This window comes from Apus apus, chromosome 1, assembly GCF_020740795.1.
Source record: "Apus apus isolate bApuApu2 chromosome 1, bApuApu2.pri.cur, whole genome shotgun sequence".
Lineage (NCBI taxonomy): Eukaryota > Metazoa > Chordata > Aves > Apodiformes > Apodidae > Apus > Apus apus.
Genome location: NC_067282.1, coordinates 3,736,612 through 3,980,404, shown reverse-complemented (window position 1 = coordinate 3,980,404; position 243,793 = coordinate 3,736,612). Strand labels below are relative to the sequence as shown.

The following is a 243,793-nucleotide window of genomic DNA, read 5'->3' as shown; positions in this document are numbered from 1 at the left end:
GAACAACACATGTGCAATGAGCTCAGGCACTAGACAGGCTGGAGAACTGATTCCCAGGGAGTCAAATCTGTATGTTGTTCTCATTGTAGTTCACTGGAAAACTGATGTTTAGGTCTAAGGAAGCAGGTTCAGCATTTTCAGCACCAAGCCTTCTCTTCCCTAGTTGGGATGGTGGGCAAGGAATCCAGGTCCTCCAGATGCTTGTGACCTAAACCCATAGGCTGAGAATTATTGTGAGCCAGGGGATACACTGGATGTGGGCTGCTAGAGGGAGTTTGCTTAGAAACAAGTAATAGTACAGGATTATGCTGAGGGATATTCCTCACAGCACCATGAAGGATATCACAAAACAGTGACTTATCCAGTACTTGTTTGTGATTCTAATAATCTTAAATTATTAGAAAGGAGAAAGCAAAATCTGGAATAAGATCCTGTTACTAGCAAGTCTGCATTTTGAGAGCAAGAATGCAGCTTTCTGGAAGAAAATATTGTCTCATTTTTCCCCTGTGCAGTTTCAAAAGAAAGATATTTAATCCTTCTATAAATAAGTATGAAGGTATTTGCTTCTAGAGCCTACAAAATATGTCCGCAACAAAGCAATGTGGAGACATTTGGGAATGAAGTAGCTAATTTGATACAAGAAACTATAACCAATGACTAGGACTGTATCTCAGAGGACTGAGCTGACCTTTCAGCAGCTGATGATAGTTCTAAAACGGCTTCTCATCACTGAAAGTCCAGTCTAACATCAGTTAAAATAAATTTAAAACTATCACTGGTTTCTGTGGATATTGGATTAGACCATATAAAACTCACTTGAATGCTGGGAACCCAAGGAAATTATCCTGGCAAATCTAAATTCTAGTGAAGCCTTACAGGCTTTAAAACACCTCTGCAGCCCCATTAAGAACGAGCTTCTACTTAGTTCATGAATAATTCACCTTTCTTTTTCTTCTGAGAGACAACTAATATCACCACACTGAAGCCTAAGCCCAGCACAAAGCCCAGCGTTCCAGTCACCTTCTTGCTCACAGCAGATCAAGAGCATGTTTCTGCTGGAAGAACAGTCCAAAGAGAAAAGGCCCAGGGTAGACACTGATTTCCCAAAAACTGTCTTTCTTATTTTTCTGCTGGCCACCTAGAGCTAGAAGTGACCCTTTCCTCACAACTTTCTGCTCTCCCCATTTCCAGCCACTTACCCCAGGTCATGGTGATCAGCACTGCCAGGCTGACATGCTCCATCTGGCAAGAACAGACATACCCCTGTTTAGGAGTGACTTCCAAAGTGACCAGGATCTGGAAAGACTAACTTCTATTTATGAGAATGGCCTTGTATATAACTTTGTCCATCTCCTCCTGCCCATTTTTGTACCAATTGATCTTCATTTCAGAAAGATAAAACCTTGTTGCAGAACAAACCAGCTAGCTGGGAGAAATTTTCACTCTGTGTTTTACTGAAAGAGAGAAACAGAAAGATGGAGAGCATTGGACAATCATTCTCAGGAATCATTCCCAACAACAGGACCTATTGGACATCATATCATAGAATCATAGAACGGTTAAGGTTGAAAGGATCCTTAAAGATCATCAAGTTCCAACCTCTCTGCTATGAAGTTGGAACCTGATGATCTTTAAGGTCCCATCCATATGTATTTCTCCTCCAAACCTACTTGTCAAAGCAACCTTTGGTCCAGACCCACTGTCTTTACCACAATCTCATATTATACCTCTCCAGCCCCATTAATCTTTAATCCTCTTTCTTTCTTCCCTCAGTAAAAAACCACCATGGAAGATGAACTGTTCTCCTTCTATCAGAAACATGTAATAGGAGCATTTCATGTCTTCTCCTATCTCTGAGGTAAGTTCAGGAGCTGGCAGGATGGGAAGTGCATTTGTCAGGCTTGGGAGTCCTGTTCCATGCTTTTCTGCAGGAATCCTGCAAGTCAATTCCCTCAATCTTAGACTCGTATCAAAGATGCTAACTGCTCTGGTCCATGGCATTCCCTCTTCCCATGCTCCACTGAACTCAGACCTAGCTCCCACCATGGGAGCACTCCCAACATCCAGTGACTGCCAAACAGGGAGGTGGCAGAGGGGGTTAAATATGGTCCCAGGTTGAGGAAGCCACATTTTACCATGCTACTCTTCTCTTCCCCTCCAAAGACCCCTGTCCATCACACTCTGAGTCCTCCTCGAGTTATAGCTACAGTATTTCTCCCTGGAAGCCAAGAGGGGGATAAACCACTTCAGCCTGTTCCAATGCAGGTTTTGCATCTGCTTTGGTTTTGTTTTCAGCCAAGGGTTCAGAAAAAAACCCTGGAAGTTGAGACAGAAAGAATGAAATATCCAAACTAGTTGCTTGTTTTGGGAAAAAAACAACTTTACTCATTGGAAGGAATGTGTTAAATATTATATCTCATTTTATTGGAAAGTTACTGCTGTGAAACAAAGAAATACAATTTCTTTACTTTGGAATAAAGAAAAATGTGCTTCATTTCAGGTTACCAAGATATCACTGAAAAAAATAAGGCCAGCACTTCCTAATCACAGTGTTCCCACTCCTACATCTAAGGCACAGCAGGATGTTGAGTACCTTGTGCATTTAGGTTTTGTACTAGGACCTCTAAGGACAGCAAAGGGCATCCACTGATACAGCAAGAAGACTTGATAACTGTGAGGAGTATGTCAGATTGAAGAGCAGCATTTAACAAGGATTCATCTGCCTTACTCTTCTTCCACTGGGGAGGAAATGCTTATGCCCTGCCTGCATAGTCCTTTATCTGCCCCAAAGGCACAATGTTGAGTTTCCAGTAGAAGGTACAAGTTCATCTCCTGGCAACGTAGTCAAAAGGATGCTGGTCTTTATGGGGATGCTCAAGACCCTAAATCAGAGGTTCAAGAACAGTGGACACTGCTGTGGATAAAAAAATTCATGGAAAGAGCCCTCAAAACCAGAAAGAGATGCCACTGCTGGGAAATAACATCTCCAGGGGTCTCAGAACAAGAGAAGGAAAATATTTCCTCACTCCCAAACCTGAAGGGAGAGTTTTCTGTAATGGTATCTCCAGTTCTAAATCGTGTGGACAAACCAGGTTGGTGTCATTAGACACCAGACAGATGAGAATCATCTTGGCTGAGGCAAGATTTGATTTCTTGCTTTGTACCACTCCCACCCTGCTCCTTGCCTTTCTCAGGAGGCCCACTCTCTGGCCAGATATGGAAGATCTGAGGCTAAAAGCCTCAGAATCAGAAAGGAACAAGGACAGATTCATTTCAAAAGCAGAATTGCATGGAGCTCTTGCTCCTCCAGCTGTTAGAAAGGATGAAGTGAAGGAACAGAAAGATTAAGAGGGCATGGGTGAGGATGCTCCGTGTGGAGACAGTCTGGACCTAAGGCACCAGGCTGAAACACCCACAGAGGAAGCATTTCAGACCACTTCTCCTGCAAGGTGAGGGCTGGGCAATGCTATATGGATGGTGCCAAGGAGGTGATGCCCTACAAGCATAAAGCCAGTTCTCTGCTCCCACCTGAAAACTGACACTACCTGTTTGGAAGCCCTTTCCCACCACTTGCTCCATGCTGCTCTGCAGCCCCCACACCCAGATGGGAGCAGAGACAAATTAAGATTTCTCAACATCCTTTAAACCTCCTTCCCTGCAGACACCCTGACAACAGGCTTCCTGCCTCCCAGCCCAGACTTACATTACTAATTTGATCCACAAACAGGACCAATGCCCTCTGGAGAGCTTTTAGAAGAACTCTGCTCTGGAGGGAGAGAAACAAAACACACGTTCTGACACTGCTATGTCTTTGCAGATACTCAAAATAGCTCCAAAACACCCAGCTCACATAGCAGAGAAGAAACACAGCTATGAGGTAACTCCAGCACTGCATGGACCCATGTGGACCCATTGAAATAACGATCTTGAAGGTCTTTTCCAACCTTGATGATTCTGTGATTGTGTGAGATCTGGAGTCATCACTGGGACTATGGTTCATGGTAGTGATGTTGTCAAACTGCTGGCCACTGAGTACAGCACCCAGCAGTGAACAGAGGATGGTCAGCTCTGCTGGGAACAAACTGATGTTTGTGGAGAGCTCTGGGAACACAGTAGCCCCTGTCTGTCCCCCTACCATCTTGAAAAAAATGCTAGAGACTATCTGCCAGCACATGGACACCATCTGCAGTCCAGAAGCCTGGAAGAGCCCACAGCAACATCAGTAAGTCCCAGGAGCATCAGCCCCAGGAGAGGAACTCAGTAAAAGCGAGTATGGAGCAGATCAGGGTGTATGGAGCAGCAGCTGATGTGGACCTGAGTTCCAAGGGCAGAAAAGCTATTAGCTACTAGTACTTCATCATCATTTTCTTTTCTGGATTTGATGGACCAAATTCCCACCTTCTCCAGTTATACCACTTAGTCTTTAGATGGATGGGAAAAGTTCAAGTCCAGTTCTAGAAATCTGAGGCCAGGCTTTCCTGTGTTATCCTGTTTCCTTCAGAGATTCTCTGCTGGCTCTGGAGTAGACAGGTCTGAGGGGAATGACCCTACCCCCTTCCTGGTGACTGGTGACATTGACATTGGTCCCTAACTATTCCCGAAATTAATGGCTTATCTGCCTGGAGAGGGTTGTGTGAGTCAAGTAACCCTGGATAAAAAATATTCTGGTAAGTATGGGCTGAACAAGAGAGGAAAAACCTACAGCTGAGAGCAGGAATAAATGCACCATCTGTGACCGGGCAGAGAGAACACGTAGTGTTTGCTGAACGGTCATTACACACTTGTTTAATTCTCACATTAAGCCAGGAGTTTCCTGAATGATAGAGCCCTAATTTCCTACCAATTTACATCTGCCTGACACTGCAGCAATACCAGCTCCTTCCTGCACCGTGATTCTGTGCAGAACAGTGTCACAACATGGTGCCAACACATGGCAAAGCTCAATGCTGGTCATTACAGGAGGGGATGGTGATTGGCATCAACACACAGCTAGTTTTGCTCATTCAGGAGCACCAAGACATGCATGTCCCTGTGTTTCCATCCAGCACTGAGGCAGTAACCTGTATGAGTTGAGATGACCTGCACAATTCCTTGCAGCAACACTGCAAGGGGGGGATGGACACTGGACAAGTTGTCTTTGTTGGCTGAGGATGCACTTCTAGCCCAGTTCTCACCCACCCCTCCCTGTGGTCTGCTGTCTTATCTCTGAATGTCTTTCTCATCCACTTGGTTATGACTGTGCCCCTGCTCTGCAGCTCTAATTCCTTAGGATGGCCTCTCAAGGCAGCTGGGACCTCAGGACTAGGCTGAGAGCCACAGGCAGGGACATCAGCTTATCAAGAGCAAAGGCAGAGGTGAAGGAAGGCCCTGACAAGCAGCATGGGAACTTTGAGGAAAAGAAGCTTTTCATGCACAGATAAAAAAGCACCATGGGGGAAAGTCAAAAACAGGCATCTACAAAGCTTTCCTCTTCTCCTTCCCCTGAGCCCAGGTTGTTTCTTTTAAATGAGCTCTCTGGTCAGCAATATATTTCTTACCTGAGACTTTGCAGTGACGCAGGGATTTGTCTCTCTCCAAGCAATGACACTGCCAAAGCTGCTTCCCAGCACCTCCTGGCCCTGGCACATCACACTGCTGCTGTCTCTTGTTTCACCCACCATACTCCAAAGATTGATGCACAGGAATGAGACAACCTCTGACCACAAGCACAGCAGACATGTTAAGCTGCTGCTTTCCTGTAGTGTGACTGCAGAGAAGATGGATGTGCATGGACCAGGCAAAGGGCTGAACAGAGAAGCAGATTCCAGGTTGCATAGGAAAGTGGCACTGACTTTATCCCTTTCCCGTAGAATCACTGAACAGTTTAGGTTGGAAGGGACCTTTAAAGATCACCTAGTCCAACCCCCCCTGCAATGAGCAGGGACATCTTTTACTGATCTAGGTTGCTTAGAGCCCTGTTCCAACTTGTCCGTGAACATTTCCAGGGATGGGGCTCCCAAAACTTCTCTAGGAAACTTGTTCCAGTGTCTCACCACCCTCATCTTAAAAAAATGTCTTCACATGTCCAATCTAAATCTACCCTCTTTCAGTTTAAAGCCAATGTCCCTTAACCCTGTCACTATAGGCCTTGCTAAAACACCTCTCTGTCTTTCTTAGAAGCCTCCTTTAAGTACAGAAAGGCCACAATGAAGTCTCCCAGCCTTCTCTTCTCCAGGCTGAACAACCCCAACTCTCTCAGCCTGTCCTCACAGCAGAGGTGCTCCATTGCTCTGATCGTTTTTGTGGCCTCCTCTGGACTCCAACAGGTCCATGTATTTCCTGTGCTGATGGCCCCAGAACTGGGCCCAGCAATGCAGAGGGATCTCATGAGCACAGAGTAGAGGGGCAGAATCCCCTCCCTCGACCTGCTGGTCACGCTTCTTCTGAGGCAGCCCAGGGTTTGTTTTCTGGGCTACGGAGTGCACATTGTCAGCTCATGTCCAATTATTCATCCTCAAGTCCCTGCAGGGCTGGAGACACTGGTCTTCTTGACAGCTGCTTCTCACCTGCCACTCAAGAGAAGCTGGAAAAGACAGAGGATCTTGAGGCTGAAAAAGGGACAGGAGAAGGCTCTTGTTCCCCAGCGAGGCTTGCAGAGCAGAACCAAGTCCTGCGTCCCTGATTAGGAAAAGCACGGGCTGCCATGGAGCTCAGGAGGTCAGGAGAGCAGCAGATGGTCCCTGAAATCCACGGCATGCTGTCCCCAGCTTGGTCTGGCTGAGATCCCACCTGGCATTGGCTTCTTCCACAGAGGCTTCATCCTGGCCTGACTGGAGCGTTGTACTGGTGAGATTTACACCTGGAGCAGAATGTTGCAGCTGATATCTGAAATGACGCCAGGGAAAGTCGGTGTTTCTGTGTTCTTTAGGTGAACTTAGCTCACTATAATACGAAAACCACGTATCTATAGCTTAATATTGTGAGAAACGTCTGTCGCGCCAATGAGCAGGCCCACACGGATCCTTCAGCCAAGCACAGTTTATTTACATTCTTGCAAGAATGGGTGACCTAAACAAGCAGGCACACCCATAGTAAGGTGAATAAGGGTTTATATTCCCTATTCCCGACGCAAAGTTCCCTCCCCTGTTTCCCCACTGGCTGGGTACTCCAGGGTTTACAGCCCATCCGACGCTTCAAATTATCCTGTAAGTTTCCCACCCCTGTTCACACATTCCATTCTAGCAGTTTACTTTTTACCTTTTAAGGTAAAATTTTGACCTTTCTTGCCCCCTTGGCTGTCTTCCCAATCCCCAGAAGGATCTCTACCTGCTGGTGCCACCCTGCCCCGAGGAGCAAGACAGAAGTGGCTTTGTTGGGTCTGATCTTGGGCCACAAATCCTCCTCTGTGTTAAATCCCCCAGATGGAGCCCAATTCAGTTTCTTGGGCCGTAAACCACTCCTGGTGTCATTGGAACGTGCAGGTAACTCACTTATCTCAAGCAAACTATATATTCCTAACACTAGGGTATATATATATATATATATATATATATGTGAACCAAACCTGACACTATGATTCTAACACTAGAATGCAAAACCAACACTAGGTTTCATTTCTAACACTAGGAAAGCCACACCTCTGCCGCCTGAGTTAACCCCTCGCCCTCAGCGTGCGCACTGCAGGTCATTTTACACGAAAGCAGGAGGTAAAGCCAACCACGGCACACAGAATCACGGCGTCGTCAGGGTTGGAAAGGACCTCTGGGGTCACCGAGTCCAACCAGCAACGCCAAGAACCCCCCAAACACACACAACCCGAACAGCTGAGAGCGGAGGCGCGAGTTTAAGATTCGAAATCAAGACAAAACGCGGTGTGCGTTTGTTCGCCGGGCACTTTAGATGCCTAGCCCGCTGTTCCGTGCAGAACTGTAACAAATATTGATGCTAACATCTCGACGACCCAGCGCCGGGACAAGATGGAGACCAGCCCACCCGCCATCAACTACATTTCCCAGAAGCCCTTGCGCCGAGGCGGCGGGCATGGCAACCCCGCGCGTCACCGCGTCTCTCCGTTTCGATTGGCTCGCTGGTGGAAATCCCTGGCGGTGATTGGATGGCGCGGTCACGTGAGGGGGGTGGGAGGTGTGCGGGAGCGGGCCGGGCCGCGCCAGAGCGGGGCGGGCGGGCGTGGCGGGTGGAGGCCGCGCGGCCGCGGGGAGCGGAGCCGGTAGGCCTCGGCCATGCTGGCGGCCCGGGGCGGGTGGCAGGCCCTCCGGCGCTGTGCCTCCCTGCCTCGGGCGCAGCGAGTGGTGCGGCTGCGGGTCCGCGAGGCGCTGAGGGCCCGGGAGCCGGCCGGCGAGGTTAAAGTGCAGGTGTGTGGCCGGGAGGTCGGGATGTGCCTGTTAACGACCCGGCCCGGCGCCGTAACGGAAGGGAGAGGAGCTGGAGTGGCGTGAGGCACGCCGGTTTCCCTGCCAGTGCTTCAGGGTGAAAGGCTGGAACCTCTGCAGCACTTCTTACTAAACCTACGGGTCTCTTTCACGGTCTCTGGAACCAGCTCCCGCTGTATTTGCCCACTTGGCAGTTGTTAGATGGGATGTGAAGCTTTGGGGTTATTCGGGGCATGTGCAGGGAAAAGCTGTTCCTGGGATGGGTTATCCTGGAACATGCTTGGGCCAGTCTTCGTGTTGACACCAGTGGTTTGGGAGAGTGAACCGTTGCCTCTGTTCTGAAGTTTTTAAAGGTTTACTTCAGGTCTTGTTGCACAGGGTTCATAGCCGTGTTGGGTAGAGCAGATGATAGCAGTTTCATTGATGTTCTGCTTCTGTGGAGAACCCAGGTGGGCTGAGGGAAATGGACTTTTTAGCAGTGCACCTCTCTTCCTAGCACAGGGTTGTGTATGTCCCTCTTTCCTGGTGTTCCCGACTGTCAGAGCAGAGGCTGCAGACACATCATCACTGTTTTACTGCAAGACTCTTGGCATTTCTGGATGAATCTGTAAATGACTGGGGTACTTGGTGACAGGTTTAAACTAAATTGAAAGAGGATAGATCTACAGTTATAAGGAAAAAAATATTTTTAAAAGGATCATGAGACACCAACCCAGGTTGCCCAGGGAAGCTGTGGCTGCTCCATCGCTGGAAGTGCTGAAGGGCAGGTTGGATGGGGCTTGGAGCAACCTGGTCTGGTGGGAGGTGTCCCTACCCATACAGAGGGGTTGGAACTAGATGTTCTTTAAGGTCCCTTCCAACCCAAACCATCCTGTGGTTCTACTCACCAAAAAAAGCAGTGTGTAGCACACTGGTGTTCTTGCACACCCATAGATGAAGAAGCTCATCCAGTCAGTATAGGTCTTTTTTAGCTCTAGTTTTATGAATAAAACAAGCTGAAATAGGCCGTGTTGTAAATGTTAACCTAAGGGGTTTTTTTGCCCCAGGTGCTGCTTAGTTACTCATCCCTGTGCTGGGAAAAAAAAAACGTTTTTTGTATTAAACTGGGTTGGGGAACTGGTGTGGCTTAAAACCAGCCTTGCTGTGGCTGGTTATTGGAATGTGCAGTCTGGTCTGAGTCAGGATTGTCAGTACACGTGGCTTCTGGTAATCTTTAAACACCTGTTGGTTTAGGTTTAAGAACATGAGGATGCCCAAATGATCAGACTTCAGTTTTAAAGTCCTGTTTCTTGCATTAATTCTTGCCTTGGGTGGAACACCCTGCAGAGGACTTGTAGGTAAACACTTGTCTGAAATTGGGAGGCTGAAGAAAAAGCTGAAATTTTGTTAATTACTAGATTCATAGCTTTAAAATCCTGCATGGTTCTTGTATGCAGTTGTCCTACCCCCATTATACAAACCTGATTAATGCCTGGTCTTGTTATAATTAGTCTTGTAATTTGAAGAGTGCTTTGCTTTTGGTACTGTTTAATTCTTGAAGTTTGTCAGTCTAGACAGCAGAAGTAGGTGGATTCACATCTATAAAATCCCTAAAGCACTTGTGCCATTTGAAGTCATTGGAACTATGTGGACACTTAGAGTTAAGAAAAAAAAACTTGGTAGTAAAAGAGTCAGTTTGGCTGTTTAATCAGCACTAATTTTGGTTGTTCTCTACAGTACTATAAGATGAGCTGGAAGCTCCCCTGTGGATAGTTTTGCTTTTATGGACAGCTTTTTCTCAACTGTTGTGGGCTGGGGAGCAACTAAGGGAGTTATGTTTTGGATGTTACTACTTTTGCTCAGTGACTTAGTACTGACTTGTGTTTTTAATTTCTTTTTAAGGGAAATGTTGTTTCCCATTGAAAAACTCAAATTAAGACAGTAACCTGACACATACACAGTCAGTTCTACTACTTTGCTGTTACAAAGAACTTCTGTGTTACTGTTTTAATTCTTTTAGTTAAACTGGAGAAGACAAACTTTAGACAAGCTGGACTTCTGGATTTTTTTTCCTTAATATTCACAATATACATATTAATATTTTTCTGTAGGGACAGTGTAGCAGTAGGAGAAATATCTGAAATTTTCAGGACTGTAATTTTGGGGTTTATTTTGTGTGAATATGTAATTTTGCACTTGAATCTGTTGGCCACGGTATCATTGTTTGGCAATCCAACGGTTTGAGGGATGTAAATAACTAGTGAACAAATTTCAGTTGCCACTGAAACTGAAACTTTCATTTCCTACAGGTGACAATACAGCAACAATAAATGCAACAAGTCCTACAGCAACAATAAATAATACTAAAAATCATCAAAACGGTGTGTTAAAATAAAGAACTGTGCATTACTGGTGTCTCCTGATGCAGTAAGAACTGTTTAGAAGGGGCATCACTAATAATATGTGCTTTGCTAAAATGCTTTTCATCTTCAGAGTGCTTTGCTGTTTTCTGCATTCCAGAGATTTTAGTTGTCCCTCTGTTCTCAAGAGGATAGTTGATGTCTCTGCCTAAGGATTTCTTCCTCTTTGCTTTGAAGTAAATAGAAAAATGGACTGATTTTTTTTTTTTAGCTATTTTTATTCTTGTTGTCTGTAATGAGTTTTCTTTGACTTCAAGAATAAGCTGAAATAGACCTGAAGTAGCATGTTCAGCTCAGCTATGGAGGAAGAACATAACTATGCAGAGTCCATGCCAAGAAATAATAACTGTATTTTTCATTTCCCTCTAGGGCTGGGTCCGTTCTGTCCGATCCCAGAAGGAAGTTTTGTTCCTCCATATAAACGATGGGAGTTCTCTGGAAAGCCTCCAAGTGATTGCTGATCCCAGCCTGGAAAATAGGTTGGTCAGTTTGAGATACCTGGAGAAATACCTGTGTTCATCAGTGCTTGGAGGAGTCTGCTCAGGCCTCCTTTCCTGTCCCAGTGGCTGCCCTGACTGCTGGAGGAGACTCCCGTGGCTGGCACCTGGCCACAGGAAAGCTTCTGCTGCAGTCTGGAGTCTCTGGAGGTGTTTTTTAGGATGGAGGGTACCTGACTACTGTCTCCACTTAGCTGAGGCCTTGTGGTTCAGTTACTTGTCAAGTGAGATGAATGTGAACCTGATTTTCTTAAGAGCTGTAGCAGTCTTGGCGTTCTGGACTACAGCTGGACTGGCTTGGAAAGCAGAGAATTGTTTGGGTTGGAAAAAACCTTTCAGATATCTAGTCCAACCGTTAACCCAGCACTGCCAAGTCCACCATGAAACCAGGTCCCTCAGCACCACATCTACATGTCTTAAATACCTCCATGCATGGTGACTTTGCCACTTCTCTGGGCAGCCTATTCCAATGCTTGACAACCCTTTTGGTGAAGAAATGTTTCCTAATATCCCATCTGAACCTCCCCAGGCAGAACTTGAGACCCTTTCCTCTTGTTCTATCACTTGTTACTTGGGAGAAGAGACCAACTCCCCCCTCACTCCAGCCTCCCTTCAGGCAGTTGTAGAGAGTAAGAAGATTTCGCCTCCACCTTCTTTTCTCCAGGCTGAACACCCCCAGTTCCCACTTCCCTCAGATGCTCCTCATCAGATTTGTGCTCCAGACCCTTCACCAGCTTCATTGCCCTTCTCTGGACACTCTCCAGCCCCTCAATGACCTTCCTGTAGTGGGGGACCCAAAACTGGTCACAGTATTGGAGATGCACACAACATAGCCAGGGATGACTTGCCCTAGGTTTTTTTGGGAGTGCTGTTGCTATTCCTGTAACCACTTGCTTGTTATTCATACCCCCTAGATAGTCATGCATTTTGTATTTTAAGGTAATAAAACAATGCACTTGGTTTACAGCTGTTTTTGATACTCTCAGTTGTTCTTTGGGCTAGAGTTGGGAGTTTGGGGATGATGCAGGAACCTTCTGCATGTAACTTGTTGGGTTTTTAAATTTTTGTTGTAATTTTTTTTTTTCTGTAAGCCTGGTTTGTCCCCACCAGTAACCACTTCCAGTAAAAACCTGTCTCTTTTCTCCTCATTTGTCTGACACTCCTGCTTTGTCCTAACTTATTCTATAGCTTTGTAAATCCATTCGCATTCCCAGCTACCCATTTAATAATTGTTCATTTCATCACTGAAGGCCTATGGCTGGTACCTTGTGACCTCAAGTGGTCCACCTACATTCACAGGAATCTCTCTTCTGAATGTAGTTGAATTGCTATAAGCACTGAGTTAGTTCTTTTTTCTTGGTTTCTTAGAGACCTGACTTTTGGAAGCGCGGTGGAAGTGCAAGGGAAACTGGTCAAAAGTCCTCACAAGATGCAAAACATGGAGCTGAAAGCTGAAACCATCCATGTGGTGGGACCCTGTGATGCTTGGGTATGTCGCTGCAGCAGAAGTCCAACTGGTGGGGACTGCTTTGGTGTTCAGCAAAGCAAGCTTCAAACTGTAGGTTCTTGAAGTCATAGAATCATAGAATGGTCAAGGTTGGAAGGGACCTTAAAGATGATCTAGTTCCAACCCCCTTGCAAGGGTAGGGACACCTTCCACTAGGCCAGGTTGCACAAAGCCCTGTTCAACCTGGCCTTGAACACCTCCAAGGAGGGGGCAAAAAGTCTGAGTGCTCCTTAAGGCTTTGGTTTGTCAGCAGTGGATACAGGGTACGACAAAGGAGAAACATGGAATCAGCATGAAAGCTCTCTTTGGGGGCAGAACTGTTTCTGTGTGGAAACTGGTACATGTGCTGGCAGCTAAGTCTGTTTGACCCACCCTGCAGCAGGGACTTGTACTAGGTGGTTTATCTGGGAAGTCTGGCTGGGATATGAGTTGAAGAAGCAGTGGGACTGGCTAAACACTCCACGTTGTGTAGGTGGGAGAACCTCCTCTGCCACAGGCACATTTGGAATTGGCTCATGTTGCAGCAGTGAGATGAACAGCTGGCTTCAAAGTGGGCTCAACATCTAGAAGGTGGAGTAGTGCTACTGCCTTCTCCCATGCTCATGGCTCTTGCTCTGCTGCAAGCAGTATAAAATCCACACAAAAGAAGTAGAAAAAACAGGCAAAAGCATCTAGTTCTTCTCTGCTCTGTAATGATTTAGTTTTAGTGGGCAGGGATGGTATTTCCATGGATAGCAATAAAACTATATTGACTCCATCTTCTCATCCTCTTGGTTTCCTATCCTTGTTTTCAGTCGTTTCCCCTGAAGATGAAGGAGAGGCACCCACTGGAATATGTCCGACAGTTCCCTCACCTGCGGTGCAGAAGCAACACCCTGGGCTCCCTCTTGAGAATCCGCAGCGAGGCCACTGCTGCCATCCACTCTTTCTTCCAGGTAGTCCCTTCTGTAGCAAGCCTGTGTCAAACATTCCCCCAATTTAGCTTCACCAGAGCCCCTTAGGAGGGAGGGAGTGTGATGTGTTGACTGCAGGGTATGGATTTTGGACACAGTGGTTTGATTTCCAGGCCTGGGCCTGGCTGAGGCCTTGGCCTAACTGTTGCTTATGATCAAGTTAGCCTGTCTGTGGTTTTCTTAGCATCTTTCCACCCATTTCCTGTTGGTTATTTTATCCCTTTCACTAAGTTGCAATATAGTTGCCTGTGAGTGTGTGTGGTCTGTGGAACACGACATAATATGGAGTTGTTTAACCCACCCTCAGCTGTGACCTTATGGTCCTTGGACAGAAGCCTCCTCCCACATGGAAAAGTCTGTGATGCAGGAAGGCTTCTGACAAAATGACTCCAAGCTTCATACTGTTCTTCTCAGTTCTTATCTATTACGGCATTACAAGTCTGTGGATGCTGATAGCTGAGATTAGGAGTCTCCTGTTTTGTTGCATTTCAAGCTGGTAGGTGGGAGGAACCTGCATGTTATGAGTGTGTCACTGAGCTCTGGGCCTGGTACAGACTTTGTGCTGGTGTTGGGGTCAGTGAGTTAATTCTGATTCCAGATTGCCTAGAGAGCCCATGCAATTCTTTGCATGGGTGGATAAAGGAAGGTAGTAAGTCCTCTAGTGCTCCTGAGCCCTTTTAAAGCTGTTCATTGAAATAAAAGTGTTTTAGTGTAGATAAACTGCCTTTAGTTTGCATAGAACTCATATTCAGAGCATTCTGATGACAAAATGAGTATGCAGTGATTACTGTGGCCCAGAGAACAGGTCAGAATTGTTGAGATTGATTTTTCTGGTCCTGATTATACTGGTATGTATTGCTTGCGGTGGCAAAGCCAACTTGCTCGTGGAAACTGTTACCTGTATGGAATTGCATGGTATTTAGAAGATTATTTTTTTAGAAGCCTAATAGGAATACTTAGTCGGCATTGTGCCAGTTCCCGAGACAGCTCAGCTCTGCTGGGGATTGTTCTGCTGGTGTTGTGCCACTAGATGGCATCGCCTGCAACCATTTGTGATTTCAGACTTGCACAAGGAAGCCAGCTGAGATACAAAAAAAGCATCTTTCTCTGACAAAGGCTTTACCTCTCCAAATGAATTGCAGTTTAAGAGTCTGATGTATCTTCCTGTTTAAAATGCTCAAGAGCTGAGTAGCATTAAGAAAATGTAAAGGATCATTCATTTAGCAGCAGTGGGTGCACTTTTTTTTCTTAAAAGGAATAAGGAAGATGAGGTCCCAGGCCTGATATTTGCAAATACTTGTGTCACAATCTCCTAGCACCAGGAACATCTGTGATTTGTTCCATTTCTGATGGAAGGACAGTATTTTTAAATTGCCATCCAGATCATCCCAAGAATGTTGCAATTTCCAGCTTGACAAAGCTAGAACATACGATAATTAGAAAGTAGGATCAGAATGTTTTCATTGTGCAAAGCTGTGAAGAGCTTATCGGTGAAAGAAAACAAGTGGGGATTTCTGAATACACACTTGAAATTATCTGGATTCACAGTAACTAAAGATTAAATTTTTTTAGCCTATTGATTTCCAGCAGAGAATGATTAATGCCAAATGCCTTTGATTTGGATGTTGGAGGCTGAAAATGTCATCTTTAAATCTTCTGAGTGTTGTGGTCCATGTGGGATAGCAGCATTGTTCCAAGGCACAGTGAAAGGGTTGTTATGTGAATGGCAACCTCGACTTTCCACATTAACTAACTTCCAAGTTTGTCAAAGCCAGTAATGTGGCTTGAAGTATTTTAGGAGCTTTAATAAGGGGAGATATGTAAGAGATTTTTGTGGGATCCTCATCTAGTTTTCAGAGACCTGTGCAGTTCACATTCCTTTCCATAGGACAAAAGGGATCTTTTGTATGAAACATTCTTCTTTCTTTATATATTGATAATGGTTACTGTAATTTGGGAAATACTCCAAAGTGTCATGTAGGGTTTGGAGACCAGCAGGTCTATGAAGTATGGATGAGATTAGGACAGCAACCTGTATTTTACTTTGTTAGACTAAAACTGCCTTCCCTGGGCAATGCAAGTGGTTTTTGCTCCAAAACATCTGTGCAGTAACTGGACCTCAGTGAGGAGTTGGGCACCTGGTAAGCCATGGTCTTTGCACCTGTTACCAAGGTAGCCTAGAGCTGGCTGTTGGGACTTTGCTCCCTCTTGGTCATGTTAGAGAACTTCCACAAAATGCATTAATGTCCAAATAGCTCTTTGATCCAAATTAATTTTAGTTTCACTCTTAGTATGGTCTGTAAATACTGCTCCTGTCTTCTTAGCCTTTTTTCTAGCTGCTAAGGACTCAGACCTGTAATATGAAAGGTTGATTTTTATTTTTCTGGTAAAATCTGTGAAATTAAGCTTTTAGAAACATCTACTTTTTATCTTTCTTTATTAGTGTTTTGTGTAAATAACAGGTGGTGCTGTGTCATTGCCTGTGTCATAGTAATGTTGGCACACCCCGATTTGAAGGAGTTCTGTTACATGAATGGGTAGTTCTCCAGAAAGACAGAACATGATTCTTCACTGTGAGGGTGGTGAGGGACTGGAATGGGTTGCCCAGGGAGGTTGTTGATGCCCCATCCCTGGAGGTTTTTAAGGCCAGATTGGACAAGGTTTTGTGCAACCTGGTCTAGTGGTGGGGTTCCCTGCTCATGGCAGGAGGGTTGGAACTTGATGGTCTTTAAGGTGCCTTCCAACCTTAATGATTCTATGATTCTAGTGACCTGTGCTGGACTCTCTCCAGTAGTTCCTTTTCCTTCTTGAACTGGGGAGCCCAGAACTGCACACAGTGCTTCAGGTGAGGCCTCACCAGGGCAGAGAAGAGGGGAAGGAGAGCCTCTCTTGACCTGTTGGACACACTCTTCTTAATGCCCCCCAGGGTGGCATTGGCCCTCTTGGCTGTGAGGGCATGTTGTTGGCTCATGATGAGCCTGTTGTCCACCGTGACTCCCAGGTCTTTTTCCCCAGAGCTGCTTTCCAGCAGGTCACCCCCTAACTTGTACTGGTACATGGGGTTGTTCTTTCCCAAATGGAGAACTTTACACTTGGCCTTGTTGATTTTTTAATGAAACATGGAGGAAAAAGCACAAGTAGTAACCTTATTTGTAAAGCATGTTGGTGTTTAGTTAGTCCTCTGTAAGGTAGAAGTTGCCTAGAAGAGTACATACACTGTCCTCGTTTCGGGCTTAGTTATGATGTGTGCTGGTTTATGTCATCCTTGAAGTTAATGTTTGATATCTTTAGTTAACTTCAGTGTTCTGTCTGTTCCAGGATAATGGCTACGTGCATATTCATACCCCCATAATTACATCAAATGACTGTGAAGGTGCTGGGGAGCTCTTTCAAATTGAGGTAAGTTGGGTTGGTAAAGTTTGTTTTGATTTTTGCTTGCAGAGCAATTCTGGAGTCGTTGGAGGTTGAAGGAGGTGTTTGTCTTTACAAAACCTTTCTGTACTTCTGTGATTATTTTTTTAATATAGCAGTCCTTTGCTTCAACTAATTATTTAGACAGAATTAAACAGATGCATAACTTTTTTTTCCCATTGCTGTTTTGTGCGTTAATCAGCACTTTTTGTGCTGATGAGTTTTTTCTGTCCCTGACGCTGCAGCTAAGTTCACAAAGAACAACAGAGGGAGGTGGAACATCTTGGTAAACAGACTGTTTAAATAAAGATGTAATCATAAGAGCCCAGGAGAAGGGATGGGACATTCAGGACAGCCTACTACAGGCAAATGTTTCTTAGCTTTGAAATAAATAATATAGTTCAGTGTGAGATAACTGGTTAAAAGAAAGTCAGCAATACCTAAAACTCCATTTCACCTGTGTATATGTTCTTCCATACATGCTACTCCTGTGGCATGTTGGAATTCTCCCCCAGTCTTAGCAACTCTCCCCATCCATCCACCAGATTACTGCCACAATCTATCATTATGTAAAATACTTCATACCTTGGGTCAAAACCTTCTCTGAAACTTAAATACAGCTATATCCACTAAAGACCTTCCCCACAGATTTCTCATTATTCCTAACCCCCACATCCATGAATCGTAAGAAATTCCATCTGTCTTTTATACTTCTATATTTGAAATTCATTCTTCTGTCTCAAACAATTACACCCATTGCCACTTATGTTTGTTGACTCCAGCCTTGCAGGTGAATCATCTGTAAGTAAAAGAAAAATTGTTGAGGTAGCAGTTACTTGCTGCAGGATCACGTCTTCTACTCTCTGCACAGCCTCATGAACAAAAAGCCTCTGTGTACTGGTTCTTCAGGATCTCAAGGTCTAACCTGTGCTACTGGAGATTCCCCTCCAAACCAGTACGTGTAGCTCAGCTTTTTGCTTGATGGGACAATAGAGTTGATTAGCTAAACTAAATTGTTCCTGTTTGATTGAGATTCCTTAATGCTACCAAAGGTTCATTCCAGGCTGTTGCATGCAAATTAAGATATGAAAACAAGTGACACTTAATGATGAGAATATTATATAGTTTGCAGCTGTACAGTTTATTACGTCTTTGGTACAAATTGTATCCACTTGAAAGCTGTAGAGGATGCAGGGCTACAGCGTAGGTGGCTGGTAACAGAAGCACTGATGCAAATGTTGATTGAGGTGCTGAAGTGTGAGTCTGAAACTTTGTATCAAGTGGATCTTGGTGCACAGTTCGAGGCAAATCTCTTGCTCTCTCTCTAGTGGGATTGCTTAGGTGTAAATACCTGTTGGAGAACTGCAGTGACAGCTGTGCTGGAAAGGTGTGAAGTAAGTGCTGAGTCAGATCACATTCAACGTGTGCCACAAAGAAGGGGCTTAAGAAACCCACTTGCTTCTAGGAAGTGGAAGGTTCTCTCTGATTTCTTGTTTCCTTTTTAAGCACTGCTCTGTTGTCTGCCCTAATTTAGAACTTGGTTTTGTTTCTGCAAACCTCTGTTTGGAACTGATCTTGGCAAACAGAGATCCCAGACCACTTATATCACCCCGTGACCGCTTCACTCCACTGGAGCAGTGAAACTGTTGCTTTACTGTAGAAATCTAGGGAAGAATAAGCCTTCCTTGAGCCTTGCATGTGAGAAGGCATAAAAATAAGGGTGACATAAGGGTGTCAGACATAGAAAATAAGGATGTGGTATTTGCAGCAAACCCAGAATCTCTATATGCTTTTAATCAAACACATTCCAAGCATCAACACATTCCACATCTGCTGAATTCAGTCACTTTTAAAATAGCCCTTAATTCACTGCATACGACAAGGGAGAAAATAAATTCCTGTTCCTCTGCTATCTGAGCAGTAGCCAAGAATTATGGTGATGGGCATCTGTGAAAGCAGCCTGCAGATTAGATTATTCAATTTAAAAAAAATGTTTAAGTCCTCTACTTAAAGTTTTAAGACATATCTACAGTTGTGACCAGAACATAATTTGGTGTCCTGTTGCTCCTGAATTTGGAATAGTTACAACACACCTGCTGCCTACAGGTTGCTTTTTCTGCTTGCCTTTTTTTTTTTTGTTTTAGCTCCCTTGGGTGGTGTGTAAAACTGATACTGGTTTCACTTTCCTGCTGCAGGTGGAGTAAGTTGAAAACTTTGGTTGTGTAGCTTTTAGGACCCAAGTAGAGGCTGCTTTTCCACCCATTGTGAACCATTGCCTTTTAATAGCTGTCTTCTGACTGGCACAGTTTTAATTCCCTGACTAATGTCTGATGGCTGCTCAGACCTGTGTGCTCTCTGGAAATGGTGGAAAATAGAGAGTGGGAATCTGTTTTACATGAGACTTGAAGAGATGGGGGGAAAAAATGTCATGCGTTAGGAGGAATATGCTTTTTGAAGGCATATGATATTTGATTCCTAGACCTCTTAATCCTGTAGGATTTCTGTTTGTTTGTATGTTCAGCTTCCTCATTATCTTTGTTTGGTTTTGGGCGTACTGATTAGTCTGTACATGGCTTTGCTTGGGATGTTCTCATACCAGGACTTGGGACCCTTCCCTTTCTGCAAAGGAAATTTTTAAAAATAATTAAATCACATGATGGTAAGAACTCCAGAGAAATATTTTGCACTTGGGACTTTCTGCACCTTTGACAGTGCCTGCCTTTGGTGGAACCCTGGAGGGAGGAAGCCTCTTGCTTGTGTTGCCTTCTTTAAAGTAAACTTCCTGAAAATGCTCAAAGAGGTTTGAATTTTGAAAGTTGGGTTTTAGGAGAATGCAAAGTAGAACAAGGTAAGTATTGAAATAAAGAAAACTCAGATCAGCAGGGTGGGACAGTGCTTTTTAGTTTAATCTGAGAATAATTCCTCTGTACTGGTGCTTTCAGCACCTCAGGGCAGTTCCTTTTTTCTTTAATTCTGAAGTCTAAAATTCTTAGCAGCTCTGTTGCAATAAACTTTACCCATTCCCCTTCTGGGGCTGTTTCCTATGAAATCTTCCTATCTTTTGTGACCTGGGCTACACGTCTTTTCCGTGCTATTCTCAGTAGCCTCCCACTCTGTCTGCAGTGGTGAAGACTCCCTGCTTTCTGGGTCTCTTGCTCTGTCTTTTCCACTTTGCTCTGTGGAAAGTTTCCTCGTTTGACTGTCCTGAGCTGCTGCAGGGTGGGGGTGCAGGCTCCTCTGCACTCTGGAAGTCTTTCTTGCCAAGGGCACTCCAGCCAGAACTAGGAGGCCCTGGACAGCCACTTTCCTGCTGCTCAGCTGCAGCCTTTGAAGAGAACTCGGCATGCAGTGAGTTGCAAAGCACAACAGCTGTGTTGGCATTCACAGCTCTTTAAAGTAGATCTTGCATGTGTTTTGTATTGCCTGTGGCCTTATTCCTTCCTGGGGACCATGCTCCAAGAGTAAGGAGTGCTGTATTCTACCTGTTGTCTCCAGCAGAGGTAACGTGTGCTGTATGTGCTTGCCTCTTCCCACACACATAGCTCACTGCATCTGCATGTTGTTTGACTGAACCCAGGGTCTGGATGAGGCCATTTCATTATTTGAAAGGATACTTTCTTAACTGTAAACCCTAAGAACCATCCAGATGTTGTCCTTATCTGAGATATATTCAGAGGTGCTATGGTGTTTGGTTTTTTGCCAGCTGCTCACAGGAGTGATGTGAAAGTTCCTAGATTCCTGAAAGTGCAAGTGCATGGCTGTGCCTACTGTGGCAGAAGAAATAAATGCCTGCTGCTGAAGATAAAGAAACCTCCTCCTACCATTCCTTTGATAATGCTGAAAAATAGTTTTGTCAGCAGCAAGGAAGGCTGGGATCTGCTGGGAGAGTCACAGTTAAATGCAGCAGTGTTAGAGACTGTCAGGTGTTTTCACCTCTAGAGATGTGTCACAGTCTGGGAGGCAGCCAGGTCCTGGGAGACTGGGACTTCAGAAAGGTGATCAGCAGGGATCAGGGTTAGCTGGAACCAACCTGAGGGAGGGCTTGCTCTTGCATTTTCTATCTCTCCAGTTTCTGCTCATTTATATATGGTTCATCTCTGCCTGTAATTCCAGTCCATATTTATGAGGTGTTTGTCTCGGCAGAACCAGCTGCTATTGCCCAACGCAAGTCCAGCTGATGAGAATTAGGACTGGAATTGCAAGGAGGACTTCTTGGAAGTTATTAATTTTGTAGTAGTTGTCTAAGAAGGAAAACCCAGTCATGTTCATAATGGGATGTCACAGAGAGCAGGTCCAGATTAAAGATGTGGTGCTGTGAAGCTTCAGCAGCATGGTGTTGTGGGCCTGGGCTGGAACTACAGCAGTGATTTCTAGGAGCTTTTCAAATGTCTCTGATCCCTTCATGCATTTAGCTTGCATAGAGTGAAAGACAGAATCAAACAGTTTACACTCTCCTGAAGCTAATTGCCTCAAGTAAAAGTTAATACAAGACTGACATCAAAGGGAATAATTTTAAATTAAATTATTAGACATTTGAGGAGATGGAGAACAAAACAGGCACTAAATCCAGTTGTTCTCGTATTTAGAATGGGAATAAAAAGTCTTTGATGTTGACATTGAATCCTAGTATGTTCATACCACATTTACTCTGAGGCACCAAGATGTTTCATACAGATTCCCCTTCCCTCTTTCCCTATTGTAATTTGGGCTGTTTTTAACTAAGGAACGGAAAGAACTTGAAAGCAAACACATTATTCCCCCAAAGTCTTTTATCAAGTAGGTACTTAGGAGTTGGGAAGTAGGAGGAAAGTCCATCTAATTGACATAAAAGCATCACAGTGTTGTTGCTTCATTTTGCTAGTCACAGACATGAAAAACAGTCTCACTTGGTCAGCAGTGAAGGGATAGCATCACCTCCTAGTTATTATTTGTCTTCTATAATAAACTGGTTGTTTATTATGAAGAAGCAAGCTTGGTCTAAAAGCCTGAGCATAAATCTGGGGCACAGGCACTTTAAAACAATGACCTGATCCTGTGGTTGAATGTGTAAAGAGGAAGAACCACCTGTGGTGGGTTAGTCTGTATTTGTACATGTGAAATGTGAAATTATGGGATGCCTCGTAGATGAAGGGGTCCCTTCTGAAGGAAAAGGGAGGCGTTTCATTTTCCCTGTGTGACAGGTGGATTGACTTCTGCAGCTCACAGCACCTGTTGATCAAGCTTTGTGTCTCACAATGAGGGAGAGGAAGTGGGCAACTATGAAGAGGCAAGGGTTGGAGGAGTAAAATTTTATTTAAATATTGCTATGTTTACTTTTCACCTTCTGTTGGAAACTGTCCATGAGCTGCTCACAATGCAGACAGACACCTCAGGATCCCTTAGCAGCCTCTCAGATTGGCTGCAGGTTTCTGTAAGTCCAGTGAAGCTGCAGACTTTCTCAACACTCTTCCTTCAGTCACTGTTGTGTCTATTTTCTCTTTGACTGCCTGAGATTACATCTGATTTGGAGAATGAAAAATGACAGTCATTATAAATAAACCAAGCACCAGCTCCTGGAGACAGCTGTATCCTGTTTGTGGATTTGGGGGGAAGTGCTGAGATTTCATGGCTGATTTCTTCTGTTCTTTTCCTGCTTCCAGTCTGTCTATTTCTTGTTGTTTAGAAGTTGCATCCTACAGGATTAGGTGGGATTTTTCACTGGTGGAACAAGGACTGTAGCTGAACTAGGACTGCAGTAAGAGAAACTGGAGTGGTATATGGCCCTTCTCTTTAGTGCTCTGGCCATGGCTCTGGGGCTGTGGCATGTGGATGTTTGTATGTTTATTAATAACTTTATTGGTTTTGAGCAAATACTCTGGGTTTATTTGAAGAAAACAATAGGGGCCTGCTTCTACATCCTTGGTTGTTGTTTGTTTTTTTTAGAACTGCAAAAGCTATGAAACAAAGGAGGCAGTCCTGGGGTTAGAGCCACAAATTGTCATATTCCTATTGATCTCTGTGGAGCAAGGCAGGCTTGCCCTTTTCTTTGGTGTGATGCTGTGAAGAGATAAAACTGGCTTGTGATCCGAGGTCTTTCGCAGTCTCTGTTTCATCGTTGTGATGAGCAGCAGAGTTTTTTGAGAACAAAAGCAACACCTTCTGACTCATTGAGAAAAATGGCAGGTTGTAGAATATCAAAGGCTGGCAAACAAGCCTGAGCCTAACAACCTCTGTGTGACAGAGCAGGGTGACTGGAGTCAGTGGCATGCTGAGCTAGCAGAACTCTTAGGAACTACACTTTGAAAAGTCGGTATTTCTGACTTAGCTGAGAAGAAAGTATTTGTTTGGAAATGAATGTAGATCAGCTGAGCCTCAGATTAGCTTCGAAGTTCCTTCTGTCTTTCTCCTGAACCTCTGACTTCTCTAAAGCTTAGGGGTGACATTGAAATATAGAAATGCTGAAACAAAAATCTCATTTATCTTAATGTTTTTTTTCAAAGTCACAGATTTGTGACCTCTAGAGATTGTCTAATCCATCTCACTGTGCTCAGTCAGCTAGAGCAAGTTGCCTGGGTCTCCATACAGATGAATTTTCAGTATCTCCCCAGATGGAGATTTCACTGCCTCTCTAGGTAACTTTTTCTGGTGTTTGACCACACTCATTGCTTTAAGAACCCAGGAGGCTGGTGACTGTTTTGGCCGTGAGGGCTCCTTGCTGTCTTATGGTCAACTTGGTTTCTGCCAGAGAAATGGTGAAGCACAGTCCTTGTGCTCAAATGACTTTTAAAGTGCTCATCATAGAGGTGTTCTAGTTTTTCTTCTGTGCTTGTAAATTACAAAACAAAAATATACTATCACTTTAATGGGACTTTTTTTTAGTCCTTTTTATAATGAAACACTTCACTTGCTAAATTTTCTGTTACTCATAGTTCTTTGTGCTTAACATTTTTGGTGATCTGGAAAAATATGCAAAAGCTGAAATGAAATGTAGTTCATTTTTCAGTGTCTATAGAATGTGTAAGCTGTGATGTTTTTATGTTATTTCAGTTGTGCTTTTTTTTTTTTTTTTTGCAGACTAAGTACCAGGCTTTAAGAGGATTTGCATTCCTTTTTTTTTTTATTTCTGATTACTGTTGGTCTTTTTGCAATTGAAACAAATTCATTTGCCCATGAAAAGGAAATAACACTGCTTTTAGTCTTTGCTAAAAGTCACTGCACCTGACATGGAAAGTACTCTTCCATTTTCTCAGCAGACTTGAACTTTAATTTTGAAGACAATGCTATGTGAAGCTTTAAACTTTAAAACTGTAAAGATTCTTCCCTTCCCCCTCACTGTTCATCTTGGTAGGAAAGTGTGAAAAATCAATACTTGTATTTGAATACTGGGTTGATAGGCTGGCATCTTTCTTTTGTATGTGCTGGGCAAAATGTTCTTCAACAGATGTTCCAGAGGGATTTTCATTTTTTATCTCTGCATTCCCTAGAAACATGAGATCTGGTTTCTCCACCTGCTCCCAAACTCCTCCGAGGTAGACCAAGCCATTAGCTTATATATGTGTTCCTTTACCAGGAAACCAAAAATCAGAGGCTACTCTAGAAAAATCTTAATTTCTACCGCTCTTCTTCTCGGACTTGATTGTAAAATGGTGAATATGTCCTTCCTGTCATTTTATTTTACATTCTGTTACTTCCTTTCTACAGTGTCATTGCTAAATCCCCTCACAGATGTCTAAACACATAAGTTAAGCAATTATTTGAGTAAAATGGAGAGCTCCTCACATGCCCGCAGACAAAGGCAGGAGCTGAGAACTGAAGAGCCTCATAATCTTTTAGCTTGGTACGAACTCTGAAGTTACACCAGGGGAGGTTTAGACTGGATATTATCAAGAATTTCTTTACTGAAGGAGTGGTCAGGCACTGGAAAAGGCTGCCCAGGGCAATGGTGGAGTCACCATCCCTGGAGGTATTCAAGAAACATGTAGATGAGGAACTTCAGGGCATGCCCCAGTGGGCATGGTGGGTTTTTTGGTGTTGTTTTCCCCTGGGTGGATGGTTGGACTTGATGATCTTACAGGTCTTTTTCAACTGTGACAATTCCATGATTCTGTGCTGCCCGCAGAATTTTGGGCAAACAGTCAAACTCTGAAGCCTTAAAAAGTTTCTTCCCACTCAGCTGGACTGATACAGCTGATTGCTGAATCCCTGTTAGTTTGAGAAATGCCTGAAAGATCCTTCTCTGTGATGACATGTCCCAAGCTTTGCTGGTGACACTGGAGGTATGTGCCACAGTTCGCAAACTCCTCCTGCAAGTTGTTGTGAGACCACACAAGTCCTCATAAGTAACTGAAAGTGGAGATGGGAGCTGTGGTGTTTCCCACTTCGAAGTATGGCTTTTCACCACACTGATACCTTCTTTGCATCAGTCCCTAGAAAGAGAAGTGCCCAAGAATGGTGTATCTTGTGGGGTTTTTTCTTAATGTGTTGTACTTTAATGGTTTTAGAGCCCTTTCACAGTCTGAGCAAAGATAGGTAGTGTTATATTATAACTTAACACACTGTTGGATTCCATCTCAGCAGTGTTTGGGTTGAATCTCATGGAATTTATTAAAAGAAAAATGGGAAAAAAAGCTAGGAGCTGTGCTTTTAATTCAAACACCAGTGGTTTGACTTCTTGCTCATTTTTTTGTTTACAGTCATCAAATGAGGCAAGGAAATCTGCAGAAAAGACCCACTTCTTCAATGTTCCTGCCTTCCTGACAGTTTCTGGCCAGCTCCATTTGGAAGTGATGGCAGGGTGAGCAAAACAAGAAGTTTTTGGCTTGATCTGTGGGATCCTCTCAGTTGGTAATTTTGCCCCACTTTCATCTGTTAGAAATCTGCCACGTTGTGTGCTAGACATGAACTGAGCAGCAGTGACTGGATGATGGTGTGAGAAGCCACTCTAGGCAGAGGAAAATTTGACTCCTTTTTACTTGTGATCTGTGAACTAGTTTTAAATAGTAGGAGTCTCCTGCTTGCCATGATTTGGGAATAATGGATGGAAACAATATTTAGGAGAGTGACTGTAGGATTGCTGCTAGTAACTGTAATACCTCAAGTGTCGTTAGTTGTTGTTCACATCTGGCATGTCTCAGAAATAAAATCTTTTTCATTTTAGCTATCCCATTCCTTTCCTCCTCCTCTTTTTTTTTCCCCAAGCTTCCTTTATCTATCTCCTTCAGTCTACCTGTTGTATGGAGTCAAATCAGCACAATATCTTATTTGAAGGCAGAGTTTTCTGAGTGCTTGCAGTGTGGGTTCTCCTCAGATATGGTACTTCAGCCAAATCACTGCCTGCCAACTGAATGGCTGATAAAGCCTGTCAAGTGACCAGATCTCAGGCAGGTAGCACTGCAGTTGTTTGCCACTTGCCAAGGGGGTTTGCTCTGCACTTAAAGTGACTTTAAAATCAGTTTTTAAAATTACTAGCTACTGTCTAGTGCAGATCTCCTGAAGATGAGAGGGATAAAACCCTAGCTTTAGAAAATTTGAACTTGGAAGATCTGCCTTATGTCCAATGTTGCAAAACAAATAATAAATGTTTAGCTGTTTTTTATTTAACCACTGTTTCACGGGTTAATTTGCTACTGGTAAGTGACTGCAGTGGAATTGTTCAGAAGGCAACTTGTGTGTTTAAAGCAAAAGCCATATAGCTGTTTTCTGCCTGGTCTGTCCTCTCTGAGAGAGAGTGTCTCAGACCCCTAGATGGCTGTCATGGTCAGCTGAAGTACTCAAGCTAAAGGTTCTCAATGGACAGGATGTTTCTCATGTGGTGCCCTGGCTGCTGTGACAGAAGCACAGGTCACTTGGCAGACAAAGGCTGATGCGTCATCTCAGACATTAGCTGGGGAAAGTTAATGAGGAAGAGGTTTGTTTAGCTGTAGGGCTGGGGGAGTTTTTGCATCCCTGACAGAAGATGGGATGACATTCATTTGTACGTGTTAGACTTAATTGACTGTGATGTGATGTGACCTTTATTGAAAGACGTAATTCCACAAATCAAATAAGTGCAAAGAAAAAGTATGGATTGTAATGATTAACTTGAAATACAATCTCACTCTCTTACATCAGTCTGTTCCCTTTAAATAGTACACAGCCTGCTCTGGGATTGAGCAGAAGCCTAAACTGAGTAGATGCAAAACGTGTCTGCTAGGTGTTTTTTCCACTGATACTACTCAGGTGCAATAAAAATCAATGTTCTTCAACATGCAGTGCATTACATTGTGCATTGCAGCTTCATCTTCCTGTTCTACAGCAGCAGGTTGTTCTTATGGGCATTTTAAATTGATCCAGTGCCATCTAAATTTAGATAAGCTCTGATTATTCATAATGGGGCATAGCTGTTCTGTGAACCTGCTTCCTTTTATTTAAGCACACTGGGTGTTTGAGACCTACAGCTTAGATGGTGTTGAGTCCCTTCAAAAATAGATCAAGTTCTTCTAGATGCAGAAGCACTATAGTGATGCCTCATGGTATTAATTCTCTGCATACTGTGAAACCCTTCTGTTACTGTGAAGGTTTTGCTTGTGCTTATCAAGTTGTGTCCTACTCTGTGAATGAGACTCATACATGATCAAAGAGCCTAAGTGCATATTAGTAGCCAGAACTGCTTGGCAAACAAGTGTGAGCTGATAATGCTTTCAGGCTACTAAAAACTGGGAGTCCTCATTCCCCAAAACCAGAAATGTTCTAATCTTCCCAATAAAAAAAAAGCAGCCAGGCCAGTGAAGATTTATGTGTTTTGAATTTGATCCTATGAAATTTACCTTTTTGCTGCCTTCTGTTTTAGCCAGACTGAATTTTTCATGCCCAGAAAAGGAACTATTCTTCAAAAAATCCCTTTAGCTTAAATAAAATATTGACTTGCTGGGGTCTTAAAGCTTTCAGAAACAACTGGTCCCTGAGAATTTGTGGGAGGAGGTAGAAATGCCTGGGAGAACCTTCACTGTCCAGTCTTGGTCCTTATCCTCTGATGACTTGCTGTGGGACATGGGAGTGCAGAGGCAGACCCTGCACAAGTTGAGTAGAGACCAAGGTTGGAGCAGGTTAGGTATGAGAGCCAGGGAGGAATTTGTCCATGGGGTTTATGTAGTAGGGAACAGAAAGTCAGCTAGGCAGTCGTATCTTTTTGGAGTTAGCTTTTAGCTTTACAGAGCTCATGAGCAGCCTCCAAGCCGTGGTTGGAAAAGTCTGGGCAGGGAAGGTATGGAGAAGCCTTAACAGATGTAGCTGGCACCAGGTCATCTACTGTCCTTGCTGAGAGTGTGTCTTCAGCCCACAAGGTATCATCTTGAGTATCCTTGCCTGTGTGTTGTCCAGGGTTCAGGGCTCCATTTTACAACAGGGCTGCTTGCTTCTATTCCTGATAACAAGAGAGAACAGTGAATTGTTTATATTTTGTGAGTTTTTAACCTTTTCCCTTGAGGAAGAGTGGGAAGAGAGGCATTCCTGTGTTTATTGACTGTCTGCTGTGCTGTGTATGCTTGTTATTGAAGACAAAGGCGGAGAATTCATCTTGTCTCTCAGTATGACCTGAACAGCCTAGTTGGCACAACTTCTCATTTCGTTGTGCTTCATCTTCACAGTGACAGCATCTAGGTTGACTGCTCAGAGTGTCTGAATCATTGTCAGCTGCTGTAAATCTGTAGTTCTTTGAGGTCTCCAGAAAAGTATTTCTTGAGTAGTACAACTTTCTCTTTTAGCTTTCTGAGTCTCGGATGAATCAATAACCGATGTATGTGGTAGAAATGTATGACTCTCTGTGCCCTCAGAACTGGTTTTAATGTCATTGCTTTGCTGTGAAGTCCTTGTGTTTCCTAGCCCTGTGATTCTCTGGTGAAGATAAAGGCTCCTTTGGGGACCTGATCTAGGCTGGAGGGTCTATGACAGCTGAAGATGATTCAGAGGCATTCTGGAGACAGCCAAAAACAACTCTTGCCAAGAAGTACAGCTCACTGGCTGTATTTACTTTTTTTTTTTTCTTCTCCTTTCACCCATCTGCAGTTCCCACAAGCTCTATCTGCTCCTCTCCCTTCAGCCCCTCTTGCTAATAGTTACATCACTGCTTGGCATTATTTTTCCTTGTGCCACCTCTCATCCCAGACACTGTCTGTTCTGCCTTTTGCATCATGAGCTTAGCTAAAACTGCCCTTCCAAAAGTTCTGAGGGCTGTCCTCCCCCTAAGTTGCAGAATAAGGTCTTTCCTTGTTCCTTGCTCTCTCTAGCTTTGTTTCTTTCTTTTTGGTCTCATATTCTCTTGAAGTTCTTTGCAAACGGGTACAAGGGTCCAGGGCAACCTAATAGCAGCCTGCTAGGACCTGCAAGGAGGTTATGAAAAAGGCAAGGCTGCTCTTTGCAGTGGGGACTGGAGGACAAGAGATAATGGAGATAAGTTGAAACAAGGTAAGTTCTAAGTGGATATAGGGGAGGGCGAGGATTAATAAACAAATCACTAAGAGATCAATCAATTAGAAAAGATTGCTGAGAGAGGATGTGCACTCTTCATCCTTGAAACCTTAGAGGTTTTCAAGACCCATTTAGAGAAAGCCTTGAGCAACCTGGTTTGGCCTTCTCACTGACCTGCTTTGAACAGAAAACTGGACTAGCCACCTCCTGAGGTCCCTTCCAGTCTACGTTATTCTGTCCTTCTAAGTTTATTCTTGACTTCCTTCTCATTTTCCTCCCCATCAGTCTCAACCCCAAGACTATCTTGATGATTTGTCTCTCCAGTTCACATTCAGTTCAACATCTCTCCCTAGAACCTACGTTTTTCTACACAACTTAAAATCTCAGCCTTTCCTATTTAAGACTGTCTGTTAATGTCCAGCTTTCAAACTTGGTTTAGTTGAAATGTAATTAATCCCACTCTGCTCCCCTCAAGTACATCCCCTTGATTTCTAAACTATCATGGATTTTGCTACTGTTCTGCCTGTTCCAAATTTTCTTTGCAATCCTGCCATTTGTTTTTCTGGTATCAAAGAGGATCTGAAAAATCTCAGTCATGTAGGCCATTTTAGCTGTGTCTGCCTGAGTTTGTAGAGTGCCAAACACTCTACATTTCCTGTAGAGAAAAATGCTCAAAAATTTCCTGTAGATTTTGGAAGATACTGAAATCACACTGATTTCACTCTTAAAATGCCAGGACTTCACTGCTTTTAAAAGCATGGAAAAATAGGTGTCATTTTGGGTTGATGTTCAAGAAAACTTGATGGAGCTGAAAAGAGGTGTGTTTGAGGCCACCTTCTATAAAAGAGGCAGCCTGGCAAATCCAGCCTTAAAATTTGATTCCAAAATTACTTGCTAATGATATAACAGATTGCATTGTCTTCAAGCAAATATTTGCTCTACATTATACAATTTTAAATACTTCTGAATGCAGCTGCAGGAATGATGTCCAGTTGAATAACATTCCTGTTGCTAAGAATTAACACAAATAAGTGTAATTATTTATCTTGGATGCCTGAAAAAAAATCTCTGACATTTCTTGCACAACATTTGTTTGAGTCTGACTCACAACGCAGACTCTTATAATTAGCTCACTAACTCCATTAATTAGGATGACACTTAATTGGAGCTATAAAAAGCTACTGTGACATGTCTGTTTTTAATCAATTACCACATGCTTCAGTCTGCTTCATGACTGCTGCAGTGATTGTTAATGACTTTTTATTACTGGGAGGCTCAGTGCATGAACTTAGTAGGTACAACAGTGAGTCTAGAGTCCATATGGATATGTTGTTGGTACTTTCTCCTTCTCCACTTCCTTGGGAGGGGAAGCAGGTAATTCCCTGGCAAGAAGTGTGGTGGGTGTTCTGAGAGTAGCTGCAGTTCAAATGTGTCCCTCGAATCTGTGCATTAAGGGCTGAGTGCAGTCCCAGCAGTGTCTTGGACAACATGCTCTTTATTTTATCTCCTGACTGTAAAAATAGAGTACAGGTAGCAACAAAAGAACAGGTTTTACACTCATCTGGTGTAGGGTGTCATCAGGTGAAATTCTTGGTCCTCCTTTTACAAGTAAGCTAAGATAATCCATTCTGTTTGTCTTGAATCCAGTGTACAATCCCTTTTCCTTCTCTGACTGTCTTCTTATCCCTATTCAAAGCAGCACCAGGTGCTGTAGGATCCATGTCAGAAGATCTCAGTATCCAGGCTGCAGCTCAGCTTTGTGCATGTGCCCAGACAAAACCATCAGAGCTGCAGGGGGTTAAACTGGGGCTTGTGAGTTACAATAGGGCTGTTGTAACCCTATGCCCTCGTGTTCCCCCTCTATCATAGTAGCCACATTCATGGGGGCTCTGAGTTCTTTTTTTACTTTGAGTGAAGCAAGCAGAAAGCCTGTGGGCAGTCTATTACTGCAGCCCAGCTGACCATCAGTGGCTTACAACACCATGGCTAACTTGAAAGGAAAAGGGACCTGGGAGTCCTGGTGGGCAGCAAGCTCAACGTGAGTGAACAGTGCGCTGCAGCAGCAAAGAAAACTGGCAGGATGCTGGGCTGCATCGATAAGGGGATCACCAGCAGAGATAAAGAAGTCATCATCCCCCTCTACTTAATGCTTGTCAGGCCACATCTGGAATGCTGTCTTCATTTCTGGTCCCCACTATACAAAAAAAAGATGTGGGCAGGCTTCATAGTTTCCAGAAAAGGGTCACAAAGATGATCAAGGGTCTAGGAACCCTTGCTGTACAAGGAAAGGATGGGAGAATTGAATTTGTTCAGTCTGGAGAAAAGAAGGAGGAGACCTCACCCCCGTGTTCCAGGATTTAACAGATGGCTACCAAGTAGATGGAGACTTTCTTTTTTCAAGGAGCCACATAGAAAAGACAAGGGGTAATAGGTACAAGTTATTCCTGGGGAGATTGCGATTGGACACTCAAAGAAAATTTTTCACTATGGAAACAGTTGAACGTTGGAATAATTTTCCTGGGGAAGTGGTGGATTCCCCAACACTGGACAATTTTAAGGCTCAGCTTGACAAGGTACTGAGCCATCTCATCTAAACAGTCTTTCTACCTAGAAAGGTGGGACCAGATGATCCTTGAGATCCCTCCTAACCTGTCATTCTGTGATTCTGTGATTATATGATTGATTTCTTACCAGACCATGAACGTGCCTTGTGTTCAGGCTGCAACTCCTGCTTCTTGGGGAGCCTCTGTACCCCAATAATTTGCTTCAATATGAGATGTTAAGGCAGACAGCTTCATCCCTGTTTTCTCCCATAGATTTCCTGAAAATAGATGCACAAATCCAATTGTGTGTGCCCTTAATTTCCTCAGGGGTTGGAAGTTTTAAATATCTCCACCCAAAGTTTGAAATATGGCCTGAATCACGACTCTCTCTGTGCAATAATGCACCTACTGATGTGTTTCTGGATGTGATTTATATTTGCAGAGTTGGTAGAACTGATGTCCGTCTGAAAAATTATTTTAAAAAATTAAAATCCTCTTTAAACCTTTTGTAATGCAGTTTGTGGAGAACGTGGGTTTTTTCCATGCTGAAAGGAAAAAGATGTAACACAATTGCTCCCCCCGCCCCATGTTGATAATGTGTTTTTATGGCTTAGAAGTAGGAGTCACTGGGATGATTAAACTTTGAAAAAGATCTTTACTCATTTTGTTGTTTGGGTTTTTTTTTTTTAAATCTTTAAAACATTTTATATCACTCTTTTGTAGAAGATGTCTGTTTGCTAGAGCATGGGAAATGATTATTTGAATAAATGCTTAACTACTCTAGTGACTTTCATCAGCACAGCTTGAGTTATCATTGCTAATCCGTTGTTTTATTGACTTTAATTAGAAATAATAATATCAAAACTAGGACAAAACAAGACTCCACTGAGAATAAAGTACAACAGAGTCACATAAAAGGGCGGAGGACCCAGTCTGCTGGGATCTCTGAGCTGGGAGCAGAAGACATTGTGTAACTCTGAGTAACTTGTTTCCTTTTTGTCTCAATTTTCCCTTCTTCTGCCATCTGTAAATAACAATACAATGTCTAGGTGTGCTGTGAGGATTAATAAAATGCAGGGTGCTTTGCCAGATAATTAGAGGATATGGATCACACTGCTGTTAATTACTCAAGTTTGCCTGGATCCTTTTCAAGCAGAGATGGAGGACCTGGTGAGGATCCTTGTTCTATCATCATCTTTTCTTGCTGCTGAAGCCAGAGCAGAGAACGTGGCAGGGGGAGAGTCAGTCCCAGAGTGTGGCAGGAGGGTGCATCATAGGGCACTGTCCTTTCGAGGGAAACTGCTGTGTTGCTTCAGTCTCACTGGCTGAGGGGGGAAGTTTGGCACTTCCCAGGCCCTGTCTGGGAACTTAGCTTTTTTTTTTAAAAAAAAAAAAAAAAAAAATCTTTATTTTTGGCTGTGTACAAAAGGAAGTACAGTCCCATCTCGTTGCAGCATGAATTGAAACCTTACCACTAAGCACACCAGCTCTGCTGCCCAGGCATAAGCCTCACATACTGCTATAAAAGCCCCTGTCAAGATGCAGATTTTTCTTACCTGTGCTTCTTCAGAGAGCAGGAAGAAGTCGCACGTTCTATGAGGAATCTTTTAAAACTTCTATTTGCCTTTTTTTCTGGATAAGTTTAGTCCCCCTCACCACCCTTTCAACAGAAACATGTACATTTTCATTGTGTAAAATACTAACCACCAAACAATAGTCATGGTAGTATTTTTACATTGAGGTTTTAACATGGGTATTTCTGTCTAAGTTTGAGGTTTCATTTTAAGTCTATCCAGCTTAAGGATTTAAAATATTTTCCCACTTCTCTAAACTGCTGGGGACCTGTACGTCACTAGCATCGTTAGGAGCCCTGAGTCTCCCAGCTCCTCTAAAAACTAGACCCTCGAGGCATTGGATCAGTATGTTTGAATCATTGAGTGTGGTTTCTTGCTAGAACATCTTACAACATAGAATTTTCAGCATCCCTGAACAATCCCCATCGTGCTTGGGTCAAACATTGCAGCCAGCTGGTGTCTCCTAGCAGCTCAGCAAAGTCATCTGCTTATTTCATTGGAGCAGGCAGGTCCTCCATACTCAAAATGAATATGGTCATGCTGGAACAGAGTGGAATTAAATTGGATGGCTCGCTTTATTAAAGGACAGTGTGGCTGACAAAGCGAAGCTCCTGGGCTTTAGGGTCACCTTGTTCTTCTTTCTTCCTCTGCTGACATAATGTATTGTTTTGTCCTTGGGTTAGAAGCTATTATTTCCAGAAATTCTTGTAGTCTAGATTTTAGGGGAGTTGGGGGGGGGGATGTTGGTGGGTGATAGCATGGGGAGGCATACTGTGGTGAAGGATCATGCATTCTGTTCATGGCCCAGGATAGGATTTGGCATAAATCACAGCAGACCTTGTCAGAGTAGTTGCTGTATTTGTGTTTGTGCAGACACCTGTAGTATTTTGGGGTGAGAATGAAGGCACCCCACAAAAGAATAGCTGTGTGTGCTGCTATGGTTTAGGGCTTAGCCCTGAGTAACAATAACCAGCTTCTGCCTCCAGCTGTGTCACTTCCTTGTGGTATGACCTTGGCAGGGCCTGTGAGCTGACTGTGCAGGGATTGCATCTTCTTGATTAATAGCCTTGCTCAGAGTTATATCCCCTTGGTTCAATAGCACAAATAAGTCTTTATTACCCTGGTAGCAACGTGGAGTCCTGGCTCAGAAAAGGAGCACAATCCATTCCTGGCTTGGGAACCATTGGCACAATTAATTATATTTGGATTGCAGTGTAAAAATTGCCAGTAAGGCAGAGATGCCCAGGCCTACAAACATTATGTGAGTTTAATTAAAAGGATGATTTTAAGCAGCTTTGGGCACAGATAATTTATACTTTTCTATTGGTTTCTATCACTGCCTCAATAATGAATTGTCAAGGAGGTGAAATGAAATGAGCTTTCATTCTGTGTGGTATAAAGCTCTCAAAGAGAGAGAGGGGGAACTGCTTCTGAAGAGAGTGTTAGTAGCGTGCAAAATAAGGGTGAAAAGGGGAAAGTTTCTTCCTGGATGTTAATAGGGTGGAGATCACAAACACAGCCTGTGCAAGGATGAACCTCCTCCAAGCTGTAGTCCATGTGGGAGGACAGCTGTGCTCCAGCAATGCATCCAGACACTGCTGTTTGCTTCCAAAGGGACTCTTGTGAGCCTGGACCTCGGAGGTGGCAGAGCTGTTTGCTGAGCTAGGGCAGGAGAGCTCAGCATTTTGCAGTGTTCCAGTGTGTTGGAGAGAGCACTGTGACTATTCTCTTGGCCTCCATATTGAGCTCTCAAATTTTCCCAGAGAACTGGACAGAGCAAAATACAATCCCAGAAAAGGAGCAGTTAATTAAGCAATTCTGTGCCTTCTTCTGGTGTTGACCCTGACGGACCCTGTGAACTGCATAAATGCTCTTGGGATTGCTGTCCAGAGCTCTGATCTGCGTGAAGCTAACTGCAAAGGGACTCATTTCAAAGCCTCTCTTGTGTTCTTTGGTAGCACGTACAAGGAGAGTCTTGCAGACATTACTGCTCTGCCTGTAATGGCTAAGGAAAAGGACTTGACAGATTATTGGGCTTGCCTTTGCTTTTCTCCCCCCTCCTTTGTCTGTGCTTTTGTCAGAAATGCAGAATTAGCACTACTAATTTTACTTTTTTTTTAAGACTCTTGGGTGCCCACAACCCCAACTGACCTAGGCAGTTTTGGGGACTTACAGCTTTCAAGTTATTTTTAAATGCTGGAAGTCTTGCAGAGGTCTGAGAATGTTAAATGATTGATTATTTGCATTGTAGAGCATAGGAGTCACAGCCCTGGACTGAGGCTCCATTGTGCTAGGTGCTGAATGCACACAGAACAAAATGACTGGTTTTGCTCTTGGTGCCATGAAATGGGAGCAGAGTCAGCTTCAGCTCCCATCCCTTTTTTTTTTTAATATATTTATACATGCTCAATGTGAAACATTAGTGTATCAAATCCCAGATATATATTTTTAAATAGCAGATGAAGCACAATAAAGGTCAGATTTGTACAGTGTGCTTTTGCTTAATGTCTTAAATGGCAGAGCACAGTAAACAGTGTATGAATGCCTAGATGAAAAATAATTGTTCACGCTTGGAGTTGATAACAGTGGCTATGTGTATTTTTAGCTGTGTTTCTCTGGTCTGTCCAGGCCTCTGATCAGGCTGCATTGCTGTTACCGGATGACTTGCATTCACTGTGCTCCTTTGATCACTTTGCCAGCACGACATCTGGCTAGTTTCCCTTTGCCAGGGTCCTGAGATTGTGGTGAAGTTCTCACAGTTATTTGAATCTATCTTTTCCTTTTACAATTAGCCTGAGAAATTAATGATTCTCCCTGCTCTGCAGATGTGGGTTTATCCTGGGTTTGAGTTTTGGGTTGCTTTTTTTGTTTTTTAATTCTAAGGGGCAGGCAGGCAAATTTACCCCTACACCAGTGATGTTACATTCTCTATGGGCTGTCACCAAGCCCTTATCCCTTTTGTTGTTGCGCAGCTTGGGACAGTACCTGAAGCTTATAGCAACCTTCCAATACCTGAAAGGGGCCTGAAAAAGGCTGGGGAAGACCTGTTCACAGGATCTTGTAAGGATAGGACAAGTGGTAATGGTTTTAAGCTAGAAAAGGGTAGGTTGAGGTTGGACATTAGGAAAAAGTTCTTTAATATGAGGGTGGTGGATCACTGGAACAGCTCACCTAGAGAGGCAGTGGAGGCATCATCCCTGGAGATACTCAAGTTCAGGCTTGATGGGGCTCTGGGCAATCTGTTCTAGAACAAACTCAGAGATGTTCCTGCTTGGGGAGTTGGACTAGATGACCTTCAGAGGTCCCTTCCAACCTGAGACATTCTATGATTCTTTGATTCTACAATTTTAAGTTGCAGTGCTGATGTTTCATTGTGAAAACATAGGTGGTATTTGGTGTACAAGTTTTAGAAGATTGGTCCCAGCAGGATGCCTCGAGCTGAGAAAAGACTGAAATTGGTTCTTGTGGGAGTTGTTCTGCACTTGTCCTCCCCAAAAGCTCTAACTGAGGCACAAATAGGCTTCATTCTTGTAGCACAAAATCAATTTGTGACTATGAAGTATTTGACCATGGTTGACATCTTCTTACATTTTTAAAATTATTTTTAGGTATCTTGCAGCCAGTGAGCCCCTTGGAAGATAAGTTTCTAGTCATTGTACTTGTGCTGTTATTGAGTAGGAAATATGTACAGTTCCAGTTGCTCATAGTGGCCTGGATTTGCTGGAGACTGTCATCTGCCACAATAATCTACGCTAAGTGAAGTCTCAGGCTGCTGCTCTGAGGGACAGGATCTCCTGCTAGCCAGCTGGTGTCAGACTTAAGTGTTACTTCTTGAAGACATTCATGCCAGAGAGAAATTAGAGAGACCTGCACATCAAGCCCATCAGTCCTGTGAGGGTACTTCAGCAATTGCAAACTTTTCAAACTGTTTTTGTCTTGAGGCTCGTCCTGGCCCAGTCACAATCTGAACTTGTGACTGAACTGATTTCTTTAGGGAAAATTCTTTCTTAAGGAGCCCCAGATTGAAATATTTTAGCAAAAGCCTGAAACACAGACACAGGTAGCACAAGAACCTACATCTCCTGTTTCCCCCTGCAGGCCAGGCTCTATGGCCTGGCAAGTAAAAGTTTTTGACCTTAAACATTGAGCAATTTTGGCCAAGTGACTCATTGTTTCAGATTTGTTGTTTGTATCGCTATAGCAGTTGAGGCTCTTAAGCTTTGGATCCAAGACCTTGTTGTGCCAGGTGGTGTAGGAGCATGGGAGAAAAATAAAAACCAAAAAGGCCTGTGAAGAAGAACATGTGTCTCTCTATAACCAAGACAACAGATGGCTACAGATGGGGGAGCACAAGGAAGTGATGAGATAATACTGACCTGTGCAGTGAGTAATAGTCTTGGTACATCACTTATCTAAACATTGCTGAGGTTTTATAGATGCTGTAGCAAAGGGCAGTTTGAAGGAGTATGCTCAGCTGATGGCAGAAGTTTACAGTAACGTTGCATCAAGCAAGAAAGGCAGCATAGGAAAAGAAGCATCCTGAAAATCATGTTGGAGGAGAGGTGTTTGCTGTAAAATCTGCAGTGGTCAGTATGAGAGATTGCAGGTATGGGAGCAAAGCAGAGGCAGAAAGTGTATTTATTGGAGCAGAGAACACAGAGCCAGTGGGGAGAAGAGCCTACAAGCAGGCTACATATTCAGAGTCTTGACCTGGAACTTTCTTCTGGTGTATTTACTACTAGGAACTCAAGGAACAAGAACATGCTGTTTCTTTGGATCGTAACCTTTAACCATCATGTGGCATGAGGGAACAGATGAGTGAAACAGAATGTGTGTGTTCCTTTATTCACAGCGCAGATGCCTCCATTAGAGGCAAAGGAAGAACGCTGCTTTATGAGTGTTGTTTATTTAAACTTCAGTTTAACAAAATTAGCCTGTGCAGAAACTTCAGTGAACATCCTCTTTAAGTTGAAAGCTTGCAGAGCAAGATGCAAGTCAAATGCCAACCCCAGCAATTAGCACGCATCCTTTCATGAGTGTTAAACTGTGTCTCATCTCTACTGGTCAGGTTCTTTCCCCTACATTCTGTCTACAGCTAAAAATAATGTCAAGTTAAAAATGTACCATTGACAGCAGCTGCCCAGTCCATGGTTTTCCTGAACCAGCTCACTCCCTCCCCAGTCATGGTTTGCTTCCCATGCTGCATGGGAGGAAACAGCCATCATGGCAACTGCTCCGGAATCTCTCACTGGCTTTGAGGATGTCCAGGAGCCCAACTGTTCATAGCCCAGAGTGTAAAAGATACTGCTTTTGAAAGCATGTTGCTGTTTGATGGGAAGGTTTCTGATGAAGGAAGTGGAGAATCAAGCTTTTGTATCCTCTGTAGCATGGCATGATGTGCCTGCAGAACAGGAGAGGATGTATTCAGACTGCCCAGAAGGTTAATGGAAAAATAGCTTCATAGGAAATGCATTAGTTGCTTCAATATAAAATGATATCCCAGATGTGATCTCTGCAGTAGGGAGCTCTTTTAACATTTTCAACTGTGTGGAAGGAGCCCGGTTCATTCAGAGGCTCTTTCAGCGATAAACTTTGGTCTTGCCACTAGAGGGGGACTGCAAGCTGTGCTCAGTACATCCATCCCTCTGGGCTTCACCAGTCCCTTTTTAGTGTCATCACCAGCCCAGCAACTCCTGCAGCAGGACACTCTCTGCTCTGCTGGGCTCTGGGGTGTCACAGCACCCATAAAGGTCAGACCTTAGAGCCAAACAAATGTGAAGGGATATGAACAAGGGGAACCTGACGGGTACGTACACCATCTGGGTGCTTCTCCAGTAATGTTTTGCAGAATGTCATTTAAATTCCTACACAGCTACAAAAAGTGTCCTGAGCATGAATGGTGTTCACTGAAAGCTGAATAGGGTTTGTACAACCTCACTGAGTCTTGGTGAGGTGTGAATAACCCTTCTTTATGCCCTGCTGAAGCTGTGTAGATAGCAGCATATCCAACAGAGCCATTAAACTGGTTAAAGAGGGAATGGAAACATGGGTACTCCCCGATCCTGGGAGAAAGTGAGTTTGTGGGTGGGGCTTCCAATATAACACACTCACTTGCATGCTGATCCTGACCTCCCTGTTTCTTGTTGCCTTGCAGGGCTTTTACCCACGTGTTCACCTTTGGCCCAACGTTTCGAGCTGAGAACTCTCAGAGTCGCCGGCACCTGGCGGAGTTTTATATGGTGGAGGCTGAGCTGTCCTTCACTGAAAGCCTCCAAGACATCATGCAGGTGGGCACTCCAGATGTCTGTGCAGAACTGGTTCCAGAGCTTTCTCCCTGAGCTGTGCTCCCTGGCCGCAACTGAGGTAGCAGCTCCTCTCACCTTGCGTGGGCTGGGCAGAGATTGCACAGAGACTTCCGAAGGATCAGGGTTTGCTCAGCAGACATAAGGCCATAGAGGATTTATAAGGGAAGACAGAGGGGAGAACACAGCCCCCATCTGAATGGGAGGCTGCACAGTTGCTGTATTGTCAGGAAATGTGTAAATGTGCTTGACTGGTGTTATTAAAAGTGGCACTCACCCCTTCAAAACCTGCAGCATCTCTCCAGGGAATCTGAGCAGTATTTATGCAGCGTGTCTCTTGGTGTGCTTTGTAAAGAGGTCCTTGAAACCTGATTTAAAATCTTGACTAGAAACAATAGTTCCTGGCATACACTGTTCACTGTGGCTTTGTCAGAAAATGGAAATCCTTAGTCAGCTGGCTTGTGATTTTTAAGCATTGACCTCTTGTTGCAGTTTAACCACATCTCTGGATGCTAATGCATCTAACTAACCTCAGCATACTCCTGCTTATGTCCAGTAGGTCTGGAGTAAATATCCACATGCACTGTCATGTATCAGATAAGCTCTTTGGAAAGCTATTGGATAAACAGCCTTAAAAAGATTGAGGCACTGGCTACAGTTGTATAAAGTAACATCCAGGTGGTGGTTTCTTCAGCCTGGATCATAGATAGACAGTCTGCTGAGTCAGTATAGCCTGACAGCAGAACAGACATGCTCTCTCTTGTGTGTGCTGCTTCTGCATCTTGGATGTCTGGATGGCACTGGGCTGTGTGGACTGACCTGTTGGGAATCTCTGTGCTCCATCGTCAACAGTATCCCACACTTTCTTTTCTCTATCCTTTTCTCCAAAACATTTTTTCGTATTCTTAGAGCATAGCACATAGATACATTTAGGCCTCAGTTAATGAGCCCCTGTCTCTCAAGGTAGTCAGAAGCTGACTGAAGCCTTCACTGCTTTTATCTAGCATAACAAGCAGGATCTTCTGTTAAGTGGTGTTTGAGCCCTTGAACACAACATGAACTTATCTGTACTCTTGTGCTAAGAACCCTCATTTCTTGGCTTTTGAAGTACAGACAGTCAGTTCAGACAATTCAGAAAATTAGATTTGAGAATGTTCTGGCATGTGTAGGACTTCTCTTTGTAGGAAAAGGAGGAACTTCCCCCCTTGGCTTAGCTTCTGTTGTTTATAAACATCTTGCGAAGTCTCAGCTTGTGCTCTCCTCTTTCACTTCTTCCCTGAAGTCTTTAACAAGCATCTTTCCCTGTAACAGAAACTCTCCTCTCAGCCATCATTTTGCATTCCTCATAGTGAGTCTACATTGCAACATACTTACTTTTGTGATGCTCTCATTTGCCAAAGTGGAGTTCCCATTTTGTTTTTTTTTAAATCCTTGGGCAATCTCTCTCTATAAAAAAAAAACCCAAAACCAAAACCTGACAGCTGCTCTAAATAATAAGTTAAGTTTCTTTTTCCCCACATAACTGACCCAAATTAAGTGTTCTGTCATGTATCTGCCTGATGGGCAGTTTCTGTTTGTCATCATCTGCAAGTTCTTTGTTTGGTACAGAATGCCCAGTTGAAAGCCCTGGGGGCTCTTGGCCAGGGTTAGCATCTGAACTTTGTCCTCACATAAAGAACTGGATTGTTTTACATTTATTTTTAAAATTGTTATTCAACATTTGGACTGAATACCTCTAACTTCAACATGTTAGTGTGCTGGGAATGCTCAGCTTCTTCAGGGACATCAAGTATTTGCTTATACACCATTAAGGAGAGCCTTGCTACAAAGATGTGCATTTGCCGTTCACTGATGAGGGTTGAGATCTTTCTCTCAGCCAAAGCTCCAAAAGAAGCATAGCTTTCCTTACAAAATAAAAGGAAAAAGAATATTGAATAAAAAAGTTACATGTAGTTGGGAGCAAAGGGCCTGAATTCTTAGAGCAACAGCTCTTTTTTCCCACCTGTAATCGCACAGAGTAACGCTCAGTTATTCATGAGTTAGTACCACAGTTCTTGTGAAGTCTTGTGTTTTGATCATGTAATGTGAATTCTTTTTCTGTGCCAAAACGTATTTTAGTGCCACAAAGAACCTTGAAGTCTCTCAATACTGGTTTCACAATACTTTCTGTGGAAAGTCCCATGTGCTTAGTGCAGTGCTGGCTGGGTGCTTGTATCACCACTTCAGTGCTCAGGGTGTACAGAAGTGTATCTAACAAGAGGCCTCTGAGGCCTCTTTCCAGAAGAGTCTAGTCAGAGGTTACGTTGCCCCAAGGCACTCTTCCTCCAAACTAGATGAGAAAAAGGAGGAGTTAGGTCTTGTAAGATAGTAGAAGAGGTCTAATATGTATGGAAGTTTCTTGGACTCACTAGAGCCATTGCCCCTTCAGTCCCTAAATTGGAGGTCAGAGGTGTGCAGTCTCATCTGCCCTCTGAGATGCTTGCTGCCACCCTGCCCCTTCACTGCTGTCATGTAGCCATATTTGTAGGTCATTATCATCTACTTTCTGTTCCACTGTCTTGATAGTGCAGTGGATTTAAATGATCCCACTTCACTCATGATACTGATGGGCTCTCAAAAAGGCCATATGGTGTGGTCATTATTGAATTTCATTAAATGCACATTAAAAAAGGCTATAAAGTTAGGAAATGCCAGAAGGACATTTTCCTGAGGGCATTTTGAGGAGTTTATGCATAGTGTTAGTCTTCCTTAACAAGATTGCATCCTGGCACCTCTGTTTCTTTAAGAGATGGAGAATACAATTTATCACACAGTATTTGAGCTCTGTGCTGAGGGCAGAAGTATTGTCTTCTGCTGTTTATGTACTTCAGCAAAATTAATTTGCTGTCATTACAGCCCAGTGCCTTGGAGCATTATTACCTCTGTTTTGCAGAAGGGAATTCAGGCATGAAATGAAATGAAATCAACAGTAGCACTGATTTTGGGTGCCAGTTTAGGGACCTTACATCTGAAATGTGGGTGTGGTTTGATTTCCAGGATAGTTTTCACTCAGTGAAAGTGAAAGACTTACTGTCTTCAGTGCCAAGGATAAGACAGTTGGGCAAATCTGACTGCGGTTGCAAGGGAATGAACACTGGTAATCAAATGGGAACAGTTTGTTCCAAGTGTCATGCAGTGTGGGGACACTGGAGTAATCTTCAGGGCTATAGGTTCTGTCTCTGAATTGGCATCCAGCTGCCACAGCTGAGGCTCTTTCTGTTTCCTGACTTCATCAGCATTTATTGTTCAGCTTTGATGGTCAGTGAAGCAGCAATGTAACAGACAAGAGAATCATAGAGTGTATTTGGTTGGAAGGGACCTCTAAAGGTCATCTAGTCCAACCCCCTACAATAAGTAGGGACATCTCCAACTAGATCAGGTTGCTCAGAGCCCCATTCAAGCCTGACCTTGAATGTCTCCAGGGATGGGGCCTCCACCACCTCTCTAGGCAACCTGTTCCAGTCATTCAGCACCCTCAAAGTAAAGAACTTTTTCCTAATGTCCAACCTCAATTTACCCTTTTGTAGCTTGAAACCATCACCCCTTGGTGATGGCACATGATTATGTGCCCTTGTGAACAGTTCTTCCCCAGCCTTCTTTCACAACAGCATGTCTCCAGAGTTGGGCCTGAGCTGTTGGTTATATTGCTGAGGGAGGAGACTTTATGACCAAGATCAGATGTGAATCTCCCCTCTGTGTGTGAGCAAGCATGAAGGCAAGAAATAATGGTCCACTTGGTGAATGTTTCATGCACAAATACCCTGTGATCTACGCTGCATCCATATGCATAAGCCAGGTAAATGCAAAAGCACAATTCCTACTGGCAGTTCTTGTGACTTTTCTGGAAGTGTCTCATGTAATAAAGATGCTGATTTGAACCTTCCTTGTAGAGCACAGCACCTTCAGTTGCTGCTGCTGACATTTAGCACTGCTTTATTGGTGATTTCCTCTTTCAGCTCTGGTGATAATTTTGTTTGGGAAGAAGATACGTTGTGGTATCAAACGATCTGAGTTGAAATTAAACAGTACAGTTGGGAGCTGCTGCTTATCAAAATGGGAGAGTTAACCATTCAGTTCCACAGCAACACTGGGGAAGGATAGAACTGATAGTGCTGAACTTTTGACTCTGTCCTCCTTGCCTACCTTCCTACCAGCAAAATTTTTACATTTCCATTATGAAACAACCAAATTAATGGGCTTTTGGACACTAAGCCCCATCACTGAGATGAGCTACTTGCAGTGATTCCCATGGCTTTTTCCCTGTTTAAGTCTCCTATCAAACATGTTTCTTACAGAATTCATTCACACCAATCACTTGACCTGTATCTCCAGCTCATACCTTCCCTCAAATCAGCAAGCCAGTGGTTATGCTTCTCCACTAATTTTTTTATATAGCCTACTTTCTAGTCCTTCTATATATTATTTGCTTGAAGCCACAACTTCTGAGTTGAAGAACTTTCTTTTTCTTCCCTTCTCTTTATTCCCTCCACCGTTTGTGCCTGGTAGATATTTAACATAAACAAGAACAGTGAGGAGACCAATGCATGACCCACGTGTCTGTCTTTTTTGCCAGGATAAAACCTCAGTCTGAAACCTGGAAATACTTCTCAGTTTGTTTTTCCCATACCACCCACATCTTTTTTCCACAAGAGGAAGCTGCTTATGTTGAGTGCTGTGGGAACCTAATTGTTACTTTATCGCACAGTGAGGGAAAAAAGTGCTAATTAAACAACATGCTTTTCTGAATCCAGATGATACTTTCATTTTCTGGAAAGAGGAAGCTTAATGTAAAATCCCTTCGTCTCTGCCTGGTGAAACCAGATGAATTGCCAAGAAGTTTTCTAATTTCATTTGCATAAGCCTTTCTCTGTCTACTTTGAAGAAAGTTCAAAGCTCCTCTTTGGTTATTTGCCACTCTGCAGCAGGAATACTAGCTTTTCATTTTCTCTGTTTGAGTACCAGGAGGAGTAAAACTGTTCATCTACATATGACAATGCTGCTCTTTTATTTGGATCTTCCCTTTTTAAACAGGGCTTAAATTGATACAGGAGTCTGAAGGTTGAGTTTGGCTCCAGAGGAGTTCAAACAGCCTGATTTACCAGCTTCTCCATGCTGGTGGGATGCAGATGTTGTTCATAGGCACAGAGCAGTGTTGCAGCAGTTTGGAACAGGTGGTGAAGAATGTTCTTCTAAAGATCAGAGTTGAAACAACATGCATGAAATCTCATCTTGTCCATTTCAGCAGCCCAGCTTCTTCTTTTCTGTGCCTTTAGTTCCTCTTGCCCTGCAAGGTCTGGCAGCAAGCTCCTTCTTTCTCAGATTTGCTGACTGAACCTCAGGTTCATCTTTTCACAGTTGGTCTCCCCTGGTCTTTGTGGTGTCAAGGGACTGCTACTTGCCATGGTGGTGTTGGTGGATACTTCTCTCAACACTGCAGTTAATGAAGCAGTTGTTATGCTTGTAGAGGAAGAAAAAAAAAAAAGGCAGGAATGTGCCAAGACTTCAAGAGGTGTTTTTTGTTGGGAAAACCGGTCCCATCCCAGGCTGAGATGATGTTCAGCCCCAGCTGCATTGCCCTGTTGCGTGCAAAGGAGGTGAGGATGAGGAGGGTGATTCTGAGGAAGAGTTGAGGCTGTCAGTACTCCACAGGTATTGACTACCTGCTTTGTGCAGGCATGGGACTACGAGGAGTCATGGGAACTCTTAATCTGCATGACAGCAAATGTCTTGGATGGTCTGCTTAGCAAAAAGAAAATTACTTTTAAAACTGGTTCATCAAAATGCAGTGGCATCCCATGTGGGTGGTGTTTGCTGGGTTTGGTTTTTTTTAGAACCAAAATAGCATTTTAATTTCTTCTTGGGTGAAGCCCATTTTACTGGATAAGTACATCCAAATTGGATGTTAATGTCATTTAGCTAATCCACATTAGTTTAGGGAAATGAAACCACATCTGTTTTTGGTTTCTCAAACATCCCTGCATTGACGTGTCCTCCACTTCAGCTCTCTCCTTGTCTCTGTACATTTTCTCTTTGCTTTGCTCCTACTGTGCAGTCTCTCTAGCTGGGATCAGTTTGATGGGCTGGCTCTACTCAGAGGACTCTTACTCTCTTCTCCTTTAGTTTTGTCTCTTGTAGCAACAAAGCAGAAAACCTGAATTGCTCATTGCAGGAGAAGTATCTCACTAATAATTAATCTGAGACCAGTCACCATAAATGGTTGTAGTGTGTGTGTTTGTGGCTGACCAGGGCTGTGCTTGAATATGGTAGCTGTGTTTTTTTCACTGGAGATACCTAACTGAAGGTACTGAGGCCATCAGCAGGCAGTGAACCTCTCAACCCAAAAGAGAAATACAGATTCCGTTTCTCTTCAGCTACTGAGCACGCCTGCTAATTAGGAGCCTTAGCAAGCTGGTACCCTCTTAGGCAGTCTTACCATGCAGAAAGGCAGAAGCTCCTTTTGTATCCCTTGGCTGATATGTGCTGTGTTTTATTTATAGTCTGGGACATAATTTTTCACAGACTCCTGTTTTCTCTATTAGGTTATGGAAGATCTTTTCAAGACAGCGACAAATACTGTGCTCTCCAGATGTCCTCGTGATGTTGAGCTTTTTCATAAATACATAGCTCCTGCCCAGAAGGTAATACATTTGACAGGAAAGAATTACAATTCTTTTATGCATTTTGGGGGCTCTTGTGAATAGCGAAAAAGCAGCCTGAGCTTGAGTGATTGTTCAGGCCAACATAGAGGGGACACACAACTTTCTGTAGCAAGTGTGGTAGAACTGTAGCTGTCGTACCATCTAGCAGCCTCTGTATCCTCAGCTCCAAAGATCAGGTACCTTTTCAGGACTGAAAGACCAGGAGTGGATTTTATTCCCTATCTCTGCAGAGTGATCTGGACAAGCTGGATCAATGGGCCGAGGCCAATCATGTGAGGTTCAACAGGCCAAGTGCTGGGTCCTGCACTTGGGCCACAATAAAATGCTACAGGCTGGGGGAAGAGTGGCTGGAGAGTTGCCTAGAGGAAAAGGACCTGGGGTTGCTCATTGACAGCAGCTAAACATGAGCCAGCAGTGTGCCTAGGTGGCCAAGAAAGCCAATGGCATCCTGGCTTGTATCAGAAATAGTGTGAACAACAGGACCAGGGCAGATATTAATCCCCTGTGGTCAGCACTGGTGAGGCTGCACCTCAAATCCTGGGGTTAGTTTGGAGCCCCTCACAACAAGAAGAACATTGAGAAGCTGGAGTGTGTCCAGAGAAGAGCAACCAAGCTGGTGAAGGGCCTGGAGCACAAGTTTTCAGGCTGAAGGAACTGGGTTTGTTTGGCCTGGAGAAAAGGAGGTTGCGGTGAGACCTTCTCACTCCCTACAACTCCCTGAAAGGAGCTCTGAGCAAGGGAGAGGTCGGTCTCTTCTGCCAAGCAACGAGTGATAGGACAAGAGGAAATGACCTCAAGTTGTGCCAGTGGAGGTTTAGTTTGGATGTTAGGAAAAATTTCTTCACTGAAGGGGTTGTCAGGCACCAGAATTGGCTGCCCAAGGAAGTGGTGAAGTCCCCATCCCTGGAGGTGTTTAAAAAACATGTAGTGTTTAGGGACGTGGTTTAGTGGTGGAATTGGCAGTGTGCTGGGTTAACAGTTGGACTTGATGACCTTAAGGGTCTTTTCCAATCTAAATGGCTCTATGATTCTATCTAGAGCGCAATGCAGACCTTCAAATGAAAACTTGGAGGGAGGTAGCTTTTTCTGAGTTTCCTGTGGGCCCCTGAACCTTTAAGATTAGCTTTACATTCTTTTTTTTTTTTTTCTTGTTTTGACCAAGGACAGGTTGGAACAAATACTGAAGAACAAATTTGTGACGTAAGTACTTCTGTTTCAAAACTATCTGGAAGAAGGCTTTTGGGGAAAGAATTACAATTTTGTATATCTTGGTTTTGTTTCCAAACAAAATGTCTTCTGGGTTAGCATAGTGTCTCCAGATGAGCATAAATTGCTGTTCCCTTTGTTTACTAGTTACCTGTTCATGTCTGCATGAGACCAGCATCCAAATAGTAGAATCATAGAATTTGGTTTTGGGTTAGAAGGGACCTAGATCATCATCTAGTTCCAGCCCCCTCTGCAAAGGCAGGGACACCTTCCACTGGACCATGTTGCAAAAAACCCTGTCCAACTAGGCCTTGAACACCTTCAGAGAGGGGACATCCACAGGCTTTTGATTCCCTAGACAAGATGCTCTTTCTGTCAGGATATTAGCCTTCCAGCATGCACCTGTGCAGTGGTTAACTCACTGTCTTGCTTTATTTTGGCTTTGGTGCTCTGCCTTCCTTCACACTTCCACTCCAGTGGCTCCCTTTTTATGAAACAATTTATTTTATATTTCAAAATCCCAATTGAGTTTCTATTCCCAGTTACTTGTGTTTTTCCCCCTTCTCTGTGTGCTAAAGAACACAAAGGTTCTAAGAAGGTTTTGGTTCCTCTTGTTGGCCTCCAAGAATACCTCCTCTTCCTTCTCTTGCCTATGTTTTCAAGTAGGGGTGCTCTCCATTTATCCCAGAGAACACTCTAGGGCTGGTCATCCCAGCACTGGTTTTTCTGCTAAGCAGCTACAGTCACACTTGGGCAACAGGATCATGATAGATCCTCCCCATGCCTCTTGCCTGCATAAGCACCATAGGCAATGTCAGTGAAGTCATTCTGTCCCCATTTCAGTCCTCCTGTGTTTGAACCTAACTGATGGATGAAAATTGGAAGAGGGGGGATTTAGGCTAGACATTAGGAGGAAAATACTTCATGTGCGGGTGGTAAGACACTGGCCCAGGTTTGCCAGGGATGTTATGGAAGCCCCATCCCTGGAGGTGTTCAAGGCCAGGTTTGATGAGGCTTTGAGCAACCTGATCTACTGGGAGGTGTCCTTGCCTATGCAGAGGGGTTGGAACTAGGTGATCTTCAAGGTCCGTTCCAACCCAAACCATTCTATGATTCTATGATATTCCTGAGAGGACAGTTTCACTCAGCTTCTCCCATGATCCAAGGAGAAAGAGTGAGTCAGCCCATCTCTTTCTCTGTCTCTCCAGCTTCTGGCAGATCTGGGGCATTCCTGGTTTACACACACCAGTTACATGCATTGAACCTGTGCCAGTGCTATACCTCATTTGGACCATGGCCTCGCATTACCCAAACACATGGAGCAACATACTCCTTCCTGAGGTATTTCCTCCAGAAGCCTTCCCTGTGTTACTGAAACCTTGAGGAACCTCTAGGGAATTTGGTTTATAATTTGATTTAGCCACTGATATGGACAGATGAAATTACTGTGGTCAGGTGATTGTTTCTTCTCCCTGTCCACAGCATTTGCTTGGTACGTGGAAAACTTGTCAGCAAAAGTACCTTCCATTGGGTCTTGATTTCCGCTTCTCAAGCCTGCAGCAGTTTTCATTGCACTTTTTCTGTTTGCTCTGCCATGATCCTGTTCTTTTGTGCTGGCAGAAGTTACTGGTAGAAGTCAGTGGAAAAGGTGCTCTCAGATCTGTCAGAGGAGCAGAGAAACGTTGCTGCAAACTAATCACGCTTTTTACAAAGTAAAATGAAAACGTTGGACTTGCAAAGCCTTTGCACTCTAGGCTATTACTTATGCTTAACACCATGCTGACCAGTGGAGCCATGTTGCTGGAGCTGTGCCAGTGAGGGTACATTGTTTTCTTAAAAGAAACATGCCCAGATTTCTATGAAGCAACTGCCTGAAGTGCAACATTGCAGTAATGCCAAAGTGTCTTGAGAGCTTAGCACTTCCTGCCATGCACGTAGCTGAAGCACAGGAAAACATAGGATTCTTGCCATATAAAATGGTTTTGGTTTCTGTCCAAAGAAGCATTGCTGGGAAGTCTGACATCACAGCACAAATTGGCTTGGTGGTGGGGAAATGCCTCCTTAATTTTCTGCTGCAGTGCTTTGCCAGAAAACTTTCTTGTTATTCCTTTTGCAGTTATCTGAAAGACTTGGGTTTTTTTTTTGTCTCTTGCAGAATTTCCTACAACGAAGCAGTAGAAATTTTGAAGCAAGCTCCTCAAACTTTCACTTTCAAGCCAGAGGTAGGTAGTTGCCTGGTGGCTTGTACTCCATGCCTGTTCATGCACACAGCCAGCCTGAATTTTGGAGATCTCATTTCTCTCTTTCTGGTACCACCAGAGTTGTTACTTGGCACGGGTTATCTGCCTCCTAGGGTCTTTACTGACTTGTAACCCAGGTATAACTTTTGCCCTTTGAGGCTGAAATGGAAGCAATATGAAGACTGAGTTCTGTAGCAGAAGAAAGTGTAAGGGTTGCAGGGAAGGAAGTGTTGAGTTTGTTGTTGAAGGACCAAAGTTTAGCAAAAGTACTTCTCTTTCCTGTACGTGAGTAGTGCTGAGAGTGCTGTAGATTCAGCAGCACTCATCTAAGGAGGGTTGCTGCAATAGTCCTCAAATAGAGGAATACTACTAGGACAGCACCAAAAGTTGGACAAGGACTAGTAATCTAAAACCATGTTAAAATACCATGTAACTAGATGTAGGTAGAGGGAGTCGCTTGCCTTTCCAAAGAGTAGATGTTGACTGGGAGAAAGAATCACATACTTGTCTTTCTAACACTGTTGGATTATGGTTTCCTGAAAATAGTATTTTATCCAATTTCAAACACACATTTCAGTAGGGAGAGCATTTGTGGTGGTGTTCATCTGATGTGTATATTGATAATCTTTATCTTGTGGAGCTTTGAGGAAAATAAACCTCTGACTGGAGCTTCCTTCGTAGTGGTTGGGTAGCTATATTGTCTCTCTGTACAAGTGGGTGTAGAACCTCAAATCCTGTGTCTCCATTAATTTGATCTGAGACAGCAAACTCAGGATATTTTCAAAGTAGCAGATTCTGCAGGATATATGTTCCCCTCTTTCCCTTCCACTCCCTAGATATTCTTTGCACATCCTATAATGGACTGGAGGTATCTTGTCAAAAGCCACGCATTTATAACATCACTGGAAGAAAGGAGAAGTGAAGGACTTCTGAAATGTCCAAGATTTCTGATAACAAAGGATTGATTGAAAGATACTGGTTTTTTCTTAAATGAGAATTAATGTAGCATGTAACAGGACACAGCAGGGAAGAGAGCAGTCAGCCTAGTAAAGCTGCTTGCTATCTACTAAAGGTAATACTGAAGTAAAACTGGTTTGCTGGGTTGAGTAATCTGATATTGGTTAGGTGCCCGTTTTCCTTAGGCTATGTGGAATGTGATTATGGGATGTTTGTTTGTTTGTTCTGGGGTTTTTCTGATTTGATACCAGATGCTTGGGCTTGATAGAGGGATGATCTGGCCCTCTTCTGTGGAAGTTAAACCATGTTTTTTTAATTGCTTTGCTCTGCCTTAAAGCTCATGAAACTCTGCTTAGCACATTCTCCCAGGGGCCTGTGTGAGAAGTTGCTATGCTTGGTTTCAAGTTATTCAAAGCTGCACGTCTCTCCTGCACAGGGATTTTGCTGTGTCTCTTGCCACAGGCAAGATGCACCAAAGCAGGATCTCATGTCCTTTTTGCTGTCTTTACAGTGGGGCTGTGACCTCCAAACAGAACATGAAAAGTACCTGGTGAAGCACTGTGGTGAGGTTCCTGTGTTTGTCATTAACTACCCGTATGACCTCAAACCTTTCTATATGCGGGACAATGAAGATGGACCTCAACACACAGTGAGTCCATAGGTCATCCTTCACCTCTTTTTTTGGCTAGGTATGTGTCTTAGCCTGCTGATAGACAGATAAGGATAGTCTTCTGCTGGACCTCTGGTCAAGTAGTCCAAGATAAGATGTGACCATCAGGTGATTCTAAGCAGTTGTTTTCTGTTGTAGAAGAAATCCCCAAAGCAGGAACATCAGGAGGGAGGATTCAGGATTTGGGTAGCATTAAGTTTTTGCTGAAGTCCTTTAAGACAGATTTGCCATAGTTGATTTCTTTTCCTGATATACTTCTGTACTACTAGGTGAAGTGTCTAGAATTGCATGGCTCCAAGCAGCCTGTGATTCTCTTGTCATCCAAATCTACCATCCATTTAATCCTCAAATACCATATGGACACAAGATGCAAACTTTTCTTCTCCAAGACTCATGCTTAGAAGTTGTAATTTTCTAATTCAATTGAGACAACCTGAAACATTGTTTCTACTGATCTACTACATCACAGTGCCACTGTTGCTTGTGGCTTTAACTCTAGCAACAGTTCAGATAAAAGAAGTAGCTACAAAACTAACAGAGAAGAAAACCAGCCCAAACCTAACAGCATAGATTGTAACAGTGGGATCCTAACCCTTGCAGAGCACATCAGTGCCATTGATCAATGGCTATTGTTACCACTAGAACTGGCTCAAGGAACCCCCACTCCTTGGGGGATTTGGCCAGACAGGGTAAACACAAGTTACAGGTGTCAAAGCAGCTTCAACTCTTAACTGAATCAGGACTTCAGGAAACTTGCCCATGTGTTTTTGCCTTCTTGTGAGCTGCTGTTGGGTTCTTTATACCCTGCACAGGCTTGCCTAATGTGCACAGGTTGTCCCCAGTTTAACCTGACGGGATTCAGTTCACACCACCTGCTGCAGATGTGCTCAGTCTGGAACAGCACTGCACTTGTTCAGGTTTCCTGTAGGCTTACTGATGTTTATCATTGCAAAAGTTCCCTCCCAGCCTTCTCCTGTCAACAAGGGACTTTTACGTGAATCCTGGACTCAATAAAAGAATTAGAGTAGCTTTTTACAAGCATCCATCCACTCTCAACTGTACTTCTGCCACAGACTATGGCTACATGTCATGACTTCTCTTGGGTTTCTTTCTTTGAAGGTTGCAGCTGTTGATCTCCTTGTACCAGGAATAGGGGAGTTGTGTGGAGGCAGCTTGAGAGAGGAGCGACTGCCCTTCCTGGAATCCCGCTTACAGAGGTACGGAAAGCCCGCAGATGCCAGGAAACTAGCCTGAGCAACAGAGTGGTCCAGCAGCTCTTAAAGCCTAGCAAGAGAGAGGAGTGAAAGGGCAACTAATGCTATTTTTTAAAAAAGGCTTATTTTTGTCTTTGAGATACCTATTTATCTGAGTAGGTGATTGCAAACTAGCAAAGAAGTTCTTCTGCTACTGTTGTAGGTATGAAAACTGCCTCTCTGTTTTAGGTCCTCAGAGAAGAAGAGTTTGTTTTATGGTAGGAGGCCAGGGCAGGAGAATGCTCGGCTCTGCTGGGACTGTCTAGAACAAGGTCTTGTGTCAGGCACTTCATCCTGGAGCCTTTGCAGCTTTTGCAGCTGAGAGTGGGTTGCAAAGGTGGAAGTTGTCACGTAGACAGAGCTTAGATACATGTGTCATCACATTGTGTAACGGAGGAACTGCAGATTTGGTCGGAAGCTTTGCTGTGATGCAGCTGGCCTCAGTGGCATCATTTAAGAGATTACAGTTCTTTGCTAACAGTTTGGTGAGAATCTTAACTGGAAGAGCCTGGGACCTGTACTGAGTCATATGGCTCTTTCCCTGCGGCTTTGTTCTGGATCATGTGATTTGGAGTAATTCTAGGCTAAATTCATTGTCAGAATATCAAAGCTGCAGTTCCGTTAACAATAATTGACATTATAGATGAGGTAATTCTCTATAGACAATTACTCCTTGGATACTGTCTGATGTTCAAAAGAGCCTTTCGTAACTCAGATGAGTCCATTTGGGCCAGTCATACACTTGTGCAAAGCAATTTTGGGGGAGGATTAATCCCAGAGTAACACCATTTGTACATTGGGAATGAACTTGTTGCTTAAATCAGCCACATGCTCACAGAGATGTATCTAGTCAGTGGAGAAGAGCAAAATCCATTGCAGCATAATGAACCCAAAAGGCACAGGGTAATTAAACTCAACAGAACATTGGTTCTCAATTTGTAATGTAGGATGATAATATTCCCAGTGCTTCCTGTTACTCTCCCTGAGAAGCCTCCTGAAGCAGGCATGCTTCAGCTGAAGCAAAGTATAGTGTTGCCTGCTGCACTTCTCCACTTGAAATTTTTGTTAAGTGAGATCTGGAGTCCACAGCCCTTATGGTGTGGGGCTACCGGAGTGGTCCTTGTGAAGATTGAAGCTAGACTTTCTTGTTTATCAGGAAAGTCATAGGAAATATTTCAGGCTACAAATGGGGTGTGTCTTTAGTGACCTTAAAGTACAGCTCTGCATTGAAGATGACCTGGAAAAATAACACCTCTTTTCACATGTGTTGTTTTTTTTAAATTAAAGTACTGAGGGTCTGATCTGCTGAGCCCAAATACTTTGTTAAGGCTTTTAAATTATACTTCCTGCAGACCCAGCATAACTAAGAGAGATAAAGAAAGGGATTCTTGTCTCCTTATACAGACTTCATACAATAGCTCTCCAAGTCCTAGTCAGGGACAGCTGCAATGCACTGAAGACGAGAGAGAAGTGGTCTTTCTTTGCCTACAGTTTTCTGTTTGTGTTCTGAGAAATGAGGAAAAAAACCCAACAGTTTCACTCTGACTCTGCCAGGGCAGGAAAAGGGGAGAGGGTGCACTGGTGGCAATTAGAAAAAGATGTGTTTTATTGAGAAGCTTTGACACACATTAACAAAGCCATGGGAGTTCAGTGGTTTTATGCACTACGGAAGGGGAGGCACATAGCCACATGTGAATTTGTGATTTTGACTCACTCATAAATGAGGTTGGCTGAATGTGTTGGTAAATTTAATGGTTGAGCCTGTGCTCTCCAAACATTCACAAGCAGTTCACTGACACGCTGAAAGTTAAGAATTTGCACAAGTCCATGCATGAAGCTGGGATCAACCCTGTATGTTGACAAAACTAAGTTTACATTTTAAGAAGCATGTTGAGAATCTGTTCCAAGATTGTCTACTGATTACCAGAACTGACAACCACTGATCACATCTTCTCTTAATTTTCTGCTTTGCCTTTTTGCATTGAGTTTAGTCATCAGACCCTCCCTTTTCTTGAATGTGCTCTTCCAGGTAAGGGCTGCTTGTGTGGATCTCCTCTGTTCCTTTACTTACAAGGGGTTTTCTTTTTGTTCCACAGATTAGGACTCACAGATGCCTACCAATGGTAAGACACTCTCTTGGTCTGTAAGCTATATTTATTCTTTTAAGACTCTCTAAACAACTGTCTCATTTTTTTGATCCTGTTCTGGAGGGGTTGTTTCTTGGCTTGGTTTCCCTGCCATCATTGCCAGTCTAAATGGAACAGCCAGTTCATTTAAACAAAGTTTAATCTAATGCTTCTTAGTTTATCTTCCCAATTTGTCCACTCACAGCCCAAATAATTTCTTTCAGGATTGCATGAAGTGGATTAATTTACAACCCATCAGTGATTTTTGATATTAAATCATGAAGCTGTGTTCCATTTTTAATAGATTTTGACCACCATCACATGAGATAAACAGGTTACGGAACCACAAGCAATTTGTGACCTTTAACAGCTCTATGAATAACTCCCTTTGCAATTAACTGGGCAGTTGGGCTGAAAAATCTTCCTTAACAAAGTGGTTGAAGCAATTAAAACTGCCCTGCTAAGGAGACAGGGCAACCTTTGAATTAACAGTTTAGCCTATTAAAATGACAGAAGGATCTTAGTGTTCCTCTTGACAAGTGTTTCTGGGTATGTAGTTTGGCACAGCTACTGAGAGGTGATAGCACAGGGAATTTTAAGTTTAGAAGAATATATTCAAATACTCTGCAGTATTTGAAATCATCTTTAGGGAGGCTGCCTTGAAAAAAAGCAGTGTATGTGTAGGATTCTTCACTCTCCTCCTCCCACAATATGAAATCACTTAGGAACAACCCAGTGCATGGCAGACCTTTGCATCATCCATTTGCAAAGGGTGTGAATGAAATGTCTTCCTTCGTTGGTTGCATTTGTGGACCAGAATACACCATATCACCTCATCTGAAAGAAGGATTATCCTGACTAAGGATGATCAGTTGCGTGGTTAGATGCTGAGATATAGTCTGAGGAAGTCTGGCGTTCAGTGGCAAGCCTGCCAGCACTGCTAAAATAGCTCAGCCCTGCCTCATGCTTCCCTCAAGAGAGAAGGCTAAGACATTGCCTGTCAGCCACTTGCATTTTCATGTGATATGTAGCAGTAGCATTCTGGAAATTCTTTCCTCTTGTGATCTTGTTTTGGAGACTTTCCTCCTTTATTCTCTCCACTCCATCTCAGATTATGTTACTTCCCAGAGACTAAAACTGTTGTTACCCCCTGCCATAGCATGTTCTGATGACCTTTGAAGGTGCAGGAGTAATCCTGGATGCTTCTGGACTGCAGTCCAGAATCAGCCAGAAAAAAGTTAGGTGGCTTGCCAGCATCTTTTCATTGGAGGTGGCAGGAGAGCTGAACTTAAATCACCCATTTACTGATTGAATTTAGTCTCCAAACTCTTTGAAGAACAGTTGAGTCATTCCTTTTTAAATATAATACTTGCTGACATTAGAATGGGCAGCTGTATGATACCTGGTCCCTTTTGAAATCCCTTATATGTTGGCATAAATTTGTTTCTACCTGTTTTCTTCTCCAACTAAGCATGAGGGTATTGTGGGGACTGACTGCTTTTAGGACAGCTTCAGGACTGCCTTGTTTGTGGAAGAATCATTGGGCAAAGAGGCAACTGATGATCTGAAACACTGTTGTGCTTGTGCCCATTCCCACCTTTCAGAAAACTTTTTTTAATAAAGTAGATAAAGGACATAGTCAAACTCCTCTAAGTCTTCTTCACTACATCTTTCCTGTAGTGCAGGTTTCTTTCCATAAAGAATATGAGTTTCAAAAGTACTTGGCTTGATTTTGCAGAGTTATTTTATCTTATTTTCCCACTCCTTCCTTGCAAGCCTAGATAGAAAAAGCTCAGTGCTGTAGATGCTGATCTTGGCTAGACTTGGAGAGGTCTGTGGAAGTGATCTGGGAAAGTCAGGCCATCAGAGTTTACTCTGGGAAGTCACTTTCTTTGTGACCAGGGAGTATCAAGTACATTACCTTATAAACAAGGGACCTGATCCTGTTTGCAGCCTCCAGGTTCCAGCTTAGCATAAGCAACAATAAAGCAGGTACTTTGTAGTGAATGTTTCCCACTGCCATCAGCTTGAGCAGCATTTCATACAGTCTTTCTACAGCATGTAAGGCACCCATTTCTTCACTCTGGTTATCATCATTTTTGTCAACAGAGAGGATGGCCTCAAATGGAGAGGATGGCTTCATACTGAACCCTTTACAGTCCAGGTACCTTTCTGCTCTTCTGGTGTAATGCTGGTGAAAGCTCAGAGTGGCAGAGCAGGTGTTACCTGCTTAAAATGAGTATTACTATCTTCTCCTGGCTTTGCTCCTGCTCTAGATGGAGAAGATTGAGCTGTGTTGGGCTCTTTAATGACTCATTTTCTTTGGAGTTTGAATGCTGGAGTGTTCTGTTGGGTCCCTTTGTGGCAAGGTAGAAAGGAGGACTTGGATTTAAGGAACAGCAGCACTGGTTAGCTACTTGCAACCTGTGGCCAGTGATAGTATTCATATAATCCTTTACCTTCTTTCAGAGCCCAGCAAGACCAGGCAGCTCATCATTGTCCTTGGCAGTTGCCTGGTCCTATTACTCCTGCTTTGGGAGGAAACAGTGCTGTGCTGGGCCATACGGGGGCAGGCAGAAAGTTACAGAATCATAGAATGGTTTGGGTTGGAAGGGATCTTGAAGGTAATTTAGTTCCAAGCCCCCTGCATGGGCAGGGACACCTCCCACTAGACCAGGTTGCTCAAAGACCCATCCAGCCTGGCCTTGAACACCTCCAGGGAGGGGGCAGCCACAGCCTCCCAGGGCAGCCTGAGCCAGTGTCTCACCACCCTCACAGGAAAAAATTTCTTCCTAATGTCTAACCTAAATCTATCCTCTTCCAGCTTAAAACCATTTCTCATCATCCTACCACTACACACCCTGGTAAAAAGTCCCTCCCCAGCTTTCCTGTAGGCCCCCTTCAGCTACTGGAAGTCAGTTCTGAAGCCACTCAAAACGTGACCAAACCCCACTTGTGTCAATGGGAGTGTTTTCGATTGTCCTCCCTGAAGCCTTTTTTGTGGATTCCCAGAAAGTTTTAACAAAGCAGAAGCTGCCTGAAACCAAAGACAGCATTTTGCCCAGCATCAGAACCTAGCAATGCTTTGCATGTTTATTTCCTGAAGCATTCAACAATCTTTCAGATGTCATTTCACAAAGTGTTTTTTTTCATTCTGGTTTTTTTTCCAGTAGAATGTTCATCTTCATGGGCTGCAATATCTTTGTTCTTTCAGCCATACCTTTTTCAAACTGGCTGTGGAGGCTTCAGTATAACAAGGGGTTTATATAAAAGATGAAAATTATATTTGTTTTGAAAGGAGGCCAAAAAGAATACATTCAGCTTATGAATGGTTACTAAGGGTGCACTGATCTTCATAGTACCTTGCAGTGCAACACAGGAGCTTGTGGTGATGATAAAAGTGTATAGATTTGTAAAGAGGATGAAAGGAAATGCTTTTGTAACTTGGCACATAACAAGCTCCTGGAATTCATTGCCGGGGGATGTTGTTGCAGCACATACTTTAGTAAGATTCAAATCTCTGAAGAACTACCAGTCCTCCAGGTCCAGAACATGAACTCTGGAACTAGCTGGGGTCCTAGAAGGTTATTTGCCCCATGAAGTACTGTTGCACAGTCCCCCAGTTGCCAACGGAGGGCTCAGTTCGAAGTACGAGCTACTTGGAAAAATAGCTTGACTAGTTCATTACTGGTTTTAAGATAAGAAACATCCAGTGTTGGGAGACTTGTGAATGAAGAAAAACCTCAGGGAGCATTTTCCAGCCTAAAGGGAATTTTCTCTTAATCTACAGGCAGTTACTCTTTTTCTTTCATCTGGGAAGAACGGGAAATTTCTCAATTCCATTGCTTCTTCTAAGCGCAGTCATCTGAAAGGATCCACAGTCTTGATCCTCAGCACATTTAATTCAATGGGCTTTTTCCATTAACTTTAATGGGTTTCATTTCACTCCTTTTGCCAGAATGGCTTCTCAGAGTGCTTTGAGATCTACAGATGAAAGTCCTGAATAAACAGGGCTAGGATTTATTATTATTGTTCATCTGAAAGAAGCTGAGTTATTTCATCTCCTTACAATGACTTTATAAACTCTGCTGCCAGCAAAAGGGGAGAAATATATCTTAGTCTCAACTGTCTTTGCACAGCCTGGTTGCTTATGGATGTCACCAGAAATGTTTGTGCTGTTGTTTCAGTTACTAGTCCCAGCTAGAGTTGTCACCACCTGGTTTGCCAGTTCTGCTCAGAACTAGTGAGTACAGATCTGCCATGGCCAGCGCCTGGTATCCCTCACATTTACGAGGTCTTTCCTGTTTCACAAGTCACCACCCTCAGCATCAGATCTGTCCGTAATCTTCCTTTCAAACCCTTGAGAAGTTGCTAAGTGGAGCTCCCCGGGGGCTTTTATCAGCAGAAAGTCAAGTTATTCTTCATGCAGTCTGTATCAAGGGGGTAGAGATGAAGACCACCATGCTGTTCCACAGCCTACGTGCTCAAATCATAAACATAATTTTTGTCACAAGGTGTGGGGTGGATACAGCTGAGCTTTAGCAAGACAAGCTAACACCCTGCAGCACAAACAGAAAGGACGTGGCTCCCAGGGATCAGAAATCTTATGTCCCACTCTTGACTTACCTGTTTGTACCTGTTTGACTTTCAGGTCATAACTGGATTTCATGTGTCAGTGCTACTAGGATGAGGTCAGAAATTCTATGAGGGCAGTGGAGTGGAGGGGACAAAACACTGGGGAGAAAAAACTAAAGATTGGATTAAGTGTAATAAATGGCTTCCCAAATTTTAACTACTGTTAAGGAGCTGCAAGGTAATATAATATTTCATGGTATAAAAAATGTACTGTCAAACTGGGTCTGCCAGGGTGATCTCTTGCAGCTGTAGAATTGGTTAGAGAATATTTCTATTCTGCAAGTAGAGGTGGTCAGGGGCATTACTCACTCTGTTAAAACAGTCTTCAAGCCAACAAAATTCTGAAGCACGTGGAGCTCTATAAACACACTATAAAACACACTTTTTCCTTGCAGTTCATTAACATGAGTTACAATTAGGGAAGCTGTTTATTACAATCAATCCAATCTTAATTTCTTTCACAATGTTTTTTTTCCTCCACTCCACTGCCTTAATAGTAAAACATATATATTTATATTTTTTTTTATATATTTATATTGAAGTGTACTAGATGTTTTTTTAAACTGGTATGATAAAATATTCATACATGAAGGTTATAGGCATGTAATACATCTGGAGTCACTCAATTGCTTACTAGTTCATTCATATAAAGAAGAATAACTGTGTCCTCAGCTAGCTCAGAAGTGGCCCCATAAATCAGTAGGACCACTGAGATGTTTTTCAATCCTATTAAAGTAAAACTGCTGGGGTCAATTTATAGCTGCAAATATAGTTCTTGTGTATCACATCAGCTACAGTCCAGCTGGGAATGGGGAGCTCCAAAGAAGAGCCATCATAATTGTGTTGAGACCCATATATTTTAAATATCTGCTTCCAAACATTTTCTGAGTTTTCTGTGCAGAATGGGTGCTGTTCTCCAAAGTGAAATGTCTTGTTCCAGATCTCATTTTTGGAGAAGATATGTCCAAGATTTTTTTGCTGACTTACTGCAGAAATAAATGAATCAATCTTTTAAGAGTGATTCTGGGAAAAGTAACAAGAAATCATCATCATTACCTTACAAGAAAAAAAAATAAATCTGAAGCAGACAGAAAGACCTATTTAGCCTTCTGAAGAAATGACTGGAAAAGAAACTGCTTATGATATTGAAGACAGAAAATGAAAGAAAATATTTTAGGCCAGATTTCAGCACTGGCATGACAAGAGGTAAACAAACCCAGGCAGGCAGCTCCATCTCTGACAATGGAAATGTTTTGTGTTTCTGTAGGAACCTGGGTTCATGCCTCTCCTAGGAGTATTTTAGATACTAAAGCTTAGAAAGATGCTCCCAATATGAGCAGAGCTATGGTGTTAAAACTGTTCTTCATACCCAGATGAATTCTTGCTACAAAACAAAACAGGCTGTAGTGTATTGGCAGAGCACAGCTCTGCTGGTTTAAATGCACTTGCACTTGGGGTTTCTGCTAAAACAATTCAGGCTGTCAGGAGCCACACCTCTTCACACCCCTGACCAACTTGGCCGTGTTGGCAGAAATCCACAGTGGTTAGGGTCAAAGAGAAGTAATTAAGTTGGAAAGCAAAACCCTAGATAAAAATTCTGGCTCAAATTGCGTAGGCAGAGCCGTGCTGCACATGTAACTGTCTGTTTAAATTACAGGTATCTGGACCTCCGAAAATTCGGCTCAGTTCCTCATGGAGGCTTTGGAATGGGATTTGAACGCTACCTGCAGTACATCCTGGGAGTTGACAATATCAAAGATGTGATTCCTTTCCCCAGGTTTTCTCACTCCTGTCTCCTGTAGCTCAGCAGTTGACTCGTGGAGAGTACTGCTGGTGTGTCTGTATGTATATAACATATTAGGATATGACTAAATGTGTTTTAGCAGGAAATGGAGATCATTTTTATATCAGTGGAACTCTTAGTAAATTTAATATGGGCTTATTGAAAATAATGTATGTTGTGGCAAAATTATGGAAGCACACTCTCAGTTAATTTGATAGCAGTTCATATCTTCAGTGCACTTCAGGAGTATAAATAAATCCCACTTAACTTAAGGGTTAAGATCCTCATGAGACTAGTACAAGCCATGGAAGTACTGAATAAGCATTGCTGGGAGGTGTAGTGGGGTAATATGGAGGTGTGACCTAAACTGGACTAGGAGCCAGGGACTGCTGTGAGGCTTCAATGGGCTTTAATTAAATGCCTGAACAGTGCTTTGAAGGTTGAGCCTTATAAAACTGTGAAGTATTGTCATGGCTGTGATGCACTTGCTCTTTGAAATGGCTTCTGTAAAGCATGATTCTCCCCACCCTGAGTTAAAAGCAAGTAGTATTTACCTTGGAAAATCAGCCAAACCTAGCAAGGAAAATTTTATATTGGAACTGCTGAAGTGAATTAGATGAATGATGTTTGATTGTGTGAATCATCAATAAAGATGTACACTGGGTTGTTTTGTAACTCTGTATGGTTCCTTCTGTTATAAAACCGTAGCGCTCAGCATCATAGTGTTTCCTTCAGTGTCTTTGGAAGATGTTTCGTTTTCTGAATACCCAAATTAGTTGCACAACTTCTGCAGGAGGTATCTGTTTTCTGTCTCCAAGAGAGCACATGTTCCTAACAAAAAGAAATGTTCAGTTAGATGAGAGTTCATTCATCTCTCCAGGGCCAACTTGCAGTTTACTGGTGGCTTTTTGTTGTTGCTTTGCTTTTTTGTTCTTGTTATTGAGGAAATATCTGATGTGCTCATCAGACCAAGCAGCTCTGTCTTTATTTTGAAACAAAAAGCATATGCTCCCAAGAATTGCATATGTATTAAGTAATTGCTTATCACTCTAGGATCTGAACTCCTTGCAGTCTTTAATGGGTTTATGCTCTTGGCTTCCCTGCCAGGTAAAGAAATATTAATTTCTGTTTTAAAGACAGGATTATGGAAAGATTAAGTGACTTGCCTGAGGCAATGGGAAGCCCGTGGTTTTTGTGGCACTTGAACTGAGGGTTTTCAGCATCCTTCTTCCCTTCCAAATGGTCATTTGCATAGTGCTTACTGCTCTGGAACCCCAGCCGGCTGCGGTATAAACAAGATACATATATATATATGTGTGTGTGTGTGTATGTATATATAAAGAGAAAAAGCAAAGTTTCAGCCTTATTGCTAATGAACTCTAATGAACTCTGTGTAAATTGCCACATACAACGTGAAGTGGCTGCAGAACAGCCCTCAAGACTTCTTTTCCAAGTAGATGAAAGGGAAGAGTAGTAATCAAACAGCACTGCACTGGTGATAAGGCAGTCACTGCTCTGGCAGGGCTGATTCTGCACCTGCACTATCTAAAAATACATATTTATGTCATATGGCACCTGCCATGTTTCAGTTTGATCCACGACTGAGGTGTTTATGTGTTATGATCATGCAAACCACATCACCACAAGGTCATTGTTTTGGTGTGTTTGCTGCATGCACTGAGACACCTCCTGCGTATCAAGAGGGTTTTTTCATACCTCCCTGATGCGCTTGATCAGGCAGGTGTTAACTGAGCATTTGCTGGTTTGCATTTCCCAGTACAGCCTGAGTTGGTAAGTCTGGTTCCACGAAACAGTTCAAGCACCTGCCTGCTTTTTGAAACCTCTGAGAAGTTCTACATCAAACACCCTAGTATCTTCTTGCATTTGGACTGTCTCTCCTATTAATGCATTGTCTTAAATGTTATTGCTGCCCTTTTTGGAATTACTTCTCTCAAAAGAAGGATGTGGGAAGAGTACACCTGCCAAACAGCCACTTCCACACCATGTTCCTAAACAACTTGCAATGAGCAGGTGTCCTTATTGAGAACCTTAGTTACTGGTCCTGTCGTAACTGCTGTAAATGAGAGTGCTAGAAGTGGAAGCCCATCTGATGAAAACAGAGTGGGTGGATGGCAGAACCATCTCCTGTCCACTCTGTGCCCATCCCTGCAGCAGCTCTGGGCTGGTTGTGTTGCTTTTAGAACCACAGGTTGTTGTCAGCAGGAGGTTGTTGATCACCCTTTGAGATGCCAAATCTGATGGGCAGGGTGGGGCTGGACAGTGACAGGTGAAAAACAAGGTGTAGAGAATAAGATAATAGAAGGTGCTGAAAAGTCATGGGATGATGTGGCATGAGTCACAGGTTCCAGGGAAGGAGAGCAGGACTGTTCCAAACAGGCTTGCAGAGTGGTTGTCAGGGCCTTATATGAGTTGACACCTTGAAAGAACCAGGGACTGGTATGATCTGCCCTTCATTCTCTGCCTTGATAAGAGATTCTTACACAGAATCACAGAATTGTCATGGTTGGAAAAGACCTCTGAGATCACCAGGTCCAACTGTCAATCCCCCCTGCCTATCCCCCCCAAAAAAAAAATTTAAAAATTGCCCACTAGAGCATGTCATGAAGTGCCTTATCTACTTGGTTTTAAAATACCCCCAAGGTATTTTACTACCTGCTCCAGTGCCTGACCACTCTTTCAGGATGGACATTCTTCCTAATACTCAATCTGAACCTTCCCTTCCATAACTTCAGGCCATTTCCTCTAGTCCTGTTGTTATGTACTTGGGAAGAAGAGGCCAACACCCACCTCCCTACAGCCCCCTTTCAGGTAGTTGTAGAGGGTGATGAGGTCTCCCTCAGGCTCTTTTTCTCCAAACTAATCAATCCCAGTTCCCTCAGCTGCTCCTCATACGACTTGTTCTCCAGCCCCTTCACCAGTTTGGTTGCTCTCCTCTGGACACACTCCAGCCCCTCCATGTCTTTCTTGTAGTGAGGGGCCCAGAACTGACCGCAGGACTCAAGGTGTGACCTCACCAGTGCTGAGTACAGAGGCATGATCGCCTCCCTTCTGGCCACACTAATCCTGGTACAGGACAGATGGCAAAGGTTGAACCTTTCATTTGATAGGTAGGTATACAAACTGGATTTTAGGGGTGGGGTTTTTTTTCTTTGGGGTCATTCTGTTTTGGTTTGATGTTTGTTTGTTTGTTTGTTTGTTTTTCTGGTTGCAGCTATTGCAGAAAGGCAGATTTTTAAAGAAGATGTAGCAAGGATGCAGCATGAGTAATTGTTGTGTTTCCAACAACACATCCAAGAGGAATCGTTTCCCCAGTATTCTCCATGTATTCCTATTTCAGTCAAAGGTGCCCAGTGAGTTGAAGATGTGATGGGCAGGGTTGAGCTAAGGGGGCATTGTCCTTGGGTCTAAAAGTTTATCCAAAAAACTACCCTCCGTAATCTGGCAGAATAAGCAGGAGGGCAGGGTTGTTCCCAACAGAACTAACCAGATGAAAGTTCAGGATCACAAGGAAGAAGAAAGGGTTGTCCAGTCTTGGAAAAAGCCTTCAACGTGCTTTATTTTTCCTATCAGGAGGAGATAGGAGAAGGTAGAAGCTGAGGCCCGTGTGCGTGATGATACTAATTAGGGTTAATACTGAGATTGACGTTCTTATGAGAGGCTTGATTTATGGGTACCCAGCAAGGGTGAGAGCTGCTCTTTCCCTCCAGGCTGGCATTGTTCACCTCATGCTACGTATATATCACATCAGCTGGCATTGCCAAGGAATGCAACATGTTTTCCCTGGGATTTCCATGAGGAATGTCATGTATTTCCTTCAAATCTCCTCTCCCAGAATGAAGCGGAAGTTAATCTGAAGGACAGGGGAGGTCGTTCCTCTTGGGCAAGCACAGAGAATTTCTTAGATTTAAGCAGTTTACAGTGCTACATCTTTGCTTAGGGTTTGTGCCCTGGTTGCAGCTGAAGCCAGATAAAACCTCACGACAGGTCTTCAAATAAAAAGCTGCTACTCTTTGCACAGAGGAAATCATCTCTTCACCTGAACGTGCAGAGCAGCAGCTTCCATTGGGGTGTTTCAGTGCAGAAAGTGGTCTGCTCAAGCCCAGGTGACCAGCACACTCTCAGCTAGCATCCTTTTGGTAAGTATTTCTTGAAGTTTCAGTTCCTCAGCAGCTAGAAATGCCTCTTTTAGGTTTTTGTCCTCACTTTGAGCTTCAGAGGAAAGAATCAGTGTCATTGATCACTGTGTCTGGGGCTTCGCAACGTTAGGACAGAGTGATAGGAGAGCAAAGCTGCTGGGAATAAAAGAGCAACACCATAAACTTTGCATAACCAAATGCCAGCCTCTCAGAAGAGCGTTTAGAGGGAAACCTTTGTTTTCACTTCAAGAATATCATAATCCCTTTACTTAAGATTTTTATATGCAGGATCAAAGTATCCCGAAGTATCCTTGTTTTAATGAAAAAAATAATACCCACAGAACTAACAGTACATCTCAGTCTTCTTGGCTTTAAATCCACAGGAGAGCAACTGCGTGGTCTGAAGCTAGTAGGAGAGATTGTGGTTCTCCCCCTTAGGATTCATGTTGCAGTACCATGGCAGTGTCTAGGTCTTGGACTCTAGTCCTGGCTTCTGTACCAGTGTAAATTAAAAGATACATTGCTGAGCCAGATGTTGAAAAGGCAGCAGAGCAGTGCAGGGATTTTAGCTGAGTTACCTGCATTCAGACTCCCAGACCTGGGGGAAAAGCAGCAAGGTGTCCAGCTCAGCAGCCCTCTCTCCAGTTTATTTGGTAGTGGTTGTAATTTATAAAGTGTCACTTATTTGAGGCAATGCCAAGACTTTTATGGGAAGTGTAATGCACAGTTTTGCTTGCTCGACTAATATTGATTGTTTTGGAAATAGCTTATAGATATGGTTTTTTTCAGAGGGAGAAGGGGAATAATTTGCCAAGAAACACTTTGGTCATTGTTTCCATTAAATGTGTGTATAGAGATAAATGTGGCTTTGCTGCTATTGAAACCAGTAACAGTCATTGTTACTGTTGTTTTAGTCTCTGCCTTAAGCACAGAGACATTTGAAAGATGGGTCCAAAGGAGAAGTAAGAAAGACTTTGCATAAAGACTGTCAAAGTTCTAATTTCCTCAGATCTAACCAAAGCTGCTAAAGCCACAAAAATGGTGGTCTCAGGGGTGAATTTATTATTTCATCTTACTGTTTGTTGCAGAGCTGTGACCTTCGGAAGGATTGTAAAGTTTTATTTTATGATCCTGCTGGTAAAGAGACGTATGTGATTTACTATACGAGTTCTTCCAGACTTGGCTAACAACAAGTTTGACCCAGAGTTCAAAGAAATTATGGCTCCCGTTGTTTTATTGCTGCTGTGAAATGTATTATTATCTGTCCTACAGCTGTGTCGCGGTGTCTGCTGCACAAGTTGTTCAGCAAAGAAGCTGTAAAGGGAGAGCTCTCACATAAAGAGCAGGAGAGGGGCAAGACTGGGTGGTCATTCAAAAGACAATCACAGCTCCATCGGAAATTGTAGGCTCGACTATGGCTGAAATGTGGACGAAATTACTTCAGAATCCTTGTTGCTCTTATTGCTGACACTATTTTACTGTGGGAAATTGAGGCACAAGGCAATTAAGCTGCTTGCCCAAGGTTATAGAAGATGTGTGGTAGAACCAGGGAACCTACCCAAATCAAGAGAATCCTTGCTCAGTTTCTCCCCCCTTGAGACTTCCCTGTGTTTAACCTTTGGGTGTTTGCAGCTGATCTGGTTTCAAACGCATTTTTGGCATTTCTAAGATCCTAGACTGTGCTTCAGTGATTTTTATCTATCCCTGGATGTCCCAAGGCCTTTCAGAGATAGCAATCCTCCTGTTTATTTTTATTACTCTTACAATTGATTTTTTTCTGAATAATTTGAGGCAGCCAAGAGAGTACGTTTTTTATTTTCTTTGCAGAGCTGGATCTTGCTTTTTGCTCTTCACCAATAGTTGTACATCTTACTGTCAGGGTAATGTACTGATATATGTCTGTGCTGTAAAAATGGAGGTCTAAATTTCCAGAAGTCACCAATCATTTGGGTTGCTGGCAAAAGAATAAACAAATGGCTCAGAAAAAATCTTAGTGTGGTCTGGGAGGTGGCCTTGATAAATCATGCAAACACAGAAATTTCTGTATTGGGCTATTCTGAATGGTCTGCCATGACTTCCAAAAGTTGCTAGACTTCCAGCAACGGGGAAAAATAATTAAATTTCCTGGACATAACAACTTTGCAATAATATTTATATGGTGTCTTTACCTCCAGAGTGATATTTCAGCATTAATTCAGTGCTGGTTTTGTGGCCCTTTGAAGATCCTGGGCTCTAAATGCTCGGTGCTATGATTTAAGCCTTGTGCAGGCTAGTGATCCATATTTTTCTGAGGCACAGGTCTCCTGTTTTCTGTGTGTCCCTCAGCTTTGCTGCTCCTCTTTTGATGAATGCATGGCCACCTGCTGCCCATCCAAGCAGGAGACAGCTAGACACCCACCCTAGACAACTTCATGGCTTCCTGACCTCTCTGTGTCGGTGCTGCCAGGGCTGTTCACACAGCTGTGATGCTCCAGGTGAGTGCAGAAAAGCCAGGGAGAGATGAAGGGAATTCTCAGATGCTATGGAGGGAAGCAAAGCCAGAGTTAGAATCAGGGTTAGAATTTCAGGTTTCCCTGCCCACCCTGAGAACATGCATGAAGTTACAGAAAATCAGTTCTCAGCCAGCTGCCAGTTTGCAGCTCCAGGAGATCCGACTTCAACCACCCACCTACTGCAGAGATTCCGGGATTCTGGCTTCATTGTAACCAAGAGGGCCTCATTCTGACAGATCAGAGTCCCATGATGGCATCTCCATGAAGTACTTGAAGTAACTTCTGCAGTTGTTTAGTATAAATAAACCACCATGTGTGTTCAGGCTTGCCCAACAGCATGTACACAGCGTCATAGCTGCTGAGAAGGGGCTCTGCACAGCAGCTGAAGTTCTGGGAAGGGTGTGCTTGAGGTGCCTCTCTGCAAACATCCATGGGTGGTGCTTTCCATTTCACCCTCACATCTGAACTTTGCCACCCACAACACCCAACTACCCAAGCAAATCAAATTTGAGGGCCTGGTTTATATGATGGCTTCAAACAGTCTTTCAAATTTCATTATTATTAACAGCATTAATAAATTATGGGCACTTATGGTGACTTAGGAGCTATAGGGTTCAAGTATTTAACAAATTTCATGAGCCTATTTGGTAACAAACTTGATGGATGACCTGTCAGGCAGGATTACTTCTCTGTCTCCTTAGAGTACGTGCTCAAACAGGGTGTATCTAGCACCATGTTACTCCAGTCCCTGCTTGGGATTTGGTACCATCTGTAACTGTGCTGGTGTGGAAAAAGGAAGCAAGTTTGTGCTAAACCCTCTGAGATAGATCATTATGAAGTGTGCATTTCCTAGATCATTAGAAACTCAAAATAGCCATCTGGCCCAAACCAGAGATGCATGTACCTGCATCCATGGCCTAACAGCATTAGCTGTGAGGGGGCTGCTCTGTAGTATTTGGGACTGGGAGCTGGAGAACATTCTTTGCTTCTGATCTTAGGGAAGTCTCTTCACTCTCTGGTCTTTTTACAGTCGATCTGGCACTCAAAATTGAGCTGACTTTTAGGAGATGTCTGTCTGAAATGCAGTAGGCATTTTAAGCAGGAATGTAGTATGCTTCCTATGCCTCCAAATGGCCTAAAATGCTTTGAAACTACAAGAGCATATCACCTCCGTGTGCTGTGCCAGTGATTACTTTCTTATTGCTATATTATTTATTATTTATTATTATTAAATCTATTCACTGTTTAAAATGTGCTGTATTTCATTCTCTGTTTGCCTGGCCTCAGCATCTGTCAGGAGGATATCAATGTGTGTCTTAACTCTGAGCTTTTTGGGAGCATTAGAAAAGATCACAGGCTCTTGAATTTGCAAAATTTGACCTGTGATATGATGGGATCAGGTTTTCCCAGGCTGCTTCAGTGACTTAATCCTGGGGGGTCTGAAAACAAGGTCAGTATGCTGATGGCTTTGTTACATTGACCAGGTGCCTCTCTCTAAATTACCTGAAGTAGAGCTATAAGTCTGCCATAAACACAGCACTTTGTATATTCCTTATTCTTAGCTGGTGATGTACAGTTGAAAATGGGCCCTGAGGGACTCCTTCCCCATCAGCCAGTCACTCCTGCTCATGGTGTCAGCTTCCCTACTTGTAGCATAAGGATCATAAGATTTATGTGTCTCAAAGCTCATGTGCATCATAGGTCTGTGCTCCAGTAGCTTTAGCTCTAAGCTGTGCATGGTCCACAATTGTAAACAAACGTAACATAACAGCAATGACTTCCTTCTTCTAATAGCATTTTTTATTCATTATACTGACTGTACAGTGCAAGCTCATATCCTGAAGGGGTGTTATTGGAAGGAGTAGGGGGAAAGCATCTGGTTTTATTCTGGCTTCTGTTTTGACCAGCAAATATAATGGCACATGATCGTTGAGCCGACAGTAATCCAGTTATAAAAGTCCTCAGAGTTACTGCACCAACCAAATTAAACTTGATTACATCCAATTATGCTGAAAAGCCAGACAACAGCTCTTAGCTTGGGGTGAAGTAACTTCTTGCGATCGCCTGCAGGGAGGCCTTGTGGGGTGTCAGGAGGATAATTGCTCGTTTGCTCTACCACAGAGCACCATCTGCTCTTGAAGTAATGCCTAAGGATGTGAGAGTGTACCAGGGTCGGGTAAACAGGCCAAGATTTCTCCCTGCTTGTTTTATTATCATTTGTTTTATGGTTGCTTGCCCTGGGCTCAGCTGCGGTCAAAGCCCCATTGTGCCAAATAGTGTCCATAGAGGGAGTCCTTTCCATCCAGAGCTTCTGGTCTCATCCGGAAAAACAACAAGGATGAAGTGGCCTTTATGCTTAAATCAGAATAGTGTCCGTGTCTGGATCACTGCCTGGGTGCTCTTTCCACCAAGCAATGCTACAGTGGTTTTCTGTTTTGAGAAGGTGAGCAAAAAAATAGGAAAGCTCCCAGTTTCTTTCTCTTCCATAATGGAAAGAGCATAAGTGGAGGGGGGGAAAAAAAAGGGGGATAATCATAGCTGCCAAAAATGTATCTGGATCCAGGCAGGAGAGTTTCATGAGGATCTATCCTAGAAGGAACAACTAGGCATGAAGAAGCTCTATCTGGGCCCAAAGCTGAGAAATACTATAGTAGCTTTCTGTACCAGCTCCACCCCAGGCAATACTATTTCAAACTGTCCACTTTACTGAGGGAAGCAGGACTAGGCTTTAGCTTAGACTGTAGTTCCCAAATAGGAAAATCAGTTTAATTACCTTCAAGTGCAACTGGAAGTGTCCTCTGGCTGCATCCATTCTTGATGGGATGTGCTGGTTTTTGCCAGGATCTCCAACAGAGAGGGAACAAAGCAGGTTTAATTGTTAATTAATTGTTTTCCCATTGCCATCGCTACCGACTGGACCATCAAGTTCAAGGGTGCATGTGCACCTTCAACATTGCTGACCCACGAGTCACCTCTTCCTTTCTCTCTTTTTTGAGTTTCTTTTAAGGCATCAGAGCTCTGATGCCCCCGCCTTTGCCAGAGCACTGTAGTGAAGATGCTTCAAACTGTCTCATTATCTGATCAAAGCATCCTGTGCTGCTATTCCCCTTACTCATGGAAAACAGTCAGTGCTGCTGGAGCTGCTGTCTATCATGTGCAGGAAAAGAACCACCCTGTGGTTTGGCTTCGATTGCAGTTGTTCTGGGGGGCTTGCTGTGCTCTGAGACACAGTCTTGAAAGGACTCGAGTTCTTGAAAGAGATTATTTATTTATTTTTTTCACCTTGAAAATTCTTGATGAAATAAAACCCACTGCTTCCATCTAGCTCTGCTGCAGGAACTGTTTCATGAAGATAAAGTCAGGGCGTATTGTTGTGGAGCTGAATCTCATGAGATTGAGCATCCGCTCAGAATTGAAAAGCAGGCATGTAGCACCAAGCAGCACAGCAGATTTTTAAAGCCTTTTCCCCTCCACAGCATATTTCGGTTTATATTAACCTCAGTATAGGGCATTTCCAAGGGATTAATGCCTGGCTGAGCTAAGTGGCCCAAAGAATTTCAGCCAGCTGGTCCCTAATCCCTAGGAAATGCCCTGTATCTCCATCCATCCCTACTGCTTACACCAGCGACCGGGAGCGAGGAGGGGACTTGCTCTGCCTGTAGCTTTCCCATCTGCCAGTAGATGGCACAGCTCATTTAAATAAATTTGGAGCAGGCGGGAGAAGCAGTGGGCATTGTGGTTTGTTTCTTAGAAGCTGTGATTTTTCATAGATTTCAGTTTCAGCCAAGAACAGGGAAGCACACTGAAGGTTATGATTGAAAACCCCAGAGGTTTCTACAGGAGAAGATGTAACTTTTTCGTGCAGTCCAGCACATGAAACACACAACACATGGGATTTTTCTTGGAAAAGTGTTTTTCTTTCTGCCTTACCCTTGAGCAAAGAATATGATTTCTTCCATGGCATCTCTTAATTTCTCCCTTGCTATGCCTGCTAATTCTGCTGTTCCCTCTTCAGTTGCTTCTCCTGACAGAGACGGATTCTCGATGGCTTCGTCTAACTCCCTCATTGCATTTTTCCAACACGGGGATGTGGTTTTCACAGTTTTCCTCCAAGGCTGCTGGCTGTTAGCTCAGACTCCAGAGATGTCCTCAGTCAGCTGGGGCCAGCCTGAGTTCATCCTCTGCTGCCAGTTGGAAGAACAGCTTGAAGTTGGTAAAACTGTTACGAACGTGCAAGCGCTGCCAAGTCAGGGCTGCATTGTGACATACAACGTCTTGGACTCCTAGAGGCACTGGGGTTAATATTTGTCATCCTGGCCAAATGCTTAAAGTGAGGTCAGCATTGTGAAGCATTGTAACATTACATGCATTGGGTCATATGTAATCTGGCAGCTCGATGCCAGAATTAACTCGCTGTTCCCACTCTGAGCACAGCCATGGTGGAATGAGGGAGGCATGTTCACATGGAGCGTCTTTGTTTCAAGAGTTTTTCTCTGCAGAGCTTACATTTCACATTTGAAATGGCAACGTACTTAAGAATACAGAAAGTGCAATGCATTTCCCAGCCAAAAATCCAGCAATCTGAGATACACGTGTCAGGCTTTTGCAACAGGCATTGCCAAAGGTGTGAAAAAAATAATAATTTACTGTGGTCCTTCATGTTTTGAACACCATTCAGATATATCCTGTGATGTTACCACGTCAGTAAATGTGATCCAGAATAGGGGGTGAGTGGAGAGAAAGGACAGCAAAGCAAGGGAGCAGGGTAGTAAACCAAAGGCTGTCACAGAATATGTCGAATAATTCATTCCAATTCACACGATGATAATTATGGAGCATTTCTTTAAGCAACCGTCGCCCAAGTGAAGCGTTTCAAATGTGCGTGGTGAAAGTTGTTAACATAAAAATGTGGATGGGGTTCTCTGCAACTGGTTTTCAGACTGATACCACTTTGCATTGATGTCAGGATGAGCGAATTCCTAACCTGTGAATCATGAACATACTCTGTGGAGTGGCTTTCCATGATACTTGTGTATTAATCATGATTGACTGCTCTCAGTTAGGTCTTTATAAATTCCCAGTAAGCCACCAGCTTCCCTGAAATTGCTCTGGGTTTTGGGAAGATCACTCAAGCGCAGGTCACCAGGATGCAGTTTTCCCTGTGAATGTGTAAAGTGCCTCTAGCCTAGGAGAGGCTGCGGGGGAGACTCTGCTCCCATGCAGTGTAAATTGATACAGCTCCAGTGCAGAGTGAGGCAATGCTGGCTGGTGCCAGCACAGAACTGGCCTCTGTCCTCCCCTGCTCTGGGCTCCATCACACAACACCACACTGGCAGAGATGGGCGAGCTGATCTGACCATAGCCATCATCTGCTCAGAGACTGCCCAGTGCTTGAATAGGACCAAGCAAAGGCTTGGTCACTGCCTTTGGGCAGTGAAAAGGTAGAAAAAACATCTTTTTTAGCCTTTGTTTTTCACTGGCAGAAAAAGAAAAAAATGCTTATTTGACAAATGACATACTTGTTCTTTAAGGGGTTATTCCCCTCCTTTATGTATTCACAAAGATGATAAACAACATATGGCTTAACTGTGCTGTGCCCATCTTGAAAAGAGGTGTCATGCCTACCTCCCAGAGGCACTGTGAGTTGTAATTACTGCTCTAAGGTGATGCAAGCTCCCCGGGCGAGCAGCATTATATAAAAGATTGTTGTTGTTTGACATGCAGAGCATCCAGCCAGCGTGGAGTTGTTATTGCACCAGCTACAGCACAAGCACGTCAGCAGGCACCGTCCCTGCCCACGGAGGTTGGACAGGCAGGGAAGTTGAGGCAGGGATGCCTGAATCTGCCCGAGCAGGTTTGGGGCAGAGCTGCTGTACAGAGACAGGTCTTAGAAATCCATCCCCAGCAAACAACCACGAGTTGTATTTTCCTAATGAGTGGCAGCGTGAGAGTGTCGTGGGCTTGACTTTTATGGGTGCCATGCCCAGTTTTTTGCTTTTAAGGATGCGACAAAAGGAGGGTTAGAGCATAATCTTCCTCTCAGGGCTGTAAAGGGAAGTTTTATCCCTGCCTCAGCTGGGATCAGTCTTATAAATGTACAGTGTAGAAGATCTGGAAGATGATAGTTAATCTCAGCCAGGGATAATAATACCCTGCAACACGAAACCCAGCTTGTCTACATGAGACTCCAGTGGCAGTCAAATCCCTTTTCAGTGGGCGCAGCTCCATTATTTAAAAATCAATAATAAAATATGAAGCTTTTATCGATTCCAATCATTATTTCTTTTTTTTTTTTTTTTTTTTTTTCTTCCAGGAGGGCTTTTTGCTACCTCTGGTGTTTGGCTGTTCCTTGCTCAACCTCTTTGTTTTACTATGGCACCTTCATCCAGGCACAAGCCCCCGAGCACAGCCAGATGACAGCCAGCCTCCCCTTTCTGGGGTGAGGAGGACCTTTTCCATCAACAGAGAAGAAAGATCCTGGGGGGGCTGGTGGGGTTAAACCTTCCAATGGAGGGGTTTGGAAGTGAGGGGTACTTTTTGATCAAGGCAGCCCTGCAGGAGATCACCTGCTGCGGTATGTATAAAGTTTCTCTATAGGTGCGGGAGGGGAAAGAGTGAGAGATAACCCCTCCCGGCTGGCGGGGAAGCAGCCGGGGGCCGGGCAGCCCCTTTTCCCCGCGGGGTTTGTATCTTTAAAGCAGGCTGGCGGGGCGCCGGGCCGGGCGGGAGGCGTGGTGAGCCGGGGAAGGAGCCAGTTTCCTGCTTCCCCGCTCGCAGCCGAGCGGCAGCGGCGGGGGGAGGCGCTCATCGCCCCCCCCCCCCACCTCCCTAACCCCAACCCCTCTGCATCCATCCATCTATCTACACACCCACCCACCCACCCACTCATCCACCCACCGCCCTCCATGGGCCGGCGCTGCCGGCGCTGAGCGCCGGGAGGCAGCGCCCGGCTGCCGCGATGAGCGGCGGGGAGGTGGTTTGCTCGGGCTGGCTCCGAAAGTCACCGCCGGAGAAGAAGTTAAGGAGATACGTAAGTCTCGACCCACCTCCATCTCATCTCTATACCCTCGGCTCTGAGGGAACCGGGCTCACCTTCTTCCCTTTTCCCTCCGGCAGCCGCCGCCCGTCCCCGCTGCACCTGCCGCCGCCTCGCCCGGCGCCGCGGAGCCTGGGCAGGGCGGGGGGTGCCCTATGCCCGGGGTGCCCCGTGCCCGCCCGTGGGGGGGGTGGTCCTGGCTGCCCGCTGCTCGGGGAGGTGGGGTGGGAGGATCTCCGACCCACCCTTACAACCAAACCCCCCCCCCACCACCACCACCCCATCGACGCTCGTCCCCCTGCGGTAGCCGCGGGGTGATGGCCACGGCTCGACGGGGCACCCGGGTCCGGGGCAACGCTTGCCGGGCTCACCCGGGACCTGCCACTGTCACACCCCCTCCTTTGAAGTCGTGTTTCTTTAGGGGAGGTTGGGAGTACCTTTGTCCCAAAGAGTAAAGGTGATAATACCTCTTGGATCTGCCCCCCTTCCCCCCCCAGCCCCCCGCAACGGTTGCTTCCCCCCCTCCCCTCGCACGGTTCCTATTAATCATTTAACGTTCAAGCCCTTTGAAGATAGCACCAGCAGCGCTTCGATAGCCTTTTGTGTCACGGGCGGCGGCGATCAAACACTTCAAAGAAGTTGTAAAAAGAGGGTCCAAATACCAGCTCCGTCCCATTCCCCACTCCTTGAAAGAAATAACTGTTCTTTGCACCCTCCGCCTGACAGTCTCGCCTCCTGCCGTGAGCTTAGAGCTCAGAAACGCTGCTATGTTGAGCTGCCATCCTATGACTCGGCATATCGCTCCCAGGGATGAAGCTGGGGTCCTGTTCCATGACTCCAGTGACCAACCTCTGGCAGGTTTCAGCTGGCTGGGGTGCAGCCTCAGGGAGAGAGCCGGATGGTCTCCCTTCCAGGGGCAGGGTGTGGGGGGCACCAGCCAGGCTGTGCTTTGATCCCGTGATGTTTGCCTGCATGGATTTTGGGGAATGGCAGGCAGAACAAGTGCAGCTGGTGCCCCCCCAGTGCCTGTTATTGATGGAAGCATCACTGCCTACCTTGGAGGTGGATGCTTGTGGTCCCAGATCACAGGTTAGGGCAGGGCCAGAGGGGTATCTGATTTCTGGTCTGGTGTTATTAGCCTTGTCCAAAACAAGTGCAGCCCCACGTCTCTTCGTGTTGGTCTGCGTGCCCTGTCGCTCTGGTCAGTCCTTTCCTTGTGTGCCTGATCCCTTTCGAGGGAGCATCAGGTTGGCTGTGGGATGGAGCTGCAAAGGCATCTGCTTCTTTCACTCCCTGTCTCCCAAGTTGTGCTGAGACAAAGGTAGAACCGGGTGTTTACAAGAGAAATCTCAACCCCCCCTAATGTATTCAGGCAGGCATTGTGGGAGATGGACAGGATGACTTTGTGCATGCTGAACTGTGGAGGATGCTTTTAGCTTAATGGAGCAAAGCACCTTCCTCCCGCAGAAATCAACTAATTGCTGATCCTGAGTCACCACTGGTCTTAACTCATCAAACATCATTAGCTCCCCAGCATCTGCCCCATGAAAGGGCACTCACATCGCCTCCTGAATATCCAGCTTGTGCTCCGGCATTCCAGCCAGAGCTGAATAAATCTGCTAAATGCCCTGCGTGAGGGCGTGACAGGCCGGCGGTTGGTGCTAATTATCGATGTGCATAAGAGCGCTTTTCATCCAGGCACATCCCGAAGGGCTTTGCAAGCCACCTATGTTTTCCAAACATCCTCATTCCTCCGAGAGGAAACGCGGCCTGTGCGGGGATGTGCCCGGCCGTCCCACGCAGGCTGCGCGGGGCAGGAAGCGATGCTCGGCAGATGTCACTCCAGGGGAGCTCTGTGCCCGAGCGGTCCCAGAGCTGTGGTCAGTGGGACTTCCCTTCCAGTCACGCCGGTTGCACCAGCTTCCTGCATCTCTGGCTGGATTTGAAAACATCAGTCTTAGCCTGGACTGTGTTTCGCTCAGTGGTGCCCTATCCCCTTGCTTTTTAATGCGTTGTTGTTAATGCAATATTCAATGTTAATATTTATCATTAATTATTACCATTAATTGCCATCCAGTACCTAGAAGGTGGCCTACAAGAAAGCTGGGGAGGGACTTTTTACAAGGGCATGTAGCAATTGGACAAGGAATAATGGCTTTAAGCTGGAAGATGGGAGATTAAGGTTAGACATCAGGAGGAAATTCTTCATTGTGAAGGTGGTGAGACACTGGAACAAGTTGCCCAGTGAAGCTGTGGCCCCAGCCCTGGAAGTGTTGAAGGGCAGGTTGGATGGGGCTTGGAGCAACCTGGGCTGGTGGGAGGTGTCCCTGCCCATGCAGGGGGGTTGGAACTAGATGATCTTTAAGGTCCCTTCCAATCCAAACCAGTCTGTGATTCTGATTTATTTAATTGCACTGTGCATTCAGGGGTGTTGATGATCTCTTCACCAGTGGTTCAGAGCAGGGAGATGTTGCAGACGCAGAGGCTAATAGCTTTTGCCCATTAAAACCTGCCTTCATCTGCCACAAACCCACGTGGCTGGACTTGGGTTTTCATGCACAAAAGGGGAGTTTTCAGCCACCGTGGCGTTACGCCGGCTTTTGTGCAGACTCAAAGGGAAGGCGTTGAATCACTGGCTTTGCTGCTTTCCTTGTGCCTTCAGTTTATGTTCTGCTTTGAGACCTCAAAGGAGGAATCTTGGGCTGCAGGATGCTGCTAATCAGGTTTGAAGTTCCTGCTCTGGCTGCATTGACACAGGGAAGATGATAGATTTACTTTTTCTTTGACAAGTGCGTTTCAGATGTATGTCTGCACATGGGTGTGTTGCTGACGCTGACCTTGAAATGCTGTGCTTTTACAAGACTGGTTTTGTTTTAGTTTTACTTTTCAAGGAAATCTTTGGCAAGAGAGGAAGGTCCTAAATATTCTTTCTAACTTGCATCCTCAGGGGTTGGGGGAGGGGTTTCTTCTCCACACCTGATCCACACAGCATTTTTCTCCGTTTACAGCAATATTTTGCTTATGTGAGATTGTGGGATATTTTAAGGAAAATCTTTGTACAATGCTCTGGGAAATACTGAGGTCAGGAGTTTTTCTTCCATTGGGGGACATTCAGATAGTCAAACAATGACTCCTTCAAGGTTGAGACAAATTGTGCCTTTCTTCTGCCTCGTAACTGGGGACAAGAGTTCATGTAGACCCTCGGCAGTTTGGCCGTGATCTCAGCTGAGCCCTGTAGATGCTACTATGGTATTGATAATAAAATCTAACCAGACAATTGAAGGTCAAAAGTAACAGAGGAACCAAAATGCCACCTTCCACCTCTGTTCTGCTTCGAATCCCAAGCTCTGTTGTCTGCTTGCTTGATTATTTTTTTCCAGACAAACCTTCAGAGAATAACTTCACAGAATCACAGAATGGTTTGGGTTGGAAGGAACATTTAAAGCTCATCTACTCCAACCCCTCTGCAGTAAGCAGGGACATCTTCAACTAGATCAGGTCGCTCAGAGCCCTCTCCAACCTGGCCTTGAATATTTCTAGGGATGGGGCATCTCCCACCTCTCTGGACAGCTTGGGCCAGTGTCTCACCACCCTCCTAATAACAAATGTATTTCTTGTATCTAGTCTGAATCAATCCTCTTTTCGTTTAAAACCATTCCCCCTTGTCCTGTTGCTACAGGCCCTATTAAAAGGTCTGTCCAGACGTTCTCCCCTTCTGACTTTCTTGCATGGAGGGGTCTCCTTGTGCACAGCCACAAAGCGCAGAGCTGCCTTGTAATTCTCCTCCTGTCTTCTCCTTAAAATACCCATGTAAAATAAATAAGTAATAATGAAAAAAAGCAGCAACCCAATCCCTAAACAAAACCCTTGGCTTCAGTTTTGTGACCGATGAGCCGAGGCCGGCGCATGTTGTACTGACTCACTGTCTCCTGGTGCTCTCTCACTGGACGTGCCTGTCTGTTGTCTCCCGAGCTAGACGTGGGTTTCAAGTGGTGTTTTGTGCCTATCTGCTGCCAGGCACGATGAGCTTCAGGGGTGGGCCCTCTGGCAGAAGAGCAGTGTAAAAAATAACTGCTGTTGTTGTAGAGGAGCTCTTAGCTTCTGATCATTAAATCAGCGTGCTTTGCCCGTTCGTTTATGTACCGTGAAGTCAGAGTATTTTCTGTCTGGCTGAGATTTGTGTCTTCTGTTTCTCACTAAAACAAAAGCTTCTCATCTTGCACTGGTTTTACAATCCTTTACTGCTTTTTTTTTACACTCCCCCTCCCCATACTGGGTTTACTTGGGGGAAAGTTTGGCTTTGTGCATCGTCATTTTTACATCAAGCTGAAGCAGTTTAATCAAGGTCATTGGAAGACCTGATGGGATGAGCAGGACACACTTAGGGGGTGCAACAGGCTGCTTTACTGATCCCAGCCCTATTCGTGGGGATAATTCCTGGATGAAAAGCCTTTTTTGGGCCCTTGAAAGGTGCATAGCAAGGATGTCCTCATTAAATGAGGATGGGGATGTGGGGTGAAGTAGGACCACCAGAGCAGAGCAGTCTTAGGCTGGTCAAATGGTGGAGGTACCAGCTGAAGTTTGGCACAGTGCTAATCAGGATGAAACTTTAGAGCAGAGGGAGAAGAAAGGGCATCCCTTTAATTCTGCAGAAAAATATCTAAAAAAGGGTATTAAGCAAAATTGTTGTTTAGTCTAGGGATGAGAGAGCTTAGAGGGGAAATAACGGTCCTCGAGTACGTCAAAGGTAGCTGCAAAAGGGTAGGGAGCAAACTGTTCTCCATGGCCAGTGGTGGGAGGCCAAGAATTGCTGAGCTCAAGCTGCAGCGAGGGAAACAAGGGTTAGGAAAAAACTTCCCAAGCTCTGATTGCCAGAGGAGTGGAGCAGTGGAACAGAGAGTTTAGGGTGGGCTCCAAGTCTCCATCAGTGGAAGTTCTGAAGAGCAGGTTGGCCAAACAGTGCTTCAGGAGAGCTGATCCTGTGGAATAAATTTGACAAATTCTCCAAAAGTCCCTTCCAGTGCTGACTTAGGTGAATTTGTGGATTTTGAGCCTGAACTCAGGAGGGATAGCAAAGAGGCTTTAGGGCAGAAATTGTGTCACCCAGATCCACTGTTGGGACTCAGGGAAGTCCTCTGACCCAGTGCAGACAAGTTCTTTGTAGAAAGTTTTGACAGCACTGAACTCCATGACTTTGCATTTTATTCCAGCTGTCAAGCTGCCATGCTGCACCCTGCTCCTCCCATGTAAACTCCAGCCTTGATTCAAAAAGATTGAAAAAGAGGTTTTAGCTGTTGTCATCTGCTCCATGATTCAGAGGAGGGATGAACACTTGCTCCACCAGAGAAGGTTTTGCAGGTCAGGGGGTGCATTTCACTTGCAGGGGCAGTGCCCACCAGCTCTCCTGCAGCACCACCTCTCTTGTGCAATGCTGCACAAAGGTCACACTCCCTAACTTGTTTCTCTGCTGCATCATCACTGATGAGTCAAAATACATGACCTCTTCCCTGCAACCTTCTCTCAGGGTCCTTTTGTTTGGGTGTGGGGAGTGATTTCCTTTGCCCATAGTGTCATCTTCTGCGGACGGTCAGGAGGTGGTATATTGTCATCATGATACTCTTGAGCTAATAACTTGCAGCTACTTGAGGGATGGTTATGGGGAGGGGAGGATGGAGACAAGATCTTCTCGGTTGTAGCAGGTGACGAAATAAGGGGCAACAACCCCCTCAACAAACCAGCTGTGGAGGTTCAGGTTGGGTCCTGGGGAAGCTCCTCCAGTAGAAGGGTCGTGTTGTAGAGAAACAGATTCCCACAGAGCTGCAGGGTCTCAGTCTTTGGAGGTTTTCAGGACTCTGCTAGGGGAAATCCCAGCTGACCTGGACTAGTCCCACCTCAAATGCAAGGTTTGACTAGAGACCTCCGGAGGTGCCTCCAGCACAACATTTCTGATACCTCTTTGTTATAGTGCAATGTGGAGCCACCAATACAGGAAGCAAAATAGCTGCTTTTAGTCAAGTTCACTGTGCAAATGGATGATCCATATTGTATTTTCTACCAACAGAAGCATCCTTGGAGAACTGTGGTGCTAGGGCAGCTCTTCAGCTGCTGAAACTCAACCTGTTTTGGTTAGGGCTAACCAACATGTCATCCTGAGGCATTGCATTGGCCAAGGTGGACGTGACTTTGAGGTCAGGAGTCCACATGTTATGTGAGGAGTGAAACCCATGGATTTTCCTGGTGCTTTGGCTTTTCTAAGGCAGCTTGAGTGAATCTTCAGCTGTCTGTCCTGACTTCAGAGCTGGCTGATGGTCCTGGCAAAGTCCACAGTGGATTTAAAAGACTGATGGTTACAAAGCACAGGTTGAACTTAAGAAAGCCAAACAATACTTAAGGAAAGTGTAAGAGGAAGCTGGCTTCATTTCCCTTTGGATGACAGCAGTAGTGATACTGAAACCCTTCTTTTTCCCCCCTTTTTCTTTTAGCAAGAATCAGATGCAAAGGGGTGATGTCATGGTGTTTACCAGACAGAGGCACATCATTTATAGTAGTGACTCAAAGGCAGAGCAAATATTATTTATTTGGATTGCAGTAACAGCTGAGATGGCTGGGGTTGGGGCTCGATGTGCTGGGTGTTTGGTGAGACCACATCTGCCTGAAGGGTCTGGTCAAATGGGGAAACTGAGGCATGGACCAAGTCAGTGGTTTGGCTGCACTTGTGTTCAGGGTCATTCCCACAGCTGGGAACTCAACTTGGCTTCATTGCTTCTGCCTGAGCCAGGGGTTTCCAAGCTGCTCCCAGGCTGCTGGGGATGTGTGAAGCTACAGAAGGGGATTGCAACTGGTCCACAGAAGTGTACAGTTGTCCCAGCAGGGATTTAGATGGGGAAGGTGCCTGGCAGGTCTGGGGGCTCTCCAAGGTGAGTTGATCCCAAATATTTTGAAATTTTGAGGAATTGAAACTGTCCTTCCCTTCAGTAGCCTTTTCAAGTCTTTAAAGTCTCTCTTCCCTATTGCAATGCTTAGGTGGATCTTACAGCACCTAGCAGTGCTGACAAAGTGTGTTTATCCTTATCTCAGGAGGTGGGAGAAGTGAGGAAGAGAGACTTTGGTTTACTTGGGGGTGCACACAGAGCACCAGTAGAGCTGAAAGAGGTTTCTGAGCAGCTGCTGTTCTGCGTGGCCTCTCCCTTACCTCTCAGCTCTTCTCCGTGGGATAGACCCATCCTGCCAAGGATCTGGGCAAAAAGAGGTTAAGCCCCAGATCAACAATATGCAAATGCTTATTATCCCACACCGTCCTTTGGCTGGGTAAATTTATGGAATCTTAATTGGGGCACACCTAGATGTTCTTTGGCTGAGAGGTGACATGTAAATACAAGCTGTGTGATTTCCTCACCCGGAGCTGCGAGCGGGAAGCCTGACTCTGCCATCAGGGCTGTTGAGAGTCTGGCCCGTGCCAGCAGCTGGGGCACCTGGCTCTGGAGAGGCTCCCAAAGCTACTGAGCATCCAGAAGGTCTCCTGGAGCATCCTGAGCCTCTGCCACTGAGCAGCACCTACAGTAACTTGTGTTGGGCAGTGCAGTTGCATAGGCCAGGAGCAAACCTACCCTCCCAAGTTCCATTTGGTGTCTCCACAGCCTAGCAATGGCTCCTGTAATTCTGTTCAAATAATAAAAAGAGCTTGAGAAAGAAAAATCCCCATTCTTGTTTGCACATCAGATGATCTCTGTGCCTTATCTCTGGTCCTTCCTCAGCACACAGGACTACAGGCTCACTAGGAGCGGAGCAGGGAAAGGCTGAGTTGGGTTTTCATTTACCTTTTCTAGTCTCTCATCCCAGCTGAGAGGCAAATCATTTTGTTTAGAAATTACTTGTTTACACCTTTGCACACCACTGTGCTAATCTCCCACCCTGGCTGGATGCTTTTAGGGAAAAGCTTTCAGAATTACCAGTCAGGAAATGCTGATGCAAAGTGGTCCAGGTCTGTCTCTTGCAGAGGGATGGGTGTGTTTGCTTCTCCTTAGGCTTTTTCAGTCTAAATCTGCAGAAATTGGATCAACTCCTGAAAGCCTCACTGCCAAGTGAAACCAGCTTTGTGGTTATCACAGGTTAAAAGAGCAGCAAATTGGCAGCAAACACCAGAGGCTGTAGAGGTGCAGCCCTAGAAGAGCATCTCTTTTCTTTCTTATTCAAGATTAGCAACAGAAAAGGCAAATACTCAGCCTGTGGAATCGCAAAGAACAGACCTGAAACCTCAAGAAGCAATCCAAGCCATGTGCATGCCTGCAGGCAACCAGGCTTGCACCTAAGTTGTGCCTGCAAAGACCTGGTTTCACAAACTACAAAGAGGAATTCCTCAAGGTCAGCGTGCAAACCTGCACCGCGCAGCCCTGCGTGTCATCAGTCCTATCTAGTCATACAGCAATTTAAACATCTGCTGTGTTCAAATTCAAAAAAACCCACAAAAAAACCAACCAACCAAAAAAACACCTAAAAATAATAAATAAATATCAGCCTCAGTCCAAAAAAAAGAAAAAAATGCTCATAGTCATCTTTAGTTTGCAAGCTGTGCCTTTAGAGAATGGAAGGAAAATATGAGTGCTGGAAGCATGTTTCTTGCTGTGTAAGATGGCCAGCAGTGCCTGTTTCTCCAATGAATCTGGAATAATTTGATGCCAGCAACCTGGGGGCAAGGAGGGGGGAGGGGGTGATTTCATCTCTGGACTTGACTTTTCATATTTGGTTCCTTTTTGTTGTTGTTTTTCCTGAGCTCTTGCGCAGGTTTCCTGGAGAAAGTTAGGATCTGGGAAATCTTGCATCAATCTGGGTGTCTGCATTACACTAATACCTATAAATGAACTTTTCTGTCCAGATGTGACTATTCTCACCCCAGAAGGATGCCTGTTGAGGATGGGAGGTTCAGTCTTGGGCCAGAAATTGGACTTTTTATTTAAAGTCAAGCTTTGAGGCAGGACCAGTTGAGAACAGCTTGTAGACGTTTCTTCATTAAGCATTCAAATTTATTCTTCCTTTCAGTTGCTTGGAAAGCTTTTCCATCTCTGCCTACTCTGGACTCTTCTTCACGTGGCCTCTGCATTTTTAAATCCTGTATCTTCAGCCTTTCTTTTTCCTGCAATCTATTGACAGAAAGATCTTTTGATTGTTGTTTTGTTATTATTATAATTTATTTATTTTTTTCGCTTCCCAACACATTTTGGACACATCCAAAATATTTCCATTGTGTCTTCTGGATATAAGATTCTGTCCTAATAACATCACAGTAGTTGTTATGCATCTTATTCCATTTAAACCTGGTATTTTCCAAAGGCATTTGCTTTGGAAGGCATTTAGACATTTCTTTGGTGGAGTTCCAGCTGCCGCATCCATATGGTAAGATGGAAATAGCATTTTGAGTCAAAGATTTGTGGTCTTTTGAATTTTGTGGATTAAGTTTTGCTGGTGCTCACAGCTGCTGTCTTGCCCATTCAGGTTCCTCCTCACTGACCTTCTGAACATCCCCGTGGACTTGTGTGTGGCTGCCAAAGTTGACTTGCTAAACAAACTCTGTAGCCACTTCACGTAATACCCAAACGGGGATTATGTCTCATTTCCAAAACTGATTACTAAACCTTCCTTTCCCCTTTCTGGTGACTCTGAGGTGTTTTCTACATTTTCAGCCTGCAAAGAGCTCTGTCACATGTCCATGGTAGGTCTGGCACTGTGTGCTGCTCTTGAACTGGGAGACACTTGTGTGTGTCTGCTTTTTTTTTTTATCTCATTGTAATGTCAGTCATCGTGCTAAATGGGGTTCTTAGTCATTGCTACCAACTGCTCTGCAGATCTTCATCCATGTACTTGTTTAAGCATCCTATGGGTTTTTGTTGTTTATTTGTAAGGGGAAATATGTGGGGTTTGACTGCTCCCTGGGTGCTTTTGGCTTGAAACAGTGCCCGGTGGAAAAGGAAAGACTGGCTGTGTAATTCAGCTCAGGGTTTTGGTACTCCTTAGTTCCAAAGTCCCACTCAGCAACCCCATAGAGGCCACCATGGCACCTCCAGATCTCCTTCTGACTCACGCTGCTTTCACATGGGTGCTGTGCTTGAGAGTCCTCCAGCACAGAAAGGGGCGAGCACAATAAATGCCCCTTCTGGCTTGCTGACAGCAGAAAATAGCTTCTCTGCTTCCGTGCCATCAACCCCACACACAGTTCCTTTGATTCTGGATCTCTGTGTTGTTCCTAAACAACTCCCTCCAGATAGGAAGCTCCCAGAAAAACCTGGTTTGCTTTGACCTAAGAAGAAACCATGGCTTGAAGCTTGTGTTCTTCCCCCCTCTCTCCTTCCCTGCCTCCCTTGCCCTCTGCCCAGTGTCAGACTGGAGTTTCCTGTAGGACCATGGGGAACAGAAGGACTCATTCTTTTGGGGGTCAGGACACAGGGTGGCAGGGGAGAGGGGAGCAGAGCCCTCCTGCCACCTCCAACCCAGTCTTATATTATCCATAGTGGCAGCCATGCAGACAAGGAGCAGTCTGTGACTGGGGCAAGTTTAAAGCCTTTGAAGGAAGAGACTAAATAAAATAAAGCAAAACAAAAAAGAAGGCAGAAGAGATGGGATGTGGGGAATGGCAGGGAATGTATGGAGTCCTGGCTGTGCCAAGGGGAAGGAGATGCTGAGAAATTACCTAGGCTGGTCCACATAGGAGGCTGGAAATTGGGGGTTGAGGTTTGAAGCCAGCCTTGACCACATGGATCCCTCTCTGAGCCCTATGCGTGCGGGGAGTGAAGCAGGACAGGGAGCAGGGAGTTTTCCTGCCAGCGATCAGGACTTTATCCTGCAGCAATGTGTGTGTGGGTGGACCCCTGACACCAGTGTCTTTGGAGAAGGGTGACGAGAGTGATTAGGAGCCTGGGAAAGCTTTACACAACAGGCCTCCAAAACAGTGAGGCACAGCCAAAGACAGGGAATGAGAAAGTGCCCTGATAAAAACCTGCCGGGCTGCCATCCGTGCAGAGGAGGGCCAGCAGTTTAGCTTGGCTTGTGGGGCTTCTTATGGGAGTCCTTCTCCCAGGAGGTGGCCCAAAAGATTTGGCACATGACCAAAGAGAGGGTTCTCCCACCCCATCACCTGAACCCACTCTTGGAGAGCTGAGATTTGCATTCAGGAGAAGTGATCAGATGTTTCTGATGCCTCAGCATCAAACGTAGAAGGGGAGATGGTCACAGATGTTAAACCTTGTAAGATTTGGGGTTGTTTTGTCTGGAGAAAAGGAGGCTGAGGAGAGGCCTTATTGCTCTATACAACTCCCTGAAATGAGGTTGTAGCCAGGTGCATGTCAATCTCTTCTCCCAAGTAACAAGCAATAGGACAAAAGTAAAACAAGTTGTCCCAGGGGTGTTTTAGATTGGATATTAGAAAAATTTCTTTACTGGCAGAGTTGTCAGGCACTGGAACAGGCTGCCCAGGGCAGTGGTGGAGTCCCCATGCCTGGAGGGATTTCAAAGTAGATGTGGTGCTGAGGGACATGGGTTAGTGGTGGCCTTGGCAGGGCTGGGTTAATGGTTGGACTTGATGATCTTCAAGGTCTTTTCCAATCAAAATGGTTCAATGATTCTATCTTTTCAGTCTTGTGTCCTTCAGCAAGTTCTGCCTCCACTACGGATGTGCAACGGGGGAGAAACATGCATCCTCCTACCAAGTCTGAATCTGCACCTTTTCAAGGAGATGAGACAGGAGTAATGCATTTTCTGCAATGACAGAAGTTGATACCATGAAGAAAACACTGGAAAGGAGCAAAATTGGTGGTTTTAGGTTTAAACCAAACAATTAAGGACAGGTCTTTCCTAGTGCTGAGCTTGCCTTCATCTGCCTTGTCAGAGTTTTCCCACCTGCAGCTGGGTGTGGTTTGGTCCGAGACTGGCTAGATCCAGCACCATACCCATGGAGTTGCTCCCAGAGCTGTGTTTTGAGCTCCTGCCCTGCACTGCCTTCAAAGTCAACCCAAGGAAGGGCCTGAAAGGATCAGGTCGTTGTCTCCAACACTTGCAAAACATGTTGGCTGAGGCTTTGACTGAGAATCAATCGATACACTCTTTTTAGCATCAAATCAGTACAGCCAGCTGGTGTGCAGACAGGCTGATGTATCATGTGCTGTCTCAGGGAGGTGTACCAAGGAGTGAGGTTTGAAGACAGTCATATGTGGAGAAGAAGGTTTTCTGCAGGTTTTCTTTTGATGCTGACGGCGTCTCACGTGCAGCAGAAGCTGAGGTGTCTTACAAGTTGGTGTCTTAGATGGTGCTTCACAAAATGCTCTATGCTCAGTTGTGCATGTTAGATGTTCACATTGGGGTTAAAAATTACTATTTTTCGTGGGACAGATGGAAACTGGACCTCATGCACTGGCCTGGGTTGGAACTGAAGAAGAGGCGTAAAGCAAATTCTGTCCTGTGCTATGTGTAGGATGTTTATGAGGCCATTTGCATGAGTTTTTAGTTAACGAGGGTGTTTGATGAAAATATTCTCTTTGTGATGCTTCTCTGCCCATCCTGCTTCTTGGAAGAGCCTGTCATGACCCACTCAATGCTGCCACTAAGGCTAGGTGGGGTGAAGCATGGACCTGCTGCTCTGATGCACTCACAATTCCAGATAAGATCGAGTTGTTGAGTACCTCTTGGGGATGAGAAGCTTCAAGATTTGCATTTGTAATTAAGAAGAAGAGCTTTTAAAGCCTGTTCTTTGCATTTCTTTGAACCCACTAACCAACTGTAGCTCAGGTTGTGGAGGAAGGTGAGAAGCCAGAACGACATGGTCGGGGTTTCTGTGCTCCCCTCTGCTGTGTGCATTACTGCTGAATCAGCTGTGACTTAGGCAGGGTTTAACCTTCTTTTTTCAGTGTGGAAGGACCTGATCAGAACCTTGGATTTGGTTCCTTCAAAGCAGGGGAAAGTTTGGACTAATTATATCTATTTCTTTAAAAAAAAAATAAATCCTTTTGCTAGAAAGCCAGACACTAAAGCATGATGCAAAATGCAGCTGCTCTGCTCTCCAAGTTGTATCTCAGACATCCATTCCCAGTCAGCATATATTCCTGAATATTATCATATCTGCTTTTCCCACCTGTATCCTTTTGCACCCAAAACCTGATGGTGTGGGCTGGGCTTGGATTAATTTTCTTTCTCCCAAGCTTTTGGCCTAGCACATTCAACTCTCTCACTATTATGCATCTACCTACCCTGAACATTACAAGGTCTTGGCATGAGAGCACTGAGGTGGGCTGCAAACACAGATTATTTTAGCCTTGCACATCCCAACAGAGCAGCCTTCCAGCCTACCTGAAGGGGCTACAGGAAAGCTGGAGAGCAATTTTTTGCAAGGGCATGGAATGATAGGACAATGGGAATGGTTTTAAAGTGAAAGAGGAGAGATTTGGGATAGATCTTAGGAAGAAATTCTTTCCTGTGAGGGTGGTGAAACACTGGCACAGGTTGCCCAGGGAAGTTGTGGAGGCCTCCTGTCTGGAAGTGTTCAAGGGCAGGTTGGATGGGGCTTGGAGCAACCTGGTCCAGTGGCAGGTGTCCCTGCTCATGCAGGGTGGTTGGAACTAGATGCTTTTTAAGGTCCCTTCCAACACAATCCACTCTGATTCTAAAGATTTAGTGCAAGTGATTGGAAACTCGATGGGTTTCCAACCTTTCCGCCCTTGTGCTGCCAGGTTGCTTGCTGGACTCTTGGGTCTTCACTGTCCCTGCTTTATCACTTAGAAATTAAAGTGAACAGGGGTTAAGTGAATCTTTCAGGGCCTGCAACAAGTCCATCACAGAGCTGGGAACCAGACACCAACATCCTTTGGTCTCATCTTCATCTTACCCATTTCTAAGCTGCATCCCAGCGTGCTCTGTCTCTGCAGTCCCACGTTGAGAAAGTCCAGGTTTTCTGAGCCAAGTTCACCTCACATGTGCCTTGCCTTGAAGTCCGTTGGACGAGGTTACGAGTGAATTTAGCCTGTTTAAAAACTCGGTCCAGCTGCCAAACAGGAAAACCTGATGAGTGGAAAGTCAATCAGACATGGGAAAGGAGGGGGAAAAAGCAAATGGTTGTTGTCGGCGCTGTGGGCTTGGCAGTGGGTTTGTGCCACAATTGCAAAAAAAATCAGTGGATTTACACCATTTCAGGAGTAAACACGTGGCAGGGCACACGTGTGTGCTGGCAGGTGAACTCAGTTGGGTAATAAGAGTAAATCTTGCTCTGCTTTTGAGAGACTGGGACTAAAACGTGGTAGAACAGCGATGCATATCATTTTGTAGGGTGAGCTGGTGAATTTACTGAGCTGTTTTGGCCATCAGCACAACAGCTAGAGGCTGTTAAGATAATTTAGTGGAGGTTTGTGGTTATAAATACGTTTCCATCATGACTAAAGATTCTAATAGATATTAAATTCAGCCAAGGGGTTTATAGTAATTTATTTAATTTTTTTTATTGCATACTCCCCAGTGTTTCTGTTTTGACTTATTAATCTTGTGGAATAAGCTGAGGGATGGCTATTAAATGTTTTTTAATGTATAAAATAGGAGTTGTAAAAGGAAAAAAAAGCAACCCTGGATGATGCAATTAATTTAGTGTAATTTAGCTGTGCAGCAGTGGGGCTCTGGGGTGTCCAGCTCCCAGCTGCTGATACTACAGGTGTGTTGGGTGATGTGCAAAGCTATTATAATGCAATTATTTCTTTTTCCACTTGGAATATTTTGGGTAAAAGGGCGAACAGTCTTCTACATCTATCTTGCCCTCATGCAAGATGAGTTAGCATCATAGAATCAGAGAATGGTTGGGGTTGGAAGGGACCTTAAAGATCATTTAGGTCCAATGCCCTGCATTGGCAGAGACACCTCCCATTAGATCAGGTTGTCCAGAACCCCATCCAACCTGGCCTTGAAAAAGTTGTGCAAAATTAAGAACCATTTTTTGAAATTTAAACACAACTGCTTCCAAATGTCAAGATGCCCACATATCAGCTCAGGACCTCAATGACTCTCAGAACCTTAGCTGTGGATTTCCAGCCATGTCCTGCATCCATACAAAGACCTCCCTTCCACCACTGAGAAGCAGACAGTGTGAGAAGCGATGTGATCTGCTGTGGGAATGCCCCAGCTCTCCTGATTCACCATCTTAATCCAAGTAATAACAACAAAAAGTTTGAAGGCTTAGTTTGGAATTGAATAGCTCTCCAAAAATAGGCTCTCCCTGGAGATATCTCCTACTTCCTGCTGGGCTGGAAAAGCTGTGCTGACAGCCTTTGTGCTTGGATATTTAGGCATCTCCTGGAACCTAGAGCATGAAGGAATGCAAAATAATAGAGGAAATCAATTGAAGTTGTTAAATTTCATTTGGTCTGAGCTTCAGAAAGTATTCCCCTGTGACACTCTTCCTGCGTAGAAAGGCACCTGAGCCAAACCCCAGTATTTACAAATATTTCTGAGATCTTCCAGGTTTTAGAGCTCAAAACTTGTTGAGATATTCCAGACCATAGACCTTCCTTCTCTAAATAATAGATCTCGACTTGAATGTCTCTGAGCTCCTGGAAAGTGTGGACCCCAAACAGCTCCTGGCATCCAGAGCTGTGTTGGCTCCAGCTCTGTCTTTCTGTGCTCACAAGTGGGGGAAGGCATTGCATTAAAAATTTAAAAAAAGCAAATACAACAAATTTGTGTTATTTCACTTTGTTGGAAGGTGTCTGACAGTCTCAAGGAAAAGCTGATACCATCTGGTGTGTCTGAGAAGTTTGTCATTGGGAGCTTTGTCTCCACTTGCTTTGGGACGAGGGACTGAGTCTAGAGGCAGCGAGTTGGAGGTTTCCTCTCTGGAGCTCTCTGAGGGCTGCATGTTTTGGTCTCCTCATCTTTCCATTTTAGTCTTCCTTTCTCCTTTTCATCTATTTCCTAACATTTAGGGGGTTGTCAGCAGGAACTTACTTTTCCCAGCGTGTGACTTGTGTTTTGCTTGCTGAGGACCTGGTTTTAAGGCACTGCGTAGAGCCAGGTTTGCAAATCCATCTTCAGGTGAGTTGGAATGAGCTCAGGAAGGCTGACAGGGCTGTCCCCATGCTGTAGAGCATCCCAGAAACCCACCCTGAATCTCAACACACAGCCATGCTGCAAGGAGCAACTCCCCCTTCCAGTTCTGGGCCCCTCAGTTCAAGAAGGACAGGGAACTGCTTGAGAGAGTCCAGCACAGAACCACAAAGATGCTGAAGGGAGTGGAACATCTCCCTGATGAGGAAAGGCTGAGGGAGCTTGGAGGAGAGGAGACTGAGGGGCAACCTCATCACTGTTTACAACCACGTTCAGGACAGTGTCAGGAGGATGGAGCCAGGCTTTTTTCAGTGATGTCCAGTGACAGGACAAGGGGCAATGGGTGCAAACTGGAGCACAGGAGGTTCCATGGGAATATCAGGAAGAACTTCTTTCCTGTGAGAGTGACAGAGCCCTGGGCCAGGCTGCCCAGAGAGGCTGTGGAGTCTCCTTCTCTGGAGACATTCCAACCCTCCTGGACACGTTCCTGTGTGATGTGCTCTGGGTGACCCTGCTCTGGCAGGGGGGTTGGGCTGGATGATCTTTCCAGGTCCCTTCCAACCCCTGAGATTCTGTGATTCTAAGCAGGACTCCGCAAAACCAAGGCCAAGATACAAGAAAGCAATATTATTAACCTAACTCAACATGTGGTGAGCCTGGGCTCAGGAAGCTGGAAAAATCTACATTTCCCAAGTGCTTGATACAGGGTTTTAGCGTGAAACTCTTTCCTCCATCTTCCTGCTTTAAGGTTTCTACAGGAATTACTGGGACAATGCAGGTGGCTGGTGTTCCACCCTGCTGGCTCCCCAGCCACACCAGCACCAGCCCTAAAACTCATGTCAGGAACAGAAGCCCAGAAACACACTCTCAACCTTTCCCGGCTTGTTTTTCCCATCTGTTTTTAACAGTGTGTTCTTGCCACTTGGACCTCGCTGGGCTCGATCTTGTGATCCCTGATGTCGTATGACATTTCCAGTTTATTAGGAATGCTTTTGTTTATGTGCTGGGTGGGTGTTGTGTGTTTTTTTTCTTTCTTTCTTTCTGTTTTGGTTTTTTTTTGCCTTTTCCCTAGGTTGTGTGGAGGCTTTTCTGCCTCAGCTGCCAATACAAATGTCTCCTCCGTGCCGGGAGGTGCCACCCACACCCGTCCTCTCTGAAATCAGGGCAGTTATCTCAGCAGTTGCAAGTCCTTCAAGTGGTTTGGGGACTCTCATTTAGCAAAAAGGAAGGCTGATTATTTTTTTCTGTCCTCTTCTACCATTTCATAAGAAAAAGCCAGGTCCTAGAGCACTGAAGCAAACAAGTTTTTAAAAATCAGTCATCTTTTTTGAACTTTCTTAAGGAAGAGCAGGAAGAAGGGACTCAGGGTTTGAGTTTGCTGGTGGCATTTTCTGTTTACCCAGCCTGTAATCTGCTTTAGCAGATTGAGTTTACTGACTGTTGCATGTGAGTGTGGGTTTCCTTCTAAGCTGAAGGTGGCTGGACCAGCCTTCACATTGCTCCATCTTTTCATTGTCATAGAGATCACCATGCTTCCCTCCACTGCTGGGCAAATATCACCAGCAGCTGAGTATCAATGCCAGGGCAGTACTGGGATTGTGGATCATTTTCTGCCCATGGTCTGCTGGTCTCCATAACCACCATGTCCTTCTCTAAAACCTCCTTTGTTGTCCTTGAAATAAAGCAAGTGATACCTTTTGGAGACATGTTTTCAGTTCCTGGCTGATATAAATCCCACTGTTCAGACTTCAAAGATGCTTAGTTGCTCTTTAAAATACTTCCAGCTATACCACACCAGCCTGTGAAGCATGAGGTGGTGTGAGAAACTGCAGCCTGGGTGGTGTTTCATGGGGGCTTGCATCTAAGAGACACTTTTTAAATGGGTAGGAGAGTCCTGTGAGCATCCAACAGAACTGGTGGTGGCATGGGCTTTTATGCACCTTGCTGGAGCTGCCAACCCTTGCACTACCAGGAGCAGATGAGTCAAGTCATCTTCTCAGCCTGAGGGTAAGGGAGACATGGGTAGCAAATTGTGCATCTCCATCAGGCTTATATTTATTAAACTGAACGGAATCTCAACTGTATTTCTAAGCCAGGAAGGTAGATCCAAAAAATGCCACATGGCTGCAATGAGCCAGGAGTGGAGATGAGGCTGATTTGTTTTGGGTCAGTTCAGCCTGCACTGCAGTGAAGCGTCAGGACCAAATCGTTGGTTGCTCTGACCTGAGAAAGATGCTTTGATAAAATGAAGATGTTGCTGAACCCCCTCTCCTGCACCTGTGGTCCTGTAAAATTGCAACCCACAGTTGCAGTCATTTGCTCACCGTGTAGGATATCTTTGTTCTTTGCCATCAGGATCAGAATTTGGGGTTGTAACCATGAGGATTTGCAACCAAAAATTATTTCCATAGCCAAAAATGTCCCATAAAATCTCGGGAAGTCCTGGGTAGCTCAGAACTGCTGTGTTTGCTTTTTGATTCTTTAAGCATCAGCCTTCCCAGGAAAGCAGAGATCCCTCCAGAGACCCCACGATTCTGATTGCTTCCAGCCAAGCAGCAGGGGCACATTTCTGTCCAGTGAATCTGTTTTCTGCATCAGCTTTCCCAGAGATCTGTCTTCGCTTTGCTCCATCTTTCCATTTTGTGTAGAATCCTAGAATCATTAAGGTTGGAAGGGACCTTAAAGATCATTCAGTTCCAGCCCCCCTGCCATGAGCAGGGAACCCCACTGCTAGACCAGGTTGCACAAAACCTCATCCAACCTGGCCTTAAAAACCTCCAGGGATGGGGCATCAACAACCTCCCTGGGCAACCCATTCCAGTTCCTCACCACCCTGATAGTGAAGAAGTTCTTCCTAATATCTGACCTAAATCTCCCCTCTCTCAGTTTAAAACCATTACCCCTTGTCCTATCACTATCTCTGCTGATGAAAAGCCCCTCCCCAGCTTTCCTGGAGCCCCTTCAGGCACTGGAAGGTGCTCTAAGGTCTCCCTGGAGCCTTCTCTTCTCCAGGCTGAACAGCCCCAACTCTCTCAGCCTGTCTTCATAGCAGAGCTGCTCCAGCCCTTGGATCATCTTGGTGGCCCTTCTCTGGCCCCTCTCCAACAGGTCCATATCTTTCTTGTGCTGAGGGCACGAGAACTGCTGCTCTTCCCTCCAGCACTAGAGGAATATCATGAGCAGATGAGTATTGATGCCAGAGCAATACTTGCTCTAAGGCAAACTGAACTTCTTAGTATCCCTCCCCAAACAAACTGGAATCCACACCCACTCCCAGGGATTGCTTGGGACTTGCTTCAGGCAGCTTCTGCCCGAGGATGCTCCCAAAGTCCTTTCCTCCTCCCATGCAGATTCAGATTTGCTGGTACCCAGCAACATCGAGGTGAACCTCATCTTCCTGTTGTATTAAATAATCTTGTTTAATGGCAGATGCCATAGAAATAAAAGGAACCAGCCATAGATGGGCTGATGGCAAATGCAGATGCCTTGGAGCAGGGTCAGGGGGACAAGCAGCCAGTCCTTAACTGTGTCCCTTGTCTGGATCCACAACGAAAGGATAGAGAGTACAGAAAACCAGGCAGTACCAGACTGCCTGGGTGGATTCATCTGACTTGTGAGGATACGCTGAATTAGCCTTTTTGGGGTTATTTTTAGCAACGGGGAAGGCCTTGTCTGCTGGAAATAAAATTGATCCATGTGCTCTTGGGGTCCTCGTCTGGCTCAAAATGGCTCCGTGATGGATACATGTTGCAGAGCCCTTCACCATCCCCCTCCATGGGCACTCGGGGGGGGGGGGATGAGGATGGGGCAGATGCTGCTGAGCCTGAGTGGAATTTGGCTTCTGGGGGCTTTTGCCCCAGGGATGCTGGGCTTTTGTGTCCACTCTGGGCTGGCTTTCATCCTGCAGCAGGAGACTGAACATAATAGGGTTTTCTCATCCTTGTGGCCGTTTCATGAGCCAGCCTCTAACAGTGTCCCTGTCTCCCCAGGGGAAGCAGCTGCTAATTTTTGTCTTCACTTGTTAGACTTGCCAGGGGTCCCCCTGATGGAGGATTTCTGAGCAAGGTTTTCAATATTCATAGACTTAACTGCATCATGAAAGAGGGGCCATTAGTTCCTCCAGTTTGATCTCAGATCGTTAACTCCACACTACTGTTTTCCTTTGCCATCTTTTATTCTCCTTGTCCTTCCTAAGTGCTGTTTGTTTTTTATCACTCTGTGTATCCTTTCAGCAACAGTGCTAGCATATTTATTAGCATTAATTGGCATACGTGCAACAAATGTCATGCAAGGATCACAGAAGCTGTTTCCTTGGAGAAATCAGTGTATTTATCCCACATGGGGAATCAGAGGTACCAAAGAAACCAGATGGGCATCAGCTGCAGGCATGGCCTGATGGAGCTGACCATGATTTCTTCCTAAAAGGCAGTTTGGACCTTGCAATTGTTGGCACATGCTTGCTTTGAACTACTTCAGCTGTGCCCTGGAAACCAAGTGCTACCCAGATCTTTATTCCAGCCAACCTGCTGGCTTTCACACCACCTTCAATCCAGCAACGTGTGTTGCCCCTCCACATTTTACCACCCAAAACCCCCCAGCCCATGGTCAGCTGGAGTGGTGCTGCAAGGCAAAAAAAGGGAAAAAAAAAATAAAAATAATAGGAGAGACCTGTTCTGGAGGTGATAATGATAATAATTTTCTCAAGGTGTTATTTCAGAGATACTTATCTAGGTTTAAAAGCAATGCAGGCAGAAGGACAAAAGCTGGAGCTTTATGTGGACTTGGAAGATAAAAGCAAAAACCAAGAGAGCAAAAATGAAGGCTGAAGTCCTTTTTAATTATATTTTTACCCCACTGGGCTGCTTCTCAGTCTTTACAGGGGACAATAGACACTTGTTTCCAGTAAAAGTGGAGGGGACTGTGCTGAAGGGGACTGGGAAGGGGCTTCCAGGGGTTTGACCACAGCCAGGAGCTCCTGGGGCTGGGCTCAGCTCGGCCCAGCTGCCCGCCCGTGTCCCACTGCGCCGGGGGAGTTTATTTTTCCAGTGCTCCTACTCAGGAACATTTGGCTGAAGGAAAAATTGTGGAGGAGGTTTAGCTCAAGTGAGCACAAAAACATGTGTCCTTGTAACATATTGCTTGCTGAGTGGTGGTTTGGTTTTGTGTTGGGTTTGTTGTTTTTCTTTCTTTCTTTTTTTATTAAATGTATCTGAGAGCTTGGGAATCATGTGAGGAGGGTGGGGGTGATGCCTTTCAGATGGACTCAGGGCTGTGTAAATACAGGGAAGGGAACTCTTTTCTGCCTGATGCAAGTTCTCCCAGCCTGTTTTTTGGATGAACAATTATGAGGATAGTGGAGTCAAAGGAAGCCTTTAAAAGCCTCACCTAAAATCCTTACTTTAAGATACCGTGGTCCCCAGGGACCATCCATCCTCTTCCCATGACCCCCAGAAGTCCATGCCTGAGGAAATAGGTTGGAGTGTCGCACTGAATCCTCTTTTCTTACCCCATGACCTGGTCATTGTGGGGGCAAAAAGGGGCACAATGCAAGAAAACTTGGCTTCTGGACTTTAAAGCTGGGGAGCAAAGAGCTGCCCCCTCCTTCCCTCTATCCCCAGTTTATTCTTGCGCATAAGCTGCTCCTCCCAATCTCCTTTCTCTCCTGCTTTCCACAAGTGGAACATTGCTTCATCCAGAGACAAGATGCTGAGCAAACAAATCTCGGGTCAAACTCTCCCACTCCTTCCCCCACCATGTTCCCACCCTCGCATTTTTGTGTGCCCTCCCACTGCCTTTTCCCATGCCCTTTGCGAGGAGCAGGGCTGGTACGCGGCACAGCGAACGTGGCCCTGCAGATGGGAGCTGCCCTTGGCAGGCAAAAGGAGGTTGTTTGGGAAACAACTTGGAAGTCTGAGTGGATGGTTTCTACCCTTCACCCTGAGCTGGGGGTGGCAGAGTTGTTTTCCAAGGGAGAACGATGTTGTGGCACCATTCAGTGAAGCCAGTTGCAGGCACTCAAGTCCAAATTGCATCCGTGCTAAACCCTTTCCTGGGTTTTTTGCAGTGGCAAATAAGTAGAAATAAATCCTCTGAAATCCCACAGGGATGTAGAGAAGGAGCAGTGCATGTAGCTTTGTCTACCTGGGGATGGTGCATCCCGAGGAGAAGCTGTGAAGCTTGACTGATAGCAAGGTGAGAGGTGTAAAAATATATTAGATTAAAACCCCGAGAATGCTGAGACAGCTGTTAGGAAGGAGGAGTGTTACAAAAAGAGGTAACCACAGGATTTTAGCAATTTTGGAGGGAAAACCAGAATATTTGGGGTACATCTGGAATGGGGCAGGGGGTTAGTAGATTGGAAGGTGGTTGCCTTTCAGCTTTATCCTTTTCCTTATAGTAACAAGACCACTCATTGATCAAACCACCTTGTGAAGTTAACTTTACACCACCCAGGAGTCTGGAGGACTCCAACTTACATCTCCAACCTGTGAGGTGGACCTGGGTGAAGTGAGCCTGAGGGTGCTGCTCTGGAAAGCAGAGAGGTAGTGATGCAGAACTACTGCTGCATCTGCTAGTCCTTGACATCTGTGCTTCCTTGGCCAAAAAAAGTCCTGACCCAGATAAAGAGGGAGACAAGGGTTTGCAAGCTGGCTTGTCCCACTGAGTTTCAAGCACCTGCCATAGCCAGCTGAATTCTCCTTGGGCTCTTTCTCTAGACAGTTATTTTGTTTTCTGGCTTGGAGCTGATGCAAGGACACTAAATGAGGATTTAATAGTGAAGTGAATCATCTTGGCTTGATCACGTTACAGGCATGCAAGTCAAATCACCGTCTGGGAGGCTCTGCATGTGAGTCTGCTGTGATGCCCACTCATGGGTGAGAAGAGCTATGGTCTTTCCCTACCCAAGCCATGCCCAGGGCAGACCTCCTATGAGCTGGTTTCTAGCTGATCTGGTTGGTTGTCCTGGGGAGTTTGCAGTTTCTCTTGTACCTGTGAGATTGGCTTGAGGTTGTTGGGGTACCTTGAGGTAAGAGGTGATGGTCCACATGAATCCATGGTCTTGAAGAATTCAGGAGGGGAGGCAATGAGGGTGACTGGGGAGAGGAGCAGATTACTGACCCCATCCCTTTCTCATTCAAGTTGGTGAGCTGTGGTTTTGTCCATTAGGGAATAATTTTCCTTCATTGTGTACATCTCCTCCCATCTGAGTCCTGCCAGACCACAGAATCATTCTGGTTGTACAAGATCTTTAAGATCATCAAGTCCAACCATTATGCTAACTCAACCAAGGCCAGTGCTAAACCACGTCCCTAAGCACATAGGAGAGAACACTTACAGGAGATACCATGTTTGATCCCAGATTCCACTGGTTCCTGAGCACAGCCACAATGTTCTGTAAAACAGCAGAGGACTGACACGTGAAAGGGCCTAGTTGAGTGCCCTGACTTTCTTGTGACAATCTCTGCTCCATATAAAGCACCAAAGTGGTCCCTGGGATGAAGAGTTTCTGATTTATCCCTTTCAGATGCTAGACATCAGTGCTGGTCTGCTGGGCTCAGGGATACATGGGCAAGGGTGCCAAGCCTTCTGAGAATTTATCATTTGGTTTTGTAGTGTGATTTTCTTTCTGTGGTCATCCTCTCCCCCACCTTTGAAGGTGCTAAGAAGTACCACCTCTGAAAGTGCTGCTCAGAAAGCATCGTTAGATGTCTGACTTTGTCCTTGGGGGTTTTTTGTTAATTTGCTTGTATGATGAAATGTTTTGTGGGAAACTCCATCTGCTAGAGTACAAAGCTGATCTGGGATAAAAGGAACCAACTTGAACACTAGCAGGAAGATCTAGCAGGATATGGTCCAGTCCAATCTCAGTGGTCTAGACTGGCTTTTCAAATGGATCTCTGAAGGTGGGTCTTGAGCTCAGTGGAAGATGGGTATCCAGCTCCCTTATGCTCATCTAGAAAATCATGCAGGAACAACAGTTTCTCTCTGGCAGCTCCCTGCCCATGAGCTCCTTATCAATTGCTCATCTCTCAGCTCAATCTCACCTCCTGCCCAAAGCCTCCAGAGACTGCACATCCCAGAAAACTGCTGGGTAAAGTGGGGGATATCCTTTCTTACAACACCTGGAAGCTGGGCATGTTTTACATCAAATGTTAATGGTATAAAACATTGAACAGGGCTGTCAAAGCGAGCTGCTGGAGTATCTCAGCAGAGAAGGAAAAAGGGACTTTCACTTCTCAAATCCCTACCTTGCTACTTCCAAAGTTTTCCTGCGTGGCTCAGTCAAACCAGTACTTTCCCCAAGAGTGCACACAGTGGAAATCTGACAGTTTGGCTGCTTCCTGCAGCTTTCATTGCTTCATCAGGCCCCAAGTGTTGACTCATCGGTCTTTCTTCACGTGATTCCCTTGAAATAGCTTCCCCCGGGCAGACGGCGCGAGGACTGGGCAGCCTTGTTGGCACAACTTCTCTCTGAGAAGCTGCTGTAGCAGCTGGTCCCTCCAGGGTGATTCTGGTCTCTTGAAGTTTTTTAACTTTTCCCCAAGGCATTTAGAGGAAAATCTTTTCCAGCAGTGTTCTCATCTAAAGGAGGACAGGTCTTGTGAGTGACTTGAAGATACAGCTGACAACGTAGGGTACCGCGCGTCATCCGCGTCTCTCAAGTGTTTTGAAATCCCAGATGAAAGGTCACTCATCCTGAAACGTCCTTCCTTCCTCCTGTTGGACACGGTGCCAGCAGAAGCCACAGGACTGTACGTGAGCTTGTGCACCACCTCTTGTGATATGATCAAAACCTTTTTAATTTAGGCTTCTCTTGCCTTTTAGGGCTGCTCTTCCAGAGCAAACCCACAGGTTTCCTGCAAGAGCCCAGTGCGGTTGTCTAGAGGAGCAGGGAGCGGTGATTGCTGCTGATCTTGGTCTTTGGGATGACCCCACAGACATTGCTCATGGCTTCCCCAATGCTCCAGCCCCTCTCTGAAGGCTTCCACACTGCCCCGGGTGCCAGCTAGCATCACTGTCTAAGAATGAGAAGTAATTTAGTTCCTAAGCAACCCCTTGCCTGGCCTCTTGCTAAAGAGTGACTTAGCATTTTCCAAAGGAAAAGAAGTGACTGTGGATAGCCATGTGTCAAGGCAGGTTCTTCTAATGTGCTTCACCCTCTGGATGCTGTTTTAATGAGCATCCACCAAGCATGGGCCAGCTGGGTCTCTGCCAGTGGTGTCAGGGTGCTGCAGAAAACCAAGTTCAGCCCATCCAGGGGAGAGGATCTCCAGGATTAAAATCTGTAGCTGTTGGGAGTGTTTCTAGAATCACAAGGACCACCTTTTCCTTATTTCTTCTCATTTTCCTCCCAAACTTAAGACAATTTGCTGTCTGCTGTCAGTTTATTTCATCTTCCCTCCCACCCCTTCAAAAACCCAGTAGAGTCAACAAATGTCATTTTACAGGGTGTTTCTGCTGTGATGACTGTTTGTTTTATTTCAGATCTATCAATGCCTGGCATGAAAAGTGCATTGGTAGGTCACATCCCTGTGCCAACCATCCCTGACCATCTGACTTATATCCCTACAACCTCCATTAGAGGTGTACCTCAGCAAATCAAGGTATTTCCTATATTTATCCTTTTCACATCCCTGTAAGGCAAAGCTTCAGGTGAATCATTGTTTTTCCAAGTTATTATTATGGAGAAGCCAGAGCCAAAGCGTCCACCTTTGTACCTTCAGAGTACCCAGCTCTCACATGGGATATGCTGACTCCTGACTTGCTCTTTTCACTTGGTTCCTCATCCATTGAGGGTCTCAGCTTTTCTGTTAGACTGAGAGGTTGGAGGGTGAGCAGGTGTTCTCTTTTGAAATCATAGAATCATAGAAACATTAAGATTGGAAGGGACCTTAAAGATCATCCAGGTCCAACCCCCCTGCCATGAGCAGGGAACCCCACCACTAGACCAGGTTGCACAAAACCTCATCCAACCTGGCTTTAAAAACCTCCAGGGATGGGGCAGGGCCCAGAAGTTCTTTGCCTGAGGAGCAGTTCTGCCACATAAAGTGATACTTTCTAACCTGGTTGATGGAAGCCAGAACAACCACAAGTGTGTCCTTACATTAGCAAGAGCCTCTCCAGCTCTCCTGAGGCTCAGGTTGAAGCAGGGAAGAGCTGATGGCAAATCTGGGAGCAGGACCCAGGCATGAACTAATGGTTGCTGATGACCCTCTTTGCTGCATCAAGTTGTCTAGATATACCAGGAAAGAAACACTATTAATTTTTATTCCTCTTTATTAAAAAAAAAAAATAATAAGACAGGCTGGCAGAGAGTCAGCATGCAAAGAATGGGCAAGCACACTGCCTCGTTTGTTGGAATGGCCAACAGATTAAATTAAGGTTTAAAAAAAAAAATTAGAGAGGGAGAGAGAGAGAACAAGCTCTCTCTATGGACAGAGTTCATTCACGAGTCACTCATTTCTCTTGCTCTTCAGGGAATGATACGAGACAATTAGCTAATTGGTTTGGGGAGGTGACCTGTCAGTGACTCAAGGAGGAAATGTCTCCTGTGCAGTTTGACATAAAGAATATATTTTCAGTCCGTGGTGACAGCTGCAAGCACACACACACTCACACACCCCCCATTAAAATCAGGCATGTAATGGCTGTAATAATGGCAAGCTTGAAATCCATCTCAGCAAGGGAAAAGCAATGAAAAACCTGATAACACGCTCTAAATTGCAGCTGGAGCTAGTGTGTTATGTTGTCAGGTCTGAAATATTTCTAAATTATCTGATCATTAGCTCTGTGTAAGCATCTCAAGCCTTTCTGAGGTTAAAACCTGTCCCCAGTTACCTTGTCAAGCCCTTCAGTTCAGCAGCTCATCTACCTTCAGAGCCAGGTATATACGTGTCTTCATGATGGAGCCACTGGTTGTGTGTTTGAAGTTGGGAGGACTTGAAATCTGGGATTTTAGCCCAAGCCTTTGGGAAGAGGAGCTGGCTTCTGGATTTGCTGAGAGGATGTGGATTTTCCACATTTTTTAATAAGTTCTCAGGACCTGAGAGTTCACAAGGTGGCTTCCTGTGTTGGGAAGCGTTTGGGGTAGGACCTGGGCTGAGGTCTTTGAAATGTCCCCATCAACCTGCCACCCTTAATTATGGGTGTTTTGGCAAAAGCAGCAGGTTGGGGGGAAGCAAAAGTTTAGCCAAGAAGGCAACATTGTCCTCATGCCCTCAGACCTGTGCCCTTGCACCCCCTGGACCTCTGATCCCACTAATGCAGCAAAAACCAAAATACTGAAGCAAGTGTGTTGCAGAGGGACAGCAGTCATGAGATAGACAACGAAGAAGCAGGAAGTCTTCTTCAGCCCAAATGATGTAATTTTCCACAAGCAGAACTTCATTCACATGAATGTTTCCAAAAAAAAAACCCCAAAAAAACCCCTCAGCAGTTGGTAGGAGGAGCAGGTCCCACAGTGGTGCTAGGAAGCACCTGGGTTTCCTTATGGAGGTAGTTGGTCCTTTCTGAATATCAGGTGCCTGAAAACTATTCTGATAGTAGGATTTGGAACATTTTGAGCAGCAAAGCAAGTCTCCATCCCTTCCCACAGCCCCACTGTTCATTTCTGTGGGCCGTGCTCTGTGTTCACATGGGACTGGTACAAAACTCACAGAATCACGGAATTGTCTTAGTTGGAAAGGAACTCTGAGATCACAGAATGCAATCATCAACACAAAAAAATCCCAACAAACCAAAAAAAACAACCAACCCCAAAACAAAATAACCCCAAGCAAACAAACAAAAAAAACACCAACACAAACACCAACCCAAAGAAACACACACCCACACATACCCCACCAAAACGCACATGCACAAAAAAACCCCACAAGCTCAGCCTCTAGAACATGCCCTGAAGTGTCACATTTACAGGTTTCTCGAACACCTCCAAGGATAGCAGGAGTGTTGATCTGCATGAGGATAGGGAGGCTCTACAGAGAGACTTGGGTAGATGAGATTGTTGGGCTAATGTTCATGGTCTCGGCTTCAACAAGGCCAAGTGCCAGGTCCTGCACTTGGGCCACACCAACCCCAGGCAACGCTCCAGGCTTGGGGAAGTGTGGCTGGAAAGTGTCTGGCAGGAAAGGACCTGGGGGTTCTCATTGACCAGAGGCTGAACATGAGCCAGTGTGTGCCCAGGTGGCCAAGAGAGCCCATGGCATCCTGGCTTGTGTTAGAAACAGTGTGACCAGCAGAAGCAGAGAAGTGACTGTCCCCCTGTGCTCAGCACTGGTGAGGCCACACCTGGGGTGTTGTGTCCAGTTTTGGGCACCTCAATTCAAGGGAGATCTCGAGGTGCTGGAGCAAGAACAGAGGAGGGCAACGGAGCTGGGGAAGGGCCTGGAGAATCAATCTGATGAAGAATCCTTGAAGGAGCTGGGAATGTTTAGTTTGAGGAAGAGGAGGCTGAGGGGAGACCTCATCAGTCTCTACAACTACCTGAAAGGTCATTGTGGAGAGGTTGGTGCTGGTCTCTTCTCACAGGTGATCAGTGACAGAACAAGAGGGAAGGGCTTCAAGCTGCACCAGGGGAGGGTCAGACTGGACATTAGGAAAGATTTTTTCACAACAAGAGTGGTCAGACCCTGGAACAGGCTGCCCAGGGAGGTGGTGGAGTCACCATCCCTGGGTGTGTTGAAGGGTGGTTTGGATGTGGTGTTGGTGGATGTGGTTTAGGGGAGAACTTTGTAGGGTAGGGATGATGGTTGGACTGGGTGATCCCAAGGGGCTTTTCCAACCTGAATGGTTCTATGATTCTATGATGGTGACTCCACCACCTCCCTGGGCAGAGTATTACAGTGTCTGACCAGTCTTTCAGTATAGAAATTCTTTCTAATATCCAGTCTAGACCTCCTCTGCCATAACTTCCAGCCATTCATGCACATGGGTCTGAGTTTCCACACTGACAACAATGAGGGCATGCAAGGATCAGCCCTGGGGATGTGTACAGCAGAAATTTGGATCATTGAATCATTTTGGTTGGAAAAGACCTTTAAGATCACCAAGTCCAATCATTAACTGCCAAGAAAGCTGGAGATACAGTTAATAAGCACATGATGTCTTGGAAGCTTCTGGCCACCTGGCATGAATGAAGCCATCCTCCCTATCCCTGCCCCCTGCAAATCCCTATGGGAGAATATGCTGCTGGGTCCCTTGCCTGGCTGGGCAGGGCTTGGAGGGAAATCCAGGAGCACTGAGTCAGTCCAACACTTGCTTGGGTTGATGTCTCTAGGCAAATGGTGGTTTTATGTGATAACTTAAAAAGGACAATGTTTTTCATTCTGGTGGCGTGTCTGTGTTGGTGTCAGATGGTTTTGCCTCAGCCCAAACAGGAGACAGCTGCTATTTTCATCAGGGCTACACAAGAGTTTCTCGTAAAGGTCATAAAATTAAAATAAACCTCGACAGACTGACCCATCATTAGTGGTAAAACCAGCCATGCACCACTACAAGCACATCCCACAGGAGGGTGATGTGACGTAGGAATGATTTACTCCAAAAAAAGAAAAAGAAAAGAAAAAAAATATACCTTTTCCTAAACCGTTTATTTTTATTTGTGTTGCAGAAAACTTCTAAAATATCTAGTTTACTTCCTTTTGCCTGAAGTATCAAAAACATTTGAAGGGTATGGACACCGTGTGTTTCACCATCCCACCCCTCTGGCTCCCTGGTTTTCATCCCTGGAGATTAGAATCATAAAATCATAAAGGTTGGAAAGGACCTCAAAGATCATCCAGTTCCAACCCCCCTGCCATGAGCAGGGAACCCACCACTAGACCAGGTGGCACAAAACCTCGTCCAACCTGGCCTTAAAAACCTCCAAGGATGGGGCATCAACAACCTCCCTGGGCAACCCATTCCAGTTCCTCAGCACCCTGATAGTGAAGAATTTCTTCCTAATATCTGACCTAAATCTCCCCTCTCTGTTTAAAACCATGAGCCCTTCTCCCATCACTATCTTCTCTGATGAAAAGCCCCTCCCCAAGAATCCACAAGGATTAACAGAGCTACACTAAGCTTTATCTAACAGGATGTGGATTCATGTTGAGAGGGAAATAGGGGTAAATAAAATAATTGCAGCCACAGAGGGACTAGAAGAGAGCACCTAAAGGGTTGGTTTTTTCAGCATCCAAAAGAGGTTCTCCCTCATCCCCTGCTTTATCACTTTGTGCAGGTGATACTGATGTGATCTGCTGACCAAAAAGGTGAAGCTCTGATTCATCTAATGATTTATCAACATTTGGGTTTGAAGTTCCCAAATCCCTAAATTTTAGCTGCACAGGGAAAAACTCCTTCCTGAGCCCTGAATTTCTTGGGGTTTTAGTTTCTCTGTTCTGAATAGTCCAGAGCACTCCCATAAATCTCCAATGTGTTGTACTAGAAGAGGGATCAAAGATCTTGTCAAAGAGCTCTTGAAACCTCTTTTATGTAGCTGAGGGAAGTTTCCTGCTGCTAAAGGGCTGATTTTCTTAAAAGTTTTGTCTGCCAACCTGAAAGTCAGGTACTTTGCCCAGAGCCTAGAAAGGAGGCTTGTCTTGAGCCCTGGGGAGCTGCTCCTCAGAAATTATGCTTTAAATTAGATGAAGGGCTGAAATCTCAATAGTTTTAACAGGCCAAGGTGGGAATTCTTTGATATATAATTTTCCGGGGTGAGAACAATTTAATATTATATATATATTTACAGAGGGGCTTTGCTTTCCCTTACTCAAGTGGGAAATCCAGTGGAAGTGGGGGATAAAACCTCCTTTCTGGCCAGATCTGGACACCATCTCCATGGATTCAGGGCATCCCAGGTATGGAGATCTCCCCATAGGGATCCCCCCAATTTCATTGATCACTGTGGCTAGTAGGGAACCTTCTGCCCAATTTTGGCAAGGGTAGGATGTTATTTTTTAACGTTGGTCTTTGGATGTTTTTCCTGAGGCTGGCTCTGTTCTGCTCTGAGGGCCCTAACACAGACTAAAGCTGTTTACTGGGAGATATTGGCTGAAATCTCCACAGAGGTACAGCCGTGTCGGGAGGTTTCTATACATACCTCGCTCTGGGCTCACTGCAAACATCCTGCCAGGAAGAGGAAACATTTCCTCTGCCCCAGGATAACCTGCCTTCCTATAGAAAGAGAGTTGATGTTTCCAGATGGAGCATATGGATGTGGAAGAGGAGCCTGCGCGTGCTCCTGCTGCACCCCAAGAGCTGGCTCCACTGTTGGCCAAAGGTGGCTTTGGATGTTGAGTGGCATTTGGGGTAGGACCTGCATGAGGATGCTGCCTGGGAATGCTGGAGGGCACCCAGGGCATTTAGTGCCTCCTATGGTGCAGCTGTGAATGCAGTGGAGATCCATGCTGGCATGTAAGGATGGGAGCTGGTGGTAGAGGGAAAGCTGATGAGTCTCGTGCCCTAAAAAAAAAACATCCCCCAAAACAGGGAAAATGGGAAGAAAAGAGTGAGGCAGAGTCCAGGAAATGAGGTGGTTTTTTTGGTTGTTTTGTGCTCTTTTTTTTTTTTTTTTTTTTTAACTAAAACATCCAAGAAAAGATTTCCTGCTGCATGAAAGGGACAACACAGGAGGGAAGCTCTTCCTAAAAATAACTGGGAGCTGCCTGGCTTTGCTAGACAGCTCCTCCACAGGGACCCTCGGATTTGACAGGGGATGGATCAGCCAGCTCTCCAGGGCACGTCCAGTGCAGCCCTCTGGTTCTCATTCAATGGTGATGCATTGATCCGAAGCAGAGCTGACTCTTCCTCTCAACCCTCCCTCCTCCTGCCCCCAAAATATCTGGAGATCTATCATCAGAGATGACAGGCAAAGAGGGAGTTGTTGGCAAAAGAGGAGGGCTGGGAGAAATCCTGCGTTGCTCGCACGTGGCAGGTGAGAGGTTGGGAATAAAGAGGGGGAGGTGGGATGTCTCATTGAGTCTGAGGGTGTCTGAGAGCAAAATGTGACTTTGCAGGTGTTGATGCTGTGGAGGTGTGTTAGGAACAGGGCAGCACCTCAGGTCACACGACTGGTAGGTGAAATAACTTGATAAATGGGATTTTGAGGGCGTGGACAAGTGGGAGTATGCTGCTACATCTGGCTACCTGTCATCTTACTCCTGCTTGTTCCCGTTGATGGAAAGGGACACAAGGTGAGATCCTGGTGGACAGGAGGATGACCGTGAGCCATCAATGTGCCCTTGTAGCCAAGAAGGCCAATGGCATCCTGGGGTGCATTAGAAAGGAGGTGGTTAGTAGGTCAAGGGAGGTTCTCCTCCCCCTCTGTTCTGCCGTCGTGAGGCTGCATCTGGAGTATTGTGTCCAGTTCTGGGCCCCTCAGTTCAGGAAGGACAGGGAACTGCTTGAGAGAGCCCAGTTCAGAGCCACAAAGATGGTGAAGGGAGTGGAACATCTCCCTGATGAGGAAAGGCTGAGGGAGCTGGGTCTCTTGAGCTTGGAGAAGAGGAGACTGAGGGGCGACCTCACCCATGGTTACAGACACGTTCAGGGCAGTGTCAGGAGGATGGAGCCAGGCTTTGTTCAGTGATGTCCAGTGACAGGACAAGGGGCAATGGGTGCAAACTGGAGCACAAGAGGTTCCATGTAAACATCACAAAAAAAGCTTCTTTCCTGTGAGAGTGACAGAGCCCTGGGACAGGCTGCCCAGAGAGATTGTGGAGTCTCCTTCTCTGGAGACATTCAAGACCCATCTGGACACGTTCCTGTGTGATGTGCTTTGGGTGATCCTGCTTTGGCAGGGGGGCTGGACTGGATGATCTTTTGAGGTCCCTTCCAACTCCTAAGATCCTGTGATCTTTCTCTGGAGACATTCAAGACCCACCTGGATGCAATGCTGTGTAATGTATTCTGGGTGATCCTGCTTTAGCAGGGGAGTTGGACTAGATGACCTCCAGAGGTCCCTTCCAACCCTGACAATTCTGTGATTTGGGTGCAGAAGGCAAGATGTGAGATCTTCTCACCATTACTCCCTGTCCTGTCTGAGGTTCATCCGAAGGGCCCTTCTTATAAGCACTCTCTCCGTGTCCTCAGGGACCTGGCAGAAAAAAACAACACAAAACCCAGTAAAACTCTGGGCAAAGAGCTAAGGGTGATTCCCAGCTGCAGCTGCTGCAGTGGGCACTTCTTACAAAAGAAATAAATAGTGATAATAATAAAAAAAATTCACTGTTAAGTTTCCAAAATACGCACAACAAAGGAATAAAACAAGAAGAGAAGAAAATAACTTGTCAGTCCTCCTGCAGGGTTTGTGTGACGGGCACAGAAGGGCCCACCACAGCTTTTTAGGGGCACAGCTCCATTGCTGCAGGTCAGCCCCATCCCTGCAGACCTTGGGATGAGTTTTCAAAGTGCCACTTTTCATTGCCAGCTCCTGGTCCAGTACAGAACTGATTTTGGGATTGCCCTGGCTCAACACAGCAACCAAAGACACTCCTGGAAGGAGCTGGTGCTTTTATGGAAGTGGTGATTATCTACTTTTTAATGACTTTAAAATACAGATCAAAAGCCTTGGGAGCTTTGGGATTCCTCCACCTTTCCCTGGGACATATGATACCAGCCATGCATCCAGGACTAGGCAAAAATTTGAAGACCTTTGACCATGACCCAGACCAGCAGATCCTGGGTGGTCCGTGGGAGGATGTTGTAAGCATTGGGTGTTCAGCATCCCAGAGCTAAAACCTCCCAGATGTGAGAAGGTTTCCAGATCTTCCTCTGGAAAACTGGGAGGTATCACCCAGTCAGTAGATGGGAGATGGCTGCTGTTGAGCCACAGCTTTCTTGTAGCAGCACTTATGGCTGAGGCAAGTGACAGGGAAATTGTTGCAGCACCTGGAAAAGTGCCAGGGGGTTGGAGCTTTCAGTGGCTGTGGTGGTCCTTGCAACCCCTCTTCGGTGGAGACTTAAATCCAGGAGGACTTAAAACCAGTGGAGATTATTGGGGTGTTAGCTTGAGTGTTTGAGGTGAGAATCTGACCCTAAATCTGTGTTTCTGCTGCAGCAGTGGCTTGGGCCAGACTGCAGCAGGTTTGGCTGTTGAAATCACAACCTGTTGAGCATAAAACCTACATCAACTCCCTGGTGCTCCTACTTCTGGGACCTGCCCACAAAGGCATTACTATCCCACTCCCTTGTCCTATCCCAAGACCAAGAGCTCCCTGTGAGCAGTCACATCCTCTAGCTTCGCTTCAAACTCTTCTAGTTAAATTATTCCTGCCTTGAAAAATGCAAAAAAATCCCATTTCCTCGAACTGTTCCAAATTGCATAAAGCTTTTGGATGTATGAGAGACTGGGACACACTGGGAGTAGGTCGCTGCACCTGAGCTACAGCCAAGGTATAAGAGTCTTCTTCTGAGAACAGCCATCAATTCTTGCTCATGTATGGCATCCTAGATGAGCTTTTCCTCCAACCTTCATCAACAAAGTTGCAGGCAAAGGACATTTTATTCATTCTGTGAGGCTGTGCGTAGGAAATACAAACAAATCCTTCCTGGGGTGGGGTTCTTATGTGCTCTTCTCATATAACCTGGGATGATTCCAGGATGCTCTGCATGGTTCCACATGATGAAGTAATGAATGTAATTATCAGTATTTTCACATTCTTGCCCAAACAAACCTCAAAGCTCTCTGGAGGAGCTTCCCAGCTGCTGTAGGAACCCTGTTTGGGGAGCAACACCAGGGTGCTGAGATGTGTGGGGTGGGAGAAGATGGCTTTGTACAACCAAAGGGATACTGTGAGAGGTGAAAGAAGGTGAACACAGCAGTTTTTGCAAGAGGTGAGTTTGTTGCATGTAGCAGACACTGGGCATGTGTCTTGCTTTATCATCCCTAAGGGTGTCCCATCCTAGAACCACACTTTCTGTGAACCTACAGATGAGGAAAAACCTCTTCCACCACTCCATAAGAATTTCCCCTAAGGCTGTGAGCATGGGTTCCTGGAGCCTCTCCTGGCTGCTGGGCCAAGCACACAGCCATCTTAAGGCCCCAGACACCCCAAAACACATCAGTTTTACAAGCTGAGGTTGTCCCAACCAGGGATGGGGCAAGGCCTTTGGCTCTGAAATGGCAGCACTGGGTTGATGCAGTGATGTTCAGCTTCCCCACCAGCACTTGCAAATGTGTCAGGAATCCAAGGAGGTAATTAAATTATGGGAGCAATTTACTGTAGACCCCATTCCAGGCATCTGTGAGATGGCTGAGGGTAAATGTAAGAATATCATCAATACTGCAGGTTTGGAAATCAGTGATGCAGCAAGTGCAAGGCATTTTAATGCTGCAGAGAGGAGGGAGGGATGCCAGAAGCCACAGACACATGGTTTGCAGGTAGCAACACACTAATGAGCATCGTGTCAGAGCCTCATTAGCTCCTGAGGCAAATGAACAGTGCTCAGAGGGTTTTAAAGCTCTGTGCCATCGCAGGGGGGGAGCATCTCTGCAGAGAACTGGGGAGGATAAGTGCTCCAGGCTGCATGATGACACCCTGCTGAACCCAAGGCTACCTTTGGCTTTTAGGAAAAATCTCTGTGGCACCTTAATTTTGACAAATTAAGGCAGAAGCAACTGCTGAGAGTTGAGGCATCCAACAGTCCCTGCACCATTGTCACATCTCCTTTGGAGGCCAACAGGCAGCCTGCCCACAGTGGGACAGTGAGATTCTTCCAGTGGTTCTGCCTTGAAGCAAGAGCAAAAAGCCAGGTCTGGAAGAGTGCAGGGTGGTTGAGATACCTCAACTCCCTTTTCTGAGCAAAAAGTCCTGGTTGAATTCTGCCCAGAGTGCTCTATGAGTTAGAAAAAGCTGGGGAAAGGGTTTTAATCTCATTTGGGACATCCCAGTTCACTCATGGATGAATTTAAGGGATGTAGTGGTGGCTTCTCTCCTGCTGTGAGTGGGTGCACTCAGATGCCTTCAGCTTCTCTGCCACAAGCTGTGTCTTGTGCCAGTTCTTTTCTCTCATAATTATCCATTTTCCCCACCCAGCACTGTGGAGACAGCCCCAGCCTAGGATAATTCATGACCCTTTTGCCCCAGGAGAGCAAGAGGTGAACACCACATGAGTCACGCAGAAACACACTCCTTTGAGGGCAATTAGAAAGACTCTCCTTCTCATAATAAATCCCTGTGATTTTCAGGTGGTATTTGCCCACTGCAGCTTTCCCTTGGCTTTCTGTAGCTGTGTAGAGGAGCTGAAATGGGGATTTGTCCCAGGTGGATGCAGCTTCACACAACTGGCTGGCACGTTGATGTCCATCAGGAAGGGGCACAGGAGTGTGCCATGCCTACATCAGCAAGTGTGAGGCACTTCTGCTGCCAGAAGGCAATACAGGATGTGACATTAGGTTGTTCCTCTATCCTGAGCACAAGCAGGGGAACAGGTCCTTGCCTGGCCATTGTGAGCCCAGTCCTGTCAAAGCAGAGATCGAGCTGATTTACCTTTCACCCTTCCTGCCCCATCATCCTCTTGGTATGTCCAGTATGATAATAAATCCAGATCTGCTAAGTGAGACAGCTGTGGCTTTGCTAAGAAGCTGAATTTAGGTGTTTTCCAGGGAAAGCACTGCCCTTGTGGATAGCTGGTTTTGCAGGCTCATTGCTTGGGAGGACACAGACATCACCTCCAGGCATCCCTTGGGAAGCCCACTCTCCCACCCTGAGATCCTGAGGTGGGACACAAAAATAACTGAAACCTGTTTAGTTCTCACAGGCAGGATTTAACCACCTTAAGTTATTGTAAATGGATGGGGGAACATCCTATGATCTCCAAGCCAAGCAGGTCACCTTTAATTTCCTTTTCCTTCCATCAAAAGTGGTGGAGGATGGGTGTTTGATTTATTAAGCGCTGAATAATAGGGCTTTCATGTGTATTGCTGTCAGAGAGATAAATAGGCCTCTTTGAAGGCAAGTTTCTGGGAGGTGGCTGTGACTTTTATAGACATTTATATATATATATTAAAAAAGCAAAGCTGACCCCCTCTCCTTGGGCATCTCCAATCTTTCTGGCTATGCACAGTTTCTCCCCCAGCCGCCCTGCGCCGTGTAACGTGCTCGGAGCCACGATCCCCAACCTGCCCCACTGGGATGGTGATTAATGCTTGCAAAGTGCTTTGAGAACATCAGATTAGCAGGACAGAGCCTCATTATTATATTAGCAATCACCAGTTCCTTGGCCTTTTTCTCTCTCGGCGCACTTAGCACAGCATCTAAAAGCCAAATGCTGTTTACAACCCAACCTCGGTGCGTTTGGATGCTTTGGGGAGGGCTTTTTTGTGCTGTTCACAGGTTTGTTTTTAATGATGCACCTGTGGTCCAGACTCCACTGAGGTCTCCACAAACCGCTGCCCTGCTTTTCATGCAAACACTGTTGGAGATTAAAAATAAAGCCCACTGGGCACTCACAGTTATAACTATAGAAACCAAATATTTGGTTCAACTATAAAAGGCAGGAGTGTTTATGACAACGAGGCCAAAGGCATTTCCAGCCAAAGTGGAATGTATTTTAGTTCTGCAGACTATTTATAGATAGGCAGCCACTCTAAATTTGAATCTTCCCTTCCGTAAGCCATTTTTTTTTGGTGCCTACTGGGATGTATCCTTCTTGTCTGGGGTTTAGCAACATCACTTCGGGGAGTCAAAACATTTTTGGAGTCACCCTAGAAGGCATAATGGCTTGGTTTAAGGGGGTTCTCTGGCAGTTCTGCAAAGCTGGAGGAGAACTTAGCTTGGAAGATGAATAAATATTTTCCTTGACTTTAAATTAAGTATTTTGATTTGGAGCTATTGTTTTAACCCTTGGAAAGTAAGTGTTACTTTGAACTGAAAAATCCAAGCATAGTTATGAAACACTAAAAGTAATTGTTTTAGGGGATTGGAGGGGGTTTAAAGGATGTTTTCTCTGACTAAAATTTTGTAGAATTTATACAGAGTAGCAAAATATTTCTTGCCCCATCTGTCCTTCCAAGGGCTAATCTAAGAATTCTCATTCAATCCTTTGGTTTAGACTGAAAGCTGGTGGTGGTAGAAGAGAAAAACAAGGTGTAGGTGAGGAAAAATGTGCTTGTTATGAGCAGCCTGAAGAGCTGCTGGGAGCAGGGCTAAGATACTTCTTGCCTTTGTCAGCTTAAAATTGCACCAACATCTAGAAACCTTTTCTATGAAGACAGGCTGAGAGGTGGGGCTGTTCAGCCTGGAGAAGAGAAGGCTTTGGGGAAAACTTATAGTGACCTTCCAGTGCCTGAAGGGGCTACAGGAAAGCTGGGGAGGGACTTTTTGCCAGGGTGTGTATTGATAGGACAAGGGATGATGGTTTTAATCTGAAAGAGGGGAGATTTAAGTTAGATGCTAGGAAGAAATTTGTTAGTGTGTGGGTGGTGAGACACTGGCCCGGGTTGCCCAAAGAAGCTGAGGAGGCCATATCCCTGGAGGTGTTCAAGACCAGGTTGAATGGGGCTCTGAGCAACCTGGTTCAGTGGGAGGTTTCCCTGCCCATGCAGGGTTCTTGGAACTAGATGATCCTCAAGGTCCCTTCCAATCCAAACCATTCTGTGATTCTTTGATTCTATGAAACCTTCTCCTCATTGGCATCCTCAGAGATTAAACCTGATGTAAGGAGTGTGTGTGCTTCTCTGAGTCCCATCGTGCCACAGTGGGTGCTATGGACACTTAGAGAGCAGCTGCAAGGATGGGGGAGCTCGAGCAAATCATATATGGAGACACCTAAGCCCTGGTTATCAGTCGTGGTGGGTTAGTGCCTTCACGTCCTTCCTTCTCATCCTATTCTGTCAAACCCCCTCAGTCATTTCCCTCATGTCCTCAGTGTTTACACCCTTCAGATATTTGCAGACAGTTGAGTTGCTGAGCCCCTGCTATGCTGCCATTAAGCCAAGCTAAACACATTAGCTCAGAAAGTCAGTCTCTCTGACTCTGTCATAATATTTTGCTTTGTTCTTCTCTGAATTTTCCCCAGTTTATTGATATTTTTCTGGGACCGTGGCACCTGGCCCTGCTGGTGATACAGGAGGTGCAGGAAATGGAGCAGTGGGTAGAAAATCTAGGTGCCTATGGCATGTGAAGTCAAAAGGGGTGGTGGGTTTCGTGGGGTCTAGATGCCTTCTTGCTTTGTTTGAGTAGGTGCAGACTGGAGGTGGCCCCTTGGCTGAACCCAGAGACTGTCTAAATACGACCACTCTCCATGGAAGTCAGTGGGTTCCTGTCTGATGGCCCTTCCCTGGGCTCATCTTTCCTGTCTTAGAATTATAGAATTATGGAATAGTTTGGGTTGGAAGGGGCCTTTAAAAGTCATCTTGTCCAAGCCCCCTTCTGTGAGCAAGGACACCTTCAGCTAGGTCAGGTTGCTCACCAACCTGACCTTGGACGTTTCCAGGGGTGGGATATCTACCACCTCTCTGGACAACCTGTGCCAGTGTTTCACCACCTTCATTGTAAAAGATTTCTTCCTAATATCTAGTCTAAATCTACCCTAAGTCTTCTCCTTAGTGAAGATGGAAACTGAGCTTTGCCAGGCTCAAACCCTTCTGCAGACCTGCAGTGCCAAAAGGGTTTTCAGAGCTTTCCCAACTCATCTATGTGTGGGGTGGTTTCCCCAGTAGAAAAATAACCCCACACTAATAAACCTTATCTCTAGAGGTAACAATACAGCTTTTGAAGCCCAGCCTGGTCATGCTGCCATCTATCCAACCTTCATTCTTCCGTGCCCCTGCTGCTATAATCTCCCACTTGATTTTGCTGGCTGAAGCAAGGAGACATCCTTGGCTTGGCATAGGACTTGCTTTCTTCTGCATCCCTGGATGCTAAGAGTGGTCATCAGCAGCACCTGGACTACACATGAAGCCCACCCTCACCAAGAAGTTCTCCATTGTTTGCTCAGGGTGGAGAACCCAGCAGGGTCCTTCTTGCTCATCCCTGCTGGTGGGAGGGCAAGGAGGCCACGTGTAGACAGGGCAGGAATCCACAACAGGCTTCGCTCCTATTTGCTCAGCTGCAGAAACCACTTGAGCTTGCAAAGGGCACCCATGGACTCCACACAAACCACCTGCAGCAGCATGGGAGGTCAGCATCAGACCCCCACAGAGCCAGACAGGGATGCACAGTGGATTTTGGTAGCTCACAGCAAAAGCAAAGGCCAGGATCTCCTGCACATCAGGAGATAATGTAGGAAAAAGTAGCTTCCCTCAAACTTCTGCAAAGCACAGTGTGTACACACAGAGATAGATATAGATAGATAGATAGATAGATAGATAGATAGATAGATAGATAGATAGATAGATAATCTCCTTGGAAACACCCAGCCAAGGAATCTGGGGTATTTTATCCCAGCACAGACTCCTCATCTTCTCCAAACCTAAGACCCTATGGAAGTCAGGGCAGGAAAGCCTCGTACCCTGTGTATCCTCCAGAAATTCCCATATTTAAGGATGTTGGTTTCCCAAGATTAACTGTCTCCAAAGGAGTTTGTAGGTGAGGTCCTGTGTGGGAATACATTACCCATGTATCACGGTGCAATCCCTGACTGTGCCTGGGTGCCCATGCCCACACCTTGGTCCCCTGCCCACACCTTGGTCCCCTGCTTGCTGCTGTGAGCCAGGGATAACTGCTCTGAAATATGGAGAGTTATCCCAATGGGAGAGACATGCCCATGGGATCAGATAAGCAGGCAAAGCTGAAGAGAGAAGTGCTGGGGTGAGGGTGCAGGGTGCAAAAGTGGAGGGGAAGACATCTGTCAACTTTGCTATGCACCTACCAGAGCCACCAGGCCACCAAGCACAGCCTGTCCCACCAAGGGATTTTGGGAGAAGGGATGCCATTGGGAGGTGGACCTGTTCTTCCCAGGCAACCCAAGCAGGAAGGTCCTCACAGCCTCAGAACAAACCACGAGGAGAAACTTTCCACTCCCTTTGGAAGGCATCTGCAGTAGTCCATGACCCCAGGTCACTTGAGGGGCACCTCTGAAGGCCACCCTTGGCTCAGCAGATCAGGTCCTTCATGCAAATTGGCCACAAAGAACATTTCCTTCTGGCCTGCCTGAGCCAGACACTGTGTTCCTGTTCCAGGATTGATCCCAGATGTGAGTTAGCATTACAAATACATCTCAAAACTCTCTTTTCCTCCAGCTGCCAAGTCCTCCACCCCCATCCCAGTCCCTCTTCTAGAGGGATGATTAACACATGCTGCAATAAGACTCCTCAGTTACTGCTCTTTCTACCCCTCTTTGCTGCAGGTTCAGGTTCCCACGAGCTGTTTTCTACCTCGTAGTTTGCAGAACTGTTGCAGACAGAAAAATTACTCCCCACTCATCCTACAACTACACTTTGCAGCCCCAAAGTATTTTTGCAGATAGTCCCTCAGTCATTTTTTTGTAACATCCATCTGAGTTTGGGTCTTGATTTGGCACTTGGAAAACTGTATCAAGACATGGTGAAACTTCTTTCTCCAAGGGCTTTTGACAGATTAATGGTGACTGCAGCATCGGATCTCATGACCTCCTACCCCCTGATCTTGTGTTCAGCTTTCTGCTGCAGTTTATTCTGCTTAGTTCCATTCTGTGTTTCTGACATCCAACACCCAGGATGGATGAGCTTTATGAACCTAAGAATAAGCAGGGATTAATGCATTTAATGTCTTTCTCCAAGGTCTCCCTCCAGGTCTTCTAAGGGATGAAGTACTGTTTAGGTTCCCTCATGAATGTGAGCCCCAATGAAGCATTTGGGCTTTAAAACTCTCTCCAGCATGAACCTAGTGTGATAGTCAGGGCAATGAGCAGGGCACCTGATGAAGCTCCCAAGGTATGAAAGCACCTTGCAGTGTAATTTTTTCTTCACTGCACTTGCCAGGTGCTTTCTCGGTTACGAAGCAAATGGAGCTTTTGTGTCCTCTCTAATAGCCTGAGAGTCCTGCAGAATCTGAGCACTTTGCAGGCCACCTTTATAAGAGGAGAGCAGCTTTATCATTATTACACTAATGGAAAAACAGGGCCTAATGACAGCTAATCCTCCTCATTCCACTTACAGGGCTACTTTTTGGTGCCAAGTGGTGTTTACGCTGTCAGTTTGGCTTATCAAGTTTGCCCTGGAGTGCCCTGCTCATCCACACCCTATACGTGTTCTTTTGAATCAGGGGCTGCTGTGGAACTAACCTAGTGATTCTCTTGCTGGAGACAGCCAGGAGCAGTGAGGAAGACAGTCCAGGTGCAGGTCAGGATACCTTTGGCTGGAGGTTGTCCAGTCTACACCTTTGCTGCTTCATGAGCACTGTGGTTTCCAACACGTGTAGCTGGGCTCATCCACCACCTATCATCATGTTTTCCATATGCATTTTTAGAGGAGACAACATGGGGAGGACTCAAGGTTTCTTTCCCACACCCACAGGGTTTTTTTTCTTCCCCAGATTCCACAGGTTTGGGGAGGGATGAGCACTGCATAGGAAGGAGGACCAGGCAGTCTTGTTTCTCAGGCTATGTCCGTGTGGCGTATGGACTGAATGTTTCCTTTGTGGTTTGGTCTGTGAAGGCTTGTGTCTAGCCCTTTGCTCTCGTGCCAGGGAGTCCCAGCACTTCCATCCTGGAGCTGTCTTGCTGGGACAAAGGGCATCAGTCTGCACACAACTTCCCTGGCTCTCCCTGTATCCCTTCTGAGGGTTCTGTGTTGGAGTGGAGCAATTTTAAGTGGGTCAAAAAAGAGGTCATTTTTCCCAGCGCAAAGTACCCTAATAAATTAACCAGTGAGGATTTTAATAATACATGAAAGGAGAGAGGTTTGCCACTTTTGGGAAGGCTTTTCAGCTCTTGACAGGGTCAGCAGCTGGGTCAATGGCCACTGGGATTCCAGCAGAGGGAGATGTGGTGGGCAACGTCCTCCACCCATGAGTCTATTGCCACCATCAGGCCAACATAGAGCTACCCCCATTTCAACTCGCTGATATAAATGTTGTTAATGGTTTTTCAACACACATTAACAGGCAGATGGAGCAACTGCTGTGGGGTGGTGGTGGGGTGGAGTTAGCACCCACCCTCCTGTGCACTCCTCTGAAGCCTGAAGCATGTGGGCCTCAAGCTGGGCTTCCAGCTGGGGTTCCAAAAAGATGAGGCTTGTGTGATCTGTGGGGGGGAACAGTTGTGTCTGCTGCAGCCACTTCTAATGGAATAATTTAAATTTAAGGAGCAAAGGCTAATCCACAGAGGTCACGGTTGATCTGGTAGCTTCTCAGCTGTTGTAAAAGTGGTTTTCAGCACCTTAAGTGATTTATTCCCCTTTGGCTTCCTCAATTTTATGTAAGGCTTTAAACAAGGCCAACTACACTGTGACCCCAGGTTATTTTTCTGTCCAGCTCACCCAGATTTGTGGGCATTCTTCAGGTCAGAGTCAGAACATTCCATGTTCTCACTGTGTTTTTGGTTGAGCAGGAATAGGAATGTCCAGAAACCCTGTAGCATTCCAAAGATACATACATATATATGTGTATATATATATATATGTATGTATGTATGTATGCATGTATAGAATATAGAATCAAGGGCTTCTGTAGGCTCTAATTTTCAGAATACAATAGTGATATGAGTATTCATCAGGAGTATCTTTGAATAGGGCATCTTTTCATCCATTTGATGGCTTCTCATCTATGTTAGCTAAACCATGCTATGGTTTATCAAGTGACTTATTGTGCACTTGGGTTCCCAAAGCCAAATAGACTATTTGTGCCCAGGAATATTTTCCCCAGGCTTTACTTGTTGGCACAAAGCAAAGGCTGGGGCAAACACATGCTTAATAAAGTGCCACAGCACCATGTTGACTGATCTTCCTGAAGGCCATGATGGAATCTGCCAATGCACAGGTCTATGCTGTCCCAGCATCCATCAGTCTCTAGCCATCCTACCCATCTTCAATTGGGTTGCTGCCTTCTGGAGAAGGTCTCTTCCTGCAAGGAAGACCAGAACTTTCCTTGCTCTCTTCCACATTCTGGGTGGATGGTCTCTGGAGACTGCCTCTCCTAAAGCTTTCTGTCCCAATCAAAACTCTCAATGGCCACTTCCCTGTGATTTCCATCACTGAAGGACCATAGAGAGATTTGAAAATCTGGTGTTTGAGGAAGAGGTGAGCAGTATGCAAAGCTCCTGCAGGGAAGCTTGTGGATGTCCTTGAAGAAGCAGTCTTCTTGCCTTTCCACCAAAGTATGAGAAAAGAAGGCAACAGCTTTCCAGATATGGGGAGAAAGGGAGAAGGTTAATCCTGAATAAGGGAGTTACTTCCAATCCAGAAGGTAGAAGAAATGTTCATAAGAGACTCCCTAGGCAGCAAAAGGTTGATGCCCAGCACCAATCTTGGGACAAACAGTGGAGCCCACAGGTCTGTTTAATGGCAGGTGAGCTATAGGGTAGTGAGGGCAGCCCATGCAGCCCTGAGCATGAGGCAAGGGAATCAAAACCTGACAGGTCCCAGAAAGATGTCACTCTCAAATGTGGCTTTTCTTTGCATCATTTTTCAGGGATTAAGACTATGTTTCAGCCTTTCTCTAAATGAAGCAGCTCTGATGGCTCCTGCAGGGTGAACCTGCCAGTGACACAAAGGGTAATGAAATGGTAAATGTTGAAGACAAATCCATCAGACGGAGCAGTCTGGATCACTTGGCAAGCAGAGCCCATGTGAAAAAAAAGTATGTTAGAAGGCAGCAAAATTATACATCAAAGGGGAAGAAATTAAGAATGTTTCTATGGAAAGGGGCTATGAATCACCAACTGCAGGGTTTCCTGGGTTTAGGAGGAAGAAACTAAATGAAGGGGTAGAAGGTGCTTACATTCAGCAATAGCAAAATGTGTTTGAGTAGCTGGCTACTAATGTCAATGCCAAAAAGGAGGAAAGGGAACAGGAAATTCTGTTTAGCACAGAAAACCCTCAGGCTGGCAGCTGGTTGGTATTTTGAAAGAGCTGAGAGGTTGGAGTACACAGATGATTGTGATATCTTCTCCTGGTGAAGGTGCTAAGGTGCTTCAATCTGGTGGAGAAGGGCATCACAAGACCCCTTTGCAAGATGCCCGAGACACAAAGTGACAGATTGGAAGCAACCCCCCTCCTTGCTTCTTCCTTCTGGAGATGGTGGCTAAATACGAGGAGAAATGAGCGGTTACTGGGGTCCATATGGGCACAAATGTGCGTTTAATTAAGAGCTTGAGATACAGAATAAATCAGTTTACGATCTCATGGGATGATTGAATAAGGGATCTCAGGAGACCTGGACTGCCTGAATCTGTGATTCACACAGGCAAGGGAGGAACATGAAGATTTATTTCTGTAGGCACGGGGTGGTGGGACTGGAAGTGTTGTGAGGATTCAGCACAGACCCCAACAAACTGCTGTCACTGACAGATGTTTCAGCTGCTAGGGACATCTGGAGGGACATACCTGACTGTGTCAGGCTTGAAACCAGGAATTATCCTCTGCTCCCCTCCAGCCCATGAACTGAACTGCCCAAGCACAGTGCCTGCCAGGAGAGCAGTGGTTGGGACTGTGAGCTCAGTACAGATGATGGAGATCCTTGGGGACTGTCTGGATGTGCACGTGCCTTCTGTGAGTGTCTCCTGGAAACCAGTAAATCCCTCAGCAGGTTTCAGAGGGGCCTGACAGCAGGATGAGATAATTAGGTCTCTATGAGTTTCAGCTAGAAGGGTGAGCAGGAAGAGGAGAGAAATGCTCTTTTAACTGAGGAAAGGCTTTTGCATGAGCTTAAACATTATGAAGGGAATCTACTCATTAGGGTGCCCTTTTAAGCCCCAGGTCCCATAATCAACTAAGCCATGAGAAACCACCCACGGATAAGTAAAGTGCCATTGGTGCTGGTCTCCATGGAGCTGTATTTCCTGTAGAGGCTTTCAACTCCATTTCTCACTTTTGCCCACATTTGGTGTGCTTGGCCCCACAGCCTCCTGCCTCTGTGTCTTGGTATGCCAACCACACCCAAGTTTCCAGGAGCAAAGCATGTGAAGCCGTGATGGTTTGGCTCTGCCACAAGAAACAATGTGTGGACAATGCAGCCTCCCTTGCTCCTTCCAAGTCGGCCACATTTGAACATTTGTAGAGGGTCAAACCCAAGTCCATCTAGTGCTGAACATCACTCAGTGGTCAGTAAGCAGGTGTCTAGGGAAGACTCAGTCACCCGGTAATTTTTGAGGGGTTTTGTTTCCGTGATCTTGTTCAGTCTCCACTTTGGAGCCAGCTAAACTTGAAACCTCCAGAACATTCTTCAGCAAGGAGTCCCACAGCTCGTTTCTGTGTTGCCCAAAGGAGCCATGAGCCTGGCTTCCCTTACCTCCCTGTGATGCCCTGTCCCACTTGCATAAGGCGAGAGTGAGTAGGTCATCACCACCTTCTCCCTGTTGTTGGTAGGTTCCCCAGCATCTCTCCTATCCCGCCTCTTTTCCAGACTGGGAAGTCCCATCTCACTTAATGAAACTTGCAGAGAAGCCATTCCAGACCTGTGATCATCCTTGTTGCCCCCTTTGTGCCAGCAACTGTCATCTGGCCAAGCTGTTCAGCTAGCTACCATGAAATGCAAGTCCAGGAGACTGTCAGTTCAATGCAAGTTAAATCAGGCCAGTTCCTCCATTTTTCCATAGTGCACAGATGCAACAGGGCTACTTCTCTTCCCCCTTCATCTAAAATATCATCTAGTGCTTCTGGTGTGCACTTGCATATTTGTGCTCTTTTGCCTCTGGGATGGCTACAGGAGGAACACCAAGCCACCGAGCTGGGCACACATTGGTCTCTGGGTATCACTGCCCCTGATTCACTCATGAGATATTTGCTCACTCTTTGGACTCAACGTGTTCCCATTTCTTTCTCTCATCCACCCCACTGTCCCTTCTAAAAGTGTCCAGCCCTCTTGTAAAGCCCACACTGAAGTGTATGGTCTGTGCCAAGTCCCAAGAATCCACTGTTGTCACCATTGCCTTTGCAAAAGGGTTTGGCTCAGACTGCAGCAACTTGCAGCCCTCAGTGGGCTGAAGCTGGTCATATGGGCTTCAACAAGGCCAAGTGCTTCTGAGTCCTAAACCTGGGCCACAACAACCCCAGGCAATGTTACAGGCTTGGGGAAGAGTGGCTGGAAGGCTGCTCAGCAGAAAGAAACCTGGAGATGTTGATCAACAGAGGCTGAACATGAGCCAGCAGTGTGCCCAGGTGGCCAAGAAGGCCAACAGCATCCTGGCCTGCATCAGGAACAGTGTAGCCAGCAGGACCAGGGAGGTGATTGTCCCCCTGTACTCAGCTGACACAGGGGCCTATCTCCAAATGATTGAAACTAAGCCTCAAATTGGCTTATTCCGATTCTCTTCTTGGTTCAAAAGCATTGTTTTAATTCAGCTCTGCTTTGAAACACAAGCGGCATTCAGGGTTTGGAAAGGGTTCACTGGATAGGAAACCTGTTTCTTATAGCATCCCCTTCCCCATCTCCCTTTGGGGCTCACAGATGTAATGTGGGATAAAAAAGCCCTCACAGCCAAGCCCAAGCCTGGTGAAAGGGTGAAAGCAAACCTTGTCTTCTCCTGAGCAGCCTTCTGGATGTTGCAGAGGGCTGGTGAGAGGTGTCACAGGGTGTGAGAGCAGCCACAACCTCCAGGAGAACGCAGAGGGAAGCTGAGCAGCAATGTGTTTTTTCCTGTGAAGCCCATCACTGGGTTCTCATGAGGTAAAACATCCCTGCAATGAGCTTTGTGTGGGCAGAGACTGGCAAATGTTTGCTGAGGAAGTCTGGGACAGGATCCGTGGCCCCTGCCAGCACCGTGTGGGTTTTTCTGGGGGTCAGATCCCTATTCTTGAAGTAGCAGTTTGGGGTAGCCCAAAGCTAGAGACAAGGGAAGAGAAACTACTGACAGTGCTGTGGGATTTATTTTGCTCTTGCAGAGGCCAGAAAGCTGGAAAAACTCAGTTATCAAGATGCTGTGCTCTGTCATTTGTTGATGCTGCGTTCCCATGTCCAGCCCTGCTTGTGTAATGCCCGGGAAAGCTCTTATCAAGGCCTGATACCAGAGTCTCAGGAGGGAAAAAAAAAATCTCTGAGCAGTTTGCTTTTTCTTCCAGAAACCCAAAGTTGAAAAAGCCAAATAAACTCCTCTCTCACTGCTGGCATGCTTGTGTGGTATAGGCTGACTGACCCTGGTGGGTTGGCCAGTTCTTGGTCACCTCCGTAGCATTGAATATGGTCAATGGTAGTATTTGGGTTTTGCAAACAGACTTAAGAAGCAGTGGCCTCAATGTGCATCGTGTAAGAGATATATAACTGCAGTATCATAATATAAGTATGATACGTATAATATAATTTAATGATCTGCTGGGGATCCTGTTTGGTTGTCGTGGCGTCTCATCCGCGTCAACCTCCAAAGAGGTGGTGAGGTGCTAGCCAGCCCCCGTGGCACTGTGCTGTCACCTGTGATGGTGGGGGATGAGGACAATGCATCTCGGTGCTCAGTTCATCACTCGTGTGGCAGAGACAGGTGCTTGTGCCCAGCAAGGAGATATGGCAGCGCCATCACCCCATGCCTTGCTCCAGCGCTGCGGCGAGATGCAGCCGGGGCAGATGCAGGGGCCAGGAATCACCCCTGGGTCTGGCATTGCTGAAAACAAAGCACCTCGAGGCAGAGGATGAAAAATCCCTTTAGAAGCCCTGGGTTCTGGATCCAACCCAGACTAAACAGTCAGCTGGAGACGTGCTGCAATCCCTGCAGGGCCCCCGGGTATCACCAGCAGCGTTGCTTTTGTAGGACACAGTCCCTTGCGCCATGCTGTTTTCCTCTGGCTTGGAACAGAAATGATGGTGGTATCATCTCCCTCCACCTCCAGGTGTCCTGCAGATCCCCAGTGAGCCACCAGGCTCTGCCTGCCCCCATGCAGGGACACCCACCTGTCAGGACCTCCTTGTGGTGCTGCTCTGGTCCCCCTCTCAAAGCGTGTGCTGCGGTGGGACAGGGGGGAGAGATATCAGCTAGGAATAACAGAGTGGAATACAGAGCAAGGCTGAATAGCAGGAAATACTTCCAGATAACAAAATCCATGGCACAGCAGCAGGGACACAGTGGAGGCCCCACATACGGACCATTCACAGCCAGCTCTGGAGCAGGAGCTTGACTCTGGCTCACTCCTTCAATCCTCAGGCTTACCCAGCACCTTCCTGCTTGCAAAGGCACCTTGCAGCTTTCTGCTGAAGAGCTTGGTCAGAAGAGGCTGTTTTACTCAAGGAGAGAGAAAAAAATGCCAGTGCTGCTCTTTCTCATGTGAAGTGCAGCAGATGGGTGCATGGCAAGGGACTGTGCCTGTCCCGCAGGGCTCAGGGTCTGAGCAGTCTCATCAGGTCTCCCTACAACAAGTTCAGCTGGGAGCTGGATCTAATTATGGAATGAGGGAGCTGGGTCTCTTGAGCTTGGAGAAGAGGAGACTGAGGGGTGACCTCACCCATGGTTACAGACACGTTCAGGGCAGTGTCAGGAGGATGGAGCCAGGCTTTGTTCAGTGATGTCCAGTGACAGGACAAGGGGCAATGGGTGGAAACTGGAGCATAGGAGGTTCCATGGGAATATCAGGAAGAACTTCTTTCCTGTGAGAGTGACAGAGCCCTCGGACAGGTTGCCCAGAGAGGCTGTGGAGTCTCCTTCTCTGGAGACATTCAAGACCCCTCTGGACATGTTCCTGTGTGATGTGCTCTGGGTGACCCTGCTCTGGCAGGGGGGTTGGGCTGGGTGATCTTTCCAGGTCCCTTCCAACCCCTAGGATTCTGTGATTCTGTGACCTCCAGAACAACCTCCCACTCAAAGTGGGGCTGGTTTGAAGTTAAGGCCAACTCTGGAAATAAGTCACATTGCTCCTGGTCTTGTCCAGGCAGGTTTCAAGCATCTCCAAGTGTGGACATCACCCCATCTGTTTTTTGTTTTGTCCTACAACTCATCATGAAACCTTTTCCAATTACCTCTCATGCTGTTCCTCATGCATCTCCCAGTAGAGTTTGGCTCCATCATCTCTATGTTCTCCAGGTAGGAGCACTCCTGGCCCACCCACCCCAAGATTTCCCATGTCCTTCTTTCTCAGATGGTCACAGCTTGGTCTGGTGGTATGAGCACAACCTCACTACTTGATATTTTGTTTTTCCACCTCATCTTTAATCAGGCGCTCCAGCATCCCAGCAGAAACATGCTCAGTGCCCTCAAGTTCTGGAGAGACATCTTTATTTTCCTAAGACTGCCCATGCAGCACTGAGCTACTGAAATCTTTCCAACTGGAGAACTCCCATAAAATAAATACAGAGGGAAATGTTTTCCACACTGTGTCACTGCTTTGTCGCCTGTAGCGTTTGCAGAGCATGGCAGTGGGGAGCAGGTCCCCCAGCTCACACTGGCATCCCTTTAGCTTAGAGCCATCCCAACCTCTTCCTTACCTGATAGGAAATCTCTGGTGACAGGAGCTGGTTTTGAAGCTCAGAGGTTTTTAAATGATCTTGCAAATAGGATTTAGTTGGTACTTGAGCCTCACCCCCTTAAAACCCAATCTCAGCCAGCCATGAGTGATGCTCGGTGCGAGAGGTCTCGCGCCAGCTGAGCTGCCCTGGGGTGGGTTTCACACGTAGTGATTCATCCTGTGCTCTGAAGCTTAATTACACCTCCAGTGGCAGCAAAATAAAACAAAACTAAATTAAAATATCCCAGGAAGGAAGGTTGCCCTGACAGCCCAAGGTACACATGACGTTGGGGGATTTTTGCATCACTGATACTTCCCCCCCACCACCCCGACCCCCCAGGAAGCCAAGGAAGAGCCGCCTCATACCCTGACGAGGTTCCCTGTGCCCTGCAGGGTCTTGCTGCAGCAGCACAGTGTTATTAATGCTGCCAATCAAGCCTCCCCAAAGCGACGCCGCTAACGAACTCGCCGTGAACTCAGCCACGGCAGACGTGTGATTAGCAGGGATCAGACTCCATCCCTTTGATGGGTGAGAGGAGCAGGGTCAGGACCTGCCTGTTCCCAGCATCGTGTCAAAAGGCACTGCGAGCAGGCAGCGGGCAAGGAGAAGGTGCTTGGAGAACCATGGGGGGTGGAGCTGGAAAGGCAAGGATGGGGCTCAGGAAGATCCTTTTTGCTCTTAGGCTGAAGGACAATGGGACTTTGCTGGGGCAATCAGGCAGCAGAACTGTTACCTGAACAGACACGGGGGCTTCTTTGCTGCTTGCAAGTTCTTCCAAGCTGCGTTTCCTTCGAGTTACAGCTAACGCAGGGAGGGGAGAGGTGTTCTTGCATGAATAATAAAGCCAGCATCCTCCTGTCCATCAGATGAGATAAAAAGCCCCCAGGGACACAAAGGAAGGCAACATTATTATACAGGTCAGCAGTAGGTCATTCTACAATCCTCTTGTATGAGGCTTCACTCGTAGCAGCAGCCGCAGTAGGGGACCGTGCCCCTCGTGCAGGGCTGTGGGGATGAGGTGGCCAGGGAAGGGTCAGCCCTGGTGCAGGAAAACACAGCCATAGAATCACAGAATCATAGAATGCATTGGGTTGGAAGGGACCTATAAAGTTCACCTAGTCCAACCCCTCTACAATAAGCAGGAACAACTCACACTAGACCAGGTTGCTCAGAGCCCCATCAAGCCTGACCCCTGAATGTCTCCAGGGATGGGGCCTCCACCACCTCTCTGGGCAACCTGTTCCAGTGATCCAACACCCTCATAGTAAAGAACTTCTTCCTAATGTCCAACCTCAATCTACCCTTTTCTAGCTTGTCCAGTGGCTACAGGCAGCTTCATTGTTGCACATGGCAAAACCAGTAACACCACAGAGAAAGCCAAGCCACCCAAAACATGCTCTGAGAATATGCTCGTCATCTCTATCCACCTTTTCCAAGGATGATCTTGCCAGGATGGCTGAAATAGTGGTAGGTGGGAGGAAGCAATGAGGTGACACAGTAGCTGGGAAGAATAGTGAGACCTTTCCAGACATCATGGTCCTTCTCACATCGTCCTGGAGTGTAAGCTCCTCGCTGCCACACCAGATGCTCCAGGAGCTGGAGGGCAAATGTGCTTGATGGGGTGCCAGGCCACTGTGCACTGCAAAGTGAAAACTGGAGATAGAGATATGTGGGTCTGGGAAAGGACTGGGGCTTTCTGTGGGCATGGTGGCACCCCTGCCAATGGCTGGTGGCCACAGAGGCAATGGCAGGAGCAGTCCTGCACCCGGGGCTTCTTTGGCTCTGGGCAAATCTGGCACAGAAGCACCTGCTTGCCCAACAGAGGAGTTTCCTGCTCAAATTGTTCAGTCCCTGACTTCAACCTGGTGTGAGAGATTTGCCTGATGTCATGGCTAGGTCGCTCATCCAGCCCGCCAGCTCGGATTAGATCCTGTGATTTGTGTCACATCAGATTTTGGAAGGTTTATTTCACACGGGAGGCGTGCTGCTCTCACAGGGACAAAGGTGCTGGTGGGGTGAGAAGGGGCAGGGCAGAGAGATTTCTTGTGAAATGTGTATTTCTCTCTCTTCTCCTTCTCCTTTCCCTATCTAAACTATAAGGGTGTGGTCATAAAATTACTAACCTTTTAGATTTGAGAGGTCTGGCTGAGAAGTTTATTCCTTTCAACTAAAACCTAAGACTCTGTGACTGTTTCCAACTCCTCAGTTCTGAGCTAAGATAATACTGTGTGGGCCATTCCTACAGGCCCCACCAAGACCCGTCTCTCCATATTATCACTGTATTTACTGTTTGATTCTTTTTTAAGATTGTGGCAGCTAGCAAGCTCCCCTGGAATAGATACCTGGCTTTGCCAACATTGAAATTGTTATTTTCCCTACCCCTTTCCTTTTTTTCTGAAACAATCTACAGGCTGCAATCACTTGGCAGAGAACAGAGGAGCAGAGGGGGAGATGGTCTCAGAATGTCCTCTTGCTATGATAATAAAATTATTTGGATTGGAAGGGACCTTAAAGATCATCTAGTTCTAACCCCCCTGCATGGGCAGGGACACCTCCCTCCCACCAGACCAGGTTGCTCGAAGCCCCATCCAATCTGGCCTTGAACACCTCCAGGGAAGCGGCATCCACAGCTTCTCTGCAAAGATCAATGATCATAGTTAAAGCTTCTGGCTGACCTGTCCCTGATTGCACTTGGGTTCTTACACACTTGAGAGTCCCCAGACTCTCCAAGGCACCGTCTGAGCCCTCTGCACTGATGTCACTAGCTCTGTCACAGCATTTTGCCATTAGGACAGCCACTAGGGACACGAGGGACCTCACTCATGGTGTGGTCAGAAGATCTCCCATGCCAGTATCTTGGTTGTTCAAGAGCAGCCACATTTCTGGTTGGGCTCTCCTGGTTCCTCACCCAGCAGAGAGGACAGGAAGGGTCCCAACCACTGCCTGAGTCTGCTCTGCTAAGTGCACTCAACCCATGAAACCAACAGCACTGCCTCATCTCTGCCAACTCATCTCTCCAACCCATGAAACAGCCAATTCTAGGTAGCACCCAGCTGGAAAGGGATCAGTTTGTGACCTTTCCCTTGCCACAGCACTGTTGAGACAGAAAGCAACCAAGCAGCAGTCATGGTTTTCTGCTGCCAGGGAGGATTTACATTGCCCTGGCAGCATGATGGGCAATGTTTTTAGCAAACAAGTCTTTAAAAGAAGTTCTTGCCAAGCTTGCCTCAATGATATTAAGGGCCTTTGGCAGCTGTAATTTGACTTTGAAGCAACCTGGTGCAGGCAGAGGACCACACAGCTGGAAATTTGTGCCGCAAAAAGCACCATTTTATGGCTGTTAAGCTGTTGGCCTCCTATGTTCTAAAGCTGTTAAGCAAACACAGCCCTTGGCTCACACCACGTGTGGTGAGGCACAGAGTTTTGGCAGGAGTGGGCTGACAGCAACAGGGGCTTCAAAGGAGCTGGGAAGAAACAGAAATAAGGAGAGAAGGAGAATTCAGGGGGAGGAGGAGATGCACGTTGGCCATCGCAGCCCTGTGGTGAGAGAAGGTGGGCTTGGAAACAGAGTGTGTAGGTTCACATGGAGTTGCATTCTCCTCAAATTTGGCATGGGCTGTGATTGCTGTGCACATATGGATCCTATGCATCCTACTGATGTCACAGCTGGTAGACCTTTAAATCACCCTCTTGCAGAAAGTTGATATTCTAGGGAAGTCCAAACATGGAAGATTTGGATGCTTTGAATGGGGGAAATAGTGTCCCAGGAGGATGGGCCACATGCTTCAGGCTGCATATCCTTTGCCACGTGTTGCTGTATGTTGAAACAAGCTCCATTAGTGCCACAAGATGCTCCAAGAGCAGTTCCAGCCTGGCAAAAACAAGCTGAGCCCTTTTCCTAATGGAGACATGGCAAATCCACGTGGAAGAACAAAAATACACTTACTGAACTCAGTGCTCAAAAATCCAAAGAAATGGGGAAAATCTCCACCAAAAAAATAAGAAGTTTCCTGGCTATTTCTTTATTATTTCCTTCCATTCTCTGCTAATGGTCAATGCTTGTTCCTCTGGCTGAGAAGCTGAGCTTGGGAGGCAGGAAGGGCTGGCCCTGCTGCAGGGACATGGGGTGGGAGATGCATCCAACTGTGCTGTCTGCAGCCACTCATCCAGGACAGGCAGGTCTAGAGGCTGCTGCCATGAGTTGTTTCTCTGAATCAGAAGCTGTTTTAGAAGAACAATAGTGACACTCTATCATCAGTAGGGCACCCAGCAGAGTTGGACAGGGTGGTCATCCCAGGTTGGTGGGGCTGTTGCCCCGTCCAAGGGTCCCACCCTCCAGTGGTAGTGCAGCTCCTGAAGATTCCAAATAGATTCTGTCCTGGCAAGGGCAGTTCTTTTGCACCCAGTTTATGTTAGGACTTACCCAATACCACCAGGCTGTGTGTGTTATACTGTTTTCTCTGCCAAGTAATGACTGTGGGGCTTTCCATTGCTACCAGACAGACAAGAGACAACTAAAGAAGTTGTGGCTCTCGCACTGGTGATAAAAAAGGAAGCTGTGGTAGCATTGTTGGCCTTGCTTGCAGCACTTCCTCCTATTTTTTTTCCATGAAAGCTCTAAATTCTGGAGTCCAGTTTCTGTACTTTGTCATTTTTTTAAAGGAACTTCTCAGCCATGAAGGGATACTGCAAGACTTGACTCTGAAGAGTTGGAAAGCAACAAGCCACGCAGCAAGAACTAGTGTTGGATGTGTCTTCATTCAGTTGGTAGCTCATGTGGTTGCACAACTTTCTTTCAGCCCCCCTCACTGATGTGTGCCCATGTCCTGTCAAGTTGCTGCAGAGAAAGGGCTCAGTGCTAATAGGAAGAAGCTAATGGGACATTTTCTACCTAGAGCCAGAAAAACTGTTCATGAGTTTGTTTCCCAGTGCTTTGGGTGATCCATTTTGAGGAGATGAACTAGAAAATTATTGCTGCTGCCTGGTGAAATTGGTTTTTTCCCTCCCTGATGGATGCAGCTCCACTATGTGCATCTTTTTCCTTTTTTTTTAATCTAAAAGGAGCCTTTTTGATGAGAAGTGGGTGAGCATCTCCTGGCTGAAACCAAAATCTGCCAGCCTTGCACGTCCTCTTGCTAAGCAATTTGCTGCTCCACTGCATTTGGAAGATTGCACTGAAGTTGCTTTCCTGGCACCAGGAGCCAGTTTGAGAATTAGTGCAAAACTAATTTGGTTACAAACCTCAAAGACACCAACAAAAGCTATTTTTAAGCCTTTGAGAAGTACAGTGTGAATCAGAGTTTTCAGAGAAAACACTGCAGGGGTTTCTTACCCTTATTTTAGCCACTAAAATCTCCAAATGTGTGGGTTCCTGGTGCAGTTGGATGGCTGAGATCTAGCTTGTACCCATCACCATTATGCAAAGCCTCACGGGGTTGTGGTCGCATCCTGGGGAGCATCCTGGAGGTCCCAGCACACTGCTTGCCTTGCTGCCTCTCTTGGATTACTAAAGATGTTTGTGGCTGTTGGTTCTTCCTTCTTAGAGACATCATGTGCTTCCTCATGACCCAACCTCTCATAATCATATGAACCCCAAAAGTTTTAAATTAAAAATAAATAAATAAATAAATAGGGTCAATCTCATTTAAAATAAAAAAAAAAAGTGTCCACAGCCAGAGCAGGAGGGTGGGTATCACATCCCCTCCCTTGGCACCCTTTGGTGCAAACCAAGGTCTTCGTCGGGTCATGCAGGTGTTCTGGTAATAACCCAGATCACCCCACTCATCCATGTGGGCTGTATCCAGCCCATGTTGTTCTTACACCTCTTGAACCTTCACTACCTTCAAAGGCATCCTTGAGCAAGCTCAGATGTTTTAAGGATTGTGCTGGGATATAGTCCTTCCCTTCCACACGCCACAGGAGCTGAGCCCTCTGCAAGGCAGCTATGGGTTCTGCAATGGGGAGCAGCTCAGGGTGGTCCCTCAACCCATGCATCCCTCCTGCAGGTGTCAGGATGCTTATGCAGGCCCAACCCCCCAAAACAAAAGACACCTCCAGCCCATGGGATGGGGAGCTACACCAGCATGTTTCTCTGTGTAATACAAGTCTCAGCATTTAGCACGTTTTATCCTTGTGGCTCTTCGCCCTCCTGTGGGCTCCCAGCTGCCACTGGGGTGGGGAGAGCAGAGGGGCCACAGCTCCCAGTGCCAGAGCTGATGGCTGACATTTAATTTTGCCAGTTTGCTTCAAATACCACAACCCCCTGAGTCTGTTCCCCGGGTGGTTTGGCCAGGGGCCACTGTCAGCTGTGCTCAGAAGAATCGATGATAACCTTTTCCTTTGCTTTGGAGTTTCCTACATACCAGGGAGCAGAAGATGCTGAAAAACAAATGAATCTTGGATTCTCCACGGGTCTTCCTGGCATTATTCCTGATATTTAAAAAAACAACTCAGTTCCCCGTTGGTTTTATTAGCCTTTCTATCCTGGCATTTAAACAGAGATGGGATTGGTGTGCTAGATATCTGCAAATGCCCACTGTGATGCTCTTAGGGGTTTCTCTGAAGGGCAGGATACCCAGAGTGGGGTGTCCAAAGCACCTGAGCTCCTCTGAGCTACAGGAAGGTGTTCTGGCACTAGGAATGTTGGTAATACCACCACATAGATCATCTTGCATCAAGGTGTGAAGGGTATTTAGGTCCCAGGAGTGCAGCTGGACTGTAAGGTGTAGGAGTAAGGTTGCTCTGAGCCTGAAGACTGGCTCTTTGTGGGGTATTCTTAAGCTACAAAGACGTTTTGGTATTTAATTCTCCTGGAGAACCAGTGGGATTTGAGTATTGAGCTGAAGAACCGAGTCAAGTCCATGCACCTCTTGCAGGGATGTCCTGAGCAGCGTCCCAGAGCATCCCGGTGTGGAGAGGTATTGTGTCCATCTGTGTCACTCTGTGCTTCTTGGCCCTCATGACTTGAGCAGTGGGGTTCATGCTTGCTTTCTCCTTGGTTTCAGGCATGGAAGAAACGCTGGTTCGTCCTGCGCAGTGGTCGGATGAGTGGTGACCCTGATGTTCTGGAGTACTACAAAAACGACCACTCCAAGAAACCTTTGCGTGTGATCAACCTCAATTTCTGTGAGCAAGTGGATGCAGGCCTGACCTTCAACAAGAAGGAGCTGCAAGACAGCTACATCTTTGACATCAAGACCAGTGACAGGACCTTCTACCTGGTGGCTGAGACTGAGGACGACATGAACAAATGGGTTCGCAGCATCTGCCAGATCTGTGGCTTCAACCAGTCTGAGGAGAACACAGGTACCATGAGAGCCATGTCCATGGCCAAGAGCATCTCCTGTCCTGTCCTCTTTCAGATCAGACCTGTGGGAGGGGGTTGCAGCCCACCACAAGGCTGGGAGGGCTAGAGTGGGAAATGGATGGACACATGGGAAACCTCTATGAAGCTTTCCAACCTTTGACATCTGAAGCAGGGCAGGCCTCGCCCTGCAAGCCACCTAATTCACTTCCCCCAGCACAGATGTAGACTTTTAGGTCTCTTATAGGAAGTTGGTGGGGTTTGGGGACTTTTTTAGCTGAAGCTTTTGTCTTCATCCATCACCAAAGTCCTCTTGAGAGTCATGGGAACCAGTAGTGAAAATCAGAGCTTTCAGTCCCTTGATTGGGTGGGGGAGAAGCTTTAGTGGGACTATGTCCCACTCCACTGTCCCCACCACCAACAGGATCTCCTGTGAAGGGCAGATGCATCCTCCCCATCTGCATTCCTTTCTCCTCCTGGGATCTGCTGGGAAAGCACTGGGAGGGGAGAGGAAAATGCTGGGTGGTTTTGTGCAGCAGCAGGACTTGTTCCACCAGTCATGCTCCACTGTCCCATCCCTGCTGTGCTTAGGCAAGCTGTGGTGAGCACCAGTGAGCTGCCTTCACTTCCCCTTCACCAATGGGAGCTCACACAAATCCCAGGTGAGATGGGATGGGTTGGGATGAGCATGGGAGGGTAGAGCTGTGGTCTTCTGACAGTCCCATTAGACCTGTGTCATGCTGTGTGACCTGGTAGCACCTCTGGGCATCTTTGCTTTATCTCATCCGTGGTCCAGTCTCATCCAAGGGACCCCAATCCCATGCTCTGCCTTCGCAAAACTCCCCATAACAACATCCAGCTTGAATCAGTCTTGGTCCCTCACGGAGCAGCTGCCATCCACAGGAGCTGAAACCCTGCCAAGGGCTCGTCAGGCAGGACAGCAAACAAAGCACCAGGGCAGCACAGATGAGATCTTCACCTACTGACGCATGAACCGGGACGTCACCTTGGCAATGGGTGTACAAGGACCCTTGATAGAGCAGCCAGCCCGAGCTGGCAGGGAAAGGTCAGGCTAAATAAATGACATCCCATTCCAATGTCAGCAGCACAGCCCTCGAGCTTCAACAAAACCTTTTAGGCCCCCCTTTTTTTTTCTTTTTTCAGAGCTGTTTTGTTGCAGGATTTTCCATTTTGCCTACGTTGGGCTGGGGGAACTGCTTTTCTTCCCAGTTAGTAAAATGAGCTTTCAGCCCAGTGGCAGCAGGGTCGATACTGGACTTCAGTGAAAGATAAATCTGGGCAGCAAAAGGAAAAACAATCTCCCGCTTGCAAGTGCATCTATCCCAAAGGACACACAGGGCTCCTCAGGCTGCTGAGATCTGAGCACTATTCCCTGCAGGATCAAAGAGTGACGTCAGCAAAAGAGGAACAAAAATCCCTATTTGTAACAAAATCACAACTCGTTAATGCTGTAGGGAAAGTACCCGCTTGAAACACTACCCGGCTGCCAAAGAATGATTTTCTGAGTCAACTGAGAAAAAGCCTGCAATGGCAAATGCAGCAGATGTGTCCAGATGCTGCAGAAAAGAGGGAGTATGAATTATTCAGAGCTGGTGCTTCGCTTTGGTGCTCGCCAAAGCAGTGATCCCACACTCACCTTTCCTTCACTGTCACTGCTAAGTAATGGTGAATAAATCATTGATTTCCCAAAGTAGATAATGTCTGTTTGAAGGACCCAAAGCCCGAGGCTGGGCAGAGAGGTGGCAGGGTCATTGCAGTGTGATGGGTATTGGGAGTCTTGTCCATTTTAGGATACATAAGCCCATAACCCGTCCTTCCTGATGGATCAGGTGGAGGGAGAAATAAACCAGTCACAGCAGTAACTCCCAGGCTCCCTCTTCATCACCTTCTTGAAGCCATGGGTTGATGGGTGGGATCCAATGAGGGGTTTGCATAAGAATAAGCCAGTTCCTAGGTAGAAATCTGGGGCCTCTTTCATTTCTTTCCCAGCCCTTTACCCCTTCCTTCAGCCTCTCTGTGCCTTGTTGTAATCTTGGCTTTGGATAGTGAACAAGTCAGTAATTGGATGCACCAAAAAGGGGAGGAAAACATAACCATCATAGGCAGGAATAGCTCCATGCTAATTGTAGCAATTCATTAACTAAACCTCCCTCTCCCAACAGACAGGCAGTGAGGTGGAATGAGGTCAGAAACTGCCAGGGAAGCTGCTGTGCACATTTTTCTGGTTGTTCTCATTCCTGGGTGCAGGACTGTTTTAGGCTGACCTAAAAGCCTTGCTGAATCCAGCCCCAAAACTGGGCTCTTCCCAGCTGGGTTATATTTGCATCCTGGCCAGGGAAACCCTCCATCACCTGCAGAGGAGTTTACTACAGGTGCCATCACATATTGAATTACCTCCTGCTTGGAGGGGTGCTCCACATCAGCTGAGCCCCAGCCACCAGTCACAGGTTTGCTTTTAACCCACCAGTGGTGGGGGAAAAACTTGTTGGCTGTTGGGGCAGTTTGATTCAAAGCCTGTTTCACCAGCTCTCCACAAGGGAAGGGAAAGGTTTCTGTTGCTTTTTTAGCATGATTTAGTGAGCAAATGAACAGCCCAAAAGTGGCTGCACACGGTGATGCAAACCAGCTGCAGACCCTCTGCACCAGCACAGTGCTGCCCGAGCTCCCAAAAGGCAAAAAAAAAAATAAATTAAAGGAATTTATACCCTTTGATGCTACTTTCCGTTTGGAGCTCAATGGGAGAGTGTAAATTTTCTGTCACTTGGTTTTCACATTAGTCCTTCATGTCCTGTCTAGACGGGGGGACTCAAAGGATTAAGAAACAGGCTGGAGTCTAGGGTGGTTTAACATCACGCTAGGGTTAGCTGCTGGTTTAGCTGCTGGCCAGCTGTGTTACACATCTGGTTCAAGGAAAGGAAGCTCCTTTCAGCCTCAGGGATCTAAATGTCAGTGGAAGGGGGGATGCCACTGGCTGCCCTGGCTCCAACCAGAAGCAGCTGCTCCACAAAAGCCACCGCGGTGGCTTCATTCCCCAGCTCAACCTGAGAATAATTGCAGAGCAGTGTGATTACATCTGCTGGGTGAAGGGAAATGAAGTTGACTCTAAAGGTGTTTATCCAGACTGTGGCGGAGCTTTGTGTTTCTCTTAACACCTAGTTACTTTGAGAGGTAATTACTATTTTTGAACACACGGAGCCCGGCAGGATCCCGGCTCCTCCGTGGGTCCAAGGAAGCTGGCGATGCTCAAGGAAAGTAGATCTGGTTCAGCACTTCTCCTACCCTGCAGGCTGCACTGTTGCTACCTCAGATGGCTGAAATACACTTTGGGGAACCTGCTGGGAACCCTGAGCCAAGGGCTGTGGGAGAAATGCAGGCGGGTGGGTACGTTGAACCATCTGCATTTTCCCTGCCCTAGTGGGCAGGCAGCCAGGGCTCAGCTAGGAACTGGATTTTCTCACGTGCTTCGTTTGTTGGAGTTTAAAAAAAAACACTAAATCCCACTAAACATATCTCATGTGCCATTAACCCTTTCTGGAGCTGATGCTTTGGCCAAAACCCCGCCCAGTCCCATTCCTGATACAACTCAGAGGAACACCTACATCGGAGTAAATTTAATTTCTTTTTCACTTCTTGACAATTCTTTAGGAGTCCTCGCAGTGTGTGTGTCCCCTTGCAGGGGTCAAATGCACAGGTCAGTTATTTCAGAGAGGTTGATACCTTTATTACAAGAAAGCTGGAGGGGCACTTTTTACAAGGGCACGTATTGATAGGATGACAGGGAGTCGTTTCAAACTGGAAGAGGGGAGATTTAGACGAGGTATTAAGAAGAAATTCTTTCCTGTGAGGGTGGTGAGACACTGGCCCAGGTTGCCCAGTGGAGCTCTGGCTGCCCCATCCCTGAAAGGGATCAGGGCCAGGTTGTATGGGTTTTGGAGCAACCATGTCTAGTGGAAGGTCTAGTGGGAGACCCAGCCCATGGCAGGGAATTAGAACTAGATGATCTTTAAGGTCCCTTCCAACCCAAACCATTCTATGATTCTATGATTAAGTCAGTCCCAATTTACTGTGTTATACCCAGCATGTTCCTGTGGCTCCTCTTCCACCTCCTATGTGGGGCAGGCGTTCAGGGGTTTGGATTTGTGGGTGCTGAAGAAACATCAGAGGGAGTTTAAGAACTTATGAATGTACTGCATTGGTGTCCATGTGCTAGAGATTTAACCCAGCCATGGAAACAGGGAAGGGAATATTTGAGGGTGAAGAAGCTAAAGGCCCCTATCTCTCAGAGAGGGTGAGCAGGGCATGGGAAAAGGATGGTGCTGGGCTGCTGCCCCCATGGGTTGTGTCTGGCAGCAATAACCTCTCCCACCCAGCTGGGGCATGTCATCTTTATTTTCTCACTAAGACTTCATGTCTTTTATTTATTTATCTGCCTTCTCTCAAGGGACTGCACCAGGGCAGTCCCAGGCTCTGGCTTACTCCTTGCTCCACCTTCATGGCTCAGTGCTGGAATTTTGCATCGCGACGGGATCAATCCCTAGCAATCCTGAGGCTTTTGCCATCTTGCCAAAAGCATGTCAGGGCTGAAGATTAATCTTTAATGGAGAGCTGAGTGTCTCTCCTTGCTCCTGCACCTCAGCCATGCTCACTCCAGCAGAAATTGCCACATCAGACCCCAGACATCAATGACTTCCCACTCAACGTCAATGAGATCCCCTACATCCCACCTACACAATCTCCACTGTGGTTCTCTTTGGCTTGATGCTCTCCAAGACCCTCCACTGGTTACCTCCTTCCAGCCCATGAGTACAAATGTATTGCTTAAGTACTCACTTGAGAGTAGATTTAGATGAGATATTAGGAAGAAATTCTTTCCTGTGAGGGTCAGGTTGCCCAGAAGAGCTGAGGCTGCCCCATCCCTGGAAGTGTTCAAGGCCATGTTGGATGGGGCTTGGAGCAACCTGGTCTAGTGAGAGGTGTCCCTGCCCATGGAAGGGGATTTGGAACTAGGTAATCTTTAAGGTGCCTTCCAACCCAAGCCTTTGAATATGGTTGCTCCCCAGCCTGCTGCCTGGTCACACAGACTGCCTGCAAGGCTGGGCTATGAGCCCATATGGCTGCTCTTGCTCCCTCCTCACTTGTCCCCAAAATATCTGTTGGTCCCAGCACCAGGCTGCTCACCCCAGTTTGTTCCTTGTGCCCAGGTTTGCATGGGTGTTTGCTAAGCAAAGAGACCTCAAGGTGGGCTGGAGAAAAAACAGCACAAAGCAAACCCTAAAGACTTGTTGAGAGGACAGGAGTCTCCTACAAACTCAGTGAAGAAGCTGCAGGTAGCAAGGCTAGAATAAAAACATACATTTATGTGCCATATACCAGCCACCTCCCTCAAACACCCCTGAATCACTGGTGTTCACCATCCCTGCATGCAGGAGCAGGGCACTGGGGAGCCCAGGCAAGATAACTGACCCAGAGCAGCCCCCACTTTGCTGCTGCTGCCTCTTCTCCCATGACCAGGCAGAGCTGAAGCAGAGGGGAAACTCCAGGTACTTCCTTACTTTGTGCTGGCCACACGCCTCCTTCCTTCCCTGCTCACACCCTGGGTGAGTTGCAAGCCTTGTACCATGCTGGGAAGCGTGGCAGGGGCTGAGGAATGGATACGTGGGTGTCCTTGTGTCCTTGGAAGAACCCAGGCCCTGATGCACTGTTTTGTCATCTACAGGCAGCGCTGCCACCTGAGGGCAGCTGAGCAGGCAGCCCCTTGCAGAGCCTTGTGCCCTCAAACTGGGCCAGGACTTGACTCTTCAGCTTCTGTCCACACAAGATGATTGGACTTCACTTGATCTTTAAGATCTAGCATGGGTGGCTGTTGGATATCAGCTCGCTTGGAGGCCAATCTGTCCCCCAGCAGACAGTACAACACTCTATGACAACCAATGATCAAGGTTGCAGTTGGGTTGAGCTTGACCTATAGAGTGGATAGGGCAGATCTGGCTGGGTTTTTTCCATGTATCCTGCCTTCCTATGTCTCATTAACCTGCCCAAAGATCTAATGTCCCCTGCCCCATTTGGGGCTTGAAGGTGGCCTGCTTTGGGATGGCAATGTGGAGCCCTTGAGCCTTGAGCCCTTTCTTCTCACCCAACATCCTACCACCCATATGGGTGTAACCTTTTCCTCAATGCTCCCATCAGTACTTTCTGTCCTAAGTGTCATGGAGCTCCTTCCTCTAAAACACCATAAATCACCCCTGGACCCACTGGTTGCATATCTTGAGGGCATTTGGGTCAGACCCACCCATCCTTCTCTACCACGTGGACAGACCCAGCAACCCCAAGCAGTCTCATGGTTGAACTTCTGGTGCATGTGAATGCCACCATACCTGAGTCCTTGTTCATGCCTTAGTCACCCTGCCTCTTTAAATTTGTTCCAAACTTCCCTGACCCTGGTTTTCCTGCTCCACAAACAGCAAGTTATTTTAAGATCTGACACTGTTCAGCTTTTATTTCAGTGTAAACAATACTGGAGATGGAGTGGTCTTGGCACAAGGGAGTAGCTTGAGAGCAGTTAAGTGCCTGCTGCCTTTTTTCTCCCCCTCTTTTCCCTGTTTCCCTTTGGAGATGAGTTAGTTCAGGTATTAATGAGTCTGCTGAAGAGCAGAGCACCACTAACAACCCAGAATCTGCTTCCTAGAAGACAGAAATGAGGAGAGATGGTTGCTGATCTCTGCCAACTGCTCAGCGTCTCCTTGCTGTGATTCCACTGATATTTTGGAGAGGGAACCAATGTGGTTGAGAATGAGATGTGTGTTGCTGATTATAATCAGTCCAGTTCTGGAAAGAAGATAGAAAAAGATGTCTGAAATGAGGAGAATCATTTGCACCCTGAAATTGCCCATTTCTTTCCCTTGGCTCTCCAGAGTACCAAGACTGATGGGTCAGGTAGACATATCCACTTTGTAGACCCCTAAAACTCTGGTGAGATGAATCCCACTCATCTCAGGATTGCTCTCAAGACCTTTAAGATATTTGGATCTTCAGATGGTGTAATTTGTAATAATTTTGTTTACACCAGATGAAGATCAACCCCCCACTATTCTTCCATACCTCATTCTTGCTGTGCTCAGCTCTTCATCATGTTGTGGTACCAGAAGCATTGCAGGACCAGAGTCAACACTGCAACACTGTCCTACAGATATCTAGCCCATCTGGATGCCAAGAAAAATACTGAAGCAAGGGCTTTAGAAACCAGAAAGAGAGAGAAGAGATCTTCAGGTATCCACATGATTAGAAAGCCAGACTTCTTGCTTCAGGGGGTCTGGTGCAATTGAGCATCTGGGGTTTGCAATGCTGGATCAACACTTGCTTCAGAGCTTGGGATTTGAAAATTTAAGAATTTTTAGAGTTTTATTATTTAGATGTTTTATTGTGGCTGTGACATTTTGGAGAGGTGGGCCTAGAAAAATCTGTCAGCCTTGTGTTTGCAAACCCATAATTGTCATTCCAGGGAGACCCTTGGGAGATACGTGTTAGTTGAGGCCTCTTTAACCATACCCAGCATTGATGGGAACTGGCAGAGGATGCTGCCATTGGTGGGAGAACCAGCTTTATAGACTAAGAATGCAAATAATAAAATCATCAAACAGCCAAAAAAAGAAAAAAAAATGCTCAGCTTTCAAAAAAGATCAACAATCAAATACTCCAGATCTTCATGATGTTTCCCAGCAGGAATCCAGCACAAGGGTATCCGACTGACCTCTGCTGAAGATAAATGTGGAGCTGGAGGACTGGGGCCTTTGGGGAAAATCCTGCCCTTTCTTGGCCAAAGTCCCACTGGTCCCAGCTGAGCTCTGGCTGGGATTTGAGCTGTGAGAGAAGGAAGAAATATGAAGTTCAAGAGGTTTGGGGGATTTTTTTAGAGGAAAAAGCATTGCCTGGCCTTTCCAGCCCAGGTTCCCCAGCAGAGACTGGCAAGCTGTATTCATACCCCTCAGCCCTGCCCAGGGCTGTCTCCTGGGCCAGTTACCCTGAATCAGAAACCTATTTAAAACAATTCTTTATTTTATAATTGCCTTTCATCGCTACAAGCCCCGCGCTCGTGAGGTCAGCCCCATTAGTTTAATGGGCACTGAGGAATGTTTAGGATGACTTACTGACCGTGGAAAAACGAGTGTGGCAGCTGGTATCAGCACCACATCAGAAAGCAAAACCATGCAAGGCCTTTGGAAACCAAACCAGCTGATGGGCTTGGAGCAGAATGACCAGCGAAGCGATGCTGTCTGAGCAAGGCCGAGGGAGGGTAGGAGGGAGGTATTTTGGGTGTCGTCCAGCTGGGAGGAAACTCACAGCCAGATTCTCCTGCATTTATATTTCCCAGAAGGATCCTGGTGGTCTTTGAGCCCGTGCGTCCCAGCTGTGCCACGCTGGGGTTCATGGAGCTGGACCTTGTGTCTGCAAACCTACCCGGGCATCATCGGGAGATGTGGATGTTCAACAGGTACCGGCCAGGCTGGGAAACACGATGGACACAGGACCCCAAAACATGTGCAAGCAAGTTGGAAGACAAGGTTGAAAATCACATCATTTCAGGCAATTCTTCACAGCATCACTCATTTTCCCACCCCAAGCCAACCTATTCTCCCTCTCCTTTCCTCAGTGTATTTCACAGAGTTCCCTCCAAACCTTTGACAGGGGCCATGGCTGATACACCCTGAGAGCTGCTGTGTAAAACCTGATAAAAGCTGGGACAGGTTTAGACTCTCATTTCCCAGACCCCAAAGGCTTTTTGTTTACTTGTTTGTCTTGCTTGATATTTCCAATTGAAACCAAGCCTGAGTAAAGGGAGAGCTTTCTAAAGCCTTTAAAGCCTCTGAGCAAAGGCACACAGAGCAAGAAGGAGCCATGAAGCTGTCGATTGCTGTGAACTTTCCCTGACACCACTCAGGGTTTGTTTCCAGACTGATTTTTATTTATGAATGCAGTAGCATTTATTACTGATTTTATCTGTAAAGATAACACTTCTTCCCTAGATGGTTTCTATGCTTCAGTTATAATTACTGCCTGCTTCTCAAACATAGTTCTGCATTATTTAGCATGGTATAATGTCAGATCTGTAATGTTGGTGATTTATTACCTGGACTGTAGGGTTACACCTGGTCCGGGGATGCCTGTGTCCACGTGTGCCCTGGCCACATCCTGGGTTCCTCCAGGAAGGCTGACAACATCTCCCAGGGTCCCTCGCGGTGTAGAGGGACTACATGCCCATGTAAAAAGTCCCTCCCCAGCTTTCCTGTAGCTTCTTCAGTACTGGAAGGTACTCTGAGGTCTCCCTGGAGCCTTCTCTTCTCCAGGCTGAACACCCCAACTCTCCCCGCCTGTCTCCAGAGCAGAGCTGCTCCAGCTCTCCCATCATCTTTGTGGCCTCCTCTGGACTCGCTTCAACAGGTCCATGTCCTTTACTTTAAGACACAGAGGATGGAGGAAATACTTACAACATTTGGGGTTTTTTTTCATTAAAAAACACCCTAACTTGAGTGTTCACCCTTGGAGATACTCAAAACACAACTGAACACAGTCCTGAGCTGCTGTAGCTGCTCCTGCTTTAAGTACAGGGTTGGACTAGACCATCTCCAGAGGTTACTTCCAACCCAAATATTCTCTGATTATTTTGTTTTTATCAACTTACACTGCAGGGAAATACCAGGCTTCAGAGCATGGTTGAAGAGCTGAGATACCTCAGCAATCCCAGCAGGTGAAACTGGAGTTGTTCCCTGTTGGCATCACCAGGAAGGTGAGAGGGCAGAGCATGAAATGAGACATTGCCTCATATGAGTCTGTATCATAGCATATTGTGTGATACCCTTGGCTCTGGGTAAGTCCAGACATGTTTTTGTACCCTTTTTGCTCTGTGTGATGTCCCCTGTAGTGCTCCAGCTGCTCCATGGTGGGTGGTGAAGCTCTGGCATGTCTCAGCCCTTACTGGGGATTCAGCTTCCTTTCATACCAGGTCGTTGTCACATGCTGAGGAATGTGTCTGACTTGTTTGCACCTTTGATTGATTGCCACCCTTTGTATCTGTTTATTGGGATGGAAAATAACATTTCACCTCAAAAAATGTCATCATGTGTTCTTTCAGCTCCATATGACCAAATCCCATCCTGGCCAACACAGCTGCTCCTTGCCAAGCTTTGGTATGATTGCCTTCCATCATTTTACTGCCAAATATATAAACTACCCCTGTTCTTGTAGCCACTGCTTTTGAAAGTAAGATGGAGTTGAGTGACTCATTGCATTTGCTTTTCTTTTTTTCTCATAAATGTTAATGAATCTTCTTTTGGAAGTGTTGAGCAGGCATCTGGGCACTTGCAAGTATTTCCTCACGTGTGACAGGGTAGTGAACACACTGGACACAGGAACAGGCTGCCCAGGGAGGTGGTGGAGTCACCATCCCTGGAAGTGTTTAATAGAAATATAGATGTGGTACTCAGGGACATGATTTAAGCACTGAATGGGTAGATTAGGTTATGGTTGGTGGATTCAGGTTATGGTTGGACTTGATGTTCTTCAAGGTCCTTTCCAACCAGGATGGTGCTGTGATTCTGTGAATGGTTATTGCATTGCCCGTGGTTTCCTCCTCACCTTTATCTCACTGCAGATCACCTGTCCTGCCAAGCAACCCCTTTTCTGATGTAGCCACCTGTGTAAACCCTTCCCTCAATCCTGCATCTACTTCGTACAGGCTCAACCCTGATATAAAGCCTTTATGATGGTAATTATTTCTGCTGGCTCGCCGTAACAGTTCACATGGCTCTCAAATGAGTCATGATGAAGTCTTTCAAATATCCACTAGAAATCTATAAATCCTGTGAGGAGTCTTTTTGCTAGTTAATGGTTGCTTTGATGATTAGTGGTAGGGTCAAAGTGTGGTCAACTGGTGATCTGCCAGGTGAAAATCCAGTCTTGCACTCATGAGATGTGTCTGAAAAACATTTCTGACAGAGCAGAAGACTTCATCTTCCCTGGAGACACTGTGGTGTCTTTTTAGTCTTTACCTTTATTACTTTTTTTTAAGTGTCTCCATCCCCATGGCTTTTCCTCACCCTGAAAACTTCATTCCACGAGACTAAGAAAAGGGTGGATTTGTGATTTTCACTTGAAGCTCATTTACATTTTTACAGCTTTATTACAGGTTTTAAATACCATTATATCTGTTCTTTGGCATCACCATAACTCCTGCTGAGGGTCTGAGATCCTGCTGGCTTTTCTGTGCTGCTCCAGAAACTCACTTCCACCATTTCTGCTACCTTTTAGAAGAACTCAGAGTACAGACTTTCAAATGCTTTGAATATCTTTGGCACATTGCTGAAAGGACCACCCTGTCCTCTAATATTTTTATGCAGATAAATCCATGATGTCCTAACCCTGGACAAACAGTGCTGCTTGCAGTAAAAAAAACAACTGACATACCTCAGTAATGAGAGCACAGACTACTGTCTGGTGTCTCCTGGTGCAGCTTGAAGGAAAGATCAACCCTGTGTTCACAAGCCTGTGTGACACGGAATGGTTTGTTTTACAGATAAAGTGGCTTAAAGAATTAATAATGCCATGAGTGCTAGAATGCTCTCAGTTGCATTAGTTAAGTTAAAATATTTGCTTTAATCAGGTTTATAAATGATGAAGTGAGGCACAAATCAGTTTTCCCTGCGGGTGCGTTGCTGCATGAATGATCCCTGTGAAGTTCTCAGCTGTCTCTGAAGTGTTTGGAGATGGAAAGCTGGGGCAGACTGGCTTCTGGTCTGGTCTGGTCCTGGTAATTCCTGCATTCCTGTGGTCATAGCCAAAATCCATTCTATCATGGCTTATTCCTCGCAGCTTCTGTGGAGGGAAACGGATCCAACGCACCACATATTGGTTACAAACTGCTTTTCATCCCAGGAGCAAAGGACTCGGTGCTAGTGCTGAGAGAGGCACCAAGTGTTGGATCTCACCTGGATCTGTTTCAGCAGCCAGCAGACCACGTTCAGACGTGGGTCATCAAGGGAATTAAAGCAATAAATACAAAATCCCATTCCTGTGAGGAAGGAAATGGCCCTCAGAAGGGGCACACATGGAGCCTGTGATGCTGGGGGAGCACTGCCCTCGTGGTGAGCGGCGTGGGAGACCAGCCCATCCCAAACCCCACTTTGGAGGTGGTGAAAATTAATCACATTCGTTTTTACTCTCATTGGAATCCGTTTTCACCCTCACTGGAATCCGTTTTCACCAGCGTTCAGCGTCAATTTTGATTCACACCTTTTCTTTCTGAATTTGAATGAATTTCAGAAAAAAAAAACCAAAAAACAACAGCAAAAAAAATCAAGAGTTTTGCTCAGGATTGCACTTTCACAGCTGAAAAGTGCATGATGATGATGATCTTCAGCCAAAGCAGGGTAATCCACCCCCAAAAACCATCCACTCTGATGAGAACAAGCTGAAACACCTTGACCTTCTTCCCTTTTACTTAAAATTCACTTTTATCCTCCAAAGGTTTCTTGCAATTTCTGGCTGCAAGCGATACCTTGGCAAGCTCCTGTTTTGATTAAATGGCATTTTCCAGCTGGAGGATGTCAGAACATTTTCAGCTGGCCCTAAGCCAAGCACAAGTGATGCACCAGGCGAGGAGATGCAGGTTTTGGTCTGGGTGCTGGTACCATTTGTGGCGTGTGCAAGGATGGTGGGCCCAGCAATGAGGGTGACAATGTAATCTGGCTCTTCTGGGTTGCAAGGATGGGCTCATCACACTTTGTGAACCATGTCAGAGTGAGGAAGAGGAGGGTGAGAAGCCCATGAGAGAGTATCAGGGGAGGATGTTTTGTTCTTAAGTCAGGGGATGAGGAATGCCAAAATCCAAAAATATCACTGTCAAGAAGACTGGGATAAGCCTGCCTTGTCCAGGTCTCCTGAGGACCAAGCTCTACATGACACACCATTGCCCCACTAAACCAAACTCTACTGCTGCTGTGTGTCAAAAACAGCCACAAAGCCAGCTCATGCTTTGGTTGACAAGGTTCAAACAGCAACATCCATGTTGGGAGCTTGCCCCACTGCTCAGTGCAGAAATATCTAGCAGGGAGACATTTGCTCGTGTGTGGCCAGACGTGATGGGGAGATGGGAGGTGTCCAGGTGGAACCAGTCATGAACAGATAAGAAATACAAGAGCATAAAGTGGAGCTGAACTGATGGCAACCAAAGTCCAGTGGGATGCTAAACCCAGCAGGGTTCAGGACTCCATCCAACCTTGCATCCCCTTTAACCACCTTCAGCTCTTCCTTGGCAGGGTCCTGGAGGTACATGAACCATGGTGGACAGGGGGACATGGAAACAGGGCTGGGGCTGACCCTGAAAACACTTGTGGGAGAGTCTGCCAGCCTGGGATTTCTGAGCCTGAATACCACTCTAGAGTATTGCTGTTCTGCTTTCAACCCACGCCAGTTCTTGCCTTTGGCACAAGCCGTGCTCCCCAGTCCCTGCCAAACCAGTACAGATGTTTTAACACCCACTGGAGCCCAGATAATTACAAACAGAACCAAGAGACTGGTCGAGGCTGTTTTCTTTTCATTGCCTGATCTCTCAGCTGTTTCTCAAGTGAGATGCCTCTCACTTTCTGACATTGCTTTCAAAGACATTTTTGTGGGCCATGTTTCTAATGCTCATTTTATTAGGGGAACGCTGAGAAGCCCCAGCCAGGATGAGAATCACATCATACCCACTGACATAACGTGACCGCAGAGCGAAACAAGTGCAGGGAAGATGAGTGGAGAACATTTTCATGGGAAATTAGAGCTGGTTTCTAATGAACAGCCTTCCAGCTGTGGCATTACAAAGCTCAGCTCATTTTCAAATTGGTTTGGGGAGTGTTAACAATGGGATGAAACCGTGCAACAAGGTGATGGGAGCACTGGCCAGATGATGCTGCAGGTCCTTCCCATCCTAGATGCACATGGGAGACACTGCCTGTCATGTCAAGCTTGTGAGCAGAGCAGGGGAGATGAAGGAAGAAGCAGCATCTCCTATTTTAATGGAGGGAAGCCAGCAGCAAACACCTTCTTCCTAGTCTGTACAACAAGATATGGGAGTCTGGCCCATGATCAGGAGCCATGTCCCTTCAGGCTATTTACAAATAGCCAGCTTTGAGCTTACTAGATGAGAAGTCATTTAGTGTGAATTAAACCAGTTGCATCTCCACTGGGGCCGCTTAGAAAATATCTTTGGAGAGAAGGACCAAGGAAATCTCCTCAAGCTTCACATCTACGTGAACCTCCTGTCTACTCAACCCTTTTCCATCAGGATTCTTTGAGGTCCTCCTGAACAGGTAGATTCGTTTTGTCCTTGCATCACAGCTGAAAACTGGTTGGGTGGAAGCTGACTGACACAAGCCCACCAACGATGGTGGGCTCTCCCCTCAATCCCTGCTATGAAATTCCTCATTTGCCATGATGAGCCGTGAAGATTTTCACCCGACATTATTCTGGTTGCTGTGGAGACCAATTTAAATGAAACTCTAGTATTTTGAAAGAGAATATGATTCTAAGTCATTTGCGATGCAAGGTCCCATGCTAATAGCATTAGCATATTATTTGATTATGGGGATGTGTAGGGAATAAATTCCAAGTCCTTTTGCTACCATTGCATCTTAAAAAGAAGAGGAAGAGAAAAATCTCCAGGTTTTAGCTGATGCTGAAGACCTTTACTGCAAGTTAACCAATGATTTCTGAGTGCATAAAGCTTTGGGGGTCACAGGCATTTTGAACCTCATGGCAATGGAATAGCTCCCTGGAAAGGACCTTTTCTTTCTCAGCTTCCACTGAGCATTGTTAATAGACTCCCTGATGGGCAGGACTCAGGTTTTTTTATGATGGGTAGAGAGATCCAGGATCATGTTTAGAGCTGTTTGCATTTTTGCTGGAGCACTGCTGTGAGAGCTGCTATGGAATGTGCAACCCTCCCATCACTTGAAGAGATTTTTCTTCTTGCATTTTACCCTCAACATCTTAGGAATGGTTTTATTTACTTTAGATGATTCTACTCTGTGGATAGGGTGGGCCCATAACCCTAAATGAAATATATTATATATATAGCATGGAAAATTTTGCAGAGAGGCTTGTTTTGAGGGTAATGCTGCAGAGTTGGAAAAGGGAGAGCTGACCTTCCAGCAAGAAATAAACCCAAGCCAAACTACTTTATTATTTTGAGCTTCCATCCCTAAGGGCATGTTTTCTAGGGATGAACTGACCCTTGCTCATACTGACACCCTGGGCCACTTTGTTTGCCAGTTCAGGGACATGGTGCTGCAGCCACGAGGGTTAATGACTTTTTTTGTCACCTCCTTCACCTCTTGCAGTTGATGCAGCTGATATTGCCCCATATGAGCATGCTGGGCTCACCTAAAGCTAGGCAAGAAATTGGAGACTCTACCACAACTTCTTTCCCCCTACCCCCTGAGCAGCACCTTTCATTTTAACCCAGTGGCTAAAATACCAACCAAGGAACCAAAACATAACATTAATCCCAGAAAGAAGGGAGAAAAGCAGGGCCAAACTCCTGCAGTTTGGTCCCTTCAAATGCACCCATGAAGAAGGGGGTTCTGAGGTGAGAAATCTGAGGGTCCTCTTCCTTTCCCTGTCACTTCCTTGCTGAGTGATGGCGAAGCAGATCCTTTACAGCACTTCTGTTTTATTGACTCCCTGGCAAACAGGGAGTTAGAATGTTTCTCCCCCAAGGTAAGGAGAGATCGAAATAAATTACTTCTGTAAAGAGCCAGGAATGGCAGTTCTTCTATAATACAAAGTGCAAATATTTGGGCCTCTCGTCTGCTCCCATGAATAGAAATGGTCCTAAATCATGCATAAGTAAAACGGGTTCACACCTCCTCCTAGTGAAAGTTTTCCTCTGCTCTCCTGGAGCATTAAACATCTACACTCTCATTGCCGTAAAAAAGGGCTATAAAATTTAAAGCAGGCTGTTAAGCAGCTGGAGGAAGACGCAGCTGGGATTAGGCTGAGGTTCACCCTTTCTCCTTCTCCATCCCTGCTAAGTGAAGTGTGCACCCGTGTCTGCTAAAGCACAGAAAGGTGCCCATGTCCCACTCTCAGTGAGTGATAATGAGGGTGAGAAGAAATGTGTTCAGGACATAAAAGCAAGTTTTTCTTGGGCTAGTTGGTTGCAAAGTCGATGGCACAGCAGCTACTGGGCCTTCACCCTGCCTGTTGGTGGCATGTTGGACCACTGGGCAAGACTGCATTGAGGTGAAGTCCAAGGCAAAGCCCAGGTAACTAATAAAAATATAACTAATACATAAAAATAACTAATATATAAAAATATAACTAATAAAAATATCCAGTACTAACCTGCAAAACAGGATGCTGGAGCTTCATTTCACATAGTGAGAAAGCTGGTTTGATGCTGGGCTGTCATGAGACTGCCTCTGGAGAGGACAAAAAAAAATAAAAAGCCCTTTTCTCATGTAAGTGTGTCATCTCTTTTGATAGCTTTTAGCTTTCAACAGTTTCAGCCCTGGGCTCCACGGACCACTTGTACCTCCTGCCAGATTTGCTAGGGATGCCCCTGGCATCTGTGGGAATTGCATGTGCCACCCACAGACAGAAAGCAGATCATTCTGCACAGCCCCATTGCCTTGTGTTTGCCACCTTATCCCTACCCTGAAAAAGGCAAAAAATAGCTCCACTTGAGACCACTGTGTTTTACACAGTTACACCCCATGATGTTTGCACTTTCCCTCTGTTCCAGCCTTTTTTTGTCTTTGTTTTTTGTGGGGTTTTTTGCCATTTAATCCCTCATCAAATTGTTTTTGCAGTGTCAGAGATGATGACTCATGAAGCAGAGGGTTAGAGACGAGGTTGGTTCTGCAGAACAAATGAAGCCGGTCCCAGCCCACTCTGCCACCCTGGGATTGTCCTTTATCCCTGGCTGTAGGTCATTGTCCCACCCTAGGGCTCTCAGCTGAGGGTGTCCTAGGCGGGATGCTCAAGGTCACACCTCAGCAAGGGCTGCTTTTCTCTCTAGCACTGAAGCCCTGATTACAAAATAAAGTGGTGAACCAGGCAGCCCTGGCTGGTCAAATGTTTGGCCTCCAAATATTGACAGGAAAGGTTGAGCTCCACTATCTAGTTGCAGATTTGCTCTTTAAAGGGTAGCCACCATCTGCAGGGTGTGCTGATATGATACAGAGCTGGGTCACTGCCACCAAGGGGTGTTTGCCAGGGCAAGGATGGGATTTGGACACAGCTTCATCTCACAGAAACAAACTCCAGGGAGAAGCATCGCATCGTTTCTATTACAGTCTCTCTCCCTTCTGCCCCTTTGTCCTTCAAAGAATTGATTGCTGCTAAAATAACTGAGACATATAATGCTTTGAGGTCAGGATGATCTGACTTGGCTCCTTTCCCTCTCTTCTCACTCACTCACTCACTCACTCACTCACTCACTCACTCACTCACTCACTCACTCTCCAGCACTGTGATTATTTTCCCCCAGTTCCCATGCTTCTCTGAGGCAAACACTCTTCTGTTACCACTGTTTTTGAGATGTTTTATCCAAATGCAAGCAGAGCACTGACACTAATGGGCAGACTTGATGCTGTTTGTTACCACTCATCTTTGTCTCACTGTCTCTCTCATCAGTTTTTTCTTGGGAAATTCTCCCCATCCTGTGTTGGATATTTAAATAATTGGGGAATTTCACTGTTATCAGTAGAGGGAACCAAAGGGGACTAGTTTAGGCTAAGTATCATTTTGATGAAATTGAGTAAGAGAAACCATTCCCTTAGCCCTCTGTGCAGCAGATCCCTGTCCATAAAGCTCTGATGCTCCTCCTTTCCCTTGGCCACTCTGTCCTGAACAGCTTCTCAAAGCAAATAGAAATAAGCAGCAGAAGCCAGAAAGCAAAAGCTAAAAATCCTGATGTCCCCACCTTTCAGCTCCTATGCAGAGGAGGATGCAGCTCTGGTGAGTCCTGCCTTGCCCCATCCTCACTTCTGGGGAGCTCCACTTGCCCTTCTTCAGATCCAAAATGTTGGCAATAACAAATATTAGGGCACCCGTGTCCTTGCACACAGCTCCCCACCCTGAAGGAAATGAGAGAGGGGAGATAATCCATATCAGACACCCTTTCCCACTAACCTGCTGAAGGAAACAGCCAGCAACATGCCAAGGTGTCCTCAGACTGACAACAGCTTCCAAATGCCATCCAAATCGGAGGTGATAAGGAAAGCTCAGTAAATAAACCTTCCTCGGGTGCCATGCTCATCCTCCTGGCATCCCAGGGCCTCCTGGCAGCACAGTGTTGGGGGAACTCATCCATCAGACATGATGTTTGTTCTCTCGCAGCCAAGAGAAGCTTGTTTAGGTAGGGTTGTTTGTCTTTTTTTATTATTATTATTTTGTTGTATTTGTGCCAAGGAGTGAGCTGGCCATGAAAGTGGAGGTGCAGGCAGATTCCCATAAGAGAAGTTTCTCTCTTATTTGCTAATAATGATGGTCCAAAATGCTCCAAGAAGTGAGGAAGTTAGACAAGGCCAAGTGCAGGGTCCTGCACCTGGGCCAGGGCAACCCCAGGCACAAATACAGGCTGGGGAAGAATGAATTGAGAGCAGCCCTGAGGAGAAGGACCTGGGGGTGTTGGTTGATGAGAAGATCAACGTGAGCTGGCAACGTGTGCTGGAGCCCAGAAACCAACCATGTCCTGGGCTGTGTCACCAGCAGCGTGACCAGCAGGTCAAGGGAGAGGATTGTCCCCTTGATTCCAATCTCATGAGACCCCCCTGCAGTGCTGAGCCCAGTTCTGGAGTCCCCAGTACAAGAAGGAAATGCAGCTGTTGGAGTGAGTCCAGAGGAGGCCACAAAGATGATCACAGGGCTGGAGCACCTGTGATGTGGAGACAGGCTGAGAGTTGGATGTGTTCAGCCTGGAGAAGAGAAGGCTCCAGGGAGACCTTAGAGCACCTTCCAGTGCCTGAAGGGGCTTCAGGAAAGCTGGGGAGGATTTTTTACAAGTGCATGGAGTGATAGGACAAGGGGGGAGTGGTTTCAAACAGAAGGAGGGAAATTTTATGTTAGATCTTAGTAAGAAATTATTTCCTGTGAGTGTGGGGAGACACTGGCCCAGGTTGCCCTAGGAAGTTGTTGATGACCCATCCCTGGAAGTGTTGAAGGCCAGGTTGGATGGGGCTTGGGGCAACCTGGTCTAGTGGGAGGTGTCCCTGCCCATTAAGGGGGGTTGGAACTAGATGATCTTTAAGGTTCTTTCCAACCCAAACCAGTCTGTGATTCTGTGAAGACGATAGTGCATGAGCACACTATGCCCCACACCCACATAAGGATTATTTCTGGTGGATTTCTACTATTTCCTCATCAGTCATGAGTCTTAACTGGCATGAAGTCAGCAGCGTGGTCTGAGACTTCTTGTGGCCTTATTTGCCAAGCCAGACCTGAGGAGTGCTAATCTGTGAGGCTCCTTGGACCATCTTGCCCTTGCCAGCACTGTGTGGGCATCACAGGGAATTTCCTGCCACTCAGGGATGCCAAGAAAATCTGGCACCTTTGCTGAGACCCCCATTGGCAGTGCAGGAATTTGGCTACACCCCAAACTTGCTGCCTTCCCAGGGGCATAAATTCAAGTCCATGGGACACAGAGAAGCTCTAGTCCCAGCCTCTGCTTTCAGGCAGGGTAAGCTGACATTGTGGCTCTGGTGAAAAAGGCCCTTCTGAGCAATCATTTCTGAAGGAGCCTGAGTAACTATTTCTCTCAGATAAGCCCAAGAACATTGTGAGAAGCTGTGCACACAGCAGTCATCGAGCAGTCTGAGCAAGGGAATTCAGAGCTGTCAGCAAGGAGGGAAATACTGCTTGGGGAGATTGAAAACATTCATAAAAAATTCCTGGCTCCCAGCCTAGTCCATCCCGTTGCTGTCTGTGCTCAGAGTTGCATATTTTCGCTTTGGGGACGGAGTTGCAAGGAGGTGGGTTTTTTTCTCCCTTTGCTGCAACACGTGGCCAAAAAGGCACATGTTAACTTGGACTAGTGGGTGCTGAGCCTTCGACTGACCAAAGCCTGCCTGGCACCTTGGGGTTTTGCAGTGTGTGCTGGCTCATCCGCACGGAGCCTCTGGCTCACTGTCTCACAGGGACCAGTGCAACAGCTGTAGCACGAGCTCGACGAGATGTCTGCATGCAAGTCGTGCTGCTGACATCAAATTTTAAGTTAAGGGTGTCCGACTCTGCCTTTTCCAGACTGTGAGAGTCCAATTCCCTGAACTCAGAGGAGATCCAGCCAGGAAACATGGGGTTAAGATGACACTTCCCACATGGCCCCACTACATAACCCTAATTCTGTTCCCTTAGGAATGGCAATAGGAACTGGAACAGGATTTTATCCTTCCTTGGCTGTATTTGTTACATTCCCTAAATATAAACTCAAGATCTCAACATAAAGCCAAGGGATTTGGAGGCTACATCTACACTGTTAAATAAAGGAGGGCCATGGGTTTATCCATGGCCTTGATATATATGGTCACGAGGGATGGAGAACTCATGGCTGGATCGAGTTGAGCATCTTTGGACATGATGCAAGTCAGGACAATGCTTGGAGGCACCTGGATGGGACCCTCTGGAGATTATTCACTAAGTGCTCCATGTGGACATGTGAAAGGAGCTGTGGTCCTCATGGCTTGGGAGCCAAGCACTGTGCCCTGGTGAATTGAACTGACTTTGAGATCTCTGGCTCATAATTCATACTGTATTGTCTTACCATGATGACAACCTTTCTCCATTTCAGGCCAATATGAGAGCATTTCCTCATGGAGAGGGTGATTAAATATTGGAATGGACTACCCAGGGAAGTGGTGCACCATCCCTGGAGGTGTTCAAGGAAAGGCTGGATGTGGCACTTAGTGCCCTGGTCTGGCTGATGTGGTGGTGTTGGTTCATAAGCTGGACTTCATGATCTTCAAGCCAGGCTTTGTTCAGTGATGTCTAGTGATAGGACTAGGGGCAATGGGTGCAAACTGGAGCACAGGAGGTTCCATGGGAATATCAGGAAGAACTTCTTTCCTGTGAGAGTGACAGAGCCCTGGGACAGGCTGCCCAGAGAGGTTGTGGAGTCTCCTTCTCTGGAGACATTCAAACCCATCTGGACATGTTCCTGTGTGATGTGCTCTGGGTGACCCTGCACTGGCAGGGGGGTTGGGCTGGGTGATCTTTCCAGGTCCCTTCCAACCCCTAAGATCCTGTGATTCTGTGATTCTCTGAAAGGTCTTGTCCAGCCTTGGTGATTCTCTGATTTGATGATTCTGTGACAAATGTCTTGACTTTTCCCTTTCACATGTACTAGTCATTAAATACTATTTTTCTGCCTCCTTTTCCTTTTTTTTGCATCCTTTTCTGCCCCCCAGGAGGACCCATCATCAGCATGTGACATGGGCACACAAACTGCCCTTTCTTCTAGTGAAAAAAACTCAAACAAAAACCAAACAAAACCAAAACACACATAAAAAATGCAGCAATCCTGGCAGTCCCCTTCTGCAGCAACAGGATTTATCTTCCCAGCCCTTGCAATACCCTCCCAGGCCCACGAAACAATCCATCTCTCACCTGCTATTACAGAGTTCATCTCACAGACCTAATGGACTCCGTGAGTCCTGAATTCCCTCCCACTAATGCTCTTGGTGGCCGGGTCGCTGTGGGAAGAGAGCTGGGAATTCATTTTGAAAATCAATGTAGACATCGATAGAAAGGCTTCCCCCAGGGAAGTGATGGGCTTTAACCAGGCCTTGCTGCCTGCTCCCCTTCTTCCCCCAGTTTCTTTTCATGGTCGGGGTAATCAGAGTAATTAATTCATCCTGCTCTCAGCCAGCACGTCTTTTGTTGTGCTCTCCGGTTTCCCCAAATCAGACTGATTTTTGGGAAACAGGCTGAGAGAGTTGGGGTTGTTCAGCCTGGAGAAGAGGAGGCTCCAGGGAGACCTCAGAGCACCTGAAGGGGCTCCAGGAAAGCTGGGGAGGGGCTTTTGTCGAGGGCATGGAGTGATAAGACAGGAGGTAATGGTTTTAAACGGAAAGAGGGGAGATTTAGATGCGAGACTGGGAAGAAATTCTTTCCTGTGAGTGTGGTGAGACCAATTTGCCCAGAGAAGCTATGACTGCCCCATCCTTGGAGGGGTTGAAAGACAGGTTGGATGGGTCTTGGAGCAACCTGGTCTAGTGAGAGGTGTCTGTGCCCATGAAGGGGGGCTGGAACCGGGTGATCTTTAAGGTCCTTTCCGACATAAACCATTCTATAATCCTATGACTCTGTGAGGCTCTGCTGGCAGTGCAGAAATCACTGGGCTCCTCAAAGTGTTCTGATTTGAACTTGCTGCTAGGAACTGTCTCCTCCCTGCAGCCCTGTCTCTCCCCTTAGGCTGTGTTGGCATAAATAAGTTGGAGCAATTCCTAACTCCCGGGTGTATTTTGGCCTGCCATGACTCTTCCATGCAATGACAAGTGCAGAGCCTGCAGGGATCATGTTGGAAGATTGCTCAAAGCAGAGACACCCCAACCCAGCTCAGCTCACAGTTTTCTCTTCATGCTGGGATGGGGACACAACGCCATCCTCACACCACCCTTGGAAGAATCTTGGCCAAAGCCCAATGTCATGGGCAATTTTTGCCTGTGATACAGCCAAAGACTATCAAGACTGGGAGAACACTCTGGAGAGGCACTTTGGGTGCAGCCCCCCTGTTTTGATAGCAATGTGGGTATGAGGTCTACCATGCTGGTTGACTACAAAGCACCCAATCTGGGACTAAGATTTGGGACTCACAGAGCTCTCAAGACTCTTTTTCCAGTGGGGATCAGTCTGCAATACTACGGGATAAATATTTAATAAGGATGAGGGTTCAGGCACTGCTTTGTCCAAGGACACTGAGACAGCCATTTACTCCCATGAAAAGCACTGGGGAATCTTTAATGCCCATGCAAAGAAGACAGGGATCAGAGTTTTAAGCTCTCATCCCCCACCATTAATGTCAATGTTAAATATTGATCCTTTCTGTGTTTAGCACAAACCAAACAACAGAGTCGAGCCACGCTTTTTGGCTTTTATTAATGTACTTTTTCTGCATTGGGTGAAGTTTGCAGTAATGCCAGGTTAAAAAAAAAAATGTAGCAGTGGGGAAAGAGCATCAGACAGATCGATTTTGTATCTTGACACGATTCAGGAGTCAGTGAAAAATCACCCTGGGTAAAGCAGTTCCTTGTCCAAGCCATGACAGTTGTTTTCGCAGAGAACTCATTTCTCTGTGGCATAAGAAGGTCAGACCCAATATTTCTGTTAGGATCTGGAATTTGAGGGAAGAAATGAAAAGAGATTGGGAATTTGTATAATCCCACTCACCCCCGTGTTGGGGCAGGTTCCCTTATGGGTGTCTGAAGTCGAATTTGTGGAGCAGACAGACATAGTGTTGACAGAAACCTGGGAGCAATCCTTAAACCAGTGATGGCCAAAACCCAGGTGGATTTACCCAGGAAAATACACTTTTCTTTTCTTTTTTTAGGGTTTGAATTTTTTTCTGTGTTCTGCATCAGCACCAAATAAATGTCAATCCCAGCTATTAAAAAGGGTGACTTCAGGGAACCACAAGGAGTGATTTTCACAAGGCAGGAGTGTAAGCACGGCCAGGGAAATCACACATAATCTTCTGCAGCCAAAGATGGATCAGCTTTCCCAAAATATTCTGCAGGTTGCATATTTTCTAAGGTTTGGGGCTTCTCTTTTATTTTTTTCACAGGGTTTACAGCTTGGCTGTAAAAATTCATCCCTGGTTAAAATTCTGGAAGCACATTTATTGGAGGGCTGGAGTAGCCAAGTGATTATTCCTGACCTCTGAGGTATTCTCCTGTGAAATGACTTTAATATTTTAAAGTGTAGTTTTCCTCGAGCAAGGGGAGCTGGCACTGGGAGTCAGGCCTCAGGCCTGCATCCCTTTTTACTAGCAGAAGAAAGAAGAAAATCATTTTAGGTCACAAAATGAATAGAGAACTGGGGAACATGGGAATATTTTTCATCTCTGCCATCATTATGTCTATCCACATTCCCACCCTGTGCCTCAGTTTACCCAGCTGTAAAAGGATAACAGTGATGCCCTTACATAGAGGGATGGCCATGACTTAAATCACATCTCTAAAGCCACCTACAAAAGGTCTCTAAGAAAAGACAGAAACTCCAGTGTGAAAGCTTTGTTCTTCCTTTTCCTTTTAACCAGGTTTTAACAACCCGCTGAGCTCCATGTGAATTAGGCTGTCACCCCCACAGACATCCCTGTAAGCTGCTAACCCGGGAATAAACTATCATAAAATGATAAAATATGATAAATTATAAAATATGGTAAAACATTTCTTTCCCTACACGGTGCCTGTAGCTGTATGTGCTCCAAGCAGAGGAGCCTGCTGCTGAGTGCATCGCTCGGAGCTAGAAGCAAACACCACTAACCTCCATAAATGCTGGAGCACCTAAGTAAGGAAAAATCCCAGGACCACAGGCAGTGGGGTCTCTGCATCTGGCTGCTCACCAGCGTGTGTTTTTTCTCCCTGCACAGACACCCTGAGGACCATTGCCTCCATGAACCATGCACCACGGTCCTCCCCAGCAGAGCTCAGCGGCGCCAGCCACCACCTGCTACGAGAGCGCAAGTCCTCAGCACCATCCCACTCCAGCCAGCCCACCCTCTTCACCTTTGATTCACCTGCCGGCCACCTCCAGAGCACCCTGTCTGCCAGTGCCCCCCAGGACTACCTTTTCCTCCACCAGTGTATGAGCAGAAAGTCAGAAAATGCAAGGTATGATAGCCAACCTAGCAGCCAAGCTCGGGGACAGCTGAGGGAGGGATGAGGGTGAGCGGTTCATCCCTGCTCCATCCTTGGAGATCTGCAAATCCCTGATGGAGAAAGCCCTGGGAGATGGTGTTTTCTCATCATAATTGGGAGGAGGAGGTTGGAGCAGTGACCTCTCAAGCTCCCGGCTTGCCTGGCTTTCTGGGTTGTGTTAAAAACTGGCTGAACGGCCAGACCCAAAGGGTAGTGATTGGTGGCACAGGGTCTAGTTGGAGGCCAGTCACTAGCAGTGTCCTCCAGGGATGAATGCTGGGTTCAGTGCTGTTTAGCATCTTCATTAGTGATCCGGATGATGGGGCAAGTTTGCAGATGACATCAAACTGGGAGGAGTGGCTGATATGTCAAAGGGTCATGCTGACCCAGGTGGACCTTCACAGGCTGGAGAAATGGCCAACAGGAACCTCATCAAATTCAACAAGGAGAAGTCTAAGGTCCTTCACCTGGTCAGGAACAACCCCAGACATCTAAATATGCTGGAGGTCACCCAGCTGGAAAGGACCCAGCTGGCAGAAAAGGATGTGGGGATCCTGGTGGACACCAAGGTGAACATGAGCCAGCAATGGGTCCTTGCAGCCAAGGTAGCAACTTGTATCCTGGGCTGCATTAGACAAAGTATTGCCAGCAGGTCACAGGAGGTGATCCTTCCTCTCTACTCAGCACTGGTGAGGCTGCTCCTGGAGTGTTGGGTCCAGTGCTGGGCTTCTCAGTACAAAAGAGACATGGACATACTAGAGAAAGTCCAGCAAAGGGTCCTGAAGGTGCTGAAGGAACTGGAGCATCTCTCCTGTGATTAAAAGTTGACAGGACTGGGGCTGTTCAGCCTAGAGAAGAGAAGGCTCAGGGGGCATCTCATCATATATAAATCCCTACAGGGAGGGTGCAAAGAAGATGATACCAGGCTCTTGCCACTGGTGGCCAGTGGCTGGACCAGAGGCAATGGGCACAAAGTGAAACACAGGAGGGTCCCTCTGAACATCAGGAAGCACTTTTTCAGTGTGAGGGCACTGGCACAGGTCACCCAGGGAGACTGTGGAGCTTGGAGATATTTAGCCATCATCTGGACATGGTCCTGGGCAACCGGCTCTGGGTGGCTCTGCTTGAACACAGAGGTGTTGGACCTTCAGACATCCCTTCCAACCTCAGCCACTCTGTGATCCTGCAGATGGAGCCCTAATTCCTGCCTTTACCCAGAAAAACCACAACCAGAGGGATGGACAGGGACTGCACCTCCCTGCCCTTCATCCCTGGGGCAGCTGAGACCTTGCTGGGCTTCATTACAGCCCTTGGTGGATGGGGTGGTGTTTCTGAGTGAGCAGCAGCTCTGGACCCAGCCAGTTGCCTTAAATAGTGAGGAGGTTTTTTGGCATGAGGAGTTTTGGCTCATGAGAGCAGCAAGGAGGGAGGGATGGAGAGGCAGTTGGAGCCCAGCTGGCCTGGGGTGAGAGCAGAGCCTGGGCTTTCCTGCTGCAGCTGCCCTCCCCTGCTCGAAAAACAACAGAAAAAGTCTCAGAAAAATTAACTTCAGATGGAGCTAATGGAACAGTGTTTAAAAAAAAGGGCCCTCTGAAGCTCCAGCTGTGAGGACACCTCAGAGCCACCCGCAGAGAGCCTGAGAACAGCTGGGACATGGAGGAGAAGGGAACAGGCACTGGTGCTTTGGTGGGCAGAGACAAGCTGGCCAGCAGCAGCTGCTGCAACTGGGCCAGAAATAATCACCCCATCAATGCACAGTGCACAGGGCTAGGCTGCAGGACTGCTGGAAACCCCGCCCCCTTCAGCTCCAGAGTTCCTACTTTACTCATCCATAAAATGAGGGTAATAGTAGCTAATTGGTGGGCGAGGCTGAATAATTAACCCATGAGGTGCTTCGAGTCCTCAGCCAAAAGGACCCTGACAGAGTCCAAACGTCTCCTGGGTGGACTGAGCTCCAAAGGTGGCAGAGATTTGTTTGTCAGATCACAGCATCACTTGTGGGTTTTTTTTTTCCCCAAATAAGCCCTATTTCTGAGCGCCATCTCGTGCTGGCTCCATGAAACAGAGTCCCTGTTGTCCCTGCAGAGCATCAACCCCATCAGAGCAGAGTAAATCTCCCAACTTTTCCCATAGGGCTGGCACTTTCATAGGAATTTACCAAGTGATTGACACAGGATGGGACTCTTCTTCACAGGGAAATGGTTAAATGAAGCTGGCTGAGTCCTTTCTGGCTGTGAGTGCAGTGGTCTCCAAAAGCCTGATCACACCTCTGAGGGCAAGAAAACCCAGCCCAAGGCTACCTGTCACCTTCTCCCGGGGTGTATGCACTAGTTCTTCATGGCAAAATAATCCTTTCTTTTTAAAATCACAGAATGAATCACAGAATGCCAGGTTGGAAGGGACCTCAAGGATCATTTCTAAGTAGGAACACAGTTTAAGTGAGATGGCCCAGCACCTTGTCAAGCTGAGCCTTAAAAGCGCCCAGCGTTGAGGAATCACTGCCCTGGGGAGATTATTCCAATGTCCAACTGTTCTCATAGTGAAAAATTTTCCTCTTCTGTCCAGTCGGGATCTCCCCAGGAGCAACTTGTGCCCATTACTCCTCATCTTTTCCACATGACTCCTTGTAAAAAGAGAGTCTCCATCTTCTTGGTAGCCACCCTTTAAGTGCTGGAACATGACAATAAGGTGTCCCTAAGCCTTCTTTTCTCCAGGCTGAACAAAACCCATTTTCTCAGCCTCTCCTCATATGGAGTAGAGAGCTTTTTGGAGCTTTGCTGTATTTTTGTCTTCCATGCTGCTTCATCCAGCTCAGGGGAGGGCGCCGTCATCACCTGCGTTCAGTTCTGCCTTGTCTTGCCATCATGTCCCAGTGCTTCTACAGCAATGGTTGCATTTCCCTCAGTCCTGTGGGATGGGAGCTGAGGTGGGGGGAAAGAAAAGCCCAAGTGGCCAATTCAAGCATTTCCTGACTGGAGAAAATGTCATCTGCTGGGGTTAGGGGTGCAAAAAGCCAAGCCCATGGGGCTCTTCCTCTTCTGCAATGTTGGAGCATTGAAAGAGGAAGCAGCAGAAGAGATAAAACAGGAGATTAAACACCTCAGAGGGAACATGTCGAGGAGCAGTGGCTAATGAGCAGTCATTAGAGGACTGATGTCTCCCCAGTGCTCGCCTTCTGTCCTGGCTGGTGTCCCCAGCCATGACCACAATTCAAATCATGCAGTCATTATCAAGACATGGACCTAACGACCACACTGCTCCACTCAACCCAGGGCACTCGAGGGCTTTTATAAACCTGAATTCAGCCCTGAGGTTCATTCCTCCTCTTCTGCAAATCAGAGCTGAAAAGCTGAAAGCCCACCTGGGGTTGTCCTTGCCTCTCCAGGGCTTGCCCCTGCAAGAAGGGAGGGTGGTGGCACGGCTGGAGTCTTTAAAATCCCCACCAGGAATTTTTCCAGTCCCTTTCAAACACATGGAGGGCAGAGGTGTGAACAAGCTTCCCTCCTGCACTATGGAGGGGTGGCCGAGGTGTGATGGTGATGCTGATGGGGCACTGTTTTGCAGCTGTGTTTTGGGTGACTGTCAGGTGGCAGGAAAATTGCTCTTTTGGAGCAATTTGTGCTTGAATAAAAGGCTCATTCCCTCCCATAGCCCCTACCACGGAGGTCAGTGCTCCTACCTGTCACAGGGTCAAGTTGAAGGTGTTTTCAGGACAAAATGGGTTGTGGGCACGCTTGGAGGGGTCTGAGATGTTCCCATTTCCCTGGGGTTGTCAATGGGTTGGAAAGGTGACAAATGGGGGGAGCAGAGCTTGCTGCCACTCCAGGGTGGGCTGTCCTCCATCTCAGCCCCCCTCTCCCCTTCCTCCGCAGGAGCGCCAGTTTCTCCCAAGCTACTAGATCCGCCTTCTTCATGCGGAGCGACACGGCGGTCCAGAAGCTGGCACAGGGCAATGGTCACTGTGTGAACGGGGTCAGTGGGCAGCTCCATGGCTTTTACAGCCTGCCAAAGCCCATCAGGCACAACTCGGAGTTCAGGGACAGTGCGTACGACCTCCCGCGCTCCTTCGGTTCCTACACCCACCCCAAGTCCAGCCTCACCAGCTCCGAAACGGATAATGAGGAGGTCTACACCTACAAGACTCCCAACAACACCCTGTGCAAGGAGTTTGGGGAGCTCTCCACGGACTCCTACGACATCCCTGCCACCCCACTCTCCATCTACCAGATCCCCAGGACATTTACACTGGACAAGAACCACAACGCTCTGGCTGTGGCCGCCAGCGACTCACCTGCTGCGCCGCCCCCTCGACCTCCAAAACCTGGGCAGACAGAGCCAAGGTGGGGCAGCCCACCCCAGAGGCCCCAGCCTGGTGAAAACTCAGGTCTGGGCCCCATGGCAGCCACCATTCCCCGGAGAAACACGCTGCCAGCAGTGGAGAACAGCAGGCTGCACCGAGGTGAATTCGGAGGCGGGGACATGGGGGTGGTTTTGTCCTGTCTAGTAGCCTTGGATGGGTCGGTTCCCCTGGGTTGTGGTAGGGCTGGGGTGGCTGTTGGCATCAGCCAGGGGGTTGAACTCAAAGAAGCTCTCCTCTCTGAGGATCTTGCCCTGGTTTTTCTATACAACAGGCAAGGAGAGGCATCCACAGGGATCTGTCCACTGAGGCTTCTCCACTGACTCTTGGCGTGTAGTTCCTCAAACTAAACCCCAAGCCCACTTGCCCGTGCAGCCCTTCACCAGATTTTGGTGATTTCAGCCATTTTCAGCTTGCTTTTGCTGTAATTCATAACTAGTTTTATCAGAAAGCACTTCAGCCTGGAGTTGCCTTGGTTTTGCTCACCAGATAGGGACATAATTTTGCACATCTCTAAGACCCACCATTTCCAGTGCATTGACGGTGGATGGGTCATGGATGAGTGTGCCCTTTCCTCATGCCTAGGATGGAATACTTGCAAAGTAACTTAGAAGGGGCAATTTGAGAGAAAACATACTCTAAATTATACACACAGCTCCCTGAAATGCCTCTTCAATCTCCTTCTACCTAAATACCAACATTTAGGCTGAGATCAGAGCACATTCAGCAGCAGATAGACCAGTCTAGGAGCTTAGCACCACATCCTCACCCCGTCCTCCCCTTCCTGGAGACTGCCAGCCAATCTACTGAGTGAGCTGAAATGGAGCTCTCTCTTAACCCAGTTTTGTCACCATGATCTACCTTTGCTCCTGAGATTTTGCAGCACTTTGACAGAACCAGGTTAGGTCTGCACGGCACGTGCAGAGCGTAGCAGAGAGCCTATGACAGGCCAAAAACCGTGTCTTCTCACCAGCATCTCAGTCGTCAAGAACAGATACTGCCCCCCCAGTGCCTGGATTTTGTTTTCAGGGGCCCCTTCTATTAGCAGTTGCCCTGGGACACGTTGTGGATTTGTGGTTGGTTCTGTTGCAGCTTCTTCTTGCGAGACGTACGAATACCCCCAGCACGGGGGAGGCAGCAACGTGCAGTCGGTCGAGTCGATGAACGACGGGTACAACTCCTACCTGGTGAGTTGGCCTTGGTGTTGGCCGCCCCCACTGTAGGCACTGTTTGTACCTTACAGATTCAGAGACCTACTGGTTCCAGGTTGAACTTCACAGCCCAGACCTGCAGAGCTAAGTCAAGAAGGGTTTTATTCCTGATCTGAGTTAAAAACATGGTGGGTAGAGATGGAGGGACAACCACCTAACCCAGCACCTCGTGCAGAGATTTGCTTTGCGTGCTTCCACAGGCTGTATCTGCCTGGAGCTCTGGCCCCAAAAAAAGGGCCCAGGAGTTTGGCTTCTTCCTGAAAGTCTGGGATGCTGCTGAGCTGAATTTTGACATGTTGCCAGAACAGCCCCTTTCTGCGCTTTCTAAGACTTCCTGAGCTGGAAATGACATTAAAGCAGCATTTCATACTGCATTTTAGTCATGTCCAGAGCCCAGGGAAAAATTACTTTCTAAGTTAAACACTCTTCTGCAATTCACTCTGATCATGAGAAGAGGTTCAGGTCTGGGTGATTGAGGCCTTTTCCTGAACTTGGGATATTGGAATGTCTTGGAAACAGTGGAGCTGGACCCTCTCAGTGCAAACTGCTGGCCGAAGAGGGGACAGACCTCCTTTTCATTCTGTGCTGGGTTTTTAGAGATGATTTCACCTCAGGAGCATGTTCAGTGATGAGGAGATGGAGGGTTCTATAGTGGGACGGGGTTGTGCAGTGTCTGATGCTCACAGCACATCCTTTGACTTGTCCCCCAGCAAGCCAAGGCAGCGGTGGCCCGCACCCACAGCACCGACTCCGAGGACAACTACGTCCCCATGAACCCCGGTTCCTCACCCCTGATCCACGCCGAGAAGGCCAACGACAATGCCCAAAATCTCTACATCCCCATGAGCCCTGGGCCGCATCACTTTGACCTGGTGGGGTTGTCCTCAGCCACCCTCCCCGTGCACAAAGGAGGAGCCATGGCCCAGTGCCACAGACGGTTGAGTGAAATCCAACCCCCACCAGTCAACCGCAACCTCAAACCCGACCGGAAAGGTAAGAAAGGTTGTTTGTGGGCAGACCTTTCCAGGCCCTTTCTATTCTTGTCATGTTTTGGACTACATCTGTCCTCCTGTGCACACTCTAGAGTCATACGTGGGATGTTACTTGCTACTGCCAGCTCAGTCAGACCTTCAGATCTTACAATCGTAGAATCATACAAGAGAACAACATACAACATACAATCATACAACGTGCACTCATTGCCCAGAAACCAATCGTGTCCTGGGCTGCACCATAAGGAGCATGGCCAGCAGGTTAAGGGAGGGGATTCTGCCCCTTGACTCCACTCTCCTGAGTACCCCCTGCAGGGCTGGGTCCAGTTCTGGGATAGCCAAAATAAGATGGACACAGAGCTTTTAGAGCGAGTCCAGAGGAGGCCACAAAGATGATGTGAGGGCTGGAGCAGCTCTGCTCTGGAAACAGGCTGGGAGAGTTGGGGTGTTCAGCCTGGAGAAGAGGAGGCTCCAAGGAGATCTTAGAGCACCTTCCAGTGCCTGAAGGGGCTCCAGGAAAGCTGAAGAGGACTTTTTTTATAAAAATTTGGAGTGATCGGACAAGAGGGAACAATTTTAAACTGAAAGAGGGGAGATTTAGATTAGATCTTAGGAAGAAATTCTTTCCTGTGAAGGTGGTGAGACACTGGCCCAGGTTGTCCAGAGCAGCTGTGTCTGTCCCCCTCCCTGGAAGTGTTCACTGATTTCCCCCCATTCTGCCATAAATGAGTCCAGGGATTTTGGTTCGGGGTATTTGTCATCAGCAAGGAGGACTAGGGGCTGATTAGCAGAACACAAAGCAACCAACAATTTGTTGGGGATCTTCTCATGCCAGTCATAGATGCTGAATTGTAGGAACGTGCTGCCTCTGAATAAAGGCTTTTTCCCTCCTCAGCAAAGCCATCACCTCTGGACCTGAGGAACAACACTGTTATCGATGAGCTTCCCTTCAAATCACCAGTCACGAAATCCTGGTCCAGGCCAACGTGAGTAATTGTTGGGGTATGAATTCTTGCTGTGGTCTGACAGCAGATACCTGGTCTCACTCTCCCTGGTGTCCACACGCAGCCAAACTGTCACCTCTGCCATGGATTAAACATTCCTGGTTGAATATAAGGGGGTTGTCAGCTTCCCTTCTGCCTCATTGCAGAGGTTTCTTCTGGCCCACCATCTCTTTCTGTTGCAGGGACACATTTCTCATGGGCCATCTTTAATCAAGTTAGAAGTAAGTCCAAACTTAGGATGCAAACCCAAATTTTCCCAAAAGGTGGATGATCCCTTCAGCCCTCATTGTGTTCATTGTGTCAGTTTTAGAAATGTGATCTGCAGAGCTGGGTCATGCCATGCAAACATCTGCGCTGGGGTCAAAGTCCACCTTGCTCAGCACCCTACCCCCATCAGGGACCAGCAGGAGCTACTTGAGAAGAGGGGCATTTAGGAAATAATTCTTTCCTAAAAAATCCTGCCACGCCATGGTTTTGGGGCTCAGGAGTTTCCTGGTCACACCGTGGCCAGACTTAGGACCTGAGTCAGATGCTGTTAAAGCAGAGGGGCTCCTCTCTCAGACCTCTCACGAGCTTAGTCAAGTGTTGTAAGAGCTGGAGGCATATTCCTCACATCACAGATGGTGGCAGGACGATGAATTTGTTTAGGTTGGGATTTCACATGAAAGTCCAGCATGTGGCCGAGCAGCTAGTTAAGATCCCTTGAAGGCATTTCCTGTTTGTGGGATCTGACAGCTCCTGGAGAACTGTGGCTCTGACACAAGTCCTGTGGTCCACAATGTAGACCCAGCTGAGCCATCCCAACTTGGCCTCACCAGGGGCACCATTTCACATCCAGTTCTTCCCCGAAACCCCCCAGTGTAGTCTCAAAAGCTGGGGTGACACTGGCAGGGTCTGCCCAAGCTGTATTTTCATTGCCTTGAAAGCAAAGCCTCTCCTGAAGGAAGCCTGCAGTGCTAAACCAAAGCCCTTCAGAGCAAAGTCTGCTGGCCAAAAACAACAGGAGTCACACCATTCCAGTTCTGCTGCTCATTCCTCGCCCAATGAAAGGCAGAAGCAAAGCTTGGCTGCTGTGACTCCTCTAATAAATTGGATTGTGTGGAGACTGACTGCAGGGCATGAGCTGGAATCACTGCAGCAGGAAACAGGGAGCAGGGTTTGATTGACAAGACGTCTGACCCTGGAGAAGCTAATGGATTTTTCCCTTATCAGCTGATCACGTGGCCCTGCCTTTACTGCAAAGCAACAAATGGCTTTTTAAGACACGAGCTTTAATGCCAGACACTGATTGCATTATGTTATTCTGTATAATTAGATTTGACCAATTGAAAGCAAGACGATGCCTCAGAGGTTTTGTTTTCCAGCAAAAGATTCAGAGAGAGCCCGGCACTGTAAACAATTCCTGGAGCTGTGGTGAGGCTGGAGGTGAGAAGCTCCACCAAGGCTGGCCCTGCATCCTCTGCAATGAAATATTTCCTGTGAGATAAAAGAGTTCATGGAGCCTGATTAAGGTGGCTAATAGCAGGAGAGTTATGGGTACATAGCAAGCAAGGTGTTATTAAAAGTCATAGAATCATAGAACGTCTTGGGTTGGAAGGGACTTATAAAAGCCATCTAGTCCATCCCCCCTACAAGGGGGGAGGTTTAGGTGGGATATTAGGAAGCACTTCCTCATGGAAAGGGTGATCAGACATTGGAATGGACTGTCCAGGGAAGTGGTGGAGTCACCATCCCTGGAGGTGTTTAAGGAAAGGCTGGATGTGGGACTTGGTGCTATGGTCTGGCTGATGTGGTGTTGTTAGGCTGGACTTGATGATCTCACAGGTCTTTTCCAGCCTCAATAATTCTGTGATTCTGTGATAAGCAGGAACATTTCCAACTAGATCAGGTTGCTCAGAGCCCCATCAAGCCTGACTTTGAATATCTCCAGGGATGGGGCCTCCACCACCTCTCTAAGCAACCTGTTCCAGTGATCCACCATCATCATATTAAAGAACTTTCTTCTCATGTCCAACCTAAATCTACCCTTTCCTAGCTTGAAACCATTACCCCTTATCCTATCGTTACATGCCCTAGAGAAGAGGTCTTCCCCAGCCTTCTTATAGGCCCCTTTGAGGTATTCAGAAAAAAAGTCCTAAAAATAAAAATATTAAAAGACCAAATCCAGTGATTTCTGACCTGTGATAAGGTCAGATTAGGAGAACTTCAATACCACTAGCTCTTCTTCATGCCCAGTCCCCAAACCTGGGCGTGGCGACGTTTGGAGGCACCAGGTGCTGCTTTCTCCCATCCTTCCCCAGTGATGGACAAGCAGCCCCTGCAACCATCATTAACACATTGACCCTTGTCCCTACAGCCAGACCTTCAACGCCGGCTCTCTGCAATACTGTCGCCCTGTCTCCTCCCAGAGCATCACCAGCACTGACTCAGGAGACAGCGAGGAGAACTACGTGGCAATGGTAAAGGCCCCACAGCTGAGATGTATGGTCCTGGCAGGACAGGACATACACATTCCACAGCTCTGCAAACACATTCCTAGCTCATGACATGGAATTGCTCAGACAGCACCATGTTGAGCACGGGTGTACATCTTTATATGCAGCCCTACCTGCATAGAACAGTGGCTTTTGTTCCTAAAATGACACATCCCATTGGGTTTTTAACTGTGTATGAGAGTAGGAACGTGTATCACCTATTTTACCAGCAATTAACAGGTGATAAAAATCTCTAAGCACTGTCAGGATGTATTTTCCTAATTTATGTTGATTTTTATTCAGAGGTATTTTTTTTTCCCTAATAGCTTCTGACATCATGTTTATGTGGAGGGCAGGGTCTGTTGGAGCAGAAGCAGGGAGTGGCCCTGCTTGCAGGGAGGGGATTTTGTCCCTCTTCACATTGCTGCTGACTTGAAGCATATTTTTGGGGCTGTGTAACTAGGAGAGTAGAGGAAATCTGTGCTCTCTGTAATGTGAAGCACAGAGGCAGCAGAACTGCTCCAATATGTCAAATCAAGAGCATGAGCTGGAAATACTTGTCAGCACAATATGCAACATATAGTCCTCCCAGCAGTTCTGCACACCTGGTCCCAGAGGCAGGTGAGCACATATCCAGACTGGGACCTCTTTGAAAAGTGCCACCAAGGCATTTCGTGGCCAGATTTGTGTTAATTCCTTTTTAATTCCTTTTTTTCCCCCCCCCTTCTTCCCATTTTAATCCTCGTTATCTCTCCTGTCTCTTCCCTGCATTAGCAAAACCCCATTTCTGCTTCTCCTGTTCCTAGTGGCACCAACAGCCCAGCACCTAAAAAGAGTTCGGGGAGTGTGGATTATCTGGCCCTGGACTTCCAGCCAAGCTCACCAGGGCCACATAGAAAGGTATGGGGGGGGGGAGGGGATTTTATAAACTGCTGATTAAAAGGGATGCATTTTTAAAGGGTTTTTATACACACAGGCAACAGGATGGTCTCAAGCCCTAGGCACAGAGTTGGCAAGTGCCACAGCAACCTCAGAGGTGTGAATTTTCCTGCAGATCTGCTGCTACATTTATTCTAGGTCAGACTCAGTCTCTGTTGCATGTCTGCAGCCTTGCTGGAAGTGTCACCAGAAGCATGGATGTGCAGGGGTTCAGGGATGTTCATGAGACCAGAAATTCAGCTGGAGGTTGTAAATTTTGTGCTGGACCACAAGTTCAGCTGGAGAATATATATTCAGGGGGTATCCCAAGAAGTATCAGATTTGTTTTCCCCTCCTTTAGAACAACAGTTCCTCCAAAACCAGACTTGGGCTTTCCACCTGAGATACTTTCTGGAGCTCGTTCAGAAATTGCTGGGCACCTGCCTCCTGCCAGTCAGGTGCTTTTAAAGCACAAACTGCTTTCAGAAAGTGAAGCTGATGTTTAAAAGCCAGTTTATGTCGAGCTGATGGAGCCATTGCCCAGTGAGAAAGAGCTGTGGGGAGAAGATGGGTCAGGCATGGGATGTCCCTACTCAGTGTTATGTGGAAATGCAGAGGAAGAAGCTCCTGAACAGCCAGGTTTGGGTGACTTTCCTCCATGTTCATACACAAGGGAAATAAACACCATATTAAACTGAATCATGAGAAAATAGGGTAAGGGAAGACCTCATGGCATCCACATATTAAAAGGAAACTATCTCTCCAGAGGTGACAGATCAGGCTTAAAAGTCTCAGATGATGGAGATCTCACAACCTACCCAGCAAGGCCACATACCAAGATGGAGAGGACACCCCAGGGTGACAGGGTGGGCTGGGGAGGGCCCAAAGGCAGGTCCTGCTGGGTGTCACCCTGAGCAAACTAGGAGAGACTGGATCAAGCTAAGCAGTACCTGAGGGAGGGGATGGAGAAGGACAAGGCATTGTATAAACCTTTGTGAGAACCACGTGTGGTTTGGCCTTGACTTTCTCAAACACCACCTTGTTTCCTAGGCAAAGCATCCCATTGATTAGATCTACTTACTGACAATTGTCCCTTGATCGTTTCTTTCTGCCTAGCAGCATTTCTGCAGGAATTACCAACTTAAATTCTATCCCAAGCTGGAAAGGTCATTTTAGACCTTCAAAAAGCAACATCTGGCTCCAGTTGCAAGCAGCTGGGGGTCTCTGAAATACCTGTAGGGGCAGAGAAAGTTCCAGGAAACTACATGAAAGAGTATCTCCTCATCCCTCAATAGGTCTCTTTGGTCCTGCAGACATGTCTTGTTGTTTTGGGGATGAAAGTGGCCTAGTGCCATAACAGTGCAGGGTCAGCACAGCTAGGAGGGAGGGAGCTGGGATTTTTATGTCTATCTATAAGAGTTCTTGAGTTCTTGACAAGAAAGTGAGCAAGATGCAATGCTGAATTTGTAGGATCAGCAGTTAGATGACACGTTTGCAACCAAACATTCATGTCGCAGAGTTGGCATGAAGGTAGAGACCAAGGTGCTGTTTCTACCCTCCCATTGCACCGCAGTCTCATGCAAGCAAGATGCAGAGCAGACTGAAATCTTTCCTCCAAGAGCCTTTGGCAAATTAGAGGGGGGCTGATGCGCTGTGGAGTCTGCAAGAAAGCAGGGGAGGTGCCAGTGGACTTGCAGCACCTGCGGGAAGGAGTGAGAGGGAAGAGCAGAGAGCTGATGAGTGACCAGGCAGTGGCCATGTTTCTCCTCCCTGCAGCCCTCCACCTCGTCGGTTGCCTCAGATGAGAAGGTGGATTATGTGCAAGTGGACAAGGAGAAGACCCAGGCTCTGCAGAGCACCATGCAGGAGTGGACCGATGTGCGGCAGTCGTCGGAGCCCGCCAAGAGCACGAAGCAGTAGCGCCTGGGGCAAGCAGTGAAACAGGCAGATGTCCTGGTGGTTGTTGTCCCCAGCTGGGGCCTGCTGGGCTGCCAGCTCCACTTGGGCTGGATCTCTTAAGACTCGACTGCAGAGTGGAGGGGGTCTTCATTTTTTTTATATTTTTTTTTTCTTTTAAGACAAAAGGAAACTTAATTTCAGGGGAAGACTTGGCGGATACTGTTTGCCAGTGATAGAGACCAGATGTGTTTGGTGGCAAGGACTGTGCTTTAGCTGCTGGATGCACTATCCAGGAGCTTGAACTTAGCAATACCAGTTTTCACCCTACACATCTTTTGCTTACAGCTATTAAAGCCACCGTCTACGTGCTAGCACTGCATCATCTCTCCCCGTCTTCTTCCATGCCATCCTCCCAAACCATGCCATCCACCTTTGCAGCATCTCTCATAGGACATCATCCCCAGCTCTGATCCCCCATTCCTTATGGTTGCCCTCTTCTCTGCCTCCTCCCAATCCCAGAACTGAGCAAGGGCCATTCCTTGTGAAATCATTGTTCCATCTCTTGTAAATAATGTGTTCAAAACCTCTGAGAGCTATTCTCCTCCTGATGGAGGAGACAGCCTCCATGGGTTTGGTTGTGGTTGTTCACCTTCAGGAGCCTGAAAAGCATCCAGAATGTCCCACTGAGCTGACTTTGAAGCCCAGGACTTGTCCCATCATACACACACATAATATGGCAGCACATGCTCACACACATACATGCATGCATGAAACAGCAAAGTTTGTTGGGGTGTCTTCTTCTGTTTATGCTCTCCAGCATCTCTCAAAGTCAGTGGGCTGGAGAGATTGGCTTTGGAGGGCAGAATTTAAGCCCTGACCCATGGCCTATCTGAAACCAATTGCCTTTGTATCTGGCCCTAAGAACCAAAATCTGCCCTTTGTGTCACCAAAAGAAGCCTATGAAGTAAAAGTTCTACCTCTGTGGCCATCATGGGAAACTCTATGGTTGAGTATGAGGAGCACAGGGAGGCTCTGGAGACCCTGTGTATCTGGACTGGCATGAGGATGAGTGACAAGGAGGGGGTGGGAGGCTGTTGCGAGGACTGGGAGAAGGCAGAGGCTGGACTGCAGAGGATGGTCTTGGGTGAGGAGGTCTGGTGGAGTGTATTTTGGAGGAAAGGAGTAGAGTAATTTAAATGTTGGTTGATATGAGGCCTTAGGCTTGGGAAGAGGCCAGTCAGGAAAGTGAGAGCAAGGTGTTTCAGTATTAGCTTTGATGTAGCATTATGGTAGGTTTGTGGTGGGTGCAAAGGGTTGGACTAGATATGTTTTCCCAATCTTCAGCAATGATTCTTCAACCCAGAAATGGGGCTGGTTGATGTTAGTGACCCTAGGCTCTAATTATGGGTGGGAGTCTGCTATTGCCCCTCGCCAGCATCCTTGGCACATCCAGGCTTGGAGATGGCTTCCCAGGCAGATGCTGGGCGCAGAGAGCTGAAAAGGATGAGACAGTTTACTGCAGAGATAATAATTCATGATCTCATGAAAACAGGAAGGACTGATGATTGCCATGGAGCAGCCTGATTGCCAGACAGCAAGTGTTGACACAAATAAACAGGCCAACCACAATCCCAGAGCCAAACGAAGGAGACATTAGAAAGATTAGGTAATAATGTTTATGAGGTGTCCCTGCCCATGCAGGGGGGCTGGAACTAGATGATCTTTAAGGTCCCTTCCAGCACAAACCATTCTGTGATTAAATAGCTGAAGCTTTTCTTTCTGCAAGCTGAAGCCCTCCCAGTGCCACGGGCTCTTGTGCCCCACCAACACCACCAAGCTGCATTGATTACTGATGCTTAAGCCTTAACACATTTGTTTAAGATTGGTCTGAGTTTGGAAAGGGCCAGAAGTGACCCACCCAGGGATAGGATACCAGTCCCCTAAGGGCTGCCTGCTGGTAAAATAAGTCTTGAACTTCCAACACCAGTTTATATTTTCTTTTCACGTGCCATGAAAGGGAAAGATATTAATGGAAAAGCTCTGACGACCCTTTTAAGACACTGAAGTGTTGGCCTTTTACAGAAATAATGAAGAAAGATCCCAGTGCTCATGGGAAAGCAAATAATGATCTAGGATTTGAAATAAATTTTTAAAAAAATACCCAAAATGGGAAATTTAGCACAGCCAGATGCTTTTTGAAGGCTGGGGAGTGTGTTACAGCCTGTTTCTTGTTGGGGGCCTGCAGGCTTGCATGGTGAGCTAATAAAATGAAGAGCAGAGTACAGTGCTTTATATTTCTATAGCCCCTTTCATCACTGCCTCTCAGGGGAGACTAAACATTGGGCCTGATCCAGAGCCCACTGAAGTGTGTGTCAGTGTGTGCTCAAGTGGCTGGGACCAAGCTCCCCATCCTCAATGAAATTGAGAGAGAAGGATGATGGGACATGCTGGTTGTATTTCCCTGCCAAAATTGTGCTGTTCTCCTCTAGCATTAAAACGTAGTCACTTCTGGGGTGGATTGCAGCAGTAGTTTGGGGAATGGCTCCTCATGCTGCTTTGGGTCTCTCTCCATAAAACAGTGCAACTACTCTCGAGACAAAACTGAGCCCAGCTCCAGGCTAAACAAATCTTGAACAGGACCAAAAGCCAGGGGAAATCAAGTGATAGCCTATACTCAGATTGAGTCTTTTTCTCCACCTGGGAGATGGGGAGCTCAACAAGTCCCAAAGGTGTCTTGGAAGTGGGTAGGAGAGAGGAAGGCAGCAGCAGGAGTAATTTCTGATGGTTCAGTGGTTTGAGAGCCAACACAAGGGGTTGGGATGTGTTTTGCTGAGTGGGTGCCCTGTGCTTCTGTGCTGGGACTAGGTGCACGCAGTGCCCACTATCACATTTAACCCAAAGCACTAGTTAAGACTAGAAAAGCCCTTCATGGTAGTGGAGAAGCTAGTCCTTTTTCTCCATGTCCCACAAAGGTCTGTATTTGTCCATGGAGCAGGCAGTAACATGGGACAGCTCATTCCCCTGGGTCACCTCCCTATTTAGATGATTTGTTGTCATGAGTGTTCCACTCACTCTCCCTTTGCATTTGTCAGACCAAGGACTAAAACAGTTTCAGAAGTAGCTGTTTTCCAGCTGCTGGTTCCTGGTCCCTCTCTTTGCAGTGAGGCCTGTGTTTTCCCAGAAAAAAAAAAAAAAAAAAAGAGAGATTCTTCCATTTTTTTTCCTGCTAAGCCCCAAGAAAACGGCTCCTCCAAACGAGGTAGCAGCCCACAGACTCTATGCATTGCCTTATAGACATGACTATATCAACTCCCCTGAAAGCAGTTAAGTAATCAATGGCTGCAGTGGAAATAGTCATTCCTGGTGGTTGCCAAGCTGATTACAGCAGTCCCTGATGATTAATGTTTGTGCAGTATTTAGTCTTAAACCATATTGAAAAGCAGCTGCTTTAATTACACCGACTGCCAAGAACTTTGTCCTGGAGGCACTGATTTTATCACATCCACTCTATGCTTGGATGCTCAAGTATGACTGACTTTTGTTAGAAATAGGAATTTTAGGAAGCTGAGAACATTGCAAATTATTCATTTTAATTGCAATTGAAGTGGCTTGAGTCTTCATGTCAGAGCCTGCTCTTCAGCTCTATGGTCTCATTTAAGGAAAGGGATGTGCTTGCATGTGTGTGTGTGCTCATGGAGAAGGGTTGTCTGAGAGACAAGCAGCATGAGATGAATATTTAGTTTTATGAAGAACCAGGGCTGTGGCTCAAAGCTCTCCCTGAGCTTTAAAATGACTAAGCTGGTGGGTTAAAAGGCAGAAGTCTCCAAAAGTGTGTAGCCCTTGTTGTGAGTGTGTGACTGCTCCTCATGGTTCCTCCATCTGGTGAGATGTGTGACCTGCTTTGCAGTTTATTTGCTCTGAACTGACACTTGAGTGTGCAGTGGGAAATACATTTCCAGCTCTAGATAGATACCTGGCTTAGGCTTAGTCTCAAGCTGGACAGAGAAAATACATGTGAGTGAAGATTGTGCCAGGGCAAAGCTGAATGCCTGGCAGAAGAGGCCAAATCTGGAGCCAGAACCAAAAGGTAGCTAAGGGCATGGGGGCTACCTGGGATGGATTTTGACCCAGGGCCACCAGCCACTGACAAGGGTGATGTGTAGGGGAACATGAGGTGGGGAAGAAAGAAGGCAGAGGAGCTTGCCAACAAGATTTGAGTCTCGATCCTCATCATGTGCTCCTGTGGCATGAGCCTTAAGTCAGAGATTGGTGGGTTGTGGAGTGGGTTTTTGCTCAGTAAAAGCCATGCATTGATGGGACAGGAGCTCCCATCACTCTCAGGGCTTACCCAGGGCACTTCACCCTCCTGGGGGTCATCCTGCCTGACAACATGATGCCTTGACACTCTGGCTTTGAGGAAACCCTGGTCAATGCACCCAGCTCTGAGCTGGGCAGGAGAAGCCCTACTAGAAATATGGTGGGGAATTGGACATGCTGGGAGACACCTTGCTCTGGGGCTCCATGAACTGATTATGGGGCAGCAGTGCTATGGCTTCACAGGGTTGTCCTGTGAGGTGTCACCTCTGTCCTCAGAGTTTTCAAAACCAGGCTGGATCAACCCCATAGCTGACCCTACTTGGAGCAGGGGGTGTGACTAGAGGCATCTCTAGAGACCTTGTGCTGCTGGGGCTGAGCAGCAACTCATCCATGTGAGGGAAGGGGACAAAGGTATTGTCTGGAGCCCTATAGAAGCCAAGTAGCAAGGCACATCTCAACCTCTAAAGCCATACCCCACAGTGAGGGGACCTAATCTACACTGGGGTCCTCCCTTGCACCTCAGAGAGGGCTGTCTGGCCTACATCACGTCCTCCAGGACATGGACACGTAGTCCAAGCAACTGGGGCACAGCTTGAACCTCTCAATTTATTAGGATAGACATTGACCTAGAGCTCTCTCCAGCCCCACAGCAGCCTCTACACCCTGGCATCCCAATCTCTTGAGCATACCAGGAAGAGCTGGCTTGCTTTGGCCACCCATTGAACATGGCTCCTTGGAAGGGGCAGAGACATGTCCAGGTCTCATGTAGTAGTGAGCTTTGGTAGGAAGTTGTTTAAATAGCTCCTACGTCCTGCCTGATCTTCCTGGCCTAGGAGGAGAATAAGAAGATGGTTTTCTGAAGTAATTCTTGCATTGAGTTGATGTTTTCCCAACTGGTGATGTTGCTATTCCATGTATAAGCTGACACTCAGCCACACTGTGTGTCCCATTGGAGGGATGTTGTCTGGATGAGATGGGTGCAGTGGGGCTGTGCCTATGGAGAAGTCCTACTTGTAACAGGAAGGGCAAAGAGCAGAGTCTAGCCCCAACCCCACCCAGAGGACATGCATGGCCACCAAAGGGGTATCAAGAAAATCAGAGGGACCATCAAATCACAAAGGCCAAGAAACCAGCTTAGAGCCCCTGATGAGTCCATGTGCCTTCTCTGCCCAGAAAGAACCAATCTGCCCATGTGTATACAATGACCTTGCAATGGTTAAAGAGGCTCTTGCAGGTAGAGATGTGCACCCTTTGGTCATGATGTTTAACTTGGCCTGGAGCAGTTCATCCCTCCATCAGCTTGTCCTTGGTGGCTCATCCTTGTAGTCACAATTTGCAGCTCCTAGAGTTGTACTGTTAATCAGGTTGCTACTTCAGTGGCTGCTCTCCACAAAAGTTGTTATCTAGCAAGGTTTCACCAAACATCTCTCCCTCCACCAACCCATGGCCAGACAGTCCTGGCCCATGGTGCCCAAATTTTAACACCAGTCAGCAATGTCTGGTGTAGAAGCTGAGCTGCATGGCTCCATCTCTTGAGCCAAAAGAGCTTCTCAATAGACTTCCTTCCAATCAGTACTCTTAATTTTTTATGTGGCCAACACTAACATGTAAAAGGTTCATTTATAGGCCAGTGGGTTGACTATATAGGAGAGGTTTTCTCCAAGACCAGGAGATAAGAAATCATCATTTTTATTGTCATTCTTTGGGTAACACCACACTTTATCATCAGGTGGGATGAGGGGGTTCATTTGAACTCTGTATCCTGCTTTTTCTCCAGCTTGTAAAATGAAGATTTTTAGCACTTATTTCCCCACCTCACAGATGCATCATGAGGTGTAATTAATTGGCATCTAATAATGCCAAGAGCTGTTTGGAGTCCACATGCAATGGCCAGGCATCATGTGGTGCTACCCTGCTTTCATGCCCAACATCACACCCAACAATGCACATCCCACTCTGCCAAACTCTTTGAAAACCCCTCATCCTTCATGATGAGGGGCGAAAAACCTGGCAGGACCTTCTCCTGAGAAGGCTGGGGGGGGGGGGGGGATGGGGAGGGAAGCTATTTGCACAGTTTCAGTGTTCTGCTGCCACATTGACCCTGAAACTACCACGTTTTGGACGTGGTGGCTAAAGCACGTTGTGGAGAGGGGAAGGGAGCAGGAACCTGGGCTCCACGGGGAGCCGGCTGGTGAATCCTGTCGGGTTAGGACCAAACCTTTAGAGTAGTTAATGTCCCACTCAACCTAGCCCCCTAGCCAAGGGGCCCCCGTTGACTTTGGGCATCATTGCGTGGGCAGAGACCCAGCCAAATTAGGGTAGTTTTCTCCATTCATTCCTTAACCTGCTGCGAGGGGGGAACCGGAGCCCCGGCTTCGAAGCCGTCGCGCCGGCAGCCAATTCGCGGGGATGTTTTGTGTGTTTCAAAGCCTATGACTGTTCTTAAATGAGGAGTATTTTTAATTATTGCTTGGTTCTTTTTCGTTGTTCCGTTTGTAGAAGGAAGGACAAGAGTAATCTGTGGCAAACTGTACAGTACATGTCTTCTTGTGGTGTTACTGTTTGAATGGTTATTAAGTTTTCAAATCACTGTGGACAGCTAATCACTTAAATTATTAATTTATTCTTCGGGGTTTTGTTGTTTGTTGTTTGTTTGTTGGTTGTGTTGTGTTTTTTGGTTTTTTTTCTAAGTAATTTGAAACAATTATTTATCCTGTAAATCGGTCTTGAGTGAAGTCTAGATAATACTTTTTTTGCTGTTAATAAACATGGTACATGCCTGACATGAGGGTGATCTCGTTTTTAAGTACTGTATAAGCAACGGGGAAATAAAAGAATGATAGAAAAAGACATTTCTCACTGGTGCCTCCATGGATTCCAAGTGGGGAGAGAAAGGCAGAACTAAAGACCAGATCAAGTTGCATCATGTAGCACCTTTAAAGCTTTCAGAGCATCTTCCCAGCATGTTGCCAAATACCTCCTACAGCTTCTGGCGCCTGTCTGTGCATTGAGGGTCTTCAGGATGCAGTTAAAGCTCTTCCTGACACCAGAACCCAAACTGTCTGTTTTTCAGCTGCTGAAGTGAATTTCCTATTATGTATCTGCTCCAGGGATACACTTTGATGTGTGCAGGGTGAGTACAAATGATGTCTTCCTCACCCATCAGGAGCTCAGCACCTGTGAGCCCCAGCTCAGGACACCAAATCACCCCTAAAACATGAGCACAAGAACACACAGAGTGTTTTTCCACAGAGTTACAAGTTCAACCCCCCCCCTCCTTCAAGACACTCATAGTTACTTTAAAAAAAGAAGACAGCTGGGGAAAGACCCCTTCCTACAGCACAGCCCCTGAACCCCCCTTTTTTAGACAAGAGTAGCATCACCTCACATCTGCAGCACATCTGGGATCCTGAACCTGGGAGCTGAGGACTCCACTGGTGGCTCTTCTAGGCCAGAGGCATGTGTGACACCGTGGGCCATGCTATCATAAATGATATCATAGGTACTTTACCATTATGCCATTTACAAATATTAGTGTTATTACTAGCATTAAGATTGTAATTTATATCACATGGATAGTAATATACAACACTACTACTATACTAGACTTCTTTAAGACTTTTGATGGGATCTCCCATAATATTCTTACCTCTAAACTGGAGAGAGATGGGTTTGATGGATGAACCATTAGATGGATAAGGACTTGGCTGGATGGCCATACCAAAAGAGTTACAGTCAACAGTTCAGTGTCCAAGTGGAAACCAGTAACTAGTGGTGTCCCTCACGGGTCTGTACTGGCACCATTACTATTTAATATCTTCATCAACAACATAGACAGTGGGATCAAATGGGCCCTCAGCAAGTTCATGCATGACACCAAGGTGAGTTTATACTCCAGAGAGAATGGATGCAACCCAGAGGGACCTTAACAGGTTTGAGGAGTGGGTCTCATGAAGTTCAACAAGGCCAAGTGCAAGGTCTTGCACCTGGGTCAGGGCAACCCAAAGTATCAATACAAACTGGGGGATGAAAAGATTGAGAGTAGCCCTGCAGAGAAGGACTTGGGGGTACTGGTGGATGAAAAGCTGGACATGAGCCAGCAATGTGGGCTGACACTAAGCCTCTATGTTGAATTAATTAATTTCCTTTATTTATATATAGGAAAGGCAATAAAAGAATATGAGAGTATACAGCAGAGGTCTGATCCCAAGTGGCCTCTCTAGCAGGTTTCCTGCTCACATTGTCTGTAGTCATGTCTGTGCTTTGCCTTTTCCTCCACAGCAACAGAAGATTCCCACCCCAATACCCCATGGTCAGGATCAGGTCCTGCACCCAGGGCCTAAGGCACAAGTCTTGAGCTAGAGAAATCTCTACTACAGGCACAAGGGAGGAGCAGGCAGGGACAACACCTGGAGAAGGAACATGGGAAGAAGCCATGGTCCTGTTGATGAGCTACCCAGGGCTTGGGTTGACCTCCTGCCACCAGAATCAGCCCCTGTCCCATTACTGATTTATAAAATACATATATAGTATATATAGTACATATTTATATTGGGTTGATATAATATACCTGGTTGGGCTACTCTCCTTGCAAATGAGCATTGAAAAAAAAAAAAAAAAAATAGCTAGTGGTTTTAGAGGGATCTCTGTCATCTGCTGCTCAGTTCAAAATATCCCAAAGGAAATGCCAAGTTTCAAATGGCAGATCCAGCCCTGGAAGCCATGAGATGGCAGCAGCAGAGAGAGGCTGAGTCCTAAAACCATGTCTAGAAAAACAGCTGAGTGTCCAGGCCTGCCATGTACACTAACAGCATCCAGAGGTCACCAAGAACACAACGGGGCTTTGCTGGAGCCCAAAAAATCCCTGACTGGACCAGGCTGAAAGGGGTTTGTGCCCCTCAGTCACTTTTGGGTGCTTTGCAATGCTGCATAAAACCCCTTTGGTTGACCTGCCACTGCTCAAGATGACCAAGCAGACTTGCAAGCTCACTGTCCCACCAGATCAGCATTGCCACGTTGGCTGCTCAACATTTTTCAGCCATTTCAGTCTTTTTCCTACCTTTAGAGGTGTGTCAAGGTGGCTTCTCAAAACATTAAAAAGAAGCCAACAGCCAGGCAGAGCTCCACCCAAAACCGGCTCAACGCCATGGGAAGGGCTGCAGACAGAATGTGCATGGAACATCTCCATCCCTGAGGCCCTGCTGGGTCCATCTTCATCCCTGTCCCCTCCCCAGGCTGGTGGCAGGGCTCACAGCAGGCAAGTCATGGCTATGCTGAAGCAAAAGGGCACTTCTCTGAGCTGTCAGCAGCTGCTCATCTCCGCGTTAGCTTAGTTACATTAAGGCGTGAAGACCAAGTGCATAGGAAAGTGGTGGGACCCTCCGGGTGCCTCCAAATCAGCCCCTGAGTCCTTTTCCATGGAAACATTCACCAAAGCCTCCTCCAAGATGCTCGCCGTCATCAAGGTGAGGAAGAGGAGCCTCCGGCTTCAGGTTGGCCCCCTGGACAAACCCCACCTGGTTGAACTTGATGGTTAGAAGACGAGTCCATGAAAGGAGCCGGATCCACCCCCTCCTGCTGCTGGGCTGCAGCCCCCCGAGGAGCTGTCATCATCCTTGTCCCTGTCAAAGTCTCTCCACCACAGTGGGGATTTCGGCAAGGCAGAAATGTAGGCAGTTCTGTTCCTTGCTTCTTTTTCCTGCTCCTGGGAGAAGGAAGAGGGAGAAGTAACGCAAGGATATCTGCAGGTTAGTGACCTGGCTGGGGGGATGGTCCCACCTTCCCCCAAGGAGCCAGGAGCCTGTTTGGTTGCCCAGGGGAGCCTCCTCCAAATTAAACCAGGATGAGAAGGCCATGTGCTCATCTCTAGAGCTTGGTGGGAGGGAGGCAGCAAAGCCCTGCCATCAAGCAACAGCCCTTCCATGTCATCTCAGGAAGGACCCCTCAGACTCCCCCATGTGCTGCTCCTGTCCCAGGGGGCACAGCTGTTTGGAAAGCATTCAACTCCACCAGTTGAATGAAATGTGTTCCAGTTTGTATTCCCGTCTTGTCCACTTTTCCCAGGTGCTTAGGAGATTTCAGACAGAGCTTCCTGGGGTGGGCAACAGCAAGTCAACCCCGAGCACAGCCACGAGGTGTCTTGCACCAACCTCAACACCCAATTTCATCAGGAAACTGCAACCTGTTTACAACTGGGTGCTAAAATGGAAAAGGGATTTGCCTTCAGGGATCTAGAGGGTATCTGCACACGAGGAGTTGTCTGCAGGATACGACCCTGCTGCTGCCTGGATGGGTGGGAATGATAGAATCATCAAATTACAGAATGGTTGGGGTTGGAAGATACCTTAAAGATCATGTAGTTTCAACCCCCTGCCATGGTCAGGGACACCTCCAACTAGACCAGGTTGCTCAAAGCCTCATAATTGTGGGGTTTTTTTTAAATGTCCCACACCATGAGCTGGGCAGCCACAGGATCTCACCCTGCTGAGCACGGAGGAGGGAGTTACCTGCAGGTAGAGGATGTTATCTTTGGAAATGGCTTCCATCAAGTCCTTATGGAGGGAGGGTTCACCATGCAGGTGGCCAGCCTCGGCCAGAGCCTCGTGCAGCAGGCAGTTCTGCCTGCCCAGCCGCTGTCTGTAGAAGAGGACATAGGCAGTGTCCTTGGGGAAGAAAGAGGTGACGTTGCTGACCGATTCGAAGGAGGAGAAGGAAACTCTGGTGTCGTTGAAGAGGTACCACTGGATTTCCAAGTCCAACTGCTTGTCCGAGGCCGGTTTCGCAGGTGGGTTGTGGGGCTGCTCATGGGGGACGGTGTCAGTGCACTCCCTGGAGTAGCAGTAGTAGTGGCCACTCTCAGAGGAGATGCCTGAATGCACCACCACACTGCAGAGGTCATACACGACAGACATGAAGCCACTTCCCGGGCCAATCCTGTCCTGCCCACGCCAGCAAACCTGCTCATCTTCCTCCGGGGTGACGAGCACGGGCAGCTTGAGCACCACAGGGATGGAGACGTTGTCCAAGATCTTCTTCCTCTTCATAGTCCGTGGGTCGAAGGAGAAGCGCAGCAGGGTGAGGATGAGGTAGTGTGGACCCTCCGTCAGCTCCGCCACCTTCTCGGCGTCCTGCAAGGATGCACATTTCTCACAGTGATATTTATTCTCTGCTGTCAGTTTCTCTGGGGATAGGAAATAGTTGATTAAATCCGGGACAGATCTGGAGTCCTTGGGAGCAGAGGCTGACTCCCCAAAAGCCAAGAGAGGGTCTTTGGCTGCGTCCACACCGATGGCTTTGCTACTTGAGGGATCTGCTGCTTCTCCTGACTCCTGGAATCCCAACGTTTCCACTGGCATTGGTGGGGCTGAGGTGTCTCTGGCCACTGGGGCCTTCCTCTGGATCCAGGGAGACCCCGTAAGCTGGAGTGGGTTGTCAGGAGGCTCAATAAACTGTGGGCCAATTTCTTCCACAGGTAGAACAGACATGCTCCCATGTACGTGCCTGTCTGGTGGGGGAAAGGCCAGGGATAGGTCTGTGAAGGCTTCTTCTCGGGAGGAGACATTCAAACACTTCAAGCAGCGGATCTTTGTCATCATTTTACCCCCAAACATCTTCTCAATCAATGTCTTGTTTAAGAAATGATGCTCCACTGCCTGAGACATCAAGCTGGTTTCCTTGAGTTTCTGGTAGATCCTTTTCCCAGTTTTTTCTTCTTCATGTAATCTTTGGCAGGGGGAAAAAAGGCTGTGTTATGAAACTGATAAAACACCAAGAGGCAGTTTCTACAGTAGAATTTCTGTTCTTCACTCCAAGGGGGTCATCTGAGTTAACCTGCCTGTGGCCAAGGGGTCTGGTGGTGCAGGAGGAAGGTGGGGAGTAGTTGGGCAAGATTTGGGAATCGGAGGTCTCCATGTGCCATTGACCCCTCACTTCTAGGGGGACCACTGGGACACCAGTGAGTTGGGATTTTTAGGTAAGAGAGGTAAAAATGAACATTTGACAGAGGAGGCTGAGTGGCTTGTCAGGCAAATCTCTAAGCTTGGTACAACTCCCTTTGCCTTCAGAGCAAAGGCAGAAATTGGTGAGCTGAACTAAGTTCCAGCCTTACCTCCACACCAACCCAAAGAGGGTTTTATCAAGGAGCCTCAGACCAGTCTCACCATCTTTCAGCCCTAGGCCCCAGTCTCCCAACTGCTCCAGGTCTCAGCCACTTGCCCCGTTTACACATGGGTCAGTGTTAAATGTTACATCATGCCTAAGGACGCTGTTGTCACCAGGGTCCAAAATCACAGCTCTTGCCACATACCTGTCCAGCAAGTACTTGAGATACTCAGAGCAGTCCTGCTGAGCACCAGGGGTGAACCAGGGTGGCCAGGAGGCAGAGAGGAAACTCTCAGGTGAGATGGCAGGTCGCTGGCAGCAACACAGAAGAAAGAGAAGTGCTTTTCACCTGGTGGAATCTGCTTCTCATTTCACTTAGGGGGATGGAGAAGGAAGAGGAAAGTCTTCCTGGATGCTTCACCAGAAGCAAGGTGTGCTTGTGTGGCTGACAAGGTCCCCCTTTTTACCACTATAAGGGCTAATCCCAGTGCATGGGAATACTTCCCTGGTTTGCAGCCAGCCAGGACCATAGGGCTGAATTTCAGCCATTATTTTACTTATACTTCTATAAAAAAGTCATATGAAAGTATTTTTAAAATTATTAGATCTTAGGAAGAAATTAATTCCTGTGAGGTTGGTGAGATAGTGGCACAGGTTGCCCAGGGAAACTGTTGATGAGTCACCCCTGGAAGTGTTCAAGGCCAGGTTGGATGGTGCTTGGAGCAGCCTGGTGTTGCCATCCATGGCAGGGGGGCTGGAACTAGACAATCTTCAAGGTTCCTTCCAAACCAAACCATTCTATGATCCTGTGCTTCTAGGAAAAATTCCATGTGTTTATATCTGCCTTTAATTTTAAAATGGTTTATTGGTCTGACCCAGAGACTTCTACTTAACTCAGCCTGAATTTAATTTGAAGCTCCATTTAGTTTGATCAGGATCTCTCTCACCAAATCCTTTCATAAAAAAAAAAAAAAACAAAGCAAAAAATCCACTTAAAATTCCCTCCATCATTCTCATCACTGTAGGCAGGTATTCTGCATTACCAGATAATGTAATCACTGATGTTAGGAAGCTGCAGTCTAATTAACATGGAAAGAGACCCATCTTCAGCCAAGAAGTGACTTTAGGAACAGCCCAAAGAAGAAAAATAACTAGAAGGCTGTTCAGAAATTACCAGGAAACTATCAAACTTAAACTACACAACAATCAAATATGCTTCAGTGTCTGCTCACACGAATCTCAGACACCCTAAACTGCCATCAAAAACTAGATTCCTCTATGACCAAATATTAAATATAACAGGTTCTCTGTATTTTTCCCCCAAAAGTAATCTGTAATGATATATTACCACAATGCAACAAACTAGCTCTGTCAGACAAAGCTTGGAAAATTGAGAAACCCAGATGACTGGTTTTCCAGAGAGGGAAAATTCACTGGACTTTCAAAAAAGTGTCTCTCCAGGGACAAAAATATTATCTTCAAGAGAGGAGACAGAGATGACCTAGCTGTATCTCCAGGAGTCACTCACAGTAAATGTCATGTTTGTCCAGAAAGCATTCATAAATAATTTAAGGATGTTATTTTTTACTTTACTTTCCCTCACATACAGAGGATTCAAAGTATCTGAAATCTAAGGGGGAAGGGGAGGGGCAGTAGTATTGTTGTTGTTGTTATTATTATTAACAAAAACACATTTAAAGCTATTTTAATTGGCTGATTGTGCTTTGCTGTGAAGCAAGGGGACAAGCAAGCTGCTCTCATCTTCTTCCTCAGAGCACAGCAAGAAATAAAAACCTCTGCTTTATACCAACAGGTTTTCAGCTGCCCACATACGTAAACTATTACCAAACGGACTTAATTGTCCAAACTACTAGTCATTACATCAGTCCAACCACAGGCTGAAGACAGGCAGCCTGGTGTGAACACAACTCCCTGTCATGGGTGACAGGAGCTTGCCTCCTCCACCCCCAAAATTAGCCTCTTTCCTATAAACAAAATCCGTCCTGTTACAAAAACCCACCAAGATCCACAGCTCCTTATCAGCGCCCTGGAGTCGGCAGGAAGCAACTTGGAGACGAGCCTTTCCGCAGCCGACAGCCCAAACAAATAACTAGAACATGAAATAATTACCTGACTGTGCTCCAAAAATGCAAAGAGCCACTGGAGCTTTGTCATCAGGGGCTGGGAGTTGCCCTCGGTTAAATTCAACACCGAATGCCGAAAGCTGCAGAAGAAAAGCAGAGATGCAGACCTCGAGATGGAAAATCAGGGCAGGACGTGCAAGGACCAGCCCCTGGAGCAGCCTTGGGTGGGAGCAAAGGAGCAAAAACTCACTCTGAAGCCATGAAAAGAGACTGTATGATGCTGTTCATGTAGCAGGTGTTTCCCAAGTTAATTAACCCGATCTTTCCCGTCTCTGATTTGGATGCCAGACGTGGATAGAAGCAGGCCAGCTCATTCTTCTGGGAGGTCCAGGCATTTTGTCCCAAGAGATGTTTAATCCGGTCTTCATTTGGAACTGGAAGAGCCTTGGAGAGAGAGAGAGAACTGTGTTACAAATCGTTATCATGAAGAATGATAAGAAGATGAAGAATCAGCCACAGGCAACTGCAAAACCCCTCTGCCAGGAGGGTTCACACAATTAATTTCCCCTGCACTTCACATGAACATGCATCCATGGAAGGAAGTGTTTGGCTGCTACTATTAGTCCTTTAGAGGCATTCCAGATTAAAGTTACACCTAAAACCCACAGGCACAATCAGGACTTCTGCAGTCCCACCATAAGAGAAGTATCTTCCCTCCACTTGCCTACACGGGGCTCAAACTCAGAATTAAAAACCCTTTCTTCTACCCCAGTTTGTCATGCTGAGGTTAGGACATCCCTACTAGTAGGACAGTCCCTCTGGGACTGCATACCCTCAGGCTGGTTACTAAGATGCCATTTCCATGTGGAAAACAGAAAAGGGACCAAGAAGTGTATGTCTTACTTTAACTGCTTCTAGGACTGGTTCATAGAGATCTGGAAATCCTGAGAAGCGGAAGAACATGCAGTGGATGAGCTCAGCCAGCTGCTCCAGGGAGCTGGTGGCAGAGTTGGAATCCTCCTTCTTCAGAGAGGCCACCAGCCTGGGGATGTGAGGGAGCAGCTGGAAAAAATAGAAAATGCACTACATCAAAAATGGCTCCAAATTACTGACAGAGCTAGAAACGCACAAGCAGGGGAATGAGAGCCATGCCCAGGCAAAAGGACAGTGGACTTCAACCCAGTTCTGAACCTTATCCTTCACCCTATGAGCTTGACAGCAGTTCTTCTGTAGGCAAGAGGAAATGGGGTCCAGTTGCACCAGCGGAGGTTCAGACTGGATATTGGAAAAAATGTCTTCACAGAAAGAGTGGTGAGGCTTTGGAACGGGCTGCCCAGGGAGGTGGTGGAGGCACCATCCCTGGAGGTGTTCAAAAAAAGGGGTAGACATGGTGTTACAAAGGATCAGTTAGTGGTTGGGGGTTGTAGGGTGGATGGTTAGACTTGATGATCTTGAAGGTCTTTTCCAACCTATGATTCTATGACTTGAGCAGGGCAAATGCTCTAGACCTTCCACCGTGACACCAGCAGGTTTGTGCTGCTGCCTTGCCACGCTGGGATTGCCATTCCTTGTGCAGATCAATCTCTACCCAATCCCACACCAAAAAGGGAAGGGAGTGTTACATGCTGACTGCCCAATGCAGGGATTCAAACCTACAAGACAGATGAATTCACCCACAAGCAGCTTTGTCTCGTGTGCTATATTTTACCCTATGCAGTACAAGGCACACAAGCAGCACAGTTGTCATTTTGCTTTCATCCACAAAACTTAAAAATGAGCAAGCAGATGCAAATGCAAATGGTAAGTTGCTCACGGGCACCCTCTGCTGACCCTGCAGCTGCACACAGAATGAACAACCCATTTCCAACCCTGCAGATGTGCTGGAGTGACCCTGAGCACTTACGTGACCTTTGCACGTTTATATTTTACGTTATTTTTACCCCAGAACAATCCTGGAGTAATGTCTCAGGGTCCCCAGTCGGGCCATTTCCTGGTCCTCCCTTCCTCCCTTGGTCTTCCTCCCTTCTCTCTCTCTCTCTCTCTTTTTCCCCTCCTCAAAATATTGGAGATTTTAACTCCTTCCTTTCCAACAGGAATGTTTTCCTGGGGAAGAAAACGAATCCCAGTACCATCAATATTTTGCCAAGCCGTGATGGGCAACAGTTCTCAAAACCCTTCCAAAGTGCCAGGGCAAACACAAGAAGATAAGAAGCAAGACACGTTGGTGCCTTGTTTGTTGTTTTGTTGTTGTTGTTGTTGTTGTTTTTTAAATAACAGAGGAAATTTACTGGGCTGCAGATGGAAACTTCAAGCCAAGAGCAACCAACAGCTTTTGGAGTGTTTCAAAATTTGGACTCCCAACTGAAGACAATCCGTTGGAACAACCCTATTTTTAGAAACCAAAGAGTTTCTCAAGAAATTCAGGCTCACTGAAACTGTCTCCAGCTGAGGAATGAAAAAACATGAGTGGAAATTGTTGGCCAGCCTTGCTTTTTTCCAGCCTTATCTGTTTATTCTGTGAACTTCTAGGTGGAATGCCAAATGTGAGGGCTTTAATGAAAAAGTGTAAAATCAAACATAAGTAGGAGTAATTTTCCATTACTTCTTTTATCAGCTCATCACTGCAAACAGGATTTTGCCTTTGGCCTTGCTCTTTAGTTACAGCTTTCCAGGGGCAACACCAGCCAGAAGCAGAGCTGTGCCTTAGTGTCAACAGCAAAATAAAACCTAAACTGTCACTGTGGAAATGAAAAGAGGAGATTCAAATGCTAAAAGTGGTTTTTGCTTTGACCAGCAGAGACTCCATGAAGTGGAAGTGTCCTGACCCAGTCACCACATCTCGTTGCACTGACACTGTGCAATGCTTTGAAAGATGACCCATCACTTCAAGAAATGGTAATGGGTACCACACGTTGGTGACAACTTGGTGAAGTCACATGTGGGATGAGACACATTGAGTCCAAGGAATGCTCAGGCACCTGCTTAGGAAACTGCAAGGACTGCTTAAGAATATACTCTCTGTCTCCACTGATTGAGCCCTCTGAGATCCTCTCAATGCAAGGGTTTCACCCAACACATCCCAAAGCCAGAGTGGCAACATCTGCCACACTTGGAATGAAAGGTGGGAACAAAATATGGGGCTCTATCTCCCAAACCTGATGCTGAAACTATATCTTAAGTCAGATGAGGTCAGTGTAGCCACTGTGTTTACCCACTCAGGGAGATGTCCTCATTAAGTGTGGGACACAACCTTACCAAGTGAAATGCCTCGTGTGAGTGCTGGAAGCTCAGCAGCATGTACCGCAGGACAGACAAAGCCCCCTCTCTCACGATGGGGTACAGCAACTTGGAGAAGACCTGTTGGAGGAGAAAAAAGCAAATGAGAAGGTTAGATGGCATCGCAACACCCAGGAGAAGGGGCTGGAAGGAAGGCACCAGGAATCTACCACAGCTGCTGTTCTGTCCCTGCTCCACGTTGGATGTTGAAGCAAGCAGCCTGCAGATGGGTCTCCAGAGTGATCTCCTGTCCACAGCATGGCCTGAGGGCATCCTACAAATACCATGTGGGTTACCCTCACTCTTCCAGGCTTGTGGGATGCCTGGCACAATGAGGTGTAAGCCTCTACCACTGCTGCACCTCCATGCCTCCTGATGGACAGGGCCGTGCAAGCACAGAGGGATGTTAGATTTTATAAAACGTGCCTCTTCTGCTTTACTGTGATATTTGGAGCTTTATCACTATCAGGCAAAGAGATAGAAAGCAAAGGCCTTTTTCAAACACATTAACTCTACAGAAAATGGCATAAGTTGACAATACTCTCTATCCCACTCAGATCATATTTCTAAGAGTTTCCAAAAATTCCATCCTATTTTAAGGGCTGTATCCCTTTCTGATGCATTTACAATGAAAGGAAAGATAGAGAAAAGCCAGAGATGCCTGGCTACCTTAAAGATCATGTAGTCCCAACCCCTATGCCATGGGCAGAGACACCTCCCACTAGACACCATTGCTCCAAGACCCACCCAACCTGGCCTTGAACTCTTCCAGCTTCTGGAACTGTGTTCCTCATGGCCTTGAACACATCCACAGCTTCTCTGGGCAACCTGGGCCAGTGTCTCACCAACCTCACAGGAAAGAACTTCTCCCCAAGATTTCATCTAAATCTACCTTCTTTCAGCTTAAAACCATTCCCACTCATCCTATCACTTCACGCCCTTATAAAACATCCCTCCCCAGCTTTCCTGTAGCCCCTTCAGATACTGGAAGGTGCTTTAAGGTCTTCTCGGAGCTTTCTCTTCTCCAGGCTAAACAACCCCAACTCTTTCATCCTGTCCTCATAGGAGAGGTGCTCCAGCACCTGATCATCTTCCTCCGGACTCACTCCAACAGGTCCATGTCACATGTCATTGTCATTCAGTTGAAAGGCAAGAAGACATCTTAGGTGCAAGGAGAATACTGTTGTTCACATTCATGTTTAAAAGAGCCCACTGACCTTTTCAATTTTTGAAAGAGTAACTTCAATCAAGATGCTGAACTTCTTCACTGCAGCCAAACCCTTCAGCAGAGCAATGATCCACTTGTCTATGTTCTTGCCCAGGGGCCAGGACACCCAGTCAATCATCCTGAAATGAAATACAAACTCTTAAAGTAAACTCAATTAGCGTATTGTGAAGCCAAGCACTTATCTGGGTTAATTCTCCTCCAAACTCATGTCTAGGCAGTGGGGTGAACAATGCATAAAGCATTTCACATGCTATTCAAAGCACCACAGAGCCTGAAGTGGAATTACCCTGATGTCGTTGTCATCACGCTGTGGTTCATCAGAGGACCAGACCTAAGTCCAAAGAAGAAAGTGGGGATTTCTTCCATTAACTTCAGTCAACTTGAGTTCATTTAACACTGATACAATGCTCTGTACGCCACCCATGTGAGGTGCTGATTGAGGGCTCTGCATTGTCACCATCAGCAAAGAAATGATACCTGTATGATCTCTGCATTGTTACTGGTAAGGAAAACACACTCAGGTTCAGGCCCCTTAATTCTCTGTGTGGGAAACAGGTATTTCCAGAAATGCATTTTAGAAAAAATACTGGTAACCCTAAAAGAAGTGAGACATTCCTGAACGTCACAGCTAACAAGTTGCATCTACAGCCACTCAACCAACATGTTTTCATGTTTCTGCAAGTAATAAGCATTTGACAGGAGTCACTGGCAAAAAAAATAACCTCAGACTAAGTGTTGATTCATTGTCTGTCTTTACATTTAATGTTAAACAAAAATGGGAGGTAACTAAGGCTTGGGATCTCCAAGGGTCAAACTTTGCTAACCAATTCACTCCCTCTGATTTGAAGACATTCCAGTTCTTCAGTCTCCCACCTCAGTCCCTTTTGCTTATCAGCCTGTATCTGGTGCAAAATACATTCAGAGAACACAGATAATTACCCACCACAAGGCAAAGAGCAGGAATAAGTGAAGTGTACAGGAGCTGGAAAAATGAAAGGCTGGCCAGCAAAGAGAGCTTGGAGAGTAGAATATGTTGAGAAATACCAAAAGTCACACCAAGCTGGATAATCAAGCAAACACCAGAAGAGTTTCTCGAGAATAAGGAAAGGAAAAAGAATAAGGAAAACCATGAAAGCCCTGTAAAAGGAGGGTGTGATGGTGATTAAAAGATATGATATGGCCTCTAGATGTGACTTCCAAACTTAACACATCCTCTGCCTCCATTTTCAGCAAGAGGAAGGCATCGATCAGGGTGACAAAGAGGAGGCAGATAAAAGATTGGAGAATGGAAACAAGGGCAACGACAGCTGGTATGAAAGCGAAACATGAAGAGCTCATGAGTTCCAAACAAGAGCAGCTGGTGATTTCCATCATGAAAAATTCAACTCTGATGAGTTTTAGTGGCTCTCCTGGCTTTGGTATGGTGTTTTCTGTGGGAAGAATAGGAAGATAGATCCTAAAATGAAGACAGACAGTGAGGGGATGACTAGGAAGAAGGGATAGGGTGCCATGGGGCATTACCATAGGTGCCAAAGTCAGGTTTATTGGGATATATGAATTTCCAGTCAAAGGCCAGAGTAGATCATATCTGAATGGCTACCTGAAAGGAGGCTACAAGCAGTGTTCTTCAGGATCTAATGATGTTAGCAAAAACATGGCTGTGAAATCTGTGTTGATGCAAAGCTGGGAGGCACCATCAACACAACAGGAGGGTCAAGTATCATGAGGAAGATCCTGAGGACTAGAAATGTAGAACTGGGAGGAAATTTATTGATTCAAAACCCATGCAAGGCACAAGAAATGGATGCTATGTGACAGCAGCTTGTCTGTTTGAAGACAACCAGCCAGACACAAAATGACTATTAGGACCCGGTGTAACAGTAGCCATGGCAAAAACCAGCATCATGCTGTGGTCCAGAAGAAAACGTATTTTCTATGGCAAAAGAATGTCCTCTGAAGCTGTAATCTGAGCCCATGATGAACCACCCCTGGAACATGGTGCACAAACCTCACCACCCATGTCCAATGAACTGAAGTGGGAGCAGGTGTTGAAAAAGGCTGTTAAGCTGGTCAGGGCAATGAAGAACATTTCCTGCCAGAAAAGCTTAAAATAACCTGGCTTGTTTAGCACAGCCACGGGAAAGCAGAGATGGGAAGGGACTGCTCTGCCTGCACACATTGAAGGAATAAACACCAGGAGGGAGAAGAGCTATTTCAGCTATTTATGTTGGCATAAGATGAAACAAACTATCACATGGTCAGAAATACATATAGGCTGGCTCTTAGAGAAGAGATTCCAACCACTAAAGCAACCCAAGAGCTACCAAGCTGGTGAAAGGTCTGGAGAACAAGTCCTGTGAGGAGAGGCTGAGGGAGCTGGGATTGTTTAGTCTGAGGAAGAGGAGGCTGAGGGGAGACCTCATTGCTCTGTACAGCTACAGGAAAGGAGGTTGTAGGGAGGTGGGAGTTGGGCTCTTCTCCCAAGTGAATAATGAGAGGACCAGAGGAAAAGGCCTGAAGCTGCACCAGGGGAGGTTTAGGCTGGATATTAGAAAGAATTTCTTCACCCAAAGAGTGGCTGGACAGTGGCACAGGCTGCCCAGGGAGGTGGTGGAGTCACCATCCCTAGGAGTGTCTAAAAGAAATGTAGATACAGTGCTTAGTGACATGATTTAAGCACTGAACAGGTAAATCATGTTATGGTAGGGGGGATTTAGGTTATGGTTGGACTTGATGATCTTTGAGGTCCCTTTCAACTAGGACAATTCTATGATCCTAAACCAATGGTAGAACAGCTATGAGAAAAGAGTAGTGGGAGCAAAAGCCCTTCCTGCTTTGAGGAGTGTAGCTGAACATCATTAAAGGAGTCTGTAATGACAGCACCTAGAAAGCAGAGAGATGGATCCATAGATCCAAAGGTCCCTCTTCACCCTGTCTTCTTATACAAGCTGTAAAATGACCTTGCTCCCTGCTATTTAACAGCACTAGTGGCCAACTTAAGAGTCCTGCCTGTTGCCTGCCTGCATTGCTACAGAAGGAATAAATTACATTTTAAATTCACATTGCACTTTCCACATTGCAAGATCCACAAATGTTTTAAAAGCCAGAGCCTTAATTTTCCAAAGGAGCCATGGATTTGGGTTGCTAAACTTTAAAAAGCTCAAATCCAGATTTCTAGAGGTAGCCAGTGCCTGTGTGACAGCAGGTGCCTCCTTCATCTGGACCTGGACTCTTTGGAACAGACACACACCCAGGAAAAAGTATTTTAAAATAAATAAATAAATAAATAAATAAAATAATAATAATTTTTTAAAACCAACAACCCACAAATCAGGGAATACTTCTGTTAGCAGGGATGCACATGAATAGAGTTTATCTGAAAAGAGACAAACTAAAAGAAACTCTGTAAAAGCAACTGTGGTGCACACTTACACCAGCAGGTGCCAGGCTCGCCTTCTTTTTTACCACCATTTGTTCTTTAAACCTTGATCCGAAGCTCCACCCCAAGTCCAGTTTATTCCCCTCCTACTATCTAGTCAAGGAGGTCCCTGCACACTGCAGGGAGGTTGGACTAGATGACCTTTAAATGGCCTTTGCAACCCAATGCATTCCATGATTCTATCATTCTATGATTCTGCTAACTCCAAAACCCAACCAGGCTTTGGAGGAAGAGCCTTCTGCATGCAACCACCTTGTCAGGGATCCTAAACTGAAACTTCCTCTCCATTTGTACCTTTTCCTCTAATGTTCCAGGCACGGATCACACGTGCAGTGAAAAGCCAAGGCTGTGCAGTGCTCTAGGGCACCCACTGGCTGTAAACACGTCACCAAAACTTTCACATTTCTCCTAAGTGATCTGAATGACATTCTGCAGGTCCTGCTTAATGTTTGGCTAATTCTGAGTAATCATTTACTCATCCTTCTGCGTGACAAAGAATGTTCTAAGGACAGATGCAATTGATTTTGCAACCTCTGCGTTGAGGCACTGGTGCTCTTAGAGGATTTATCACCTGGAGATGCCAGCAGCAGGTTCCCAGAAGGAGAAGAAGATGGAGAAAAGGGTTAAGAGCTGAACTGATAACTTAATCTTTTGGTTTGGGTTGCTCTGGACTCTGGAAAAACCACGACTCTCTTCAGCAAGTCAAAAAGAAGCAATCCCTTTCTGCATACATCAAGGAATAATGTGTGTTTCTGTCATGTAACCTTACTGGGGGGAGACACAAATCCTGTAATAGCAGGAATAAAAGTCATGTTTTCAGTGAGGTCAAGTCACAGCAGCTCCCTTGGGTTAGGTGCATGTGATACTGCATGTAAACATCACCAATTTAAATGGAAATCTCTAAGGCAAGCATGGGTTGAAGACACTCCTAAGTAAATCTGCAGCAAGGCACTGGAGCATAGAATAGTATCCCAGGATGGTTTGGATATAAAGGGAGCTTTAAAGCTCATCCAGTCCAACCCCCCTGCCATAAACAGGGACATCTTCAACTACATCAGGTTGCTCAGAGCCCCATCCAACCCGACCTGGAATGTTTCCAGGAATGGGGCATCTCCCACCTCTCTGGGCAACCTGGGCCAGTGTCTCACCACCCTTAGCACACAAAATTTCTTCCTTAGAAAAAATGTCTTCCTTAAGAGAAAGGAGGATAGAGGAGCTGTAGGACTTGGACACAAGTGTGCAAGGAAGATCTGGTGATGCCAAAGTGGACACTGACTCTGCAAAGACCAGGTCTGGCAGTATTCCACCCATTACTCTTCAATATGCCTCAACTTCTCCGTTGACTCTGCCTGCACAAAGGGCAGGAATAAACATGGTACAAGACCAAGATCCAGTACCACATTTGTCTGACAAAGATGAAGGTGGGATCATTGCAACAGATGGGCACACCTCCCTCTCCAAGACTTTTAACTGTGACTGGTGATTTAGGACAACGTCCTTCAGAAGAGAGGATGGGAATCAACATTAAATTCTGCAAAGGAGATTTTTGTGAAGAAAAGGTCCTCAACAGCTTCTGAAAAAAAAAAGCCAAAACTCTATATCTTATGTTGGGTATCCCATAACTACTTAATTCTGAGAAAAAATAAATTAATCAAGTAAAAATGTAATGTTAATACTAATACTACTAATAATAATGTATTTATTCTAGTTCTCTAGGCCCTCATCACTGGAAGGAAGGATCCAGAAATTCCCTTTCTCCCCCCACACGCCTCACTAGACAGCACCAGCCAAACTGGTTGGGATAAAACCTCACAAAGGAACTGGGTGTAGTTCTGGGGACAGTTTTTCTCTGAACCAAGAAGGACATTCAGTAATGCAGCTTCTCCTACCTGCCAATGGCTGTCATCATCTGCACATCAGTGATGCTGTCATCGTTGGTGAGGTTTCTTATCACGCCATCCATGAGCTCCAGAGGGACAAACTGGACCACACTGGCCAAGGCGTTGGATGGTGCTTCCTGCTCCTCTGCAAGACAGGGATGAGCACCAGCAATGAGGAAAAGCAGGCACATGAGGTCATTTCTTATCTCTAAAAGCCAAATATATTTCTGCCTAGCAGACAGTCAGCTGGTGTGAATGAGCAATGTGGAGTCTGCACTTAGCTGTGCTAGGAGGACAATTCCCCAAATCCCAGTGTGGTGCACAATGAGATTGGGTCATAGCAGATGGACTGTTGCATGAAGTCATAAACACCCAAAGGGAGGAAGAGATCTCAGGCACGAGAATGTTTTGGGGGCCCAGATTTCCTCTCCTTGCTCTCATTTCACTAATTACTGCAAATAACTGCTGTGGGATGGAACTGAAAGTTTGCCTGCCTAGAGCATCTTCCAAAGGATGAAGCTTTCATACAGAGGGCACTGAAAAAGCCGTGTCCTCATGGGCTTAGGAATTGCTGCAGCAGCAGCTCATCTGCCAGCAGGATTCCAGTCTTTCATGGCAGTGGTACCTCCAAAAATCTTTTGAGACCCTCTGCAATAACCTAATAACCCCAGAAGCTGGATAAATATCTTCTGTCCCACCTTAAGATACAACCACCAGTCAGATAGTAGGGCTTCCTACCTCTAGATCAGTTTGAAATAACTCCTTAGCTTTGTCCCTAGTGCCTGGCAAGGAGCAGGCTGTGGGGTCCCATCAAATCAGTCACAAGAGATGACATTTCTAAAAGCTTTCAAGTCTCACTCTGATCAGCTGCAGATATGCTGTTTCCATTAAGCCAAACTGATGCTGGAAAGTGTTCAACACTCAAGCTTGTGCTGCAAATATTTTACCATGGATAACATCTCCTGTGTACAGACCATGTGTATTTTCAGGAGATGCTGTTCCCTTGGCTTAAAGCCCTGGGTAACTTCTAGGGATGCCTCTTTCATAGAATCATAGAATGGTTTGGGTTGGAAGGGACCTTAAAGATCATCTAGTTACAAGTCCCCTGCATGGGCAGGGACACCTCCCACTAGACCAGATATATATTAATAAAAAGAATAAATATTCCTTGTTATATTTCAGCTGTGGCTGCATTTCTGGGGTAGATGTGCTACAAGGACTTGATCTCTAGAGGTCCCTTCCAACTCCAGCAAGGGCTTGTAGTGAGAGAACAAGGGGTATTGAATTAAAACTGGAAGAGGGGAGATGTAGATTAGACATTAGGAGGAAATTCTTCACTATGAGGGTGGTGAGACCCTGGCCCAGGTTGCCCAGAGAAGCTGTGGCTGCCCCATCCCTGGAAGTGTTGAAGGGCAGGTTGGATGGGGCTTGGAGCAGCCTGGGCTGGTGGGAGGTGTCCCTGCCCATGCAGGGGGTTGGAACTAGAGGAACTTTGAGGTCCCTTCCAACTCAGACCCTTCTGTGATTCTATGATTCAGCTGTGGCTGCATTTCTGGAGTAGATGTAGACTATGAAAGATGTCAAACTAATCAAATTTGACTTAATCAGAGCCAACATTTATGTTCCCTAAGTTGTTTGTTGGTTTTTTTGCTGTGGTTTTTATTTAATTACCTGTTGAAGAAATGATAGTGAACAGCTCCTTCAAAGAGGGCAGGATGGCTGAGTTCTGAGTTCTCCAGATCCTCTGCAGCAGGCCACTCACTCTGTTCACCTGCTCCAAAAACTCCATGATCTCCTCTTCCCCCTCAGAGATGCACTGGAACTGCCCAATGCACCGGATCAGCTGCTGGCAGAACAAGACCTGGTGCTTCCCAGTGGGAATGCACTGAGGGTGCTGGGTCAGGAGTCTGCAGATCTTTGCACACTGTTTGGGGCTGGGCCTCTCACAGACTTTCCGGAGCACCTCGATCCTCAATAAGCTGAAGATGCTGTTTGCTGATGGGCTTTCCAAGATGAACTGCAGTCCTAATTGGATATAATCAAGGACATAATGACTTCTCTTCCCCAGGGGTCCATAGCCTTCCTGGAGGAGACTCAGTAGGAAGCGAACATTGAAGAACTCCTCAAATTCCTCTGGGTGGTAGTGGCCATAGACCTCCAAAACCTCTTTACCAATCTCTCTTTTATACTTGGTCTCCCCTGTGAGATAAAGCTTGGTAGACAGCTCCAGCATGGACCAGCATTGCTCACTGTCCATGGGCTGCTTCGCTGCCTCGATGACGCGCCTCACCAGCCCTTGCTTCACGTTGTTGGGGTATGAGGACATCACCACAGCTTCCAGTATCTTATCCATCTCTGCTCCCAGCTGCTGAAAGAGAGGAACAAGAGCAGCAGAGTAGCTCAAGCAGGGTCTGCTGAGCTTTCAAGCCCAGGTTGGCGAAGGAGGAGAAAAAATTCTTCGCGTTCAGGGAAGGAGATAAAAGCCCTGGGAAGCAGAGGTGGGATCTCAGCCTCTCCATGCAATGGCAAGGGTGCAGGTCTGATGTTTAGGCTGTGCTGCCAGCCACTCTGGCTGAGTGGTGCAGTCTTGGCTGCTCCCCAGGGACCTGCTGCATTTGCATGCAGGACCACAACGAGAGGGGAGAGAAACTGCAGAGTCAGGCAAAGTTTCCCATTTGTCACAGCCCAAATTCACCAGCAGTGAAGCCTTAGAGGAGAGAATGCTTAAAAAAACCCAACAAAACCCCTAAGGATTTCCCTGGAAGAGCTCAGAACAACACTCATAACCAAGTGTTGGATGCACTATTGCACCAGAAACCTCCTTACAGTGATAAAATTAGGCAGCCAGGATTTCTTAAAACTGATTACAGACACTATATAAAGGTTCATCCCCAGCAGGTCTTCCCAGTGTGATGTGCTGCACAAATACACGTTTGGAGAATGTCCCTTCCTGCCTATGGCCTGAAAACATCCATGGGGGAGGGAGAACAATGGAATTATGGAATGGTTTGGGTTGGAAGGGACCTTAAAGATCATCTAGTTCCAACCCCCCTGCCATGGGCAGGGACACCTCCCGCCAGCCCAGGCTGCTCCAAGCCCCATCCAACCTGCCCTTCAACACTGCCAGGGATGGGGCAGCCACAGCTTCTCTGGGCAGCCTGGGCCAGGGTCTCACCAACCTCACAGGAAAGAATTTCTTCCTAAGATCTAACCTAAACCTCCCCTTTTCCAGCTTAAAATCATTCCCTCTCATCCTATCACTCCCTGCCCTTGTCCCAAGCCCCTCCCCAGCTTTCCTGGAGCCCCTGCAGGCACTGGAAGGTGCTCTCAGGTCTCCCTGGAGCCTTCTCTTCTCCAGGCTGAACACCCCAACTCTCCCAGCCTGTCTCCAGAGCAGAGCTGCTCCAGCCCTCCCATCATCTCTGTGGCCTCCTCTGGACTCTCTCCAACAGCTCCATGTGCTTCCTGTGTTGGGAGCTCCAGAACTGGACACAGTACTCCAGATGGAGTCTCACAAGAACAGAGGGGGAGAATCATCTCCCTTGACCTGCTGGCCACGCTGTTTTTGATGCAGCCCATCCTTGTCATGCAGATACTCAGACCTACAAAACTGTTCTGAAGACACTCTCCTTTCTGGCAGATCAACGAGTGCTGGTTGCATTTGGCACCACACGTTGCACTCACAAACACACACCAGGGCCCACAGTGTCTTGTCCCATCCCCACCTCAAAATAAAAAGGGTGCTGTTAAAAGAGAGCAGGCCTGGCTCCAGACTTCACTTCCATCTAAAGCCACAAATAAAATGAAGCATTTCAGCCACACTTGCAAGAGGGGGTTGCTTAGCACGTGATGTGTCCCTGCAAGGATAAAAACCCAACTGTGCTCTGGAAGCCAGGGAGGGAAAAGAAATATAAGCAAAGAGCAGCACTGACCAGCTTTCTTTCACTGTCCAAACCAAGTAAACTGATACATTAAAAAAAAACCCAAATCCAAACCTCAGGATAAAAATCACCTTGGACTTTGGGTCTCATCTTCATAATCTGTCCTGTTTGGGGGTGTCCTTATATTTCTCTTCTGCCTGTGTTTTTTCTTTAATTAGGATTCATTTCAATTGAAGCCTATCCAATGATTTCTAAATCAATTCATTCCCCTACCCCTGCCAGCAGCATATTTCCAGTAAAGCCTCCTTAGTATTGTGTGCAGAATGCAGTGTCAGTTGCCACGCCCCAGATCTTACAGACCTCTGAAAACACACATCTAAGATGTCCTTTACCTTAAGGAAACTCTGGTCATAAATTCAGCATCTATAGCTTGATAAATATCACCAAAAGAGGAAAAAAATCCCACCATCCAAACACAGAGAGATGAATAAAGTGATTTGCTTCTCACTTACAAAGAAGAAGTCACGATCTACTTCTCTAAATTCTCTGGAGGGCTGCAAGTACAGAAGTGAGGCTCACCTTTTACTGTCCTTAACTCCTGCTGAAATTGTTTCTTTTATGTCAGCCAAGACATGACTATTATTCCTGCTGCATCCTCCAGGCAGTTAGACAATTAAGGATCAATCCTGCAGCATCCTGAGCCACTGCAGGATGGGAGGGAATGCACGTGGGGCCTTGCTAGAGCACAAAATGCTGCACAAAACCTACTGTATTCTGTAAGATTTCTACAAAATTTGCCATGACTTGGGATACAACTTCTTAAAAACCTGCCCCTGTTGTCACACACCCCTCTAGGTCTGCTTTCATCAAAGTAATTGTGTGCTAATGATTTAATTATTATTTTTTTTTCAGGAAATTAATATGCAAAGGGGATTTTTTTGGTCCAAAGTAGCTACCAGTTCATCCAGCCAAGGTGGGGAAAACACAGCCTGTAACTCATCATTACCACACCCAACAGATACAGCCTGACCAGCAGTTACCAGACAGTCACAGACAGTCATTCTTACCACTTCCCTAAGACTGCTTTCCTAAAAATGTTAAAAAGCCCTCTAAATAACTAGGAAGAAACTGCAAATTCCCTACAGGGTTGGAAATCATCAAACCAAGGCCACTGTTGGGCCCTCATCCATGTTACTGCCCCTCTTGCTTTGGCTTCTCCATCATCTAGCATAACTTACACATCTGGTTATACTTTTTATTTAGCTAAGATCAAGTTTTTCCTGGCTAAATAACCTTAATTAAGCTAAGTGATGTGATTCCAGTTCAATGACCTTGTGTGTACATGTCAAGCTTCCACAGCAACTTAATGCTGTGGTTTCTATCACGATGGTTTCTATCCTCCCAATGACACAATTGCTGCTTTTCTTTTTACTTCCTTCTTAACTATTTCACAGCCAGCTACCCCCTATCCTCTAAAGCCTCCCTTATATATTATTTGCACTGTAATAATGCCTGGAGGCTTCAAATTAAATAGAGCCCACTGGTTTACAAACTGTATCTATAGGAATATACACAAGGGAATATGTATCTCACTTAAGCAACACAGCATAAAATCATAGAATTACAGAAACATCAGGGTTGGAAGGGACCTTAAAAATCATCAGGTCCCAACCCCTCTGCCATGAGCAGGGAACCCCACCACTAGATCAGGTTGCAAAAAACCTCATCCAGCCTGGCCTTGAACACCTTCAGGGATGGGGCATCAACAACCTCAGTGGGCAACCCATTCCAGTTCCTCACCACCCTGAGAGTGAAGAATTCTTCCTAATATCTGACCTAAATCTCCCCTCTCTCAGTTTAAAACCATCACCCCTTGTCCTGTCACTGCCCTCTCTGGTGAAAAGCCCCTCCCCAGCTTTCCTGGAGCCCCTTCAGGCCCTGGAAGGTGCTCTCAGGTCTCCCTGGAGCCTTCTCTTCTCCAGGCTGAACACCCCAACTCTCTCAGCCTGTTTGCATAGCAGAGGTGCTCCAGGCCTTTGATCATCTTGGTGACTCTTCTCTGGACCCTTTCCAACAGGTCTGTATCTTTCTTGTGCTGAGGGCCCCAGAACTGTACACAGTATTCCAGGTGGGGTCTCAGCAGAGCAGAGCAGAGGGGCAGAATCCCCTCCCTGGCCCTGCTGGCCACACTTCTCTTGATGCAGCCCAGGATGCAGTTGCTCTCTGGGCTCCAACCCTCACTGGGGGCTCATGTCCAGCTTCTCATCTACTACCACCCCCAACTCCTTCTGCTCAGGACTGCTCTCCAGCCATTCTTCCCCCAGCCTGTATTTGTGCCTGGGGTTGTGCTGACCCAGGTGCAGGACCCTGCACTTGGCCTTGTTGAACTTCATGAGGCTGGCACTGGCCCTTCTCTCCAGGCTGTCAAGGTCCCTCTGGATGGCAGCCCTTCCCTCTTGGGTGTCAACCACACCACACAGCTTGGGATCATCAGCAAACTTGCTGAGGATACACTCAATCCCACTGTCCAGGTATCATTCACACTGTTGTAGAAATATGAAATATTGAGACACATCCAAATCAAACCATTTGCTCTAGAAGATGCAACAGGTTCTGGCAGAGCCAGCAGCCAAAAACCTCTGCAGACCTGCAAATATATTAATGTCAGTTCTCCACCTTGCTTTGCTCCCTTCAGCTACTATCCGAATTGCATCCAATAAAGGACCATGGCAGAGCAGAAGATCAGGTCCATTTTTATGAGACCTGGGCAGGAACTCAGACTTATAATAAATGCAGAAAAATCCAGTTCACTACCTCATTAGAAACAGAAGTGAGACTCTCCCCATCTGCAGTCATCACAGGGAAAAATTACCAGCACAGAAGCCTGGCCAATTTTTTTGCACATAATTATAAACTGCTTTTCTAAATTCACCTTTCCTTTTCAAGGAGTTCACATCTTCCTCTCCCAAGCTGCTTTCCAGTGACAGGTTGCACTTGTGTGTCTCCTACTCACTAGAGCTAATTGCCTTTGGCTGGCAAAGCTCTTTGTGCTTTCCTGTCCTGTGCTGCACTGACTCAGCACCACCCTTTAGTGCTGCACCAACAGAGGTTCCACGTCAGCCACAGGCAGTAGCAGATCTGGAGCAGGGGGTTGTCCCCATGGTCTGCAGGACCTTCCACCCTGCTTGTCAGTTTTCTGTCCTGTCTGGAGAGTAAAGATTTATCTGAACATCGTCACCCGACTGGACTGGTTTTGTCCCCTCCCTGGAGGTGTTCAAGGCCAGGTTGGATGGGGCTTGGAGCAACCTGGTCTAGTGGGAGGTGTCCCTGCCTGTGCAGGGGGTGTTGGAGCTAGATGATCTTTAAGGTTCCTTCCAACCCAAACCATCCTATGCTTCTATGACTGTTGGCATTTCACATGGTGTTGATGTGCATCAGGAACCCCACCTTGGGAACAGCAAGTTTCTCTCCCACGGCCACACGTTTGTCTGAGGGGTCCCTAAGAAATAACTAACCAAAATACCTGTACTTGCAATCATTCTAAATGTACCAGATAGTAATCCCTACCTTTACTAAAATCTGTTCATGTTTTAGATCTGCAAAGCACTGCAGATCCTATTCCATTCTTCTGCAGTACCATGTATTTCATCATTCCTTTTTCCTCTAAAACATTATACATATGTTTGATCACACCACAGAATTCTATCAGCCACCTCCAGGTGACCTACCATGGCCTCAATTCATGGCCTGCAGCTGTGGGCTGGCTGCCCTACCTGAATCTGTCTGTCTTAGAATCATAGAATCATAGAATGGTTTGGGTTAGAAGGGACCTTAAAGATCATCAGGTTCCAACCCCCCTGCCATGAGCAGGGACACCTCCCACCAGCCCAGGCTGCACAAGCCTCATCCAACCTGCCCTTGAACACCTCCAGGGAAGGGGCAGCCACAACCTCCCTGGGCAACCTGTTCCAGTGCCTTCCTACCCTCATGGGGAAGAATTTCTTCCTGATGTCTGACCTCAATCTCCCCTCTTTCAGTTTAAAACCATCACCCTCATCCTGTCACTGCCTTCTTTGGTGAAAAGCCCCTCCCCAGCTTTCCTGGAGCCCCTTCAGGCACTGGAAGGTGCTCTAAGGGCTCCCTGGAGCCTTCTCTTCTCCAGGCTGAACACCCCAACTCTCCCAGCCTGGCTCCAGAGCAGAGTCTTACTGACCCTGCTCTCTTATTTCCCCAGTGCTTCTTCTTTGATCTTTTTGGTGCACAGAAATCATAGAAACACAGACTGGTTTGGGTTGGAAAGGACCTTAAAGATCCTCTAGTTCCAACCCCCTGCATGGGCAGGGACACCTACCACTAAACCAGACTAGCCAAACCTGGCCTCTTCTCTCTCTGTACCCTGGTCTCTTCTCTCTGTGGTTTTTGCTGTTAGGCACTCAGCCATCAAATAAAAAAAAAAAAAAAAGGAAAAAGAAAAAAGGAAAAAGGAAAAAGAAAAAAGAAAAAAGAAAAGAAAAAAATTAAATAGAAAAAAGAAAGAAAAAAAAGAAAAAAGAAAAGAGAAAAAAGAACAAAAGAAAAGAGAAAAAAGAGAAAAAAGAAACAAAAGGAAAAAAGAAAGAAGAAAAAAGAAAAAAGAAAAAAGAAAAAAAAGAAAAAAGGAAAAAGAATAAAGGAAAAAGGAAAAATAATAAAGGAAAAAGGAAAAACAAAAGAAGGCCTTGGCTGGATGTCAAAGCCATCAGCATGATAATACCAAATAAAGCCCAAGGCCCTAACATTTCATCTTCTCTTTCTCCAGACTCCTCCTCCCATCTCAATTCCTCCCCTCCAGTCAGCAGCTACACACACACACACAGATCTCTAATACCTACTGGTATCCTTTTCTCATACAGCATCTCCAAACCACAGCTGCTATGATCAGCCATCCTGGCGTGGCTGCAGAAAGCAAAGCACAAGGAATTAAATTCCTCTCTCCTGTCGCCTTGAAAACCAGCAGCAGAGAAAGGCACATAGGGCAGGACTTGCTCTAACCACTAGACCAGCAGTGACAAACCACTGGCTCTGTGGCTAAGCCCAGCACCAACCACTGACAAAAAGAACCCATTCCAGCTTCTTTTCAATTTTATGAACTTATTTGGCATCGAATACCCAAAAAGTTTTGTCCTGCCCTCAATAGGTAAGTTTTTCCCAGGACAGTCACTCTTCTTCACATCCCCCAAATGAACTTATCCTCCTTTTTCTTCCCCCAAAGGCCTTTTGCTTTCTTCTTCAGCCAGAGCCCTCAGCCAGGGTTGTGCTACCCTGCATCCATGGGGCTTTATATTAGGAGCACCTGGATCCTGCACTGACCTTCAGAGCAATGTCCTTTCTATTATCATCCCTGGAGACTATAAATACATCTACTCTGTTAAGTGAGTTGTTTTCCTGGAGGTATTTATAGCATTAACATCACTCTCCTTTCTTCATATTTCTCTCTGCTTTTGTCTGTGTATAGAAATTAAACTCTGGGTACAATCCAAGGAAAAACCACGTCCTGTTCATCAAAACATACCAGACCAAGGGTCAGCACTGGCTGGGGCTCATCAGACACTGCTTCACTGCTTGGAGATACAGAAATCTGCAATTTTTTGGTGGTGCTTTCAGGAAAAATGAGAGGTGAAACTCATTTGAGACCTCAGTTTCCCTCCAACATATTTGGCTTTGTGTCAGCCAATCCAGAAACCAGAGGATTTTCACCGAGAGGGCAGTGACAGGACAAGGGGTGGTGGTTTTAAACTGAAAGAGGGGAGATTGAGGTCAGACATCAGGAAGAAATTCTTCCCCATGAGGGCAGGAAGGCACTGGAACAGGTTGCCCAGGGAGGCTGTGGCTGCCCCCTCCCTGGAGGTGTTGAAGGGCAGGTTGGATGAGGCTTGTGCAGCCTGGGCTGGTGGGAGGTGTCCCTGCTCATGGCAGGGGGGTTGGAACCTGATGGTCTTTGAGCTCCCTTCCAACCCAAACCGTTCTATGATTCTATAAACCAGAAAGGTGAAGTGAGACCATGGCAAACTTGATGAACCTCATCATGAAGATGTTCAAGGCATTTTGATCCCACTCCCTAAGTGAAAGCTCAGCCCCTTGCAACGTCCTTTCAGCCTAAGTTAGAGCATAAAACTGAAATTTCTCTGCCATGGTTCTGAGTTCTGTGATGCAAACACAGCAGGATATGGTTTAGTTCCCAAAATGTTCTGAAAACCTCATTAAAGTGGCAATTAAGCAAGATGCCAATGTCTGCTTTTATCCTTTAACACCTGCAAAGTCCAAGTCAGGGCAGATTTAATCTGAAAGGGGGGTTGATTGCTTTGAATTTGACCCTCACTTTTAGGGCTTTTTGGCTCCAGGTCAGCTTCTCTTGGGAAAACCTCAGACCATCTTGGTCAGTTCCTCTTTACAAGATGCTGCAGTCAGGTTTGCAAAGCCCTGCAGGCACCAGGGATACACACACCCACTTGCCTACATTGCTCCTGTTTCTCTCCCTCCAAGCATCCTCCTGTAGCCAGACCCTCAAACAGTCCAAATCCTCAACCATCCCTCCTTCAGAGTTCCTTCCTGCATCCTGACCACAGAGCATGCCTCTCCTTGAGGATCCCAGGAGAAATCCCTACTTCTGAGTATTCCTCCTAGACCCTTCCCTCCAAACATCCCTCCCTTGAGCATCCTTCCTGCAGCCCAACACTTCAAGAAGCCCTTGCTCCAACCACCCCTCCTGTATCCCTCCCTCCAAGCCCTCTCTTACATCCTGACCTCCAGGCATCCCTCCAAGTATCCCTCCTACATCACAGCCCCCAAGCACCCTTCCTGCACCCATTCTCCAAGCATTCCTCCCTCTGAGCATCCCAGTTCCTGAGAACCCTGACTGCACCCCCACCCCCGGGCACCCATTACTCCCAGCTCCTTCTTGAAATCCCAACCCCTGAACATCCCTCCTGCACTGTGACCCTGAGGAACCCCCCAACATCCCAAATGTGAACACCCTCCTGCATCCCTTTGTGTATCCTCCCCTCTGAGCATCCCTCCTGCACCCCTTTCCCCAGCATCTGTCCTGCATCTTTTCTCCCCTTCCCTCTGAGCAGCCTGACCCCCAAACACCCTTCCTTCTGAGCAGCCCTCCCACACCCCTTCCCCTGGGCATTCCTCTCTCCAAGCATCTCAGCCCCTGAGCAATCTCCTGCACCCCTTCCTGGGAGCATCCCTCCTGCACCCCTTTCCTGAACTAACCCTCCTGCATCCTTTCTCCCGACCATCCCTTCTGCAGCCTTTCCCCTGAGTGTCTCTCCTGCATTCCTTCCCAGGAGCATTCCTCCTGCATCCCTCACTCTGAGCACCCCTCCTGCACCCCTTTCCCTGACTAATCCTCCTGCACCCCTTCCCAGGAGCATCCCCCCTGCATCCCTCACCCCAAGCATCTCTCCTCCACCTGACTAACCCTCTCATATCCTTTCTCCCGACCATCTCTCCTGCTGCACCCCTTTCCCTGACTAACCCCCCTGCACCCCTTCTGAGGAGAATCCCTCCTACACCCCTCACCCCCAGCACCCCTCCTGCATCCCTTCCCTAGCACCCCTCACCACCAGCACCCCTCCTGCATCCCCTCCCTAGCACCCCTCACCACCAGCACCCCTCCTGCATCCCTTCCCTAGCACCCCTCACCCAGAGAACCCCTCCTGCATCCCTTCCCTAGCACCCTTCACCACCAGCATCCCTCCTGCATCCCTTCCCTAGCACCCCTCACCCTCAGCACCCCTCCTGCATCCCTTCCCTAGCACCCCTCACCCCCAGCACCCCTCCTGCATCCCTTCCCTAGCACCCCTCACCCTCAGCACCCCTCCTGCATCCCTTCCCTAGCACCCCTCACCCCCAGCACCCCTCACCCAGAGCACCCCTCACCCTCAGCATCCCTCCTGCATCCCTTCCCTAGCACCCCTCACCCAGAGAACCCCTCCTGCATCCCTTCCCTAGCACCCTTCACCACCAGCATCCCTCCTGCATCCCCTCCCTAGCACCCCTCACCACCAGCACCCCTCCTGCATCCCTTCCCTAGCACCCCTCACCCCCAGCACCCCTCCTGCATCCCTTCCCTAGCACCCCTCACCCCCAGCACCCCTCACCCCCAGCACCCCTCCTGCATCCCTTCCCTAGCACCCCTCACCCAGAGCACCCCTCACCCAGAGCATCCCTCCTGCATCCCTTCCCTAGCCCCCCTCACCCCCAGCACCCCTCCTGCCCCCAACAAACCCTCCTCCTCCCCTTCCTCTGAGCATCCACCCTGCACCCCAACCCTAGACCACCCCCTCTCCGCATCCCTTCCCGAGCACCTTTTTTCCCCCCGAGCCCCCCCGAGCCCTGACCGCCCCCCTCCTAGCCCCCCACCCCTCTTTCTTCTCCCCCTGCCCCCCCGTTACCTCCGGCCCTGGGTGCCCCTCCGGCAGGAATCCGCAGCCCGGCGGGCAGCGGGCGGGCAGGGCCGAGGGAGGAGGAGGAGAACTACAAATCCCAGCGGGGCCGGGCCGGGCCGCGCCCCCCGCTCCCTCCTCCCGCTCCCTCCTCCCGCGGCTCCCGGCGAGCGACGGGGCCCGGGACCGGAGGGGGAGGAGGTGGGTACCGCGGCGGGGACGGGATGGGATGGGATGGGATGGGAAGGGGGGGCGGGATCCGCCCGGTGTGTGGGCTTGGGGATGTGGGAAGGGACAGGGTCAGCCCAGCGCACCCTCCCCGAGGTGGGGAAACTGAGGCACGGGGAGGGAGGGGGAAGGGTGAGCCGGGGGGTCAGGCTGCTGCTCGCTGGGGAAGCGCTGGGGGATGCGGTGGGGATGTGAGACCCACCGCTCGGGGGCTTGGGGGTTGGGTTTGTGGGTTTTTTTGTGCTAGTATTTTAAGCGGATTTAATAGTGCAAATGCCTGGCTGGGTAGGGGAGGAACATACCCAGGGAAGGGCTCCACCCTGCTCTGCAAACTTCACACACACACACCCCCCCCACCACCCGCTTTCAGCGGAAAGAGAGGAGATGACGATTAGATATTTGGAAGAAATTCTTTCCTGTGAGGGTGGTGAGACCCTGGCACGGGTTGTCCGGGGAAGCTGTGGATATCCCCCCTCTGGAAGTGTCCAAGGGCAGGTTGGATGGGGCTTGGAGTAGCCTGGGCTGGTGGGAGGTGTCCCTGCCCGTGCAGGGGGGTTGGAACCAGGTGATCTTCAAGGTCCCTTCCAACCCAAACCATGCTGGGATTCTGTGATCTCCAAGATGAAAGGATTTGCAGCAGTTTTAGCAAATCTAAGCCCATATTCCAAGACCTGGGGCTTGGCTCTGTGTCCCACCAAGCTGCAGCCAGCAGGGGTGATGTGCGTGAGCTGCAACCTGTGGAGGGTCTAATTCTGGATGGCACCTACCTCGTTAGTGTTCTCTCTTGAGTGCTTTTTGCTGGCCTGCAGCTGCATCTCTGGTGGCAATTAGCTGGCCTCCTAATTGCAGGGGCCCCCTGGAAATGACAGTGTCAGTGGGAGATGGGGTGGATGCTGGATGTCTGAACCCCCCTATCCATCTGTGTGTGTCAAGCAGGATGCAGGGTGGTCTACCATTTGTGAAGCAGTCCAGGAAAGAAAGAGTATTTGGAAGATACTCCAAGGGGTGCTAAGTGATCCCCATGCGGATGCTGGGACCAGACGTTAGAAATCAGTTAAACCCTTTGCTGGGGCTGGCATGAAATTGGTATGTTGGGCTGTACAAAGGGTTGTATCAGCTGCTTGGAAGGAAGTGTTGCTCTGGCTGTCAGGAGGCCCTGAAAGGGCTCCCTCCTGGCAGCTGCTGGCAGGCCCTGCCTGGCACAAGCTCAGAGGGCTCACCAGGAGAACACTGAGCACCGCAGCACTTTGGCTTTTTTTCTCCAAACCTCCCTCTGGCTTTGTGCTCCCTCTCCCCCTCCATCTTGTCTTCTTCTTCAGTAGCTGTTAACCTTCCTTTTCCTCCTCCCTGCTGTGCACTCCTTTCATTCCTCTTCTCTCAGGAGGAACCCGACCTTTGTTTTATATTGCTCCTTCCTCTTACTAACTCGGCACCAGCTCTGTTTTCCTGCCCATATCTTCTCTCTTGTCTTGATTGCTGAAACTCAGTGCCTGCAGAGAGCTGGACACACAGCCTTCTGCATTCATCTGCATCCCTAAGCAAGCAGCCCAGGAGATGCTCCAGAGCATCAGGGTATGGGTCTGGGAAGGGATGGACACACAGCATCACACCCACACCCGACCAGGGCTGCTACCAGACTCCCAATCACGCTTTCACTGCATCACAGCGTCACCAAGGCTGGAAAAAGCCCTTTAAGAGCAGAGGAGCGTGTGTCTGTAACGACGCACAGTCAGAAGATCAAACACAAACGGATACACATGGCTGGGGGCTAAGCAGCTGCCCTCCCAAGGTGCGTCGGCGGGGCTGTCGGGGGTCCCGCAGCCTCCGGCCGATCCCTGCGGATCCTGCCTTCCAGCGAGGAGGGAAGAGCGAGTTTGTCGCTTCCTGCCTTGTGCCTGCTGGGAGTTTGAGTCCCCTCCTGGAGCTGGTCACCCGTGCCCCCCGTCCGTGCCAGCCTCGGAGGGGAGCAGCCTTTTCCCTAAACGCTGGCTGGAAATTTCCAGCGGCTCACAGCGATCCCGAAACAAAAAGCAGCCGCTTCCCCCCCAAAAAAAAGCCCCCAGTGCTGCATTTCGGGATCTGTTGCTCCCTGCAGACACGACACTCGGCTTCACTGGCGGAATTTCAAACCTCGAGGTAAAAGTGCTGCGCTGGCATTATCGGAGGGGCTGATACATTCAACCGAGGGTTCAAAATGAGGTGGGTCCATCCCGCGGCAAAGGGAAAACATGGGGTTTCCTCTCTCAGATGACTATAAATAAGCATGTAGGGTGTGGAAACCCTATGGCAAATGTTTAACCTTCTGTATTTGAGGATGAGCTGAGATAAATAAATGTGCACTGGGAGGATATGAAGGGAGGGTGAATCCATCCTTATGATGGATTTTGACCAAATCCTTCCTTAAACCCAGCTCTCACCTGGTACCTGCTGGCTGCTGCTGGCTGGGTGAGTGGTCACCTGAATTTTTTAAACTTTCTTTAATCCCCAGAATACTGTTTATTTTGTTTCTGCCCTTCCTTTGTTGTCCTTGTGCTGTTATTTTTGACTCCTGCCTGCATCAAAGTGCCTCCTCTGCTGTCCCCATAGCACAGCAGGGCACAGACTGGTAGCTGAGGGTCTGGATTTCCTGGGTGGAACTGTCCCCTTGGGAAGGGACAAGGCACAAAACTGGTCTGCAGGTGTAATGGCAGCAAGTGCCACGGGGCTGTGTGTGTCCAGATGTGGAGTTCACAGCTCCACCAAGGTTTTGTGTTTTTTTCTCAAGACTTGGGTGTTTCGCAGCAACTGGGATTTTGGCCTCAAACCAGAACGTGGGTTTCAGGAAGATGTGATGGAGCAAAGTGGGGGATCTGGGGCAAAACCCAAAGCAGAAGGAGCACTGCACAGAAAGAAGGATCTTTGCCTGGTTCTGTGTTTACCACTCATGCACTCTAATGAAGCAGAGTGGAGCCCCAACCTCCAAACAACCCTCTGCTCCTGCTGAACCACATTTCAAGTCCCCAGCTGCCATACAGGTGCCCAGATACTTCTTTTTTCATACTTCCTTTTTTAGCTGAAATCAATCCTGCCCCTTCCTAGTGCAGAATAATTCCTATAATGCATTACCTGATCAGCCTCTCCTAACATTCACCCAGCTGATCTGGCTTTCACCAGCTCCCTTGGGCAATACTCAAAAAGCCTGAGAGGTTTTTAGTCTGCTTGCCCTTCCTGATGCTTAGCAGAAATGGTCCCTGGCTTGCTTTAATTTTATTGCCACTTAGGCATCCTTCATCGTGCTGATCTAAATAATTAATCTCTTTTTTTTCCTGTCTTTTTTTTTTTTTTCCCTTCTGTGTGTGTAGTTTGCAGTTTGTTGTTACCCCTCAACTATTTCTTAACGAAGCTGCATATATTTCACTGCCTGAAATGTAGGTTTGCCAAAGTTTTGGTCATGGAGCAATGTTTTATGGGTGGGCTACTGAAGGCTACATTATAAGATTTACCAGGAGTGTAATTAAGTTCTGTATAAAATTAAAACCAGGGGCAATGACTGTTTAAGGCCCTGTTGCTGTCACCGCATCCATCAGCTCATTTCTCAGGGGATGCTGCAACTTTTAATGCCTTTCATGCCATACATAAAGGCTTCAGAGGCCTTAAGCAACCTGTGGGATGGACTTTGGAAACCCTGTTTTAACAACTCATCTTGATACACTCCTACCAAATTAGAGGTTGCTCTTACTTTACTGCTCTGTGTTTAATTGATTTCATTAATGAGATCCTCTGAACGACACTAGGATCAGCCTGTTTAACCCTGTCTTAGATGTTGCCTCTGAAATCCCAAAGGATTGATTCCTTTTACTTCCCTGCCATTTGTAAAGTGAAATCTGTGTTTGCAATTGATCCCTGCTGCTTTTCCCAATCAATATTTTCCCAATAAATACTTGTATTTGTCTTTTCTTGTCAGTAAGATTGAGGCATTGCTACACATTTTCCTAAATAAAAAAAAATTCTTGTTTTGTTTTCTGATCTGCTTAGTATCTTCTCTCTGCCCTGCTTGTATTTATAGCTTTGGGTATACTGGTATTAATCTTTATTTTGTTAATGCAATGGAAGTTTCCTTCAAATCTTCAATGAGACTGGTAAACAGAACCAGGTATGCCATATCTCTTTGGTGTTTCATAAACTTGCTGTTTCAGGGTAGATTTATTTTTAACTGGAATGATCTAAAATATTCACTTTTTATCTGAATAAGAAAACAGAAAAATGCTGTTAAAATTGGCTTACATATATATATATATATGTCTTCATGGAAGATGCATATTTTTGAAAACCATCTACCCATATTTATAACATTAGGCTTTCCATTAAACTGCATTTTTTGGCTAAAAAGGATATTCTAGAGCTGTACCCATTTTTCAGAGTGGTTAAATACAAAGTAATATTTGTGCCCTTCCTTTAAAGTTTACTTATGTTGGCAAATAGTTATTTATTTATTTATGATTACTTGTACACTTGGGTTTTTTTGCCACGTTGGGCAAAACAGGCACTCAGTTAAATTATGTACACAGAATTTTATTTATTAGCTAATTAAAGGGCTCTTAAATGTGAAGAATGCATAAGAGAGGAAGTAACCTTATCCAAAGCTGTTCTACAATTAAAATTATTAAATAAAGGAAGTGTTTTTGGATAATGAAGGAGCTGAGCTGATGGTTCTAAATACATGAGGGCATCAGTAAGAGAAAACAAGGAGGTGTTGTCATTTCATGTGCTCTTTTATACCCTTATAACTCCTTGCTGTGCCAACCCCCTGATTCAAACCAAAGATTTGCAACTCATGGAGTGGAAGGTCATGACAGAAATGTTCTCTGTGCATCTGTTGAGGATGCTCCTGTGAGTAAAACCCAAGTTAAAATTTACAAGCCCTGCTCAGCTGAAATGCTCAGATGCTCAGACAGCAGCTTCTGTTTGGGAGTTTGACTTTTCCAGAAAGTTCACCAGTGCTGGTTTCTCTCACTTTACATCACCTGAAAAGATTATGACTTCAAATCCACTGCAGATTTCTCCCCCCATATTAAAAACATCTGTTTTTAAAAGGAAGACGTCTTTAAACACAAGCCTAAAAGCACAAAATTAATCCTGCCCTCTTCAGCCAAATTTGCATCTTCAACTCTCCAATTAGATCTTCAGCTGATCTAATTTGAATGAATTTTAAGGCTTTGCTGTAATTCTCTGCTTCCAAGAACCCTAACCCAATTCATGCTTGGCCTTGGTGACTGCAGGTTACAGCCACCCATGTCGAATGTCAGATGCTCTCTTGGTACCTCCTCTCTGCAGAAATGCCACCAAGCAGAAGTGATTCCCTTGCTGCATTCTTGGAGAACATTTATATTGCATTATCAAAGCACCCAGGCTGGGGGTAGGGACTGCAAAGTGCTGTTTGGATCAGCAAAGAGAGAAAACTACCAAAACATTTAATTTTTGTTTTTATGATTTTATGAAAAACCTTTTTTCCTAATCAAGTTAAGAAGAAGAAAGCAGCAAAGACTGACTTTCTTTCCCCAGCTACTGTCAAGGACATTGCTTGGTCAATGCATGAAGTCTGGGTTGATGATGAAACCAGCATGTGTGCTCATTTGTGCTGTGGTTTTGGGTCTTCTGAGGTTGCCAGAGCATCAGATTGATGCTGTGAAGATACAAACCTGCAAGTGATGGGATGAATTAGGCAACAGCAGATGATTCACTGTCCATTCCACTTTATGAACAGCAGCTGTTACCCTGCAGCCTTAGCAGCGAGCCAGATGTTTGCATCATTAAAATGTTGGAATTTCAATCCAGTGCGGGGGCAGTGGGGAGGTCCAGAATAAAAGTGGTGTTCTGGGAGACTAAAATCCAACCTGGGAGACTGCAGAGTAGCCAGAAGCAGGGTGAAACTGTCAGGGTGTGCAGCATCCAGAGGCAGGAGAGGGGCAGAGCCCAGACAGGGAGGGGGTAACACTGCATCTACCAAACTGTGCTACTACACTCACAACTCCCCAACACCAGAGCTAAAGCTTGGTCCAATTCCTGATGCTCTTCCTGGCAGCATAGACATGGTCTTCAGCTTCAAAGAGCTCATGTTACTGCCATATTTTGTTGGCAGCCTTTCTCCTGAGGCTACTGGTACAGAAAAGATATTTTAACATTATCTGCTCAGGTTGGACTGAGATGTCTGCCTCTCATTCACATGGTTTAGAAGGCTCTGGATCAAAATAAACCTAAGGTGGATGTCAAGTTTGAAATTAAAATCTGTGTCTTTGGACCATCCAGTGGTCTTTAGGTTGTGACTCTGGGCAATGGGCTCTGCCAGGTGGAGGCTGTCATGTTCACATAAACATCTCACTCTGCTTGTAGCTCAGACTGGCAGAGGGCATGAGAAAACTACTTCTGTGGTGTAGATAACCAGGCTTGGGCTCCAAAATCTGAAAATGTGAAAGAACAGAAAAATGTGGGCAGTTTAGAGCAGCCTAAATGGTAGCAGAGATGGGAAGCAATGAACACGGCCTTTGGGGTCACTGTCAGCTTCTACAGGCTGTGGTATTTGCAGGGGATGTAGGGAACACTTCTGCTTGATGAAATGTGACAAAAAAGTAAAATCCATTTTAGTCTGACATTTTGTGAATGTCAGATTGGGCTTGTAGCAACACTTTTACAGACCTATTGCAAAAATCCATGGCAGGCACTCATCCCACAGGGTCAGACCAGTTAATGCCTCTATGTGATCAGTTTTTTAACAGCTCCTGACTCTACATTGGTTGGAAGTCTTCACAAGTGGGAGGTAGGCTGAGACTAGAGTGCTAAGGGGAGTGCAGCAATGGAACAAGTTATCTTTTTTCCTGAGGTATATTTGGCTGAGACTAGTCACAAGGCTGGTCCTTGGTCACGGGTCTAGACAGCATGTTGTGTTGGTCTTTATTTGCCAGTTCTGTCGGATACATGGGACTAAGGGACAGCAGGCAGAGCAGTCAGTGGGTTTAGAGATCTGCTTTTTTCCATTAATTATTGTGCAAGGAGATACACCCCGTGTGCTAAGGGCTGGAGTGGGCTAAAGATCAAAGGGGAATGTTAGTTTTAAACTAGAAGTGGCACACAGATTCTCCTTTGACCTGTTCATTAACTGCCTTAGGATCAGGGAGTCTTTCACAGCCAATTGTGTTTGCTATCTAGAGGTGTATTTTAGGATGCTTTTACCCCCAGTATTTGAGTTTTGGCAGCCATAAAAGAATTTATATTCCAGCAGAAGATGATGTTCTTCTTATCTGTATTTTGCTGTGACTCTGGGCCTGATAATAGTGTCATAGTTGTGGTTATTCCATGACTAGGAATATGCCTGCAATTAAATTAAATTTCATTTTAAGGGAGCTTTTTGGCAGCTTTCTGTTGAATGGCCATAGTTATTACAGCAAGAGCTACCTCCTGCCTCTGCAGGCAAACACTGATGGGTTTCCTGCTGATTAAGTCAGCAATAAAACTGGGAATGAACTGTGGATTGATTTGGATTCAGCAAACAAGGGAAAACAGATTTGCAGGTCCTCAGCTAAGCAGGAATGAGGAGGCCCCAGGGCTACACAGCCCCTTCCTCTTCACTTGCACCAGCCCTGGCATTCGTTTGGTTGGACCTGATGATCTTCAAGGTCCCTTCCAACGAGGATGATTCTATGTAGCCAAAACATCCTGAATAGAAAATGATGTTTTTTCTCCCTAAACTGGCTCACTGTGGGGACAGCTAAGTGCCAGACCTAGCACAAGGGAGAAGGAAGGTATGGAGGAAGGCAGAGGAAGGTCTGTCCTTTCCAGAGGCAGTGGTGTTTATCTGCACCATAAAACTGCCTCCTCTCTTCATCTCAGGTGATTGCAGAGAAGCTGCGTGGGAACGACGTCAGCTGGGATATGGCCCAAATTCATTAGGAAATGTCTCCTAAGGTGAAGCACGTTGGAAGGAGAAAGTTTGGTTGTTGTTTTTTTTTTAAAACCTGCAGACTGTGTCTTGCTCCCAGCAGCACTGCTTGTTAGCTCCCTGCTAGGATGACTGCACTCCAGTGTGTCAGGGGATCCTGCTGCAACAGCTTTGTTGATTTAATTATATCTCCGGGTGCCATGAGAGATGTTGGGATGTGTCCAGTTCTTGTCCTGTCCTTTTTTTTTCCCTTCTAAACTCTCTGTTCACAAGGGAGACAGGATCAGGTGAGCCCAGGACACAACTCTTGCTTTGAAGTCAGCAGTCATGTTGCTGCAGGCATTCATAGGAGAGATTGCACTTGTAGCAGGACCATTTTGGAAGGCTTGTCGTTTCTGGCACTAAACTGAACTAAGTCTGTTAGGAGAAAAAAAACATCCTCATGCTTGTTCCAAGACACAGCCTCCAAAAGTAATTCCCCACTTCTAATTTCTATGATGAATTCTTGCCATGAAGTTACCCTCATATATTTAGGACTCTTCACCTCTGTAGTTTAACTTTTCAAACAGGTAAATGCAGCTCAATGTGTGGTGTTGGATTATTTATTTTTATTTTTATTTTTTTTAGAACTAGTCCAACCATCGTGACCTTTCCACCATGTCAGAACCCATCACACTCAATGTTGGTGGAAAGCTCTATACCACCTCTCTGTCCACCCTGACTAGCTTTCCAGACTCCATGCTGGGGGCCATGTTTAGTGGGAAGATCCCAACCAAGAAGGACAGCCAAGGCAACTGCTTCATCGACAGAGACGGCAAAATCTTCCGCTATATCCTGAACTTCTTACGGACTTCTCACTTGGACCTCCCTGAAGACTTCCAGGAGATGGGCTTGCTTCGGCGGGAGGTAGACTTTTATCAAATTCAGCCCCTGATTGAAGCCTTGCAGGAGAAGGAGGTGGAGCTTTCTAAAGCAGAGAAGAATGCCATGCTCAACATCACCCTGGATCAGAAGACCCAAACTGTTCACTTCACCGTCCGAGAAGCGCCCCAGATCTACAGCCTGTCTTCCTCCAACATGGAAGTGTTCAGTGCTCATATCTTCTCCACGTCATGTCTGTTCCTGAAGCTTCTTGGCTCCAAACTTTACTATTGCTTCAATGGAAACCTCTCTTCAATATCCAGCTACCTGCAGGACCCCAACCATTTGACTTTGGATTGGGTTGCAAGTGTGGAAGGCCTTCCTGAAGAGGAGTACACCCGGCAGAACTTAAAGAGACTCTGGGTGGTGCCAGATAATAAGCAAATCAATAGTTTCCAGGTGTTTGTGGAAGAAGTGCTAAAAATAGCCATGAGTGATGGTTTCTGCATAGATTCTTCTCATCCACATACTTCAGATTTCATGAATAATAAGATTATTCGCCTAATTCGGTACAAATAGGATGGATGTTAATTCTGGTGCCAGCATGGAGATAACACAGGTTAAGTGTTTCCCTTTAAAACACACTTACAGCCTAATTCAGAATCATGCTTATCTGGATTAAGAGTCACTAACAGGGAGATGATTTTCCTTTAATGTATTTACCAATACAGCCTTTGGGAATACGTCTATATTCTAGATGGAAGGAATATTGTCTAGTGCTTGGATTAAGAATTGGGTCTGTCTCTGCCTCCACCTGACCTGCTGTCCAGTTGTGGGGAAAATCACTTAACTTCAGTCCTTCATACATCTTCCAGTTGGAAAACAGGCATGATCTCTAACCTTTCTTGCAAGGGTGATGTGAAGGTTCAGTAATCACGGGTTGGAAGGTATCTGGAGATCAGATGCAGTGCAAGTTGCCATGGAGCTGCAGCACAGTGGACAGCCCGGGGAACGCATTTCCATGTCTTCCCATATCACCTCTGAAAAGCATCCAGGAAGTTTGGTTGGATCTGCAGAGAAGCCTCCCCGCATGCACATGCTCAATATAGCTGTAAAGGATGGTTCAAACTGCAAGTGAGCAACCCATCCTGTCTGTTTGAGTTCAACAAAGGGTCCCTGTCACCATCTGAAGCTGATTTGTTTCTGAACCCTGTGAAGAAGCCCCTGCTCTGTTCAGCTTTCAGGGGAGCTGTGTTGGAATGATGTGACTGGAACAGGCAATGACCAAGGAACCCACAGAAGAGAGAATGGAGTTCTTACAGGCTGAGAAGATGGTGGCTGGTGGGAGAACTTTGCTTTGGATGCTCTTAAACCTTTACTTTTACATTCCAAAGGCATCCAAGACAACTAGTCCTTTTTTTTCTCTTACAATTTGTCTGGAGGATGCTGCTGAAAACACTTCCAAGGTGGAGACATTAAGAGGCCAGAGGTCCCTAAATATCTTCTGAGCCTCTTCTGCTTGGACGGGGCCTTCTTTTGAGCAAGACTCCCTTCAACAGTGCCTGGAGTGCATGGAATTCTCTCTGGGTAGGATGGATTCCACCTGAAAAGACAACATTCCCATCAGGTTACACCTAGTATTTTTCATTACAAAACCAGTGCTCACTTTTCCCATCCTGGTGCATCGAGCCATATTTTTTTACACCATTGTGAAGTGGTCAGGTCACTAAGGTAGCATTTTACCTGCTTGCTCTGCTTCAGCGTCAGGTTGTTGGAAGTAACCAGTGGGAAACCAGAGGTGATGACAATGGTCAAGCCATTTCCCACACGCCCAGTCTGTGCAGTAATGAAGATCACAACCTACTAGCTGCACGTTAGCTCTGAGCATCATTTGTGCCACGTTCAAGGTGGCTCGTTCTCAGATAATTATATTTTAAAATATCTTGGTTGTTTTTCCCTAACCAGATTGCTACGTGTGCATGAGAGACCCTCTGGAACATTTCCTGTAATCTCTAAAGAGATAGAGGGGGAAAAAATGCAATAATCAAGCTTTGCCTTTAGAATGTTAGTGCTTCCAAAAGTGATTAGCACAGGGCTGCAAAGTTCAGTATTGCTCATGTTCTTGTGTTCTTGCTTCCCAAAGTCACTGGTCAGTCATTACATTAAGGTGACCTGGGAATGGGCATTGTAAAAACAGTGAGATAAACACATTTTTACTGTCTTAAGCTGTAATTGCATGAACAACACAAGCCAGCATGCTGATGGTTAAAATGCACATCCTGCAGCTCTTGGCAGCCTGTTACAAACCACTTCCCTTGTCTGTCTTGGTGCTAAACCAGCATGATATACATGGGACCCTGTTGTTAGGAGGCACTGACTGGGCTTGAAGCCCTCAGAACCATTAAACCTGGCAAGGTTTGTGAATGTTGAGGATTGTAAACAGGATTTTGTGGCTAGATTCCAGCTTGAGTCACCGTATGCTTCTATTTAGTTGCATTCTTCTAGTTGCATCAGGAAGAACTCTTTATTTTCCCCATCTCTATCCTGAATTATAGAGCGAGAGTAATCTGTTCCAGGGGTTGCTGCATGCCACTGACAAAGCAAAGCAACTCCTGGGGGAATCTTATTTCTGGCATGAGTTTGCCAGTTAGTTGGACATTATACATGTGGGTAATATGCTTATGATCTGTAAAATACCACACATGAACCCTCTTTCATCAAATCTATGGCATGAAACAGATACACCTTTGCTGGATTTATGCTAACAGAGTGTTTGGGGGCTGTTGGCAGTATTTCTTTTTAGTCCACGCCCTTGAGGATAGATTTTAAATTATCTGTAACAAGGTTTCTTGTATGTCAGAACTAAAGCAATACTTACCTGTAGTAATTTGTTTCCTGTCAGCTTGAGTTTGTCCAAAGGTAAGGGCAGCGGGCGTAAATCTCATTTGGAGATACAGAGCTTTGGATCAGTACTGCTCCATTCTGTTCCAGCAAAATAAAAACATTCCCTGGGAGAGCTGAATCATTACTGCAGTTTCTGGTGAAAGGCACATTAAGAGGAGTCCCCAGAAGCACTATGCACATCTTAATCTAAAGCATCTACTCCACCCCTTTGTCCACGTCCCCTTTTCTTCAGACAGTAGCAGCACCCACAGTAAAAGCACTTACACCATTTCTTAGAAGTCACAGAATCACAGAAAAGGCCTGGAAAAGACCTCTGAGATCATCAAGTCCAGCCTATGACCCAACACCACCACATCAGCCAGACCATGGCACTAAGTGCCACATCCAGTTTAAAAACTGCATGTCTAAGTCTAAACAAGAAATGAAATGTTCCCCATCCTGGCCTGGACAGTGACTGGGGTCATTCTGTTGGCATGGAAATACAGGGTTCAGTCACCACAGGCTGAGAAGTGAACCCAGGTCTTCTCCTGGAGTGCTTTAACCCATCAGTCTGTTATGCAGAAGACGGGTGAACTGAATACACATTTATCTGTGCTCAGGTGGCTAAATCAGGCAGAGGTGCAGCTGGCCACAAATCTGTCATTTATCAGTGTGCAGAGAGATGCAAGGTATCTCTCTTCTGTACACAGAGAGATGCTTCCCACAAGTCTAAACCATGAGTTTGGGAGGAACAGAAAAACTTGAGATACCTCTAAATTGCCAAGCAGAATAAACACCTTTAAACATGAGATACTATTTATAACCCCAGAGTTGTTCTGCATGCTAATAAGGCAGATGAAATAAGCAGTAAGTGAATCACTCGTGGTTGCAGTCAAACATATATTACAGAAAGGCAGTTGCTATTTCAAACTACACACTAAGCTAAATTTTAGCTGCACCTGAATTTTGTATTGTGTGAGTTACGTTATAATGACTGTTTATAGGAATGTTCTCTCTCCAAAACATTTGTTCCTTTTTTATCTGGCACACCGGCTTTTGTTTACCTCCTTTTTCATCTGCCACACTGGCTTTTGTTTACCTCCTTTTTCATCTGCCACACTGGCTTTTGTTTACCTCCTTTTTCTGAGCCCTGGAGGTAGAAGTTGTTTTTGTTCACCAGTCAACAGCACTGATGATTCTTCTCAAGAACTTTCCTGAATTAAAGAAAAGTGAGCAGGCCCAAAGCCACATAAAGTACAAAGCAACCCCAGTGCTAGTCACAAAAAGCATTTTGCCTTTATTAGCAGTATCATCTAGTACTTATTTCACTGTTAAGTTAAATATTCACTCTCAGAACAAACTTACTTTTTTTTTTTCCTGTAAGGGCCTGAGAACAAGGAAAGGATCTAGTGAGGCTGGCTTTTTTCCCCTTCAAAATTTGAAGGGTGTTTTCTTCCACCTCTTGGTGCTGAGCTTCTGTTCTGATGATGCCATATGCCTGTCTCCCTCAACACACTCATCTACAAAATGAGACTAAGTCCTGCACCTATTCTTTTAAAAAATGGCCTAAATGCTGAGAAAGCCACTGAATAGAGTGATGGACAGTGTAAAAATATCAGTTAGGGCAGATGATAAATAAGGTATTAGCTGTGGTTTAATAGCATCTTCAGATACGGGCATGTGCATCGTGGGATTTCTTGTATGACAAGAAGACTATTATGAAGCATCTTAGTGGAGTCCAGAAAGAATCACTCATTGATTTCACTGGTTTTAGGCTTGATAGCACTTTAATATCTAACAGTGTCTGGTTATAATGAAGGGACTGAAACCATGCAGAAATACTAAGACATCTTTAGTTCATGCAGCTGCTAAAGGTCTTCAGGAGTTGGTGAGAGGAGTATTTGTTGCTGCAGGTGATGGCAGGGAAATTGTTTAGGGTGCAAAAAGTTAAACATGGAAGAATTCACATGTTAACAAGAAATCCAGGAGTTAGAAGGGAGAGAATAAAGAATCTTGATGCGTTCTGGAAACAAACCCAGCAAGATAATAGTGGAGCCAAAGATTTTGCTAGAGAAGGAGGCTGTGGTTAGAATGACTCACTGGTCCTTTCCAGTTTTAATCTCCTGTTATGCAACTTAAATATTGGTCATGCCAAGAGTTATGCTGCTAACATGTCAGGAGCACACAGCTTTGCTTCAATTTGCATGTGCTTTAAATCACTGATCACAGGCACTGCTGTAGTCACCCATATTTTAACAGGGTTGCTGCCTATAAATTGCTGTGTGAGATCAATGGCAGTAAATAGTTGCAATCAATCAGATTTACTCCCACTCTAGGTGAGGTCCATATGTAGGGATGACAAGAGTGATCAATATTGCCCTCAGCCCATGCCATAGACTGTGGAAAACAAATCTAGGATCTTCTGATACTTCACAGATAAATGGAGAAGTTATGAAGAAGATTCTTTTGGGGAGTTTCACTTTCAGCCCATCCCTTTGGATTTGGTGTCACTGCTCAGAATTTCAATATATTTTGAAATATTTAATTGCCACTCTGTAATGAACCCCAGATCCACACACTGATGGACACAACCATCCAGGGTCCAACCAGTACTAGTATGTGGCCCTCCAGGTAAAAGTCTCATATATTAATATTCAATACCTGAAAGGGGCCTATGAGAAGGCTGGGGAAGAGCTGTTCACAAGGGCATGTAAGGACAGGAGAAGGGGTGGTGGTTTCATGCTAGAAAATGGTAAATTGAGGTTGGGCATTAGGAGAAAGTTCTTTACTATGAGGGTGGTGGATCACTTGGACAGCTCACCTAGAGAGGTGGTGGAGGCCCCATCCCTGGAGACATTCAAGGTCAGGCTTGATCAGGCTCTGAGCAGTCTGTTCTAGTGTGAGATGTCCCTGCTTATTGTAGGGGGGTTGGACTAGATGACTTTTAGAGGTCCCTTCCAACCCAGGACATTCTATGATTCTATGAATTAGTACAGGCAGCCATGTAGATATTCTGTGCAGGAAGGGCTGGATCAAGTGTACATATGCAGCTCATGCTCTCAGATTCACTTGGGAAGAGCACAAGGGATGGTTTCCTTATGCATTAAAAAAAAGGAACTATGGGGGAGGGCTCTGTGGAATAATTCCTGTTCTCTTCCTTTGCCATTCCCCTCCCTCTTTATTTTCTTGCTCCTGCTCCTAACTGTTAAGATTTTCCTGCTGATCAGAATGTTGTCCCCATTTCACTGAGAGCCAGACTTTAGAATGGATACTATTTTGGAAAGTGTCAAAATCTGGCTTTTATTTCTTACCACTTTCACAGAGAGCCCGTGGGGCTCACATTTGAAATCTGGTTGAATTTCTCTGCCTGTAACTCTTTTTGTGAGCTGCTACTAATATGTATTTTAGAAAACACTAAATAAAATGTAGATTAGTGCTCTGCCTGACAGATGTTTCTTGAGGAAGGAGCATGCAGGGAAGCTTGCTGGATCTGGATCTCTCTAAGGATTTCACCCAACACATCATTGCAGAGCTCGCCTAGACATTTCTGTGGCTGAGAGCTGTAGGAAGCTCCCCAAAAATCAGTGCAGTTGTAGAAAACCTGGATGAACAAGACTTCCTAAATAGTGGAAACCACTTAAATGCATTTGTTTATGTGTGTTTCAGACATTTATGAAGAGAGGATTCATCTCTCCAGTGAAAACCATTCTAACCACTAATAATTCACTGCAGTTGAACTTGTTTCTAATCTCTGAGTTTGAACAAACCATGATGTATTGCTATTTAAATAAGTTTAAGAAACAAGTTTAAGATATTGTCTATATGATTTCATGCAGCCCCTACAATGAAATATTCCTAGATAGAACGTTTAATGTAAGGAAGGTGGATGTATCAGCCTTGCATGCATCCACCCTCCAGGCTGGCATTTTTTTCCAGGTATTAAAAAATTGAGCTCGTTCCTCTGAAAGTACCCATTATTATAATATTATTTTATTGTATTATTATACCTGGAGGCCAACTCAAATCCCAGTGATCAGGTCCAATTGTTAACCCAGCACTGCCAAGTCCACCACTAAACCACGTCCTGAAGCACCACATCTACACGTCTTAACCAGCAGGCTGAGGGAGGTAGTTTTTCCCCTCTACTCCACTCTCATGAGACCCCCCTGCAGAGCTGGGTGCAGTTCTGGGGTCCCCAGCACAGGAAGGACACGGAGCTGTTGGAGAGAGGCCAGAGAAGGGCCATGGAGATGATCTGAGGGCTGGAGCAGCTCTGCTCTGGAGCCAGGCTGGGAGAGTTGGGGTGTTGAGCCTGGAGAAGAGAAGGCTCCAGGGAGACCTGAGAGCACCTTCCAGGGCCTGAAGGGGCTCCAGGAAAGCTGGGGAGGGGCTTGGGACAAGGGCAGGGAGGGCTGGGAGCAGGGGGAAGGGTTTTAAACTGAAAAAGGGGAGATTTAAGTGAGATACTAGGAAGAAATTCTTTGCTGTGAGGGTGGGGAGAGTCTGGCCCAGGCTGCCCAGGGAAGCTGTGGCTGCCCCATCCCTGGCAGCGTTGAAGGGCAGGTCGGGTGGGTCTGGGAGCAGCCTGGGCTGGCGGGAGATGTCCCTGCCCGTGCAGGGGGGTCAGGACTCGCTTACCCTTCCAACCCAAACCATCCTGCGACGCTGTGATTGTTCTGATGTCTCGCCAATCGCGGGGTCCCGCCCACCTCCCAGCCCTGGAACAAACACCCAGCCCCGGAACACCCCGGAACAAACACCCAGCCCCAGACCCGGTCCCACCCCCCAACCCCCCCTGCTCCCCCAACCCCCTGCCCGCCCAGACCCGACAACCCCCCCAACACACACACCTCGCGCATGCGCGGCTGGGGGCGGGGGGCGGCTGTGGCTCCGCGCATGCGCGCAGGGCCGGGCGGCGCCATGGCGGCGGGAGGCGGCTGGTTCCGCTCGCTGGCGCTCAGCGTCTCCTTCCTCAAGTGCCTCCTCGTCCCCGCTTAGTAAGCAGCTTCCCCAGGGCCGGGCCGGGCTGTGGGGGGGGGAGGGGGGTGCGGCACGGCCTGTCAGCGGCCCCCCCGGTTCCCTCGGCCGGGGGTGGGGGGCGGCACGGCCTGTCAGCGCGGGGCTGCGGGGCCTGGGGTGGCCCCGGTGGCCTGAGGGGCCCTGGTGGCCTGAGGGGCCTCACGTCCTTCAGGTGCTCGTGGGCTGCGGTTTCCTCTGCCTCTCGGCCTGTCCAGTCGCTTTGCTTTCGTGTCCGAAGGCGCTTCACACCCCATGTTCTGCTTGGCCTGTCAGTGCCGTGCAACGTGAAGGCCTTTTCACTGGAAAAAGACACCGTAGCTTTTCTCCTTGTGGGAAAAAAAAACAAAAAACCACAACAAAAATCGCCGTCGATAAGTCAGTTAGAACCTGGAATTTTTGGCATTCGTTGTCAGAAAAGGCTGAGCTAGAAGTAGGTCTGGTCCTGTGTGTGTTCATGGCACAAAATTCATGCAGCATCTTTGTGACTGAATAACTTGATCCAGGTCTTGCCCTAGAGCTGATCAGCATAGACTGGATTATCTGCCTGTGGTGTTGTGCTCAGAAATCCTTCTCCTGTCAGGGTGTGACTCTTAACAGAAACCTTCTGTAGTTACTCCACAGATTTTGAAGTACACAGGAACTGGCTTGCCATCACTCACAACTTACCCCTCTCTCAGTGGTACCATGAAGTAAGTACATATTTGGGCTTTTTTTAGCTATATGTAACTAGCAGGCTTTTTGGGGATGTCAGCCTGTGTGGATGCTGGAGGAGAAAGCCCTTTATTTGCAGAAGATGGGTACTGGTGGTCAGCAGCTGTATAGCAGTTGTTCAAAAACATACTTAGCCCCATTTGTTGTCCCTGCATAGCTTTTCATCCTGAAATGAAAATTGTCTGGGGCAGCTGCTAGTGGTTATGAAGCCAAAATGAAAAACACAGCTAAGGGACATCAGTTGTTAGAAAGGCTCTAACACAGGAGCAAGAGGCATGGTAGTCTTAAACTGCTCAAATAGATTTAAATCTAGATTAGTCACCTTGAAGTTGGTGATAGACTCAGTCTACAGAGTTGAGTTTTATTCTGGATCACAGATCTCCTGGAGTTCTGGCATAAATGTCATAGTCTCTAGTACTCTTGGGAACTGTGTATCCAGGAGTAAATGGTTTGTGTGGGTCAGAACTTTCTGACAGGCTGATCCAGTACTGGAAAACCAATTTCTGTGATGTCAGCACAATCCCAGTGCCAAAGCATGGGATGCTTTAACAGCATAATGTGAGCATTTGGGAACAGGCTTCTTGAGAAATATACCCCATCCCAACCTCCTCTGTTCCTTCTTCCTTCTCTCCTATTCCCACAGCCAAGGAGTTAATCACTGGCCAGGGCATAATAATTGTCCTTGTGGGAAAAGATCAAATAGTGCTATTTGGTCTTGAAAAGGTCTTATTAGAATTAAGACTTGTTGACTAATGGGTAAAAGTAATTTTTAGACTGTAACAATGCTGACTGGCCTGATGATTCCTCTCATGTAGACAAATACTCACTGTGAGCTATTTTACTGATATTTTATTATTGGTCCTATTACTGTAAGTTGATTTTATAAAGAACAGACCATTATTTGTTGGTTAGGTGCAGACACACAACATGTGCTTTAATCTTTTTCTAGCAATCAAGAAATGTCCCATCCCTCTACCAGTGCTACAGAAGGACAACTCAAATCATGTCCAGCTGTTTGCTTGTGCAGTAGTTTCTGTTAAGTAGGGGCTACTGAGATAAAATACATAAACTGGTCTGCTGTGATGAACTGCACGTGCAGGACTGTGAACAGCATGGATTGTGTTAAATTATTTCATCTCATTTTGTCTGTAGGCCACTTCGGAATGGACCCTGGATTATCCTCCATTCTTTGCTTGGTTTGAATATGTACTTTCACATGTTGCCAAGTACTTTGACCCCAAGATGTTGGTCATCAAAAACCTAAATTACACCAGTGACTCTACCATCATATTCCAAAGATTCTCTGTCATCTTTACAGATATCCTTTTCATATATGCAGTTCGTGAGTAAGTCTTAGTGTTCCAATTCTGGGGACATTGAGTAGTCAAGTAATATGTGGAGTTTTTCTACAGTAACAACAAAGTATTATTTGTACAAACAAGCTTGTATGGAAATATCAAAGTTGTTTTAACCTATTCAAGGAGGGATTTGGAACACGCTGCTAAACGCAGGATTTTGTTGTTCTTGGAGATGCTGTTTCTGTACATGGGATCAGAACTGTACACATTCAGACATTAGCTGCTGTTTCATACATTATAGGTGTGTTTTTTTTTTCTATTGCTGGATTTATTTTTTGTAGGAGTTGCAGGACACCTTGGGTGCGCCCAGCTCTTCCTAGTACTTCTGTTGTTACTCAGTTCTTCTGGACTAGAAGCATGAAGGAAACTGTGACAAAGTGCCAGTATTATCATATATGCAAAGTCACTCCAGTGTTTTTGAATCATACAATCCTAGAATGGTTTGGGTTGGAAGGGACCTTAAAGATCATCTAGTTCCAACCCCCCTGCCATGGACAGAGACACCTCCCCCTAGATCAGGTTGCTTAGAGCCCCATCCAACCTGAATACTGCCTGGGATGTGGCTTCCAAGACCTCCCTGGGCAACCTTGATGATAAACTGATTAGTCCAAATCTAGTTTAAAAATATAAAGACTGGCTGTTTTCAGTCTGCTCTGGCTTTGTGAAGAAGTCTTCATCTTGCACCTAAAAGAGTAGAGGGGGAGAGATGTTCTGAGAATTATGTTGCCTACCTTAGTGCCTTGACTCTAACAGTCTTTCCTCTTGTTCACCATCTGGGTAGAAAGTTCCCTGTTGCACTGAAGCACTAGCTAAGTTCCTTATTTACTTTCTTTATTTGCCATGGGCTGGCTCTGCACTGTGACCTTTTCCTTTTATAGTTTTGACTCAAAGATGTGGGAATGAGCTGTCTTTCTTACATGGCTCTAGTAACAGTGATCCAACACAAAGCATTCACAGCTTTTTAACCTGATCAAACCTTCAAAATAATGTGGGCCATATGGCTTCAAACTGAGAAGTACTTAGATATTTTTAACCAATAGCTCATAATTTTGGGGGGTAGCTGGGAAGAGGCTCATGTCCAGCTGAGGACCTTAGGCACGTTGTTGTCTCCAGATGTAGCAGTACATGGTGTGTTCATGAGAAGTTAACAGTGAACAGATTATGAGAACTGTACAGTTATTAATGAATGTGAGATTAGAACCTGAAAGGAAGTTACTTAACATAAGCTGCATGTGGGACATATTACAGCTACTGGGATTTAAAATCCTTTCTTTTACTAAACTTTATTAATGGCACTCTTCTCTTGCTGAATTTAGCAAGAATGTTTCCGTTGCCTTCCACTCTCAGTGCACTTCTCAGCTCTTAAAAGCAACAACGTTTCTGTTGGCTGTTTCAGTTAAGTCTTCTGTGTCTTCTGCATTCCTGCAGATGCTGCAGATGTGTAAATGGGAAACGAGCTGCAAAGGATATCCTGGAAAAACCAACGTTTATTCTTGCTGTCCTGCTCTTGTGGAATTTTGGGTTGTTAATTGTGGATCGTATCCTTTTAAAGAGTCGTGGGTTGTTTGTGTGGTTTTTGTTTTTAATCAGTTACAGGGGGTGGTGCAAACCCACGAATATTATTATTCCTATCACAGCAAGTAATGCTACTGTTTGTGTTCCTGGGGTGAGATTAATAACTTCCATGTTTTCATTAGGATTATAATTTGGAAAAACTGAGATTTTTCAGGTTTTGGTCTGATTTGCCAGAGCTGCAGGAGGAGCAGTTTGGCAACAACATGTCTGTTCCTGCTGGCTGCTCCTCCTCCACCTGCCTACAGGAGTGATAGCAGAGAGCCTCTTTATTCCTGGCCATGGTTCAAGCTTTGTCCCATGGCAATGAAAATCCCTACAAGTGCTTTATGTTCAGGCAATATTTAATTCATTAACGTTGCATGAGAATTAGCAAGGTTTTTTTTAATGAGGAATAAAAACTCCTCTGGGAAGTCCAATTATCCTGAGTTGGTCTCGATAATGTGCATTGATCCAGCTGAGGAGGAAACAGAAGGGGAAAACATCACCTGCCAGCAGCCCAGGCTTCTCCAAACCCCATCCAACCTGCCCTTCAACACTGCCAAGGATGGGGCAGCCACAGCTTCCCTGGGCAACCTGGGCCAATGTCTCACCACCCTCACAGGAAAGAATTTCTTCCCAATGTCTAATCTCAATCTCCCCTCTTTCAGTCTGAAACCATTCCCCCTTGTCCTATCACTTCACGCTGTGGGAAACTGTTCTTTTCTTCCCCACATTGTATGTATTTCCCACTTTGTATGAAGTCCCTCTCCAGCTTTCCTGTAGGCCCTGCAGCTACTGGTTGCATGATACATATGCAGTCAGATTGTCATGTTTTGTTTCATCAAAATAATTACTAGTCTTAGTAGATTTTTGTTTCTGTGCTTACAGGTCTGGTTAAGTAATTACTTTGTGGCTACATGGACTGAATTTAAGGTTACTTTCTTGATTTAAGTTCCATTTTAATTTGAATTTGTTGTTTGTAAGAGTCTTCCCCAGAAGATTGATAGCAGTAAAGAAAGCTTGCTGTACACCTTTCTTGACTCAAGTTCAGATATTCACTTCCAGTACAATGGCTTTCTGTTTGGTCTGATGCTTCTTTCTGTTGCCCGACTTTGTCAGGTAACTCGAGTGACTCTTTCCTGTTTGTCATCCTATGTATTTTAGGTACATTTATTAGCTCCATTGGGCTGCTCAGATTAAAGGTGTTGGGAGCAGCTCAAAGTTGAGGGCAGCTCAAAGTTGAGGGCTGCTAAGCTGACTGTCTTAATTATTTGTTTAGTTAGGGGGAAGAGGAGGACTTGAAACTAACCACAATTGTTTGCTTATGCTGCAGAATTGCAGTTTCCTGCAAGAAAGCTAAATTCTGTGTTACACCTCAGCAACATGGCATGTTTTCCTGCCATCTTCTTCCAAGTCACCAGTCCTTACGAAAAGTACCTCTGAAGCTGAGTTTGTAGTTTGAAGTAAATACTAGTTTGTTTTTATGCCTATAATAAATGTCCTGTCACCTTAGCAGTAAAACAGAGGACCAGTGAAAGTTGGTGCAAAGGGAGAACAAGTGGAAAAAGCTTGGGCTTGGTTTTGTTTTTCCTTTAGAAAAGATACTTGGAGGGTGCTCTTCTTTTTGCTGTTCTGCTGCATTTCAAACACATCTACATTTATGTGGCTCCAGCATATGGCATTTACCTGCTGCGTTCCTATTGTTTTACTGCAAATAATGCAGGTAAGATGGGTTTTTCCTTGCTCATTTTTGGGGGATTGTGTTAATTATTGAGGCCTGGGGAAGACACAAGACATGCAGGTACCATCAGAACAGAATGGCTGCAGGTCAAGCCAAAAAGCTGCTTGTGTAGCTCAGTTTGTGTGATCTTTAAAGATGTTTGAAATTTATTTATGTAAAATTCGTGTTTCTAGGATGTTCTTTTTTAAGATAAAACCAACATGAGCAAACTGCAGGGGGCATTTTGAAGCCACGAGAATTATTCTAGTTAGATAGCACCAGGAGCTGTTCCAAAGTCCCCCTGTGAGTTTCTCTGTACTTCTTAGCACTGAAAAACATGTGATATTCCTCACATGAACAGAGAAGGCACTTCTCTTGAAAAAGGAAAATACCAAAAGGTTGTATGATGGAGGAGCTGCAGTGTGGAAAAAGTAAATGCAAACTGACTGTTGAAGAAAGCAATGAAATGTATTGACATAAGAGGCCTTATGCTGCTTTCAGATAGGTGCTAGCAACTCACTGTGGGTGTGGAATGCTTCATCTCCCTCTCCACTTACTGCAGTAACTGTGTTCATCATCTGTTTGCTTCTTGTAGATGGATCCCTGAAGTGGAGAAGTTTCAGCTTCCTTCATGTAACTCTTCTGGGATTGATTGTCTGTCTTGTTTCTGCTCTTTCATTGGGCCCCTTCATAGTGTTGGTAACAACCCCTTTTTCACCTCTTCTTCCCTTGAACTGTTAAAAAATTGTGTTATAATTGTATCAACCATGTCTCAGCTGAAGAGACATTTCTTTTCTCTTTTTTCTTTCGCAAGGGCCAGTTGCCTCAAGTCGTTTCCCGGCTTTTCCCTTTCAAGCGAGGCCTCTGCCATGCCTATTGGGCTCCTAACTTCTGGGCTCTGTACAATGCCATGGATAAAGCACTAACAATTTTGGGTACAGTATGCTAATCTTGCTATTTGGTGGCTGTTTGTAGGTAGAGCTCTCTGGATTTTAGCCTTTCTTCCCCCTTTGAAATATGTGAGTAGTAAATTACATTTTCAGGTGACCTTAAATCACTTGATTGTCTGCATAATCCAGTGCATAAATTACCAGCAGTAGGCCAGAAACCAATCATTCCTCTCTCTGTCCTTTAAAAAAAAAAGACTTGGATATATACTTAGTTCAGCTGCATCATTTCTTCATTAACATTTCTCAATTTGGGGGGTTTTTTATCTCTTGTTTTCAGGTTTAAAGTGCAACTTCCTTGATCCCACAAAAATTCCAAAAGCCTCCATGACAGGAGGGCTGGTTCAAGAATTCCAGCATACTGTTCTCCCTTCTGTGACTCCTCTGGCAACATTAATCTGTACTTTCATATCTATATTGGTAAGAAAAAATAATACTTTTTTTTACCTTGATGTATTTTGTCCCTAGTAGATTTTATGTGATTATCATTATCTTCATATGAATCTTAATTCTAATGCAACAAATAATTCTTTAAAAAAAATTAAAAATCTTAGGATAAATGTGGAATCAATCTCTTTCTTGATACACAATATTACTTTTTTTAAATTATGGCTAAAATTATGGCTTCTTCAGCTCTAGAACAGTTAATAAAACATTCAAAGCAATATTGGATCAAAACCATTCTGAGCTAAAAGTAACTTTTTCTGATAGAAGGTAGTTGAACTGGGATGTGAGGAGAGATACTGATGGAAGTGCCTGGGCAGCTTACAGTGTTCCTGACAGCATCAGCTACAGGTCAGCCTGTTCTTCATGTGACAAGCAAAGATGTGAAGGTTCCATAAGGAATCACCTGATTGCAGAGCCTTTTTTCACTCTAATGAGCAACTGGCCTTTAACTGGAAGTCTTTGTTTCAACACGTTTATGTAGTAATGTTGATTAAATGAGTTTAGTGGCTTAGATTCATAAACAGTTCTTGCAAAACAAGTACCAGGGAGTTGGCTGTAGTCTTTCAGACTGCCTTTCCCCTCCTGTTGTGCTCGGGGCTCTACTCATACATCCAGGTAGATACAGTTTCTCCAGTGCCCTGTGATGCCCTGTGAAGCACAACTCGGGTGCCGTGCTGTTTATTAACACTGAAAAAAATCTCATTGGGCAGTGGCTTGTGTTCAGGATTGCCAAACTTCTCACTGAAGTCCTGTTTCTGCCTGTTGTTTCTAGCCCTCTGTTTTCTGTCTTTGGTTTAAACCTCAAGGGCCCCGGGGCTTCCTTCAGTGCCTTGTTCTCTGCGCGTTGAGCTCCTTCATGTTCGGCTGGCACGTGCATGAGAAGGCAATCCTCCTTGCCATTCTGCCTCTAAGGTAAGTGAATTTTCACCTGCAGCAGTTGGCCAAACTCAACCTGCAGCCACTCGTTGAGGAATCCTCAATGAGGAGCACTTTGTTTTCAGTATGTTTTGGGAAATGAACGTGTTTATAGGATGCCTTAGGCTGTACGGTGTTAGTGCATGTCAAGTAAATTAATTTCAGGCAGAATAAGGTGTGTCTGCCTTAGCAATACAATGTACTGTTGCAGGTGTAGTGTATGTAGGAAACCAGTGTGGTGTTAAACAAACTGTTTCTTTTATCACTTACTAACAGTGGCTTATACTTCACAACAGTTTGCACTGACAGAAGCTTTAAGCACAGCTTTATTTGGAGTAGCTGATTCCTGTATCAGCTCCCTGGGCCACAGCAAAGCTTTGTACTAATGTACAGATGAACAGAAACCTATGGTGTTGGGATGATAAAGGGGATCATTTCAGGAGTCTGACACACAGGCCTTCCCACTACATACTCTTTTGTGTCTCTTTGAATGCTGAGTTGTATTAAGATGCATAGTGCACAGAAAATCAGTGTCTTTGGTGTCAGGCACTTGATTGCTGTTAGAGTAATGGGGAGAGAAAAAACACCAAAACAGCTAAAACCATGCTTATGGAAGAATGGGATTCAGACTTTAGGCTGCATGTGGACCCACAGCTTTTTAAAAAAATTAATATATCTTCCCCTTGAAGCCACCTTTTCCCAGTGACAGCTTGGGACCATGTTTGATAAAAGGTTTCATTCCTGTGGCAAGATGGACGAAACCAGGCTGCTTTCTTAGAGTCTTTTGTTCACCCACTGTTATTACTGCATTTGTGTGGCATATTCTTTGCACCCAAAAAGTCCAAGACCTATTTGTTGTTTGTCTTGTGGCTTTGTCTTTTGAAGAGAAAAAATAACTGACCTGCCTGACTGGAAGCATTTGACACTGCTGTCATACTCCAGTTGGGCAAGCACCCATTGTTGGTGAAGTTCTTTTTCTCTCTGAATACTTAAGTTTAGAGCTGCACTGTGGCAGGGACAAATGTAAAAATGTTGCAATCTTTTAGCTGCTGGGCATTTCAAGCTTTGATGGGTGTTGTAGTTCATATTTAAAGCTCTAGGTAGATTGTTAATGAACCAGCTGACAGGGACCTTCTGCACTCTGCTTGGCAAGAACAATTTGTCATTTCTACCAAAAGGGCTTCATGCCTGTCAGGGTAGAAGTGAGGCTATAGTTCATAAGCCTCCTGACCAGTATGTTTTTTTCCTGTTCAGAGGTTTAGTGTTACTTAAGCTGCTGAAGTGGGAATGGTGGGAGGGAGGGATGAGGATCTTGGCAGCCAGCTAGCAAAGGAGAGACAATCTGTAGAAAACTCCAGGCCTTTCTGACGTGTGTGTTCAAGTGGGAGTGTGGTTTTCTGGGGAAGGGTTCCCTGGCTGATTTTATTCCTGCATTTTTCTCTCTGAAGCCACATGGTTTGGAAGCAGGAGGTTTCATCACAGCTGCAGTGTCTGGGGGGGACTGAGGTATTAGGAAACATTCTTCTGTCTCTTGTGAGTTGCGAAGTGTTTTGGTGAAATTAAGTTTCTTTGCTGAAAGACAAAAGCACAACAAATCCTTGTTGTTTTCAGCTTGTTGTCTGTTCAGAGGGCAAAGGATGCTGGCATCTACCTGATCCTGGCAACCACAGGGCACTTCTCACTTTTTCCACTGCTGTTCACACTGCCAGGTAAAAGCATTTGCCTTCTCCTTGTGCTTTCATCTTACTGCTTTGGGGCTTTTTCCAGAAATGACATGTGGGTGATGCTTTTGGATTCTTTTATGTAAGATGCTGAAAGCTGGAAGATGTGTCAGCCTGTTGCCATAAAAACAAACTCTCCAAGTAGTGAACAGAAGCACTGGTGTGACAAGCTGTGGAAGAGCTGTAGTCCTCAAGTTGAAATAGAGATGGGAAATTGTCATAGTCAATACTTGTTAACCCTCATTCTGCCACAGTTCTAGATATTTCCCCCTGTCTGACATCACCATGTGAAGCAAAAGTGTTAAAGGCAGTTTGAAGCCACAGACCTGACAGGCTGTTTTCCCCATGACTACTACTTCATGCTGTCTTTAATCTGCTTAAACTAAAAAACCGTGCAGCAGCATCAGTTAAATCAGTATGTACAGGGACAGATTTGTCTATGTGACCAAAAACTATTCCTTCCTTCCTCTTCTGCTTCCCCTTTTGCTTCACCTAAAACCTAGGCCATCACAGCTATGACAACACTCACTATTTTAAAATTATTTTCTTCCTTCTGGGAGAGTTCAAATCCAGACACTTGTGCTTTTGGGGTCTGATGATGCTGCTGATTTGCAACAGCAAAGCTGCTGCCTTGAGAAATGAGAAACTTCCTCTGCCTTTTAATTTTTATCTACCACACAACCTAAACTAGATAGCACTGTTTTGCCTGTCACATTTATCTTTTAAGCTTCCCAGCCCAGGAATTTCTGATTTATTTTTTAATAGGAAAATCTTATTTGCAGTGTTCATGTGTTCAATATGCTTATAGATAATTAAAGTAAGTGTATTGCAAATGCTTGACATTTGCTTTAATAAATATCTGTGCTTATTTTTAGGTGTCTTAAGCAGTAAAGTATTTCCTTCAGTTGGGAGAAAATAAGTTGGGCAATGCAAGTGTGACTAGTAGAGTTTAAAGATACTGCAATTTATAGGGCAAAAGGGTTTTATAATTAATTTTATAAGTCCATTATGTTCTTTGTATTTCAGAGCTTCCAATTAAAATACTGCTTATGCTGCTGTTTACAGTTTATAGCTTCTCTGCATTGAAATCTCTATTCAGGTAATTAAAGAACCTTGTTCCCAAAGCCAAGAACAAAACCATTTCTTCTATCACTTGGACCTGTGTTGTCATAAGGGGCAAACAGTGCAGAAAACTGACCCTGAAGTATCAAACTGAAGTCTTACCAGTCTAAAAATGATGCTGCCTCTTTCCTCTTCTCAGGAGGCAAGGCTTTGGTCAGATTATTTAGCACATCCTTGTTATGTAGGAATTGTGACAACGACTCAGTCCCCCCAGGCTGTAAATCCCCACCTGCCTGATGTGCTGTTAAAGCACAGAGTTGGAATGCTGTAGCCTGTGAGAGTTTCATTCAGTATTGCTGCACTTACTACTGCACTCCAGTTACCTGGTGATTAATAACCTGGTAATGAATAACATTCTCTTAGAAGCTGCCATTTGTCAACCAGCCTCTTACAAACAAATACAATTACCCAAATCACCCTGTGTATTTTCACAGGATGTTGATCTCTTATCCACTTGAGCAAAGATGGCTTATCCTTATAACCCCCTCTAGTCTCCACTTCCCTATTTCCCAAATTTCTCATGGCAAATCAGGGCTGTACTAGAGGATGTTGGAAATGCTCTAAACTTGTATTCACTACCTCAGTCACCTGCTTTTTGTAGGTAATCCTCTTTCAACCAGACTGCTTGTTTTCCCCCTTTACTATTCCAGAATTCTATCATCTATCTCAAGAGCTCTAATTAAAAGCTTCTGTTGGAGGTTAGTTTCTGTCTAGAGATGGAGCATTTTCAAGTTTCTTATTCCTAACTTTCAAAAAAACCCAAATTCCTTCCAGGAGAACATGAATTCTTATGTAAAGTACCTGCAGTCAAAACCCTGCCACCCATGGCCTTTACTAGAGAGATTGGCTTGTTCATCCTACAGAAAGCTTGGGAGAAGGGGGCAGCATTTAAGATAGATCTTACATTTCCAGTCTCTGGATGCTGACCAACTTTGGAACAAATGTGTGTATAAAGGTCTCTGTTCAGTTGTTCACAGGAATGATGTCACAGAATCCCAGAATGGTTTGGGTTGGAAGGGACCCTAAAGATAATATAGTTCCAACCCCCCTGCACAGGCAGGGACACCTCCCACCAGACCAGGCTGCTCAGAGCCCCATCCAACCTGCCCTTCAACACTGCCAGGGATAGGGTTTCCACAGCTTCTCTGGCAACCTGTTCCAGTGTCTCATCACTGTCACAGTGAGGAATTTCCTCCTGGTGTGAAGCAGGGCAGCTGCTGAGAAACCTGCTTAGATTCCAGGGCATCTTGGAACTTGATGTAAAAGCCACTTCATAAGGAAATGAGCTGTGCTCTGTTACCATGTGTTTTCATACTTAAACTCTGCATTATTTAAAGCATTACTGTGAAGTTATGGGGGATATTGTTTGCACTGGTCACCAGTGGTAGCTGAAAAGCAGAATAGTTATTTTTATTTAACAGCATGTATTTTAATACTTTTTTTTTCCCTAATCTCTCTGACAGGAGAGAGAGGCCTCTCCTGAACTGGCTTGAAACGATCTACCTCGTCCAACTAGTGCCTTTGGAAATATTCTGTGAAATGATCTTTCCTCTGACCCCCTGGGAACAGCACTTCCCTTTTGCCCCCCTGTTGCTGACCTCTGTGTACTGTGCTCTGGGCATCACCTACGCCTGGCTCAAACTCTACGTCTCTGTCTTCACCGAGCGGATCTCAGTGAGACAAAAGGCTGAGTGAAACTGTGGTGTTGGGACCAGTCCCAGGCTTGAGGGAACAGTGGGGCACTGTGAGGGGTTGTAACAAGGACCTACAACTCTCAGTACAACACAGTGTCTATGTATCATCACCACAAGCAGAGCTGCTGTTCCAACACACTCCTGTACTGACCAATGAGGATACCTCTCATCAGAAGCACTTGTCACAGTAACATGGGACATGCTGAGATGCCACTTGCCCCGGGGGTAGACTGTGAAGTTTCATGAGGTCCAGACTTCTGTCCCAAGGAAAACCTGCCTGGCTTTCCCATTACTGTTTGTATTTGAATAAAAATCACTGTGGCAAAGTACAAGGGATCATTGCTGTGTAGAAGAGAGTGCTCTAACTGCATTCCGTGGAATATGTAAATTAAAAACTTGATACTTTTTGTTTGAGCAATTATTGTGCTTTTTTTTTTAATCTCATGTCTCAGCCTTGCTAATGAGGGACAACTAAGGATGGGGTGTCAAGCTGAAAACTCGACCACAACAGCCAAATCTCAAGCTTGAGTTGCTTAATATGTCTGTGTCCCTTTGACCTGGTTTCGTAGCTTCTTTGCAAAGGGGTTTTACTATTCTAATAGTTATTTTGGTAGACCAGATGACCTAATTGAGTCAGCTTCTGAAATCAGGAATTTTTAAACACCACAAAATGTGTTGGATAATGTGGTTGCATAACTGTATTTATTTGCAATTGATGTAAAACTGCAACTGTGGCAAAACACCAAGTGTCCAGAGTAAACTGAGGAAGAGGAATATCATGTTCTGCCCCTGCAGCATCACACACCCTTGAAGATGACAGTTACCTACAGCTTGAGGTAGGTCATCCCTGCAGTTTTTGAAACACTGTGTAACCACCCCTACAAGATTTTGCTCTAGAAACTGGTATCTGCTTTGGATTCCAGTGCTGGCACATTAAATGAGGAGGGGAGAAGGGATGGATTATTTGTTTTTCCAGCAGTTCTTGAACTTTCTTCCATTTTGATTGAAGACGTGGCCCCCTTCAGAGGGGACATCCCACAGGGTGGTTGTGCTCTTTGTGTTCTTTGAATATTTTGGATGTTAAAATAGAGCATGGCTCTTGTTAGGACAGTGGGTGGGCAGTAAAGTAGTTCCTGTGGCCATTTCTGTAACCAAATAGTTTGTCCAGTTAAACTTTTCACTGCCTGTGAGCTCATTTTCAGACTTATTCTCTCTGGTTTCCATTACTTTCTGATAGTTTCTGGTTGGTTTTTTTTTACACCATTTACTACTTTGCCACACTTTTCAGCTGCTGTGACTGCTGGCAGTGCCTCAGTGCTGCTTCCACCTCTGTTTTTTCTTGGGTCTAAGCCTCAAAGCTCTGCACAGGGTGAGGCATCCAAATGTTGATGTTTATCCATCTATAGGTGCCATCCTGGGTAGGACGATTACAATATTACCCAAAAAAAACCCCTCTCCATGCTTTTTTCCTGCAGTGATTTTTGCAAGTTGAGCCAAAACCCTCCAAGAACTTCTGCCTCAAATTTGGCACCTCCCATTCAGGAGTGGTGACAGCCCAACCTCCTCCTGTGTGGAGAAAAGCTAAATAGTAAATGTTTTAGGAAGAAGGCAGAATCTTTTAGGACTGGTGATGTGTTCAAATGTGGTTTTTTTTAATGGTTATGTCAATCCTGATACTGTTACAACTGGTTTAATGTGATGTTTATAGTAATTAAAAAACCCTGACAACACTGTAGGTCTTAGTCTTTCATCTCTTGGTAAGAAAAACTCTGAAAAGCAATTGATTTTTATTTTAGAGTTTAATTAAAACCCTAGTTTAGTTACAGACTGGCCTCCCTAGCACTGTGCCTGCAGCAGGACTGAGCTGCTTCTCACAGAATCACAGAATCTCAGGGGTTGGAAGGGACCTGGAAAGATCACCCAGCCCAACCCCCCTGCCAGAGCAGGGTCACCAGAGCACATCACACAGGAATGTGTCCAGGAGGGTTGGAATGTCTCCAGAGAAGGAGACTCCACAGCCTCTCTGGGCAGCCTGGCCCAGGGCTCTGTCACTCTCACAGGAAAGAAGATTTTTCTGATATTCCCATGGAACCTCCTGTGCTCCAGTTTGCACCCACTGCCCCTTGTCCTGTCACTGGACATCACTGAACAAAGCCTGGCTTCTCTCAGAGGGCTCAGACCTGTCAGAACCCCCACATGGTAAAGCCACCCAACTTGAGGGGGTCAGTTTGTGGGCTGGAGGTTTGGGGGGCTTAATGAATTGAGAACAGCCCTGAGGAAAAGGACTTGAGGGGGGTGTTGGCTGGTGAGAAGCTCAGCACGAGCACTTGCAGGGTCAACTTGCAGCCCAGAAACCAACCCTGTCCTGGGCTGTGTCACCAGCAGCATGACCAGCAGGGCCAGGAGGGGATTGTCCCCTCTGGGCTGCTCTGCTGAGACCCCCCTGAAGTTCAGTGTCCATTTTTGGAGCCCCCAACACAAGAAGCACATGGAGCTGTTGGAGCAAGTCCAGAGAAGGGCCATGAAGATGATCCAAGGGCTGGAGCAGCTCTGCTCTGGAGCCAGGCTGGGAGAGTTGGGGTGTTCAGCCTGGAGAAGAGAAGGCTCCAGGGAGACCTGAGAGCACCTTCCAGTGCCTGAAGGGGCTCCAGGAAAGCTGGGGAGGGGCTTGGGACAAGGGCAGGGAGGTCCTGCAGGGACAATAGCTAGAGAGCAGTCCTGAGTAAAAGGACTTGGGGGTGGGAGGAGATGAGAAGCTGGACATGAGCCCCCAGTGAGGGCTGGAGCCCAGAGGGGCAATTGTGTCCTGGGCTGCATCACAAGAAGTGGGGCCAGCAGGGCCAGGGAGGGGATTCTGCCCCTCTGCTCTGCTCTGGTGAGACCCCACCTGGAGTGTTGTGTCCAGCTCTGGAGCCCTCAGCACAGGAGAGACATGGAGCTGTTGGAGAGGGGCCAGAGAAGGGTCACAGAGATGCTGGGAGGGCTGGAGCAGCTCTGCTCTGGAGCCAGGCTGGGGGAGTTGGGGTGTTCAGCCTGGAGAAGAGAAGGCTCCAGGGAGACCTGAGAGCACCTTCCAGTGCCTGAAGGGGCTCCAGGAAAGCTGGGGAGGGGCTTGGGACAAGGGCAGGGAGGGCTGGGAGCAGGGGGAAGGGTTTTAAGCTGGAAAAGGGGAGGTTTAGGTTAGATCTTAGGAAGAAATTCTTTCCTGTGAGGGTGGGGAGAGCCTGGCCCAGGCTGCCCAGGGAAGCTGTGGCTGCCCCATCCCTGGCAGCGTTGAAGGGCAGGTCGGGTGGGTCTGGGATCAGCCTGGGCTGGCGGGAGGTGCCCCTGCCCGTGCAGGGAGGTGGAGACGAAACGCCCTGCGGGCCCGGAACGCGGGCGCGGGGCTGCGGGGCCGGGCGGAGGGGAGCGCGGGCGCGCCGGTCACCTTGCCGCCGCCGCCGCCGCCATGGCCTTCCTGCCGGACGAGTCGCGGTCGCTGCCGCCGCCCCCGCTCCTCAACAAGGGCTCGGCCTGGCTGGGCTTGGCGGGCTGGGTGTCGGCTCTGCTGGACAACGGCTTCAACCGCCGGCCCGTCATCCGAGCGGGTGCGGCGGGGCTCGGGGGAGGAAGGGCAGGGGGGGTGGGGAGGCCTGAGGGGAAGGGGGGGTGGGAGGAGGAAGGCTGGGGAGTGGGGTGTGTGGGATTTGGGGTGACTCTGAGGGGTAGGGGGGTGGGGAAAGAGCCCTGAGGGTGGGGGTGAGAAGGGGCTTTGGGGCGGCTGTGAGGGGAGGGAGGAGAGGGAGGCAGGCCTGAAGGTGAGGGGATGTGGGATTCGGGGTGACCTAAAGGGATATGGTGGTGGTGGTGGGAGTGGAGGGGAGGGGGCCCTCGGGGGGGTGTGTGTGTGTGTGTGTGTGTGTGTAGGGGGGTTGGGGAAGGGTGTAGCTGGGGTTTGGGGTGAGTCCTGAGGGGTCTGAGGGTTTGGGGGAAGGGGAGATAGTCTTGAGGTGAGGAACAGGGGGGGAGATGGGGAAGTTAGAGGGGATTGGGAGGAGCTGGGGGAAGGGGTGTGTGGGATTTGGGGAGACCTTGAGGAATATCGGGGGGGGAGTGAGGGTGGAGGTGGGGCCTGAGGTGAGGGGATGCGGAGTATCTGGGATTTGAGGGGACTCTGAGGGACATGAGGGTGAGGAACAGGCTGCCCAGAGAGGTTGTGGAGTCTCCTTCTCTGGAGACATTCAAGACCCCTCTGGACATGTTCCTGTGTGATGTGCTCTGGGTGACCCTGCTCTGGCAGGGGGGTTGGGCTGGGTGATCTTTCGAGGTCCCTTCCAACCCCTAAGATCCTGTGATTCTGTGTGAAGGGGAGACAGCCCTGACATGAGGGGATGGGGGACTAAGAGGAGGGAAAGGGGGGGGGGGGGGGTGTTCTGTGGGATTTGGGGTGACTCTGCAAGGGTTGTAGGGTCAGTAGTGAAGGGGAGGGAACCCTGAGGCGAGGGGTCTGTTGGCAGGGCAGGGATTTGATGCAGTGGGAGGGAACTGGGGGAAAGAGACATTGTAGGGAGGTGGAGGGGATTTGGAGTGGCTCTCTGAGGGGTATGGGGGGGTGGGAAGGGAAGAAGCCCTGGGAAAGGGAGGGTCTCTCTTGGGGGCTGGCAGGGGCTATGGTAGGTCTGCAGGTGAGGGTGCTGAAAGAACCTTGGGGGGCTTAATCACAGGGGTGAAGCAGTGAGAGAGGAGCTGGAGTGTGGGGAGCCAGGTTGTCTGGAGAGGCTGGGGAAAGCGGGGGGCCACCTGGGGCTGGGAGATGGGACAAGACAGGGACCTTTCTCTCCCTGGTGCAGGTGTTCACCGCCAGGTCCTCTTCACTACTGTGGGATGGTTTGTTGGCTATTACCTAGTGAAACGTACAGAGTACATCCATGCCAAACTGGACAGAGAGTTGTTTGAGTATGTCAGGCATCATCCAGAGGACTTCAAGAAAGCAGGTATAATAAACTGGTATTTTAATAAAGACCTCAACATGCCATAACATACTAGTTATTAAGTGCTAACGTGTGTAAAGATGTAGCTGGGCTGCTTGCAGAATTTGTTTTTTCCTAGCAAGTCGTACTGACTGGTCACTCTTTCCTGCTTACTCACAGTCTCTTCTTTCAAGTAACTAGCAATAGAATGAGAGGAAATGGGTTTAAGTTGTGCCAGGGGAGGTTTAGGTTGGACATTAGGAAAAATGTACTTACTGAAAGAGTGGTGAGGCCTTGGAACGGGCTGCCCAGGGAGGTGGTGGAGGCACCATCCCTGGAGGTGTTCAAGAAGTGCTTAGATGTGGCACTTCAAGATACAGTTTCATGGTTGTGGTAGCTGGATTACAGCTGGACTTGATGATCTTGAAGGTCTTTTCCAACATTAATGATTCTGTGATAAATAGCAACAATATGAAGGATTTTATTGTATGAAAACAGATATTTTAATGGAGCTGATCAGTGGCCTTGATGATCAATTTTCCTCCTAAAAGCTTATTTTAATGTAAAAATTGCAGAGCCAAAAAGCATTAAGAGTAGACCAAACTTGTGCCAGTGAAGGAGAAACTAAGTAATGAAAATCAGGAATTGTGGGGTTTAATTCTTATAAAATCAAGATTTTACTGCTTATTCATGTAAAATTGCACTTTTAAGTGCATGTTGATTTGAAAACGGTGTGGCCATCATATAATCATAGAATGGTTTGGGTTGGAAGGGACCTTAAAAGATCATCTAGTGCCAACCCCCCTTCATGGGCAGGGACACCTCCCAAGACTCAGAAAATAAGTAGAGCAGCTGAAAATAGGAATAAAAATGTCAGGAAACTTGATGTGCCTTTAGATCCTTGGTAAAGAATGACATTTTACTAAATGTAGTCACAAAATGTAAGCCACTGGACTCAGCAATACTATGGCAAATTTTGGTGCAAATTGTCTGTTTTCTAATAAAATGGAGTTAGGTGAATTTGGCTGTTGGATTATAACCCACTTACAGAAGGAATCTGTAGAAATAAAGAACTGTTCAAAGATCTTTTGTCAGGAATCTGTGGTGAGCCCTATGGAAAAGAAGTGAAATATTTAGTTGATGTAGAGAGTCAGTAGTTCACTGTTGGTAGCAAAAAAGAAAAAAAGTCAAAACCAGAATTTGGTAGCTTTGTTAACCTTAAAAATGAGTATTAAAAATCTCAACCTATCTCAAATGCTGATGAGGTTTTCATTGCCTCTTGCAGAGAAGAGGAGAATAGGGGAGCTTCTGGAGGATTTCTACCCAGTTCGCTGAGGGTTTCTCCAGCAGCAACATCATGTCTCAGGATGCATCTGCTGAACTAATTCCATAGCTGGGAATTTTTGGCAAGCTGGCTGTAACTTCAACCGTCCATGGCTTAGAAAATGAACCATTTCTGGTTTTCATGTAATAAAAGTTATGATTAAATACCCAGTGTTTGATTATTTGTTCTTCTCTTCCGTTGTGGTGTGTCAGTCTGTAGGTGACTGATACTTGTGCTAGAGGAATAACTTTGATTCACCCTTTTTTCAGCTGTTTTAGGTGTGAGAAGGGGAGGTTGTTGATGCAGCATGTATTTTAAGAAGCCCAGGAAGCAGTTGTGGAAATTCCTCCTTTTTATTTCTCACTGGTGTTTCTCCTGACCCTTGAGGGTGCTCTGGACCAGCCCCTGTAGATACTGTAGCCAAAATCTTGCTGTGAAATGAATTCTGTTCAACCAACAAAAATAGGTGTTTTCCCTGATCAACTCCCTTACCTATTTTGCATTCTCATGCTGCTTTTTCTTTGCTGAAGATCAGGATCCAAACTTTTTACTTTCTCACTGGGTTGTTGGCTCCTAAATCCACACTCTGAACCCAAATGTCTTCCACACACGCTGAGGATCTGCAGCATTTCTGAATTTGTAGGGTGCTCGGTACCCCTGGAGCTTGAAGCACTTCCAGTTGCATTGAAATATTCAAGGCTGGGAAGGCAAAAGAAGACACTGAAGCTACTGCAGCTGTGACTGTTCCGTTCCCAGGTTATGTTTCAGCAGAACTTCAGAGCTCCTTGGTGGCCGGGGACAGTGCCGGTGTCCCGGGAGCCTTTCCAGGGCAGCGTGGAGCCGGCGTCCCCCGGCCAGGCTGGAGAGGGCCTGACCTGCCCCTTTTGCCCCCATCCTGCCGGGGGCCCGCGTGGGGTTTTTCAAGGACAAAGACCTTTTCTGTGGCCACCT

General features: G+C 46.3%; 7 protein-coding genes across 10 annotated transcripts; 5 read left to right on the top strand and 2 right to left on the bottom strand.

The window, feature by feature from the left end:
- Positions 1-921: 921 nt before the first annotated feature.
- On the bottom strand, positions 922-5,660 carry LOC127395125 (HLA class II histocompatibility antigen, DQ beta 2 chain-like). The gene is given in 3 exon segments (XM_051641595.1): positions 922-1,040; positions 1,200-1,422; positions 5,538-5,660. Coding segments are annotated over 3 exon segments (465 nt in total).
- A 2,503-nt stretch (positions 5,661-8,163) lies between these two features.
- NARS2 (asparaginyl-tRNA synthetase 2, mitochondrial) lies at positions 8,164-62,221 on the top strand. Its single transcript, XM_051608041.1, has 14 exons — positions 8,164-8,351; positions 11,138-11,247; positions 12,634-12,754; positions 13,567-13,707; positions 17,044-17,124; positions 25,809-25,909; positions 39,831-39,963; positions 46,557-46,655; positions 47,839-47,876; positions 50,038-50,104; positions 51,591-51,728; positions 52,869-52,966; positions 55,099-55,125; positions 61,421-62,221. The coding sequence occupies exons 1-14, from the start codon at positions 8,220-8,222 to the stop codon at positions 61,563-61,565; spliced, it is 1,431 nt and encodes a 476-aa protein (XP_051464001.1). The 5' UTR covers positions 8,164-8,219; the 3' UTR covers positions 61,566-62,221.
- Positions 62,222-74,746: 12,525 nt separating this feature from the next.
- GAB2 (GRB2 associated binding protein 2) lies at positions 74,747-177,190 on the top strand. 3 transcript variants are annotated; one of them, XM_051608039.1, is made up of 10 exons: positions 74,747-74,769; positions 132,779-133,079; positions 157,718-157,958; positions 161,858-162,444; positions 163,435-163,529; positions 164,264-164,546; positions 165,441-165,531; positions 167,906-168,008; positions 168,798-168,923; positions 170,718-177,190. In XM_051608039.1, exons 2-10 carry the CDS (start codon positions 132,818-132,820, stop codon positions 170,859-170,861), a joined length of 1,932 nt encoding a protein of 643 aa, XP_051463999.1. In that variant the 5' UTR covers positions 74,747-74,769; positions 132,779-132,817; the 3' UTR covers positions 170,862-177,190. The 3 variants fall into 3 exon arrangements, 2 of the variants coding, with proteins under 2 accessions (XP_051463999.1, XP_051463998.1); XR_007888377.1 differs by lacking the exon at positions 74,747-74,769 and adding an exon at positions 75,084-75,225 and having other exon boundaries at positions 168,830-168,923; positions 170,718-170,800; XM_051608038.1 differs by lacking the exon at positions 74,747-74,769 and adding an exon at positions 75,084-75,225.
- A 2,389-nt stretch (positions 177,191-179,579) lies between these two features.
- USP35 (ubiquitin specific peptidase 35) lies at positions 179,580-207,530 on the bottom strand. The gene is made up of 11 exons (XM_051608037.1): positions 207,487-207,530; positions 196,836-197,529; positions 195,174-195,309; positions 189,835-189,964; positions 188,597-188,698; positions 186,245-186,403; positions 185,592-185,785; positions 185,388-185,481; positions 183,463-183,569; positions 181,664-182,879; positions 179,580-180,861 (listed from the first exon to the last, which is right to left on the bottom strand). Exons 2-11 carry the CDS (start codon positions 197,515-197,517, stop codon positions 180,691-180,693), a joined length of 2,991 nt encoding a protein of 996 aa, XP_051463997.1. The 5' UTR covers positions 197,518-197,529; positions 207,487-207,530; the 3' UTR covers positions 179,580-180,690.
- Positions 207,531-207,641: 111 nt separating this feature from the next.
- Positions 207,642-217,826, top strand: KCTD21 (potassium channel tetramerization domain containing 21). Of its 2 annotated transcripts, none has more exons than XM_051608043.1 (2): positions 207,642-207,678; positions 216,245-217,826. In XM_051608043.1, the coding sequence occupies exon 2, from the start codon at positions 216,275-216,277 to the stop codon at positions 217,055-217,057; it is 783 nt and encodes a 260-aa protein (XP_051464003.1). In that variant the 5' UTR covers positions 207,642-207,678; positions 216,245-216,274; the 3' UTR covers positions 217,058-217,826. The 2 variants fall into 2 exon arrangements, with proteins under 2 accessions (XP_051464003.1, XP_051464002.1); XM_051608042.1 differs by lacking the exon at positions 207,642-207,678 and adding an exon at positions 209,848-209,904.
- A 6,448-nt stretch (positions 217,827-224,274) lies between these two features.
- ALG8 (ALG8 alpha-1,3-glucosyltransferase) lies at positions 224,275-236,987 on the top strand. The gene is made up of 13 exons (XM_051608040.1): positions 224,275-224,358; positions 224,991-225,069; positions 226,244-226,437; positions 227,878-227,987; positions 229,055-229,122; positions 229,600-229,726; positions 230,319-230,422; positions 230,538-230,658; positions 230,951-231,090; positions 231,890-232,029; positions 233,644-233,741; positions 234,780-234,852; positions 236,339-236,987. Exons 1-13 carry the CDS (start codon positions 224,282-224,284, stop codon positions 236,568-236,570), a joined length of 1,563 nt encoding a protein of 520 aa, XP_051464000.1. The 5' UTR covers positions 224,275-224,281; the 3' UTR covers positions 236,571-236,987.
- A 2,944-nt stretch (positions 236,988-239,931) lies between these two features.
- Positions 239,932-243,006, top strand: NDUFC2 (NADH:ubiquinone oxidoreductase subunit C2). The gene is made up of 3 exons (XM_051608047.1): positions 239,932-240,156; positions 241,399-241,542; positions 242,804-243,006. Exons 1-3 carry the CDS (start codon positions 240,018-240,020, stop codon positions 242,851-242,853), a joined length of 333 nt encoding a protein of 110 aa, XP_051464007.1. The 5' UTR covers positions 239,932-240,017; the 3' UTR covers positions 242,854-243,006.
- The last annotated feature ends 787 nt before the right edge of the window (positions 243,007-243,793 follow it).

Coding starts and splice junctions, on each gene's coding strand:
- USP35 (XM_051608037.1), bottom strand. CDS start 197,517: ATGGATAAGATACTGGAAGCTGTGGTGATGTCCTCATACCCCAACAAC. Junction 185,482..185,591: donor TCTCTTTTCATGGCTTCAGA/GTGAGTTTTTGC, acceptor TTTCTTCTGCAG/CTTTCGGCATTCGGTGTTGA. Junction 182,880..183,462: donor CTCAAGTACTTGCTGGACAG/GTATGTGGCAAG, acceptor CCCCTGCCAAAG/ATTACATGAAGAAGAAAAAA.
- NARS2 (XM_051608041.1), top strand. CDS start 8,220: ATGCTGGCGGCCCGGGGCGGGTGGCAGGCCCTCCGGCGCTGTGCCTCC. Junction 13,708..17,043: donor CCATCCACTCTTTCTTCCAG/GTAGTCCCTTCT, acceptor TGTCTGTTCCAG/GATAATGGCTACGTGCATAT. Junction 50,105..51,590: donor CTTTCACTTTCAAGCCAGAG/GTAGGTAGTTGC, acceptor CTGTCTTTACAG/TGGGGCTGTGACCTCCAAAC.
- KCTD21 (XM_051608043.1), top strand. CDS start 216,275: ATGTCAGAACCCATCACACTCAATGTTGGTGGAAAGCTCTATACCACC.
- ALG8 (XM_051608040.1), top strand. CDS start 224,282: ATGGCGGCGGGAGGCGGCTGGTTCCGCTCGCTGGCGCTCAGCGTCTCC. Junction 226,438..227,877: donor TTCATATATGCAGTTCGTGA/GTAAGTCTTAGT, acceptor GCATTCCTGCAG/ATGCTGCAGATGTGTAAATG. Junction 231,091..231,889: donor GTACTTTCATATCTATATTG/GTAAGAAAAAAT, acceptor TGTTGTTTCTAG/CCCTCTGTTTTCTGTCTTTG.
- NDUFC2 (XM_051608047.1), top strand. CDS start 240,018: ATGGCCTTCCTGCCGGACGAGTCGCGGTCGCTGCCGCCGCCCCCGCTC. Junction 240,157..241,398: donor CCGGCCCGTCATCCGAGCGG/GTGCGGCGGGGC, acceptor TCCCTGGTGCAG/GTGTTCACCGCCAGGTCCTC. Junction 241,543..242,803: donor AGAGGACTTCAAGAAAGCAG/GTATAATAAACT, acceptor TGCCTCTTGCAG/AGAAGAGGAGAATAGGGGAG.
- GAB2 (XM_051608038.1), top strand. CDS start 75,154: ATGAGCGGCGGGGAGGTGGTTTGCTCGGGCTGGCTCCGAAAGTCACCG. Junction 157,959..161,857: donor AGAAAGTCAGAAAATGCAAG/GTATGATAGCCA, acceptor CTTCCTCCGCAG/GAGCGCCAGTTTCTCCCAAG. Junction 163,530..164,263: donor ACGGGTACAACTCCTACCTG/GTGAGTTGGCCT, acceptor CTTGTCCCCCAG/CAAGCCAAGGCAGCGGTGGC.